At 45.2% G+C, this 288,358-nt stretch overlaps 2 protein-coding genes across 16 annotated transcripts; one reads left to right on the top strand and one right to left on the bottom strand.

Annotated features, from left to right (window-relative positions):
- Positions 1 to 141,036: 141,036 nt before the first annotated feature.
- On the bottom strand, positions 141,037 to 244,932 carry DZIP3 (DAZ interacting zinc finger protein 3). 14 transcript variants are annotated; one of them, XR_007513760.1, is made up of 19 exons: positions 244,748 to 244,855; positions 229,264 to 229,364; positions 226,526 to 226,595; positions 220,021 to 220,176; positions 206,392 to 206,508; positions 198,993 to 199,073; positions 194,377 to 194,501; positions 191,102 to 191,219; positions 187,358 to 187,477; positions 186,841 to 186,942; positions 185,372 to 185,464; positions 184,659 to 184,711; positions 174,829 to 174,905; positions 172,603 to 173,220; positions 169,499 to 169,531; positions 168,302 to 168,471; positions 167,458 to 167,502; positions 161,228 to 163,520; positions 141,037 to 141,301 (listed from the first exon to the last, which is right to left on the bottom strand). XR_007513760.1 is itself a non-coding variant. In XM_049857799.1 (18 exons), the coding sequence occupies exons 2-18, from the start codon at positions 229,293 to 229,295 to the stop codon at positions 163,491 to 163,493; spliced, it is 2,040 nt and encodes a 679-aa protein (XP_049713756.1). In that variant the 5' UTR covers positions 229,296 to 229,364; positions 244,748 to 244,855; the 3' UTR covers positions 161,099 to 163,490. The 14 variants fall into 14 exon arrangements, 4 of the variants coding, with proteins under 4 accessions (XP_049713756.1, XP_049713755.1, XP_049713754.1 ...); XR_007513758.1 differs by lacking the exon at positions 141,037 to 141,301 and adding an exon at positions 142,445 to 142,697; XR_007513761.1 differs by lacking the exon at positions 141,037 to 141,301 and adding an exon at positions 143,907 to 144,178.
- Positions 244,933 to 245,088: 156 nt separating this feature from the next.
- Positions 245,089 to 287,714, top strand: CIP2A (cellular inhibitor of PP2A). 2 transcript variants are annotated; one of them, XM_049857795.1, is made up of 21 exons: positions 245,089 to 245,285; positions 251,063 to 251,210; positions 253,348 to 253,460; positions 254,262 to 254,356; positions 254,941 to 255,037; positions 257,220 to 257,342; positions 257,495 to 257,640; positions 260,945 to 261,020; positions 268,604 to 268,822; positions 269,725 to 269,884; positions 271,527 to 271,668; positions 273,270 to 273,369; positions 274,913 to 275,031; positions 278,382 to 278,577; positions 279,062 to 279,136; positions 279,231 to 279,341; positions 282,125 to 282,321; positions 284,010 to 284,123; positions 284,349 to 284,431; positions 285,476 to 285,615; positions 286,656 to 287,714. In XM_049857795.1, the coding sequence occupies exons 1-21, from the start codon at positions 245,184 to 245,186 to the stop codon at positions 286,824 to 286,826; spliced, it is 2,727 nt and encodes a 908-aa protein (XP_049713752.1). In that variant the 5' UTR covers positions 245,089 to 245,183; the 3' UTR covers positions 286,827 to 287,714. The 2 variants fall into 2 exon arrangements, with proteins under 2 accessions (XP_049713752.1, XP_049713753.1); XM_049857796.1 differs by lacking the exon at positions 257,220 to 257,342.
- Positions 287,715 to 288,358: the final 644 nt, after the last annotated feature.

Raw genomic sequence — 288,358 nt, 5'->3', positions numbered from 1 at the left:
CATTCAGTGAAGACTCTCTGGTGGGACTATCACGGTGATCTCTCCCCTCTCCTTCACCTAGTGCATTCTCTGAAGCTACTAGCATTCAGTGAAGACTCTCTGGTGGGACTATCACCGTGATCTCTCCCCTCTCCTTCACCCAGTGCATTCTCTGAAGCTACTAGCATTCAGTGAAGACTCCTTGGTGGGACTATCACCGTGATCTCTCCCCTCTCCTTCACCCAGTGCATTCTCTGAAGCTACTAGCATTCAGTGAAGACTCCTTGGTGGGACTATCACCGTGATCTCTCCCCTCTCCTTCACCCAGTGCATTCTCTGAAGCTACTAGCATTCAGTGAAGACTCTCTGGTGGGACTATCACCGTGATCTCTCCCCTCTCCTTCACCCAGTGCATTCTCTGAAGCTACTAGCATTCAGTGAAGACTCTCTGGTGGGACTATCACCGTGATCTCTCCCCTCTCCTTCACCCAGTGCATTCTCTGAAGCTACTAGCATTCAGTGAAGACTCTCTGGTGGGACTATCACCGTGATCTCTCCCCTCTCCTTCACCCAGTGCATTCCCTGAAGCTACTGACATTCAGTGAAGACACTCTGGTGGGACTATCACCGTGATCTCTCCCCTCTCCTTCACCCAGTGCAATCTCTGATGCTACTAGCACTCAGTGAAGACTCTCTGGTGGGACTATCACCGTGATCTCTCCCCTCTCCTTCACCCAGTGCATTCTCTGAAGCTACTAGCATTCAGTGAAGACTCTCTGGTGGGACTATCACCGTGATCTCTCTCCCTCGCCTTCACCCAGTGCATTCTCTGAAGCTACTAGCATTCAGTGAAGACCTCTGGTGGGACTATCACCGTGATCTCTCCCCTCTCCTTCACTCAGTGCATTCTCTGAACCTACTAGCATTCAGTGAAGACTCTCTGGTGGGACTATCACCGTGATCTCTGCCCCCTCCTTCACCCAGTGCATTCTCTGAAGCTACTAGCATTCAGTGAAGACTCCTTGGTGGGACCATCACCGTGATCTCTCCCCTCTCCTTCACCCAGTGCATTCTCTGAAGCTACTAGCATTCAGTGAAGACTCTCTGGTGGGACTATCACCGTGATCTCTCCCCTCTCCTTCACCCAGTGCGTTGTCTGAAGCTACTAGCATTCAGTGAAGACTCTCTGGTGGGACTATCACCGTGATCTCTCCCCTCTCCTTCACCCAGTGCATTCTCTGAAGCTACTAGCATTCAGTGAAGACTCTCTGGTGGGACTATCACCGTGATATCTCTCCCCTCTCCTTCACCCAGTGCATTCTCTGAAGGACTAGCATTCAGTGAAGACTCTCTGGTGGGACTATCACCGTGATCTCTCTCCCTCTCCTTCACCCAGTGCATTCTCTGAAGCTACTAGCATTCAGTGAAGACTGTCTGGTGGGACTATCACCGTGATCGCTCTCCCTCTCCTTCACCCAGTGCATTCTCTGAAGCTACTAGCATTCAGTGAAGACTCTCTGGTGGGACTATCACGGTGATCTCTCCCCTCTCCTTCACCCAGTGCATTCTCTGAAGCTACTAGCATTCAGGGAAGACTCTCTGGTGGGACTATCACCGTGATCTCTCCCCTCTCCTTCACCCAGTGCATTCTCTGAAGCTACTAGCATTCAGTGAAGACTCTCTGGTGGGACTATCACCGTGATCGCTCTCCCCTCTCCTTCACCCAGTGCATTCTCTGAAGCTACTAGCATTCAGTGAAGGCTCTGTGGTGGGACTATCACCGTGATCTCTCTCCCTCTCCTTCACCCAGTGCATTCTCTGAAGCTACTAGCATTCAGTGAAGACTCTCTGGTGGGACTATCACCGTGATCGCTCTCCTTCTCCTTCACACAGTGCATTTTCTAAAGCTACTAGCATTCAGTGAAGACTCTCTGGTGGGACTATCACCGTGATCTCTCCCCTCTCCTTCACCCAGTGCATTCTCTGAAGCTACTAACATTCAGTGAAGACTCTCTGGTGGGACTATCACCGTGATCTCTCCCCTCTCCTTCACCTAGTGCATTCTCTGAAGCTACTAGCATTCAGTGAAGACTCTCTGGTGGGACTATCACCGTGATCTCTCCCCTCTCCTTCACCCAGTGCATTCTCTGAAGCTACTAGCATTCAGTGAAGACTCCTTGGTGGGACTATCACCGTGATCTCTCCCCTCTCCTTCACCCAGTGCATTCTCTGAAGCCACTAGCATTCAGTGAAGACTCCTTGGTGGGACTATCACCGTGATCTCTCCCCTCTCCTTCACCCAGTGCATTCTCTGAAGCTACTAGCATTCAGTGAAGACTCTCTGGTGGGACTATCACCGTGATCTCTCCCCTCTCCTTCACCCAGTGCATTCTCTGAAGCTACTAGCATTCAGTGAAGACTCTCTGGTGGGACTATCACCGTGATCTCTCCCCTCTCCTTCACCCAGTGCATTCTCTGAAGCTACTAGCATTCAGTGAAGACTCTCTGGTGGGACTATCACCGTGATCTCTCCCCTCTCCTTCACCCAGTGCATTCCCTGAAGCTACTGACATTCAGTGAAGACACTCTGGTGGGACTATCACCGTGATCTCTCCCCTCTCCTTCACCCAGTGCAATCTCTGATGCTACTAGCATTGAGTGAAGACTCTCTGGTGGGACTATCACCGTGATCTCTCCCCTCTCCTTCACCCAGTGCATTCTCTGAAGCTACTAGCATTCAGTGAAGACTCTCTGGTGGGACTATCACCGTGATCTCTCTCCCTCGCCTTCACCCAGTGCATTCTCTGAAGCTACTAGCATTCAGTGAAGACTCTCTGGTGGGACTATCACCGTGATCCCTCCCCTCTCCTTCACTCAGTGCATTCTCTGAAGCTACTAGCATTCAGTGAAGACTCTCTGGTGGGACTATCACCGTGATCTCTGCCCCCTCCTTCACCCAGTGCATTCTCTGAAGCTACTAGCATTCAGTGAAGACTCCTTGGTGGGACCATCACCGTGATCTCTCCCCTCTCCTTCACCCAGTGCATTCTCTGAAGCTACTAGCATTCAGTGAAGACTCTCTGGTGGGACTATCACCGTGATCTCTCCCCTCTCCTTCACCCAGTGCATTCTCTGAAGCTACTAGCATTCAGTGAAGACTCTCTGGTGGGACTATCACCGTGATCTCTCCCCTCTCCTTCACCCAGTGCATTCTCTGAAGCTACTAGCATTCAGTGAAGACTCTCTGGTGGGACTATCACCGTGATATCTCTCCCCTCTCCTTCACCCAGTGCATTCTCTGAAGCTACTAGCATTCAGTGAAGACTCTCTGGTGGGACTATCACCGTGATCTCTCTCCCTCTCCTTCACCCAGTGCATTCTCTGAAGCTACTAGCATTCAGTGAAGACTGTCTGGTGGGACTATCACCGTGATCGCTCTCCCTCTCCTTCACCCAGTGCATTCTCTGAAGCTACTAGCATTCAGTGAAGACTCTCTGGTGGGACTATCACGGTGATCTCTCCCCTCTCCTTCACCCAGTGCATTCTCAGAAGCTACTAGCATTCAGTGAAGACTCTCTGGTGGGACTATCACCGTGATCTCTCCCCTCTCCTTCACCCAGTGCATTCTCTGAAGCTACTAGCATTCAGTGAAGACTCTCTGGTGGGACTATCACCGTGATCGCTCTCCCCTCTCCTTCACCCAGTGCATTCTCTGAAGCTACTAGCATTCAGTGAAGGCTCTGTGGTGGGACTATCACCGTGATCTCTCTCCCTCTCCTTCACCCAGTGCATTCTCTGAAGCTACTAGCATTCAGTGAAGACTCTCTGGTGGGACTATCACCGTGATCGCTCTCCTTCTCCTTCACACAGTGCATTCTCTAAAGCTACTAGCATTCAGTGAAGACTCTCTGGTGGGACTATCACCGTGATCTCTCCCCTCTCCTTCACACAGTGCATTCTCTGAAGCTACTAGCATTCAGTGAAGACTCTCTGGTGGGACTATCACTGTGATCTCTCCCCTCTCCTTCACCCAGTGCATTCTCTGAAGCTACTAACATTCAGTGAAGACTCTCTGGTGGGACTATCACAGTGATCTCTCCCCTCTCCTTCACCCAGTGCAATCTCTGAAGCTACTAGCATTCAGTGAAGACTCTCTGGTGGGACTATCACCGTGATCTCTCCCCTCTCCTTCACCCAGTGCATTCTCTGAAGCTACTAGCATTCAGTGAAGACTCTCTGGTGGGACTATCACCGTGATCTCTCTCCCTCGCCTTCACCCAGTGCATTCTCTGAAGCTACTAGCATTCAGTGAAGACTCTCTGGTGGGACTATCACCGTGATCTCTCCCCTCTCCTTCACTCAGTGCATTCTCTGAAGCTACTAGCATTCAGTGAAGACTCTCTGGTGGGACTATCACCGTGATCTCTCCCCTCTCCTTCACCCAGTGCATTCTCTGAAGCTACTAGCATTCAGTGAAGACTCTCTGGTGGGACTATCACCGTGATATCTCTCCCCTCTCCTTCACCCAGTGCATTCTCTGAAGCTACTAGCATTCAGTGAAGACTCTCTGGTGGGACTATCACCGTGATCTCTCTCCCTCTCCTTCACCCAGTGCATTCTCTGAAGCTACTAGCATTCAGTGAAGACTGTCAGTTGGGACTATCACCGTGATCGCTCTCCCTCTCCTTCACCCAGTGCATTCTCTGAAGCTACTAGCATTCAGTGAAGACTCTCTGGTGGGACTATCATGGTGATCTCTCCCCTCTCCTTCACCCAGTGCATTCTCTGAAGCTACTAGCATTCAGTGAAGACTCTCTGGTGGGACTATCACCGTGATCTCTCCCCTCTCCTTCACCCAGTGCATTCTCTGAAGCTACTAGCATTCAGTGAAGACTCTCTGGTGGGACTATCACCGTGATCGCTCTCCCCTGTCCTTCACCCAGTGCATTCTCTGAAGCTACTAGCATTCAGTGAAGGCTCTGTGGTGGGACTATCACCGTGATCTCTCTCCCTCTCCTTCACCCAGTGCATTCTCTGAAGCTACTAGCATTCAGTGAAGACTCTCTGGTGGGACTATCACCGTGATCGCTCTCCTTCTCCTTCACACAGTGCATTCTCTAAAGCTACTAGCATTCAGTGAAGACTCTCTGGTGGGACTATCACCGTGATCTCTCCCCTCTCCTTCACACAGTGCATTCTCTGAAGATACTAGCATTCAGTGAAGATTCTCTGGTGGGACTATCACTGTGATCTCTCCCCTCTCCTTCACCCAGTGCATTCTCTGAAGCTACTAACATTCAGTGAAGACTCTCTGGTGGGACTATCACCGTAATCTCTCCCCTCTGCTTCACCTAGTGCATTCTCTGAAGCTACTAGCATTCAGTGAAGACTCTCTGGTGGGACTATCACCGTGATCTCTCCCCTCTCCTTCACCCAGTGCGTTCTCTGAAGCTACTAGCATTCAGTGAAGACTCTCTGGTGGGACTATCACCGTGATCTCTCCCCTCTCCTTCACCCAGTGCATTCCCTGAAGCTACTGACATTCAGTGAAGACTCTCTGGTGGGACTATCACCGTGATCTCTCCCCTCTCCTTCACCCAGTGCAATCTCTGAAGCTACTAGCATTCAGTGAAGACTCTCTGGTGGGACTATCACCGTGATCTCTCCCCTCTCCTTCACCCAGTGCATTCTCTGAAGCTACTAGCATTCAGTGAAGACTCTCTGGTGGGACTATCACCGTGATCTCTCTCCCTCGCCTTCACCCAGTGCATTCTCTGAAGCTACTAGCATTCAGTGAAGACTCTCTGGTGGGACTATCACCGTGATCTCTCCCCTCTCCTTCACTCAGTGCATTCTCTGAAGCTACTAGCATTCAGTGAAGACTCTCTGGTGGGGCTATCACCGTGATCTATCCCCTCTCCTTCGCCCAGTGCATTCTCTGAAGCTACTAGCATTCAGTAAAGACTCTCTGGTGGGACTATCACCGTGATCTCTCCCCTCTCCTTCACCCAGTGCATTCCCTGAAGCTACTAGCATTCAGTGAAGACTCTCTGGTGGGACTATCACCGTGATCTCTCCCCTCTCCTTCACCCAGTGCATTCCCTGAAGCTACTGACATTCAGTGAAGACACTCTGGTGGGACTATCACCGTGATCTCTCCCCTCTCCTTCACCCAGTGCAATCTCTGATGCTACTAGCATTGAGTGAAGACTCTCTGGTGGGACTATCACCGTGATCTCTCCCCTCCCCTTCACCCAGTGCATTCTCTGAAGCTACTAGCATTCAGTGAAGACTCTCTGGTGGGACTATCACCGTGATCTCTCTTCCTCGCCTTCACCCAGTGCATTCTCTGAAGCTACTAGCATTCAGTGAAGACTCTCTGGTGGGACTATCACCGTGATCTCTCCCCTCTCCTTCACTCAGTGCATTCTCTGAAGCTACTAGCATTCAGTGAAGACTCTCTGGTGGGACTATCACCGTGATCTCTGCCCCCTCCTTCACCCAGTGCATTCTCTGAAGCTACTAGCATTCAGTGAAGACTCCTTGGTGGGACCATCACCGTGATCTCTCCCCTCTCCTTCACCCAGTGCATTCTCTGAAGCTACTAGTATTCAGTGAAGACTCTCTGGTGGGACTATCACCGTGATCTCTCCCCTCTCCTTCACCCAGTGCATTCTCTGAAGCTACTAGCATTCAGTGAAGACTCTCTGGTGGGACTATCACCGTGATCTCTCCCCTCTCCTTCACCCAGTGCATTCTCTGAAGCTACTAGCATTCAGTGAAGACTCTCTGGTGGGACTATCACCGTGATATCTCTCCCCTCTCCTTCACCCAGTGCATTCTCTGAAGCTACTAGCATTCAGTGAAGACTCTCTGGTGGGACTATCACCGTGATCTCTCTCCCTCTCCTTCACCCAGTGCATTCTCTGAAGCTACTAGCATTCAGTGAAGACTGTCTGGTGGGACTATCACCGTGATCGCTCTCCGTCTCCTTCACCGAGTGCATTCTCTGAAGCTACTAGCATTCAGTGAAGACTCTCTGGTGGGACTATCACGGTGATCTCTCCCCTCTCCTTCACCCAGTGCATTCTCAGAAGCTACTAGCATTCAGTGAAGACTCTCTGGTGGGACTATCACCGTGATCTCTCCCCTCTCCTTCACCCAGTGCATTCTCTGAAGCTACTAGCATTCAGTGAAGACTCTCTGGTGGGACTATCACCGTGATCGCTCTCCCCTCTCCTTCACCCAGTGCATTCTCTGAAGCTACTAGCATTCAGTGAAGGCTCTGTGGTGGGACTATCACGGTGATCTCTCTCCCTCTCCTTCACCCAGTGCATTCTCTGAAGCTACTAGCATTCAGTGAAGACTCTCTGGTGGGACTATCACCGTGATCGCTCTCCTTCTCCTTCACACAGTGCATTCTCTAAAGCTACTAGCATTCAGTGAAGACTCTCTGGTGGGACTATCACCGTGATCTCTCCCCTCTCCTTCACACAGTGCATTCTCTGAAGCTACTAGCATTCAGTGAAGACTCTCTGGTGGGACTATCACTGTGATCTCTCCCCTCTCCTTCACCCAGTGCATTCTCTGAAGCTACTAGCATTCAGTGAAGACTCTCTGGTGGGACTATCACCGTGATCTCTCCCCTCTCCTTCACCCAGTGCATTCTCTGAAGCTACTAGCATTCAGTGAAGACTCCTTGGTGGGACTATCACCGTGATCTCTCCCCTCTCCTTCACCCAGTGCATTCTCTGAAGCTACTAGCATTCAGTGAAGACTCCTTGGTGGGACTATCACCGTGATCTCTCCCCTCTCCTTCACCCAGTGCATTCTCTGAAGCTACTAGCATTCAGTGAAGACTCTCTGGTGGGACTATCACCGTGATCTCTCCCCTCTCCTTCACCCAGTGCATTCTCTGAAGCTACTAGCATTCAGTGAAGACTCTCTGGTGGGACTATCACCGTGATCTCTCCCCTCTCCTTCACCCAGTGCATTCTCTGAAGCTACTAGCATTCAGTGAAGACTCTCTGGTGGGACTATCACCGTGATCTCTCCCCTCTCCTTCACCCAGTGCATTCCCTGAAGCTACTGACATTCAGTGAAGACTCTCTGGTGGGACTATCACCGTGATCTCTCCCCTCTCCTTCACCCAGTGCAATCTCTGAAGCTACTAGCATTCAGTGAAGACTCTCTGGTGGGACTATCACCGTGATCTCTCCCCTCTCCTTCACCCAGTGCATTCTCTGAAGCTACTAGCATTCAGTGAAGACTCTCTGGTGGGACTATCACCGTGATCTCTCTCCCTCGCCTTCACCCAGTGCATTCTCTGAAGCTACTAGCATTCAGTGAAGACTCTCTGGTGGGACTATCACCGTGATCTCTCCCCTCTCCTTCACTCAGTGCATTCTCTGAAGCTACTAGCATTCAGTGAAGACTCTCTGGTGGGACTATCACCGTGATCTCTCCCCTCTCCTTCACCCAGTGCATTCTCTGAAGCTACTAGCATTCAGTGAAGACTCTCTGGTGGGACTATCACCGTGATATCTCTCCCCTCTCCTTCACCCAGTGCATTCTCTGAAGCTACTAGCATTCAGTGAAGACTCTCTGGTGGGACTATCACCGTGATCTCTCTCCCTCTCCTTCACCCAGTGCATTCTCTGAAGCTACTAGCATTCAGTGAAGACTGTCTGGTGGGACTATCACCGTGATCGCTCTCCCTCTCCTTCACCCAGTGCATTCTCTGAAGCTACTAGCATTCAGTGAAGACTCTCTGGTGGGACTATCATGGTGATCTCTCCCCTCTCCTTCACCCAGTGCATTCTCTGAAGCTACTAGCATTCAGTGAAGACTCTCTGGTGGGACTATCACCGTGATCTCTCCCCTCTCCTTCACCCAGTGCATTCTCTGAAGCTACTAGCATTCAGTGAAGACTCTCTGGTGGGACTATCACCGTGATCTCTCCCCTCTCCTTCACCCAGTGCATTCCCTGAAGCTACTGACATTCAGTGAAGACTCTCTGGTGGGACTATCACCGTGATCTCTCCCCTCTCCTTCACCCAGTGCAATCTCTGAAGCTACTAGCATTCAGTGAAGACTCTCTGGTGGGACTATCACCGTGATCTCTCCCCTCTCCTTCACCCAGTGCATTCTCTGAAGCTACTAGCATTCAGTGAAGACTCTCTGGTGGGACTATCACCGTGATCTCTCTCCCTCGCCTTCACCCAGTGCATTCTCTGAAGCTACTAGCATTCAGTGAAGACTCTCTGGTGGGACTATCACCGTGATCTCTCCCCTCTCCTTCACTCAGTGCATTCTCTGAAGCTACTAGCATTCAGTGAAGACTCTCTGGTGGGACTATCACCGTGATCTCTCCCCTCTCCTTCACCCAGTGCATTCTCTGAAGCTACTAGCATTCAGTGAAGACTCTCTGGTGGGACTATCACCGTGATATCTCTCCCCTCTCCTTCACCCAGTGCATTCTCTGAAGCTACTAGCATTCAGTGAAGACTCTCTGGTGGGACTATCACCGTGATCTCTCTCCCTCTCCTTCACCCAGTGCATTCTCTGAAGCTACTAGCATTCAGTGAAGACTGTCAGTTGGGACTATCACCGTGATCGCTCTCCCTCTCCTTCACCCAGTGCATTCTCTGAAGCTACTAGCATTCAGTGAAGACTCTCTGGTGGGACTATCATGGTGATCTCTCCCCTCTCCTTCACCCAGTGCATTCTCTGAAGCTACTAGCATTCAGTGAAGACTCTCTGGTGGGACTATCACCGTGATCTCTCCCCTCTCCTTCACCCAGTGCATTCTCTGAAGCTACTAGCATTCAGTGAAGACTCTCTGGTGGGACTATCACCGTGATCGCTCTCCCCTCTCCTTCACCCAGTGCATTCTCTGAAGCTACTAGCATTCAGTGAAGGCTCTGTGGTGGGAATATCACCGTGATCTCTCTCCCTCTCCTTCACCCAGTGCATTCTCTGAAGCTACTAGCATTCAGTGAAGACTCTCTGGTGGGACTATCACCGTGATCGCTCTCCTTCTCCTTCACACAGTGCATTCTCTAAAGCTACTAGCATTCAGTGAAGACTCTCTGGTGGGACTATCACCGTGATCTCTCCCCTCTCCTTCACACAGTGCATTCTCTGAAGATACTAGCATTCAGTGAAGACTCTCTGGTGGGACTATCACTGTGATCTCTCCCCTCTCCTTCACCCAGTGCATTCTCTGAAGCTACTAACATTCAGTGAAGACTCTCTGGTGGGACTATCACCGTGATCTCTCCCCTCTGCTTCACCTAGTGCATTCTCTGAAGCTACTAGCATTCAGTGAAGACTCTCTGGTGGGACTATCACCGTGATCTCTCCCCTCTCCTTCACCCAGTGCGTTCTCTGAAGCTACTAGCATTCAGTGAAGACTCTCTGGTGGGACTATCACCGTGATCTCTCCCCTCTCCTTCACCCAGTGCATTCCCTGAAGCTACTGACATTCAGTGAAGACTCTCTGGTGGGACTATCACCGTGATCTCTCCCCTCTCCTTCACCCAGTGCAATCTCTGAAGCTACTAGCATTCAGTGAAGACTCTCTGGTGGGACTATCACCGTGATCTCTCCCCTCTCCTTCACCCAGTGCATTCTCTGAAGCTACTAGCATTCAGTGAAGACTCTCTGGTGGGACTATCACCGTGATCTCTCTCCCTCGCCTTCACCCAGTGCATTCTCTGAAGCTACTAGCATTCAGTGAAGACTCTCTGGTGGGACTATCACCGTGATCTCTCCCCTCTCCTTCACTCAGTGCATTCTCTGAAGCTACTAGCATTCAGTGAAGACTCTCTGGTGGGGCTATCACCGTGATCTCTCCCCTCTCCTTCGCCCAGTGCATTCTCTGAAGCTACTAGCATTCAGTAAAGACTCTCTGGTGGGACTATCACCGTGATCTCTCCCCTCTCCTTCACCCAGTGCATTCCCTGAAGCTACTAGCATTCAGTGAAGACTCTCTGGTGGGACTATCACCGTGATCTCTCCCCTCTCCTTCACCCAGTGCATTCCCTGAAGCTACTGACATTCAGTGAAGACACTCTGGTGGGACTATCACCGTGATCTCTCCCCTCTCCTTCACCCAGTGCAATCTCTGATGCTACTAGCATTGAGTGAAGACTCTCTGGTGGGACTATCACCGTGATCTCTCCCCTCTCCTTCACCCAGTGCATTCTCTGAAGCTACTAGCATTCAGTGAAGACTCTCTGGTGGGACTATCACCGTGATCTCTCTTCCTCGCCTTCACCCAGTGCATTCTCTGAAGCTACTAGCATTCAGTGAAGACTCTCTGGTGGGACTATCACCGTGATCTCTCCCCTCTCCTTCACTCAGTGCATTCTCTGAAGCTACTAGCATTCAGTGAAGACTCTCTGGTGGGACTATCACCGTGATCTCTGCCCCCTCCTTCACCCAGTGCATTCTCTGAAGCTACTAGCATTCAGTGAAGACTCCTTGGTGGGACCATCACCGTGATCTCTCCCCTCTCCTTCACCCAGTGCATTCTCTGAAGCTACTAGCATTCAGTGAAGACTCTCTGGTGGGACTATCACCGTGATCTCTCCCCTCTCCTTCACCCAGTGCATTCTCTGAAGCTACTAGCATTCAGTGAAGACTCTCTGGTGGGACTATCACCGTGATCTCTCCCCTCTCCTTCACCCAGTGCATTCTCTGAAGCTACTAGCATTCAGTGAAGACTCTCTGGTGGGACTATCACTGTGATATCTCTCCCCTCTCCTTCACCCAGTGCATTCTCTGAAGCTACTAGCATTCAGTGAAGACTCTCTGGTGGGACTATCACCGTGATCTCTCTCCCTCTCCTTCACCCAGTGCATTCTCTGAAGCTACTAGCATTCAGTGAAGACTGTCTGGTGGGACTATCACCGTGATCGCTCTCCCTCTCCTTCACCGAGTGCATTCTCTGAAGCTACTAGCATTCAGTGAAGACTCTCTGGTGGGACTATCACGGTGATCTCTCCCCTCTCCTTCACCCAGTGCATTCTCAGAAGCTACTAGCATTCAGTGAAGACTCTCTGGTGGGACTATCACCGTGATCTCTCCCCTCTCCTTCACCCAGTGCATTCTCTGAAGCTACTAGCATTCAGTGAAGACTCTCTGGTGGGACTATCACCGTGATCGCTCTCCCCTCTCCTTCACCCAGTGCATTCTCTGAAGCTACTAGCATTCAGTGAAGGCTCTGTGGTGGGACTATCACCGTGATCTCTCTCCCTCTCCTTCACCCAGTGCATTCTCTGAAGCTACTAGCATTCAGTGAAGACTCTCTGGTGGGACTATCACCGTGATCGCTCTCCTTCTCCTTCACACAGTGCATTCTCTAAAGCTACTAGCATTCAGTGAAGACTCTCTGGTGGGACTATCACCGTGATCTCTCCCCTCTCCTTCACACAGTGCATTCTCTGAAGCTACTAGCATTCAGTGAAGACTCTCTGGTGGGACTATCACTGTGATCTCTCCCCTCTCCTTCACCCAGTGCATTCTCTGAAGCTACTAACATTCAGTGAAGACTCTCTGGTGGGACTATCACCGTGATCTCTCCCCTCTGCTTCACCTAGTGCATTCTCTGAAGCTACTAGCATTCAGTGAAGACTCTCTGGTGGGACTATCACCGTGATCTCTCCCCTCTCCTTCACCCAGTGCATTCTCTGAAGCTACTAGCATTCAGTGAAGACTCCTTGGTGGGACTATCACCGTGATCTCTCCCCTCTCCTTCACCCAGTGCATTCTCTGAAGCTACTAGCATTCAGTGAAGACTCCTTGGTGGGACTATCACCGTGATCTCTCCCCTCTCCTTCACCCAGTGCATTCTCTGAAGCTACTAGCATTCAGTGAAGACTCTCTGGTGGGACTATCACCGTGATCTCTCCCCTCTCCTTCACCCAGTGCATTCTCTGAAGCTACTAGCATTCAGTGAAGACTCTCTGGTGGGACTATCACCGTGACCTCTCCCCTCTCCTTCACCCAGTGCATTCTCTGAAGCTACTAGCATTCAGTGAAGACTCTCTGGTGGGACTATCACCGTGATCTCTCCCCTCTCCTTCACCCAGTGCATTCCCTGAAGCTACTGACATTCAGTGAAGACTCTCTGGTGGGACTATCACCGTGATCTCTCCCCTCTCCTTCACCCAGTGCAATCTCTGAAGCTACTAGCATTCAGTGAAGACTCTCTGGTGGGACTATCACCGTGATCTCTCCCCTCTCCTTCACCCAGTGCATTCTCTGAAGCTACTAGCATTCAGTGAAGACTCTCTGGTGGGACTATCACCGTGATCTCTCTCCCTCGCCTTCACCCAGTGCATTCTCTGAAGCTACTAGCATTCAGTGAAGACTCTCTGGTGGGACTATCACCGTGATCTCTCCCCTCTCCTTCACTCAGTGCATTCTCTGAAGCTACTAGCATTCAGTGAAGACTCTCTGGTGGGACTATCACCGTGATCTCTCCCCTCTCCTTCACCCAGTGCATTCTCTGAAGCTACTAGCATAAAGTGAAGACTCTCTGGTGGGACTATCACCGTGATATCTCTCCCCTCTCCTTCACCCAGTGCATTCTCTGAAGCTACTAGCATTCAGTGAAGACTCTCTGGTGGGACTATCACCGTGATCTCTCTCCCTCTCCTTCACCCAGTGCATTCTCTGAAGCTACTAGCATTCAGTGAAGACTGTCTGGTGGGACTATCACCGTGATCGCTCTCCCTCTCCTTCACCCAGTGCATTCTCTGAAGCTACTAGCATTCAGTGAAGACTCTCTGGTGGGACTATCATGGTGATCTCTCCCCTCTCCTTCACCCAGTGCATTCTCTGAAGCTACTAGCATTCAGTGAAGACTCTCTGGTGGGACTATCACCGTGATCTCTCCCCTCTCCGTCACCCAGTGCATTCTCTGAAGCTACTAGCATTCAGTGAAGACTCTCTGGTGGGACTATCACCGTGATCGCTCTCCCCTCTCCTTCACCCAGTGCATTCTCTGAAGCTACTAGCATTCAGTGAAGGCTCTGTGGTGGGACTATCACCGTGATCTCTCTCCCTCTCCTTCACCCAGTGCATTCTCTGAAGCTACTAGCATTCAGTGAAGACTCTCTGGTGGGACTATCACCGTGATCGCTCTCCTTCTCCTTCACACAGTGCATTCTCTAAAGCTACTAGCATTCAGTGAAGACTCTCTGGTGGGACTATCACCGTGATCTCTCCCCTCTCCTTCACACAGTGCATTCTCTGAAGCTACTAGCATTCAGTGAAGACTCTCTGGTGGGACTATCACTGTGATCTCTCCCCTCTCCTTCACCCAGTGCATTCTCTGAAGCTACTAACATTCAGTGAAGACTCTCTGGTGGGACTATCACCGTGATCTCTCCCCTCTGCTTCACCTAGTGCATTCTCTGAAGCTACTAGCATTCAGTGAAGACTCTCTGGTGGGACTATCACCGTGATCTCTCCCCTCTCCTTCACCCAGTGCGTTCTCTGAAGCTACTAGCATTCAGTGAAGACTCTCTGGTGGGACTATCACCGTGATCTCTCCCCTCTCCTTCACCCAGTGCATTCTCTGAAGCTACTAGCATTCAGTGAAGACTCCTTGGTGGGACTATCACCGTGATCTCTCCCCTCTCCTTCACCCAGTGCATTCTCTGAAGCTACTACCATTCAGTGAAGACTCTCTGGTGGGACTATCACCGTGATCTCTCCCCTCTCCTTCACCCAGTGCATTCTCTAAAGCTACTAGCATTCAGTGAAGACTCTCTGGTGGGACTATCACCGTGATCTCTCCCCTCTCCTTCACCCAGTGCATTCTCTGAAGCTACTAGCATTCAGTGAAGACTCTCTGGTGGGACTATCACCGTGATCTCTCCCCTCTCCTTCACCCAGTGCATTCTCTGAAGCTACTAGCATTCAGTAAAGACTCCTTGGTGGGACTATGACCGTGATCTCTCCCCTCTCCTTCACCCAGTGCATTCTCTGAAGCTACTACCATTCAGTGAAGACTCTCTGGTGGGACTATCACCGTGATCTCTCCCCTCTCCTTCACCCAGTGCATTCTCTAAAGCTACTAGCATTCAGTGAAGACTCTCTGGTGGGACTATCACCGTGATCTCTCCCCTCTCCTTCACCCAGTGCATTCTCTGAAGCTACTACCATTCAGTGAAGACTCTCTGGTGGGACTATCACCGTGATCTCTCCCCTCTCCTTCACCCAGTGCATTCTCTGAAGCTACTAACATTCAGTGAAGACTCTCTGGTGGGACTATCACCGTGATCTCTCTCCCTCTCCTTCACCCAGTGCATTCTCTAAAGCTACTAGCATTCAGTGAAGACTCTCTGGTGGGACTATCACCGTGATCGTTCTCCCTCTCCTTCACCGAGTGCATTCTCTGAAGCTACTAGCATTCAGTGAAGACTCTCTGGTGGGACTATCACCGTGATCTCTCTCCCTCTCCTTCACCCAGTGTATTCTCTGAAGCTACTAGCATTCAGTGAAGACTCTCTGGTGGGACTATCACCGTGATCTCTCCCCTCTCCTTCACCCAGTGCATTCTCTGAAGCTACTAGCATTCAGTGAAGACTCTCTGGTGGGACTATCACCGTGATCTCTCCCCTCTCCTTCACCCAGTGCATTCTCTGAAGCTACTAGCATTCAGTGAAGACTCCTTGGTGGGACTATCACCGTGATCTCTCCCCTCTCCTTCACCCAGTGCATTCTCTGAAGCTACTACCATTCAGTGAAGACTCTCTGGTGGGACTATCACCGTGATCTCTCCCCTCTCCTTCACCCAGTGCATTCTCTAAAGCTACTAGCATTCAGTGAAGACTCTCTGGTGGGACTATCACCGTGATCTCTCCCCTCTCCTTCACCCAGTGCATTCTCTGAAGCTACTACCATTCAGTGAAGACTCTCTGGTGGGACTATCACCGTGATCTCTCCCCTCTCCTTCACCCAGTGCATTCTCTGAAGCTACTAACATTCAGTGAAGACTCTCTGGTGGGACTATCACCGTGATCTCTCTCCCTCTCCTTCACCCAGTGCATTCTCTAAAGCTACTAGCATTCAGTGAAGACTCTCTGGTGGGACTATCACCGTGATCGTTCTCCCTCTCCTTCACCGAGTGCATTCTCTGAAGCTACTAGCATTCAGTGAAGACTCTCTGGTGGGACTATCACCGTGATCTCTCTCCCTCTCCTTCACCCAGTGTATTCTCTGAAGCTACTAGCATTCAGTGAAGACTCTCTGGTGGGACTATCACCGTGATCTCTCCCCTCTCCTTCACCCAGTGCATTCTCTGAAGCTACTAGCATTCAGTGAAGACTCTCTGGTGGGACTATCACCGTGATCTCTCCCCTCTCCTTCACCCAGTGCATTCTCTGAAGCTATTAGCATTCAGTGAAGACTCTCTAGTGGGACTATCACCGTGATCTCTCCCCTCTCCTTCACCCAGTGCATTCTCTGAAGCTACTAGCATTCAATGAAGACTGTCTGGTGGGACTATCACCGTGATCTCTCTCATTCTCCTTCACCCAGTGCATTCTCTGAAGCTACTAGCATTCAGTGAAGACTCTCTGGTGGGACTATCACCGTGATCTCTCCCCTCTCCTTCACTCAGTGCATTCTCTGAAGCTACTAGCATTCAGTGAAGACTCTCTGGTGGGACTATCACCGTGATCTCTCCCCTCTCCTTCACCCAGTGCATTCTCTGAAGCTACTAGCATTCAGTGAAGACTCCTTGGTGGGACCATCACCGTGATCTCTCCCTTCTCCTTCACCCAGTGCATTCTCTGAAGCTACTAACATTCAGTGAAGACTCTCTGGTGGGACTATCACCGTGATCTCTCCCCTCTCCTTCACCCAGTGCATTCTCTGAAGCTACTAGCATTCAGTGAAGACTCTCTGGTGGGACTATCACCGTGATCTCTCCCCTCTCCTTCACCCAGTGCATTCTCTGAAGCTACTAGCATTCAGTGAAGACTCTCTGGTCGGACTATCACCGTGATATCTCTCCCCTCTCCTTCACCCAGTGCATTCTCTGAAGCTACTAGCATTCAGTGAAGACTCTCTGGTGGGACTATCACCGTGATCTCTCTCCCTCTCCTTCACCCTGTGCATTCTCTGAAGCTACTAGCATTCAGTGAAGACTCTCTGGTGGGACTATCACCGTGATCGCTCTCCCTCTCCTTCACCCAGTGCATTCTCTGAAGCTACTAGCATTCAGTGAAGACTCTCTGGTGGGACTATCACGGTGATCTCTCCCCTCTCCTTCACCCAGTGCATTCTCTGAAGCTACTAGCATTCAGTGAAGACTCTCTGGTGGGACTATCACCGTGATCTCTCCCCTCTCCTTCACCCAGTGCATTCTCTGAAGCTACTAGCATTCAGTGAAGGCTCTGTGGTGGGACTATCACCGTGATCTCTCTCCCTCTCCTTCACCCAGTGCATTCTCTGAAGCTACTAGCATTCAGTGAAGACTCTCTGGTGGGACTATCACCGTGATCGCTCTCCTTCTCCTTCACACAGTGCATTCTCTAAAGCTACTAGCATTCAGTGAAGACTCTCTGGTGGGACTATCACCGTGATCTCTCCCCTCTCCTTCACACAGTGCATTCTCTGAAGCTTCTAGCATTCGGTGAAGACTCTCTGGTGGGACTATCACCGTGATCTCTCCCCTCTCCTTCACCCAGTGCATTCTCTGAAGCTACTAACATTCAGTGAAGACTCTCTGGTGGGACTATCACCGTGATCTCTCCCCTCTCCTTCACCTAGTGCATTCTCTGAAGCTACTAGCATTCAGTGAAGACTCTCTGGTGGGACTATCACCATGATCTCTCCCCTCTCCTTCACCCAGTGCATTCTCTGAAGCTACTAGCATTCAGTGAAGACTCCTTGGTGGGACTATCACCGTGATCTCTCCCCTCTCCTTCACCCAGTGCATTCTCTAACGCTACTAGCATTCAGTGAAGACTCCTTGGTGGGACTATCACCGTGATCTCTCCCCTCTCCTTCACCCAGTGCATTCTCTGAAGCTACTAGCATTCAGTGAAGACTCTCTGGTGGGACTATCACCGTGATCTCTCCCCTCTCCTTCACCCAGTGCATTCTCTGAAGCTACTAGCATTCAGTGAAGACTCTCTGGTGGGACTATCACCGTGATCTCTCCCCTCTCCTTCACCCAGTGCATTCTCTGAAGCTACTAGCATTCAGTGAAGACTCTCTGGTGGGACTATCACCGTGATCTCTCCCCTCTCCTTCACCCAGTGCATTCTCTGAAGCTACTAGCATTCAGTGAAGACTCTCTGGTGGGACTATCACCGTGATCTCTCCCCTCTCCTTCACCCAGTGCATTCTCTGAAGCTACTAGCATTCAGTGAAGACTCTCTGGTGGGACTATCACCGTGATCTCTCCCCTCTCCTTCACCCAGTGCATTCTCTGAAGCTATTAGCATTCAGTGAAGACTCTCTAGTGGGACTATCACCGTGATCTCTCCCCTCTCCTTCACCCAGTGCATTCTCTGAAGCTACTAGCATTCAATGAAGACTGTCTGGTGGGACTATCACCGTGATCTCTCTCATTCTCCTTCACCCAGTGCATTCTCTGAAGCTACTAGCATTCAGTGAAGACTCTCTGGTGGGACTATCACCGTGATCTCTCCCCTCTCCTTCACTCAGTGCATTCTCTGAAGCTACTAGCATTCAGTGAAGACTCTCTGGTGGGACTATCACCGTGATCTCTCCCCTCTCCTTCACCCAGTGCATTCTCTGAAGCTACTAGCATTCAGTGAAGACTCCTTGGTGGGACCATCACCGTGATCTCTCCCTTCTCCTTCACCCAGTGCATTCTCTGAAGCTACTAACATTCAGTGAAGACTCTCTGGTGGGACTATCACCGTGATCTCTCCCCTCTCCTTCACCCAGTGCATTCTCTGAAGCTACTAGCATTCAGTGAAGACTCTCTGGTGGGACTATCACCGTGATCTCTCCCCTCTCCTTCACCCAGTGCATTCTCTGAAGCTACTAGCATTCAGTGAAGACTCTCTGGTGGGACTATCACCGTGATATCTCTCCCCTCTCCTTCACCCAGTGCATTCTCTGAAGCTACTAGCATTCAGTGAAGACTCTCTGGTGGGACTATCACCGTGATCTCTCTCCCTCTCCTTCACCCAGTGCATTCTCTGAAGCTACTAGCATTCAGTGAAGACTCTCTGGTGGGACTATCACCGTGATCGCTCTCCCTCTCCTTCACCCAGTGCATTCTCTGAAGCTACTAGCATTCAGTGAAGACTCTCTGGTGGGACTATCACGGTGATCTCTCCCCTCTCCTTCACACAGTGCATTCTCTGAAGCTTCTAGCATTCGGTGAAGACTCTCTGGTGGGACTATCACCGTGATCTCTCCCCTCTCCTTCACCCAGTGCATTCTCTGAAGCTACTAACATTCAGTGAAGACTCTCTGGTGGGACTATCACCGTGATCTCTCCCCTCTCCTTCACCTAGTGCATTCTCTGAAGCTACTAGCATTCAGTGAAGACTCTCTGGTGGGACTATCACCATGATCTCTCCCCTCTCCTTCACCCAGTGCATTCTCTGAAGCTACTAGCATTCAGTGAAGACTCCTTGGTGGGACTATCACCGTGATCTCTCCCCTCTCCTTCACCCAGTGCATTCTCTAAGGCTACTAGCATTCAGTGAAGACTCCTTGGTGGGACTATCACCGTGATCTCTCCCCTCTCCTTCACCCAGTGCATTCTCTGAAGCTACTAGCATTCAGTGAAGACTCTCTGGTGGGACTATCACCGTGATCTCTCCCCTCTCCTTCACCCAGTGCATTCTCTGAAGCTACTAGCATTCAGTGAAGACTCTCTGGTGGGACTATCACCGTGATCTCTCCCCTCTCCTTCACCCAGTGCATTCTCTGAAGCTACTAGCATTCAGTGAAGACTCTCTGGTGGGACTATCACCGTGATCTCTCCCCTCTCCTTCACCCAGTGCATTCTCTGAAGCTACTAGCATTCAGTGAAGACTCTCTGGTGGGACTATCACCGTGATCTCTCCCCTCTCCTTCACCCAGTGCATTCTCTGAAGCTACTAGCATTCAGTGAAGACTCTCTGGTGGGACTATCACCGTGATATCTCTACCCTCTCCTTCACCCAGTGCATTCTCTGAAGCTACTAGCATTCAGTGAAGACTCTCTGGTGGGACTATCACCGTGCTCTCTCTCCCTCTCCTTCACCCAGTGCATTCTCTGAAGCTACTAGCATTCAGTGAAGACTGTCTGGTGGGACTATCACCGTGATCGCTCTCCCTCTCCTTCACCCAGTGCATTCTCTGAAGCTACTAGCATTCAGTGAAGACTCTCTGGTGGGACTATCACGGTGATCTCTCCCCTCTCCTTCACCCAGTGCATTCTCTGAAGCTACTAGCATTCAGTGAAGACTCTCTGGTGGGACTATCACCGTGATCTCTCTCATTCTCCTTCACCCAGTGCATTCTCTGAAGCTACTAGCATTCAGTGAAGACTCTCTGGTGGGACTATCACCGTGATCTCTCCCCTCTCCTTCACTCAGTGCATTCTCTGAAGCTACTAGCATTCAGTGAAGACTCTCTGGTGGGACTATCACCGTGATCTCTCCCCTCTCCTTCACCCAGTGCATTCTCTGAAGCTACTAGCATTCAGTGAAGACTCCTTGGTGGGACCATCACCGTGATCTCTCCCTTCTCCTTCACCCAGTGCATTCTCTGAAGCTACTAACATTCAGTGAAGACTCTCTGGTGGGACTATCACCGTGATCTCTCCCCTCTCCTTCACCCAGTGCATTCTCTGAAGCTACTAGCATTCAGTGAAGACTCTCTGGTGGGACTATCACCGTGATCTCTCCCCTCTCCTTCACCCAGTGCATTCTCTGAAGCTACTAGCATTCAGTGAAGACTCTCTGGTGGGACTATCACCGTGATATCTCTCCCCTCTCCTTCACCCAGTGCATTCTCTGAAGCTACTAGCATTCAGTGAAGACTCTCTGGTGGGACTATCACCGTGATCTCTCTCCCTCTCCTTCACCCAGTGCATTCTCTGAAGCTACTAGCATTCAGTGAAGACTCTCTGGTGGGACTATCACCGTGATCGCTCTCCCTCTCCTTCACCCAGTGCATTCTCTGAAGCTACTAGCATTCAGTGAAGACTCTCTGGTGGGACTATCACGGTGATCTCTCCCCTCTCCTTCACCCAGTGCATTCTCTGAAGCTACTAGCATTCAGTGAAGACTCTCTGGTGGGACTATCACCGTGATCTCTCCCCTCTCCTTCACCCAGTGCATTCTCTGAAGCTACTAGCATTCAGTGAAGGCTCTGTGGTGGGACTATCACCGTGATCTCTCTCCCTCTCCTTCACCCAGTGCATTCTCTGAAGCTACTAGCATTCAGTGAAGACTCTCTGGTGGGACTATCACCGTGATCGCTCTCCTTCTCCTTCACACAGTGCATTCTCTAAAGCTACTAGCATTCAGTGAAGACTCTCTGGTGGGACTATCACCGTGATCTCTCCCCTCTCCTTCACACAGTGCATTCTCTGAAGCTACTAGCATTCAGTGAAGACTCTCTGGTGGGACTATCACCGTGATCTCTCCCCTCTCCTTCACCCAGTGCATTCCCTGAAGCTACTGACATTCAGTGAAGACACTCTGGTGGGACTATCACCGTGATCTCTCCCCTCTCCTTCACCCAGTGCAATCTCTGATGCTACTAGCACTCAGTGAAGACTCTCTGGTGGGACTATCACCGTGATCTATCCCCTCTCCTTCACCCAGTGCATTCTCTGAAGCTACTAGCATTCAGTGAAGACTCTCTGGTGGGACTATCACCGTGATCTCTCTCCCTCGCCTTCACCCAGTGCATTCTCTGAAGCTACTAGCATTCAGTGAAGACTCTCTGGTGGGACTATCACCGTGATCTCTCCCCTCTCCTTCACTCAGTGCATTCTCTGAAGCTACTAGCATTTAGTGAAGACTCTCTGGTGGGACTATCACCGTGATCTCTGCCCCCTCCTTCACCCAGTGCATTCTCTGAAGCTAGTAGCATTCAGTGAAGACTCCTTGGTGGGACCATCACCGTGATCTCTCCCCTCTCCTTCACCCAGTGCATTCTCTGAAGCTACTAGCATTCAGTGAAGACTCTCTGGAGGGACTATCACCGTGATCTGTCCCCTCTCCTTCACCCAGTGCATTCTCTGAAGCTACTAGCATTCAGTGAAGACTCTCTGGTGGGACTATCACCGTGATCTCTCCCCTCTCCTTCACCCAGTGCATTCTCTGAAGCTACTAGCATTCAGTGAAGACTCTCTGGTGGGACTATCACCGTGATATCTCTACCCTCTCCTTCACCCAGTGCATTCTCTGAAGCTACTAGCATTCAGTGAAGACTCTCTGGTGGGACTATCACCGTGATCTCTCTCCCTCTCCTTCACCCAGTGCATTCTCTGAAGCTACTAGCATTCAGTGAAGACTGTCTGGTGGGACTATCACCGTGATCGCTCTCCCTCTCCTTCACCCAGTGCATTCTCTGAAGCTACTAGCATTCAGTGAAGACTCTCTGGTGGGACTATCACGGTGATCTCTCCCCTCTCCTTCACCCAGTGCATTCTCTGAAGCTACTAGCATTCAGTGAAGACTCTCTGGTGGGACTATCACCGTGATCTCTCCCCTCTCTTTCACCCAGTGCATTCTCTGAAGCTACTAGCATTCAGTGAAGACTCTCTGGTGGGACTATCACCGTGATCGCTCTCCCCTGTCCTTCACCCAGTGCATTCTCTGAAGCTACTAGCATTCAGTGAAGGCTCTGTGGTGGGACTATCACCGTGATCTCTCTCCCTCTCCTTCACCCAGTGCATTCTCTGAAGCTACTAGCATTCAGTGAAGACTCTCTGGTGGGACTATCACCGTGATCGCTCTCCTTCTCCTTCACACAGTGCATTCTCTAAAGCTACTAGCATTCAGTGAAGACTCTCTGGTGGGACTATCACCGTGATCTCTCCCCTCTCCTTCACCCAGTGCATTCTCTGAAGCTACTAACATTCAGTGAAGACTCTCTGGTGGGACTATCACCGTGATCTCTCCCCTCTCCTTCACCTAGTGCATTCTCTGAAGCTACTAGCATTCAGTGAAGACTCTCTGGTGGGACTATCACCGTGATCTCTCCCCTCTCCTTCACCCAGTGCATTCTCTGAAGCTACTAGCATTCAGTGAAGACTCCTTGGTGGGACTATCACCGTGATCTCTCCCCTCTCCTTCACCCAGTGCATTCTCTGAAGCTACTAGCATTCAGTGAAGACTCCTTGGTGGGACTATCACCGTGATCTCTCCCCTCTCCTTCACCCAGTGCATTCTCTGAAGCTACTAGCATTCAGTGAAGACTCTCTGGTGGGACTATCACCGTGATCTCTCCCCTCTCCTTCACCCAGTGCATTCTCTGAAGCTACTAGCATTCAGTGAAGACTCTCTGGTGGGACTATCACCGTGATCTCTCCCCTCTCCTTCACCCAGTGCATTCTCTGAAGCTACTAGCATTCAGTGAAGACTCTCTGGTGGGACTATCACCGTGATCTCTCCCCTCTCCTTCACCCAGTGCATTCCCTAAAGCTACTGACATTCAGTGAAGACACTCTGGTGGGACTATCACCGTGATCTCTCCCCTCTCCTTCACCCAGTGCAATCTCTGATGCTACTAGCATTCAGTGAAGACTCTCTGGTGGGACTATCACCGTGATCTCTCCCCTCTCCTTCACCCAGTGCATTCTCTGAAGCTACTAGCATTCAGTGAAGACTCTCTGGTGGGACTATCACCGTGATCTCTCTCCCTCGCCTTCACCCAGTGCATTCTCTGAAGCTACTAGCATTCAGTGAAGACTCTCTGGTGGGACTATCACCGTGATCTCTCCCCTCTCCTTCACTCAGTGCATTCTCTGAAGCTACTAGCATTCAGTGAAGACTCTCTGGTGGGACTATCACCGTGATCTCTGCCCCCTCCTTCACCCAGTGCATTCTCTGAAGCTACTAGCATTCAGTGAAGACTCCTTGGTGGGACCATCACCGTGATCTCTCCCCTCTCCTTCACCCAGTGCATTCTCTGAAGCTACTAGCATTCAGTGAAGACTCTCTGGTGGGACTATCACCGTGATCTCTCCCCTCTCCTTCACCCAGTGCATTCTCTGAAGCTACTAGCATTCAGTGAAGACTCTCTGGTGGGACTATCACCGTGATCTCTCCCCTCTCCTTCACCCAGTGCATTCTCTGAAGCTACTAGCATTCAGTGAAGACTCTCTGGTGGGACTATCACCGTGATATCTCTCCCCTCTCCTTCACCCAGTGCATTCTCTGAAGCTACTAGCATTCAGTGAAGACTCTCTGGTGGGACTATCACCGTGATCTCTCTCCCTCTCCTTCACCCAGTGCATTCTCTGAAGCTACTAGCATTCAGTGAAGACTGTCTGGTGGGACTATCACCGTGATCGCTCTCCCTCTCCTTCACCCAGTGCATTCTCTGAAGCTAATAGCATTCAGTGAAGACTCTCTGGTGGGACTATCACGGTGATCTCTCCCCTCTCCTTCACCCAGTGCATTCTCTGAAGCTACTAGCATTCAGTGAAGACTCTCTGGTGGGACTATCACCGTGATCTCTCCCCTCTCCTTCACCCAGTGCATTCTCTGAAGCTACTAGCATTCAGTGAAGACTCTCTGGTGGGACTATCACCGTGATCGCTCTCCCCTCTCCTTCACCCAGTGCATTCTCTGAAGCTACTAGCATTCAGTGAAGGCTCTGTGGTGGGACTATCACCGTGATCTCTCTCCCTCTCCTTCACCCAGTGCATTCTCTGAAGCTACTAGCATTCAGTGAAGACTCTCTGGTGGGACTATCACCGTGATCGCTCTCCTTCTCCTTCACACAGTGCATTCTCTAAAGCTACTAGCATTCAGTGAAGACTCTCTGGTGGGACTATCACCGTGATCTCTCCCCTCTCCTTCACACAGTGCATTCTCTGAAGCTACTAGCATTCAGTGAAGACTCTCTGGTGGGACTATCACTGTGATCTCTCCCCTCTCCTTCACCCAGTGCATTCTCTGAAGCTACTAACATTGAGTGAAGACTCTCTGGTGGGACTATCACCGTGATCTCTCCCCTCTCCTTCACCTAGTGCATTCTCTGAAGCTACTAGCATTCAGTGAAGACTCTCTGGTGGGACTATCACCGTGATCTCTCCCCTCTCCTTCACCCAGTGCATTCTCTGAAGCTACTAGCATTCAGTGAAGACTCCTTGGTGGGACTATCACCGTGATCTCTCCCCTCTCCTTCACCCAGTGCATTCTCTGAAGCTACTAGCATTCAGTGAAGACTCCTTGGTGGGACTATCACCGTGATCTCTCCCCTCTCCTTCACCCAGTGCATTCTCTGAAGCTACTAGCATTCAGGGAAGACTCTCTGGTGGGACTATCACCGTGATCTCTCCCCTCTCCTTCACCCAGTGCATTCTCTGAAGCTACTAGCATTCAGTGAAGACTCTCTGGTGGGACTATCACCGTGATCTCTCCCCTCTCCTTCACCCAGTGCATTCTCTGAAGCTACTAGCATTCAGTGAAGACTCTCTGGTGGGACTATCACCGTGATCTCTCCCCTCTCCTTCACCCAGTGCATTCCCTGAAGCTACTGACATTCAGTGAAGACTCTCTGGTGGGACTATCACCGTGATCTCTCCCCTCTCCTTCACCCAGTGCAATCTCTGAAGCTACTAGCATTCAGTGAAGACTCTCTGGTGGGACTATCACCGTGATCTCTCCCCTCTCCTTCACCCAGTGCATTCTCTGAAGCTACTAGCATTCAGTGAAGACTCTCTGGTGGGACTATCACCGTGATCTCTCTCCCTCGCCTTCACCCAGTACATTCTCTGCAGCTACTAGCATTCAGTGAAGACTCTCTGGTGGGACTATCACCGTGATCTCTCCCCTCTCCTTCACTCAGTGCATTCTCTGAAGCTACTAGCATTCAGTGAAGACTCTCTGGTGGGACTATCACCGTGATCTCTCCCCCCTCCTTCACCCAGTGCATTCTCTGAAGCTACTAGCATTCAGTGAAGACTCCTTGGTGGGACCATTAGCGTGATCTCTCCCCTCTCCTTCACCCAGTGCATTCTCTGAAGCTACTAGCATTCAGTGAAGACTCTCTGGTGGGACTATCACCGTGATCTCTCCCCTCTCCTTCACCCAGTGCATTCTCTGAAGCTACTAGCATTCAGTGAAGACTCTCTGGTGGGACTATCACCGTGATCTCTCCCCTCTCCTTCACCCAGTACATTCCCTGAAGCTACTAGCATTCAGTGAAGACTCCTTCGTGGGACTATCACCGTGATCTCTCTCCCTCTCCTTCACCCAGTGCATTCTCTGAAGCTACTAGCATTCAGTGAAGACTCTCTGGTGGGACTATCACCGTGATCTCTCCCCTCTCCTTCGCCCAGTGCATTCTCTGAAGCTACTAGCATTCAGTAAAGACTCTCTGGTGGGACTATCACCGTGATCTCTCCCCTCTCCTTCACCCAGTGCATTCCCTGAAGCTACTAGCATTCAGTGAAGACTCTCTGGTGGGACTATCACCGTGATCTCTCTCCCTCTCCTTCACCCAGTGCATTCTCTGAAGCTACTAGCATTCAGTGAAGACTCTCTGGTGGGACTATCACCGTGATCTCTCCCCTCTCCTTCGCCCAGTGCATTCTCTGAAGCTACTAGCATTCAGTGAAGACTGTCTGGTGGGACTATCACCGTGATCTCTCTCCCTCTCCTTCACCCAGTGCATTCTCTAAAGCTACTAGCATTCAGTGAAGACTCTCTGGTGGGACTATCACCGTGATCTCTCTCCCTCTCCTTCACCCAGTGCATTCTCTGAAGCTATTAGCATTCAGTGAAGACTCTCTGGTGGGACTATCACCGTGATCTCTCCCCTCTACTTCACCCAGTGCATTCTCTGAAGCTACTAGCATTCAGTGAAGACTGTCTGGTGGGACTATCACCGTGATCTCTCTCCCTCTCCTTCACCCAGTGCATTCTCTGAAGCTACTAGCATTCAGTGAAGACTGTCTGGTGGGACTATCACCGTGATCGCTCTCCCTCTCCTTCACCCAGTGCATTCTCTGAAGCTACTAGCATTCAGTGAAGACTCTCTGGTGGGACTATCACCGTGATCTCTCCCCTCTCCTTCACCCAGTGCATTCTCTGAAGCTACTAGCATTCAGTGAAGACTCCTTGGTGGGACTATCACCGTGATCTCTCCCCTCTCCTTCACCCAGTGCATTCTCTGAAGCTACTAGCATTCAGTGAAGACTCTCTGGTGGGACTATCACCGTGATCTCTCCCCTCTCCTTCACCCAGTGCATTCTCTGAAGCTACTAGCATTCAGTGAAGACTCTCTGGTGGGACTATCACCGTGATCTCTCCCCTCTCCTTCACCCAGTGCATTCTCTGAAGCTACTAGCATTCAGTGAAGACTCTCTGGTGGGACTATCACCGTGATCTCTCCCCTCTCCTTCACCCAGTGCATTCCCTGAAGCTACTGACATTCAGTGAAGACTCTCTGGTGGGACTATCACCGTGATCTCTCCCCTCTCCTTCACCCAGTGCAATCTCTGAAGCTACTAGCATTCAGTGAAGACTCTCTGGTGGGACTATCACCGTGATCTCTCCCCTCTCCTTCACCCAGTGCATTCTCTGAAGCTACTAGCATTCAGTGAAGACTCTCTGGTGGGACTATCACCGTGATCTCTCTCCCTCGCCTTCACCCAGTACATTCTCTGCAGCTACTAGCATTCAGTGAAGACTCTCTGGTGGGACTATCACCGTGATCTCTCCCCTCTCCTTCACTCAGTGCATTCTCTGAAGCTACTAGCATTCAGTGAAGACTCTCTGGTGGGACTATCACCGTGATCTCTCCCCCCTCCTTCACCCAGTGCATTCTCTGAAGCTACTAGCATTCAGTGAAGACTCCTTGGTGGGACCATTACCGTGACCTCTCCCCTCTCCTTCACCCAGTGCATTCTCTGAAGCTATTAGCATTCAGTGAAGACTCTCTGGTGGGACTATCACCGTGATCTCTCCCCTCTCCTTCACCCAGTGCATTCTCTGAAGCTACTAGCATTCAGTGAAGACTCTCTGGTGGGACTATCACCGTGATCTCTCCCCTCTCCTTCACCCAGTGCATTCCCTGAAGCTACTAGCATTCAGTGAAGACTCCTTCGTGGGACTATCACCGTGATCTCTCTCCCTCTCCTTCACCCAGTGCATTCTCTGAAGCTACTAGCATTCAGTGAAGACTCTCTGGTGGGACTATCACCGTGATCTCTCGCCTCTCCTTCGCCCAGTGCATTCTCTGAAGCTACTAGCATTCAGTAAAGACTCTCTGGTGGGACTATCACCGTGATCTCTCCCCTCTCCTTCACCCAGTGCATTCCCTGAAGCTACTAGCATTCAGTGAAGACTCTCTGGTGGGACTATCACCGTGATCTCTCTCCCTCTCCTTCACCCAGTGCATTCTCTGAAGCTACTAGCATTCAGTGAAGACTCTCTGGTGGGACTATCACCGTGATCTCTCCCCTCTCCTTCGCCCAGTGCATTCTCTGAAGCTACTAGCATTCAGTGAAGACTGTCTGGTGGGACTATCACCGTGATCTCTCTCCCTCTCCTTCACCCAGTGCATTCTCTAAAGCTACTAGCATTCAGTGAAGACTCTCTGGTGGGACTATCACCGTGATCTCTCTCCCTCTCCTTCACCCAGTGCATTCTCTGAAGCTATTAGCATTCAGTGAAGACTCTCTGGTGGGACTATCACCGTGATCTCTCCCCTCTACTTCACCCAGTGCATTCTCTGAAGCTACTAGCATTCAGTGAAGACTGTCTGGTGGGACTATCACCGTGATCTCTCTCCCTCTCCTTCACCCAGTGCATTCTCTGAAGCTACTAGCATTCAGTGAAGACTGTCTGGTGGGACTATCACCGTGATCGCTCTCCCTCTCCTTCACCCAGTGCATTCTCTGAAGCTACTAGCATTCAGTGAAGACTCTCTGGTGGGACTATCACCGTGATCTCTCCATTCTCCTTCACCCAGTGCATTCTCTGAAGCTACTAGCATTCAGTGAAGACTCTCTGGTGGGACTATCACCGTGATCTCTCTCCCTCTCCTTCACCCAGTGCATTCTCTGAAGCTACTAGCATTCAGTGAAGACTCTCTGGTGGGACTATCACCGTGATCTCTCCAATCTCCTTCACCCAGTGCATTCTCTAAAGCTACTAGCATTCAGTGAAGACTCTCTGGTGGGACTATCACCGTGATCTCTCCCCTCTCCTTCACCCAGTGCATTCTCTGAAGCTACTAGCATTCAGTGAAGACTCTCTGGTGGGACTATCACCGTGATCTCTCTCCCTCTCCTTCATCCAGTGCATTCTCTGAAGCTACTAGCATTCAGTGAAGACTCTCTGGTGGGACTATCACCGTGATCTCTCCCCTCTCCTTCACCCAGTGCATTCTCTGAAGCTACTAGCATTCAGTGAAGACTCTCTGGTGGGACTATCACCGTGATCTCTCCCCTCTCCTTCACCCAGTGCATTCTCTGAAGCTATTAGCATTCAGTGAAGACTCTCTGGTGGGACTATCACCGTGATCTCTCCCCTCTCCTTCACCCAGTGCATTCTCTGAAGCTACTAGCATTCAGTGAAGACTGTCTGGTGGGACTATCACCGTGATCTCTCTCATTCTCCTTCACCCAGTGCATTCTCTGAAGCTACTAGCATTCAGTGAAGACTCTCTGGTGGGACTATCACCGTGATCTCTCCCCTCTCCTTCACTCAGTGCATTCTCTGAAGCTACTAGCATTCAGTGAAGACTCTCTGGTGGGACTATCACCGTGATCTCTCCCCTCTCCTTCACCCAGTGCATTCTCTGAAGCTACTAGCATTCAGTGAAGACTCCTTGGTGGGACCATCACCGTGATCTCTCCCTTCTCCTTCACCCAGTGCATTCTCTGAAGCTACTAACATTCAGTGAAGACTCTCTGGTGGGACTATCACCGTGATCTCTCCCCTCTCCTTCACCCAGTGCATTCTCTGAAGCTACTAGCATTCAGTGAAGACTCTCTGGTGGGACTATCACCGTGATCTCTCCCCTCTCCTTCACCCAGTGCATTCTCTGAAGCTACTAGCATTCAGTGAAGACTCTCTGGTCGAACTATCACCGTGATATCTCTCCCCTCTCCTTCACCCAGTGCATTCTCTGAAGCTACTAGCATTCAGTGAAGACTCTCTGGTGGGACTATCACCGTGATCTCTCTCCCTCTCCTTCACCCAGTGCATTCTCTGAAGCTACTAGCATTCAGTGAAGACTCTCTGGTGGGACTATCACCGTGATCGCTCTCCCTCTCCTTCACCCAGTGCATTCTCTGAAGCTACTAGCATTCAGTGAAGACTCTCTGGTGGGACTATCACGGTGATCTCTCCCCTCTCCTTCACCCAGTGCATTCTCTGAAGCTACTAGCATTCAGTGAAGACTCTCTGGTGGGACTATCACCGTGATCTCTCCCCTCTCCTTCACCCAGTGCATTCTCTGAAGCTACTAGCATTCAGTGAAGGCTCTGTGGTGGGACTATCACCGTGATCTCTCTCCCTCTCCTTCACCCAGTGCATTCTCTGAAGCTACTAGCATTCAGTGAAGACTCTCTGGTGGGACTATCACCGTGATCGCTCTCCTTCTCCTTCACAAAGTGCATTCTCTAAAGCTACTAGCATTCAGTGAAGACTCTCTGGTGGGACTATCACCGTGATCTCTCCCCTCTCCTTCACACACTGCATTCTCTGAAGCTACTAGCATTCGGTGAAGACTCTCTGGTGGGACTATCACCGTGATCTCTCCCCTCTCCTTCACCCAGTGCATTCTCTGAAGCTACTAACATTCAGTGAAGACTCTCTGGTGGGACTATCACCGTGATCTCTCCCCTCTCCTTCACCTAGTGCATTCTCTGAAGCTACTAGCATTCAGTGAAGACTCTCTGGTGGGACTATCACCATGATCTCTCCCCTCTCCTTCACCCAGTGCATTCTCTGAAGCTACTAGCATTCAGTGAAGACACCTTGGTGGGACTATCACCGTGATCTCTTCCCTCTCCTTCACCCAGTGCATTCTCTAACGCTACTAGCATTCAGTGAAGACTCCTTGGTGGGACTATCACCGTGATCTCTCCCCTCTCCTTCACCCAGTGCATTCTCTGAAGCTACTAGCATTCAGTGAAGACTCTCTGGTGGGACTATCACCGTGATCTCTCCCCTCTCCTTCACCCAGTGCATTCTCTGAAGCTACTAGCATTCAGTGAAGACTCTCTGGTGGGACTATCACCGTGATCTCTCCCCTCTCCTTCACCCAGTGCATTCTCTGAAGCTACTAGCATTCAGTGAAGACTCTCTGGTGGGACTATCACCGTGATCTCTCCCCTCTCCTTCACCCAGTGCATTCTCTGAAGCTACTAGCATTCAGTGAAGACTCTCTGGTGGGACTATCACCGTGATCTCTCCCCTCTCCTTCACCCAGTGCATTCTCTGAAGCTACTAGCATTCAGTGAAGACTCTCTGGTGGGACTATCACCGTGATATCTCTACCCTGTCCTTCACCCAGTGCATTCTCTGAAGCTACTATCATTCAGTGAAGACTCTCTGGTGGGACTATCACCGTGATCTCTCTCCCTCTCCTTCACCCAGTGCATTCTCTGAAGCTACTAGCATTCAGTGAAGACTGTCTGGTGGGACTATCACCGTGATCGCTCTCCCTGTCCTTCACCCAGTGCATTCTCTGAAGCTACTAGCATTCAGTGAAGACTCTCTGGTGGGACTATCACGGTGATCTCTCCCCTCTCCTTCACCCAGTGCATTCTCTGAAGCTACTAGCATTCAGTGAAGACTCTCTGGTGGGACTATCACCGTGATCTCTCCCCTCTCCTTCACCCAGTGCATTCTCTGAAGCTACTAGCATTCAGTGAAGACTCTCTGGTGGGACTATCACCGTGATCTCTCCCCTCTCCTTCACCCAGTGCATTCTCTGAAGCTACTAGCATTCAGTGAAGACTCTCTGGTGGGACTATCACCGTGATCTCTCCCCTCTCCTTCACCCAGTGCATTCCCTGAAGCTACTGACATTCAGTGAAGACTCTCTGGTGGGACTATCACCGTGATCTCTCCCCTCTCCTTCACCCAGTGCAATCTCTGAAGCTACTAGCATTCAGTGAAGACTCTCTGGTGGGACTATCACCGTGATCTCTCCCCTCTCCTTCACCCAGTGCATTCTCTGAAGCTACCAGCATTCAGTGAAGACTCTCTGGTGGGACTATCACCGTGATCTCTCTCCCTCGCCTTCACCCAGTGCATTCTCTGAAGCTACTAGCATTCAGTGAAGACTCTCTGGTGGGACTATCACCGTGATCTCTCCCCTCTCCTTCACTCAGTGCATTCTCTGAAGCTACTAGCATTCAGTGAAGACTCTCTGGTGGGACTATCACCGTGATCTCTCCCCCCTCCTTCACCCAGTGCATTCTCCGAAGCTACTAGCATTCAGTGAAGACTCCTTGGTGGGACCATCACCGTGATCTCTCCCCTCTCCTTCACCCAGTGCATTCTCTGAAGCTACTAGCATTCAGTGAAGGCTCTGTGGTGGGACTATCACCGTGCTCTCTCTCCCTCTCCTTCACCCAGTGCATTCTCTGAAGCTACTAGCATCCAGTGAAGACTCTCTGGTGGGACTATCACCGTGATCGCTCTCCTTCTCCTTCACACAGTGCATTCTCTAAAGCTACTAGCATTCAGTGAAGACTCTCTGGTGGGACTATCACCGTGATCTCTCCCCTCTCCTTCACACAGTGCATTCTCTGAAGCTACTAGCATTCGGTGAAGACTCTCTGGTGGGACTATCACCGTGATCTCTCCCCTCTCCTTCACCCAGTGCATTCTCTGAAGCTACTAACATTCAGTGAAGACTCTCTGGTGGGACTATCACCGTGATCTCTCCCCTCTCCTTCACCTAGTGCATTCTCTGAAGCTACTAGCATTCAGTGAAGACTCTCTGGTGGGACTATCATCATGATCTCTCCCCTCTCCTTCACCCAGTGCATTCTCTGAAGCTACTAGCATTCAGTGAAGACTCCTTGGTGGGACTATCACCGTGATCTCTCCCCTCTCCTTCACCCAGTGCATTCTCTAACGCTACTAGCATTCAGTGAAGACTCCTTGGTGGGACTATCACCGTGATCTCTCCCCTCTCCTTCACCCAGTGCATTCTCTGAAGCTACTAGCATTCAGTGAAGACTCTCTGGTGGGACTATCACCGTGATCTCTCCCCTCTCCTTCACCCAGTGCATTCTCTGAAGCTACTAGCATTCAGTGAAGACTCTCTGGTGGGACTATCAAAGTGATCTCTCCCCTCTCCTTCACCCAGTGCATTCTCTGAAGCTACTAGCATTCAGTGAAGACTCTCTGGTGGGACTATCACCGTGATCTCTCCCCTCTCCTTCACCCAGTGCATTCTCTGAAACTACTAGCATTCAGTGAAGACTCTCTGGTGGGACTATCACCGTGATCTCTCCCCTCTCCTTCACCCAGTGCATTCTCTGAAGCTACTAGCATTCAGTGAAGACTCTCTGGTGGGACTATCACCGTGATATCTCTACCCTCTCCTTCACCCAGTGCATTCTCTGAAGCTACTAGTATTGAGTGAAGACTCTCTGGTGGGACTATCACCGTGATCTCTCCCCTCTCCTTCACCCAGTGCATTCTCTGAAGCTACTAGCATTCAGTGAAGACTCTCTGGTGGGACTATCACCGTGATCTCTCCCCTCTCCTTCACCCAGTGCATTCTCTGAAGCTACTAGCATTCAGTGAAGACTCTCTGGTGGGACTATCACCGTGATATCTCTCCCCTCTCCTTCACCTAGTGCATTCTCTGAAGCTACTAGCATTCAGTGAAGACTCTCTGGTGGGACTATCACCGTGATCTCTCTCCCTCTCCTTCACCCAGTGCATTCTCTGAAGCTACTAGCATTCAGTGAAGAGTGTCTGGTGGGACTATCACCGTGATCGCTCTCCCTCTCCTTCACCCAGTGCATTCTCTGAAGCTACTAGCATTCAGTGAAGACTCTCTGGTGGGACTATCACGGTGATCTCTCCCCTCTCCTTCACCCAGTGCATTCTCTGAAGCTACTAGCATTCAGTGAAGACTCTCTGGTGGGACTATCACCGTGATCTCTCCCCTCTCCTTCACCCAGTGCATTCTCTGAAGCTACTAGCATTCAGTGAAGACTCTCTGGTGGGACTATCACCGTGATCGCTCTCCCCTCTCCTTCACCCAGTGCATTCTCTGAAGCTACTAGCATTCAGTGAAGGCTCTGTGGTGGGACTATCACCGTGATCTCTCTCCCTCTCCTTCACCCAGTGCATTCTCTGAAGCTACTAGCATTCAGTGAAGACTCTCTGGTGGGACTATCACCGTGATCGCTCTCCTTCTCCTTCACACAGTGCATTCTCTAAAGCTACTAGCATTCAGTGAAGACTCTCTGGTGGGACTATCACCGTGATCTCTCCCCTCTCCTTCACACAGTGCATTCTCTGAAGCTACTAGCATTCAGTGAAGACTCTCTGGTGGGACTATCACCGTGATCTCTCCCCTCTCCTTCACCCAGTGCATTCTCTGAAGCTACTAACATTCAGTGAAGACTCTCTGGTGGGACTATCACCGTGATCTCTCCCCTCTCCTTCACCCAGTGCATTCTCTGAACCTACTAGCATTCAGTGAAGACTCTCTGGTGGGACTATCACCGTGATCTCTCCCCTCTCCTTCACCCAGTGCATTCTCTGAAGCTACTAGCATTCAGTGAAGACTCCTTGGTGGGACTATCACCGTGATCTCTCCCCTCTCCTTCACCCAGTGCATTCTATGAAGCTACTAGCATTCAGTGAAGACTCCTTGGTGGGACTATCACCGTGATCTCTCCCCTCTCCTTCACCCAGTGCATTCTCTGAAGCTACTAGCATTCAGTGAAGACTCTCTGGTGGGACTATCACCGTGATCTCTCCCCTCTCCTTCACCCAGTGCATTCTCTGAAGCTACTAGCATTCAGTGAAGACTCCTTGGTGGGACTATCACCGTGATCTCTCCCCTCTCCTTCACCCAGTGCATTCTCTGAAGCTACTAGCATTCAGTGAAGACTCTCTGGTGGGACTATCACCGTGATCTCTCCCCTCTCCTTCACCCAGTGCAATCTCTGAAGCTACTAGCATTCAGTGAAGACTCTCTGGTGGGACTATCACCGTGATCTCTCCCCTCTCCTTCACCCAGTGCATTCTCTGAAGCTACTAGAATTCAGTGAAGACTCTCTGGTGGGACTATCACCGTGATCTCTCTCCCTCGCCTTCACCCAGTGCATTCTCTGAAGCTACTAGCATTCAGTGAAGACTCTCTGGTGGGACTATCACCGTGATCTCTCCCCTCTCCTTCACTCAGTGCATTCTCTGAAGCTACTAGCATTCAGTGAAGACTCTCTGGTGGGACTATCACCGTGATCTCTCCCCCCTCCTTCACCCAGTGCATTCTCTGAAGCTACTAGCATTCAGGGAAGACTCCTTGGTGGGACCATCACCGTGATCTCTCCCCTCTCCTTCACCCAGTGCATTCTCTGAAGCTACTAGCATTCAGTGAAGACTCTCTGGTGGGACTATCACCGTGATCTCTCCCCTCTCCTTCACCCAGTGCATTCTCTGAAGCTACTAGCATTCAGTGAAGACTCTCTGGTGGGACTATCACCGTGATATCTCTCCCCTCTCCTTCACCCAGTGCATTCTCTGAAGCTACTAGCATTCAGTGAAGACTCTCTGGTGGGACTATCACCGTGATCTCTCTCCCTCTCCTTCACCCAGTGCATTCTCTGAAGCTACTAGGATTCAGTGAAGACTGTCTGGTGGGACTATCACCGTGATCGCTCTCCCTCTCCTTCACCCAGTGCATTCTCTGAAGCTACTAGCATTCAGTGAAGACTCTCTGGTGGGACTATCACGGTGATCTCTCCCCTCTCCTTCACCCAGTGCATTCTCTGAAGCTACTAGCATTCAGTGAAGACTCTCTGGTGGGACTATCACCGGGATCTCTCCCCTCTCCTTCACCCAGTGCATTCTCTGAAGCTACTAGCATTCAGTGAAGACTCTCTGGTGGGACTATCACCGTGATCTCTCCCCTCTCCTTCACTCAGTGCATTCTCTGAAGCTACTAGCATTCAGTGAAGACTCTCTGGTGGGACTATCACCGTGATCTCTCCCCCCTCCTTCACCCAGTGCATTCTCCGAAGCTACTAGCATTCAGTGAAGACTCCTTGGTGGGACCATCACCGTGATCTCTCCCCTCTCCTTCACCCAGTGCATTCTCTGAAGCTACTAGCATTCAGTGAAGGCTCTGTGGTGGGACTATCACCGTGCTCTCTCTCCCTCTCCTTCACCCAGTGCATTCTCTGAAGCTACTAGCATCCAGTGAAGACTCTCTGGTGGGACTATCACCGTGATCGCTCTCCTTCTCCTTCACACAGTGCATTCTCTAAAGCTACTAGCATTCAGTGAAGACTCTCTGGTGGGACTATCACCGTGATCTCTCCCCTCTCCTTCACACAGTGCATTCTCTGAAGCTACTAGCATTCGGTGAAGACTCTCTGGTGGGACTATCACCGTGATCTCTCCCCTCTCCTTCACCCAGTGCATTCTCTGAAGCTACTAACATTCAGTGAAGACTCTCTGGTGGGACTATCACCGTGATCTCTCCCCTCTCCTTCACCTAGTGCATTCTCTGAAGCTACTAGCATTCAGTGAAGACTCTCTGGTGGGACTATCATCATGATCTCTCCCCTCTCCTTCACCCAGTGCATTCTCTGAAGCTACTAGCATTCAGTGAAGACTCCTTGGTGGGACTATCACCGTGATCTCTCCCCTCTCCTTCACCCAGTGCATTCTCTAACGCTACTAGCATTCAGTGAAGACTCCTTGGTGGGACTATCACCGTGATCTCTCCCCTCTCCTTCACCCAGTGCATTCTCTGAAGCTACTAGCATTCAGTGAAGACTCTCTGGTGGGACTATCACCGTGATCTCTCCCCTCTCCTTCACCCAGTGCATTCTCTGAAGCTACTAGCATTCAGTGAAGACTCTCTGGTGGGACTATCAAAGTGATCTCTCCCCTCTCCTTCACCCAGTGCATTCTCTGAAGCTACTAGCATTCAGTGAAGACTCTCTGGTGGGACTATCACCGTGATCTCTCCCCTCTCCTTCACCCAGTGCATTCTCTGAAACTACTAGCATTCAGTGAAGACTCTCTGGTGGGACTATCACCGTGATCTCTCCCCTCTCCTTCACCCAGTGCATTCTCTGAAGCTACTAGCATTCAGTGAAGACTCTCTGGTGGGACTATCACCGTGATATCTCTACCCTCTCCTTCACCCAGTGCATTCTCTGAAGCTACTAGTATTCAGTGAAGACTCTCTGGTGGGACTATCACCGTGATCTCTCCCCTCTCCTTCACCCAGTGCATTCTCTGAAGCTACTAGCATTCAGTGAAGACTCTCTGGTGGGACTATCACCGTGATCTCTCCCCTCTCCTTCACCCAGTGCATTCTCTGAAGCTACTAGCATTCAGTGAAGACTCTCTGGTGGGACTATCACCGTGATATCTCTCCCCTCTCCTTCACCTAGTGCATTCTCTGAAGCTACTAGCATTCAGTGAAGACTCTCTGGTGGGACTATCACCGTGATCTCTCTCCCTCTCCTTCACCCAGTGCATTCTCTGAAGCTACTAGCATTCAGTGAAGAGTGTCTGGTGGGACTATCACCGTGATCGCTCTCCCTCTCCTTCACCCAGTGCATTCTCTGAAGCTACTAGCATTCAGTGAAGACTCCTTGGTGGGACTATCACCGTGATCTCTCCCCTCTCCTTCACCCAGTGCATTCTCTAACGCTACTAGCATTCAGTGAAGACTCCTTGGTGGGACTATCACCGTGATCTCTCCCCTCTCCTTCACCCAGTGCATTCTCTGAAGCTACTAGCATTCAGTGAAGACTCTCTGGTGGGACTATCACCGTGATCTCTCCCCTCTCCTTCACCCAGTGCATTCTCTGAAGCTACTAGCATTCAGTGAAGACTCTCTGGTGGGACTATCAAAGTGATCTCTCCCCTCTCCTTCACCCAGTGCATTCTCTGAAGCTACTAGCATTCAGTGAAGACTCTCTGGTGGGACTATCACCGTGATCTCTCCCCTCTCCTTCACCCAGTGCATTCTCTGAAACTACTAGCATTCAGTGAAGACTCTCTGGTGGGACTATCACCGTGATCTCTCCCCTCTCCTTCACCCAGTGCATTCTCTGAAGCTACTAGCATTCAGTGAAGACTCTCTGGTGGGACTATCACCGTGATATCTCTACCCTCTCCTTCACCCAGTGCATTCTCTGAAGCTACTAGTATTCAGTGAAGACTCTCTGGTGGGACTATCACCGTGATCTCTCCCCTCTCCTTCACCCAGTGCATTCTCTGAAGCTACTAGCATTCAGTGAAGACTCTCTGGTGGGACTATCACCGTGATCTCTCCCCTCTCCTTCACCCAGTGCATTCTCTGAAGCTACTAGCATTCAGTGAAGACTCTCTGGTGGGACTATCACCGTGATATCTCTCCCCTCTCCTTCACCTAGTGCATTCTCTGAAGCTACTAGCATTCAGTGAAGACTCTCTGGTGGGACTATCACCGTGATCTCTCTCCCTCTCCTTCACCCAGTGCATTCTCTGAAGCTACTAGCATTCAGTGAAGAGTGTCTGGTGGGACTATCACCGTGATCGCTCTCCCTCTCCTTCACCCAGTGCATTCTCTGAAGCTACTAGCATTCAGTGAAGACTCTCTGGTGGGACTATCACGGTGATCTCTCCCCTCTCCTTCACCCAGTGCATTCTATGAAGCTACTAGCATTCAGTGAAGACTCCTTGGTGGGACTATCACCGTGATCTCTCCCCTCTCCTTCACCCAGTGCATTCTCTGAAGCTACTAGCATTCAGTGAAGACTCTCTGGTGGGACTATCACCGTGATGTCTCCCCTCTCCTTCACCCAGTGCATTCTCTGAAGCTACTAGCATTCAGTGAAGACTCCTTGGTGGGACTATCACCGTGATCTCTCCCCTCTCCTTCACCCAGTGCATTCTCTGAAGCTACTAGCATTCAGTGAAGACTCTCTGGTGGGACTATCACCGTGATCTCTCCCCTCTCCTTCACCCAGTGCAATCTCTGAAGCTACTAGCATTCAGTGAAGACTCTCTGGTGGGACTATCACCGTGATCTCTCCCCTCTCCTTCACCCAGTGCATTCTCTGAAGCTACTAGAATTCAGTGAAGACTCTCTGGTGGGACTATCACCGTGATCTCTCTCCCTCGCCTTCACCCAGTGCATTCTCTGAAGCTACTAGCATTCAGTGAAGACTCTCTGGTGGGACTATCACCGTGATCTCTCCCCTCTCCTTCACTCAGTGCATTCTCTGAAGCTACTAGCATTCAGTGAAGACTCTCTGGTGGGACTATCACCGTGATCTCTCCCCCCTCCTTCACCCAGTGCATTCTCTGAAGCTACTAGCATTCAGGGAAGACTCCTTGGTGGGACCATCACCGTGATCTCTCCCCTCTCCTTCACCCAGTGCATTCTCTGAAGCTACTAGCATTCAGTGAAGACTCTCTGGTGGGACTATCACCGTGATCTCTCCCCTCTCCTTCACCCAGTGCATTCTCTGAAGCTACTAGCATTCAGTGAAGACTCTCTGGTGGGACTATCACCGTGATATCTCTCCCCTCTCCTTCACCCAGTGCATTCTCTGAAGCTACTAGCATTCAGTGAAGACTCTCTGGTGGGACTATCACCGTGATCTCTCCCCTCTCCTTCACCCAGTGCATTCTCTGAAGCTACTAGGATTCAGTGAAGACTGTCTGGTGGGACTATCACCGTGATCGCTCTCCCTCTCCTTCACCCAGTGCATTCTCTGAAGCTACTAGCATTCAGTGAAGACTCTCTGGTGGGACTATCACGGTGATCTCTCCCCTCTCCTTCACCCAGTGCATTCTCTGAAGCTACTAGCATTCAGTGAAGACTCTCTGGTGGGACTATCACCGGGATCTCTCCCCTCTCCTTCACCCAGTGCATTCTCTGAAGCTACTAGCATTCAGTGAAGACTCTCTGGTGGGACTATCACCGTGATCTCTCCCCTCTCCTTCACTCAGTGCATTCTCTGAAGCTACTAGCATTCAGTGAAGACTCTCTGGTGGGACTATCACCGTGATCTCTCCCCCCTCCTTCACCCAGTGCATTCTCCGAAGCTACTAGCATTCAGTGAAGACTCCTTGGTGGGACCATCACCGTGATCTCTCCCCTCTCCTTCACCCAGTGCATTCTCTGAAGCTACTAGCATTCAGTGAAGGCTCTGTGGTGGGACTATCACCGTGCTCTCTCTCCCTCTCCTTCACCCAGTGCATTCTCTGAAGCTACTAGCATCCAGTGAAGACTCTCTGGTGGGACTATCACCGTGATCGCTCTCCTTCTCCTTCACACAGTGCATTCTCTAAAGCTACTAGCATTCAGTGAAGACTCTCTGGTGGGACTATCACCGTGATCTCTCCCCTCTCCTTCACACAGTGCATTCTCTGAAGCTACTAGCATTCGGTGAAGACTCTCTGGTGGGACTATCACCGTGATCTCTCCCCTCTCCTTCACCCAGTGCATTCTCTGAAGCTACTAACATTCAGTGAAGACTCTCTGGTGGGACTATCACCGTGATCTCTCCCCTCTCCTTCACCTAGTGCATTCTCTGAAGCTACTAGCATTCAGTGAAGACTCTCTGGTGGGACTATCATCATGATCTCTCCCCTCTCCTTCACCCAGTGCATTCTCTGAAGCTACTAGCATTCAGTGAAGACTCCTTGGTGGGACTATCACCGTGATCTCTCCCCTCTCCTTCACCCAGTGCATTCTCTAACGCTATTAGCATTCAGTGAAGACTCCTTGGTGGGACTATCACCGTGATCTCTCCCCTCTCCTTCACCCAGTGCATTCTCTGAAGCTACTAGCATTCAGTGAAGACTCTCTGGTGGGACTATCACCGTAATCTCTCCCCTCTCCTTCACCCAGTGCATTCTCTGAAGCTACTAGCATTCAGTGAAGACTCTCTGGTGGGACTATCAAAGTGATCTCTCCCCTCTCCTTCACCCAGTGCATTCTCTGAAGCTACTAGCATTCAGTGAAGACTCTCTGGTGGGACTATCACCGTGATCTCTCCCCTCTCCTTCACCCAGTGCATTCTCTGAAACTACTAGCATTCAGTGAAGACTCTCTGGTGGGACTATCACCGTGATCTCTCCCCTCTCCTTCACCCAGTGCATTCTCTGAAGCTACTAGCATTCAGTGAAGACTCTCTGGTGGGACTATCACCGTGATATCTCTACCCTCTCCTTCACCCAGTGCATTCTCTGAAGCTACTAGTATTCAGTGAAGACTCTCTGGTGGGACTATCACCGTGATCTCTCCCCTCTCCTTCACCCAGTGCATTCTCTGAAGCTACTAGCATTCAGTGAAGACTCTCTGGTGGGACTATCACCGTGATCTCTCCCCTCTCCTTCACCCAGTGCATTCTCTGAAGCTACTAGCATTCAGTGAAGACTCTCTGGTGGGACTATCACCGTGATATCTCTCCCCTCTCCTTCACCTAGTGCATTCTCTGAAGCTACTAGCATTCAGTGAAGACTCTCTGGTGGGACTATCACCGTGATCTCTCTCCCTCTCCTTCACCCAGTGCATTCTCTGAAGCTACTAGCATTCAGTGAAGAGTGTCTGGTGGGACTATCACCGTGATCGCTCTCCCTCTCCTTCACCCAGTGCATTCTCTGAAGCTACTAGCATTCAGTGAAGACTCCTTGGTGGGACTATCACCGTGATCTCTCCCCTCTCCTTCACCCAGTGCATTCTCTAACGCTACTAGCATTCAGTGAAGACTCCTTGGTGGGACTATCACCGTGATCTCTCCCCTCTCCTTCACCCAGTGCATTCTCTGAAGCTACTAGCATTCAGTGAAGACTCTCTGGTGGGACTATCACCGTGATCTCTCCCCTCTCCTTCACCCAGTGCATTCTCTGAAGCTACTAGCATTCAGTGAAGACTCTCTGGTGGGACTATCAAAGTGATCTCTCCCCTCTCCTTCACCCAGTGCATTCTCTGAAGCTACTAGCATTCAGTGAAGACTCTCTGGTGGGACTATCACCGTGATCTCTCCCCTCTCCTTCACCCAGTGCATTCTCTGAAACTACTAGCATTCAGTGAAGACTCTCTGGTGGGACTATCACCGTGATCTCTCCCCTCTCCTTCACCCAGTGCATTCTCTGAAGCTACTAGCATTCAGTGAAGACTCTCTGGTGGGACTATCACCGTGATATCTCTACCCTCTCCTTCACCCAGTGCATTCTCTGAAGCTACTAGTATTCAGTGAAGACTCTCTGGTGGGACTATCACCGTGATCTCTCCCCTCTCCTTCACCCAGTGCATTCTCTGAAGCTACTAGCATTCAGTGAAGACTCTCTGGTGGGACTATCACCGTGATCTCTCCCCTCTCCTTCACCCAGTGCATTCTCTGAAGCTACTAGCATTCAGTGAAGACTCTCTGGTGGGACTATCACCGTGATATCTCTCCCCTCTCCTTCACCTAGTGCATTCTCTGAAGCTACTAGCATTCAGTGAAGACTCTCTGGTGGGACTATCACCGTGATCTCTCTCCCTCTCCTTCACCCAGTGCATTCTCTGAAGCTACTAGCATTCAGTGAAGAGTGTCTGGTGGGACTATCACCGTGATCGCTCTCCCTCTCCTTCACCCAGTGCATTCTCTGAAGCTACTAGCATTCAGTGAAGACTCTCTGGTGGGACTATCACGGTGATCTCTCCCCTCTCCTTCACCCAGTGCATTCTCTGAAGCTACTAGCATTCAGTGAAGACTCTCTGGTGGGACTATCACCGTGATCTCTCCCCTCTCCTTCACCCAGTGCATTCTCTGAAGCTACTAGCATTCAGTGAAGACTCTCTGGTGGGACTATCACCGTGATCGCTCTCCCCTCTCCTTCACCCAGTGCATTCTCTGAAGCTACTAGCATTCAGTGAAGGCTCTGTGGTGGGACTATCACCGTGATCTCTCTCCCTCTCCTTCACCCAGTGCATTCTCTGAAGCTACTAGCATTCAGTGAAGACTCTCTGGTGGGACTATCACCGTGATCGCTCTCCTTCTCCTTCACACAGTGCATTCTCTAAAGCTACTAGCATTCAGTGAAGACTCTCTGGTGGGACTATCACCGTGATCTCTCCCCTCTCCTTCACACAGTGCATTCTCTGAAGCTACTAGCATTCAGTGAAGACTCTCTGGTGGGACTATCACCGTGATCTCTCCCCTCTCCTTCACCCAGTGCATTCTCTGAAGCTACTAACATTCAGTGAAGACTCTCTGGTGGGACTATCACCGTGATCTCTCCCCTCTCCTTCACCCAGTGCATTCTCTGAACCTACTAGCATTCAGTGAAGACTCTCTGGTGGGACTATCACCGTGATCTCTCCCCTCTCCTTCACCCAGTGCATTCTCTGAAGCTACTAGCATTCAGTGAAGACTCCTTGGTGGGACTATCACCGTGATCTCTCCCCTCTCCTTCACCCAGTGCATTCTATGAAGCTACTAGCATTCAGTGAAGACTCCTTGGTGGGACTATCACCGTGATCTCTCCCCTCTCCTTCACCCAGTGCATTCTCTGAAGCTACTAGCATTCAGTGAAGACTCTCTGGTGGGACTATCACCGTGATCTCTCCCCTCTCCTTCACCCAGTGCATTCTCTGAAGCTACTAGCATTCAGTGAAGACTCCTTGGTGGGACTATCACCGTGATCTCTCCCCTCTCCTTCACCCAGTGCATTCTCTGAAGCTACTAGCATTCAGTGAAGACTCTCTGGTGGGACTATCACCGTGATCTCTCCCCTCTCCTTCACCCAGTGCAATCTCTGAAGCTACTAGCATTCAGTGAAGACTCTCTGGTGGGACTATCACCGTGATCTCTCCCCTCTCCTTCACCCAGTGCATTCTCTGAAGCTACTAGAATTCAGTGAAGACTCTCTGGTGGGACTATCACCGTGATCTCTCTCCCTCGCCTTCACCCAGTGCATTCTCTGAAGCTACTAGCATTCAGTGAAGACTCTCTGGTGGGACTATCACCGTGATCTCTCCCCTCTCCTTCACTCAGTGCATTCTCTGAAGCTACTAGCATTCAGTGAAGACTCTCTGGTGGGACTATCACCGTGATCTCTCCCCCCTCCTTCACCCACTGCATTCTCTGAAGCTACTAGCATTCAGGGAAGACTCCTTGGTGGGACCATCACCGTGATCTCTCCCCTCTCCTTCACCCAGTGCATTCTCTGAAGCTACTAGCATTCAGTGAAGACTCTCTGGTGGGACTATCACCGTGATCTCTCCCCTCTCCTTCACCCAGTGCATTCTCTGAAGCTACTAGCATTCAGTGAAGACTCTCTGGTGGGACTATCACCGTGATATCTCTCCCCTCTCCTTCACCCAGTGCATTCTCTGAAGCTACTAGCATTCAGTGAAGACTCTCTGGTGGGACTATCACCGTGATCTCTCTCCCTCTCCTTCACCCAGTGCATTCTCTGAAGCTACTAGGATTCAGTGAAGACTGTCTGGTGGGACTATCACCGTGATCGCTCTCCCTCTCCTTCACCCAGTGCATTCTCTGAAGCTACTAGCATTCAGTGAAGACTCTCTGGTGGGACTATCACGGTGATCTCTCCCCTCTCCTTCACCCAGTGCATTCTCTGAAGCTACTAGCATTCAGTGAAGACTCTCTGGTGGGACTATCACCGGGATCTCTCCCCTCTCCTTCACCCAGTGCATTCTCTGAAGCTACTAGCATTCAGTGAAGACTCTCTGGTGGGACTATCACCGTGATCTCTCCCCTCTCCTTCACTCAGTGCATTCTCTGAAGCTACTAGCATTCAGTGAAGACTCTCTGGTGGGACTATCACCGTGATCTCTCCCCCCTCCTTCACCCAGTGCATTCTCCGAAGCTACTAGCATTCAGTGAAGACTCCTTGGTGGGACCATCACCGTGATCTCTCCCCTCTCCTTCACCCAGTGCATTCTCTGAAGCTACTAGCATTCAGTTAAGGCTCTGTGGTGGGACTATCACCGTGCTCTCTCTCCCTCTCCTTCACCCAGTGCATTCTCTGAAGCTACTAGCATCCAGTGAAGACTCTCTGGTGGGACTATCACCGTGATCGCTCTCCTTCTCCTTCACACAGTGCATTCTCTAAAGCTACTAGCATTCAGTGAAGACTCTCTGGTGGGACTATCACCGTGATCTCTCCCCTCTCCTTCACACAGTGCATTCTCTGAAGCTACTAGCATTCGGTGAAGACTCTCTGGTGGGACTATCACCGTGATCTCTCCCCTCTCCTTCACCCAGTGCATTCTCTGAAGCTACTAACATTCAGTGAAGACTCTCTGGTGGGACTATCACCGTGATCTCTCCCCTCTCCTTCACCTAGTGCATTCTCTGAAGCTACTAGCATTCAGTGAAGACTCTCTGGTGGGACTATCATCATGATCTCTCCCCTCTCCTTCACCCAGTGCATTCTCTGAAGCTACTAGCATTCAGTGAAGACTCCTTGGTGGGACTATCACCGTGATCTCTCCCCTCTCCTTCACCCAGTGCATTCTCTAACGCTACTAGCATTCAGTGAAGACTCCTTGGTGGGACTATCACCGTGATCTCTCCCCTCTCCTTCACCCAGTGCATTCTCTGAAGCTACTAGCATTCAGTGAAGACTCTCTGGTGGGACTATCACCGTGATCTCTCCCCTCTCCTTCACCCAGTGCATTCTCTGAAGCTACTAGCATTCAGTGAAGACTCTCTGGTGGGACTATCAAAGTGATCTCTCCCCTCTCCTTCACCCAGTGCATTCTCTGAAGCTACTAGCATTCAGTGAAGACTCTCTGGTGGGACTATCACCGTGATCTCTCCCCTCTCCTTCACCCAGTGCATTCTCTGAAACTACTAGCATTCAGTGAAGACTCTCTGGTGGGACTATCACCGTGATCTCTCCCCTCTCCTTCACCCAGTGCATTCTCTGAAGCTACTAGCATTCAGTGAAGACTCTCTGGTGGGACTATCACCGTGATATCTCTACCCTCTCCTTCACCCAGTGCATTCTCTGAAGCTACTAGTATTCAGTGAAGACTCTCTGGTGGGACTATCACCGTGATCTCTCCCCTCTCCTTCACCCAGTGCATTCTCTGAAGCTACTAGCATTCAGTGAAGACTCTCTGGTGGGACTATCACCGTGATCTCTCCCCTCTCCTTCACCCAGTGCATTCTCTGAAGCTACTAGCATTCAGTGAAGACTCTCTGGTGGGACTATCACCGTGATATCTCTCCCCTCTCCTTCACCTAGTGCATTCTCTGAAGCTACTAGCATTCAGTGAAGACTCTCTGGTGGGACTATCACCGTGATCTCTCTCCCTCTCCTTCACCCAGTGCATTCTCTGAAGCTACTAGCATTCAGTGAAGAGTGTCTGGTGGGACTATCACCGTGATCGCTCTCCCTCTCCTTCACCCAGTGCATTCTCTGAAGCTACTAGCATTCAGTGAAGACTCTCTGGTGGGACTATCACGGTGATCTCTCCCCTCTCCTTCACCCAGTGCATTCTCTGAAGCTACTAGCATTCAGTGAAGACTCTCTGGTGGGACTATCACCGTGATCTCTCCCCTCTCCTTCACCCAGTGCATTCTCTGAAGCTACTAGCATTCAGTGAAGACTCTCTGGTGGGACTATCACCGTGATCGCTCTCCCCTCTCCTTCACCCAGTGCATTCTCTGAAGCTACTAGCATTCAGTGAAGGCTCTGTGGTGGGACTATCACCGTGATCTCTCTCCCTCTCCTTCACCCAGTGCATTCTCTGAAGCTACTAGCATTCAGTGAAGACTCTCTGGTGGGACTATCACCGTGATCGCTCTCCTTCTCCTTCACACAGTGCATTCTCTAAAGCTACTAGCATTCAGTGAAGACTCTCTGGTGGGACTATCACCGTGATCTCTCCCCTCTCCTTCACACAGTGCATTCTCTGAAGCTACTAGCATTCAGTGAAGACTCTCTGGTGGGACTATCACCGTGATCTCTCCCCTCTCCTTCACCCAGTGCATTCTCTGAAGCTACTAACATTCAGTGAAGACTCTCTGGTGGGACTATCACCGTGATCTCTCCCCTCTCCTTCACCCAGTGCATTCTCTGAACCTACTAGCATTCAGTGAAGACTCTCTGGTGGGACTATCACCGTGATCTCTCCCCTCTCCTTCACCCAGTGCATTCTCTGAAGCTACTAGCATTCAGTGAAGACTCCTTGGTGGGACTATCACCGTGATCTCTCCCCTCTCCTTCACCCAGTGCATTCTATGAAGCTACTAGCATTCAGTGAAGACTCCTTGGTGGGACTATCACCGTGATCTCTCCCCTCTCCTTCACCCAGTGCATTCTCTGAAGCTACTAGCATTCAGTGAAGACTCTCTGGTGGGACTATCACCGTGATCTCTCCCCTCTCCTTCACCCAGTGCATTCTCTGAAGCTACTAGCATTCAGTGAAGACTCCTTGGTGGGACTATCACCGTGATCTCTCCCCTCTCCTTCACCCAGTGCATTCTCTGAAGCTACTAGCATTCAGTGAAGACTCTCTGGTGGGACTATCACCGTGATCTCTCCCCTCTCCTTCACCCAGTGCAATCTCTGAAGCTACTAGCATTCAGTGAAGACTCTCTGGTGGGACTATCACCGTGATCTCTCCCCTCTCCTTCACCCAGTGCATTCTCTGAAGCTACTAGAATTCAGTGAAGACTCTCTGGTGGGACTATCACCGTGATCTCTCTCCCTCGCCTTCACCCAGTGCATTCTCTGAAGCTACTAGCATTCAGTGAAGACTCTCTGGTGGGACTATCACCGTGATCTCTCCCCTCTCCTTCACTCAGTGCATTCTCTGAAGCTACTAGCATTCAGTGAAGACTCTCTGGTGGGACTATCACCGTGATCTCTCCCCCCTCCTTCACCCAGTGCATTCTCTGAAGCTACTAGCATTCAGGGAAGACTCCTTGGTGGGACCATCACCGTGATCTCTCCCCTCTCCTTCACCCAGTGCATTCTCTGAAGCTACTAGCATTCAGTGAAGACTCTCTGGTGGGACTATCACCGTGATCTCTCCCCTCTCCTTCACCCAGTGCATTCTCTGAAGCTACTAGCATTCAGTGAAGACTCTCTGGTGGGACTATCACCGTGATATCTCTCCCCTCTCCTTCACCCAGTGCATTCTCTGAAGCTACTAGCATTCAGTGAAGACTCTCTGGTGGGACTATCACCGTGATCTCTCTCCCTCTCCTTCACCCAGTGCATTCTCTGAAGCTACTAGGATTCAGTGAAGACTGTCTGGTGGGACTATCACCGTGATCGCTCTCCCTCTCCTTCACCCAGTGCATTCTCTGAAGCTACTAGCATTCAGTGAAGACTCTCTGGTGGGACTATCACGGTGATCTCTCCCCTCTCCTTCACCCAGTGCATTCTCTGAAGCTACTAGCATTCAGTGAAGACTCTCTGGTGGGACTCTCACCGTGATCTCTCCCCTCTCCTTCACCCAGTGCATTCTCTGAAGCTACTAGCATTCAGTGAAGACTCTCTGGTGGGACTATCACCGTGATCGCTCTCCCCTCTCCTTCACCCAGTGCATTCTCTGAAGCTACTAGCATTCAGTGAAGGCTCTGTGGTGGGACTATCACCGTGATCTCGCTCCCTCTCCTTCACCCAGTGCATTGTCTGAAGCTACTAGCATTCAGTGAAGACTCTCTGGTGGGACTATCACCGTGATCTCTCCCCTCTCCTTCACACAGTGCATTCTCTGAAGCTACTAGCATTCAGTGAAGACTCTCTGGTGGGACTATCACCGTGATCTCTCCCCTCTCCTTCACCTAGTGCATTCTCTGAAGCTACTAGCATTCAGTGAAGACTCTCTGGTGGGACTATCACCGTGATCTCTCCCCTCTCCTTCACCCAGTGCATTCTCTGAAGCTACTAGCATTCAGTGAAGACTCCTTGGTGGGACTATCACCGTGATCTCTCCCCTCTCCTTCACTCAGTGCATTCTCTGAAGCTACTAGCATTCAGTGAAGACTCCTTGGTGGGACTATCACCGTGATCTCTCCCCTCTCCTTCACCCAGTGCATTCTCTGAAGCTACTAGCATTCAGTGAAGACTCTCTGGTGGGACTATCACCGTGATCTCTCCCCTCTCCTTCACCCAGTGCATTCTCTGAAGCTACTAGCATTCAGTGAAGACTCTCTGGTGGGACTATCACCGTGATATCTCTCCCCTCTCCTTCACCCAGTGCATTCTCTGAAGCTACTAGCATTCAGTGAAGACTCTCTGGTGGGACTATCACCGTGATCTCTCTCCCTCTCCTTCACCCAGTGCATTCTCTGAAGCTACTAGGATTCAGTGAAGACTGTCTGGTGGGACTATCACCGTGATCGCTCTCCCTCTCCTTCACCCAGTGCATTCTCTGAAGCTACTAGCATTCAGTGAAGACTCTCTGGTGGGACTATCACGGTGATCTCTCCCCTCTCCTTCACCCAGTGCATTCTCTGAAGCTACTAGCATTCAGTGAAGACTCTCTGGTGGGACTATCACCGGGATCTCTCCCCTCTCCTTCACCCAGTGCATTCTCTGAAGCTACTAGCATTCAGTGAAGACTCTCTGGTGGGACTATCACCGTGATCTCTCCCCTCTCCTTCACTCAGTGCATTCTCTAAAGCTACTAGCATTCAGTGAAGACTCTCTGGTGGGACTATCACCGTGATCTCTCCCCCCTCCTTCACCCAGTGCATTCTCCGAAGCTACTAGCATTCAGTGAAGACTCCTTGGTGGGACCATCACCGTGATCTCTCCCCTCTCCTTCACCCAGTGCATTCTCTGAAGCTACTAGCATTCAGTGAAGGCTCTGTGGTGGGACTATCACCGTGCTCTCTCTCCCTCTCCTTCACCCAGTGCATTCTCTGAAGCTACTAGCATCCAGTGAAGACTCTCTGGTGGGACTATCACCGTGATCGCTCTCCTTCTCCTTCACACAGTGCATTCTCTAAAGCTACTAGCATTCAGTGAAGACTCTCTGGTGGGACTATCACCGTGATCTCTCCCCTCTCCTTCACACAGTGCATTCTCTGAAGCTACTAGCATTCGGTGAAGACTCTCTGGTGGGACTATCACCGTGATCTCTCCCCTCTCCTTCACCCAGTGCATTCTCTGAAGCTACTAACATTCAGTGAAGACTCTCTGGTGGGACTATCACCGTGATCTCTCCCCTCTCCTTCACCTAGTGCATTCTCTGAAGCTACTAGCATTCAGTGAAGACTCTCTGGTGGGACTATCATCATGATCTCTCCCCTCTCCTTCACCCAGTGCATTCTCTGAAGCTACTAGCATTCAGTGAAGAGTGTCTGGTGGGACTATCACCGTGATCGCTCTCCCTCTCCTTCACCCAGTGCATTCTCTGAAGCTACTAGCATTCAGTGAAGACTCTCTGGTGGGACTATCACGGTGATCTCTCCCCTCTCCTTCACCCAGTGCATTCTCTGAAGCTACTAGCATTCAGTGAAGACTCTCTGGTGGGACTATCACCGTGATCTCTCCCCTCTCCTTCACCCAGTGCATTCTCTGAAGCTACTAGCATTCAGTGAAGACTCTCTGGTGGGACTATCACCGTGATCGCTCTCCCCTCTCCTTCACCCAGTGCATTCTCTGAAGCTACTAGCATTCAGTGAAGGCTCTGTGGTGGGACTATCACCGTGATCTCTCTCCCTCTCCTTCACCCAGTGCATTCTCTGAAGCTACTAGCATTCAGTGAAGACTCTCTGGTGGGACTATCACCGTGATCGCTCTCCTTCTCCTTCACACAGTGCATTCTCTAAAGCTACTAGCATTCAGTGAAGACTCTCTGGTGGGACTATCACCGTGATCTCTCCCCTCTCCTTCACACAGTGCATTCTCTGAAGCTACTAGCATTCAGTGAAGACTCTCTGGTGGGACTATCACCGTGATCTCTCCCCTCTCCTTCACCCAGTGCATTCTCTGAAGCTACTAACATTCAGTGAAGACTCTCTGGTGGGACTATCACCGTGATCTCTCCCCTCTCCTTCACCCAGTGCATTCTCTGAACCTACTAGCATTCAGTGAAGACTCTCTGGTGGGACTATCACCGTGATCTCTCCCCTCTCCTTCACCCAGTGCATTCTCTGAAGCTACTAGCATTCAGTGAAGACTCCTTGGTGGGACTATCACCGTGATCTCTCCCCTCTCCTTCACCCAGTGCATTCTATGAAGCTACTAGCATTCAGTGAAGACTCCTTGGTGGGACTATCACCGTGATCTCTCCCCTCTCCTTCACCCAGTGCATTCTCTGAAGCTACTAGCATTCAGTGAAGACTCTCTGGTGGGACTATCACCGTGATCTCTCCCCTCTCCTTCACCCAGTGCATTCTCTGAAGCTACTAGCATTCAGTGAAGACTCCTTGGTGGGACTATCACCGTGATCTCTCCCCTCTCCTTCACCCAGTGCATTCTCTGAAGCTACTAGCATTCAGTGAAGACTCTCTGGTGGGACTATCACCGTGATCTCTCCCCTCTCCTTCACCCAGTGCAATCTCTGAAGCTACTAGCATTCAGTGAAGACTCTCTGGTGGGACTATCACCGTGATCTCTCCCCTCTCCTTCACCCAGTGCATTCTCTGAAGCTACTAGAATTCAGTGAAGACTCTCTGGTGGGACTATCACCGTGATCTCTCTCCCTCGCCTTCACCCAGTGCATTCTCTGAAGCTACTAGCATTCAGTGAAGACTCTCTGGTGGGACTATCACCGTGATCTCTCCCCTCTCCTTCACTCAGTGCATTCTCTGAAGCTACTAGCATTCAGTGAAGACTCTCTGGTGGGACTATCACCGTGATCTCTCCCCCCTCCTTCACCCAGTGCATTCTCTGAAGCTACTAGCATTCAGGGAAGACTCCTTGGTGGGACCATCACCGTGATCTCTCCCCTCTCCTTCACCCAGTGCATTCTCTGAAGCTACTAGCATTCAGTGAAGACTCTCTGGTGGGACTATCACCGTGATCTCTCCCCTCTCCTTCACCCAGTGCATTCTCTGAAGCTACTAGCATTCAGTGAAGACTCTCTGGTGGGACTATCACCGTGATATCTCTCCCCTCTCCTTCACCCAGTGCATTCTCTGAAGCTACTAGCATTCAGTGAAGACTCTCTGGTGGGACTATCACCGTGATCTCTCTCCCTCTCCTTCACCCAGTGCATTCTCTGAAGCTACTAGGATTCAGTGAAGACTGTCTGGTGGGACTATCACCGTGATCGCTCTCCCTCTCCTTCACCCAGTGCATTCTCTGAAGCTACTAGCATTCAGTGAAGACTCTCTGGTGGGACTATCACGGTGATCTCTCCCCTCTCCTTCACCCAGTGCATTCTCTGAAGCTACTAGCATTCAGTGAAGACTCTCTGGTGGGACTCTCACCGTGATCTCTCCCCTCTCCTTCACCCAGTGCATTCTCTGAAGCTACTAGCATTCAGTGAAGACTCTCTGGTGGGACTATCACCGTGATCGCTCTCCCCTCTCCTTCACCCAGTGCATTCTCTGAAGCTACTAGCATTCAGTGAAGGCTCTGTGGTGGGACTATCACCGTGATCTCGCTCCCTCTCCTTCACCCAGTGCATTGTCTGAAGCTACTAGCATTCAGTGAAGACTCTCTGGTGGGACTATCACCGTGATCTCTCCCCTCTCCTTCACACAGTGCATTCTCTGAAGCTACTAGCATTCAGTGAAGACTCTCTGGTGGGACTATCACCGTGATCTCTCCCCTCTCCTTCACCTAGTGCATTCTCTGAAGCTACTAGCATTCAGTGAAGACTCTCTGGTGGGACTATCACCGTGATCTCTCCCCTCTCCTTCACCCAGTGCATTCTCTGAAGCTACTAGCATTCAGTGAAGACTCCTTGGTGGGACTATCACCGTGATCTCTCCCCTCTCCTTCACTCAGTGCATTCTCTGAAGCTACTAGCATTCAGTGAAGACTCCTTGGTGGGACTATCACCGTGATCTCTCCCCTCTCCTTCACCCAGTGCATTCTCTGAAGCTACTAGCATTCAGTGAAGACTCTCTGGTGGGACTATCACCGTGATCTCTCCCCTCTCCTTCACCCAGTGCATTCTCTGAAGCTACTAGCATTCAGTGAAGACTCTCTGGTGGGACTATCACCGTGATATCTCTCCCCTCTCCTTCACCCAGTGCATTCTCTGAAGCTACTAGCATTCAGTGAAGACTCTCTGGTGGGACTATCACCGTGATCTCTCTCCCTCTCCTTCACCCAGTGCATTCTCTGAAGCTACTAGGATTCAGTGAAGACTGTCTGGTGGGACTATCACCGTGATCGCTCTCCCTCTCCTTCACCCAGTGCATTCTCTGAAGCTACTAGCATTCAGTGAAGACTCTCTGGTGGGACTATCACGGTGATCTCTCCCCTCTCCTTCACCCAGTGCATTCTCTGAAGCTACTAGCATTCAGTGAAGACTCTCTGGTGGGACTATCACCGGGATCTCTCCCCTCTCCTTCACCCAGTGCATTCTCTGAAGCTACTAGCATTCAGTGAAGACTCTCTGGTGGGACTATCACCGTGATCTCTCCCCTCTCCTTCACTCAGTGCATTCTCTGAAGCTACTAGCATTCAGTGAAGACTCTCTGGTGGGACTATCACCGTGATCTCTCCCCCCTCCTTCACCCAGTGCATTCTCCGAAGCTACTAGCATTCAGTGAAGACTCCTTGGTGGGACCATCACCGTGATCTCTCCCCTCTCCTTCACCCAGTGCATTCTCTGAAGCTACTAGCATTCAGTGAAGGCTCTGTGGTGGGACTATCACCGTGCTCTCTCTCCCTCTCCTTCACCCAGTGCATTCTCTGAAGCTACTAGCATCCAGTGAAGACTCTCTGGTGGGACTATCACCGTGATCGCTCTCCTTCTCCTTCACACAGTGCATTCTCTAAAGCTACTAGCATTCAGTGAAGACTCTCTGGTGGGACTATCACCGTGATCTCTCCCCTCTCCTTCACACAGTGCATTCTCTGAAGCTACTAGCATTCGGTGAAGACTCTCTGGTGGGACTATCACCGTGATCTCTCCCCTCTCCTTCACCCAGTGCATTCTCTGAAGCTACTAACATTCAGTGAAGACTCTCTGGTGGGACTATCACCGTGATCTCTCCCCTCTCCTTCACCTAGTGCATTCTCTGAAGCTACTAGCATTCAGTGAAGACTCTCTGGTGGGACTATCATCATGATCTCTCCCCTCTCCTTCACCCAGTGCATTCTCTGAAGCTACTAGCATTCAGTGAAGACTCCTTGGTGGGACTATCACCGTGATCTCTCCCCTCTCCTTCACCCAGTGCATTCTCTAACGCTACTAGCATTCAGTGAAGACTCCTTGGTGGGACTATCACCGTGATCTCTCCCCTCTCCTTCACCCAGTGCATTCTCTGAAGCTACTAGCATTCAGTGAAGACTCTCTGGTGGGACTATCACCGTAATCTCTCCCCTCTCCTTCACCCAGTGCATTCTCTGAAGCTACTAGCATTCAGTGAAGACTCTCTGGTGGGACTATCAAAGTGATCTCTCCCCTCTCCTTCACCCAGTGCATTCTCTGAAGCTACTAGCATTCAGTGAAGACTCTCTGGTGGGACTATCAAAGTGATCTCTCCCCTCTCCTTCACCCAGTGCATTCTCTGAAGCTACTAGCATTCAGTGAAGACTCTCTGGTGGGACTATCACCGTGATCTCTCCCCTCTCCTTCACCCAGTGCATTCTCTGAAACTACTAGCATTCAGTGAAGACTCTCTGGTGGGACTATCACCGTGATCTCTCCCCTCTCCTTCACCCAGTGCATTCTCTGAAGCTACTAGCATTCAGTGAAGACTCTCTGGTGGGACTATCACCGTGATATCTCTACCCTCTCCTTCACCCAGTGCATTCTCTGAAGCTACTAGTATTCAGTGAAGACTCTCTGGTGGGACTATCACCGTGATCTCTCCCCTCTCCTTCACCCAGTGCATTCTCTGAAGCTACTAGCATTCAGTGAAGACTCTCTGGTGGGACTATCACCGTGATCTCTCCCCTCTCCTTCACCCAGTGCATTCTCTGAAGCTACTAGCATTCAGTGAAGACTCTCTGGTGGGACTATCACCGTGATATCTCTCCCCTCTCCTTCACCTAGTGCATTCTCTGAAGCTACTAGCATTCAGTGAAGACTCTCTGGTGGGACTATCACCGTGATCTCTCTCCCTCTCCTTCACCCAGTGCATTCTCTGAAGCTACTAGCATTCAGTGAAGAGTGTCTGGTGGGACTATCACCGTGATCGCTCTCCCTCTCCTTCACCAAGTGCATTCTCTGAAGCTACTAGCATTCAGTGAAGACTCCTTGGTGGGACTATCACCGTGATCTCTCCCCTCTCCTTCACCCAGTGCATTCTCTAACGCTACTAGCATTCAGTGAAGACTCCTTGGTGGGACTATCACCGTGATCTCTCCCCTCTCCTTCACCCAGTGCATTCTCTGAAGCTACTAGCATTCAGTGAAGACTCTCTGGTGGGACTATCACCGTGATCTCTCCCCTCTCCTTCACCCAGTGCATTCTCTGAAGCTACTAGCATTCAGTGAAGACTCTCTGGTGGGACTATCAAAGTGATCTCTCCCCTCTCCTTCACCCAGTGCATTCTCTGAAGCTACTAGCATTCAGTGAAGACTCTCTGGTGGGACTATCACCGTGATCTCTCCCCTCTCCTTCACCCAGTGCATTCTCTGAAACTACTAGCATTCAGTGAAGACTCTCTGGTGGGACTATCACCGTGATCTCTCCCCTCTCCTTCACCCAGTGCATTCTCTGAAGCTACTAGCATTCAGTGAAGACTCTCTGGTGGGACTATCACCGTGATATCTCTACCCTCTCCTTCACCCAGTGCATTCTCTGAAGCTACTAGTATTCAGTGAAGACTCTCTGGTGGGACTATCACCGTGATCTCTCCCCTCTCCTTCACCCAGTGCATTCTCTGAAGCTACTAGCATTCAGTGAAGACTCTCTGGTGGGACTATCACCGTGATCTCTCCCCTCTCCTTCACCCAGTGCATTCTCTGAAGCTACTAGCATTCAGTGAAGACTCTCTGGTGGGACTATCACCGTGATATCTCTCCCCTCTCCTTCACCTAGTGCATTCTCTGAAGCTACTAGCATTCAGTGAAGACTCTCTGGTGGGACTATCACCGTGATCTCTCTCCCTCTCCTTCACCCAGTGCATTCTCTGAAGCTACTAGCATTCAGTGAAGAGTGTCTGGTGGGACTATCACCGTGATCGCTCTCCCTCTCCTTCACCCAGTGCATTCTCTGAAGCTACTAGCATTCAGTGAAGACTCTCTGGTGGGACTATCACGGTGATCTCTCCCCTCTCCTTCACCCAGTGCATTCTCTGAAGCTACTAGCATTCAGTGAAGACTCTCTGGTGGGACTATCACCGTGATCTCTCCCCTCTCCTTCACCCAGTGCATTCTCTGAAGCTACTAGCATTCAGTGAAGACTCTCTGGTGGGACTATCACCGTGATCGCTCTCCCCTCTCCTTCACCCAGTGCATTCTCTGAAGCTACTAGCATTCAGTGAAGGCTCTGTGGTGGGACTATCACCGTGATCTCTCTCCCTCTCCTTCACCCAGTGCATTCTCTGAAGCTACTAGCATTCAGTGAAGACTCTCTGGTGGGACTATCACCGTGATCGCTCTCCTTCTCCTTCACACAGTGCATTCTCTAAAGCTACTAGCATTCAGTGAAGACTCTCTGGTGGGACTATCACCGTGATCTCTCCCCTCTCCTTCACACAGTGCATTCTCTGAAGCTACTAGCATTCAGTGAAGACTCTCTGGTGGGACTATCACCGTGATCTCTCCCCTCTCCTTCACCCAGTGCATTCTCTGAAGCTACTAACATTCAGTGAAGACTCTCTGGTGGGACTATCACCGTGATCTCTCCCCTCTCCTTCACCCAGTGCATTCTCTGAACCTACTAGCATTCAGTGAAGACTCTCTGGTGGGACTATCACCGTGATCTCTCCCCTCTCCTTCACCCAGTGCATTCTCTGAAGCTACTAGCATTCAGTGAAGACTCCTTGGTGGGACTATCACCGTGATCTCTCCCCTCTCCTTCACCCAGTGCATTCTATGAAGCTACTAGCATTCAGTGAAGACTCCTTGGTGGGACTATCACCGTGATCTCTCCCCTCTCCTTCACCCAGTGCATTCTCTGAAGCTACTAGCATTCAGTGAAGACTCTCTGGTGGGACTATCACCGTGATCTCTCCCCTCTCCTTCACCCAGTGCATTCTCTGAAGCTACTAGCATTCAGTGAAGACTCCTTGGTGGGACTATCACCGTGATCTCTCCCCTCTCCTTCACCCAGTGCATTCTCTGAAGCTACTAGCATTCAGTGAAGACTCTCTGGTGGGACTATCACCGTGATCTCTCCCCTCTCCTTCACCCAGTGCAATCTCTGAAGCTACTAGCATTCAGTGAAGACTCTCTGGTGGGACTATCACCGTGATCTCTCCCCTCTCCTTCACCCAGTGCATTCTCTGAAGCTACTAGAATTCAGTGAAGACTCTCTGGTGGGACTATCACCGTGATCTCTCTCCCTCGCCTTCACCCAGTGCATTCTCTGAAGCTACTAGCATTCAGTGAAGACTCTCTGGTGGGACTATCACCGTGATCTCTCCCCTCTCCTTCACTCAGTGCATTCTCTGAAGCTACTAGCATTCAGTGAAGACTCTCTGGTGGGACTATCACCGTGATCTCTCCCCCCTCCTTCACCCAGTGCATTCTCTGAAGCTACTAGCATTCAGGGAAGACTCCTTGGTGGGACCATCACCGTGATCTCTCCCCTCTCCTTCACCCAGTGCATTCTCTGAAGCTACTAGCATTCAGTGAAGACTCTCTGGTGGGACTATCACCGTGATCTCTCCCCTCTCCTTCACCCAGTGCATTCTCTGAAGCTACTAGCATTCAGTGAAGACTCTCTGGTGGGACTATCACCGTGATATCTCTCCCCTCTCCTTCACCCAGTGCATTCTCTGAAGCTACTAGCATTCAGTGAAGACTCTCTGGTGGGACTATCACCGTGATCTCTCTCCCTCTCCTTCACCCAGTGCATTCTCTGAAGCTACTAGGATTCAGTGAAGACTGTCTGGTGGGACTATCACCGTGATCGCTCTCCCTCTCCTTCACCCAGTGCATTCTCTGAAGCTACTAGCATTCAGTGAAGACTCTCTGGTGGGACTATCACGGTGATCTCTCCCCTCTCCTTCACCCAGTGCATTCTCTGAAGCTACTAGCATTCAGTGAAGACTCTCTGGTGGGACTATCACCGGGATCTCTCCCCTCTCCTTCACCCAGTGCATTCTCTGAAGCTACTAGCATTCAGTGAAGACTCTCTGGTGGGACTATCACCGTGATCTCTCCCCTCTCCTTCACTCAGTGCATTCTCTGAAGCTACTAGCATTCAGTGAAGACTCTCTGGTGGGACTATCACCGTGATCTCTCCCCCCTCCTTCACCCAGTGCATTCTCCGAAGCTACTAGCATTCAGTGAAGACTCCTTGGTGGGACCATCACCGTGATCTCTCCCCTCTCCTTCACCCAGTGCATTCTCTGAAGCTACTAGCATTCAGTGAAGGCTCTGTGGTGGGACTATCACCGTGCTCTCTCTCCCTCTCCTTCACCCAGTGCATTCTCTGAAGCTACTAGCATCCAGTGAAGACTCTCTGGTGGGACTATCACCGTGATCGCTCTCCTTCTCCTTCACACAGTGCATTCTCTAAAGCTACTAGCATTCAGTGAAGACTCTCTGGTGGGACTATCACCGTGATCTCTCCCCTCTCCTTCACCCAGTGCATTCTCTGAAGCTACTAACATTCAGTGAAGACTCTCTGGTGGGACTATCACCGTGATCTCTCCCCTCTCCTTCACCTAGTGCATTCTCTGAAGCTACTAGCATTCAGTGAAGACTCTCTGGTGGGACTATCATCATGATCTCTCCCCTCTCCTTCACCCAGTGCATTCTCTGAAGCTACTAGCATTCAGTGAAGACTCCTTGGTGGGACTATCACCGTGATCTCTCCCCTCTCCTTCACCCAGTGCATTCTCTAACGCTACTAGCATTCAGTGAAGACTCCTTGGTGGGACTATCACCGTGATCTCTCCCCTCTCCTTCACCCAGTGCATTCTCTGAAGCTACTAGCATTCAGTGAAGACTCTCTGGTGGGACTATCACCGTGATCTCTCCCCTCTCCTTCACCCAGTGCATTCTCTGAAGCTACTAGCATTCAGTGAAGACTCTCTGGTGGGACTATCAAAGTGATCTCTCCCCTCTCCTTCACCCAGTGCATTCTCTGAAGCTACTAGCATTCAGTGAAGACTCTCTGGTGGGACTATCACCGTGATCTCTCCCCTCTCCTTCACCCAGTGCATTCTCGGAAACTACTAGCATTCAGTGAAGACTCTCTGGTGGGACTATCACCGTGATCTCTCCCCTCTCCTTCACCCAGTGCATTCTCTGAAGCTACTAGCATTCAGTGAAGACTCTCTGGTGGGACTATCACCGTGATATCTCTACCCTCTCCTTCACCCAGTGCATTCTCTGAAGCTACTAGTATTCAGTGAAGACTCTCTGGTGGGACTATCACCGTGATCTCTCCCCTCTCCTTCACCCAGTGCATTCTCTGAAGCTACTAGCATTCAGTGAAGACTCTCTGGTGGGACTATCACCGTGATCTCTCCCCTCTCCTTCACCCAGTGCATTCTCTGAAGCTACTAGCATTCAGTGAAGACTCTCTGGTGGGACTATCACCGTGATATCTCTCCCCTCTCCTTCACCTAGTGCATTCTCTGAAGCTACTAGCATTCAGTGAAGACTCTCTGGTGGGACTATCACCGTGATCTCTCTCCCTCTCCTTCACCCAGTGCATTCTCTGAAGCTACTAGCATTCAGTGAAGAGTGTCTGGTGGGACTATCACCGTGATCGCTCTCCCTCTCCTTCACCCAGTGCATTCTCTGAAGCTACTAGCATTCAGTGAAGACTCTCTGGTGGGACTATCACGGTGATCTCTCCCCTCTCCTTCACCCAGTGCATTCTCTGAAGCTACTAGCATTCAGTGAAGACTCTCTGGTGGGACTATCACCGTGATCTCTCCCCTCTCCTTCACCCAGTGCATTCTCTGAAGCTACTAGCATTCAGTGAAGACTCTCTGGTGGGACTATCACCGTGATCGCTCTCCCCTCTCCTTCACCCAGTGCATTCTCTGAAGCTACTAGCATTCAGTGAAGGCTCTGTGGTGGGACTATCACCGTGATCTCTCTCCCTCTCCTTCACCCAGTGCATTCTCTGAAGCTACTAGCATTCAGTGAAGACTCTCTGGTGGGACTATCACCGTGATCGCTCTCCTTCTCCTTCACACAGTGCATTCTCTAAAGCTACTAGCATTCAGTGAAGACTCTCTGGTGGGACTATCACCGTGATCTCTCCCCTCTCCTTCACACAGTGCATTCTCTGAAGCTACTAGCATTCAGTGAAGACTCTCTGGTGGGACTATCACCGTGATCTCTCCCCTCTCCTTCACCCAGTGCATTCTCTGAAGCTACTAACATTCAGTGAAGACTCTCTGGTGGGACTATCACCGTGATCTCTCCCCTCTCCTTCACCCAGTGCATTCTCTGAACCTACTAGCATTCAGTGAAGACTCTCTGGTGGGACTATCACCGTGATCTCTCCCCTCTCCTTCACCCAGTGCATTCTCTGAAGCTACTAGCATTCAGTGAAGACTCCTTGGTGGGACTATCACCGTGATCTCTCCCCTCTCCTTCACCCAGTGCATTCTATGAAGCTACTAGCATTCAGTGAAGACTCCTTGGTGGGACTATCACCGTGATCTCTCCCCTCTCCTTCACCCAGTGCATTCTCTGAAGCTACTAGCATTCAGTGAAGACTCTCTGGTGGGACTATCACCGTGATCTCTCCCCTCTCCTTCACCCAGTGCATTCTCTGAAGCTACTAGCATTCAGTGAAGACTCCTTGGTGGGACTATCACCGTGATCTCTCCCCTCTCCTTCACCCAGTGCATTCTCTGAAGCTACTAGCATTCAGTGAAGACTCTCTGGTGGGACTATCACCGTGATCTCTCCCCTCTCCTTCACCCAGTGCAATCTCTGAAGCTACTAGCATTCAGTGAAGACTCTCTGGTGGGACTATCACCGTGATCTCTCCCCTCTCCTTCACCCAGTGCATTCTCTGAAGCTACTAGAATTCAGTGAAGACTCTCTGGTGGGACTATCACCGTGATCTCTCTCCCTCGCCTTCACCCAGTGCATTCTCTGAAGCTACTAGCATTCAGTGAAGACTCTCTGGTGGGACTATCACCGTGATCTCTCCCCTCTCCTTCACTCAGTGCATTCTCTGAAGCTACTAGCATTCAGTGAAGACTCTCTGGTGGGACTATCACCGTGATCTCTCCCCCCTCCTTCACCCAGTGCATTCTCTGAAGCTACTAGCATTCAGGGAAGACTCCTTGGTGGGACCATCACCGTGATCTCTCCCCTCTCCTTCACCCAGTGCATTCTCTGAAGCTACTAGCATTCAGTGAAGACTCTCTGGTGGGACTATCACCGTGATCTCTCCCCTCTCCTTCACCCAGTGCATTCTCTGAAGCTACTAGCATTCAGTGAAGACTCTCTGGTGGGACTATCACCGTGATATCTCTCCCCTCTCCTTCACCCAGTGCATTCTCTGAAGCTACTAGCATTCAGTGAAGACTCTCTGGTGGGACTATCACCGTGATCTCTCTCCCTCTCCTTCACCCAGTGCATTCTCTGAAGCTACTAGGATTCAGTGAAGACTGTCTGGTGGGACTATCACCGTGATCGCTCTCCCTCTCCTTCACCCAGTGCATTCTCTGAAGCTACTAGCATTCAGTGAAGACTCTCTGGTGGGACTATCACGGTGATCTCTCCCCTCTCCTTCACCCAGTGCATTCTCTGAAGCTACTAGCATTCAGTGAAGACTCTCTGGTGGGACTCTCACCGTGATCTCTCCCCTCTCCTTCACCCAGTGCATTCTCTGAAGCTACTAGCATTCAGTGAAGACTCTCTGGTGGGACTATCACCGTGATCGCTCTCCCCTCTCCTTCACCCAGTGCATTCTCTGAAGCTACTAGCATTCAGTGAAGGCTCTGTGGTGGGACTATCACCGTGATCTCGCTCCCTCTCCTTCACCCAGTGCATTGTCTGAAGCTACTAGCATTCAGTGAAGACTCTCTGGTGGGACTATCACCGTGATCTCTCCCCTCTCCTTCACACAGTGCATTCTCTGAAGCTACTAGCATTCAGTGAAGACTCTCTGGTGGGACTATCACCGTGATCTCTCCCCTCTCCTTCACCTAGTGCATTCTCTGAAGCTACTAGCATTCAGTGAAGACTCTCTGGTGGGACTATCACCGTGATCTCTCCCCTCTCCTTCACCCAGTGCATTCTCTGAAGCTACTAGCATTCAGTGAAGACTCCTTGGTGGGACTATCACCGTGATCTCTCCCCTCTCCTTCACCCAGTGCATTCTCTGAAGCTACTAGCATTCAGTGAAGACTCCTTGGTGGGACTATCACCGTGATCTCTCCCCTCTCCTTCACCCAGTGCATTCTCTGAAGCTACTAGCATTCAGTGAAGACTCTCTGGTGGGACTATCACCGTGATCTCTCCCCTCTCCTTCACCCAGTGCATTCTCTGAAGCTACTAGCATTCAGTGAAGACTCTCTGGTGGGACTATCACCGTGATCTCTCCCCTCTCCTTCACCCAGTGCATTCTCTGAAGCTACTAGCATTCAGTGAAGACTCTCTGGTGGGACTATCACCGTGATCTCTCCCCTCTCCTTCACCCAGTGCATTCTATGAAGCTACTAGCATTCAGTGAAGACTCCTTGGTGGGACTATCACCGTGATCTCTCCCCTCTCCTTCACCCAGTGCATTCTCTGATGCTACTAGCATTCAGTAAAGACTCCTTGGTGGGACTATCACCGTGATCTCTCCCCTCTCCTTCACCCAGTGCATTCTCTGAAGCTACTAGCATTCAGTGAAGACTCTCTGGTGGGACTATCACTGTGATCTCTCCCCTCTCCTTCACCCAGTGCATTCTCTGAAGCTACTAACATTCAGTGAAGACTCTCTGGTGGGACTATCACCGTGATCTCTCCCCTCTGCTTCACCTAGTGCATTCTCTGAAGCTACTAGCATTCAGTGAAGACTCTCTGGTGGGACTATCACCGTGATCTCTCCCCTCTCCTTCTCCCAGTGCTTTCTCTGAAGCTACTAACATTCAGTGAAGACTCTCTGGTGGGACTATCACCGTGATCTCTCCCCTCTCCTTCACCTAGTGCATTCTCTGAAGCTACTAGCATTCAGTGAAGACTCTCTGGTGGGACTATCACCGTGATCTCTCCCCTCTCCTTCACCCAGTGCATTCTCTGAAGCTACTAGCATTCAGTGAAGACTCTCTGGTGGGACTATCACCGTGATCTCTCCCCTCTCCTTCACCCAGTGCATTCTCTGAAGCTACTAGCATTCAGTGAAGACTCTCTGGTGGGACTATCACCGTGATCGCTCTCCCCTCTCCTTCACCCAGTGCATTCTCTGAAGCTACTAGCATTCAGTGAAGGCTCTGTGGTGGGACTATCACCGTGATCTCTCTCCGTCTCCTTCACCCAGTGCATTGTCTGAAGCTACTAGCATTCAGTGAAGACTCTCTGGTGGGACTATCACCGTGATCGCTCTCCTTCTCCTTCACACAGTGCATTCTCTAAAGCTACTAGCATTCAGTGAAGACTCTCTGGTGGGACTATCACCGTGATCTCTCCCCTCTCCTTCACACAGTGCATTCTCTGAAGCTACTAGCATTCAGTGAAGACTCTCTGGTGGGACTATCACCGTGATCTCTCCCCTCTCCTTCACCCAGTGCATTCTCTGAACCTACTAACATTCAGTGAAGACTCTCTGGTGGGACTATCACCGTGATCTCTCCCCTCTCCTTCACCCAGTGCATTCTCTGAAGCTACTAGCATTCAGTGAAGACTCCTTGGTGGGACTATCACCGTGATCTCTCCCCTCTCCTTCACCCAGTGCATTCTCTGAAGCTACTAGCATTCAGTGAAGACTCCTTGGTGGGACTATCACCGTGATCTCTCCCCTCTCCTTCACCCAGTGCATTCTCTGAAGCTACTAGCATTCAGTGAAGACTCTCTGGTGGGACTATCACCGTGATCTCTCCCCTCTCCTTCACCCAGTGCATTCTCTGAAGCCACTAGCATTCAGTGAAGACTCTCTGGTGGGACTATCACGGTGATCTCTCCCCTCTCCTTCACCCAGTGCATTCTCTGAAGCTACTAGCATTCAGTGAAGACTCTCTGGTGGGACTATCACCGTGATCTCTCCCCTCTCCTTCACCCAGTGCATTCCCTGAAGCTACTGACATTCAGTGAAGACTCTCTGGTGGGACTATCACCGTGATCTCTCCCCTCTCCTTCACCCAGTGCAATCTCTGAAGCTACTAGCATTCAGTGAAGACTCTCTGGTGGGACTATCACCGTGATCTCTCCCCTCTCCTTCACCCAGTGCATTCTCTGAAGCTACTAGCATTCAGTGAAGACTCTCTGGTGGGACTATAACCGCCATCTCTCCCCTCTCCTTCACCCAGTGCATTCTCTGAAGCTACTAACATTCAGTGAAGACTCTCTGGTGGGACTATCACCGTGATCTCTCTCCCTCTCCTTCACCCAGTGCATTCTCTGAAGCTACTAGCATTCAGTGAAGACTCTCTGGTGGGACTATCACCGTGATCGCTCTCCCCTCTCCTTCACCCAGTGCATTCTCTGAAGCTACTAGCATTCAGTGAAGACTCTCTGGTGGGACTATCACCGTGATCGCTCTCCCCTCTCCTTCACCCAGTGCATTCTCTGAAGCTACTAGCATTCAGTGAAGACTCTCTGGTGGGACTATCACCGTGATCTCTCCCCTCTCCTTCACCCAGTGCATTCTCTGAAGCTACTAGCATTCAGTGAAGACTCCTTGGTGGGACTATCACCGTGATCTCTCCCCTCTCCTTCACCCAGTGCATTCTCTGATGCTACTAGCATTCAGTAAAGACTCCTTGGTGGGACTATCACCGTGATCTCTCCCGTCTCCTTCACCCAGTGCATTCTCTAAAGCTACTAGCATTCAGTGAAGACTCTCTGGGGGGACTATCACCGTGATCTCTCCCCTCTCCTTCACACAGTGCATTCTCTGAAGCTACTAGCATTCAGTGAAGACTCTCTGGTGGGACTATCACCGTGATCTCTCCCCTCTCCTTCACCCAGTGCATTCTCTGAAGCTACTAGCATTCAGTGAAGACTCTCTGGTGGGACTATCACCGTGATCTCTCCCCTCTCCTTCACCCAGTGCATTCTATGAAGCTACTAGCATTCAGTGAAGACTCCTTGGTGGGACTATCACCGTGATCTCTCCCCTCTCCTTCACCCAGTGCATTCTCTGATGCTACTAGCATTCAGTAAAGACTCCTTGGTGGGACTATCACCGTGATCTCTCCCCTCTCCTTCACCCAGTGCATTCTCTGAAGCTACTAGCATTCAGTGAAGACTCTCTGGTGGGACTATCACTGTGATCTCTCCCCTCTCCTTCACCCAGTGCATTCTCTGAAGCTACTAACATTCAGTGAAGACTCTCTGGTGGGACTATCACCGTGATCTCTCCCCTCTGCTTCACCTAGTGCATTCTCTGAAGCTACTAGCATTCAGTGAAGACTCTCTGGTGGGACTATCACCGTGATCTCTCCCCTCTCCTTCTCCCAGTGCTTTCTCTGAAGCTACTAACATTCAGTGAAGACTCTCTGGTGGGACTATCACCGTGATCTCTCCCCTCTCCTTCACCTAGTGCATTCTCTGAAGCTACTAGCATTCAGTGAAGACTCTCTGGTGGGACTATCACCGTGATCTCTCCCCTCTCCTTCACCCAGTGCATTCTCTGAAGCTACTAGCATTCAGTGAAGACTCTCTGGTGGGACTATCACCGTGATCTCTCCCCTCTCCTTCACCCAGTGCATTCTCTGAAGCTACTAGCATTCAGTGAAGACTCTCTGGTGGGACTATCACCGTGATCGCTCTCCCCTCTCCTTCACCCAGTGCATTCTCTGAAGCTACTAGCATTCAGTGAAGGCTCTGTGGTGGGACTATCACCGTGATCTCTCTCCGTCTCCTTCACCCAGTGCATTGTCTGAAGCTACTAGCATTCAGTGAAGACTCTCTGGTGGGACTATCACCGTGATCGCTCTCCTTCTCCTTCACACAGTGCATTCTCTAAAGCTACTAGCATTCAGTGAAGACTCTCTGGTGGGACTATCACCGTGATCTCTCCCCTCTCCTTCACACAGTGCATTCTCTGAAGCTACTAGCATTCAGTGAAGACTCTCTGGTGGGACTATCACCGTGATCTCTCCCCTCTCCTTCACCCAGTGCATTCTCTGAACCTACTAACATTCAGTGAAGACTCTCTGGTGGGACTATCACCGTGATCTCTCCCCTCTCCTTCACCCAGTGCATTCTCTGAAGCTACTAGCATTCAGTGAAGACTCCTTGGTGGGACTATCACCGTGATCTCTCCCCTCTCCTTCACCCAGTGCATTCTCTGAAGCTACTAGCATTCAGTGAAGACTCCTTGGTGGGACTATCACCGTGATCTCTCCCCTCTCCTTCACCCAGTGCATTCTCTGAAGCTACTAGCATTCAGTGAAGACTCTCTGGTGGGACTATCACCGTGATCTCTCCCCTCTCCTTCACCCAGTGCATTCTCTGAAGCCACTAGCATTCAGTGAAGACTCTCTGGTGGGACTATCACCGTGATCTCTCCCCTCTCCTTCACCCAGTGCATTCTCTGAAGCTACTAGCATTCAGTGAAGACTCTCTGGTGGGACTATCACCGTGATCTCTCCCCTCTCCTTCACCCAGTGCATTCCCTGAAGCTACTGACATTCAGTGAAGACTCTCTGGTGGGACTATCACCGTGATCTCTCCCCTCTCCTTCACCCAGTGCAATCTCTGAAGCTACTAGCATTCAGTGAAGACTCTCTGGTGGGACTATCACCGTGATCTCTCCCCTCTCCTTCACCCAGTGCATTCTCTGAAGCTACTAGCATTCAGTGAAGACTCTCTGGTGGGACTATAACCGCCATCTCTCCCCTCTCCTTCACCCAGTGCATTCTCTGAAGCTACTAACATTCAGTGAAGACTCTCTGGTGGGACTATCACCGTGATCTCTCTCCCTCTCCTTCACCCAGTGCATTCTCTGAAGCTACTAGCATTCAGTGAAGACTCTCTGGTGGGACTATCACCGTGATCGCTCTCCCCTCTCCTTCACCCAGTGCATTCTCTGAAGCTACTAGCATTCAGTGAAGACTCTCTGGTGGGACTATCACCGTGATCGCTCTCCCCTCTCCTTCACCCAGTGCATTCTCTGAAGCTACTAGCATTCAGTGAAGACTCTCTGGTGGGACTATCACCGTGATCTCTCCCCTCTCCTTCACCCAGTGCATTCTCTGAAGCTACTAGCATTCAGTGAAGACTCCTTGGTGGGACTATCACCGTGATCTCTCCCCTCTCCTTCACCCAGTGCATTCTCTGATGCTACTAGCATTCAGTAAAGACTCCTTGGTGGGACTATCACCGTGATCTCTCCCGTCTCCTTCACCCAGTGCATTCTCTAAAGCTACTAGCATTCAGTGAAGACTCTCTGGGGGGACTATCACCGTGATCTCTCCCCTCTCCTTCACACAGTGCATTCTCTGAAGCTACTAGCATTCAGTGAAGACTCTCTGGTGGGACTATCACCGTGATCTCTCCCCTCTCCTTCTGCCAGTGCTTTCTCTGAAGCTACTAACATTCAGTGAAGACTCTCTGGTGGGACTATCACCGTGATCTCTCCCCTCTCCTTCACCTAGTGCATTCTCTGAAGCTACTAGCATTCAGTGAAGACTCTCTGGTGGGACTATCACCGTGATCTCTCCCCTCTCCTTCACCCAGTGCATTCTCTGAAGCTACTAGCATTCAGTGAAGACTCCTTGGTGGGACTATCACCGTGATCTCTCCCCTCTCCTTCACCCAGTGCATTCTCTGATGCTACTAGCATTCAGTAAAGACTCCTTGGTGGGACTATCACCGTGATCTCTCCCCTCTCCTTCACCCAGTGCATTCTCTGAAGCTACTAGCATTCAGTGAAGACTCTCTGGTGGGACTATCACCGTGATCTCTCCCCTCTCCTTCACCCAGTGCATTCTCTGAAGCTACTAGCATTCAGTGAAGACTCTCTGGTGGGACTATCACCGTAATCGCTCTCCCTCTCCTTCACCCAGTGCATTCTCTGAAGCTACTAGCATTCAGTGAAGACTCTCTGGTGGAAGTATCATCGTGATCTCTCCCCTCTCCTTCACCCAGTGCATTCTCTGAAGCTACTAGCATTCACTGAAGACTCTCTGGTGGGACTATCACCGTGATCTCTCACCGTGATCGCTCTCCCTCTCCTTCACCCAGTGCATTCTCTGAAGCTACTAGCATTCATTGAAGAGTCTCTGGTGGGACTATCACCGTGATCTCTCTCCCTCTCCTTCACCCAGTGCATTCTCTGAAGCTACTAGCATTCAGTGAGGACTCTCTGGTGGGACTATCACCGTGATCTCTCCCCTCTCCTTCACCCAGTGCATTCTCTGAAGCTACTAGCATTCAGTGAAGACTCTCTGGTGGGACTATCACCGTGATCTCTCCCCTCTCCTTCACCCAGTGCATTCTCTGAAGCTACTAGCATTCAGTGAAGACTCTCTGGTGGGACTATCACCGTGATCTCTCCCCTCTCCTTTACCCAGTGCATTCTCTGAAGCTACTAGCATTCAGTGAAGACTCTCTGGTGGGACTATCACCGTGATCACTCCCCTCTCCTTCACCCAGTGCATTCTCTGAAGCTACTGACATTCAGTGAAGACTCTCTGGTGGGACTATCACCGTGATCTCTCCCCTCTCCTTCACCCAGTGCAATCTGTGAAGCTACTAGCATTCAGTGAAGACTCTCTGGTGGGACTATCACCGTGATCTCTCCCCTCTCCTTCACCCAGTGCATTCTCTGAAGCTACTAGCATTCAGTGAAGACTCTCTGGTGGGACTATCACCGTGATCTCTCTCCCTCGCCTTCACCCAGTGCATTCTCTGAAGCTACTAGCATTCAGTGAAGACTCTCTGGTGGGACTATCACCGGGATCTCTCCCCTCTCCTTCACCCAGTGCATTCTCTGAAGCTACTAGCATTCAGTGAAGACTCTCTGGTGGGACTATCACCGTGATATCTCCCCTCTCCTTCACCCAGTGCATTCTCTGAAGCTACTAACATTCAGTGAAGACTCTCTGGTGGGACTATCACCGTGATCTCTCTCCCTCTCCTTCACCCAGTGCATTCTCTGAAGCTACTAGCATTCAGTGAAGACTCTCTGGTGGGACTATCACCGTGATCGCTCTCCCTCTCCTTCACCGAGTGCATTATCTGAAGCTACTAGCATTCATTGAAGAGTCTCTGGTGGGACTATCACCGTGATCTCTCTCCCTCTCCTTCACCCAGTGCATTCTCTGAAGCTACTAGCATTCAGTGAAGACTCTCTGGTGGGACTATCACCGTGATCTCTCCCCTCTCCTTCACCCAGTGCATTCTCTGAAGCTACTAGCATTCAGTGAAGACTCTCTGGTGGGACTATCACCGTGATCTCTCCCCTCTCCTTCACCCAGTGCATTCTCTGAAGCTACTAGCATTCAGTGAAGACTCTCTGGTGGGACTACCACCGTGATCTCTCCCCTCTCCTTTACCCAGTGCATTCTCTGAAGCTACTAGCATTCAGTGAAGACTCTCTGGTGGGACTATCACCGTGATCTCTCCCCTCTCCTTCACCCAGTGCATTCTCTGAAGCTACTGACATTCAGTGAAGACTCTCTGGTGGGACTATCACCGTGATCTCTCCCCTCTCCTTCACCCAGTGCAATCTCTGAAGCTACTAGCATTCAGTGAAGACTCTCTGGTGGGACTATCACCGTGATCTCTCCCCTCTCCTTCACCCAGTGCATTCTCTGAAGCTACTAGCATTCAGTGAAGACTCTCTGGTGGGACTATCACCGTGATGTCTCTCCCTCGCCTTCACCCAGTGCATTCTCTGAAGCTACTAGCATTCAGTGAAGACTCTCTGGTGGGACTATCACCGGGATCTCTCCCCTCTCCTTCACCCAGTGCATTCTCTGAAGCTACTAGCATTCAGTGAAGACTCTCTGGTGGGACTATCACCGGGATCTCTCCCCTCTCCTTCACCCAGTGCATTCTCTGAAGCTACTAGCATTCAGTGAAGACTCTCTGGTGGGACTATCACCGTGATCTCTCCCCTCTCCTTCACCCAGTGCATTCTCTGAAGCTACTAACATTCAGTGAAGACTCTCTGGTGGGACTATCACCGTGATCTCTCTCCCTCTCCTTCACCCAGTGCATTCTCTGAAGCTACTAGCATTCAGTGAAGACTCTCTGGTGGGACTATCACCGTGATCGCTCTCCCTCTCCTTCACCGAGTGCATTCTCTGAAGCTACTAGCATTCATTGAAGAGTCTCTGGTGGGACTATCACCGTGATCTCTCTCCCTCTCCTTCACCCAGTGCATTCTCTGAAGCTACTAGCATTCAGTGAAGACTCTCTGGTGGGACTATCACCGTGATCTCTCCCCTCTCCTTCACCCAGTGCATTCTCTGAAGCTACTAGCATTCAGTGAAGACTCTCTGGTGGGACTATCACCGTGATCTCTCCCCTCTCCTTCACCCAGTGCATTCTCTGAAGCTACTAGCATTCAGTGAAGACTCTCTGGTGGGACTATCACCGTGATCTCTCCCCTCTCCTTTACCCAGTGCATTCTCTGAAGCTACTAGCATTCAGTGAAGACTCTCTGGTGGGACTATCACCGTGATCTCTCCCCTCTCCTTCACCCAGTGCATTCTCTGAAGCTACTGACATTCAGTGAAGACTCTCTGGTGGGACTATCACCGTGATCTCTCCCCTCTCCTTCACCCAGTGCAATCTCTGAAGCTACTAGCATTCAGTGAAGACTCTCTGGTGGGACTATCACCGTGATCTCTCCCCTCTCCTTCACCCAGTGCATTCTCTGAAGCTACTAGCATTCAGTGAAGACTCTCTGGTGGGACTATCACCGTGATCTCTCTCCCTCGCCTTCACCCAGTGCATTCTCTGAAGCTACTAGCATTCAGTGAAGACTCTCTGGTGGGACTATCACCGGGATCTCTCCCCTCTCCTTCACCCAGTGCATTCTCTGAAGCTACTAGCATTCAGTGAAGACTCTCTGGTGGGACTATCACCGTGATCTCTCCCCTCTCCTTCACACAGTGCATTCTCTGAAGCTACTAGCATTCAGTGAAGACTCTCTGGTGGGACTATCACCGTGATCTCTCCCCTCTCCTTCTCCCAGTGCATTCTCTGAAGCTACTAACATTCAGTGAAGACTCTCTGGTGGGACTATCACCGTGATCTCTCCCCTCTCCTTCACCTAGTGCATTCTCTGAAGCTACTAGCATTCAGTGAAGACTCTCTGGTGGGACTATCACCGTGATCTCTCCCCTCTCCTTCACCCAGTGCATTCTCTGAAGCTACTAGCATTCAGTGAAGACTCTCTGGTGGGACTATCACCGTGATCTCTCCCCTCTCCTTCACCCAGTGCATTCTCTGATGCTACTAGCATTCAGTGAAGACTCCTTGGTGGGACTATCACCGTGATCTCTCCCCTCTCCTTCACCCAGTGCATTCTCTGAAGCCACTAGCATTCAGTGAAGACTCTCTGGTGGGACTATCACCGTGATCTCTCCCCTCTCCTTCACCCAGTGCATTCTCTGAAGCTACTAGCATTCAGTGAAGACTCTCTGGTGGGACTATCACCGTAATCGCTCTCCCTCTCCTTCACCCAGTGCATTCTCTGAAGCTACTAGCATTCAGTGAAGACTCTCTGGTGGAAGTATCATCGTGATCTCTCCCCTCTCCTTCACCCAGTGCATTCTCTGAAGCTACTAGCATTCACTGAAGACACACTGGTGGGACTATCACCGTGATTGCTCTCCCTCTCCTTCACCCAGTGCCTTCTCTGAAGCTACCAGCATTCAGTGAAGACTCTCTGGTGGGACTATCACTGTGATCTCTCCCCTCTCCTTCACCCAGTGCATTCTCTGAAGCTACTAGCATTCACTGAAGACTCTCTGGTGGGACTATCACCGTGATCTCTCACCGTGATCTCTCTCCCTCTCCTTCACCCAGTGCATTCTCTAAAGCTACTAGCATTCAGTGAAGACTCTCTGGTGCGACTTTCACCGTGATCTCTCTCCCTCTCCTTCACCCAGTGCATTCTCTGAAGCTACTAGCATTCAGTGAAAACTCTCTGGTGGGACTATCACTGTGATCTTTCTCCCTCTCCTTCACCCAGTGCATTCTCTGAAGCTACTAGCATTCAGTGAAGACTCTCTGGTGGGACTATCACCGTGATCTCTCCCCTCTCCTTCACCCAGTGCAATCTCTGAAGCTACTAGCATTCAGTGAAGACTCTCTGGTGGGACTATCACCGTGATCTCTCCCCTCTCCTTCACCCAGTGCATTCTCTGAAGCTACTAGCATTCAGTGAAGACTCTCTGGTGGGACTATCACCGTGATCTCTCTCCCTCGCCTTCACCCAGTGCATTCTCTGAAGCTACTAGCATTCAGTGAAGACTCTCTGGTGGGACTATCACCGGGATCTCTCCCCTCTCCTTCACCCAGTGCATTCTCTGAAGCTACTAGCATTCAGTGAAGACTCTCTGGTGGGACTATCACCGTGATCTCTCCCCTCTCCTTCACACAGTGCATTCTCTGAAGCTACTAGCATTCAGTGAAGACTCTCTGGTGGGACTATCACCGTGATCTCTCCCCTCTCCTTCTCCCAGTGCATTCTCTGAAGCTACTAACATTCAGTGAAGACTCTCTGGTGGGACTATCACCGTGATCTCTCCCCTCTCCTTCACCTAGTGCATTCTCTGAAGCTACTAGCATTCAGTGAAGACTCTCTGGTGGGACTATCACCGTGATCTCTCCCCTCTCCTTCACCCAGTGCATTCTCTGAAGCTACTAGCATTCAGTGAAGACTCTCTGGTGGGACTATCACCGTGATCTCTCCCCTCTCCTTCACCCAGTGCATTCTCTGATGCTACTAGCATTCAGTGAAGACTCCTTGGTGGGACTATCACCGTGATCTCTCCCCTCTCCTTCACCCAGTGCATTCTCTGAAGCCACTAGCATTCAGTGAAGACTCTCTGGTGGGACTATCACCGTGATCTCTCCCCTCTCCTTCACCCAGTGCATTCTCTGAAGCTACTAGCATTCAGTGAAGACTCTCTGGTGGGACTATCACCGTAATCGCTCTCCCTCTCCTTCACCCAGTGCATTCTCTGAAGCTACTAGCATTCAGTGAAGACTCTCTGGTGGAAGTATCATCGTGATCTCTCCCCTCTCCTTCACCCAGTGCATTCTCTGAAGCTACTAGCATTCACTGAAGACACACTGGTGGGACTATCACCGTGATTGCTCTCCCTCTCCTTCACCCAGTGCCTTCTCTGAAGCTACCAGCATTCAGTGAAGACTCTCTGGTGGGACTATCACTGTGATCTCTCCCCGCTCCTTCACCCAGTGCATTCTCTGAAGCTACTAGCATTCACTGAAGACTCTCTGGTGGGACTATCACCGTGATCTCTCACCGTGATCTCTCTCCCTCTCCTTCACCCAGTGCATTCTCTAAAGCTACTAGCATTCAGTGAAGACTCTCTGGTGCGACTATCACCGTGATCTCTCTCCCTCTCCTTCACCCAGTGCATTCTCTGAAGCTACTAGCATTCAGTGAAAACTCTCTGGTGGGACTATCACTGTGATCTTTCTCCCTCTCCTTCACCCAGTGCATTCTCTGAAGCTACTAGCATTCAGTGAAGACTCTCTGGTGGGACTATCACCGTGATCTCTCTCCCTCTCCTTCACCCAGTGCATTCTCTGAAGCTACTAGCATTCAGTGAAGACTCTCTGGTGGGACTATCACCGTGATCTCTCCCCTCTCCTTCACCCAGTGCAATCTCTGAAGATACTAGCATTCAGTGAAGACTCTCTGGTGGGATTATCACCGTGATCTCTCTCCCTCTCTTTCACCCAGTGCATTCTCTGAAGCTACTAGCATTCAGTGAAGACTCTCTGGTGGGACTATCACCGTGATCTCTCCCCTCTCCTTCACCCAGTGCATTCTCTGAAGCTACTAGCATTCAGTGAAGACTCTCTGGTGGGACTATCACCGTGATCTCTCTCCCTCTCCTTCACCCAGTGCATTCTCTAAAGCTACTAGCATTCAGTGAAGACTCTCTGGTGGGACTATCACCGTGATCTCTCCCCTCTCCTTCACCCAGTGCATTCTCTGAAGCTACTAGCATTCAGTGAAGACTCTCTGGTGGGACTATCACCGTGATCTCTCCCCTCTCCTTCACCCAGTGCATTCTCTGAAGCTACTAACATTCAGTGAAGACTCTCTGGTGGGACTATCACCGTGATCTCTCTCCCTCTCCTTCACCCAGTGCATTCTCTGAAGCTACTAGCATTCAGTGAAGACTCTCTGGTGGGACTATCACCGTGATCGCTCTCCCTCTCCTTCACCGAGTGCATTCTCGGAAGCTACTAGCATTCATTGAAGAGTCTCTGGTGGGACTATCACCGTGATCTCTCTCCCTCTCCTTCACCCAGTGCATTCTCTGAAGCTACTAGCATTCAGTTAAGACACTCTGGTGGGACTATCACCGTGATCTCTCCCCTCTCCTTCACCCAGTGCATTCTCTGAAGCTACTAGCATTCAGTGAAGACTCTCTGGTGGGACTATCACCGTGATCTCTCCCCTCTCCTTCACCCAGTGCATTCTCTGAAGCTACTAGCATTCAGTGAAGACTCTCTGGTGGGACTATCACCGTGATCTCTCCCCTCTCCTTTACCCAGTGCATTCTCTGAAGCTACTAGCATTCAGTGAAGACTCTCTGGTGGGACTATCACCGTGATCTCTCCCCTCTCCTTCACCCAGTGCATTCTCTGAAGCTACTGACATTCAGTGAAGACTCTCTGGTGGGACTATCACCGTGATCTCTCCCCTCTCCTTCACCCAGTGCAATCTCTGAAGCTACTAGCATTCAGTGAAGACTCTCTGGTGGGACTATCACCGTGATCTCTCTCCCTCGCCTTCACCCAGTGCATTCTCTGAAGCTACTAGCATTCAGTGAAGACTCTCTGGTGGGACTATCACCGGGATCTCTCCCCTCTCCTTCACCCAGTGCATTCTCTGAAGCTACTAGCATTCAGTGAAGACTCTCTGGTGGGACTATCACCGTGATCTCTCCCCTCTCCTTCACACAGTGCATTCTGTGAAGCTACTAGCATTCAGTGAAGACTCTCTGGTGGGACTATCACCGTGATCTCTCCCCTCTCCTTCTCCCAGTGCATTCTCTGAAGCTACTAACATTCAGTGAAGACTCTCTGGTGGGACTATCACCGTGATCTCTCCCCTCTCCTTCACGTAGTGCATTCTCTGAAGCTACTAGCATTCAGTGAAGACTCTCTGGTGGGACTATCACCGTGATCTCTCCCCTCTCCTTCACCCAGTGCATTCTCTGAAGCTACTAGCATTCAGTGAAGACTCCTTGGTGGGACTATCACCGTGATCTCTCCCCTCTCCTTCACCCAGTGCATTCTCTGATGCTACTAGCATTCAGTGAAGACTCCTTGGTGGGACTATCACCGTGATCTCTCCCCTCTCCTTCACCCAGTGCATTCTCTGAAGCTACTAGCATTCAGTGAAGACTCTCTGGTGGGACTATCACCGTGATCTCTCCCCTCTCCTTCACCCAGTGCATTCTCTGAAGCTACTAGCATTCAGTGAAGACTCTCTGGTGGGACTATCACCGTAATCGCTCTCCCTCTCCTTCACCCAGTGCATTCTCTGAAGCTACTAGCATTCAGTGAAGACTCTCTGGTGGAAGTATCATCGTGATCTCTCCCCTCTCCTTCACCCAGTGCATTCTCTGAAGCTACTAGCATTCACTGAAGACACACTGGTGGGACTATCACCGTGATTGCTCTCCCTCTCCTTCACCCAGTGCCTTCTCTGAAGCTACCAGCATTCAGTGAAGACTCTCTGGTGGGACTATCACTGTGATCTCTCCCCTCTCCTTCACCCAGTGCATTCTCTGAAGCTACTAGCATTCACTGAAGACACACTGGTGGGACTATCACCGTGATTGCTCTCCCTCTCCTTCACCCAGTGCCTTCTCTGAAGCTACCAGCATTCAGTGAAGACTCTCTGGTGGGACTATCACTGTGATCTCTCCCCTCTCCTTCACCCAGTGCATTCTCTGAAGCTACTAGCATTCACTGAAGACTCTCTGGTGGGACTATCACCGTGATCTCTCACCGTGATCTCTCTCCCTCTCCTTCACCCAGTGCATTCTCTAAAGCTACTAGCATTCAGTGAAGACTCTCTGGTGCGACTATCACCGTGATCTCTCTCCCTCTCCTTCACCCAGTGCATTCTCTGAAGCTACTAGCATTCAGTGAAGACTCTCTGGTGGGACTATCACTGTGATCTTTCTCCCTCTCCTTCACCCAGTGCATTCTCTGAAGCTACTAGCATTCAGTGAAGACTCTCTGGTGGGACTATCACCGTGATCTCTCTCCCTCTCCTTCACCCAGTGCATTCTCTGAAGCTACTAGCATTCAGTGAAGACTCTCTGGTGGGACTATCACCGTGATCTCTCCCCTCTCCTTCACCCAGTGCATTCTCTGAAGATACTAGCATTCAGTGAAGACTCTCTGGTGGGATTATCACCGTGATCTCTCTCCCTCTCTTTCACCCAGTGCATTCTCTGAAGCTACTAGCATTCAGTGAAGACTCTCTGGTGGGACTATCACCGTGATCTCTCCCCTCTCCTTCACCCAGTGCATTCTCTGAAGCTACTAGCATTCAGTGAAGACTCTCTGGTGGGACTATCACCGTGATCTCTCTCCCTCTCCTTCACCCAGTGCATTCTCTAAAGCTACTAGCATTCAGTGAAGACTCTCTGGTGGGACTATCACCGTGATCTCTCCCCTCTCCTTCACCCAGTGCATTCTCTGAAGCTACTAGCATTCAGTGAAGACTCTCTGGTGGGACTATCACCGTGATCTCTCCCCTCTCCTTCACCCAGTGCATTCTCTGAAGCTACTAACATTCAGTGAAGACTCTCTGGTGGGACTATCACCGTGATCTCTCTCCCTCTCCTTCACCCAGTGCATTCTCTGAAGCTACTAGCATTCAGTGAAGACTCTCTGGTGGGACTATCACCGTGATCGCTCTCCCTCTCCTTCACCGAGTGCATTCTCTGAAGCTACTAGCATTCATTGAAGAGTCTCTGGTGGGACTATCACCGTGATCTCTCTCCCTCTCCTTCACCCAGTGCATTCTCTGAAGCTACTAGCATTCAGTGAAGACTCTCTGGTGGGACTATCACCGTGATCTCTCCCCTCTCCTTCACCCAGTGCATTCTCTGAAGCTACTAGCATTCAGTGAAGACTCTCTGGTGGGACTATCACCGAGATCTCTCCCCTCTCCTTCACCCAGTGCATTCTCTGAAGCTACTAGCATTCAGTGAAGACTCTCTGTTGGGACTATCACCGTGATCTCTCCCCTCTCCTTTACCCAGTGCATTCTCTGAAGCTACTAGCATTCAGTGAAGACTCTCTGGTGGGACTATCACCGTGATCTCTCCCCTCTCCTTCACCCAGTGCATTCTCTGAAGCTACTGACATTCAGTGAAGACTCTCTGGTGGAACTATCACCGTGATCTCTCCCCTCTCCTTCACCCAGTGCAATCTCTGAAGCTACTAGCATTCAGTGAAGACTCTCTGGTGGGACTATCACCGTGATCTCTCCCCTCTCCTTCACCCAGTGCATTCTCTGAAGCTACTAGCATTCAGTGAAGACTCTCTGGTGGGACTATCACCGTGATCTCTATCCCTCGCCTTCACCCAGTGCATTCTCTGAAGCTACTAGCATTCAGTGAAGACTCTCTGGTGGGACTATCACCGGGATCTCTCCCCTCTCCTTCACCCAGTGCATTCTCTGAAGCTACTAGCATTCAGTGAAGACTCTCTGGTGGGACTATCACCGTGATCTCTCCCCTCTCCTTCACCCAGTGCATTCTCTGAAGCTACTAGCATTCAGTGAAGACTCTCTGGTGGGACTATCACCGTGATCTCTCCCCTCTCCTTCACTCAGTGCATTCTCTGAAGCTACTAGCATTCAGTGAAGACTCTCTGGTGGGACTATCACCGTGATCTCTCCCCCCTCCTTCACCCAGTGCATTCTCTGAAGCTACTAGCATTCAGTGAAGACTCCTTGGTGGGACCATCACCGTGATCTCTCCCCTCTCCTTCACCCAGTGCATTCTCTGAAGCTACTAGCATTCAGTGAAGACTCTCTGGTGGGACTATCACCGTGATCTCTCCCCTCTCCTTCACCCAGTGCATTCTCTGAAGCTACTAGCATTCAGTGAAGACTCTCTGGTGGGACTATCACCGTGATCTCTCCCCTCTCCTTCACCCAGTGCATTCTCTGAAGCTACTAGCATTCAGTGAAGACTCTCTGGTGGGACTATCACCGTGATATCTCTCCCCTCTCCTTCACCCAGTGCATTCTCTGAAGCTACTAGCATTCAGTGAAGACTCTCTGGTGGGACTATCACCGTGATCTCTCTCCCTCTCCTTCACCCAGTGCATTCTCTGAAGCTACTAGCATTCAGTGAAGACTGTCTGGTGGGACTATCACCGTGATCGCTCTCCCTCTCCTTCACCCAGTGCATTCTCTGAAGCTACTAGCATTCAGTGAAGACTCTCTGGTGGGACTATCACGGTGATCTCTCCCCTCTCCTTCACCCAGTGCATTCTCTGAAGCTACTAGCATTCAGTGAAGACTCTCTGGTGGGACTATCACCGTGATCTCTCCCCTCTCCTTCACCCAGTGCATTCTCTGAAGCTACTAGCATTCAGTGAAGACTCTCTGGTGGGACTATCACCGTGATCGCTCTCCCCTCTCCTTCACCCAGTGCATTCTCTGAAGCTACTAGCATTCAGTGAAGGCTCTGTGGTGGGACTATCACTGTGATCTCTCTCCCTCTCCTTCACCCAGTGCATTCTCTGAAGCTACTAGCATTCAGTGAAGACTCTCTGGTGGGACTATCACCGTGATCGCTCTCCTTCTCCTTCACACAGTGCATTCTCTAAAGCTACTAGCATTCAGAGAAGACTCTCTGGTGGGACTATCACCGTGATCTCTCCCCTCTCCTTCACACAGTGCATTCTCTGAAGCTACTAGCATTCAGTGAAGACTCTCTGGTGGGACTATCACCGTGATCTCTCCCCTCTCCTTCACCCAGTGCATTCTCTGAAGCTACTAACATTCAGTGAAGACTCTCTGGTGGGACTATCACCGTGATCTCTCCCCTCTCCTTCACCCAGTGCATTCTCTGAAGCTACTAGCATTCAGGGAAGACTCTCTGGTGGGACTATCACCGTGATCTCTCCCCTCTCCTTCACCCAGTGCATTCTCTGAAGCTACTAGCATTCAGTGAAGACTCCTTGGTGGGACTATCACCGTGATCTCTCCCCTCTCCTTCACCCAGTGCATTCTCTGAAGCTACTAGCATTCAGTGAAGACTCCTTGGTGGGACTATCACCGTGATCTCTCCCCTCTCCTTCACCCAGTGCATTCTCTGAAGCTACTAGCATTCAGTGAAGACTCTCTGGTGGGACTATCACCGTGATCTCTCCCCTCTCCTTCACCCAGTGCATTCTCTGAAGCTACTAGCATTCAGTGAAGGCTCTGTGGTGGGACTATCACTGTGATCTCTCTCCCTCTCCTTCACCCAGTGCATTCTCTGAAGCTACTAGCATTCAGTGAAGACTCTCTGGTGGGACTATCACCGTGATCACTCTCCTTCTCCTTCACACAGTGCATTCTCTAAAGCTACTAGCATTCAGAGAAGACTCTCTGGTGGGACTATCACCGTGATCTCTCGCCTCTCCTTCACACAGTGCATTCTCTGAAGCTACTAGCATTCAGTGAAGACTCTCTGGTGGGACTATCACCGTGATCTCTCCCCTCTCCTTCACCCAGTGCATTCTCTGAAGCTACTAACATTCAGTGAAGACTCTCTGGTGGGAGTATCACCGTGATCTCTCCCCTCTCCTTCACCCAGTGCATTCTCTGAACCTACTAGCATTCAGTGAAGACTCTCTGGTGGGACTATCACCGTGATCTCTCCCCTCTCCTTCACCCAGTGCATTCTCTGAAGCTACTAGCATTCAGTGAAGACTCCTTGGTGGGACTATCACCGTGATCTCTCCCCTCTCCTTCACCCAGTGCATTCTCTGAAGCTACTAGCATTCAGTGAAGACTCCTTGGTGGGACTATCACCGTGATCTCTCCCCTCTCCTTCACCCAGTGCATTCTCTGAAGCTACTAGCATTCAGTGAAGACTCTCTGGTGGGACTATCACCGTGATCTCTCCCCTCTCCTTCACCCAGTGCATTCTCTGAAGCTACTAGCATTCAGTGAAGACTCCTTGGTGGGACTATCACCGTGATCTCTCCCCTCTCCTTCACCCAGTGCATTCTCTGAAGCTACTAGCATTCAGTGAAGACTCTCTGGTGGGACTATCACCGTGATCTCTCCCCTCTCCTTCACCCAGTGCAATCTCTGAAGCTACTAGCATTCAGTGAAGACTCTCTGGTGGGACTATCACCGTGATCTCTCTCCCTCTCCTTCACCCAGTGCATTCTCTGAAGCTACTAGCATTCAGTGAAGACTCTCTGGTGGGACTATCACCGTGATCTCTCTCCCTCGCCTTCACCCAGTGCATTCTCTAAAGCTACTAGCATTCAGTGAAGACTCTCTGGTGGGACTATCACCGTGATCTCTCCCCTCTCCTTCACTCAGTGCATTCTCTGAAGCTACTAGCATTCAGTGAAGACTCTCTGGTGGGACTATCACCGTGATCTCTCCCCCCTCCTTCACCCAGTGCATTCTCTGAAGCTACTAGCATTCAGGGAAGACTCCTTGGTGGGACCATCACCGTGATCTCTCCCCTCTCCTTCACCCAGTGCATTCTCTGAAGCTACTAGCATTCAGTGAAGACTCTCTGGTGGGACTATCACCGTGATCTCTCCCCTCTCCTTCACCCAGTGCATTCTCTGAAGCTACTAGCATTCAGTGAAGACTCTCTGGTGGGACTATCACCGTGATATCTCTCCCCTCTCCTTCACCCAGTGCATTCTCTGAAGCTACTAGCATTCAGTGAAGACTCTCTGGTGGGAGTATCACCGTGATCTCTCTCCCTCTCCTTCACCCAGTGCATTCTCTGAAGCTACTAGCATTCAGTGAAGACTGTCTGGTGGGACTATCACCGTGATCGCTCTCCCTCTCCTTCACCCAGTGCATTGTCTGAAGCTACTAGCATTCAGTGAAGACTCTCTGGTGGGACTATCACGGTGATCTCTCCCCTCTCCTTCACCCAGTGCATTCTCTGAAGCTACTAGCATTCAGTGAAGACTCTGGTGGGACTATCACCGTGATCTCTCCCCTCTCCTTCACCCAGTGCATTCTCTGAAGCTACTAACATTCAGTGAAGACTCTCCGGTGGGACTATCACCCTGATCTCTCCCCTCTCCTTCACCTAGTGCATTCTCTGAAGCTACTAGCATTCAGTGAAGACTCTCTGGTGGGACTATCACCGTGATCTCTCCCCTCTCCTTCACCCAGTGCATTCTCTGAAGCTACTAGCATTCAGTGAAGACTCTCTGGTGGGACTATCACCGTGATCTCTCCCCTCTCCTTCACCCAGTGCATTCTCTGAAGCTACTAGCATTCAGTGAAGACTCTCTGGTGGGACTATCACCGTGATCTCTCCCCTCTACTTCACCCAGTGCATTCCCTGAAGCTACTAGCATTCAGTGAAGGCTCTGTGGTGGGACTATCACCGTGATCTCTCTCCCTCTCCTTCACCCAGTGCATTCTCTGAAGCTACTAGCATTCAGTGAAGACTCTCTGGTGGGACTATCACCGTGATCGCTCTCCCTCTCCTTCACACAGTGCATTCTCTAAAGCTACTAGCATTCAGTGAAGACTCTCTGGTGGGACTATCACCGTGATCTCTCCCCTCTCCTTCACACAGTGCATTCTCTGAAGCTACTAGCATTCAGTGAAGACTCTCTGGTGGGACTATCACCGTGATCTCTCCCCTCTCCTTCTCCCAGTGCTTTCTCTGAAGCTACTAACATTCAGTGAAGACTCTCTGGTGGGACTATCACCGTGATCTCTCCCCTCTCCTTCACCTAGTGCATTCTCTGAAGCTACTAGCATTCAGTGAAGACTCTCTGGTGGGACTATCACCGTGATCTCTCCCCTCTCCTTCACCCAGTGCATTCTCTGAAGCTACTAGCATTCAGTGAAGACTCCTTGGTGGGACTATCACCGTGATCTCTCCCCTCTCCTTCACCCAGTGCATTCTCTGATGCTACTAGCATTCAGTAAAGACTCCTTGGTGGGACTATCACCGTGATATCTCCCCTCGCCTTCACCCAGTGCATTCTCTGAAGCTACTAGCATTCAGTGAAGACTCTCTGGTGGGACTATCACCGTGATCTCTCCCCTCTCCTTCACCCAGTGCATTCTCTGAAGCTACTAGCATTCAGTGAAGACTCTCTGGTGGGACTATCACCGTAATCGCTCTCCCTCTCCTTCACCCAGTGCATTCTCTGAAGCTACTACCATTCAGTGAAGACTCTCTGGTGGAAGTATCATCGTGATCTCTCCCCTCTCCTTCACCCAGTGCATTCTCTGAAGCTACTAGCATTCACTGAAGACACACTGGTGGGACTATCACCGTGATTGCTCTCCCTCTCCTTCACCCAGTGCCTTCTCTGAAGCTACCAGCATTCAGTGAAGACTCTCTGGTGGGACTATCACTGTGATCTCTCCCCTCTCCTTCACCCAGTGCATTCTCTGAAGCTACTAGCATTCACTGAAGACTCTCTGGTGGGACTATCACCGTGATCTCTCACCGTGATCTCTCTCCCTCTCCTTCACCCAGTGCATTCTCTAAAGCTACTAGCATTCAGTGAAGACTCTCTGGTGCGACTATCACCGTGATCTCTCTCCCTCTCCTTCACCCAGTGCATTCTCTGAAGCTACTAGCATTCAGTGAAGACTCTCTGGTGGGACTATCACTGTGATCTTTCTCCCTCTCCTTCACCCAGTGCATTCTCTGAAGCTACTAGCATTCAGTGAAGACTCTCTGGTGGGACTATCACCGTGATCTCTCTCCCTCTCCTTCACCCAGTGCATTCTCTGAAGCTACTAGCATTCAGTGAAGACTCTCTGGTGGGACTATCACCGTGATCTCTCCCCTCTCCTTCACCCAGTGCATTCTCTGAAGATACTAGCATTCAGTGAAGACTCTCTGGTGGGATTATCACCGTGATCTCTCTCCCTCTCTTTCACCCAGTGCATTCTCTGAAGCTACTAGCATTCAGTGAAGACTCTCTGGTGGGACTATCACCGTGATCTCTCCCCTCTCCTTCACCCAGTGCATTCTCTGAAGCTACTAGCATTCAGTGAAGACTCTCTGGTGGGACTATCACCGTGATCTCTCTCCCTCTCCTTCACCCAGTGCATTCTCTAAAGCTACTAGCATTCAGTGAAGACTCTCTGGTGGGACTATCACCGTGATCTCTCCCCTCTCCTTCACCCAGTGCATTCTCTGAAGCTACTAGCATTCAGTGAAGACTCTCTGGTGGGACTATCACCGTGATCTCTCCCCTCTCCTTCACCCAGTGCATTCTCTGAAGCTACTAACATTCAGTGAAGACTCTCTGGTGGGACTATCACCGTGATCTCTCTCCCTCTCCTTCACCCAGTGCATTCTCTGAAGCTACTAGCATTCAGTGAAGACTCTCTGGTGGGACTATCACCGTGATCGCTCTCCCTCTCCTTCACCGAGTGCATTCTCTGAAGCTACTAGCATTCATTGAAGAGTCTCTGGTGGGACTATCACCGTGATCTCTCTCCCTCTCCTTCACCCAGTGCATTCTCTGAAGCTACTAGCATTCAGTGAAGACTCTCTGGTGGGACTATCACCGTGATCTCTCCCCTCTCCTTCACCCAGTGCATTCTCTGAAGCTACTAGCATTCAGTGAAGACTCTCTGGTGGGACTATCACCGTGATCTCTCCCCTCTCCTTCACCCAGTGCATTCTCTGAAGCTACTAGCATTCAGTGAAGACTCTCTGGTGGGACTATCACCGTGATCTCTCCCCTCTCCTTTACCCAGTGCATTCTCTGAAGCTACTAGCATTCAGTGAAGACTCTCTGGTGGGACTATCACCGTGATCTCTCCCCTCTCCTTCACCCAGTGCATTCTCTGAAGCTACTGACATTCAGTGAAGACTCTCTGGTGGGACTATCACCGTGATCTCTCCCCTCTCCTTCACCCAGTGCAATCTCTGAAGCTACTAGCATTCAGTGAAGACTCTCTGGTGGGACTATCACCGTGATCTCTCCCCTCTCCTTCACCCAGTGCATTCTCTGAAGCTACTAGCATTCAGTGAAGACTCTCTGGTGGGACTATCACCGTGATCTCTCTCCCTCGCCTTCACCCAGTGCATTCTCTGAAGCTACTAGCATTCAGTGAAGACTCTCTGGTGGGACTATCACCGGGATCTCTCCCCTCTCCTTCACCCAGTGCATTCTCTGAAGCTACTAGCATTCAGTGAAGACTCTCTGGTGGGACTATCACCGTGATCTCTCCCCTCTCCTTCACACAGTGCATTCTCTGAAGCTACTAGCATTCAGTGAAGACTCTCTGGTGGGACTATCACCGTGATCTCTCCCCTCTCCTTCTCCCAGTGCATTCTCTGAAGCTACTAACATTCAGTGAAGACTCTCTGGTGGGACTATCACCGTGATCTCTCCCCTCTCCTTCACCTAGTGCATTCTCTGAAGCTACTAGCATTCAGTGAAGACTCTCTGGTGGGACTATCACCGTGATCTCTCCCCTCTCCTTCACCCAGTGCATTCTCTGAAGCTACTAGCATTCAGTGAAGACTCCTTGGTGGGACTATCACCGTGATCTCTCCCCTCTCCTTCACCCAGTGCATTCTCTGATGCTACTAGCATTCAGTGAAGACTCCTTGGTGGGACTATCACCGTGATCTCTCCCCTCTCCTTCACCCAGTGCATTCTCTGAAGCCACTAGCATTCAGTGAAGACTCTCTGGTGGGACTATCACCGTGATCTCTCCCCTCTCCTTCACCCAGTGCATTCTCTGAAGCTACTAGCATTCAGTGAAGACTCTCTGGTGGGACTATCACCGTAATCGCTCTCCCTCTCCTTCACCCAGTGCATTCTCTGAAGCTACTAGCATTCAGTGAAGACTCTCTGGTGGAAGTATCATCGTGATCTCTCCCCTCTCCTTCACCCAGTGCATTCTCTGAAGCTACTAGCATTCACTGAAGACACACTGGTGGGACTATCACCGTGATTGCTCTCCCTCTCCTTCACCCAGTGCCTTCTCTGAAGCTACCAGCATTCAGTGAAGACTCTCTGGTGGGACTATCACTGTGATCTCTCCCCTCTCCTTCACCCAGTGCATTCTCTGAAGCTACTAGCATTCACTGAAGACTCTCTGGTGGGACTATCACCGTGATCTCTCACCGTGATCTCTCTCCCTCTCCTTCACCCAGTGCATTCTCTAAAGCTACTAGCATTCAGTGAAGACTCTCTGGTGCGACTATCACCGTGATCTCTCTCCCTCTCCTTCACCCAGTGCATTCTCTGAAGCTACTAGCATTCAGTGAAGACTCTCTGGTGGGACTATCACTGTGATCTTTCTCCCTCTCCTTCACCCAGTGCATTCTCTGAAGCTACTAGCATTCAGTGAAGACTCTCTGGTGGGACTATCACCGTGATCTCTCTCCCTCTCCTTCACCCAGTGCATTCTCTGAAGCTACTAGCATTTAGTGAAGACTCTCTGGTGGGACTATCACCGTGATCTCTCCCCTCTCCTTCACCCAGTGCATTCTCTGAAGATACTAGCATTCAGTGAAGACTCTCTGGTGGGATTATCACCGTGATCTCTCTCCCTCTCTTTCACCCAGTGCATTCTCTGAAGCTACTAGCATTCAGTGAAGACCCTCTGGTGGGACTATCACCGTGATCTCTCCCCTCTCCTTCACCCAGTGCATTCTCTGAAGCTACTAGCATTCAGTGAAGACTCTCTGGTGGGACTATCACCGTGATCTCTCTCCCTCTCCTTCACCCAGTGCATTCTCTAAAGCTACTAGCATTCAGTGAAGACTCTCTGGTGGGACTATCACCGTGATCTCTCCCCTCTCCTTCACACAGTGCATTCTGTGAAGCTACTAGCATTCAGTGAAGACTCTCTGGTGGGACTATCACCGTGATCTCTCCCCTCTCCTTCTCCCAGTGCATTCTCTGAAGCTACTAACATTCAGTGAAGACTCTCTGGTGGGACTATCACCGGGATCTCTCCCCTCTCCTTCACGTAGTGCATTCTCTGAAGCTACTAGCATTCAGTGAAGACTCTCTGGTGGGACTATCACCGTGATCTCTCCCCTCTCCTTCACCCAGTGCATTCTCTGAAGCTACTAGCATTCAGTGAAGACTCCTTGGTGGGACTATCACCGTGATCTCTCCCCTCTCCTTCACCCAGTGCATTCTCTGATGCTACTAGCATTCAGTGAAGACTCCTTGGTGGGACTATCACCGTGATCTCTCCCCTCTCCTTCACCCAGTGCATTCTCTGAAGCTACTAGCATTCAGTGAAGACTCTCTGGTGGGACTATCACCGTGATCTCTCCCCTCTCCTTCACCCAGTGCATTCTCTGAAGCTACTAGCATTCAGTGAAGACTCTCTGGTGGAAGTATCATCGTGATCTCTCCCCTCTCCTTCACCCAGTGCATTCTCTGAAGCTACTAGCATTCAGTGAAGACTCTCTGGTGGAAGTATCATCGTGATCTCTCCCCTCTCCTTCACCCAGTGCATTCTCTGAAGCTACTAGCATTCACTGAAGACACACTGGTGGGACTATCACCGTGATTGCTCTCCCTCTCCTTCACCCAGTGCCTTCTCTGAAGCTACCAGCATTCAGTGAAGACTCTCTGGTGGGACTATCACTGTGATCTCTCCCCTCTCCTTCACCCAGTGCATTCTCTGAAGCTACTAGCATTCACTGAAGACTCTCTGGTGGGATTATCACCGTGATCTCTCACCGTGATCTCTCTCCCTCTCCTTCACCCAGTGCATTCTCTAAAGCTACTAGCATTCAGTGAAGACTCTCTGGTGGGACTATCACCGTGATCTCTCTCCCTCTCCTTCACCCAGTGCATTCTCTGAAGCTACTAGCATTCAGTGAAGACTCTCTGGTGGGACTATCACCGTGATCTCTCCCCTCTCCTTCACCCAGTGCATTCTCTGAAGCTACTAGCATTCAGTGAAGACTCTCTGGTGGGACTATCACCGTGATCTCTCCCCTCTCCTTCACCCAGTGCATTCTCTGAAGCTACTAGCATTCAGTGAAGACTCTCTGGTGGGACTATCACCGTGATCTCTCTCCCTCTCCTTCACCCAGTGCATTCTCTAAAGCTACTAGCATTCAGTGAAGACTCTCTGGTGGGACTATCACCGTGATCTCTCCCCTCTCCTTCACCCAGTGCATTCTCTGAAGCTACTAGCATTCAGTGAAGACTCTCTGGTGGGACTATCACCGTGATCTCTCCCCTCTCCTTCACCCAGTGCATTCTCTGAAGCTACTAACATTCAGTGAAGACTCTCTGGTGGGACTATCACCGTGATCTCTCTCCCTCTCCTTCACCCAGTGCATTCTCTGAAGCTACTAGCATTCAGTGAAGACTCTCTGGTGGGACTATCACCGTGATCGCTCTCCCTCTCCTTCACCGAGTGCATTCTCTGAAGCTACTAGCATTCATTGAAGAGTCTCTGGTGGGACTATCACCGTGATCTCTCCCCTCTCCTTCACCCAGTGCATTCTCTGAAGCTACTAGCATTCAGTGAAGACTCTCTGTTGGGACTATCACCGTGATCTCTCCCCTCTCCTTCACCCAGTGCATTCTCTGAAGCTACTAGCATTCAGTGAAGACTCTCTAGTGGGACTATCACCGTGATCTCTCCCCTCTCCTTCACCCAGTGCATTCTCTGAAGCTACTAGCATTCAGTGAAGACTCTCTGGTGGGACTATCACCGTGATCTCTCCCCTCTCCTTTACCCAGTGCATTCTCTGAAGCTACTAGCATTCAGTGAAGACTCTCTGGTGGGACTATCACCGTGATCTCTCCCCTCTCCTTCACCCAGTGCAATCTCTGAAGCTACTGACATTCAGTGAAGACTCTCTGGTGGGACTATCACCGTGATCTCTCCCCTCTCCTTCACCCAGTGCAATCTCTGAAGCTACTAGCATTCAGTGAAGACTCTCTGGTGGGACTATCACCGTGATCTCTCCCCTCTCCTTCACCCAGTGCATTCTCTGAAGCTACTAGCATTCAGTGAAGACTCTCTGGTGGGACTATCACCGTGATCTCTCTCCCTCGCCTTCACCCAGTGCATTCTCTGAAGCTACTAGCATTCAGTGAAGACTCTCTGGTGGGACTATCACCGGGATCTCTCCCCTCTCTTTCACCCAGTGCATTCTCTGAAGCTACTAGCATTCAGTGAAGATTCTCTGGTGGGACTATCACCGTGATCTCTCCCCTCTCCTTCACCCAGTGCATTCTCTGAAGCTACTAGCATTCAGTGAAGACTCTCTGGTGGGACTATCACCGTGATCTCTCCCCTCTCCTTCACTCAGTGCATTCTCTGAAGCTACTAGCATTCAGTGAAGACTCTCTGGTGGGACTATCACCGTGATCTCTCCCCCCTCCTTCACCCAGTGCATTCTCTGAAGCTACTAGCATTCAGTGAAGACTCCTTGGTGGGACCATCACCGTGATCTCTCCCCTCTCCTTCACCCAGTGCATTCTCTGAAGCTACTAGCATTCAGTGAAGACTCTCTGGTGGGACTATCACCGTGATCTCTCCCCTCTCCTTCACCCAGTGCATTCTCTGAAGCTACTAGCATTCAGTGAAGACTCTCTGGTGGGACTATCACCGTGATCTCTCCCCTCTCCTTCACCCAGTGCATTCTCTGAAGCTACTAGCATTCAGTGAAGACTCTCTGGTGGGACTATCACCGTGATATCTCTCCCCTCTCCTTCACCCAGTGCATTCTCTGAAGCTACTAGCATTCAGTGAAGACTCTCTGGTGGGACTATCACCGTGATCTCTCTCCCTCTCCTTCACCCAGTGCATTCTCTGAAGCTACTAGCATTCAGTGAAGACTGTCTGGTGGGACTATCACCGTGATCGCTCTCCCTCTCCTTCACCCAGTGCATTCTCTGAAGCTACTAGGATTCAGTGAAGACTCTCTGGTGGGACTATCACGGTGATCTCTCCCCTCTCCTTCACCCAGTGCATTCTCTGAAGCTACTAGCATTCAGTGAAGACTCTCTGGTGGGACTATCACCGTGATATCTCTCCCCTCTCCTTCACCCAGTGCATTCTCTGAAGCTACTAGCATTCAGTGAAGACTCTCTGGTGGGACTATCACCGTGATCGCTCTCCCCTCTCCTTCACCCAGTGCATTCTCTGAAGCTACTAGCATTCAGTGAAGGCTCTGTGGTGGGACTATCACTGTGATCTCTCTCCCTCTCCTTCACCCAGTGCATTCTCTGAAGCTACTAGCATTCAGTGAAGACTCTCTGGTGGGACTATCACCGTGATCGCTCTCCTTCTCCTTCACACAGTGCATTCTCTAAAGCTACTAGCATTCAGAGAAGACTCTCTGGTGGGACTATCACCGTGATCTCTCCCCTCTCCTTCACACAGTGAATTCTCTGAAGATACTAGCATTCAGTGAAGACTCTCTGGTGGGACTATCACCGTGATCTCTCCCCTCTCCTTCACCCAGTGCATTCTCTGAAGCTACTAACATTCAGTGAAGACTCTCTGGTGGGACTATCACCGTGATCTCTCCCCTCTCCTTCACCCAGTGCATTCTCTGAACCTACTAGCATTCAGTGAAGACTCTCTGGTGGGACTATCACCGTGATCTCTCCCCTCTCCTTCACCCAGTGCATTCTCTGAAGCTACTAGCATTCAGTGAAGACTCCTTGGTGGGACTATCACCGTGATCTCTCCCCTCTCCTTCACCCAGTGCATTCTCTGAAGCTACTAGCATTCAGTGAAGACTCCTTGGTGGGACTATCACCGTGATCTCTCCCCTCTCCTTCACCCAGTGCATTCTCTGAAGCTACTAGCATTCAGTGAAGACTCTCTGGTGGGACTATCACCGTGATCTCTCCCCTCTCCTTCACCCAGTGCATTCTCTGAACCTACTAGCATTCAGTGAAGACTCTCTGGTGGGACTATCACCGTGATCTCTCCCCTCTCCTTCACCCAGTGCATTCTCTGAAGCTACTAGCATTCAGTGAAGACTCTCTGGTGGGACTATCACCGTGATCTCTCCCCTCTCCTTCACCCAGTGCATTCTCTGAAGCTACTAACATTCAGTGAAGACTCTCTGGTGGGAGTATCACCGTGATCTCTCTCCCTCTCCTTCACCCAGTGCATTCTCTGAAGCTACTAGCATTCAGTGAAGACTCTCTGGTGGGACTATCACCGTGATCGCTCTCCCTCTCCTTCACCGAGTGCATTCTCTGAAGCTACTAGCATTCATTGAAGAGTCTCTGGTGGGACTATCACCGTGATCTCTCCCCTCTCCTTCACCCAGTGCATTCTCTGAAGCTACTAGCATTCAGTGAAGACTCTCTGTTGGGACTATCACCGTGATCTCTCCCCTCTCCTTCACCCAGTGCAATCTCTGAAGCTACTAGCATTCAGTGAAGACTCTCTGGTGGGACTATCACCGTGATCTCTCCCCTCTCCTTCACCCAGTGCATTCTCTGAAGCTACTAGCATTCAGTGAAGACTCTCTGGTGGGACTATCACCGTGATCTCTCTCCCTCGCCTTCACCCAGTGCATTCTCTGAAGCTACTAGCATTCAGTGAAGACTCTCTGGTGGGACTATCACCGGGATCTCTCCCCTCTCCTTCACCCAGTGCATTCTCTGAAGCTACTAGCATTCAGTGAAGACTCTCTGGTGGGACTATCACCGTGATCTCTCCCCTCTCCTTCACCCAATGCATTCTCTGAAGCTACTAGCATTCAGTGAAGACTCTCTGGTGGGACTATCACCGTGATCTCTCCCCTCTCCTTCACTCAGTGCATTCTCTGAAGCTACTAGCATTCAGTGAAGACTCTCTGGTGGGACTATCACCGTGATCTCTCCCCCCTCCTTCACCCAGTGCATTCTCTGAAGCTACTAGCATTCAGTGAAGACTCCTTGGTGGGACCATCACCGTGATCTCTCCCCTCTCCTTCACCCAGTGCATTCTCTGAAGCTACTAGCATTCAGTGAAGACTCTCTGGTGGGACTATCACCGTGATCTCTCCCCTCTCCTTCACCCAGTGCATTCTCTGAAGCTACTAGCATTCTGTGAAGACTCTCTGGTGGGACTATCACCGTGATCTCTCCCCTCTCCTTCACCCAGTGCATTCTCTGAAGCTACTAGCATTCAGTGAAGACTCTCTGGTGGGACTATCACCGTGATATCTCTCCCCTCTCCTTCACCCAGTGCATTCTCTGAAGCTACGAGCATTCAGTGAAGACTCTCTGGTGGGACTATCACCGTGATCTCTCTCCCTCTCCTTCACCCAGTGCATTCTCTGAAGCTACTAGCATTCAGTGAAGACTGTCTGGTGGGACTATCACCGTGATCGCTCTCCCTCTCCTTCACCCAGTGCATTCTCTGAAGCTACTAGCATTCAGTGAAGACTCTCTGGTGGGACTATCACGGTGATCTCTCCCCTCTCCTTCACCCAGTGCATTCTCTGAAGCTACTAGCATTCAGTGAAGACTCTCTGGTGGGACTATCACCGTGATCTCTCCCCTCTCCTTCACCCAGTGCATTCTCTGAAGCTACTAGCATTCAGTGAAGACTCTCTGGTGGGACTATCACCGTGATCGCTCTCCCCTCTCCTTCACCCAGTGCATTCTCTGAAGCTACTAGCATTCAGTGAAGGCTCTGTGGTGGGACTATCACTGTGATCTCTCTCCCTCTCCTTCACCCAGTGCATTCTCTGAAGCTACTAGCATTCAGTGAAGACTCTCTGGTGGGACTATCACCGTGATCGCTCTCCTTCTCCTTCACACAGTGCATTCTCTAAAGCTACTAGCATTCAGAGAAGACTCTCTGGTGGGACTATCGCCGTGATCTCTCCCCTCTCCTTCACCCAGTGCATTCTCTGAAGCTACTAGCATTCACTGAAGACACACTGGTGGGACTATCACCGTGATTGCTCTCCCTCTCCTTCACCCAGTGCCTTCTCTGAAGCTACCAGCATTCAGTGAAGACTCTCTGGTGGGACTATCACTGTGATCTCTCCCCTCTCCTTCACCCAGTGCATTCTCTGAAGCTACTAGCATTCACTGAAGACTCTCTGGTGGGATTATCACCGTGATCTCTCACGGTGATCTCTCTCCCTCTCCTTCACCCAGTGCATTCTCTAAAGCTACTAGCATTCAGTGAAGACTCTCTGGTGCGACTATCACCGTGATCTCTCTCCCTCTCCTTCACCCAGTACATTCTCTGAAGCTACTAGCATTCAGTGAAGACTCTCTGGTGGGACTATCACTGTGATCTTTCTCCCTCTCCTTCACCCAGTGCATTCTCTGAAGCTACTAGCATTCAGTGAAGACTCTCTGGTGGGACTATCACCGTGATCTCTCTCCCTCTCCTTCACCCAGTGCATTCTCTGAAGCTACTAGCATTCAGTGAAGACTCTCTGGTGGGACTATCACCGTGATCTCTCCCCTCTCCTTCACCCAGTGTATTCTCTGAAGATACTAGCATTCAGTGAAGACTCTCTGGTGGGATTATCACCGTGATCTCTCTCCCTCTCTTTCACCCAGTGCATTCTCTGAAGCTACTAGCATTCAGTGAAGACTCTCTGGTGGGACTATCACCGTGATCTCTCCCCTCTCCTTCACCCAGTGCATTCTCTGAAGCTACTAGCATTCAGTGAAGACTCTCTGGTGGGACTATCACCGTGATCTCTCTCCCTCTCCTTCACCCAGTGCATTCTCTAAAGCTACTAGCATTCAGTGAAGACTCTCTGGTGGGACTATCACCGTGATCTCTCCCCTCTCCTTCACCCAGTGCATTCTCTGAAGCTACTAGCATTCAGTGAAGACTCTCTGGTGGGACTATCACCGTGATCTCTCCCCTCTCCTTCACCCAGTGCATTCTCTGAAGCTACTAACATTCAGTGAAGACTCTCTGGTGGGACTATCACCGTGATCTCTCTCCCTCTCCTTCACCCAGTGCATTCTCTGAAGCTACAAGCATTCAGTGAAGACTCTCTGGTGGGACTATCACCGTGATCGCTCTCCCTCTCCTTCACCGAGTGCATTCTCTGAAGCTACTAGCATTCATTGAAGAGTCTCTGGTGGGACTATCACCGTGATCTCTCCCCTCTCCTTCACCCAGTGCATTCTCTGAAGCTACTAGCATTCAGTGAAGACTCTCTGTTGGGACTATCACCGTGATCTCTCCCCTCTCCTTCACCCAGTGCATTCTCTGAAGCTACTAGCATTCAGTGAAGACTCTCTAGTGGGACTATCACCGTGATCTCTCCCCTCTCCTTCACCCAGTGCATTCTCTGAAGCTACTAGCATTCAGTGAAGACTCTCTGGTGGGACTATCACCGTGATCTCTCCCCTCTCCTTTACCCAGTGCATTCTCTGAAGCTACTAGCATTCAGTGAAGACTCTCTGGTGGGACTATCACCGTGATCTCTCCCCTCTCCTTCACCCAGTGCATTCTCTGAAGCTACTGACATTCAGTGAAGACTCTCTGGTGGGACTATCACCGTGATCTCTCCCCTCTCCTTCACCCAGTGCAATCTCTGAAGCTACTAGCATTCAGTGAAGACTCTCTGGTGGGACTATCACCGTGATCTCTCCCCTCTCCTTCACCCAGTGCATTCTCTGAAGCTACTAGCATTCAGTGAAGACTCTCTGGTGGGACTATCACCGTGATCTCTCTCCCTCGCCTTCACCCAGTGCATTCTCTGAAGCTACTAGCATTCAGTGAAGACTCTCTGGTGGGACTATCACCGGGATCTCTCCCCTCTCTTTCACCCAGTGCATTCTCTGAAGCTACTAGCATTCAGTGAAGATTCTCTGGTGGGACTATCACCGTGATCTCTCCCCTCTCCTTCACCCAGTGCATTCTCTGAAGCTACTAGCATTCAGTGAAGACTCTCTGGTGGGACTATCACCGTGATCTCTCCCCTCTCCTTCACTCAGTGCATTCTCTGAAGCTACTAGCATTCAGTGAAGACTCTCTGGTGGGACTATCACCGTGATCTCTCCCCCCTCCTTCACCCAGTGCATTCTCTGAAGCTACTAGCATTCAGTGAAGACTCCTTGGTGGGACCATCACCGTGATCTCTCCCCTCTCCTTCACCCAGTGCATTCTCTGAAGCTACTAGCATTCAGTGAAGACTCTCTGGTGGGACTATCACCGTGATCTCTCCCCTCTCCTTCACCCAGTGCATTCTCTGAAGCTACTAGCATTCAGTGAAGACTCTCTGGTGGGACTATCACCGTGATCTCTCCCCTCTCCTTCACCCAGTGCATTCTCTGAAGCTACTAGCATTCAGTGAAGACTCTCTGGTGGGACTATCACCGTGATATCTCTCCCCTCTCCTTCACCCAGTGCATTCTCTGAAGCTACTAGCATTCAGTGAAGACTCTCTGGTGGGACTATCACCGTGATCTCTCTCCCTCTCCTTCACCCAGTACATTCTCTGAAGCTACTAGCATTCAGTGAAGACTGTCTGGTGGGACTATCACCGTGATCGCTCTCCCTCTCCTTCACCCAGTGCATTCTCTGAAGCTACTAGCATTCAGTGAAGACTCTCTGGTGGGACTATCACGGTGATCTCTCCCCTCTCCTTCACCCAGTGCATTCTCTGAAGCTACTAGCATTCAGTGAAGACTCTCTGGTGGGACTATCACCGTGATCTCTCCCCTCTCCTTCACCCAGTGCATTCTCTGAAGCTACTAGCATTCAGTGAAGACTCTCTGGTGGGACTATCACCGTGATCGCTCTCCCCTCTCCTTCACCCAGTGCATTCTCTGAAGCTACTAGCATTCAGTGAAGGCTGTGTGGTGGGACTATCACTGTGATCTCTCTCCCTCTCCTTCACCCAGTGCATTCTCTGAAGCTACTAGCATTCAGTGAAGACTCTCTGGTGGGACTATCACCGTGATCGCTCTCCTTCTCCTTCACAGAGTGCATTCTCTAAAGCTACTAGCATTCAGAGAAGACTCTCTGGTGGGACTATCACCGTGATCTCTCCCCTCTCCTTCACACAGTGCATTCTCTGAAGATACTAGCATTCAGTGAAGACTCTCTGGTGGGACTATCACCGTGATCTCTCCCCTCTCCTTCACCCAGTGCATTCTCTGAAGCTACTAACATTCAGTGAAGACTCTCTGGTGGGACTATCACCGTGATCTCTCCCCTCTCCTTCACCCAGTGCATTCTCTGAACCTACTAGCATTCAGTGAAGACTCTCTGGTGGGACTATCACCGTGATCTCTCCCCTCTCCTTCACCCAGTGCATTCTCTGAAGCTACTAGCATTCAGTGAAGACTCCTTGGTGGGACTATCACCGTGATCTCTCCCCTCTCCTTCACCCAGTGCATTCTCTGAAGCTACTAGCATTCAGTGAAGACTCCTTGGTGGGACTATCACCGTGATCTCTCCCCTCTCCTTCACCCAGTGCATTCTCTGAAGCTACTAGCATTCAGTGAAGACTCTCTGGTGGGACTATCACCGTGATCTCTCCCCTCTCCTTCACCCAGTGCATTCTCTGAACCTACTAGCATTCAGTGAAGACTCTCTGGTGGGACTATCACCGTGATCTCTCCCCTCTCCTTCACCCAGTGCATTCTCTGAAGCTACTAGCATTCAGTGAAGACTCTCTGGTGGGACTATCACCGTGATCTCTCCCCTCTCCTTCACCCAGTGCATTCTCTGAAGCTACTGACATTCAGTGAAGACTCTCTGGTGGGACTATCACCGTGATCTCTCCCCTCTCCTTCACCCAGTGCAATCTCTGAAGCTACTAGCATTCAGTGAAGACTCTCTGGTGGGACTATCACCGTGATCTCTCCCCTCTCCTTCACCCAGTGCGTTCTCTGAAGCTACTAGCATTCAGTGAAGACTCTCTGGTGGGACTATCACCGTGATCTCTCTCCCTCGCCTTCACCCAGTGCATTCTCTGAAGCTACTAGCATTCAGTGAAGACTCTCTGGTGGGACTATCACCGGGATCTCTCCCCTCTCTTTCACCCAGTGCATTCTCTGAAGCTACTAGCATTCAGTGAAGATTCTCTGGTGGGACTATCACCGTGATCTCTCCCCTCTCCTTCACCCAGTGCATTCTCTGAAGCTACTAGCATTCAGTGAAGACTCTCTGGTGGGACTATCACCGTGATCTCTCCCCTCTCCTTCACTCAGTGCATTCTCTGAAGCTACTAGCATTCAGTGAAGACTCTCTGGTGGGACTATCACCGTGATCTCTCCCCCCTCCTTCACCCAGTGCATTCTCTGAAGCTACTAGCATTCAGTGAAGACTCCTTGGTGGGACCATCACCGTGATCTCTCCCCTCTCCTTCACCCAGTGCATTCTCTGAAGCTACTAGCATTCAGTGAAGACTCTCTGGTGGGACTATCACCGTGATCTCTCCCCTCTCCTTCACCCAGTGCATTCTCTGAAGCTACTAGCATTCAGTGAAGACTCTCTGGTGGGACTATCACCGTGATCTCTCCCCTCTCCTTCACCCAGTGCATTCTCTGAAGCTACTAGCATTCAGTGAAGACTCTAAGGTGGGACTATCACCGTGATATCTCTCCCCTCTCCTTCACCCAGTGCATTCTCTGAAGCTACTAGCATTCAGTCAAGACTCTCTGGTGGGACTATCACCGTGATCTCTCTCCCTCTCCTTCACCCAGTGCATTCTCTGAAGCTACTAGCATTCAGTGAAGACTGTCTGGTGGGACTATCACCGTGATCGCTCTCCCTCTCCTTCACCCAGTGCATTCTCTGAAGCTACTAGCATTCAGTGAAGACTCTCTGGTGGGACTATCACGGTGATCTCTCCCCTCTCCTTCACCCAGTGCATTCTCTGAAGCTACTAGCATTCAGTGAAGACTCTCTGGTGGGACTATCACCGTGATCTCTCCCCTCTCCTTCACCCAGTGCATTCTCTGAAGCTACTAGCATTCAGTGAAGACTCTCTGGTGGGACTATCACCGTGATCGCTCTCCCCTCTCCTTCACCCAGTGCATTCTCTGAAGCTACTAGCATTCAGTGAAGGCTCTGTGGTGGGACTATCACTGTGATCTCTCTCCCTCTCCTTCACCCAGTGCATTCTCTGAAGCTACTAGCATTCAGTGAAGACTCTCTGGTGGGACTATCACCGTGATCGCTCTCCTTCTCCTTCACACAGTGCATTCTCTAAAGCTACTAGCATTCAGAGAAGACTCTCTGGTGGGACTATCACCGTGATCTCTCCCCTCTCCTTCACACAGTGCATTCTCTGAAGATACTAGCATTCAGTGAAGACTCTCTGGTGGGACTATCACCGTGATCTCTCGCCTCTCCTTCACCCAGTGCATTCTCTGAACCTACTAGCATTCAGTGAAGACTCTCTGGTGGGACTATCACCGTGATCTCTCCCCTCTCCTTCACCCAGTGCATTCTCTGAAGCTACTAGCATTCAGTGAAGACTCCTTGGTGGGACTATCACCGTGATCTCTCCCCTCTCCTTCACCCAGTGCATTCTCTGAAGCTACTAGCATTCAGTGAAGACTCCTTGGTGGGACTATCACCGTGATCTCTCCCCTCTCCTTCACCCAGTGCATTCTCTGAAGCTACTAGCATTCAGTGAAGACTCTCTGGTGGGACTATCACCGTGATCTCTCCCCTCTCCTTCACCCAGTGCATTCTCTGAACCTACTAGCATTCAGTGAAGACTCTCTGGTGGGACTATCACCGTGATCTCTCCCCTCTCCTTCACCCAGTGCATTCTCTGAAGCTACTAGCATTCAGTGAAGACTCTCTGGTGGGACTATCACCGTGATCTCTCCCCTCTCCTTCACCCAGTGCATTCTCTGAAGCTACTAACATTCAGTGAAGACTCTCTGGTGGGACTATCACCGTGATCTCTCTCCCTCTCCTTCACCCAGTGCATTCTCTGAAGCTACTAGCATTCAGTGAAGACTCTCTGGTGGGACTATCACCGTGATCGCTCTCCCTCTCCTTCACCGAGTGCATTCTCTGAAGCTACTAGCATTCATTGAAGAGTCTCTGGTGGGACTATCACCGTGATCTCTCCCCTCTCCTTCACCCAGTGCATTCTCTGAAGCTACTAGCATTCAGTGAAGACTCTCTGTTGGGACTATCACCGTGATCTCTCCCCTCTCCTTCACCCAGTGCATTCTCTGAAGCTACTAGCATTCAGTGAAGACTCTCTAGTGGGACTATCACCGTGATCTCTCCCCTCTCCTTCACCCAGTGCATTCTCTGAAGCTACTAGCATTCAGTGAAGACTCTCTGGTGGGACTATCACCGTGATCTCTCCCCTCTCCTTTACCCAGTGCATTCTCTGAAGCTACTAGCATTCAGTGAAGACTCTCTGGTGGGACTATCACCGTGATCTCTCCCCTCTCCTTCACCCAGTGCATTCTCTGAAGCTACTGACATTCAGTGAAGACTCTCTGGTGGGACTATCACCGTGATCTCTCCCCTCTCCTTCACCCAGTGTAATCTCTGAAGCTACTAGCATTCAGTGAAGACTCTCTGGTGGGACTATCACCGTGATCTCTCCCCTCTCCTTCACCCAGTGCATTCTCTGAAGCTACTAGCATTCAGTGAAGACTCTCTGGTGGGACTATCACCGTGATCTCTCTCCCTCGCCTTCACCCAGTGCATTCTCTGAAGCTACTAGCATTCAGTGAAGACTCTCTGGCGGGACTATCACCGGGATCTCTCCCCTCTCCTTCACCCAGTGCATTCTCTGAAGCTACTAGCATTCAGTGAAGACTCTCTGGTGGGACTATCACCGTGATCTCTCCCCTCTCCTTCACCCAGTGCATTCTCTGAAGCTACTAGCATTCAGTGAAGACTCTCTGGTGGGACTATCACCGTGATCTCTCCCCTCTCCTTCACTCAGTGCATTCTCTGAAGCTACTAGCATTCAGTGAAGACTCTCTGGTGGGACTATCACCGTGATCTCTCCCCCCTCCTTCACCCAGTGCATTCTCTGAAGCTACTAGCATTCAGTGAAGACTCCTTGGTGGGACCATCACCGTGATCTCTCCCCTCTCCTTCACCCAGTGCATTCTCTGAAGCTACTAGCATTCAGTGAAGACTCTCTGGTGGGACTATCACCGTGATCTCTCCCCTCTCCTTCACCCAGTGCATTCTCTGAAGCTACTAGCATTCAGTGAAGACTCTCTGGTGGGACTATCACCGTGATCTCTCCCCTCTCCTTCACCCAGTGCATTCTCTGAAGCTACTAGCATTCAGTGAAGACTCTCTGGTGGGACTATCACCGTGATATCTCTCCCCTCTCCTTCACCCAGTGCATTCTCTGAAGCTACTAGCATTCAGTGAAGACTCTCTGGTGGGACTATCACCGTGATCTCTCTCCCTCTCCTTCACCCAGTGCATTCTCTGAAGCTACTAGCATTCAGTGAAGACTGTCTGGTGGGACTATCACCGTGATCGCTCTCCCTCTCCTTCACCCAGTGCATTCTCTGAAGCTACTAGCATTCAGTGAAGACTCTCTGGTGGGACTATCACGGTGATCTCTCCCCTCTCCTTCACCCAGTGCATTCTCTGAAGCTACTAGCATTCAGTGAAGACTCTCTGGTGGGACTATCACCGTGATCTCTCCCCTCTCCTTCACCCAGTGCATTCTCTGAAGCTACTAGCATTCAGTGAAGACTCTCTGGTGGGACTATCACCGTGATCGCTCTCCCCTCTCCTTCACCCAGTGCATTCTCTGAAGCTACTAGCATTCAGTGAAGGCTCTGTGGTGGGACTATCACTGTGATCTCTCTCCCTCTCCTTCACCCAGTGCATTCTCTGAAGCTACTAGCATTCAGTGAAGACTCTCTGGTGGGACTATCACCGTGATCGCTCTCCTTCTCCTTCACACAGTGCATTCTCTAAAGCTACTAGCATTCAGAGAAGACTCTCTGGTGGGACTATCACCGTGATCTCTCCCCTCTCCTTCACACAGTGCATTCTCTGAAGCTACTAGCATTCAGTGAAGACTCTCTGGTGGGACTATCACCGTGATCTCTCCCCTCTCCTTCACCCAGTGCATTCTCTGAAGCTACTAACATTCAGTGAAGACTCTCTGGTGGGACTATCACCGTGATCTCTCCCCTCTCCTTCACCCAGTGCATTCTCTGAACCTACTAGCATTCAGTGAAGACTCTCTGGTGGGACTATCACCGTGATCTCTCCCCTCTCCTTCACCCAGTGCATTCTCTGAAGCTACTAGCATTCAGTGAAGACTCCTTGGTGGGACTATCACCGTGATCTCTCCCCTCTCCTTCACCCAGTGCATTCTCTGAAGCTACTAGCATTCAGTGAAGACTCCTTGGTGGGACTATCACCGTGATCTCTCCCCTCTCCTTCACCCAGTGCATTCTCTGAAGCTACTAGCATTCAGTGAAGACTCTCTGGTGGGACTATCACCGTGATCTCTCTCCCTCTCCTTCACCCAGTGCATTCTCTGAAGCTACTAGCATTCAGTGAAGACTGTCTGGTGGGACTATCACCGTGATCGCTCTCCCTCTCCTTCACCCAGTGCATTCTCTGAAGCTACTAGCATTCAGTGAAGACTCTCTGGTGGGACTATCACGGTGATCTCTCCCCTCTCCTTCACCCAGTGCATTCTCTGAAGCTACTAGCATTCAGTGAAGACTCTCTGGTGGGACTATCACCGTGATCTCTCCCCTCTCCTTCACCCAGTGCATTCTCTGAAGCTACTAGCATTCAGTGAAGACTCTCTGGTGGGACTATCACCGTGATCGCTCTCCCCTCTCCTTCACCCAGTGCATTCTCTGAAGCTACTAGCATTCAGTGAAGGCTCTGTGGTGGGACTATCACTGTGATCTCTCTCCCTCTCCTTCACCCAGTGCATTCTCTGAAGCTACTAGCATTCAGTGAAGACTCTCTGGTGGGACTATCACCGTGATCGCTCTCCTTCTCCTTCACACAGTGCATTCTCTAAAGCTACTAGCATTCAGAGAAGACTCTCTGGTGGGACTATCACCGTGATCTCTCCCCTCTCCTTCACACAGTGCATTCTCTGAAGCTACTAGCATTCAGTGAAGACTCTCTGGTGGGACTATCACCGTGATCTCTCCCCTCTCCTTCACCCAGTGCATTCTCTGAAGCTACTAACATTCAGTGAAGACTCTCTGGTGGGACTATCACCGTGATCTCTCCCCTCTCCTTCACCCAGTGCATTCTCTGAACCTACTAGCATTCAGTGAAGACTCTCTGGTGGGACTATCACCGTGATCTCTCCCCTCTCCTTCACCCAGTGCATTCTCTGAAGCTACTAGCATTCAGTGAAGACTCCTTGGTGGGACTATCACCGTGATCTCTCCCCTCTCCTTCACCCAGTGCATTCTCTGAAGCTACTAGCATTCAGTGAAGACTCCTTGGTGGGACTATCACCGTGATCTCTCCCCTCTCCTTCACCCAGTGCATTCTCTGAAGCTACTAGCATTCAGTGAAGACTCTCTGGTGGGACTATCACCGTGATCTCTCCCCTCTCCTTCACCCAGTGCATTTTCTGAAGCTACTAGCATTCAGTGAAGACTCTCTGGTGGGACTATCACCGTGATCTCTCCCCTCTCCTTCACCCAGTGCATTCTCTGAAGCTACTAGCATTCAGTGAAGACTCTCTGGTGGGACTATCACCGTGATCTCTCCCCTCTCCTTCACCCAGTGCATTCCCTGAAGCTACTGACATTCAGTGAAGACTCTCTGGTGGGACTATCACCGTGATCTCTCCCCTCTCCTTCACCCAGTGCAATCTCTGAAGCTACTAGCATTCAGTGAAGACTCTCTGGTGGGACTATCACCGTGATCTCTCCCCTCTCCTTCACCCAGTGCATTCTCTGAAGCTACTAGCATTCAGTGAAGACTCTCTGGTGGGACTATCACCGCCATCTCTCCCCTCTCCTTCACCCAGTGCATTCTCTGAAGCTACTAACATTCAGTGAAGACTCTCTGGTGGGACTATCACCGTGATCTCTCTCCCTCTCCTTCACCCAGTGCATTCTCTAAAGCTACTAGCATTCAGTGAAGACTCTCTGGTGGGACTATCACCGTGATCGCTCTCCCCTCTCCTTCACCCAGTGCATTCTCTGAAGCTACTAGCATTCAGTGAAGACTCTCTGGTGGGACTATCACCGTGATCGCTCTCCCCTCTCCTTCACCCAGTGCATTCTCTGAAGCTACTAGCATTCAGTGAAGGCTCTGTGGTGGGACTATCACCGTGATCTCTCTCCCTCTCCTTCACCCAGTGCATTCTCTGAAGCTACTAGCATTCAGTGAAGACTCTCTGGTGGGACTATCACCGTGATCGCTCTCCCTCTCCTTCACACAGTGCATTCTCTAAAGCTACTAGCATTCAGTGAAGACTCTCTGGTGGGACTATCACCGTGATCTCTCCCCTCTCCTTCACACAGTGCATTCTCTGAAGCTATTAGCATTCAGTGAAGACTCTCTGGTGGGACTATCACCGTGATCTCTCCCCTCTCCTTCTCCCAGTGCATTCTCTGAAGCTACTAACATTCAGTGAAGACTCTCCGGTGGGACTATCACCGTGATCTCTCCCCTCTCCTTCACCCAGTGCATTCTCTGAAGCTACTAGCATTCAGTGAAGACTCCTTGGTGGGACTATCACCGTGATCTCTCCCCTCTCCTTCACCCAGTGCATTCTCTGATGCTACTAGCATTCAGTGAAGACTCCTTGGTGGGACTATCACCGTGATCTCTCCCCTCTCTTTCACCCAGTGCATTCTCTGAAGCTACTAGCATTCAGTGAAGACTCTCTGGTGGGACTATCACCGTGATCTCTCCCCTCTCCTTCACCCAGTGCATTCTCTGAAGCTACTAGCATTCAGTGAAGACTCTCTGGTGGGACTATCACCGTAATCGCTCTCCCTCTCCTTCACCCAGTGCATTCTCTGAAGCTACTAGCATTCAGTGAAGACTCTCTGGTGGAAGTATCATCGTGATCTCTCCCCTCTCCTTCACCCAGTGCATTCTCTGAAGCTACTAGCATTCACTGAAGACACACTGGTGGGACTATCACCGTGATTGCTCTCCCTCTCCTTCACCCAGTGCCTTCTCTGAAGCTACTAGCATTCAGTGAAGACTCTCTGCTGGGACTATCACCGTGATCTCTCCCCTCTCCTTCACCCAGTGCATTCTCTGAAGCTACTAGCATTCACTGAAGACTCTCTGGTGGGACTATCACCGTGATCTCTCACCGTGATCTCTCTGCCTCTCCTTCACCCAGTGCATTCTCTAAAGCTACTAGCATTCAGTGAAGACTCTCTGGTGCGACTATCACCGTGATCTCTCTCCCTCTCCTTCACCCAGTGCATTCTCTGAAGCTACTAGCATTCAGTGAAGACTCTCTGGTGGGACTATCACTGTGATCTTTCTCCCTCTCCTTCACCCAGTGCATTCTCTGAAGCTACTAGCATTCAGTGAAGACTCTCTGGTGCGACTATCACCGTGATCTCTCCCCTCTCCTTCACCCAGTGCATTCTCTGAAGCTACTAGCATTCAGTGAAGACTCTCTGGTGGGACTATCACCGTGATCTCTCCCCTCTCCTTCACCCAGTGCATTCTCTGAAGCTACTAGCATTCAGTGAAGACTCTCTGGTGGGACTATCACCGTGATCTCTCCCCTCTCCTTCACCCAGTGCATTCTCTGAAGCTACTAGCATTCAGTGAAGACTCTCTGGTGGGACTATCACCGTGATCTCTCCCCTCTCCTTCACCCAGTGCATTCTCTGAAGCTACTAGCATTCAGTGAAGACTCTCTGGTGGGACTATCACCGTGATCTCTCCCCTCTCCTTCACCCAGTGCATTCTCTGAAGCTACTAGCATTCAGTGAAGACTCTCTGGTGGGACTATCACCGTGATCTCTCCCCTCTCCTTCACCCAGTGCATTCCCTGAAGCTACTGACATTCAGTGAAGACTCTCTGGTGGGACTATCACCGTGATCTCTCCCCTCTCCTTCACCCAGTGCAATCTCTGAAGCTACTAGCATTCAGTGAAGACTCTCTGGTGGGACTATCACCGTGATCTCTCCCCTCTCCTTCACCCAGTGCATTCTCTGAAGCTACTAGCATTCAGTGAAGACTCTCTGGTGGGACTATCACCGCCATCTCTCCCCTCTCCTTCACCCAGTGCATTCTCTGAAGCTACTAACATTCAGTGAAGACTCTCTGGTGGGACTATCACCGTGATCTCTCTCCCTCTCCTTCACCCAGTGCATTCTCTAAAGCTACTAGCATTCAGTGAAGACTCTCTGGTGGGACTATCACCGTGATCGCTCTCCCCTCTCCTTCACCCAGTGCATTCTCTGAAGCTACTAGCATTCAGTGAAGACTCTCTGGTGGGACTATCACCGTGATCGCTCTCCCCTCTCCTTCACCCAGTGCATTCTCTGAAGCTACTAGCATTCAGTGAAGGCTCTGTGGTGGGACTATCACCGTGATCTCTCTCCCTCTTCTTCACCCAGTGCATTCTCTGAAGCTACTAGCATTCAGTGAAGACTCTCTGGTGGGACTATCACCGTGATCGCTCTCCCTCTCCTTCACACAGTGCATTCTCTAAAGCTACTAGCATTCAGTGAAGACTCTCTGGTGGGACTATCACCGTGATCTCTCCCCTCTCCTTCACACAGTGCATTCTCTGAAGCTATTAGCATTCAGTGAAGACTCTCTGGTGGGACTATCACCGTGATCTCTCCCCTCTCCTTCTCCCAGTGCATTCTCTGAAGCTACTAACATTCAGTGAAGACTCTCCGGTGGGACTATCACCGTGATCTCTCCCCTCTCCTTCACCCAGTGCATTCTCTGAAGCTACTAGCATTCAGTGAAGACTCCTTGGTGGGACTATCACCGTGATCTCTCCCCTCTCCTTCACCCAGTGCATTCTCTGATGCTACTAGCATTCAGTGAAGACTCCTTGGTGGGACTATCACCGTGATCTCTCCCCTCTCCTTCACCCAGTGCATTCTCTGAAGCTACTAGCATTCACTGAAGACTCTCTGGTGGGACTATCACCGTGATCTCTCACCGTGATCTCTCTGCCTCTCCTTCACCCAGTGCATTCTCTAAAGCTACTAGCATTCAGTGAAGACTCTCTGGTGCGACTATCACCGTGATCTCTCTCCCTCTCCTTCACCCAGTGCATTCTCTGAAGCTACTAGCATTCAGTGAAGACTCTCTGGTGGGACTATCACTGTGATCTTTCTCCCTCTCCTTCACCCAGTGCATTCTCTGAAGCTACTAGCATTCAGTGAAGACTCTCTGGTGCGACTATCACCGTGATCTCTCCCCTCTCCTTCACCCAGTGCATTCTCTGAAGCTACTAGCATTCAGTGAAGACTCTCTGGTGGGACTATCACCGTGATCTCTCCCCTCTCCTTCACCCAGTGCATTCTCTGAAGCTACTAGCATTCAGTGAAGACTCTCTGGTGGGACTATCACCGTGATCTCTCCCCTCTCCTTCACCCAGTGCATTCTCTGAAGCTACTAGCATTCAGTGAAGACTCTCTGGTGGGACTATCACCGTGATCTCTCCCCTCTCCTTCACCCAGTGCATTCTCTGAAGCTACTAGCATTCAGTGAAGACTCTCTGGTGGGACTATCACCGTGATCTCTCCCCTCTCCTTCACCCAGTGCATTCTCTGAAGCTACTAGCATTCAGTGAAGACTCTCTGGTGGGACTATCACCGTGATCTCTCCCCTCTCCTTCACCCAGTGCATTCCCTGAAGCTACTGACATTCAGTGAAGACTCTCTGGTGGGACTATCACCGTGATCTCTCCCCTCTCCTTCACCCAGTGCAATCTCTGAAGCTACTAGCATTCAGTGAAGACTCTCTGGTGGGACTATCACCGTGATCTCTCCCCTCTCCTTCACCCAGTGCATTCTCTGAAGCTACTAGCATTCAGTGAAGACTCTCTGGTGGGACTATCACCGCCATCTCTCCCCTCTCCTTCACCCAGTGCATTCTCTGAAGCTACTAACATTCAGTGAAGACTCTCTGGTGGGACTATCACCGTGATCTCTCTCCCTCTCCTTCACCCAGTGCATTCTCTAAAGCTACTAGCATTCAGTGAAGACTCTCTGGTGGGACTATCACCGTGATCGCTCTCCCCTCTCCTTCACCCAGTGCATTCTCTGAAGCTACTAGCATTCAGTGAAGACTCTCTGGTGGGACTATCACCGTGATCGCTCTCCCCTCTCCTTCACCCAGTGCATTCTCTGAAGCTACTAGCATTCAGTGAAGGCTCTGTGGTGGGACTATCACCGTGATCTCTCTCCCTCTTCTTCACCCAGTGCATTCTCTGAAGCTACTAGCATTCAGTGAAGACTCTCTGGTGGGACTATCACCGTGATCGCTCTCCCTCTCCTTCACACAGTGCATTCTCTAAAGCTACTAGCATTCAGTGAAGACTCTCTGGTGGGACTATCACCGTGATCTCTCCCCTCTCCTTCACACAGTGCATTCTCTGAAGCTATTAGCATTCAGTGAAGACTCTCTGGTGGGACTATCACCGTGATCTCTCCCCTCTCCTTCTCCCAGTGCATTCTCTGAAGCTACTAACATTCAGTGAAGACTCTCCGGTGGGACTATCACCGTGATCTCTCCCCTCTCCTTCACCCAGTGCATTCTCTGAAGCTACTAGCATTCAGTGAAGACTCCTTGGTGGGACTATCACCGTGATCTCTCCCCTCTCCTTCACCCAGTGCATTCTCTGATGCTACTAGCATTCAGTGAAGACTCCTTGGTGGGACTATCACCGTGATCTCTCCCCTCTCTTTCACCCAGTGCATTCTCTGAAGCTACTAGCATTCAGTGAAGACTCTCTGGTGGGACTATCACCGTGATCTCTCCCCTCTCCTTCACCCAGTGCATTCTCTGAAGCTACTAGCATTCAGTGAAGACTCTCTGGTGGGACTATCACCGTAATCGCTCTCCCTCTCCTTCACCCAGTGCATTCTCTGAAGCTACTAGCATTCAGTGAAGACTCTCTGGTGCAAGTATCATCGTGATCTCTCCCCTCTCCTTCACCCAGTGCATTCTCTGAAGCTACTAGCATTCACTGAAGACACACTGGTGGGACTATCACCGTGATTGCTCTCCCTCTCCTTCACCCAGTGCCTTCTCTGAAGCTACTAGCATTCAGTGAAGACTCTCTGCTGGGACTATCACCGTGATCTCTCCCCTCTCCTTCACCCAGTGCATTCTCTGAAGCTACTAGCATTCACTGAAGACTCTCTGGTGGGACTATCACCGTGATCTCTCACCGTGATCTCTCTGCCTCTCCTTCACCCAGTGCATTCTCTAAAGCTACTAGCATTCAGTGAAGACTCTCTGGTGCGACTATCACCGTGATCTCTCTCCCTCTCCTTCACCCAGTGCATTCTCTGAAGCTACTAGCATTCAGTGAAGACTCTCTGGTGGGACTATCACTGTGATCTTTCTCCCTCTCCTTCACCCAGTGCATTCTCTGAAGCTACTAGCATTCAGTGAAGACTCTCTGGTGGGACTATCACCGTGATCTCTCCCCTCTCCTTCACCCAGTGCATTCTCTGAAGCTACTAGCATTCAGTGAAGACTCTCTGGTGGGACTATCACCGTGATCTCTCCCCTCTCCTTCACCCAGTGCATTCTCTGAAGCTACTAGCATTCAGTGAAGACTCTCTGGTGGGACTATCACCGTGATCTCTCCCCTCTCCTTCACCCAGTGCATTCTCTGAAGCTACTAGCATTCAGTGAAGACTCTCTGGTGGGACTATCACCGTGATCTCTCCCCTCTACTTCACCCAGTGCATTCTCTGAAGCTACTAGCATTCAGTGAAGACTCTCTGGTGGGACTATCACCGTGATCTCTCCCCTCTCCTTCACCCAGTGCATTCTCTGAAGCTACTAGCATTCAGTGAAGACTCTCTGGTGGGACTATCACCGTGATCTCTCCCCTCTCCTTCACCCAGTGCATTCTCTAAAGCTACTAGCATTCAGTGAAGACTCTCTGGTGGGACTATCACCCTGATATCTCTCCCCTCTCCTTCACCCAGTGTATTCTCTGAAGCTACTAGCATTCAGTGAAGACTCTCTGGTGGGACTATCACCGTGATCTCTCCCCTCTCCTTCACCCAGTGCATTCTCTGAAGCTACTAGCATTCAGTGAAGACTCCTTGGTGGGACTATCACCGTGATCTCTCCCCTCTACTTCACCCAGTGCATTCTCTGAAGCTACTAGCATTCAGTGAAGACTCTCTGGTGGGACTATCACCGTGATCTCTCCCCTCTCCTTCACCCAGTGCATTCTCTGAACCTACTAGCATTCAGTGAAGACTCTCTGGTGGGACTATCACCGTGATCTCTCCCCTCTCCTTCACCCAGTGCATTCTCTGAAGCTACTAGCATTCAGTGAAGACTCTCTGGTGGGACTATCACCGTGATCTCTCCCCTCTCCTTCACCCAGTGCATTCTCTGAAGCTACTAACATTCAGTGAAGACTCTCTGGTGGGACTATCACCGTGATCTCTCTCCCTCTCCTTCACCCAGTGCATTCTCTGAAGCTACTAGCATTCAGTGAAGACTCTCTGGTGGGACTATCACCGTGATCGCTCTCCCTCTCCTTCACCGAGTGCATTCTCTGAAGCTACTAGCATTCATTGAAGAGTCTCTGGTGGGACTATCACCGTGATCTCTCCCCTCTCCTTCACCCAGTGCATTCTCTGAAGCTACTAGCATTCAGTGAAGACTCTCTGTTGGGACTATCACCGTGATCTCTCCCCTCTCCTTCACCCAGTGCATTCTCTGAAGCTACTAGCATTCAGTGAAGACTCTCTAGTGGGACTATCACCGTGATCTCTCCCCTCTCCTTCACCCAGTGCATTCTCTGAAGCTACTAGCATTCAGTGAAGACTCTCTGGTGGGACTATCACCGTGATCTCTCCCCTCTCCTTTACCCAGTGCATTCTCTGAAGCTACTAGCATTCAGTGAAGACTCTCTGGTGGGACTATCACCGTGATCTCTCCCCTCTCCTTCACCCAGTGCATTCTCTGAAGCTACTGACATTCAGTGAAGACTCTCTGGTGGGACTATCACCGTGATCTCTCCCCTCTCCTTCACCCAGTGCAATCTCTGAAGCTACTAGCATTCAGTGAAGACTCTCTGGTGGGACTATCACCGTGATCTCTCCCCTCTCCTTCACCCAGTGCATTCTCTGAAGCTACTAGCATTCAGTGAAGACTCTCTGGTGGGACTATCACCGTGATCTCTCTCCCTCGCCTTCACCCAGTGCATTCTCTGAAGCTACTAGCATTCAGTGAAGACTCTCTGGTGGGACTATCACCGGGATCTCTCCCCTCTCCTTCACCCAGTGCATTCTCTGAAGCTACTAGCATTCAGTGAAGACTCTCTGGTGGGACTATCACCGTGATCTCTCCCCTCTCCTTCACCCAGTGCATTCTCTGAAGCTACTAGCATTCAGTGAAGACTCTCTGGTGGGACTATCACCGTGATCTCTCCCCTCTCCTTCACTCAGTGCATTCTCTGAAGCTACTAGCATTCAGTGAAGACTCTCTGGTGGGACTATCACCGTGATCTCTCCCCCCTCCTTCACCCAGTGCATTCTCTGAAGCTACTAGCATTCAGTGAAGACTCCTTGGTGGGACCATCACCGTGATCTCTCCCCTCTCCTTCACCCAGTGCATTCTCTGAAGCTACTAGCATTCAGTGAAGACTCTCTGGTGGGACTATCACCGTGATCTCTCCCCTCTCCTTCACCCAGTGCATTCTCTGAAGCTACTAGCATTCAGTGAAGACTCTCTGGTGGGACTATCACCGTGATCTCTCCCCTCTCCTTCACCCAGTGCATTCTCTGAAGCTACTAGCATTCAGTGAAGACTCTCTGGTGGGACTATCACCGTGATATCTCTCCCCTCTCCTTCACCCAGTGCATTCTCTGAAGCTACTAGCATTCAGTGAAGACTCTCTGGTGGGACTATCACCGTGATCTCTCTCCCTCTCCTTCACCCAGTGCATTCTCTGAAGCTACTAGCATTCAGTGAAGACTGTCTGGTGGGACTATCACCGTGATCGCTCTCCCTCTCCTTCACCCAGTGCATTCTCTGAAGCTACTAGCATTCAGTGAAGACTCTCTGGTGGGACTATCACGGTGATCTCTCCCCTGTCCTTCACCCAGTGCATTCTCTGAAGCTACTAGCATTCAGTGAAGACTCTCTGGTGGGACTATCACCGTGATCTCTCCCCTCTCCTTCACCCAGTGCATTCTCTGAAGCTACTAGCATTCAGTGAAGACTCTCTGGTGGGACTATCACCGTGATCGCTCTCCCCTCTCCTTCACCCAGTGCATTCTCTGAAGCTACTAGCATTCAGTGAAGGCTCTGTGGTGGGACTATCACTGTGATCTCTCTCCCTCTCCTTCACCCAGTGCATTCTCTGAAGCTACTAGCATTCAGTGAAGACTCTCTGGTGGGACTATCACCGTGATCGCTCTCCTTCTCCTTCACACAGTGCATTCTCTAAAGCTACTAGCATTCAGAGAAGACTCTCTGGTGGGACTATCACCGTGATCTCTCCCCTCTCCTTCACACAGTGCATTCTCTGAAGCTACTAGCATTCAGTGAAGACTCTCTGGTGGGACTATCACCGTGATCTCTCCCCTCTCCTTCACCCAGTGCATTCTGTGAAGCTACTAACATTCAGTGAAGACTCTCTGGTGGGACTATCACCGTCATCTCTCCCCTCTCCTTCACCCAGTGCATTCTCTGAACCTACTAGCATTCAGTGAAGACTCTCTGGTGGGACTATCACCGTGATCTCTCCCCTCTCCTTCACCCAGTGCATTCTCTGAAGCTACTAGCATTCAGTGAAGACTCCTTGGTGGGACTATCACCGTGATCTCTCCCCTCTCCTTCACCCAGTGCATTCTCTGAAGCTACTAGCATTCAGTGAAGACTCTCTGGTGGGACTATCACCGTGATCTCTCCCCTCTCCTTCACCCAGTGCATTCTCTGAAGCTACTAGCATTCAGTGAAGACTCTCTGGTGGGACTATCACCGTGATCTCTCCCCTCTCCTTCACCCAGTGCATTCTCTGAAGCTACTAGCATTCAGTGAAGACTCTCTGGTGGGACTATCACCGTGATCTCTCCCCTCTCCTTCACCCAGTGCATTCTCTGAAGCTACTAGCATTCAGTGAAGACTCTCTGGTGGGACTATCACCGTGATCGCTCTCCCCTCTCCTTCACCCAGTGCATTCTCTGAAGCTACTAGCATTCAGTGAAGGCTCTGTGGTGGGACTATCACTGTGATCTCTCTCCCTCTCCTTCACCCAGTGCATTCTCTGAAGCTACTAGCATTCAGTGAAGACTCTCTGGTGGGACTATCACCGTGATCGCTCTCCTTCTCCTTCACACAGTGCATTCTCTAAAGCTACTAGCATTCAGAGAAGACTCTCTGGTGGGACTATCACCGTGATCTCTCCCCTCTCCTTCACACAGTGCATTCTCTGAAGCTACTAGCATTCAGTGAAGACTCTCTGGTGGGACTATCACCGTGATCTCTCCCCTCTCCTTCACCCAGTGCATTCTCTGAAGCTACTAACATTCAGTGAAGACTCTCTGGTGGGACTATCACCGTGATCTCTCCCCTCTCCTTCACCCAGTGCATTCTCTGAACCTACTAGCATTCAGTGAAGACTCTCTGGTGGGACTATCACCGTGATCTCTCCCCTCTCCTTCACCCAGTGCATTCTCTGAAGCTACTAGCATTCAGTGAAGACTCCTTGGTGGGACTATCACCGTGATCTCTCCCCTCTCCTTCACCCAGTGCATTCTCTGAAGCTACTAGCATTCAGTGAAGACTCCTTGGTGGGACTATCACCGTGATCTCTCCCCTCTCCTTCACCCAGTGCATTCTCTGAAGCTACTAGCATTCAGTGAAGACTCTCTGGTGGGACTATCACCGTGATCTCTCCCCTCTCCTTCACCCAGTGCATTCTCTGAAGCTACTAGCATTCAGTGAAGACTCCTTGGTGGGACTATCACCGTGATCTCTCCCCTCTCCTTCACCCAGTGCATTCTCTGAAGCTACTAGCATTCAGTGAAGACTCTCTGGTGGGAGTATCACCGTGATCTCTCCCCTCTCCTTCACTCAGTGCATTCTCTGAAGCTACTAGCATTCAGTAAAGACTCTCTGGTGGGACTATCACCGTGATCTCTCCCCCCTCCTTCACCCAGTGCATTCTCTGAAGCTACTAGCATTCAGGGAAGACTCCTTGGTGGGACCATCACCGTGATCTCTCCCCTCTCCTTCACCCAGTGCATTCTCTGAAGCTACTAGCATTCAGTGAAGACTCTCTGGTGGGACTATCACCGTGATCTCTCCCCTCTCCTTCACCCAGTGCATTCTCTGAAGCTACTAGCATTCAGTGAAGACTCTCTCGTGGGACTATCACCGTGATATCTCTCCCCTCTCCTTCACCCAGTGCATTCTCTGAAGCTACTAGCATTCAGTGAAGACTCTCTGGTGGGACTATCACCGTGATCTCTCTCCCTCTCCTTCACCCAGTGCATTCTCTGAAGCTACTAGCATTCAGTGAAGACTGTCTGGTGGGACTATCACCGTGATCGCTCTCCCTCTCCTTCACCCAGTGCATTCTCTGAAGCTACTAGCATTCAGTGAAGACTCTCTGGTGGGACTATCACGGTGATCTCTCCCCTCTCCTTCACCCAGTGCATTCTCTGAAGCTACTAGCATTCAGTGAAGACTCTCTGGTGGGACTATCACCGTGATCTCTCCCCTCTCCTTCACCCAGTGCATTCTCTGAAGCTACTAACATTCAGTGAAGACTCTCTGGTGGGACTATCACCGTGATCTCTCCCCTCTCCTTCACCTAGTGCATTCTCTGAAGCTACTAGCATTCAGTGAAGACTCTCTGGTGGGACTATCACCGTGATCTCTCCCCTCTCCTTCACCCAGTGCATTCTCTGAAGCTACTAGCATTCAGTGAAGACTCCTTGGTGGGACTATCACCGTGATCTCTCCCCTCTCCTTCACCCAGTGCATTCTCTGAAGCTACTAGCATTCAGTGAAGACTCCTCGGTGGGACTATCACCGTGATCTCTCCCCTCTCCTTCACCCAGTGCATTCTCTGAAGCTACTAGCATTCAGTGAAGACTCTCTGGTGGGACTATCACCGTGATCTCTCCCCTCTCCTTCACCCAGTGCATTCTCTGAAGCTACTAGCATTCAGTGAAGACTCTCTGGTGGGACTATCACCGTGATCTCTCCCCTCTCCTTCACCCAGTGCATTCTCTGAAGCTACTAGCATTCAGTGAAGACTCTCTGGTGGGACTATCACCGTGATCTCTCCCCTCTCCTTCACCCAGTGCATTCCCTGAAGCTACTGACATTCAGTGAAGACTCTCTGGTGGGACTATCACCGTGATCTCTCCCCTCTCCTTCACCCAGTGCAATCTCTGAAGCTACTAGCATTCAGTGAAGACTCTCTGGTGGGACTATCACCGTGATCTCTCCCCTCTCCTTCACCCAGTGCATTCTCTGAAGCTACTAGCATTCAGTGAAGACTCTCTGGTGGGACTATCACCGCCATCTCTCCCCTCTCCTTCACCCAGTGCATTCTCTGAAGCTACTAACATTCAGTGAAGACTCTCTGGTGGGACTATCACCGTGATCTCTCTCCCTCTCCTTCACCCAGTGCATTCTCTAAAGCTACTAGCATTCAGTGAAGACTCTCTGGTGGGACTATCACCGTGATCGCTCTCCCCTCTCCTTCACCCAGTGCATTCTCTGAAGCTACTAGCATTCAGTGAAGACTCTCTGGTGGGACTATCACCGTGATCGCTCTCCCCTCTCCTTCACCCAGTGCATTCTCTGAAGCTACTAGCATTCAGTGAAGGCTCTGTGGTGGGACTATCACCGTGATCTCTCTCCCTCTCCTTCACCCAGTGCATTCTCTGAAGCTACTAGCATTCAGTGAAGACTCTCTGGTGGGACTATCACCGTGATCGCTCTCCCTCTCCTTCACACAGTGCATTCTCTAAAGCTACTAGCATTCAGTGAAGACTCTCTGGTGGGACTATCACCGTGATCTCTCCCCTCTCCTTCACACAGTGCATTCTCTGAAGCTATTAGCATTCAGTGAAGACTCTCTGGTGGGACTATCACCGTGATCTCTCCCCTCTCCTTCTCCCAGTGCATTCTCTGAAGCTACTAACATTCAGTGAAGACTCTCCGGTGGGACTATCACCGTGATCTCTCCCCTCTCCTTCACCCAGTGCATTCTCTGAAGCTACTAGCATTCAGTGAAGACTCCTTGGTGGGACTATCACCGTGATCTCTCCCCTCTCCTTCACCCAGTGCATTCTCTGATGATACTAGCATTCAGTGAAGACTCCTTGGTGGGACTATCACCGTGATCTCTCCCCTCTCTTTCACCCAGTGCATTCTCTGAAGCTACTAGCATTCAGTGAAGACTCTCTGGTGGGACTATCACCGTGATCTCTCCCCTCTCCTTCACCCAGTGCATTCTCTGAAGCTACTAGCATTCAGTGAAGACTCTCTGGTGGGACTATCACCGTAATCGCTCTCCCTCTCCTTCACCCAGTGCATTCTCTGAAGCTACTAGCATTCAGTGAAGACTCTCTGGTGGAAGTATCATCGTGATCTCTCCCCTCTCCTTCACCCAGTGCATTCTCTGAAGCTACTAGCATTCACTGAAGACACACTGGTGGGACTATCACCGTGATTGCTCTCCCTCTCCTTCACCCAGTGCCTTCTCTGAAGCTACTAGCATTCAGTGAAGACTCTCTGCTGGGACTATCACCGTGATCTCTCCCCTCTCCTTCACCCAGTGCATTCTCTGAAGCTACTAGCATTCACTGAAGACTCTCTGGTGGGACTATCACCGTGATCTCTCACCGTGATCTCTCTGCCTCTCCTTCACCCAGTGCATTCTCTAAAGCTACTAGCATTCAGTGAAGACTCTCTGGTGCGACTATCACCGTGATCTCTCTCCCTCTCCTTCACCCAGTGCATTCTCTGAAGCTACTAGCATTCAGTGAAGACTCTCTGGTGGGACTATCACTGTGATCTTTCTCCCTCTCCTTCACCCAGTGCATTCTCTGAAGCTACTAGCATTCAGTGAAGACTCTCTGGTGCGACTATCACCGTGATCTCTCCCCTCTCCTTCACCCAGTGCATTCTCTGAAGCTACTAGCATTCAGTGAAGACTCTCTGGTGGGACTATCACCGTGATCTCTCCCCTCTCCTTCACCCAGTGCATTCTCTGAAGCTACTAGCATTCAGTGAAGACTCTCTGGTGGGACTATCACCGTGATCTCTCCCCTCTCCTTCACCCAGTGCATTCTCTGAAGCTACTAGCATTCAGTGAAGACTCTCTGGTGGGACTATCACCGTGATCTCTCCCCTCTCCTTCACCCAGTGCATTCCCTGAAGCTACTGACATTCAGTGAAGACTCTCTGGTGGGACTATCACCGTGATCTCTCCCCTCTCCTTCACCCAGTGCAATCTCTGAAGCTACTAGCATTCAGTGAAGACTCTCTGGTGGGACTATCACCGTGATCTCTCCCCTCTCCTTCACCCAGTGCATTCTCTGAAGCTACTAGCATTCAGTGAAGACTCTCTGGTGGGACTATCACCGCCATCTCTCCCCTCTCCTTCACCCAGTGCATTCTCTGAAGCTACTAACATTCAGTGAAGACTCTCTGGTGGGACTATCACCGTGATCTCTCCCCTCTCCTTCACCCAGTGCATTCTCTGAAGCTACTAGCATTCAGTGAAGACTCTCTGGTGGGACTATCACCGTGATCTCTCCCCTCTCCTTCACCCAGTGCATTCTCTGAAGCTACTAGCATTCAGTGAAGACTCTCTGGTGGGACTATCACCGTGATCTCTCCCCTCTACTTCACCCAGTGCATTCTCTGAAGCTACTAGCATTCAGTGAAGACTCTCTGGTGGGACTATCACCGTGATCTCTCCCCTCTCCTTCACCCAGTGCATTCTCTGAAGCTACTAGCATTCAGTGAAGACTCTCTGGTGGGACTATCACCGTGATCTCTCCCCTCTCCTTCACCCAGTGCATTCTCTAAAGCTACTAGCATTCAGTGAAGACTCTCTGGTGGGACTATCACCCTGATATCTCTCCCCTCTCCTTCACCCAGTGCATTCTCTGAAGCTACTAGCATTCAGTGAAGACTCTCTGGTGGGACTATCACCGTGATCTCTCCCCTCTCCTTCACCCAGTGCATTCTCTGAAGCTACTAGCATTCAGTGAAGACTCCTTGGTGGGACTATCACCGTGATCTCTCCCCTCTCCTTCACCCAGTGCATTCTCTGAAGCTACTAGCATTCAGTGAAGACTCTCTGGTGGGACTATCACCGTGATCTCTCCCCTCTCCTTCACCCAGTGCATTCTCTGAACCTACTAGCATTCAGTGAAGACTCTCTGGTGGGACTATCACCGTGATCTCTCCCCTCTCCTTCACCCAGTGCATTCTCTGAAGCTACTAGCATTCAGTGAAGACTCTCTGGTGGGACTATCACCGTGATCTCTCCCCTCTCCTTCACCCAGTGCATTCTCTGAAGCTACTAACATTCAGTGAAGACTCTCTGGTGGGACTATCACCGTGATCTCTCTCCCTCTCCTTCACCCAGTGCATTCTCTGAAGCTACTAGCATTCAGTGAAGACTCTCTGGTGGGACTATCACCGTGATCGCTCTCCCTCTCCTTCACCGAGTGCATTCTCTGAAGCTACTAGCATTCATTGAAGAGTCTCTGGTGGGACTATCACCGTGATCTCTCCCCTCTCCTTCACCCAGTGCATTCTCTGAAGCTACTAGCATTCAGTGAAGACTCTCTGTTGGGACTATCACCGTGATCTCTCCCCTCTCCTTCACCCAGTGCATTCTCTGAAGCTACTAGCATTCAGTGAAGACTCTCTAGTGGGACTATCACCGTGATCTCTCCCCTGTCCTTCACCCAGTGCATTCTCTGAAGCTACTAGCATTCAGTGAAGACTCTCTGGTGGGACTATCACCGTGATCTCTCCCCTCTCCTTTACCCAGTGCATTCTCTGAAGCTACTAGCATTCAGTGAAGACTCTCTGGTGGGACTATCACCGTGATCTCTCCCCTCTCCTTCACCCAGTGCATTCTCTGAAGCTACTGACATTCAGTGAAGACTCTCTGGTGGGACTATCACCGTGATCTCTCCCCTCTCCTTCACTCAGTGCATTCTCTGAAGCTACTAGCATTCAGTGAAGACTCTCTGGTGGGACTATCACCGTGATCTCTCCCCTCTCCTTCACTCAGTGCATTCTCTGAAGCTACTAGCATTCAGTGAAGACTCTCTGGTGGGACTATCACCGTGATCTCTCCCCCCTCCTTCACCCAGTGCATTCTCTGAAGCTACTAGCATTCAGTGAAGACTCCTTGGTGGGACCATCACCGTGATCTCTCCCCTCTCCTTCACCCAGTGCATTCTCTGAAGCTACTAGCATTCAGTGAAGACTCTCTGGTGGGACTATCACCGTGATCTCTCCCCTCTCCTTCACCCAGTGCATTCTCTGAAGCTACTAGCATTCAGTGAAGACTCTCTGGTGGGACTATCACCGTGATCTCTCCCCTCTCCTTCACCCAGTGCATTCTCTGAAGCTACTAGCATTCAGTGAAGACTCTCTGGTGGGACTATCACCGTGATATCTCTCCCCTCTCCTTCACCCAGTGCATTCTCTGAAGCTACTAGCATTCAGTGAAGACTCTCTGGTGGGACTATCACCGTGATCTCTCTCCCTCTCCTTCACCCAGTGCATTCTCTGAAGCTACTAGCATTCAGTGAAGACTGTCTGGTGGGACTATCACCGTGATCGCTCTCCCTCTCCTTCACCCAGTGCATTCTCTGAAGCTACTAGCATTCAGTGAAGACTCTCTGGTGGGACTATCACGGTGATCTCTCCCCTCTCCTTCACCCAGTGCATTCTCTGAAGCTACTAGCATTCAGTGAAGACTCTCTGGTGGGACTATCACCGTGATCTCTCCCCTCTCCTTCACCCAGTGCATTCTCTGAAGCTACTAGCATTCAGTGAAGACTCTCTGGTGGGACTATCACCGTGATCGCTCTCCCCTCTCCTTCACCCAGTGCATTCTCTGAAGCTACTAGCATTCAGTGAAGGCTCTGTGGTGGGACTATCACTGTGATCTCTCTCCCTCTCCTTCACCCAGTGCATTCTCTGAAGCTACTAGCATTCAGTGAAGACTCTCCGGTGGGACTATCACCGTGATCGCTCTCCTTCTCCTTCACACAGTGCATTCTCTAAAGCTACTAGCATTCAGAGAAGACTCTCTGGTGGGACTATCACCGTGATCTCTCCCCTCTCCTTCACACAGTGCATTCTCTGAAGCTACTAGCATTCAGTGAAGACTCTCTGGTGGGACTATCACCGTGATCTCTCCCCTCTCCTTCACCCAGTGCATTCTCTGAAGCTACTAACATTCAGTGAAGACTCTCTGGTGGGACTATCACCGTGATCTCTCCCCTCTCCTTCACCCAGTGCATTCTCTGAACCTACTAGCATTCAATGAAGACTCTCTGGTGGGACTATCACCGTGATCTCTCCCCTCTCCTTCACCCAGTGCATTCTCTGAAGCTACTAGCATTCAGTGAAGACTCCTTGGTGGGACTATCACCGTGATCTCTCCCCTCTCCTTCACCCAGTGCATTCTCTGAAGCTACTAGCATTCAGTGAAGACTCCTTGGTGGGACTATCACCGTGATCTCTCCCCTCTCCTTCACCCAGTGCATTCTCTGAAGCTACTAGCATTCAGTGAAGACTCTCTGGTGGGACTATCACCGTGATCTCTCCCCTCTCCTTCACCCAGTGCATTCTCTGAAGCTACTAGCATTCAGTGAAGACTCTCTGGTGGGACTATCACCGTGATCTCTCCCCTCTCCTTCACCCAGTGCATTCCCTGAAGCTACTGACATTCAGTGAAGACTCTCTGGTGGGACTATCACCGTGATCTCTCCCCTCTCCTTCACCCAGTGCAATCTCTGAAGCTACTAGCATTCAGTGAAGACTCTCTGGTGGGACTATCACCGTGATCTCTCCCCTCTCCTTCACCCAGTGCATTCTCTGAAGCTACTAGCATTCAGTGAAGACTCTCTGGTGGGACTATCACCGCCATCTCTCCCCTCTCCTTCACCCAGTGCATTCTCTGAAGCTACTAACATTCAGTGAAGACTCTCTGGTGGGACTATCACCGTGATCTCTCTCCCTCTCCTTCACCCAGTGCATTCTCTAAAGCTACTAGCATTCAGTGAAGACTCTCTGGTGGGACTATCACCGTGATCGCTCTCCCCTCTCCTTCACCCAGTGCATTCTCTGAAGCTACTAGCATTCAGTGAAGACTCTCTGGTGGGACTATCACCGTGATCGCTCTCCCCTCTCCTTCACCCAGTGCATTCTCTGAAGCTACTAGCATTCAGTGAAGGCTCTGTGGTGGGACTATCACCGTGATCTCTCTCCCTCTCCTTCACCCAGTGCATTCTCTGAAGCTACTAGCATTCAGTGAAGACTCTCTGGTGGGACTATCACCGTGATCGCTCTCCCTCTCCTTCACACAGTGCATTCTCTAAAGCTACTAGCATTCAGTGAAGACTCTCTGGTGGGACTATCACCGTGATCTCTCCCCTCTCCTTCACACAGTGCATTCTCTGAAGCTATTAGCATTCAGTGAAGACTCTCTGGTGGGACTATCACCGTGATCTCTCCCCTCTCCTTCTCCCAGTGCATTCTCTGAAGCTACTAACATTCAGTGAAGACTCTCCGGTGGGACTATCACCGTGATCTCTCCCCTCTCCTTCACCCAGTGCATTCTCTGAAGCTACTAGCATTCAGTGAAGACTCCTTGGTGGGACTATCACCGTGATCTCTCCCCTCTCCTTCACCCAGTGCATTCTCTGATGATACTAGCATTCAGTGAAGACTCCTTGGTGGGACTATCACCGTGATCTCTCCCCTCTCTTTCACCCAGTGCATTCTCTGAAGCTACTAGCATTCAGTGAAGACTCTCTGGTGGGACTATCACCGTGATCTCTCCCCTCTCCTTCACCCAGTGCATTCTCTGAAGCTACTAGCATTCAGTGAAGACTCTCTGGTGGGACTATCACCGTAATCGCTCTCCCTCTCCTTCACCCAGTGCATTCTCTGAAGCTACTAGCATTCAGTGAAGACTCTCTGGTGGAAGTATCATCGTGATCTCTCCCCTCTCCTTCACCCAGTGCATTCTCTGAAGCTACTAGCATTCACTGAAGACACACTGGTGGGACTATCACCGTGATTGCTCTCCCTCTCCTTCACCCAGTGCCTTCTCTGAAGCTACTAGCATTCAGTGAAGACTCTCTGCTGGGACTATCACCGTGATCTCTCCCCTCTCCTTCACCCAGTGCATTCTCTGAAGCTACTAGCATTCACTGAAGACTCTCTGGTGGGACTATCACCGTGATCTCTCACCGTGATCTCTCTGCCTCTCCTTCACCCAGTGCATTCTCTAAAGCTACTAGCATTCAGTGAAGACTCTCTGGTGCGACTATCACCGTGATCTCTCTCCCTCTCCTTCACCCAGTGCATTCTCTGAAGCTACTAGCATTCAGTGAAGACTCTCTGGTGGGACTATCACTGTGATCTTTCTCCCTCTCCTTCACCCAGTGCATTCTCTGAAGCTACTAGCATTCAGTGAAGACTCTCTGGTGCGACTATCACCGTGATCTCTCCCCTCTCCTTCACCCAGTGCATTCTCTGAAGCTACTAGCATTCAGTGAAGACTCTCTGGTGGGACTATCACCGTGATCTCTCCCCTCTCCTTCACCCAGTGCATTCTCTGAAGCTACTAGCATTCAGTGAAGACTCTCTGGTGGGACTATCACCGTGATCTCTCCCCTCTCCTTCACCCAGTGCATTCTCTGAAGCTACTAGCATTCAGTGAAGACTCTCTGGTGGGACTATCACCGTGATCTCTCCCCTCTCCTTCACCCAGTGCATTCCCTGAAGCTACTGACATTCAGTGAAGACTCTCTGGTGGGACTATCACCGTGATCTCTCCCCTCTCCTTCACCCAGTGCAATCTCTGAAGCTACTAGCATTCAGTGAAGACTCTCTGGTGGGACTATCACCGTGATCTCTCCCCTCTCCTTCACCCAGTGCATTCTCTGAAGCTACTAGCATTCAGTGAAGACTCTCTGGTGGGACTATCACCGCCATCTCTCCCCTCTCCTTCACCCAGTGCATTCTCTGAAGCTACTAACATTCAGTGAAGACTCTCTGGTGGGACTATCACCGTGATCTCTCCCCTCTCCTTCACCCAGTGCATTCTCTGAAGCTACTAGCATTCAGTGAAGACTCTCTGGTGGGACTATCACCGTGATCTCTCCCCTCTCCTTCACCCAGTGCATTCTCTGAAGCTACTAGCATTCAGTGAAGACTCTCTGGTGGGACTATCACCGTGATCTCTCCCCTCTACTTCACCCAGTGCATTCTCTGAAGCTACTAGCATTCAGTGAAGACTCTCTGGTGGGACTATCACCGTGATCTCTCCCCTCTCCTTCACCCAGTGCATTCTCTGAAGCTACTAGCATTCAGTGAAGACTCTCTGGTGGGACTATCACCGTGATCTCTCCCCTCTCCTTCACCCAGTGCATTCTCTAAAGCTACTAGCATTCAGTGAAGACTCTCTGGTGGGACTATCACCCTGATATCTCTCCCCTCTCCTTCACCCAGTGCATTCTCTGAAGCTACTAGCATTCAGTGAAGACTCTCTGGTGGGACTATCACCGTGATCTCTCCCCTCTCCTTCACCCAGTGCATTCTCTGAAGCTACTAGCATTCAGTGAAGACTCCTTGGTGGGACTATCACCGTGATCTCTCCCCTCTCCTTCACCCAGTGCATTCTCTGAAGCTACTAGCATTCAGTGAAGACTCTCTGGTGGGACTATCACCGTGATCTCTCCCCTCTCCTTCACCCAGTGCATTCTCTGAACCTACTAGCATTCAGTGAAGACTCTCTGGTGGGACTATCACCGTGATCTCTCCCCTCTCCTTCACCCAGTGCATTCTCTGAAGCTACTAGCATTCAGTGAAGACTCTCTGGTGGGACTATCACCGTGATCTCTCCCCTCTCCTTCACCCAGTGCATTCTCTGAAGCTACTAACATTCAGTGAAGACTCTCTGGTGGGACTATCACCGTGATCTCTCTCCCTCTCCTTCACCCAGTGCATTCTCTGAAGCTACTAGCATTCAGTGAAGACTCTCTGGTGGGACTATCACCGTGATCGCTCTCCCTCTCCTTCACCGAGTGCATTCTCTGAAGCTACTAGCATTCATTGAAGAGTCTCTGGTGGGACTATCACCGTGATCTCTCCCCTCTCCTTCACCCAGTGCATTCTCTGAAGCTACTAGCATTCAGTGAAGACTCTCTGTTGGGACTATCACCGTGATCTCTCCCCTCTCCTTCACCCAGTGCATTCTCTGAAGCTACTAGCATTCAGTGAAGACTCTCTAGTGGGACTATCACCGTGATCTCTCCCCTGTCCTTCACCCAGTGCATTCTCTGAAGCTACTAGCATTCAGTGAAGACTCTCTGGTGGGACTATCACCGTGATCTCTCCCCTCTCCTTTACCCAGTGCATTCTCTGAAGCTACTAGCATTCAGTGAAGACTCTCTGGTGGGACTATCACCGTGATCTCTCCCCTCTCCTTCACCCAGTGCATTCTCTGAAGCTACTGACATTCAGTGAAGACTCTCTGGTGGGACTATCACCGTGATCTCTCCCCTCTCCTTCACTCAGTGCATTCTCTGAAGCTACTAGCATTCAGTGAAGACTCTCTGGTGGGACTATCACCGTGATCTCTCCCCTCTCCTTCACTCAGTGCATTCTCTGAAGCTACTAGCATTCAGTGAAGACTCTCTGGTGGGACTATCACCGTGATCTCTCCCCCCTCCTTCACCCAGTGCATTCTCTGAAGCTACTAGCATTCAGTGAAGACTCCTTGGTGGGACCATCACCGTGATCTCTCCCCTCTCCTTCACCCAGTGCATTCTCTGAAGCTACTAGCATTCAGTGAAGACTCTCTGGTGGGACTATCACCGTGATCTCTCCCCTCTCCTTCACCCAGTGCATTCTCTGAAGCTACTAGCATTCAGTGAAGACTCTCTGGTGGGACTATCACCGTGATCTCTCCCCTCTCCTTCACCCAGTGCATTCTCTGAAGCTACTAGCATTCAGTGAAGACTCTCTGGTGGGACTATCACCGTGATATCTCTCCCCTCTCCTTCACCCAGTGCATTCTCTGAAGCTACTAGCATTCAGTGAAGACTCTCTGGTGGGACTATCACCGTGATCTCTCTCCCTCTCCTTCACCCAGTGCATTCTCTGAAGCTACTAGCATTCAGTGAAGACTGTCTGGTGGGACTATCACCGTGATCGCTCTCCCTCTCCTTCACCCAGTGCATTCTCTGAAGCTACTAGCATTCAGTGAAGACTCTCTGGTGGGACTATCACGGTGATCTCTCCCCTCTCCTTCACCCAGTGCATTCTCTGAAGCTACTAGCATTCAGTGAAGACTCTCTGGTGGGACTATCACCGTGATCTCTCCCCTCTCCTTCACCCAGTGCATTCTCTGAAGCTACTAGCATTCAGTGAAGACTCTCTGGTGGGACTATCACCGTGATCGCTCTCCCCTCTCCTTCACCCAGTGCATTCTCTGAAGCTACTAGCATTCAGTGAAGGCTCTGTGGTGGGACTATCACTGTGATCTCTCTCCCTCTCCTTCACCCAGTGCATTCTCTGAAGCTACTAGCATTCAGTGAAGACTCTCCGGTGGGACTATCACCGTGATCGCTCTCCTTCTCCTTCACACAGTGCATTCTCTAAAGCTACTAGCATTCAGAGAAGACTCTCTGGTGGGACTATCACCGTGATCTCTCCCCTCTCCTTCACACAGTGCATTCTCTGAAGCTACTAGCATTCAGTGAAGACTCTCTGGTGGGACTATCACCGTGATCTCTCCCCTCTCCTTCACCCAGTGCATTCTCTGAAGCTACTAACATTCAGTGAAGACTCTCTGGTGGGACTATCACCGTGATCTCTCCCCTCTCCTTCACCCAGTGCATTCTCTGAACCTACTAGCATTCAATGAAGACTCTCTGGTGGGACTATCACCGTGATCTCTCCCCTCTCCTTCACCCAGTGCATTCTCTGAAGCTACTAGCATTCAGTGAAGACTCCTTGGTGGGACTATCACCGTGATCTCTCCCCTCTCCTTCACCCAGTGCATTCTCTGAAGCTACTAGCATTCAGTGAAGACTCCTTGGTGGGACTATCACCGTGATCTCTCCCCTCTCCTTCACCCAGTGCATTCTCTGAAGCTACTAGCATTCAGTGAAGACTCTCTGGTGGGACTATCACCGTGATCTCTCCCCTCTCCTTCACCCAGTGCATTCTCTGAAGCTACTAGCATTCAGTGAAGACTCCTTGGTGGGACTATCACCGTGATCTCTCCCCTCTCCTTCACCCAGTGCATTCTCTGAAGCTACTAGCATTCAGTGAAGACTCTCTGGTGGGAGTATCACCGTGATCTCTCCCCTCTCCTTCACTCAGTGCATTCTCGGAAGCTACTAGCATTCAGTGAAGACTCTCTGGTGGGACTATCACCGTGATCTCTCCCCCCTCCTTCACCCAGTGCATTCTCTGAAGCTACTAGCATTCAGGGAAGACTCCTTGGTGGGACCATCACCGTGATCTCTCTCCCTCTCCTTCACCCAGTGCATTCTCTGAAGCTACTAGCATTCAGTGAAGACTCTCTGGTGGGACTATCACCGTGATCTCTCCCCTCACCTTCACCCAGTGCATTCTCTGAAGCTACTAGCATTCAGTGAAGACTCTCTGGTGGGACTATCACCGTGATATCTCTCCCCTCTCCTTCACCCAGTGCATTCTCTGAAGCTACTAGCATTCAGTGAAGACTCTCTGGTGGGACTATCACCGTGATCTCTCTCCCTCTCCTTCACCCAGTGCATTCTCTGAAGCTACTAGCATTCAGTGAAGACTGTCTGGTGGGACTATCACCGTGATCGCTCTCCCTCTCCTTCACCCAGTGCATTCTCTGAAGCTACTAGCATTCAGTGAAGACTCTCTGGTGGGACTATCACGGTGATCTCTCCCCTCTCCTTCACCCAGTGCATTCTCTGAAGCTACTAGCATTCAGTGAAGACTCTCTGGTGGGACTATCACCGTGATCTCTCCCCTCTCCTTCACCCAGTGCATTCTCTGAAGCTACTAACATTCAGTGAAGACTCTCTGGTGGGACTATCACCGTGATCTCTCCCCTCTCCTTCACCTAGTGCATTCTCTGAAGCTACTAGCATTCAGTGAAGACTCTCTGGTGGGACTATCACCGTGATCTCTCCCCTCTCCTTCACCCAGTGCATTCTCTGAAGCTACTAGCATTCAGTGAAGACTCCTTGGTGGGACTATCACCGTGATCTCTCCCCTCTCCTTCACCCAGTGCATTCTCTGAAGCTACTAGCATTCAGTGAAGACTCCTTGGTGGGACTATCACCGTGATCTCTCCCCTCTCCTTCACCCAGTGCATTCTCTGAAGCTACTAGCATTCAGTGAAGACTCTCTGGTGGGACTATCACCGTGATCTCTCCCCTCTCCTTCACCCAGTGCATTCTCTGAAGCTACTAGCATTCAGTGAAGACTCTCTGGTGGGACTATCACCGTGATCTCTCCCCTCTCCTTCACCCAGTGCATTCTCTGAAGCTACTAGCATTCAGTGAAGACTCTCTGGTGGGACTATCACCGTGATCTCTCCCCTCTCCTTCACCCAGTGCATTCCCTGAAGCTACTGACATTCAGTGAAGACTCTCTGGTGGGACTATCACCGTGATCTCTCCCCTCTCCTTCACCCAGTGCAATCTCTGAAGCTACTAGCATTCAGTGAAGACTCTCTGGTGGGACTATCACCGTGATCTCTCCCCTCTCCTTCACCCAGTGCATTCTCTGAAGCTACTAGCATTCAGTGAAGACTCTCTGGTGGGACTATCACCGCCATCTCTCCCCTCTCCTTCACCCAGTGCATTCTCTGAAGCTACTAACATTCAGTGAAGACTCTCTGGTGGGACTATCACCGTGATCTCTCTCCCTCTCCTTCACCCAGTGCATTCTCTAAAGCTACTAGCATTCAGTGAAGACTCTCTGGTGGGACTATCACCGTGATCGCTCTCCCCTCTCCTTCACCCAGTGCATTCTCTGAAGCTACTAGCATTCAGTGAAGACTCTCTGGTGGGACTATCACCGTGATCGCTCTCCCCTCTCCTTCACCCAGTGCATTCTCTGAAGCTACTAGCATTCAGTGAAGGCTCTGTGGTGGGACTATCACCGTGATCTCTCTCCCTCTCCTTCACCCAGTGCATTCTCTGAAGCTACTAGCATTCAGTGAAGACTCTCTGGTGGGACTATCACCGTGATCGCTCTCCCTCTCCTTCACACAGTGCATTCTCTAAAGCTACTAGCATTCAGTGAAGACTCTCTGGTGGGACTATCACCGTGATCTCTCCCCTCTCCTTCACACAGTGCATTCTCTGAAGCTACTAGCATTCAGTGAAGACTCTCTGGTGGGACTATCACCGTGATCTCTCCCCTCTCCTTCTCCCAGTGCATTCTGTGAAGCTACTAACATTCAGTGAAGACTCTCCGGTGGGACTATCACCGTGATCTCTCCCCTCTCCTTCACCCAGTGCATTCTCTGAAGCTACTAGCATTCAGTGAAGACTCCTTGGTGGGACTATCACCGTGATCTCTCCCCTCTCCTTCACCCAGTGCATTCTCTGATGCTACTAGCATTCAGTGAAGACTCCTTGGTGGGACTATCACCGTGATCTCTCCCCTCTCTTTCACCCAGTGCATTCTCTGAAGCTACTAGCATTCAGTGAAGACTCTCTGGTGGGACTATCACCGTGATCTCTCCCCTCTCCTTCACCCAGTGCATTCTCTGAAGCTACTAGCATTCAGTGAAGACTCTCTGGTGGGACTATCACCGTAATCGCTCTCCCTCTCCTTCACCCAGTGCATTCTCTGAAGCTACTAGCATTCAGTGAAGACTCTCTGGTGCAAGTATCATCGTGATCTCTCCCCTCTCCTTCACCCAGTGCATTCTCTGAAGCTACTAGCATTCACTGAAGACACACTGGTGGGACTATCACCGTGATTGCTCTCCCTCTCCTTCACCCAGTGCCTTCTCTGAAGCTACTAGCATTCAGTGAAGACTCTCTGCTGGGACTATCACCGTGATCTCTCCCCTCTCCTTCACCCAGTGCATTCTCTGAAGCTACTAGCATTCACTGAAGACTCTCTGGTGGGACTATCACCGTGATCTCTCACCGTGATCTCTCTGCCTCTCCTTCACCCAGTGCATTCTCTAAAGCTACTAGCATTCAGTGAAGACTCCTTGGTGGGACCATCACCGTGATCTCTCCCCTCTCCTTCACCCAGTGCATTCTCTGAAGCTACTAGCATTCAGTGAAGACTCTCTGGTGGGACTATCACTGTGATCTTTCTCCCTCTCCTTCACCCAGTGCATTCTCTGAAGCTACTAGCATTCAGTGAAGACTCTCTGGTGCGACTATCACCGTGATCTCTCCCCTCTCCTTCACCCAGTGCATTCTCTGAAGCTACTAGCATTCAGTGAAGACTCTCTGGTGGGACTATCACTGTGATCTTTCTCCCTCTCCTTCACCCAGTGCATTCTCTGAAGCTACTAGCATTCAGTGAAGACTCTCTGGTGCGACTATCACCGTGATCTCTCCCCTCTCCTTCACCCAGTGCATTCTCTGAAGCTACTAGCATTCAGTGAAGACTCTCTGGTGGGACTATCACCGTGATCTCTCCCCTCTCCTTCACCCAGTGCATTCTCTGAAGCTACTAGCATTCAGTGAAGACTCCTTGGTGGGACTATCACCGTGATCTCTCCCCTCTCCTTCACCCAGTGCATTCTCTGAAGCTACTAGCATTCAGTGAAGACTCCTTGGTGGGACTATCACCGTGATCTCTCCCCTCTCCTTCACCCAGTGCATTCTCTGAAGCTACTAGCATTCAGTGAAGACTCTCTGGTGGGACTATCACCGTGATCTCTCCCCTCTCCTTCACCCAGTGCATTCTCTGAAGCTACTAGCATTCAGTGAAGACTCTCTGGTGGGACTATCACCGTGATCTCTCCCCTCTCCTTCACCCAGTGCATTCTCTGAAGCTACTAGCATTCAGTGAAGACTCTCTGGTGGGACTATCACCGTGATCTCTCCCCTCTCCTTCACCCAGTGCATTCCCTGAAGCTACTGACATTCAGTGAAGACTCTCTGGTGGGACTATCACCGTGATCTCTCCCCTCTCCTTCACCCAGTGCAATCTCTGAAGCTACTAGCATTCAGTGAAGACTCTCTGGTGGGACTATCACCGTGATCTCTCCCCTCTCCTTCACCCAGTGCATTCTCTGAAGCTACTAGCATTCAGTGAAGACTCTCTGGTGGGACTATCACCGCCATCTCTCCCCTCTCCTTCACCCAGTGCATTCTCTGAAGCTACTAACATTCAGTGAAGACTCTCTGGTGGGACTATCACCGTGATCTCTCTCCCTCTCCTTCACCCAGTGCATTCTCTAAAGCTACTAGCATTCAGTGAAGACTCTCTGGTGGGACTATCACCGTGATCGCTCTCCCCTCTCCTTCACCCAGTGCATTCTCTGAAGCTACTAGCATTCAGTGAAGACTCTCTGGTGGGACTATCACCGTGATCGCTCTCCCCTCTCCTTCACCCAGTGCATTCTCTGAAGCTACTAGCATTCAGTGAAGGCTCTGTGGTGGGACTATCACCGTGATCTCTCTCCCTCTCCTTCACCCAGTGCATTCTCTGAAGCTACTAGCATTCAGTGAAGACTCTCTGGTGGGACTATCACCGTGATCGCTCTCCCTCTCCTTCACACAGTGCATTCTCTAAAGCTACTAGCATTCAGTGAAGACTCTCTGGTGGGACTATCACCGTGATCTCTCCCCTCTCCTTCACACAGTGCATTCTCTGAAGCTACTAGCATTCAGTGAAGACTCTCTGGTGGGACTATCACCGTGATCTCTCCCCTCTCCTTCTCCCAGTGCATTCTCTGAAGCTACTAACATTCAGTGAAGACTCTCCGGTGGGACTATCACCGTGATCTCTCCCCTCTCCTTCACCCAGTGCATTCTCTGAAGCTACTAGCATTCAGTGAAGACTCCTTGGTGGGACTATCACCGTGATCTCTCCCCTCTCCTTCACCCAGTGCATTCTCTGATGCTACTAGCATTCAGTGAAGACTCCTTGGTGGGACTATCACCGTGATCTCTCCCCTCTCTTTCACTCAGTGCATTCTCTGAAGCTACTAGCATTCAGTGAAGACTCTCTGGTGGGACTATCACCGTGATCTCTCCCCTCTCCTTCACCCAGTGCATTCTCTGAAGCTACTAGCATTCAGTGAAGACTCTCTGGTGGGACTATCACCGTAATCGCTCTCCCTCTCCTTCACCCAGTGCATTCTCTGAAGCTACTAGCATTCAGTGAAGACTCTCTGGTGCAAGTATCATCGTGATCTCTCCCCTCTCCTTCACCCAGTGCATTCTCTGAAGCTACTAGCATTCACTGAAGACACACTGGTGGGACTATCACCGTGATTGCTCTCCCTCTCCTTCACCCAGTGCCTTCTCTGAAGCTACTAGCATTCAGTGAAGACTCTCTGCTGGGACTATCACCGTGATCTCTCCCCTCTCCTTCACCCAGTGCATTCTCTGAAGCTACTAGCATTCACTGAAGACTCTCTGGTGGGACTATCACCGTGATCTCTCACCGTGATCTCTCTGCCTCTCCTTCACCCAGTGCATTCTCTAAAGCTACTAGCATTCAGTGAAGACTCCTTGGTGGGACCATCACCGTGATCTCTCCCCTCTCCTTCACCCAGTGCATTCTCTGAAGCTACTAGCATTCAGTGAAGACTCTCTGGTGGGACTATCACTGTGATCTTTCTCCCTCTCCTTCACCCAGTGCATTCTCTGAAGCTACTAGCATTCAGTGAAGACTCTCTGGTGCGACTATCACCGTGATCTCTCCCCTCTCCTTCACCCAGTGCATTCTCTGAAGCTACTAGCATTCAGTGAAGACTCTCTGGTGGGACTATCACCGTGATCTCTCCCCTCTCCTTCACCCAGTGCATTCTCTGAAGCTACTAGCATTCAGTGAAGACTCTCTGGTGGGACTATCACCGTGATCTCTCCCCCCTCCTTCACCCAGTGCATTCTCTGAAGCTACTAGCATTCAGTGAAGACTCCTTGGTGGGACCATCACCGTGATCTCTCCCCTCTCCTTCACCCAGTGCATTCTCTGAAGCTACTAGCATTCAGTGAAGACTCTCTGGTGGGACTATCACCGTGATCTCTCCCCTCTCCTTCACCCAGTGCATTCTCTGAAGCTACTAGCATTCAGTGAAGACTCTCTGGTGGGACTATCACCGTGATCTCTCCCCTCTCCTTCACCCAGTGCATTCTCTGAAGCTACTAGCATTCAGTGAAGACTCTCTGGTGGGACTATCACCGTGATATCTCTCCCCTCTCCTTCACCCAGTGCATTCTCTGAAGCTACTAGCATTCAGTGAAGACTCTCTGGTGGGACTATCACCGTGATCTCTCTCCCTCTCCTTCACCCAGTGCATTCTCTGAAGCTACTAGCATTCAGTGAAGACTGTCTGGTGGGACTATCACCGTGATCGCTCTCCCTCTCCTTCACCCCGTGCATTCTCTGAAGCTACTAGCATTCAGTGAAGACTCTCTGGTGGGACTATCACGGTGATCTCTCCCCTCTCCTTCACCCAGTGCATTCTCTGAAGCTACTAGCATTCAGTGAAGACTCTCTGGTGGGACTATCACCGTGATCTCTCCCCTCTCCTTCACCCAGTGCATTCTCTGAAGCTACTAGCATTCAGTGAAGACTCTCTGGTGGGACTATCACCGTGATCGCTCTCCCCTCTCCTTCACCCAGTGCATTCTCTGAAGCTACTAGCATTCAGTGAAGGCTCTGTGGTGGGACTATCACTGTGATCTCTCTCCCTCTCCTTCACCCAGTGCATTCTCTGAAGCTACTAGCATTCAGTGAAGACTCTCTGGTGGGACTATCACCGTGATCGCTCTCCTTCTCCTTCACACAGTGCATTCTCTAAAGCTACTAGCATTCAGAGAAGACTCTCTGGTGGGACTATCACCGTGATCTCTCCCCTCTCCTTCACACAGTGCATTCTCTGAAGCTACTAGCATTCAGTGAAGACTCTCTGGTGGGACTATCACCGTGATCTCTCCCCTCTCCTTCACCCAGTGCATTCTCTGAAGCTACTAACATTCAGTGAAGACTCTCTGGTGGGACTATCACCGTGATCTCTCCCCTCTCCTTCACCCAGTGCATTCTCTGAACCTACTAGCATTCAGTGAAGACTCTCTGGTGGGACTATCACCGTGATCTCTCCCCTCTCCTTCACCCAGTGCATTCTCTGAAGCTACTAGCATTCAGTGAAGACTCCTTGGTGGGACTATCACCGTGATCTCTCCCCTCTCCTTCACCCAGTGCATTCTCTGAAGCTACTAGCATTCAGTGAAGACTCCTTGTTGGGACTATCACCGTGATCTCTCCCCTCTCCTTCACCCAGTGCATTCTCTGAAGCTACTAGCATTCAGTGAAGACTCTCTGGTGGGACTATCACCGTGATCTCTCCCCTCTCCTTCACCCAGTGCATTCTCTGAAGCTACTAGCATTCAGTGAAGACTCCTTGGTGGGACTATCACCGTGATCTCTCCCCTCTCCTTCACCCAGTGCATTCTCTGAAGCTACTAGCATTCAGTGAAGACTCTCTGGTGGGAGTATCACCGTGATCTCTCCCCTCTCCTTCACTCAGTGCATTCTCTGAAGCTACTAGCATTCAGTGAAGACTCTCTGGTGGGACTATCACCGTGATCTCTCCCCCCTCCTTCACCCAGTGCATTCTCTGAAGCTACTAGCATTCAGGGAAGACTCCTTGGTGGGACCATCACCGTGATCTCTCCCCTCTCCTTCACCCAGTGCATTCTCTGAAGCTACTAGCATTCAGTGAAGACTGTCTGGTGGGACTATCACCGTGATCGCTCTCCCTCTCCTTCACCCCGTGCATTCTCTGAAGCTACTAGCATTCAGTGAAGACTCTCTGGTGGGACTATCACGGTGATCTCTCCCCTCTCCTTCACCCAGTGCATTCTCTGAAGCTACTAGCATTCAGTGAAGACTCTCTGGTGGGACTATCACCGTGATCTCTCCCCTCTCCTTCACCCAGTGCATTCTCTGAAGCTACTAGCATTCAGTGAAGACTCTCTGGTGGGACTATCACCGTGATATCTCTCCCCTCTCCTTCACCCAGTGCATTCTCTGAAGCTACTAGCATTCAGTGAAGACTCTCTGGTGGGACTATCACCGTGATCTCTCTCCCTCTCCTTCACCCAGTGCATTCTCTGAAGCTACTAGCATTCAGTGAAGACTGTCTGGTGGGACTATCACCGTGATCGCTCTCCCTCTCCTTCACCCAGTGCATTCTCTGAAGCTACTAGCATTCAGTGAAGACTCTCTGGTGGGACTATCACGGTGATCTCTCCCCTCTCCTTCACCCAGTGCATTCTCTGAACCTACTAGCATTCAGTGAAGACTCTCTGGTGGGACTATCACCGTGATCTCTCCCCTCTCCTTCACCCAGTGCATTCTCTGAAGCTACTAACATTCAGTGAAGACTCTCTGGTGGGACTATCACCGTGATCTCTCCCCTCTCCTTCACCTAGTGCATTTTCTGAAGCTACTAGCATTCAGTGAAGACTCTCTGGTGGGACTATCACCGTGATCTCTCCCCTCTCCTTCACCCAGTGCATTCTCTGAAGCTACTAGCATTCAGTGAAGACTCCTTGGTGGGACTATCACCGTGATCTCTCCCCTCTCCTTCACCCAGTGCATTCTCTGAAGCTACTAGCATTCAGTGAAGACTCCTTGGTGGGACTATCACCGTGATCTCTCCCCTCTCCTTCACCCAGTGCATTCTCTGAAGCTACTAGCATTCAGTGAAGACTCTCTGGTGGGACTATCACCGTGATCTCTCCCCTCTCCTTCACCCAGTGCATTCTCTGAAGCTACTAGCATTCAGTGAAGACTCTCTGGTGGGACTATCACCGCCATCTCTCCCCTCTCCTTCACCCAGTGCATTCTCTGAAGCTACTAACATTCAGTGAAGACTCTCTGGTGGGACTATCACCGTGATCTCTCTCCCTCTCCTTCACCCAGTGCATTCTCTAAAGCTACTAGCATTCAGTGAAGACTCTCTGGTGGGACTATCACCGTGATCGCTCTCCCCTCTCCTTCACCCAGTGCATTCTCTGAAGCTTCTAGCATTCAGTGAAGACTCTCTGGTGGGACTATCACCGTGATCGCTCTCCCCTTTCCTTCACCCAGTGCATTCTCTGAAGCTACTAGCATTCAGTGAAGGCTCTGTGGTGGGACTATCACCGTGATCTCTCTCCCTCTCCTTCACCCAGTGCATTCTCTGAAGCTACTAGCATTCAGTGAAGACTCTCTGGTGGGACTATCACCGTGATCGCTCTCCCTCTCCTTCACACAGTGCATTCTCTAAAGCTACTAGCATTCAGTGAAGACTCTCTGGTGGGACTATCACCGTGATCTCTCCCCTCTCCTTCACACAGTGCATTCTCTGAAGCTACTAGCATTCAGTGAATACTCTCTGGTGGGACTATCACCGTGATCTCTCCCCTCTCCTTCTCCCAGTGCATTCTCTGAAGCTACTAACATTCAGTGAAGACTCTCCGGTGGGACTATCACCGTGATCTCTCCCCTCTCCTTCACCCAGTGCATTCTCTGAAGCTACTAGCATTCAGTGAAGACTCCTTGGTGGGACTATCACCGTGATCTCTCCCCTCTCCTTCACCCAGTGCATTCTCTGATGCTACTAGCATTCAGTGAAGACTCCTTGGTGGGACTATCACCGTGATCTCTCCCCTCTCTTTCACCCAGTGCATTCTCTGAAGCTACTAGCATTCAGTGAACACTCTCTGGTGGGAGTATCACCGTGATCTCTCCCCTCTCCTTCACCCAGTGCATTCTCTGAAGCTACTAGCATTCAGTGAAGACTCTCTGGTGGGACTATCACCGTAATCGCTCTCCCTCTCCTTCACCCAGTGCATTCTCTGAAGCTACTAGCATTCAGTGAAGACTCTCTGGTGGAAGTATCATCGTGATCTCTCCCCTCTCCTTCACCCAGTGCATTCTCTGAAGCTACTAGCATTCACTGAAGACACACTGGTGGGACTATCACCGTGATTGCTCTCCCTCTCCTTCACCCAGTGCCTTCTCTGAAGCTACTAGCATTCAGTGAAGACTCTCTGCTGGGACTATCACCGTGATCTCTCCCCTCTCCTTCACCCAGTGCATTCTCTGAAGCTACTAGCATTCACTGAAGACTCTCTGGTGGGACTATCACCGTGATCTCTCACCGTGATCTCTCTGCCTCTCCTTCACCCAGTGCATTCTCTAAAGCTACTAGCATTCAGTGAAGACTCTCTGGTGCGACTATCACCGTGATCTCTCTCCCTCTCCTTCACCCAGTGCATTCTCTGAAGCTACTAGCATTCAGTGAAGACTCTCTGGTGGGACTATCACTGTGATCTTTCTCCCTCTCCTTCACCCAGTGCATTCTCTGAAGCTACTAGCATTCAGTGAAGACTCTCTGGTGCGACTATCACCGTGATCTCTCCCCTCTCCTTCACCCAGTGCATTCTCTGAAGCTACTAGCATTCAGTGAAGACTCTCTGGTGGGACTATCACCGTGATCTCTCCCCTCTCCTTCACCCAGTGCATTCTCTGAAGCTACTAGCATTCAGTGAAGACTCTCTGGTGGGACTATCACCGTGATCTCTCCCCTCTCCTTCACCCAGTGCATTCTCTGAAGCTACTAGCATTCAGTGAAGACTCTCTGGTGGGACTATCACCGTGATCTCTCCCCTCTACTTCACCCAGTGCATTCTCTGAAGCTACTAGCATTCAGTGAAGACTCTCTGGTGGGACTATCACCGTGATCTCTCCCCTCTCCTTCACCCAGTGCATTCTCTGAAGCTACTAGCATTCAGTGAAGACTCTCTGGTGGGACTATCACCGTGATCTCTCCCCTCTCCTTCACTCAGTGCATTCTCTAAAGCTACTAGCATTCAGTGAAGACTCTCTGGTGGGACTATCACCGTGATATCTCTCCCCTCTCCTTCACCCAGTGCATTCTCTGAAGCTACTAGCATTCAGTGAAGACTCTCTGGTGGGACTATCACCGTGATCTCTCCCCTCTCCTTCACCCAGTGCATTCTCTGAAGCTGCTAGCATTCAGTGAAGACTCTCTGGTGGGACTATCACCGTGACCTCTCCCCTCTCCTTCACTCAGTGCATTCTCTAAAGCTACTAGCATTCAGTGAAGACTCTCTGGTGGGACTATCACCGTGATATCTCTCCCCTCTCCTTCACCCAGTGCATTCTCTGAAGCTACTAGCATTCAGTGAAGACTCTCTGGTGGGACTATCACCGTGATCTCTCCCCTCTCCTTCACCCAGTGCATTCTCTGAAGCTGCTAGCATTCAGTGAAGACTCTCTGGTGGGACTATCACCGTGATCTCTCTCCCCTCTCCTTCACCCAGTGCATTCTCTGAAGCTACTAGCATTCAGTGAAGACTCTCTGGTGGGACTATCACCGTGATCTATCCCCTCTCCTTCACCCAGTGCATTCTCTGAAGCTACTAGCATTCAGTGAAGACTCTCTGGTGGGACTATCACCGTGATCTCTCCCCTCTCCTTCACCCAGTGCATTCTCTGAAGCTACTAGCATTCAGTGAAGACTCTCTGGTGGGACTATCACCGTGATCGCTCTCCCTCTCCTTCACCCAGTGCATTCTCTGAACCTACTAGCATTCAGTGAAGACTCTCTGGTGGGACTATCACCGTGATCGCTCTCCCTCTCCTTCACCCAGTGCATTCTCTGAAGCTACTAGCATTCAGTGAAGACTCTCTGGTGGGACTATCACCGTGATCTCTCCCCTCTCCTTCACCCAGTGCATTCTCTGAAGCTACTAGCATTCAGTGAAGACTCTCTGGTGGGACTATCACCGTGATCTCTCTCCCTCTCCTTCACCCAGTGCATTCTCTGAAGCTACTAGCATTCAGTGAAGAGTCTCCGGTGGGACTATCACCGTGATCTCTCCCCTCTCCTTCACCCAGTGCATTCTCTGAAGCTACTAGCATTCAGTGAAGACTCTCTGGTGGGACTATCACCGTGATCTCTCCCCTCTCCTTCACCCAGTACATTCTCTGAAGCTACTAGCATTCAGTGAAGACTCTCTGGTGGGACTATCACCGTGATCTCTCCCCTTTCCTCACCCAGTGCATTCTCTGAAGCTACTAGCATTCAGTGAAGACTCTCTGGTGGGACTATCACCGTGATCGCTCTCCCTCTCCTTCACACAGTGCATTCTCTAAAGCTACTAGCATTCAGTGAAGACTCTCTGGTGGGACTATCACCGTGATCTCTCCCCTCTCCTTCACCCAGTGCATTCTCTGAAGCTACTAGCATTCAGTGAAGACTCTCTGGTGGGACTATCACCGTGATCTCTCCCCTCTCCTTCACCCAGTGCATTCTCTGAAGCTGCTAGCATTCAGTGAAGACTCTCTGGTGGGACTATCACCGTGATCTCTCTCCCCTCTCCTTCACCCAGTGCATTCTCTGAAGCTACTAGCATTCAGTGAAGACTCTCTGGTGGGACTATCACCGTGATCTATCCCCTCTCCTTCACCCAGTGCATTCTCTGAAGCTACTAGCATTCAGTGAAGACTCTCTGGTGGGACTATCACCGTGATCTCTCCCCTCTCCTTCACCCAGTGCATTCTCTGAAGCTACTAGCATTCAGTGAAGACTCTCTGGTGGGACTATCACCGTGATCGCTCTCCCTCTCCTTCACCCAGTGCATTCTCTGAACCTACTAGCATTCAGTGAAGACTCTCTGGTGGGACTATCACCGTGATCGCTCTCCCTCTCCTTCACCCAGTGCATTCTCTGAAGCTACTAGCATTCAGTGAAGACTCTCTGGTGGGACTATCACCGTGATCTCTCCCCTCTCCTTCACCCAGTGCATTCTCTGAAGCTACTAGCATTCAGTGAAGACTCTCTGGTGGGACTATCACCGTGATCTCTCTCCCTCTCCTTCACCCAGTGCATTCTCTGAAGCTACTAGCATTCAGTGAAGAGTCTCCGGTGGGACTATCACCGTGATCTCTCCCCTCTCCTTCACCCAGTGCATTCTCTGAAGCTACTAGCATTCAGTGAAGACTCTCTGGTGGGACTATCACCGTGATCTCTCCCCTCTCCTTCACCCAGTACATTCTCTGAAGCTACTAGCATTCAGTGAAGACTCTCTGGTGGGACTATCACCGTGATCTCTCCCCTTTCCTCACCCAGTGCATTCTCTGAAGCTACTAGCATTCAGTGAAGACTCTCTGGTGGGACTATCACCGTGATCGCTCTCCCTCTCCTTCACACAGTGCATTCTCTAAAGCTACTAGCATTCAGTGAAGACTCTCTGGTGGGACTATCACCGTGATCTCTCCCCTCTCCTTCACACAGTGCATTCTCTGAAGCTACTAGCATTCAGTGAAGACTCTCTGGAGGGACTATCACCGTGATCTCTCCCCTCTCCTTCACCCAGTGCATTCTCTGAAGCTACTAACATTCAGTGAAGACTCTCTGGTGGGACTATCACTGTGATCTCTCCCCTCTCCTTCACCTAGTGCATTCTCTGAAGCTACTAGCATTCAGTGAAGACTCTCTGGTGGGACTATCACCGTGATCTCTCCCCTCTCCTTCACCCAGTGCATTCTCTGAAGCTACTAGCATTCAGTGAAGACTCCTTGGTGGGACTATCACCGTGATCTCTCCCCTCTCCTTCACCCAATGCATTCTCTGAAGCTACTAGCATTCAGTGAAGACTCCTTGGTGGGACAATCACCATGATCTCTCCCCTCTCCTTCACCCAGTGCATTCTCTGAAGCTACTAGCATTCAGTGAAGACTCTCTGGTGGGACTATCACCGTGATCTCTCCCCTCTACTTCACCCAGTGCATTCTCTGAAGCTACTAGCATTCAGTGAAGACTCCTTGGTGGGACTATCACCGTGATCTCTCCCCTCTCCTTCACCCAGTGCATTCTCTGAAGCTACTAGCATTCAGTGAAGACTCTCTGGTGGGACTATCACCGTGATCTCTCCCCTCTCCTTCACCCAGTGCATTCTCTGAAGCTACTAACATTCAGTGAAGACTCTCTGGTGGGACTATCACCGTGATCTCTCTCCCTCTACTTCACCCAGTGCATTCTCTGAAGCTACTAACATTCAGTGAAGACTCTCTGGTGGGACTATCACCGTGATCCCTCTCCCTCTCCTTCACCCAGTGCATTCTCTAAAGCTACTAGCATTCAGTGAAGACTGTCTGGTGGGACTATCACCGTGATCGCTCTCCCTCTCCTTCACCGAGTGCATTCTCTGAAGCTACTAGCATTCAGTGAAGACTCTCTGGTGGGACTATCACCGTGATCTCTCTCCCTCTCCTTCACCCAGTGCATTCTCTGAAGCTACTAGCATTCAGTGAAGACTCTCTGGTGGGACTATCACCGTGATCTCTCCCCTCTCCTTCACCCAGTGCATTCTCTGAAGCTACTAGCATTCAGTGAAGACTCTCTGGTGGGACTATCACCGTGATCTCTCCCCTCTCCTTCACCCAGTGCATTCTCTGAAGCTACTAGCATTCAGTGAAGACTCTCTGGTGGGACTATCACCGTGATCTCTCCCCTCTCCTTCACCCAGTGCATTCTCTGAAGCTACTAGCATTCAGTGAAGACTCTCTGGTGGGACTATCACCGTGATCTCTCCCCTCTCCTTCACCCAGTGCATTCTCTGAGGCTACTAACATTCAGTGAAGACTCTCTGGTGGGACTATCACCGTGATCTCTCCCCTCTCCTTCACCCAGTGCATTCTCTGAAGCTACTAGCATTCAGTGAAGACTCTCTGGTGGGACTATCACCGTGATCGCTCTCCCTCTCCTTCACACAGTGCATTCTCTAAAGCTACTAGCATTCAGTGAAGACTCTCTGGTAGGAGTATCACCGTGATCTCTCCCTCTCCTTCACACAGTGCATTCTCTGAAGCTACTAGCATTCAGTGAAGACTCTCTGGTGGGACTATCACCGTGATCTCTCCCCTCTCCTTCACCCAGTGCATTCTCTGAAGCTACTAACATTCAGTGAAGACTCTCTGGTGGGACTATCACCGTGATCTCTCCCCTCTCCTTCACCCAGTGCATTCTCTGAAGCTACTAGCATTCAGTGAAGACTCTCTGGTGGGACTCTCACCGTGATCTCTCCCTTTCTCCTTCACCCAGTGCATTCTCTGAAGGTACTAGCATTCAGTGAAGACTCTCTGGTGGGACTATCACCGTGATCTCTCCCCTCTCCTTCACCCAGTGCATTCTCTGAAGCTACTAGCATTCAGTGAAGACTCTCTGGTGGGACTATCACCGTGATCTCTCCCCTCTCCTTCACCCAGTGCATTCTCTGAAGCTACTAGCATTCAGTGAAGACTCTCTGGTGGGACTCTCACCGTGATCTCTCCCCTCTCCTTCACCCAGTGCATTCTCTGAAGCTACTAGCATTCAGTGAAGACTCCTTGGTGGGACTATCACCGTGATATCTCTCCCCTCTCCTTCACCCAGTGCATTCTCTGAAGCTACTAGCATTCAGTGAAGACTCTCTGGTGGGACTATCACCGTGATCTCTCCCCTCTCCTTCACCCAGTGCATTCTCTGAAGCTACTAGCATTCAGTGAAGACTCTCTGGTGGGACTATCACCGTGATCTCTCTCCCTCTCCTTCACCCAGTGCATTCACTGAAGCTACTAGCATTCAGTGAAGACTCCTTGGTGGGACTATCACCGTGATCTCTCCCCTCTCCTTCTACCAGTGCATTCTCTGAAGCTACTAGCATTCAGTGAAGACTCTCTGGTGGGACTATCACCGTGATCTCTCCCCTCTCCTTCACCCAGTGCATTCTCTGAAGCTACTAGCATTCAGTGAAGACTCTCTGGTGGGACTATCACCGTGATCTCTCTCCCTCTCCTTCACCCAGTGCATTCTCTGAAGCTACTAGCATTCAGTGAAGACTCTCCGGTGGGACTATCACCGTGATCTCTCCCCTCTCCTTCACCCAGTGCATTCTCTAAAGCTACTAGCATTCAGTGAAGACTCTCTGGTGGGACTATCACCGTGATCTCTCCCCTCTCCTTCACCCAGTACATTCTCTGAAGCTACTAGCATTCAGTGAAGGCTCTCTGGTGGGACTATCACCGTGATCTCTCCCCTCTCCTTCACCCAGTGCATTCTCTGAAGCTACTAGCATTCAGTGAAGACTCTCTGGTGGGACTATCACCGTGATCTCTCCCCTCTCCTTCACACAGTGCATTCTCTGAGCTACTAGCATTCAGTGAAGACTCTCTGGAGGGACTATCACCGTGATCTCTCCTCTCTCCTTCACCCAGTGCATTCTCTGAAGCTACTAACATTCAGTGAAGACTCTCTGGTGGGACTATCACTGTGATCTCTCCCCTCTCCTTCACCTAGTGCATTCTCTGAAGCTACTAGCATTCAGTGAAGACTCTCTGGTGGGACTATCACCGTGATCTCTCCCCTCTCCTTCACCCAGTGCATTCTCTGAAGCTACTAGCATTCAGTGAAGACTCCTTGGTGGGACTATCACCGTGATCTCTCCCCTCTCCTTCACCCAATGCATTCTCTGAAGCTACTAGCATTCAGTGAAGACTCCTTGGTGGGACAATCACCGTGATCTCTCCCCTCTCCTTCACCCAGTGCATTCTCTGAAGCTACTAGCATTCAGTGAAGACTCTCTGGTGGGACTATCACCGTGATCTCTCCCCTCTCCTTCACCCAGTGCATTCTCTGAAGCTACTAGCATTCAGTGAAGACTCCTTGGTGGGACTATCACCGTGATCTCTCCCCTCTCCTTCACCCAGTGCATTCTCTGAAGCTACTAGCATTCAGTGAAGACTCTCTGGTGGGACTATCACCGTGATCTCTCCCCTCTCCTTCACCCAGTGCATTCTCTGAAGCTACTAACATTCAGTGAAGACTCTCTGGTGGGACTATCACCGTGATCTCTCTCCCTCTACTTCACCCAGTGCATTCTCTGAAGCTACTAACATTCAGTGAAGACTCTCTGGTGGGACTATCACCGTGATCCCTCTCCCTCTCCTTCACCCAGTGCATTCTCTAAAGCTACTAGCATTCAGTGAAGACTCTCTGGTGGGACTATCACCGTGATCGCTCTCCCTCTCCTTCACCGAGTGCTTTCTCTGAAGCTACTAGCATTCAGTGAAGACTCTCTGGTGGGACTATCACCGTGATCTCTCTCCCTCTCCTTCACCCAGTGCATTCTCTGAAGCTACTAGCATTCAGTGAAGACTCTCTGGTGGGACTATCACCGTGATCTCTCCCCTCTCCTTCACCCAGTGCATTCTCTGAAGCTACTAGCATTCAGTGAAGACTCTCTGGTGGGACTATCACCGTAATCTCTCCCCTCTCCTTCACCCAGTGCATTCTCTGAAGCTACTAGCATTCAGTGAAGACTCTCTGGTGGGACTATCACCGTGATTTCTCCCCTCTCCTTCACCCAGTGCATTCTCTGAAGCTACTAGCATTCAGTGAAGACTCTCTGGTGGGACTATCACCGTGATCTCTCCCCTCTCCTTCACCCAGTGCATTCTCTGAGGCTACTAACATTCAGGGAAGACTCTCTGGTGGGACTATCACCGTGATCTCTCCCCTCTCCTTCACCCAGTGCATTCTCTGAAGCTACTAGCATTCAGTGAAGACTCTCTGGTGGGACTATCACCGTGATCGCTCTCCCTCTCCTTCACACAGTGCATTCTCTAAAGCTACTAGCATTCAGTGAAGACTCTCTGGTAGGACTATCACCGTGATCTCTCCCTCTCCTTCACACAGTGCATTCTCTGAAGCTACTAGCATTCAGTGAAGACTCTCTGGTGGGACTATCACCGTGATCTCTCCCCTCTCCTTCACCCAGTGCATTCTCTGAAGCTACTAACATTCAGTGAAGACTCTCTGGTGGGACTATCACCGTGATCTCTCCCCTCTCCTTCACCCAGTGCATTCTCTGAAGCTACTAGCATTCAGTGAAGACTCTCTGGTGGGACTATCACCGTGATCTCTCCCCTCTCCTTCACCCAGTGCATTCTCTGAAGGTACTAGCATTCAGTGAAGACTCTCTGGTGGGACTATCACCGTGATCTCTCCCCTCTCCTTCACCCAGTGCATTCTCTGAAGCTACTAGCATTCAGTGAAGACTCTCTGGTGGGACTATCACCGTGATCTCTCCCCTCTCCTTCACCCAGTGCATTCTCTGAAGCTACTAGCATTCAGTGAAGACTCTCTGGTGGGACTCTCACCGTGATCTCTCCCCTCTCCTTCACCCAGTGCATTCTCTGAAGCTACTAGCATTCAGTGAAGACTCCTTGGTGGGACTATCACCGTGATATCTCTCCCCTCTCCTTCACCCAGTGCATTCTCTGAAGCTACTAGCATTCAGTGAAGACTCTCTGGTGGGACTATCACCGTGATCTCTCCCCTCTCCTTCACCCAGTGCATTCTCTGAAGCTACTAGCATTCAGTGAAGACTCTCTGGTGGGACTATCACCGTGATCTCTCTCCCTCTCCTTCACCCAGTGCATTCACTGAAGCTACTAGCATTCAGTGAAGACTCCTTGGTGGGACTATCACCGTGATCTCTCCCCTCTCCTTCGACCAGTGCATTCTCTGAAGCTACTAGCATTCAGTGAAGACTCTCTGGTGGGACTATCACCGTGATCTCTCCCCTCTCCTTCACCCAGTGCATTCTCTGAAGCTACTAGCATTCAGTGAAGACTCTCTGGTGGGACTATCACCGTGATCTCTCCCCTCTCCTTCACCCAGTGCATTCTCTGAAGCTACTAGCATTCAGTGAAGACTCTCTGGTGGGACTATCACCGTGATCGCTCTCCCTCTCCTTCACCCAGTGCATTCTCTGAACCTACTAGCATTCAGTGAAGACTCTCTGGTGGGACTATCACCGTGATCGCTCTCCCTCTCCTTCACCCAGTGCATTCTCTGAAGCTACTAGCATTCAGTGAAGACTCTCTGGTGGGACTATCACCGTGATCTCTCCCCTCTCCTTCACCCAGTGCATTCTCTGAAGCTACTAGCATTCAGTGAAGACTCTCTGGTGGGACTATCACCGTGATCTCTCTCCCTCTCCTTCACCCAGTGCATTCTCTGAAGCTACTAGCATTCAGTGAAGACTCTCCGGTGGGACTATCACCGTGATCTCTCCCCTCTCCTTCACCCAGTGCATTCTCTAAAGCTACTAGCATTCAGTGAAGACTCTCTGGTGGGACTATCACCGTGATCTCTCCCCTCTCCTTCACCCAGTACATTCTCTGAAGCTACTAGCATTCAGTGAAGGCTCTCTGGTGGGACTATCACCGTGATCTCTCCCCTCTCCTTCACCCAGTGCATTCTCTGAAGCTACTAGCATTCAGTGAAGACTCTCTGGTGGGACTATCACCGTGATCTCTCCCCTCTCCTTCACCCAGTGCATTCTCTGAAGCTACTAGCATTCAGTGAAGACTTTCTGGTGGGACTATCACCGTGATCGCTCTCCCTCTCCTTCACCCAGTGCATTCTCTGAAGCTACTAACATTCAGTGAAGACTCTCTGGTGGAACTATCACCGTGATCTCTCTCCCTCTCCTTCACCCAGTGCATTCTCTGAAGCTACTAGCATTCAGTGAAGACTCTCTGGTGGGACTATCACCGTGATCTCCATCCCTCTCCTTCACCCAGTGCATTCTCTAAAGCTACTAGCATTCAGTGAAGACTCTCTGGTGGGACTATCACCGTGATCTCTCTCCCTCTCCTTCACCCAGTGCATTCTCTGAAGCTACTAACATTCAGTGAAGACTCTCTGGTGGGACTATCACCGTGATCTCTCCCCTCTCCTTCACCCAGTGCATTCTCTAAAGCTACTAGCATTCAGTGAAGACCCTCTGGTGGGACTATCACCGTGATCTCTCCCCTCTCCTTCACCCAGTGCATTCTCTAAAGCTACTAGCATTCAGTGAAGACTCTCTGGTGGGACTATCACCGTGATCTCTCCCCTCTCCTTCACCCAGTGCATTCTCTGAAGCTACTAGCATTCATTGAACTCTCTGGTGGGACTATCACCGTGATGTCTCCCCTCTCCTTCACCCAGTGCATTCTCTGAAGCTACTAGCATTCAGTGAAGACTCTCTGGTGGGACTATCACCGTGATCTCTCCCCTCTCCTTCACCCAGTGCATTCTCTGAAGCTACTAGCATTCAGTGAAGACTCTCTGGTGGGACTATCACCGTGATCGCTCTCCCTCTCCTTCACCCAGTGCATTCTCTGAACCTACTAGCATTCAGTGAGGACTCTCTGGTGGGACTATCACCGTGATCGCTCTCCCTCTCCTTCACCCAGTGCATTCTCTGAAGCTACTAGCATTCAGTGAAGACTCTCTGGTGGGACTATCACCGTGATCTCTCCCCTCTCCTTCACCCAGTGCATTCTCTGAAGCTACTAGCATTCAGTGAAAACTCTCTGGTGGGACTATCACCGTGATCTCTCTCCCTCTCCTTCACCCAGTGCATTCTCTGAAGCTACTAGCATTCAGTGAAGACTCTCCGGTGGGACTATCACCGTGATCTCTCCCCTCTCCTTCACCCAGTGCATTCTCTAAAGCTACTAGCATTTAGTGAAGACTCTCTGGTGGGACTAGCACCGTGATCTCTCACCTCTCCTTCACCCAGTACATTCTCTGAAGCTACTAGCATTCAGTGAAGACTCTCTGGTGGGACTATCACCGTGATCTCTCCCCTCTCCTTCACCCAGTGCATTCTCTGAAGCTACTAGCATTCAGTGAAGACTCTCTGGTGGGACTATCACCGTGATCGCTCTCCCTCTCCTTCACCCAGTGCATTCTCTGAAGCTACTAACATTCAGTGAAGACTCTCTGGTGGGACTATCACCGTGATCTCTCTCCCTCTCCTTCACCCAGTGCATTCTCTGAATCTACTAGCATTCAGTGAAGACTCTCTGGTGGGACTATCACCGTGATCTCTCCCCTCTCCTTCACCCAGTGCATTCTCTGAAGCTACTAGCATTCAGTGAAGACTCTCTGGTGGGACTATCACCGTGATCTCTCACCGTGATCTCTCTCCCTCTCCTTCACCCAGTGCATTCTCTAAAGCTACTAGCATTCAGTGAAGACTCTCTGGTGCGACTATCACCGTGATCTCTCTCCCTCTCCTTCACCCAGTGCATTCTCTAAAGCTACTAGCATTCAGTGAAGACTCTCTGGTGGGACTATCACTGTGATCTCTCTCCCTCTCCTTCACCCAGTGCATTCTCTGAAGCTACTAGCATTCAGTGAAGACTCTCTGGTGGGACTATCACCGTGATCTCTCTCCCTCTCCTTCACCCAGTGCATTCTCTGAAGCTACTAGCATTCAGTGAAGACTCTCTGCTGGGACTATCACCGTGATCTCTCCCCTCTCCTTCACCCAGTACATTCTCTGAAGCTACTAATATTCAGTGAAGACTCTCTGGTGGGACTATCACCGTGATCTGTCCCCTCTCCTTCACCCAGTGCATTCTCTGAAGCTACTAGCATTCAGTGAAGACTCTCTGCTGGGACTATCACCGTGATCTCTCTCCCTCTCCTTCACCCAGTGCATTCTCTGAAGCTACTAGCATTCAGTGAAGACTCTCTGGTGGGACTATCACCGTGATCTCTCCCCTCTCCTTCACCCAGTGCATTCTCTGAAGCTACTAGCATTCAGTGAAGACTCTCTGGTGGGACTATCACCGTGATCTCTCCCCTCTCCTTCACCCAGTGCATTCTCTGAAGCTACTAGCATTCAGTGAAGACTCTCTGGTGGGACTATCACCGTGATCTCTCCCCTCTCCTTCACCCAGTACATTCTCTGAAGCTACTAGCATTCAGTGAAGACTCTCTGGTGGGACTATCACCGTGATCTCTCCCCTCTCCTTCACCCAGTGCATTCTCTGAAGCTACTAGCATTCAGTGAAGACTCTCTGGTGGGACTATCACCGTGATCGCTCTCCCTCTCCTTCACCCAGTGCATTCTCTGAAGCTACTAACATTCAGTGAAGACTCTCTGGTGGGACTATCACCGTGATCTCTCTCCCTCTCCTTCACCCAGTGCATTCTCTGAATCTACTAGCATTCAGTGAAGACTCTCTGGTGGGACTATCACCATGATCTCTCCCCTCTCCTTCACCCAGTGCATTCTCTGAAGCTACTAGCATTCACTGAAGACTCTCTGGTGGGACTATCACCGTGATCTCTCACCGTGATCTCTCTCCCTCTCCTTCACCCAGTGCATTCTCTAAAGCTACTAGCATTCAGTGAAGACTCTCTGGTGCGACTATCACCGTGATCTCTCTCCCTCTCCTTCACCCAGTGCATTCTCTAAAGCTACTAGCATTCAGTGAAGACTCTCTGGTGGGACTATCACTGTGATCTCTCTCCCTCTCCTTCACCCAGTGCATTCTCTGAAGCTACTAGCATTCAGTGAAGACTCTCTGGTGGGACTATCACCGTGATCTCTCTCCCTCTCCTTCACCCAGTGCATTCTCTGAAGCTACTAGCATTCAGTGAAGACTCTCTGGTGGGACTATCACCGTGATCTCTCCCCTCTCCTTCACCCAGTGCATTCTCTGAAGATACTAGCATTCAGTGAAGACTCTCTGGTGGGATTATCACCGTGATCTCTCTCCCTCTCTTTCACCCAGTGCATTCTCTGAAGCTACTAGCATTCAGTGAAGACTCTCTGGTGGGACTATCACCGTGATCTCTCTCCCTCTCCTTCACCCAGTGCATTCTCTGAAGCTACTAGCATTCAGTGAAGACTCTCTGGTGGGACTATCACCGTGATCTCTCCCCTCTCCTTCACCCAGTGCATTCTCTGAAGCTACTAACATTCAGTGAAGACTCTCTGGTGGGACTATCACCGTGATCTCTCTCCCTCTCCTTCACCCAGTGCATTCTCTGAAGCTACTAGCATTCAGTGAAGACTCTCTGGTGGGACTATCACAGTGATCTCTCCCCTCTCCTTCACCCAGTACATTCTCTGAAGCTACTAATATTTAGTGAAGACTCTCTGGTGGGACTATCACCGTGATCTCTCCCCTCTCCTTCACCCAGTGCATTCTCTGAAGCTACTAGCATTCAGTGAAGACTCTCTGGTGGGACTATCACCGTGATCTCTCTCCCTCTCCTTCACCCAGTGCATTCTCTGAAGCTACTAGCATTCAGTGAAGACTCTCTGGTGGGACTATCACCGTGATCTCTCCCCTCTCCTTCACCCAGTGCATTCTCTGAAGCTACTAGCATTCAGTGAAGACAATCTGGTGGGACTATCACCGTGAACTCTCCCCTCTCCTTCACCCAGTGCATTCTCTGAAGCTACTAGCATTCAGTGAAGACTCTCTGGTGGGACTATCACCGTGATCTCTCCCCTCTCCTTCACCCAGTGCATTCTCTGAAGCTACTAGCATTCAGTGAAGACTCTCTGGTGGGACTATCACCGTGATCTCTCCCCTCTCCTTCACCCAGTGCATTCTCTGAAGCTACTAGCATTCAGTGAAGACTCTCTGGTGGGACTATCACCGTGATCTCTCCCCTCTCCTTCACCCAGTGCATTCTCTGAAGCTACTAGCATTCAGTGAAGACTCTCTGGTGGGACTATCACCGTGATCTCTCCCCTCTCCTTCACCCAGTGCATTCTCTGAAGCTACTAGCATTCAGTGAAGACTCTCTGGTGGGACTATCACCGTGATCTCTCCCCTCTCCTTCACCCAGTGCATTCTCTAAAGCTACTAGCATTCAATGAAGACTCTCTGGTGGGACTATCACCGTGATATCTCTCCCCTCTCCTTCACCCAGTGCATTCTCTGAAGCTACTAGCATTCAGTGAAGACTCTCTGGTGGGACTATCACCGTGATCTCTCCCCTCTCCTTCACCCAGTGCATTCTCTGAAGCTACTACCATTCAGTGAAGACTCTCTGGTGGGACTATCACCGTGATCTCTCTCCCCTCTCCTTCACCCAGTGCATTCTCTGAAGCTACTAGCATTCAGTGAAGACTCTCTGGTGGGACTATCACCGTGATCTCTCCCCTCTCCTTCACCCAGTGCATTCTCTGAAGCTACTAGCATTCAGTGAAGACTCTCTGGTGGGACTATCACCGTGATCTCTCCCCTCTCCTTCACCCAGTGCATTCTCTGAAGCTACTAGCATTCAGTGAAGACTCTCTGGTGGGACTATCACCGTGATCTCTCTCCCTCTCCTTCACCCAGTGCATTCTCTGAAGCTACTAGCATTCAGTGAAGAGTCTCCGGTGGGACTATCACCGTGATCTCTCCCCTCTCCTTCACCCAGTGCATTCTCTGAAGCTACTAGCATTCAGTGAAGACTCTCTGGTGGGACTATCACCGTGATCTCTCCCCTCTCCTTCACCCAGTGCATTCTCTGAAGCTACTAGCATTCAGTGAAGACTCTCTGCTGGGACTATCACCGTGATCTCTCCCCTCTCCTTCACCCAGTACATTCTCTGAAGCTACTAGCATTCAGTGAAGACTCTCTGGTGGGACTATCACCGTGATCTCTCCCCTCTCCTTCACCCAGTGCATTCTCTGAAGCTACTAGCATTCAGTGAAGACTCTCTGGTGGGACTATCACCGTGATCGCTCTCCCTCTCCTTCACCCAGTGCATTCTCTGAAGCTACTAACATTCAGTGAAGACTCTCTGGTGGGACTATCACCGTGATCTCTCTCCCTCTCCTTCACCCAGTGCATTCTCTGAATCTACTAGCATTCAGTGAAGACTCTCTGGTGGGACTATCACCATGATCTCTCCCCTCTCCTTCACCCAGTGCATTCTCTGAAGCTACTAGCATTCACTGAAGACTCTCTGGTGGGACTATCACCGTGATCTCTCACCGTGATCTCTCTCCCTCTCCTTCACCCAGTGCATTCTCTAAAGCTACTAGCATTCAGTGAAGACTCTCTGGTGCGACTATCACCGTGATCTCTCTCCCTCTCCTTCACCCAGTGCATTCTCTAAAGCTACTAGCATTCAGTGAAGACTCTCTGGTGGGACTATCACTGTGATCTCTCTCCCTCTCCTTCACCCAGTGCATTCTCTGAAGCTACTAGCATTCAGTGAAGACTCTCTGGTGGGACTATCACAGTGATCTCTCCCCTCTCCTTCACCCAGTACATTCTCTGAAGCTACTAATATTTAGTGAAGACTCTCTGGTGGGACTATCACCGTGATCTCTCCCCTCTCCTTCACCCAGTGCATTCTCTGAAGCTACTAGCATTCAGTGAAGACTCTCTGGTGGGACTATCACCGTGATCTCTCTCCCTCTCCTTCACCCAGTGCATTCTCTGAAGCTACTAGCATTCAGTGAAGACTCTCTGGTGGGACTATCACCGTGATCTCTCCCCTCTCCTTCACCCAGTGCATTCTCTGAAGCTACTAGCATTCAGTGAAGACTCTCTGGTGGGACTATCACCGTGATCTCTCCCCTCTCCTTCACCCAGTGCATTCTCTGAAGCTACTAGCATTCAGTGAAGACTCTCTGGTGGGACTATCACCGTGATCTCTCCCCTCTCCTTCACCCAGTGCATTCTCTGAAGCTACTAGCATTCAGTGAAGACTCTGTGGTGGGACTATCACCGTGATCTCTCCCCTCTCCTTCACCCAGTGCATTCTCTGAAGCTACTAGCATTCAGTGAAGACTCTCTGGTGGGACTATCACCGTGATCTCTCCCCTCTCCTTCACCCAGTGCATTCTCTGAAGCTACTAGCATTCAGTGAAGACTCTCTGGTGGGACTATCACCGTGATCTCTCCCCTCTCCTTCACCCAGTGCATTCTCTGAAGCTACTAGCATTCAGTGAAGACTCTCTGGTGGGACTATCACCGTGATCTCTCCCCTCTCCTTCACCCAGTGCATTCTCTAAAGCTACTAGCATTCAGTGAAGACTCTCTGGTGGGACTATCACCGTGATCTCTCCCCTCTCCTTCACCCAGTGCATTCTCTAAAGCTACTAGCATTCAGTAAAGACTCTCTGGTGGGACTATAACCGTGATCTCTCTCCCTCTCCTTCACCCAGTGCATTCTCTAAAGCTACTAGCATTCAGTGAAGACTCTCTGGTAGGACTATCACCGTGATCTCTCCCCTCTCCTTCACCCAGTGCATTCTCTGAAGCTACTAGCATTCAGTGAAGACTCTCTGGTGGGACTATCACCGTGATCTCTCCCCTCTCCTTCACCCAGTGCATTCTCTGAAGCTACTAGCATTCAGTGAAGACTCTCTGGTGGGACTATTACCGTGATCTCTCCCCTCTCCTTCACCCAGTGCATTCTCTGAAGCTAGTAGCATTCAGTGAAGACTCTCTGGTGGGACTATCACCGTGATCTCTCCCGTGTCCTTCACCCAGTGCATTCTCTGAAGCTACTAGCATTCAGTGAAGACTCTCTGGTGGGACTATCACCGTGATCTCTCCCCTCTCCTTCACCCAGTGCATTCTCTGAAGGTACTAGCATTCAGTGAAGACTCTCTGGTGGGACTATCACCGTGATCTCTCCCCTCTCCTTCACCCAGTACATTCTCTGAAGCTACTAGCATTCAGTGAAGACTCTCTGGTGGGACTATCACCGTGATCTCTCCCCTCTCCTTCACCCAGTGCATTCTCTGAATCTACTAGCATTCAGTGAAGACTCTCTGGTGGGACTATCACCATGATCTCTCCCCTCTCCTTCACCCAGTGCATTCTCTGAAGCTACTAGCATTCACTGAAGACTCTCTGGTGGGACTATCACCGTGATCTCTCACCGTGAGCTCTCTCCCTCTCCTTCACCCAGTGCATTCTCTAAAGCTACTAGCATTCAGTGAAGACTCTCTGGTGGGACTATCACTGTGATCTCTCTCCCTCTCCTTCACCCAGTGCATTCTCTGAAGCTACTAGCATTCAGTGAAGACTCTCTGGTGGGACTATCACCGTGATCTCTCTCCCTCTCCTTCACCCAGTGCATTCTCTGAAGCTACTAGCATTCAGTGAAGACTCTCTGCTGGGACTATCACCGTGATCTCTCCCCTCTCCTTCACCCAGTGCATTCTCTGAAGATACTAGCATTCAGTGAAGACTCTCTGGTGGGATTATCACCGTGATCTCTCTCCCTCTCTTTCACCCAGTGCATTCTCTGAAGCTACTAGCATTCAGTGAAGACTCTCTGGTGGGACTATCACCGTGATCTCTCTCCCTCTCCTTCACCCAGTGCATTCTCTGAAGCTACTAGCATTCAGTGAAGACTCTCTGGTGGGACTATCACCGTGATCTCTCCCCTCTCCTTCACCCAGTGCATTCTCTGAAGCTACTAATATTCAGTGAAGACTCTCTGGTGGGACTATCACCGTGATCTCTCCCCTCTCCTTCACCCAGTGCATTCTCTGAAGCTACTAGCATTCAGTGAAGACTCTCTGGTGGGACTATCCCCGTGATCTCTCTCCCTCTCCTTCACCCAGTGCATTCTCTGAAGCTACTAGCATTCAGTGAAGACTCTCTGGTGGGACTATCACCGTGATCTCTCCCCTCTCCTTCACCCTGTGCATTCTCTGAAGCTACTAGCATTCAGTGAAGACTCTCTGGTGGGACTATCACCGTGATCTCTCCCCTATCCTTCAGCCAGTGCATTCTCTGAAGCTACTAGCATTCAGTGAAGACTCTCTGGTGGGAGTATCACCGTGATCTCTCTCCCTCTCCTTCACCCAGTGCATTCTCTGAAGCTACTAGCATTCAGTGAAGACTCTCTGGTGGGACTATCACCGTGATCTCTCCCCTCTCCTTCACCCAGTGCATTCTCTAAAGCTACTAGCATTCAGTGAAGACTCTCTGGTGGGACTATCACCGTGATCTCTCCCCTCTCCTTCACCCAGTGCATTCTCTAAAGCTACTAGCATTCAGTGAAGACTCTCTGGTGGGACTATCACCTTGATCTCTCTCCCTCTCCTTCACCCAGTGCATTCTCTAAAGCTACTAGCATTCAGTGAAGACTCTCTGGTGGGACTATCACCGTGATCTCTCCCCTCTCCTTCACCCAGTGCATTCTCTGAAGCTACTAGCATTCAGTGAAGACTCTCTGGTGGGACTATCACCGTGATCTCTCCCCTCTCCTTCACCCAGTGCATTCTCTGAAGCTACTAGCATTCAGTGAAGACTCTCTGGTGGGACTATCACCGTGATCTCTCCCCTCTCCTTCACCCAGTGCATTCTCTGAAGCTACTAGCATTCAGTGAAGACTCTCTGGTGGGACTATCACCGTGATCTCTCCCCTCTCCTTCACCCAGTGCATTCTCTGAAGCTACTAGCATTCAGTGAAGACTCTCTGGTGGGACTATCACCGTGATCTCTCCCCTCTCCTTCACCCAGTGCATTCTCTGAAGCTACTAGCATTCAGTGAAGACTCTCTGGTGGGACTATCACCGTGATCTCTATCCCTCTCCTTCACCCAGTGCATTCTCTGAAGCTACTAGCATTCAGTGAAGACTCTCTGGTGGGACTATCACCGTGATCTCTCCCCTCTCCTTCACCCAGTGCATTCTCTAAAGCTACTAGCACTCAGTGAAGACTCTCTGGTGGGACTATCACCGTGATCTCTCCCCTCTCCTTCACCCAGTGCATTCTCTAAAGCTACTAGCATTCAGTGAAGACTCTCTGGTGGGACTATCACCTTGATCTCTCTCCCTCTCCTTCACCCAGTGCATTCTCTAAAGCTACTAGCATTCAGTGAAGACTCTCTGGTGGGACTATCACCGTGATCTCTCCCCTCTCCTTCACCCAGTGCATTCTCTGAAGCTACTAGCATTCAGTGAAGACTCTCTGGTGGGACTATCACCGTGATCTCTCCCCTCTCCTTCACCCAGTGCATTCTCTGAAGCTACTAGCATTCAGTGAAGACTCTCTGGTGGGACTATTACCGTGATCTCTCCCCTCTCCTTCACCCAGTGCATTCTCTGAAGCTACTAGCATTCAGTGAAGACTCTCTGGTGGGACTATCACCGTGATCTCTCCTCTCTCCTTCACCCAGTGCATTCTCTGAAGCTACTAGCATTCAGTGAAGACTCTCTGGTGGGACTATCACCGTGATCTCTCCCATGTCCTTCACCCAGTGCATTCTCTGAAGCTACTAGCATTCAGTGAAGACTCTCTGGTGGGACTATCACCGTGATATCTCTCCCCTCTCCTTCACCCAGTGCATTCTCTGAAGCTATTAGCATTCAGTGAAGACTCTCTGGTGGGACTATCACCGTGATCTCTCCCCTCTCCTTCACCCAGTGCATTCTCTGAAGCTACTAGCATTCAGTGAAGACTCTCTGGTGGGACTATCACCGTGATCTCTCTCCGCTCTCCTTCACCCAGTGCATTCTCTGAAGCTACTAGCATTCAGTGAAGACTCTCTGGTGGGACTATCACCGTGATCTCTCCCCTCTCCTTCACCCAGTGCATTCTCTGAAGCTACTAGCATTCAGTGAAGACTCTCTGGTGGGACTATCACCGTGATCTCTCCCCTCTCCTTCACCCAGTGCATTCTCTAAAGCTACTAGCATTCAGTGAAGACTCTCTGGTGGGACTATCACCGTGATCTCTCCCCTCTCCTTCACCCAGTGCATTCTCTGAAGCTACTAGCATTCAGTGAAGACTCTCTGGTGGGACTATCACCGTGATCTCTCCCCTCTCCTTCACCCAGTGCATTCTCTGAAGCTACTAGCATTCAGTGAAGACTCTCTGGTGGGACTATCACCGTGATCTCTCCCCTCTCCTTCACCCAGTGCATTCTCTGAAGCTACTAGCATTCAGTGAAGACTCTCTGGTGGGACTATCACCGTGATCTCTCCCCTCTCCTTCACCCAGTGCATTCTCTGAAGCTACTAGCATTCAATGAAGACTCTCTGGTGGGACTATCACCGTGATATCTCTCCCCTCTCCTTCACCCAGTGCATTCTCTGAAGCTACTAGCATTCAGTGAAGACTCTCTGGTGGGACTATCACCGTGATCTCTCCCCTCTCCTTCACCCAGTGCATTCTCTGAAGCTACTACCATTCAGTGAAGACTCTCTGGTGGGACTATCACCGTGATCTCTCTCCCCTCTCCTTCACCCAGTGCATTCTCTGAAGCTACTAGCATTCAGTGAAGACTCTCTGGTGGGACTATCACCGTGATCTCTCCCCTCTCCTTCACCCAGTGCATTCTCTGAAGCTACTAGCATTCAGTGAAGACTCTCTGGTGGGACTATCACCGTGATCTCTCCCCTCTCCTTCACCCAGTGCATTCTCTGAAGCTACTAGCATTCAGTGAAGACTCTCTGGTGGGACTATCACCGTGATCTCTCCCCTCTCCTTCACCCAGTGCATTCTCTGAAGCTACTAGCATTCAGTGAAGACTCTCTGGTGGGACTATCACCGTGATCGCTCTCCCTCTCCTTCACCCAGTGCATTCTCTGAACCTACTAGCATTCAGTGAAGACTCTCTGGTGGGACTATTACCGTGATCGCTCTCCCTCTCCTTCACCCAGTGCATTCTCTGAAGCTACTAGCATTCAGTGAAGACTCTCTGGTGGGACTATCACCGTGATCTCTCCCCTCTCCTTCACCCAGTGCATTCTCTGAAGCTACTAGCATTCAGTGAAGACTCTCTGGTGGGACTATCACCGTGATCTCTCTCCCTCTCCTTCACCCAGTGCATTCTCTGAAGCTACTAGCATTCAGTGAAGAGTCTCCGGTGGGACTATCACCGTGATCTCTCCCCTCTCCTTCACCCAGTGCATTCTCTGAAGCTACTAGCATTCAGTGAAGACTCTCTGGTGGGACTATCACCGTGATCTCTCCCCTCTCCTTCACCCAGTACATTCTCTGAAGCTACTAGCATTCAGTGAAGACTCTCTGTTGGGACTATCACCGTGATCTCTCCCCTCTCCTTCACCCAGTGCATTCTCTGAAGCTAGTAGCATTCAGTGAAGACTCTCTGGTGGGACTATCACCGTGATCTCTCCCCTCTCCTTCACCCAGTGCATTCTCTAAAGCTACTAGCATTCAGTGAAGACTCTCTGGTGGGACTATCACCGTGATCTCTCCCCTCTCCTTCACCCAGTGCATTCTCTAAAGCTACTAGCATTCAGTGAAGACTCTCTGGTGGGACTATCACCGTGATCTCTCTCCCTCTCCTTCACCCAGTGCATTCTCTAAAGCTACTAGCATTCAGTGAAGACTCTCTGGTGGGACTATCACCGTGATCTCTCCCCTCTCCTTCACCCAGTGCATTCTCTGAAGCTACTAGCATTCAGTGAAGACTCTCTGGTGGGACTATCACCGTGATCTCTCCCCTCTCCTTCACCCAGTGCATTCTCTGAAGCTACTAGCATTCAGTGAAGACTCTCTGGTGGGACTATTACCGTGATCTCTCCCCTCTCCTTCACCCAGTGCATTCTCTGAAGCTAGTAGCATTCAGTGAAGACTCTCTGGTGGGACTATCACCGTGATCTCTCCCCTCTCCTTCACCCAGTGCATTCTCTGAAGCTACTAGCATTCAGTGAAGACTCTCTGGTGGGACTATCACCGTGATCTCTCCCCTCTCCTTCACCCAGTGCATTCTCTGAAGCTACTAGCATTCAGTGAAGACTCTCTGGTGGGACTATCACCGTGATCTCTCCCCTCTCCTTCACCCAGTACATTCTCTGAAGCTACTAGCATTCAGTGAAGACTCTCTGGTGGGACTATCACCGTGATCTCTCCCCTCTCCTTCACCCCGTGCATTCTCTGAATCTACTAGCATTCAGTGAAGACTCTCTGGTGGGACTATCACCATGATCTCTCCCCTCTCCTTCACCCAGTGCATTCTCTGAAGCTACTAGCATTCACTGAAGACTCTCTGGTGGGACTATCACCGTGATCTCTCACCGTGATCTCTCTCCCTCTCCTTCACCCAGTGCATTCTCTAAAGCTACTAGCATTCAGTGAAGACTCTCTGGTGGGACTATCACCGTGATCTCTCCCCTCTCCTTCACCCAGTGCATTCTCTGAAGCTACTAGCATTCAGTGAAGACTCTCTGGTGGGACTATCACCGTGATCTCTCTCCCTCTCCTTCACCCAGTGCATTCTCTGAAGCTACTAGCATTCAGTGAAGAGTCTCCGGTGGGACTATCACCGTGATCTCTCCCCTCTCCTTCACCCAGTGCATTCTCTGAAGCTACTAGCATTCAGTGAAGACTCTCTGGTGGGACTATCACCGTGATCTCTCCCCTCTCCTTCACCCAGTGCATTCTCTGAAGCTACTAGCATTCAGTGAAGACTCTCTGTTGGGACTATCACCGTGATCTCTCCCCTCTCCTTCACCCAGTGCATTCTCTGAAGCTAGTAGCATTCAGTGAAGACTCTCTGGTGGGACTATCACCGTGATCTCTCCCCTCTCCTTCACCCAGTGCATTCTCTAAAGCTACTAGCATTCAGTGAAGACTCTCTGGTGGGACTATCACCGTGATCTCTCCCCTCTCCTTCACCCAGGGCATTCTCTAAAGCTACTAGCATTCAGTGAAGACTCTCTGGTGGGACTATCACCGTGATCTCTCTCCTTCTCCTTCACCCAGTGCATTCTCTAAAGCTACTAGCATTCAGTGAAGACTCTCTGGTGGGACTATCACCGTGATCTCTCCCCTCTCCTTCACCCAGTGCATTCTCTGAAGCTACTAGCATTCAGTGAAGACTCTCTGGTGGGACTATCACCGTGATCTCTCCCCTCTCCTTCACCCAGTGCATTCTCTGAAGCTACTAGCATTCAGTGAAGACTCTCTGGTGGGACTATTACCGTGATCTCTCCCCTCTCCTTCACCCAGTGCATTCTCTGAAGCTAGTAGCATTCAGTGAAGACTCTCTGGTGGGACTATCACCGTGATCTCTCCCCTCTCCTTCACCCAGTGCATTCTCTGAAGCTACTAGCATTCAGTGAAGACTCTCTGGTGGGACTATCACCGTGATCTCTCCCCTCTCCTTCACCCAGTGCATTCTCTAAAGCTACTAGCATTCAGTGAAGACTCTCTGGTGGGACTATCACCGTGATCTCTCCCCTCTCCTTCACCCAGTGCATTCTCTAAAGCTACTAGCATTCAGTGAAGACTCTCTGGTGGGACTATCACCGTGATCTCTCACCGTGATCTCTCTCCCTCTCCTTCACCCAGTGCATTCTCTAAAGCTACTAGCATTCAGTGAAGACTCTCTGGTGCGACTATCACCGTGATCTCTCTCCCTCTCCTTCACCCAGTGCATTCTCTAAAGCTACTAGCATTCAGTGAAGACTCTCTGGTGGGACTATCACTGTGATCTCTCTCCCTCTCCTTCACCCAGTGCATTCTCTGAAGCTACTAGCATTCAGTGAAGACTCTCTGGTGGGACTATCACCGTGATCTCTCTCCCTCTCCTTCACCCAGTGCATTCTCTGAAGCTACTAGCATTCAGTGAAGACTCTCTGGTGGGACTATCACCGTGATCTCTCCCCTCTCCTTCACCCAGTGCATTCTCTGAAGATACTAGCATTCAGTGAAGACTCTCTGGTGGGATTATCACCGTGATCTCTCTCCCTCTCTTTCACCCAGTGCATTCTCTGAAGCTACTAGCATTCAGTGAAGACTCTCTGGTGGGACTATCACCGTGATCTCTCTCCCTCTCCTTCACCCAGTGCATTCTCTGAAGCTACTAGCATTCAGTGAAGACTCTCTGGTGGGACTATCACCGTGATCTCTCCCCTCTCCTTCACCCAGTGCATTCTCTGAAGCTACTAACATTCAGTGAAGACTCTCTGGTGGGACTATCACCGTGATCTCTCTCCCTCTCCTTCACCCAGTGCATTCTCTGAAGCTACTAGCATTCAGTGAAGACTCTCTGGTGGGACTATCACCGTGATCTCTCCCCTCTCCTTCACCCAGTACATTCTCTGAAGCTACTAATATTCAGTGAAGACTCTCTGGTGGGACTATCACCGTGATCTCTCCCCTCTCCTTCACCCAGTGCATTCTCTGAAGCTACTAGCATTCAGTGAAGACTCTCTGGTGGGACTATCCCCGTGATCTCTCTCCCTCTCCTTCACCCAGTGCATTCTCTGATGCTACTAGCATTCAGTGAAGACTCTCTGGTGGGACTATCACCGTGATCTCTCCCCTCTCCTTCACCCAGTGCATTCTCTGAAGCTACTAGCATTCAGTGAAGACTCTCTGGTGGGACTATCACCGTGATCTCTCCCCTCTCCTTCACCCAGTGCATTCTCTGAAGCTACTAGCATTCAGTGAAGACTCTCTGGTGGGACTATCACCGTGATCTCTCTCCCTCTCCTTCACCCAGTGCATTCTCTGAAGCTACTAGCATTCAGTGAAGACTCTCTGGTGGGACTATCACCGTGATCTCTCCCCTCTCCTTCACCCAGTGCATTCTCTAAAGCTACTAGCATTCAGTGAAGACTCTCTGGTGGGACTATCACCGTGATCTCTCCCCTCTCCTTCACCCAGTGCATTCTCTAAAGCTACTAGCATTCAGTGAAGACTCTCTGGTGGGACTATCACCTTGATCTCTCTCCCTCTCCTTCACCCAGTGCATTCTCTGAAGCTACTAGCATTCAGTGAAGACTCTCTGGTGGGACTATCACCGTGATCGCTCTCCCCTCTCCTTCACCCAGTGCATTCTCTGAAGCTACTAGCATTCAGTGAAGACTCTCTGGTGGGACTATCACCGTGATCTCTCCCCTCTCCTTCACCCAGTGCATTCTCTGAAGCTACTAGCATTCAGTGAAGACTCTCTGGTGGGACTATCACCATGATCTCTCCCCTCTCCTTCACCCAGTGCATTCTCTGAAGCTACTAGCATTCAGTGAAGACTCTCTGGTGGGACTATTACCGTGATCTCTCCCCTCTCCTTCACCCAGTGCATTCTCTGAAGCTACTAGCATTCAGTGAAGACTCTCTGGTGGGACTATCACCGTGATCTCTCCCCTCTCCTTCACCCAGTGCATTCTCTGAAGCTACTAGCATTCAGTGAAGACTCTCTGGTGGGACTATCACCGTGATCTCCCCCATGTCCTTCACCCAGTGCATTCTCTGAAGCTACTAGCATTCAGTGAAGACTCTCTGGTGGGACTATCACCGTGATATCTCTCCCTTCTCCTTCACCCAGTGCATTCTCTGAAGCTATTAGCATTCAGTGAAGACTCTCTGGTGGGACTATCACCGTGATCTCTCCCCTCTCCTTCACCCAGTGCATTCTCTGAAGCTACTAGCATTCAGTGAAGACTCTCTGGTGGGACTATCACCGTGATCTCTCTCCGCTCTCCTTCACCCAGTGCATTCTCTGAAGCTACTAGCATTCAGTGAAGACTCTCTGGTGGGACTATCACCGTGATCTCTCCCCTCTCCTTCACCCAGTGCATTCTCTGAAGCTACTAGCATTCAGTGAAGACTCTCTGGTGGGACTATCACCGTGATCTCTCCCCTCTCCTTCACCCAGTGCATTCTCTGAAGCTACTAGCATTCAGTGAAGACTCTCTGGTGGGACTATCACCGTGATCGCTCTCCCTCTCCTTCACCCAGTGCATTCTCTGAACCTACTAGCATTCAGTGAAGACTCTCTGGTGGGACTATCACCGTGATCGCTCTCCCTCTCCTTCACCCAGTGCATTCTCTGAAGCTACTAGCATTCAGTGAAGAGTCTCTGGTGGGACTATCACCGTGATCTCTCCCCTCTCCTTCACCCAGTGCATTCTCTGAAGCTACTAGCATTCAGTGAAGACTCTCTGGTGGGACTATCACCGTGATCTCTCTCCCTCTCCTTCACCCAGTGCATTCTCTGAAGCTACTAGCATTCAGTGAAGACTCTCCGGTGGGACTATCACCGTGATCTCTCCCCTCTCCTTCACCCAGTGCATTCTCTAAAGCTACTAGCATTCAGTGAAGACTCTCTGGTGGGACTATCACCGTGATCTCTCCCCTCTCCTTCACCCAGTACATTCTCTGAAGCTACTAGCATTCAGTGAAGACTCTCTGGTGGGACTATCACCGTGATCTCTCCCCTCTCCTTCACCCAGTGCATTCTCTGAAGCTACTAGCATTCAGTGAAGACTCTCTGGTGGGAGTATCACCGTGATCTCTCCCCTCTCCTTCACCCAGTGCATTCTCTGAAGCTACTAGCATTCAGTGAAGACTCTCTGGTGGGACTATCACCGTGATCGCTCTCCCTCTCCTTCACCCAGTGCATTCTCTGAAGCTACTAACATTCAGTGAAGACTCTCTGGTGGGACTATCACCGTGATCTCTCTCCCTCTCCTTCACCCAGTGCATTCTCTGAAGCTACTAGCATTCACTGAAGACTCTCTGGTGGGACTATCACCGTGATCTCTCTCCCTCTCCTTCACCCAGTGCATTCTCTAAAGCTACTAGCATTCAGTGAAGACTCTCTGGTGGGACTATCACCGTGATCTCTCTCCCTCTCCTTCACCCAGTGCATTCTCTGAAGCTACTAACATTCAGTGAAGACTCTCTGGTGGGACTATCACCGTGATCTCTCCCCTCTCCTTCACCCAGTGCATTCTCTAAAGCTACTAGCATTCAGTGAAGACTCTCTGGTGGGACTATCACCGTGATCTCTCCCCTCTCCTTCACCCAGTGCATTCTCTAAAGCTACTAGCATTCAGTGAAGACTCTCTGGTGGGACTATCACCGTGATCTCTCCCCTCTCCTTCACCCAGTGCATTCTCTAAAGCTACTAGCATTCAGTGAAGACTCTCTGGTGGGACTATCACCGTGATCTCTCTCCCTCTCCTTCACCCAGTGCATTCTCTAAAGCTACTAGCATTCAGTGAAGACTCTCCGGTGGGACTATCACCGTGATCTCTCCCCTCTCCTTCACCCAGTGCATTCTCTAAAGCTACTAGCATTCAGTGAAGACTCTCTGGTGCGACTATCACCGTGATCTCTCTCCCTCTCCTTCACCCAGTGCATTCTCTAAAGCTACTAGCATTCAGTGAAGACTCTCTGGTGGGACTATCACCGTGATCTCTCTCCCTCTCCTTCACCCAGTGCATTCTCTGAAGCTACTAGCATTCAGTGAAGACTCTCCGGTGGGACTATCACCGTGATCTCTCTCCCTCTCCTTCACCCAGTGCATTCTCTGAAGCTACTAGCATTCAGTGAAGACTCTCTGGTCGGAGTATCACCGTGATCTCTCTCCCTCTCCTTCACCCAGGCACTGTCATTAATCACCAGGTCGAACAGTCATTTCTCAACGACTTTTGACATTAAAAAGTTTCCATTAAGTGTTCAAAATTCACTGTCAGCAACTGGGATAAAAAAATCCTTGGGTTAAATTAAAAGAAAACAAATGACAATAAACCAGTCCAAACTAAACAAATAAACAAAAAACCTCTTTGTAATAGCCATCATTTGGAACTTACAAGTGATCTCTGTTCCGAAGACTAAGTCATGCTTAGTCTAGTCTCTGTTTGGGTAATCACCCTTTAGACTGACTGTACTTTAAAAGGCTGCATGTTGGACCAAGTTAGTCTCTGAACGAAGCAGTTAGCATTGGCTGCTCTTGAGCAGCATTACAGAAAAACCGTGAGATTCTACTCTTCCAAAGCAAACGATAATTCGCTTTCTGTCACGTCAAACTGCCGACCCTTTGGTTAGCAGCCGTAGCTCTTAACCACTACACCACCAGGGTTTCTTTCTAAAAAGGTAACAACCTATTAAGACAAGGAACTGTCCTTTCTTCACTTCAGTAAGAACACTTCCCAAAGTAAGGCTGTATCACATTGGAAATGCACACTAGGAAAATACTAAGAAAAATTTAAAAATAAAATAAACTAGCACTTACGCTTCTTCTTCACTTGATTTCTTATTCTGAAAAAGAGCATAAGAAGTTAATTAATAATTTATAACCAGTTAGGTCAGCACAGCATGGTGATCTGACTGCAGTTAGGGCAGTCTTTCTCAAACTTTTTACCTCAAACAACCAAGGAAGAGATACACTTTATAGCTGTATGTATGCATATATATACATACCTTTCTTATACCTAAGTATAAAATTGAAACTTAAGTTACACAAAACAAGCCTTACTTGTATCATGTGTAATGAACTCTGATTTTTTATTCTCATTTATTCTATTTACTTTCTTAAAATGGTTGTTGTAACCCACTATATTGATTTTATCACCTACTACAGAGTCACGGGAACCGTGGTGGCACAATGGTTAAGAGCTATGGCTGCTGACCAAAAGGTCAGTGGTTCAAATCCACCAGCCACTCCTTGGAAACCCTATGGGGCAGTTCCACTCTGTCCTACAGGGTGGCTATGAGTTGGAATTGACTCGATGACAACAAGTGTTTTTGGTTTTACAGAGTCACAACTTGTAAATTTAAAATCACTGATTCAGATATTAAGGTGAGTATTGGGACTGAGTTTGTACATACTAAAATATCTCAGGACAATGTGTATGCAATTCCCATTCATAATACCCCATGCTAACACACAGGCTCTAGAAAACCCACACGCAAGGAGAAAGTCTGAGACATTAAGAATCTTACAGGAAAAGACGGCGATCACAAGAATAAATTTTAAAAACCCTAAATTTTATGTTCATTAAAATTAAACTATAAAGACAATACGCCAAATGAAGTAATACCAATGACAATTAACACATTTTAAATTAAGTAGTACAGGTGGTCCCCGATTACGTACATCCAACTTACGTACAAGCTGTAGTTCCAAACCAACCCCCAGAGCCTATCACATTAAAAATCCGAGGTACATAGAAATGGATCTTAATAACAAACAGGCACTGCTTGGACACACGCACCGAAACATTATTATTATTTTTTACTGTGTTATTATTTTGAAGATATTTTAGTGTATATGGAAGTGTTTCTTTAATTTTTTATGCATAGAAAGATTCACTATATGCTATATACTAAGATAAACATTTGACTAACTGACATTAGATACAAACCATACCAAACTATTCTGATTTATCTACAAATTCAACTTAGAGACAGACTTAGGAATAAACTCTTTTTGTAATCCCTAGATGGCCTGTATTACAGTATTATTTCTACTTCCATCGCTTGCTTCCAAGAAACTTAAAAGTCTCTTTTCAATAATGGATTCAATAATAGACTTGTAAACTTGTTTTGTTTACTGTCTGTACACTAAGAGAATTTTTGTGTTTCAGTGTTTGATCTTATGCCCAACGTCCACTGCCAATTGGATTCTATGATTTAGAATTACTGATTCCTGACTCAACGGCACTGGGTTTGGTTTTTTTAATCTGTTAATACACTTGAATATGCCTCAGTTGAAAAGAATTTTGGTTGTCCATAAGTTGATTAAGTATTTCTAAAACTCCTTTTTAGTTCTTCCCATGAAAACTTTGTGCCGAAGCAGGTATCAACCTCTCTTACATGCATCTCGGCAACTTCCCCCCTTTAAGGAGGCCACCCAATTTGAAGGCCTGGATTTACTTCCTGCCATCTTTCTTTTTTTCCCCAGCACTTCACTCGAAAAGTCTTCTACTCTTCCACCTATCTGCTTTACCTCCCTTTTCTATTCCTAACTCTCAATTCCCCTTGGAGAAGTCTAATTAAGCACAAAAAGAGTTACTTACAACCTAAATATGTTAGAAGCTAAATATTAAATACTTAAACACTAACTGAAGAAACTGAGTGTATAGAGTCGCTACAAGTTTCTGACTTCTACAGGCTAGTTAGAAGTGATCTGTACACAAATTTTACTTTTTCTTCATCTTTTCCAAACAGTCCTGATAGCTGCCTTTAGGACAACAATTGTTAGGTAGAGATGTTGCGAAACAAATAATTAACAGAAGACACAATCTGATGCACAGGGACTCCGTCATCATTCTACACAAACACAAGTAAACTTTTATATGCTGGAGTTTTTCACGAAGAAAAATCCTCATTAGATAAACTGACTGAATTTACTTTTAGGCTGGTTGATTACACTCTACCTAGACAATTCTTTTTATCTATGGTAACAGTAATTGAGTATATGAGTAATATTATCCTACAGGAAATAGTCATATGTACACATTTTAGCATTTTTTAGGTTCTACATTTGAAATTTTTGATAAAAGATATAAAATACAAAATCTCTCTTCTAATGTTCAAATTTCCTCTTGCTAAAATTATCTTGTTTTCAAAAGTATTTCAACCTTTTTTAATGAAATAACTTGGAAGAAAACTTAGGGTGTTAAAAGAAATGGAAAAAAAAAGTACCAAATACTTGCTGACATTTAACAAATTTATGTTACTAGCAGTATGAACTTTTGAGTGGTGTTTACATTTATTTCTAGTTATGTTTTTTCTCTTTAATTTCAATTTGACCTAGAAATGGGGATTTCCACTTAATCAAAATTGAGAACCTGAGCATTACCATCTTTTATTTTTTGGAAGTGAAGATAAAATAGCCCTGGCACACTCCACGGACCTGGAACCCTTTTGTGGTCTGACATCCTAGGATTTTACCTGGCCAGCTGTATGTAGTATTAGACCTGGGATTTCATTACGTTTTGGCAAAAATAAAAGACATCAGCTAACTTAACCAACCAGGTTGTGTTTTATCAGACAAAAACTAACCAAAACTAAGAAAAAAATCTTCATACTCATGTCTTTTAAAAATACAATTTAATTTTCAAAACAACTTTTGATTGAAATAAAAACCAGAAACCCACAGGACAGAGTAGAATTGATTCAAATAGTAAGTTATAATAAATGGTGGTTATGATAATAAACATGAAAGTGGTATTGACTTCTTTACCAGATTAGAGTATAATCTTTATTTTGTTCTTGATATCAGTATTTTTTAAATTCATCTTTCATTTCAGTTATGATTAAAATTCATGCATACTTCCAAATGGCTAATACATGGGCTGATCAGATTGTACTTAGGCAAACGGTCTCACTGAGTTTATAATACACAGAGTATATCTAGGTCTCAAATATATGTTTCAGGCCAGAAAACTTACATTCTTTTTTACCACAAACTTTGCATAGCATAATGATTAGCTATGTGCTTGATAAAAATAGACTTCTGGCATTCCCTTGTACTTCTCCAAGCAACTAAGAGACATTTTGCTAAAACTTTGCTGCAGATAGTGATTTGCTCATTTTTCAACTGGCAAAAATCAAGGAAGAGAAAATGAAGGAGACTTTTTGATTGTGTACCTTTTTTGTACATTATTGCTTTACTGGCAGACTCTCAGGTATAAAGAAGAAAAGATTACCTAAGGTTTTGAAAAATGCTTCTGAACATATCAATGGAAATATAATAAAAAGAAGCTGTTTTTAAGTAGACATTTTAAAAATGAAAGTGGTAGCAGATTTTACTGAAATTTCAGTGTCTTTATTTGTACAGTAAAACCTGAAAAAGACAAAACCTGTCAGAGGAGGAAAATTCAAATATTTTCCACTAAATAGACAGCAATAGAAAAGTGGTAACTGCAGCCTGTCAAAGTGGAAAACTTGTGAGACCAGGAAAAACAAGGCTGTCCCTTCGAGTTCCAGCTCTCAGGGATTTCATCATGTGTTCAAATGTATAAATTATAACTTCGGGAAGTAAAGGAGGGCACAGTAAGTTTAAATCACCCAGAATCTAAGATACTTAGACTTCTCTGTAATCATATATTCAACAAGTTACTGACACTTACGAGGCATTTATGCTATATGTCTACCTGGATTCATTTTAAGTTCTAACAGTGAATCCAAGTATGAAATTTAGGTATTCATAATCTGATATCCCTCTGTTGTAATATTAACAGTTTCTTACCTTTTTACTCTTAGTCTTTGTCTTTTTCTTTGGTTTACTCCTAACCTGTTAGGTAAGAAATAAATCATTTATTTAATATACAATTCAAACTGTATAATGGGTTATTTTGGAACACATATTTTTTCTAACCACTGAGATCTTTATCTTCTAATCTTATAGATCATATTTTCTTCCTGGATTCTATGGAATCAATTCTTTTGACTTTGATCTCCGTCTTCTGCCCTTGAGGAATCACTGCTGTATAAAGGAGTAACAACTAACTTCAGCGAGTGGGCTACTGAAGCCGTGCTCCCAGATCCTCACTTGAACACATGTGCATACGTGAGTAAAAAAGGAGGAAGATTAAAAAAAATCATACTTATTTTTAGAAGATGAATCATTAAGCCTAGGAAGAATCTAGTGACAATATAATAACAATTAACCACTTAGATCTATAAAGAAATACTGAGATATCACCCATGATGGTTTTAATTCTTTTCTTGGCAAATGACACTGAAATTACCTCAGCTTTCTCCCTGCTTCTGTCTCCTTCTACTCCTCTCTATGCCTTCTTCTGTCATCCTCCCACACCCACTCTCACTGCTCAGGAAGACGAAATGTGTTCAGAGTCTAACATAGTGCCTGGTACACAGTAAGTGTTCAATGAAGGTTGGCAGAATAAATGGTCACAGCAGAAGAGATTATGGAAGTACTTTGGAAAGAACCATTCCAACCCAAGTTCTGCATGAACACCACAATAAATATAAGCAAAGATTGTCTGGGATGTTTAAGTATATAGCACATGCAACAAAACAAAGGCCTTGACTGAGTTTTTTCTAATTCAAATATTAACGAAAGTTTATACTTTGTGGAGATCTTTCACAGATTCTGCTGAAGATTCACTGGGTACTGATGCCACTTCTTTATTCATTTCCACAAGTTGTATATCAGCGTCTGAATTCACATTTACATTGTACTCCATGAGCGGTGGACTCGGTTCCGCTTCCTCATTCTGTAACGCTTTTATTTCAATATCTGAATATTAAGGACAACACACTCAAAATTTGGATGCAAGCCATTTCAGCCATTTATCATTATTATAAATATGTTTACCTGCCAAAAAACACTATCCCAGAAATAAAAATAGAAAACATCTTACTCTGTTCAATTAGCGGATGAAAATATAAAGCCAATTAGTTAATGATCAAATAAGAAGTATACGTACTAGCCTGGGACCAATCAGTATGAACCTGAATGCTAAGATACCTGACTGGTATCAGAAGACCATAAGAATTTAAATAGTCTCTAAATACTAAGTTTTTGAGTGTCTTCACACTGACCCTGTTAATACTGTAATCAGTATTATTTTAGGACATAAATCTGAAACATAAAGAAAAGATAGGAGATCTGTTTTTTTCCTTTTTTTTACAACCACAACTTGTGAAAGGGCATCCACTCCCTACTATGTGACCGCATCTTTGACACCATGCTCTTTAATGTTGCCCTGAGACTCGGGACTCAAAACTTGAGGGCCTAGTCTGACTGGTCACAGATGGTACAGAAATCAACACCAAACAAAATATCCAGTATTGTTTTCATAAGTGTAATTTTAAAATCTGAACTACTTTTTTAAAAAACAAGAGCACAAATACGGAAATTTAAAATAAAAAATAGCTTACTACTTGGCCAAAAAAAAAAAAAATACTGCTATCACAGTGTTCAGTTAACCAGATAAAAGCTACACAAGCTAAGCCGTAAAAAAGCAGTAGCTCATAATAATCAGGCAGAACAAGCAGACAGGTTCTGCCTACAGAGGAGTCCTGTGGGCCCACAGGTCAGAACACTAGGCGTAGGTGAGCCCTGGGGCACACACGCTCCGAGGGCAGGGAAAGGCTGGCACTCGGTTCAGGGACCAGCAGTAATTCGGTCACAGGATTCTCCAAGCTTTTAACAGTTAGAGTTCATCACACAGTTTATCTGACCCAGCAAAAATCCCACAGGTGTCCCTTAGGTATTCCAAGTTAAAACGTCACTTTGGCATCTTGTTTTTAAATATACTTACATTGACAGCCTGTTATGGACTGCAGAGCAATTCCTATGGCACACAAAGAAAACATTTAGATATACAACTGCAAATGCGACAATAAAATGTCTGAGCGGGACTAAGAAAAATCAGATGAATTTTATACTCTACCAATTATAACTGTAAAAATAACCAGCTTCATTCATCAATCCAGTTTAGACAGACACAATCTTTAGATTGTAATATAAAGGGTATACAACCATGATTCTCCCACGTGTCTGTCAGTTTGTCCTACTGTGGGGGCTTACGTGTTGCTGTGATGCTAGAAGCTATGCCACCAGAATATCAATTGAGATGTTTTAACAAACGGATGTAGCGCTGGAGGTGCTCACTTGTCTATGCCAAGAAATATGGAAGGCAGCTTCCTGGCCAACTGACTGGAAGAGATTCATGTTTATGCCTATTCCCAAGAAAGGTGATCCAACCAAATGTGGAAATTATAGAACAATATCATTAATATCACATGCAAGCAAAATTTTGCTAAAGATCATTCAAAAGTTGCTGCAGCGGTATATCGACAGGGAACTGCCAGAAATTCAGGCCGGTTTCAGAAGAGGACGTGGAACCAGGGATATCATTGCTGATGTCAGATGGATCCTGGCTGAAAGCAGAGACTACCAGAAGGATGTTTACCTGTGTTTTATTGACTATGCAAAGGCATCTGACTGTGTGAATCACAGCAAATTATGGATAACATTGCGAAGAATGGGAATTCCAGAACACTTCATTGTGCTCAGGAGGAACCTTTACATAGATCGAGAGGCAGTTGTTCAGATAGAACAAGGGGATACTGGTAGTTTAAAGTCAGGGAAGGTGTGCATCAGGGTTGTATCCTTTCACCATACCTGTTCAATCTGTATGCTGAGCAAATAATACAAGAAGCTGGACTATATGAAGAACAGGGCATCAGGATTGGAGGAAGACTCATTAACAACTTGTATCACCCAGATGACACAACCTTGCTTGCTGAAAGTGAAAAGGATGTGAAGCACTTACTAATGAAGATCAAAGACCGCAGCCTTTCAGTATGGATTACACCGCAACATAAAGAAAACAAAATCCTCACAACTGGACCAATGAGTAACATCATGATAGATGGAGAAAAGATTGAAGTTGTCAAGGATTTCATTTTACTTGGATCTACCATCAACAGCCATGGATGCAGCAGTCAAGAAATCAAACGATGCATTGCATTGGGCAAATCTGCTGCAAAGGACCTCTTCAAAGTGTTGAAAAGTAAAGATGTCACCTTGAAGACTAAGGTGCACCTGACCCAAGCCATGGTATTTTCAATCACATCATATGCATGTGAAAGCTGGACCAGGAATAAGGAAGACCGAAGAAGAGTTGAAGCCTTTGAATTGTGGTGTTAGCAAAGAATATTGAATATACCATGGACTGCCAAAAGAACAAACGAATCTGTCTTGGAGGAAGTACAACCAGAATGCTCCTTAGAAGCAAGGATGGTGAGACTGCGTCTTACATACTTTGGACATGTTGTCAGGAGGGATCAGTCCCTGGAGAAGGACATCATGCTTGTCAGAGTACAGGGTCAGCGGAAAAGAGGAAGACCCTCAACCAGGTGGATTGACACAGTGGCTGCAACAATGAGCTCAAGCATAACAACGATCGTAAGGATGGCACAGGGCCGGGCAGTGTTTTGTTCTGTTGTGCATAGGGTCACTATGAGTCAGAACCGACTCAACAGCACCTAACAACAACCATGATTACAGAAAGAAAAATAAAATTTTATGGTTCATAATAGATAATACCTAAAACATAAGTACTTTAAACTAAATGGCAAAATCTGACTACCATATTTTTATGCAAATAATGCACACCTTCTACATCTGTTTGCCAACCACGCCCCCTGCAAGATATTTTCATAAGCTCTGCTCTACCAATTTTTTTTACATGTTGCTGTAAAAAAATTAGCATAGTATTCCAGAATTTTAGTAAAAGGACTGAGATTGGGACCTAGTAATCGTCTCTGAAGAAAATGTGAACCAGTTTAACAATTACTAGAAACTTGAAAGGCCGTGTGGTTAAATAACATCAGTGTAGCTGTAGTTGTTCATTTGGTAGTGTGAATAATACAAACTTGGGGCCAGGAAAAGTCACCTAAAATACCACAACAAAGGTTTCAGTGATGCTGGCATGTCCTGGACTCTGTTTTCTATCAGGAGATAGGAGATGCTCATCCCAGGGTGGGACAGAAGGTCTGAAGTCTGTCCTACAACAATCGACAAGGTCTAAGAATAGCACAGCGAAAAAGAGGAAGACCCTCAAAGAGATGGACTGACACAGTGGCTGCCACAATGCGCTCAAGCATGATGACGACTGTGAGTTGGCGCATGACCGGGCAGTGTTCGTTCTGTTGTACATAGGGTCATTACGGGTCGGGGCCGACTCAGCAGCACCTAACAACAACAACAGAAATAGCACAACACTCAAACACTTGCACTGGCGTTATTTTTTTTTTTAATTACTCACAACCAGTGGATAGCTGACAAAATTCTAAATTAAACTCAAGCTTTTAATAAAAAGGAGGAGACACATACACCCACTGTGTCTAAAAGGACATCCTTGAAACCATATGGTACTTGTATTTAGGCATCCTTAATTTTGGAGAAGCGATAAAAGTCCTCTACCTAAAAATCATCAACATTTTGTTTTGGAAAATACAAACCCCTCAGCATGGCAAGAAAAATCTTCTTTAGTGTATCCTGTGAACTCTCTCCTGCTCTAACGTCAGTAATGCCAACAGTGCATGTTTATGTTCTACACCTTTGTCTTTGTCTCCCTCTGAAACATCCTTCCCCTCTCTTCACCTGGCCAGCTTTGACACACCATTTCAGAAATCCTTAAATATTATACTTTCCAGAAAACTTTCCCAGATTCCCTTACGTAAGGACTTCCCATGGCATTCTGGAGACATCTCTAGCACTATATTTTCTATTAGTCTCTTGATGAGCCCATTCTCCCAAGAATGTGAGCTCACCCCATCGAATCCCCTGCCCTTAGCACTGTGCTTGGCACCTAGCAGACACTCAATATAGCTGAAATAAAGAAGTATTTTGTACCTTGTCGATAGCAGGATAACATCCTCTGGATGATTTCTGGTACAGGTAAGCCTAGGTAGATGGACAGCTGATGGTAATCAAGGGAGATATTCTCAATGGGATTCTCCTTCACTTTGTCAATATCCTCTTGCTTCATCCCAAGACGAAGAAGAATTTCTGAAACTTTTTTCCAAGTTGAATTGAATTGTGACTCAGTGAGGCCGTTCATCAAAACCTCACTAAGGAGGGCATCCCTGTGTTTGCACAGCCTCAGGATGTCTGCAGACTTAGAGAGGTCAGAAGGCGGCGGCTCCATATTCCAGCCTTTTTTGGGTGCAGGGAATACATTCAAGTGTTTTATCAGAGCTAACAGGAGGTGTAAGTCAAACTGTTTAGACTGTGGTAGCTCCTTGTTTGGGGGATAAAGCAGGTGCCACGCTCCACCCAAAGGGTGATTGGTCCAGAGGTGGTTGTAGTAGGGCTCCAACACATTCCTGTGTATACGAAGCTTTTTTTTCAAAAGAGATGGGGGCATAGCCTCATCAAATATTTGCCGGACAATGTCAGTACCAGAAATAATAATTATATGAAGCAGATGATAGAAATAATTATAATCAAGCTTGAAGATAGGCATTTCATCTGAAAATGAATTTTGAGAAGTCAAGACATTATGAATTAATTCTCTTTTTTTAGGTAGTTTTTCTCATTACATCCTCAGCTCCTGTAGAACAGGGGTTATTTCAAAAGAGTGAAGTACATTCAAGAATGAATGCTTTGCCACAGCCAGTGAGCAATAAAGCACACTGCTGTCTGGCTAGCTGTCAAAAATCCAAACAAAAACAGTATGTTTCCTCCAAGCAAAACTAATCACAAAGACTAAACACCACAGAAGGCTTTCAACCAACCAATGTTTGTTCAAGTCAACGAGCTCTGGCAATCAGATGGCATCAAAGTAGTGTGCCTTTGAAAATTCTGAGGTTTCACTGGTGTTTAGTGATAATTATGTTTTACCTTGATCAGCACTGTCCAACAGAACTTTCTGTGATGAAGAAAAGAGTTTTATGCTGGTACTGTCCACTAGCCATTCAGCACTAGCCATGCTGCTAGTCTAAGGAACTGAATTTTTTATTTTATTGAATTTTAATGAATTTAAATTTTAACAGCCACATATGGCTAATGACTATATTATTAGACAGGGAGGATCTATATCAAGAAACATAAAGCGATCTGATGCCTTGTTACTCCAAGTGTAGTTCACGGAACACCTAGGAACACGCTAGAAACGTAAAATCTTAGGCCTCACCCCGACCTGCTTAACGGCCACTGAATTTTAATGACGCCATCGGATGATTCAAATGCATATTAAAGTTGAGAAGCACTGATCTAATGAACTTCATGTTCTTACCCCTCAAAAAAATGAAATACCTATTTCATCAAGAAGTGAAATAAGCGTAAGACTGAACTACTTGGTATTTTTCTGGTTCAATAGTACTTCCAAAGGAGGAGAGCAAACCGAGGTATATTAGAAAGCAGCTAGAATTTGGTATTTGACAGTACTTTTTTATGAGAAAAATATCAAATTGTGTGTTCATCATAAAACGCAGTTTTATTTTATCCTTCATGATTATGTGTTCCAACAGGGATTTTTATATTAATATTTTTCGTTGATTTATTTGACATACAGTGTGCAGACAAGGAAATGACTCAGGGAACCTTCTCTGGACTGGCAGGTAAGGAGCTTGCTGGGATCAGGGACATCCATTCCCTCTAGCAAGAAACACTGCCTCAAATGATCCTTCCATGGGGTCAGTGCCCCTAAGGTCTCCAAGTGCTAAGCAGTTGGTATTTGCTGGCATGCCCCTAAAGAGATGGCAACTAAGGTTAGGCTAGCTGGCCCTGAGACCAAAAATGTTCGTTCCTTCTATGGAAGGCTTCTCTCAAGCTTCCTTAACAAGAGAGGAGGGGTTGGTAGGGAACCTCTGCTGAAACCAATCTCACTGTGAGTCACAGCTATGCACCAGACACAGTATGCCTCTCTACAGGATGCCAGCTCACTGTGAGACCAAAACACCTGCTGACCTTTCTGTCTATGGGTTCCACCTGTACCAAGTGCTGCTTGCTCATGTTAACCCCAGCCCAGTTCACGACAAATACAAATAAAGACATGGCTGTTAAGGGCATTATACTTTACAGAGGAAGTCACACATGTTAACGTAGTTTTCAATAGGAGATATATAAAAATAATACCTTTTGTACTGAAATTTAAACTGATCTTTGGCCTCATATCAGTATCAATTCTTTTCAGAGAGATAAATTTTTTATAACTGCAAGTAGAAAAAAATTAAGTTATAGTCAAAATAACCAAGGTAATTTAAGATTTCTGGCATCAGCATGGCTAAGTACATTAGCATTTTCTGTCTCCAAATTATTATTTGAAATAATTCAAAAGTAAACAGAGAAAAAACTACAAACAGTGAAACCCCATGTTGTTATTTTCATTGGAATTAAGATGCAGGTATAACTGTTAGCGGAGTCCTTGGGTCATGCAAATGGTTAAGTGCTCAACTATTAGCCAAAAGGTTGGTGGTTCGAATCCACCCAGAGGCACCTCAGAAGAAAGGCCTGGCAATCAGCTTCTGAAAGGTCACAGCCTTGAAAAACCTATGGAGCATCCCTACTCTGCAACACACGGGGTCACCATCAAACAGAATCAACTTGACTACAACTGGCTTTTTGATCTGGTTTTTTAACTGTTGGATTCACACATGCTCTAAGGGCTGCAGGAGCACTCAGATGGAGCAAGGCTTCCTGGAGGCCAGAGGCACAAGAAGCCTTGGAAAGAAGTCCCCGCAGTAGAAGGCCCTGGAAGCATCGGAGCTCAGAAAGTGAATGTGAGAGGGCTGGGAATACAGATGAGCTAGACTGGCAGGAGAAGCACCCAGAGAGGAAGAGGAGGCAGATCACCAAACACAATCACACAAGCAGCTACTTTTTGTAAGAAGGCCGTGCAGTAACAGACAAAAAAAAAAAAGAAAGAAACCTTTACATTGTAAAAACCAGCAAACCTAAAACTCCCCACATCCCTTCTCCATCACAAGGGATGCCTGTAACTATTTAAAAAAAAGAAAACTTATTCAATTGACTACTGATTAAAAAGAGAAAGAAAGAAAATAAGCAAAACATCCCAGTACAATGATACAATTAGGAAAAAAAGTAGCACAATTTACTAAGCAGACTTAGTACCATAAAAGAGATGTTACCATAAAACAGATGGAAAAACAAAACGCGGCTTGGCTTTGAAAGGAGCCCTCCCACCGAAAACAAGGACCCTAAGCAGATTGTATAACGACACAGCGATCGCGAAGCTTAAGGAGTGCAGAGCTCTCGCCTTCGTCCTTGCTCGCCCATCTTGTCTCTAGCCCCACTGTACCACTGCCAACCACCTACCACGCTGGAAAAAATTACAAACGCCAACAACACAAAGCATTGGCAGAGATACTGAGTAAAAGGAGCTCTATTATACCATTTCTGAGAGTAGAAATTAGTAAAAATCACAGTTTAACAAAATGTAGTGAATTTAAAATATGCATACATGACCTAACAATTTCACTCCTAGGCATATATTCTAGAAAATACTGTAGAAATACGCACCTGAAGACATGTACAGGAATGTTTATAGTAGTGCTGTTTACCAGAGCCCCAAATAAGAAATAACCCAAATATCTTTCAACAGTAGAATAAGGCAGTATAGTCACACAATAAAATTACAACAATGAAATGAAAGAATTACAACTATATACAATACTAAGAATGAATCATAGAAACACAATGAATAGTTTAAAATGGTATTTAAAAAAACCCCAAATGTTTCCTTGTATATAAAGCTCAAAACAGGAAAAAATTAAACTACACTTCTAAGTAACAATGTAATATGTGATTTATAAAATACATCTAAATTTTTTTTTAATATTAGATTTGGTTTTTATTGTGGAGCACATCTCAGGGCAAAGTGCTGCACATACAACTACCAACCATTCTCAGGAAAAAAGCTGTAAAAACAATAAACTGGCAACTGCTTTAGTAATGCGGTCCCAACGTGAGGAACCCACGCTGGCAAAGGTGTTCTGGTCCCTGAGAGGGACTTCTTGATGGTGGCTGCCCCCGTTTCCTCAGCCTCTGCAGTCTCAGGCCTGAGCGTCTACACCACCAGACCTGCTGGATGGTGGTACCTGGGTGCTGGGAGAGCTTCTGCTTTCAGGCAGACCCAGGCCCTGGCCCCAGCTCCAGGGAAAAAGTCCTAGTGAATTTAGATTAGCAAACCCTGCAGCCTTCGAGGATTTGAATGGTAGAAACTGCCAAAGACTTGTATGACAACAATGGCACAAAAGAGGGGAAGCAGAAAAAGGTACAGTCGTCCCTCAGTCCGAGGGGGACTGGTTCCAGGACCCCCCACAGATAAGCAAAATTCAAAGATGCTCAAGTCCCTTGTATAAAATGATGTAATGTTTGCATATAACCTATTCACAGACTCCTGTATATTTTAAACCATCTCCAGATTACTTATAATACCTAATACAATGTAAGTGCTATATAAATAGTTGTTCTACAGCACTGGTTAGGGAATAATGACAAGACTGAGGCGAATGATGCTCAAACGGTGAGTGCTGGAGAGAGAATGAGGGCCTGGGAAACGGCGGGAGGCTACAGCGGGGGATGCCCACACAGCACCTCACTGGTGGGGATTCAACGTAGCGCTCAGCAAGGGCCAAACTCAACTTTTGCTTTTTGGAACTTTTTTTTTCCTTGAATGTTTTCAACCCTCAGATGGAGGGCTGATAATATTATTTGAAAACAGACTTTGATAAGTTAAAAGTGTATACTGTAAATCCTAGAATAATCACTAAAAAAAAAAAAAAGGGTAAAACTAGTTAAGCCAATACTGGTGAAAAAAAGAATGATTAAAAATGTTAATTAATCCAAAAGAAGGAAATAAATAAATAAATAAAAAGAAAGAATAGACAGGGAGACTGAAAACAACCAGAAAGACAGTAGATTTAAATCCAATCATATCATTAATTACAGCAAATTCATATGGAATAAATGCTCTAATTTAAAGATAGAAATTGTCAAATGGGATATAAGAAAAAAAGCAAGATGTATGCCGTCTTCTAGAAACCCTCTCTAAACACAGAGACATGTACTTAGGTTGAAGTACACGGATACCAAAAGGTATTCCAGGCAAACACTAAACAAAAGAAAGCTGGAGTAGCTATATTAATACCAGACAAAGGAGGCTTAAGAACAGTGAATATTATCAGTGATAATGGGGGTGTTACATAATAATAAAAGGGTTAAATCATCAAGTAAAAGATAACCCTTAATGCATCTGTAGCATCCTATAAAACAGCTTCAGAATACCCAGGCAAATAGACAAATCCAAAACATACAGGGGACTCCAACACTTCTCTTTCAGTAATTGACCGAACAAATAAACACATAATCAGTAATGAAATACCAACCAACCTGGTCTAAAGTATAAAACACTCCACTCAACAAAAGCAGAATACAGATTCTTTTCAAATGCAATGGGACAGTCATCATAAAATGCAGCATTATGGGTAACAGAACAAATGCCCACAAATTTTAAAATATTGTAATGATAGAAATTATGTTTTGTGACAAAAAGGAAATTAAACTAGGAATCAATATCTGGAAAGACGGCTAAAATATTCCCAAATATTGGCAACTACACAATGTATTTCCAAATAGCCTCTAGTTTAATTAAAAAAAAAAAAAATCACAAATGAAATTGGAAAATATTTTGAATTGAATGAAAATTAAAAACAAAAAACAAAATATATGGGCCACTGCTAAGACGGTGCTTACAGAAAACCAATTAAATAGAAAAAGATGAGTAAATTAAACCCCATACAAGCAGAAGGAACAAAGGAAAAAATAAGTTAAATTCAGAAATCAGTGAAATTAAAAACAGAGAAACACTAGAGAAAATGAATCAAATCAAAAGCTGGTTCTTTGAAAATAACAACAAAACTGATAAACCTCTAGCTAGACTGATGAAGAAAAAAAGAGAAGGGAAAATAATTGCCAACATCGGGATGAAAAAGGTGGCATCACCATAGACCCTACAGACATTCTAGGGTAATACAGGAATGTTATGAATAACTTTATGCCAATAAGTGTGGTGACTTGGATGAAACTGACAAATCCTTCAAAAATGCAAAGTACCAAAGTTCACTAAAGAAAAAATACCCAGAACCCAGTGCCCTTGAGTCAAAAAGAAAAAATAGATAACCTTAATTATCCTCTTTTAAAGAAATTGAATTTATACTTAAAAAAATCCCCATTAAGAAAACTCCAGTTTCAGATTGCTTTTCTGGTAAATTTTACCAAACATTTATAAAAGTCTAAATACCAATTCCTAAAAGCTCTCTGAGAAAATAGAAGAGATGGGAACATTTCCAAACTCCAACATTACCTTGATTCCAAAGACTACAGAACAATGTTCTTTAGGAACAGAAGGTAAAAACCCTTTGAAAATATTAGTAAATTGAATCCAAAAATACATAAAAAAGAAAACAGATCATGACCAGCTGGCATTTATACCAGAAGAGCAAGGTTGATTCAACATTTGAAAATCTATTGGTGTAATTCAGCATATTAACAGGTTTGGTTTGGTTTTTTAAAGAAGAGTAAAAACCATATGTTTATTGCAACACTTGGAAAAAAAGCATTAACTCAATATCCATTCACGATTAAATTTTTCAGAAACCAGGAAGAGAAGAAAATTTCCTCAACCTTATAAAGAACATCTATAAAAAATCTACAGTTAAGAACATGCTCATGGTGAAAGACTGAAAGCTTCTCCCTAAAATCAGGAAAAGACAAAGATGTGCACTCTCATTCCTTGCACTGAACATTACATCAGAGGACCCAGTCAGTGCAATGAGCAAAGAAAGATAAACAAAAGGCCTATAGGCTAGAAAGGAAGAAATAAATTGTATTTATTCACAAATGACATGATCATCTAATACGCAGAAAACAACAAAGAGTCTACAAACTGATATATAAACTAGTAAGTAAATTGAGCAAGTTACAAGATCAATATACACACGTTAACTTTGGAATTTTTATATACTGTAAATAGGTAGAAATGAAATTAAAAAAAATTATAATAACAAAAATTCAAATGTTTATAGATGAATCTGACAAAATATGTGCAAGACTATACAGAGAAAACTACAAAACATTCCTGAGAGATATCAAAGAAGACACGGAGTTATGTACCATGTCCATGGATGGAAAGCCTCAGTATTGCTCAGATGTAAATAATCCCTGAATTGACCCATAGACTCAACACAATCTGAATGAAAATCCCAGCAAGAATTTTTATAGAAATTGACAAAGAATTTGTAAAATTTACTGTGGAAAACAAAGGACCTAGAACAGAAAAATCAATTTTGACAAATAAGAACAAAGTTGGAGAACTCATACCACCTAATTTCAAGAGATACTTCATAATTATCAAGATAGTGTGGTGTTGATGAAAGGACAGACAATACAGATCAAGGGAACAGAAAAGAGATTTCAGAAATATACTGCACATACACGGTCAGCTGATTTTCAACAAAGGGAGCAAGGCAATTTAATTGGGGAAAGGACTGTATTTTGAACAAACATTGCTAGAACACCTGGGCATCTATATGGGACAAAATGAACTTTGAGCCTTAACTCATTCCATATTTAAAAATTAACTCAAAGTACATTATAAGTCTAAATATAAAACCTGAAACTATAAAAATTTATAAAGAAAAATTAAAAAAAAAATTTTTGTGACTTTAGGTTAGGCAACATTGCCTTAAATAGAACACAAAAAGTATAAAAGAAATAGCTGACAAATTAGGCCACCAAAATTAGTAATTTCTGCTTTTTGAAAAATATTATTTAGAAAATTAAAAGACATCACAGACTAAACTAGGATACAATACTTCCAAAATACATATCTGATAAAAGGCTTGTATCTAAAATATATAAGGAACACTTACAACTCAAAAATATTGAGACAACCCAATAAGAAGAACGCACAAAATATCTGAAGAGATGATTCACTAAAGAAGATATAAAAATGGGAAATAAACACATGAAAATATATTAAACTTCATTAGTCAGATGGAAATGAAACCACAATGGATTAACATCACACCTATTAACATGGCTAAATTTTTAAAAAATTGACAATACCAAGTGCTGGAGAGGATGTACAAAAACTAGAACTCTCTTATATTAACGGCGAGAATGAAAAAATGCACTTTTACTTTGGGAAACAGTTTGGCAGTTTATTAAAAAGTTAAATACATACTTACCATACGACCCAGCAATCTCACTCCTAGGAATTACCCAAGAAAAATGAAAATATATGTCCACACAAAGACAAACGTGAATATTTATAGCAGCTTTACTTATAATAACCAAAAACTAGAAGCAAACCAAATGTCACCAACCAGTGAGTGGATAACTAAGCGGTGGTACGTCATACAACGGAACACTGCTCAACAACAAATGAACTACTGATACATGCAACCATACGGATGAATCTCAAAAGCACGATGCTAAGTGAAAGAAACCAGACACAAAAGGCCTTCTACTATGTACGTTCTGGAAAAAGCAACACTATGCAGAGAGAAATCCCATCAGTGTTTACAAGGAGCTGGCAGCTGAAGAGAATGACCACAAAGGAGAGTGAGGTGGCTTCCTGAGATGATGAAATGTTCTCTACCTCGATCATGGTACCAGTCACCTACCTATATAAACTTGTTGAAACTCTTTTTAACCGTACAGTTTAAGAATGGATTTTACTGTACATAAAGTGTAGATTGATTAAAAAAAAAAAAAATTTTTTTTTCAAACCTGACCTTAAAAAAAAAAATACTAGTGTTTGTAATGCATTTACAACTAGCACAATTATACATAACAGCAAGGAAATGATTACTGTGAAAGTCAGTATAATGGTTACCTAGTGAGCAGGAGAGGGGCCTTGGGGGCACAATGGTTAACTAAGCACTCAGCTGTTAACCCAAAGGGTGGCGGGTCAAACCCACTCAGCGGCTCCAAGGGGAGAAAGACCTGGCAATCTGCTCCCATAAAGATTACAGCCCAGAAAACCCTATGGGGCAGGTCTACTATGAAATAACTCGATGGCACCTAACAACAACAGCAAGGGAGAAGGAGAAGCTGTGGGGAGAAGGGCACATAGGGTGCTTCTGGGGTGCTGGCGAAATTCTATTTCTTGACTTGGATGGGGTCACAAGGATGCTTGCTCTGTAATTGTTAAACTCTGCATTTATATTGTGTGCACTTTTCTTTATGTATATTTTAATAACAATACAACATTTTAAAGTTAAAAAAAGGTCAAACACTTTGTCATTCATTCATGAAATCTCATGAAGTAGCTCTTCTACTTTTCCTACAAAGACAACTGTAACTGGGCCAATTACACCAAGTAACGCTCTGAAGGCACTGGAGAGTGAACAGAAGCAGATCCACAGTGGGGAACATGTGCTCAGAGTAAGGGAGAGCAACTCTATGAGGTAAGTTCACCAATTTTGTGGCTTTTAGTCTAGAGCAAAGTATTTAAAACAATAAGTTGTCACTGAGTCGATTCTGATTCACAGTGACCCCATATGTGCACAGTAGAACTGTGCTCCATGGAGTTTTCAATAGCTTTGATCTTTCGACAGTAGACTACCAAGCCTAAGGCACCTCTGGGTGGATTCGAACAGCCAACCTGCTATTGTCTGGTAGAAAATCTAAGGTCTCATTGATCCATGGAATCAGAAAATTGAAGCCAGGGATCCTAGTTTGCTGAAGAAAGTGGGGGGATCCTAGAAGGGAAAGAGCCAGAAAAGATATCCCGAAATTCTTTCTAGCCACATCTCTAACCACATCTCTTTTGCTACAGGCAAAAGATCAGAACTGAGAATGGAACCACGACCCAAGAAAAAGAGTTCACAGTTCACATCCAAAGAAGTTAACTGCGTTCTAAAACAAAAGTAACCTCATCCACTGGGGAATAATATAATTCGGAATCTCTACGTCTATTACGTATTTATTGGGTGCCAGCTATGTGCCAGGCATTATGCTATGGACTGGGGATACATTAGCAAGCAAGATGAAGTTCTTGTTCTCATGAAGGTTATAGCCAAATAGAGAAGACAGACAAGAAAGTATAATAAAACGTAGTAAATGTTTTGATGGGAGATGTAGAGGGAATGCATTACAGGACCACCTAATCTAATCTAGGTGAGGCTTTCTAGAGGTTTTAACCAGGTAAACAGGCAAGGCCTGGAGGCATGACAGATGGCATGCCCAGAAACAAAAAGCAGGTAAGTGTAGTTGTTGTCTGTACAGTAAGAGAAGGGTTTCAGGGATGACACGAATGACTCGGCAGAGGCCAAGACTGCTGAAGGAATCTGAACTTAATTTTAAGAGCAACCTGAGGTGTGGGAAAGATTTTCAAGCAGAGAAGTAATATATTTTATTTTTAAATCTTTTTAATAGGCCTTATTACTAGTGCAGCTTTACGTTTACAGAAAAACTGTGTGGAGTATACAGAGTTCTCATATACTTCCCCCTGAACAATACAACATTTAGGAGAAATTTCTATACCGAAACTTCTGATTTCAACAGCAGCAACCAGCTCTGTGAATTCCCAGCAACCTAAAGTTTGCTCATTTAAGAAATAGGAATAACAACAAAACAATTAGTCTAAAGGAACAGACCACATGAACCACAGCCTCCACCAGCCTGACCCCAGAAGAACTAGATGGTGCCCGACTACCACCACCCACTGATCTGACCAGCATCACAGTGGAGGGTCCCAGACAGAGCAGGGCAAAAATGTAGAACAAAGTTTAAATTCACAAAAAAGACCAGACTTACTGGTCTGACAGAGACCGGAGGAACACCTGAGTCTACGGCCCCTACAGCCCCTTCTAACTCAGAACTGAAACCACTCCCGAAGTTCACTTTTCAGGCAAATATCAGACAGGCCTGTAAATGCAAACGATAACACTGGTGAGGAACACGCTCCCTGGATCAATCAAGTATATGAGGCCAAATAGACAACATCTGCCCGAAAGCAAAGATGAAAAGGCAGGAAAGCCAGACGAATGGAAACGAGGAGAGTGCTGACATATTGCAACCAATGTCACAAAACAATTTGTGTCTAAATTTTTCAATAAGAAACTCATTTGCTCTGTAAACTTTCACATAAAACAAACTAAAATGTTAAAAAAAAAAAAAAAGCAAATGGCCAATCTCACTCCCAAGTCTGAGAAGATGCACAGCGCCCAACAGAAACATATATCCTATTAGTAAGTAATTGTGGCTAACTAGAAATAAATATATTATTTCTTTCAAAAAGAAGAAGATACTAATTAAGAGGCCTTCTTAGTGGCCTGGATGAGTTTGTACTGCTTTGTTTTGTTTTTCTTTGCTGTGTTGTTTCTGGGTGAGTTTTGAAAGCTGGAAAAAGTTTTTATAGCATAATATCTAATTTAAATAACTTTAAGAAAAAAAAAATTTTTCAAGAAAGGATCATTTTCACTCTTGAGGTAAAAATATTCACATAATTTCTCTTTCCCTGCTTTAGAATGTAAATGTCTACCACAAATGAGAAGAGAGAAGAGTTACAAACGGCAATTAAACGTAATTTTTCACACCCCTCATAAAGCCTGTTGCTGTTGAGTTGATTCCGGCTCACAGAGATCCTACGGAACAGAGCAGAACTGTCCCACCTGGTTTCCAAGGCTGTAGTCCTCATGGAAGCAGACTACCACATCTTTCTACCCTGCAGGACAGCTGGTGGATTCAAATTGCTGACCTTCCGGCTAGCAGCCCAGAGCTTTAACCACGATGCCTCTGGGGCTTCATCACACTCTTAATACTTCCTTTAAATCTACTGGAGCTCCAACAAGTGACAGAAACACAGAAGGAAGAAGCAATTGGAAAACATTTACTGCTCAGAAGAAAAGTAACAGAATATTCTATTTCAAGCTTACCTTGCTCCTAAATTTTCAATGGTCATATATTCATCCTTTCTCACAACTTCAAACTGCAACGAATGAAGGAAAAAAAAAAAAAATAGCCCAATGTAGTTCAATTTTCCAAATTCTCTACTGTTACTTCCTAATATTAACATTTGGAAAAAAAAAAAGAGTGAAATGAAGCCATAGTGAATATAAAACAAATAAACAGAAGTAACAGGGCGAACCACAGAAAATCCTGATCAAACAACAAACAAGAGTCCACCTCGAAAGGCAGTTCTAGACCTAAATGCCAAATTTGAAATACAAATGTAATGCATCTAAAGATAAAGAAATAAATAAGATACACTTCTACTTATACTTTTGGTCTATTTAGTTACCAACTGAAAAGTCAATAAAACAGATCATTATAAACTATAATGGCTTTCCCAGAACTGGATTACTTATCACCACAGGTTCAGGACATACTCTCCTCATTGGTACAGGCATAGCCAGCTTTATCTCTGCTTCTTTTCTTCTCAGTCCCTCCTTATTTTTAAAGTGTTATTATTTTTGAAGACCACTGAAATATTACTTTGGATAAATCAAAGCAGCAGAAAAGTCAGGCGGCTTAGTCACCATCAAAGAGAATAGTCATAATTCTGTATTTTGACTCATAAATCTGTCTTAAGTAAAAAAAATACCACTAGAGTGAAGGAAAGCTAGAAAAATAAGAAACAGATACTCACCAAAATTTTTACAATTCCAGGTATATCACATTCTAGCATCCTTACAATGTCACCTGTACATTCTTCCTTCAAACATTTTTTCCCACTAAAACTCTAAGATTATAAACAGATAATTAATATAAAACAAAAGAGACAAATCGCTGATGTGCAAATATGATTACATTTCAATAAATATTTAAAAGCATATGTTAGTAGTTGAAAAACTGAAGAACGCGAATAAACATCTGAGAGCTAGTCAGAGATGGTTCATTTCATGTATCAGTGGATTTTCTACGTAAAATGCATGGCTGCACTTTTCTCTCCTCATTTCTACTTCAGAATCTTCAAAGAGCTACAGTACAGCCTAAAATGTATTCGCTGCCGCAGGAAAAGCGACTTCAAATACAATGTACTAACTCCATGAGCAGAAAAAGGAATACTAAATTTCTATCAGATACATGAAGATTCTGGGAAAAGTAAAGAATAAAAACCCTGAATCTTTATTCTGATTATGACCTTGCCATTTCCTCTGGTTATTTCCTTTTCTTTTACTTGTCTTTTTGAAATTGAGCAATAAGAAAATCCAAGCCCTTATTTTAAAAAAAACAAAAAAAAGTATTTATATACTGCTTAAGAAAGTGAATAATAATGCCTTACACAGTAATTTTTATAGTTTACAATGTGAGTTCACCTATTTTATCTGTTAATCCTCCCAACAACCCTATAGTTATTACTATCTTTAACTTATAGCTTTAAAAAATGAGTCCCAGAGAGATTAAATTACCAGCCTAATGTTAAAAAAAAAAAGGTAAATGACTCAAACTGAACTTGAACTTAGATCTCCCAACAACAAATCCAGTGTTCTTTCTACTACACCATAATCGCTTTATAAGGGTTTTGTATTGTTTGCACAATGTAACACTATACAACCAAACATTATAGACCAAATTTGTTATCATTAGCTCACTGATATAGAATTGGGCTTTGGGTTTCCATTTTAATTTTAGTGGCAAAGAACTGAATGTAGTTATATGAATTTGGGTAAGTGTAAATAATTCCAAATACATTTTTGAGGACTATAAAATGTATCATTGTTCTCTACCCTAAAATAAAAATTGTCCTTAAAGTTGTATAATTAACCTTTCTGTGTGTTAATTAAGCAATTCTATTCTTTGATTTTATGTCCTTTATCAACTATCTGCAACAATATTGCTAATCTTAGAAATAAACTTCGAGAGGAAAGGGAACAAACCCATGGAAATCACTGATCAAGGCAACTTGCAGAGCATCCCTGAGAACAGTTGTTTAAGAAATAGTGACAATGAATGGAAGATTGGAAAGAATGGGGCGGTGAGAGGGGGAAGAGGAAAAAGGAACCACAAAACGGGGAAGAGGGCAGATGTAGACAGGAAGAAATGAAGGGAGAAGAGGAAAAGGGGAAAAGGCAGAGGAAGAAATGCAGTCAAGTTTTAAGAAGGAAAAGCAAATACCTGATCATTTTCGCCTGGATATTTTAAGTTCTTGAACCTTTTCCAACAAATTTTATGGAAATAAATACAGCAGCTTTTACTGCACATTATCTGAACAAATCCCTGTGAAAGAATAAAAGTAAACTGTTGAGATGGAAACAGGTCATGTAACTGTAGAAAATGCCACTGTCGGCCACTTTTAAAACGGTTCTACCCCTAGGTGAGTTGTACATGGCATTAAAAAGTTACCAATAGGTCATTGGTAATCAAGGAACTTGAAAGTCATTTTTACATTATTAGAGTCTGAAAAATTAGGATAAAAAGGCAATAATTCAAATAAGTCAATTATATGCTGGTACAACAAAATATCAGAAACCCTGTATCCTGAGGCTACTCTTTCGCCTGCACTAACACTGTAATTAAACTAAATACTCTGTTTAAACACTATTTTAATTCATGGTAATATTACAATTTTTACCTAAGTTTACATTTATAATCACATGTTTAAAAATACTCAGTTAATTGTTAATTATAGTACCTTGTAAGTGGTGTTCTGTAAAATGTCAGCTTCACAAGATCGTTCACAATCTAGATAACTGCAAATGGTCTGCCTCATTATATTACTTTCAGATGTCTTGATAAAATTACTAAGCAGATCCTAGATTAAAAAAAAAAATTTCATGAATTAACAATAATAAATTAAGACCACAACACTTCCAATATTTTATCTTAGGTAATATGTCCATTTTATATCCCTTTTTAAAGGACATGGTTTATATTGCTCTGACATGTTATTAGGTGGGATCAGTCCCTGGAGAAGGACGTCATGCTTGGAAAAGCAGAGGGCCAGTAAAAAAGAGGAATACCCTTGTCATGGATTGAATTATGCCCCTCCAAAAATGTGTGTATCAATTCGGCTGGGCCATGATTCTCGGTATTGTGTGATTTTCCTACATGGTGTAAATCCTGCCTGTATGATCTTAATGAGTGTGGATGGGTGGCAGTTGTGTTAGTGAGGCAGGACTCAGTCTACAAGACTAGATTGTGTCTTGAGGCATTCTCTTTTGAGATATGAAAGAGAAACAAGCAGAGAGACAGGGGGACCACATACCACCAAGAAAGCAGTGTCGGGAGCAGAGTATGTCCTTTGGACCTGGAGTCCCTGTGTGGAGAAGCTCCCAGTCCACAGGAAGATTGACGAGAAGGCCGACAGAGAGAGAAAGGCTTCCCCTGGAGCTGACACTCTGAATTTGGACTTTTAGACTACCTTACTGTGAGGAAATAAACTGCTTTTTGTTAAAGCCATCCACTTCTGGTATTTCTGTTATAGCAGCACTAGATGACTACGACAACCCTCAAGGAGATGGACTGACCCACTTGCTGCAACAATGGGCTCAAACATAGCAATGATGTGAGGGTGGCACAAGACCGGGCAGTGTTTTATTCTGTCACTATGAGTCAGAACTGACTGGATGCTACCTAACAACAACAACAACAACATGTTTTTGTTTTTTTTAATAGCAATAGAATATATTTCCTTCATTGAAAGTAAACAATATACAGGCAGGCCCTAACTAAGAAATAAGAAATTCCTTACTGAACGTGAATACAGAAGTCTATATTTGAGGCTACATTTCTCTCTTTCCCCATACTAACCCATAATAATCCTAACTCCTGGCAGGTTCCATTAAAGAATCGCTTGCTCTGATTACAGACAGATAACAAATCACTGGGTTTCAGGAGAATCTTTCCTGGAACTGGCCCCAGGGCACCATGTTGTCAGTGGAACTACAATGTGCCACTCACTGACATATTGGGCAGAAGTGGGGCTCAGAAATGTGCTTCCAGCGTCCAAAGTTACAATTTGGAATGCATTTTCCTATTTTAAAATGCTGATTAAATATAGGTGAAACACAGACATCAGGTCTAAGGTAGCAAGGTCCTTCGACAGTGAAAAGTCAAAAGACAATGTCAAAAAAAAAAAAACTATATTCTTTTTTCCCAAAAAAAAAAAAAAAATATATATATATATATATAGGTACATATCAAAAGACAATGCCTAGAGAGTTGGCATAAATTGCTCCTAGGGAGCAGGACTTGGAGAACTGTTAATTTTTGTTAAAAGTCTTGTAATAGAGTTTGATTTTTTAAGGGACATACATGTATTACTTTGTATAAAATAATTCACTAAAATCGTTCTGATAAATAAAGGAAACTGCTTTAAAAGCAGGTGAAAAAAGAGTAAAACAACCAAGACCACGTAGGAGCTACTTTAAGCAAATACGAAAGCTCAGTATTAAAAAGTATGTAAAATGATTACATAATAAAGTCAAAGAAAATAAAAGTCCTATGATTATCTTGACAAATTCCCAAAATGAAAATGTCTGCTTATTCTATTGATGATGGAGATACATATATTAAAATATTTCACTGTGACTGAGGATTTATCTGTCTCCTTTTAGCTAGCTCTTTGCCATATATTTTGAGGCTATATTACTAGGCATATACAAATGTTGAGTTGTTATAACTTCCCAAAGAGTTGGATTTTGTATTTTTATAAAATATCCCTCTTTATTTTGAGGAATGCTTTGGCCTTAAAGTCTATACTTCGTTTAATGTGAAGACCACTATACCAGGTATCTTGTTGAATGACATAACCTTTTTCCAAATTTTTACTTTAAACCTTATAGAATTCTTATATTTTAGCTGTTTCTTGTAAGCAATATATACTATGGTTGTTCAGTTATTATTGTTTTAATCTCACCCACAAAACGTGAAAATTTTTATTATCTTTTTTTTGGAGTATATAGTATATTTACACAAAGTGTTATTACCGTTATATTTGGATTTAAATCTAATATCTACTATTGGCTTTCAACTTATACTGCCAATTCTATGTTCTTTTTTCTCTTTCTTGTCTTCTTTTGAATTTATTATTTCTAATTATTCTATTTTGCCCCATCTTTAGTTTGGAAGTATATATTCTTTTACTACACTTTCAGTGGTTAATTCTAGAAATTACAACATCTAGTCTTTACTTTCAGAAAATAAACTCAATATCTAAAAAGATTTTTTAAAAAAACTCATTGTATTATGATAGTATATTATTTACTTCACATGATAAGGAATATCTATTTCAAATCAATAACCAATATAATTGGAATTAAAATTAAAATCAGGAAGTGGATAAGGATGTCCAGCACTGCCAACAATATTTTAAAAAATAAATTTATGATATATAGTAAGAAATAAACACAATTATAAGACAAATGAAAATATTATCAAAATTTATAGATATGACTACTTTAAAATTATCCAAGACAGTCAACTGAAAATCTTTGTGCTCTAAATGCAAAAATCAAATAAACCACTTAGTTTAACATATATATATATAATTTTTTATATATATATAAAATATATACATATATATATAAATTCATTCCTTTACTCCCATATAAACAAGATAAAGAAATATAGTAGCAAAAGGAATTATTCACACCATGGATACCTACATACATGTTCACTTATTTGATTAATAAAAATATTTAATCAGCTTAAGAAACGTCCAGATTTAGTATAAAAATTAACTTTGCTAAAAATTAATTAACTTTACTAAAAGATGGAAAGACTCGATATTTTCAGTATGTCAATTTTCACCCCAAAATAATTTATAAATTTAATTATAAATATAATTATAAAAAAGATGTTAACGATTACATTTTGCTCTACAGCACCAGGGTAGCGCTATTACTAACTTGTTATTTGGAAGTGCTGGCACAGCTACCCAGCTTCTCTACTTGTTGAACCACACTCGCGTTATGCACCACGTAACACCATCAAGGCTGTTTCTTACACAGTCAGTCCCGGAGTTAGGAACGTCCGACTTACCAACGACCTGCCCCTTAATGTCATGTCAATTTGCCCGCATTTTGAACAACTGAGCCGTCCCCTACTAGTGACAAATTCTTCATCACAACCACTTCCGCTTGTTGCAGTGCAGCTTTTACATCACTGAAAAGGCCTCGAGACTTTTCGTGCACTGAAGCCAGGCTAGACAAGAACCATACACATCTATTCCAATTTACCCACAAATTCTTAAAAGACATACTTAGGGGTACATCTCCTTTGTAACCGGGGGCTGCCTGTATAAAAAAGCTGATTTCCAACCAAAGAACTTCCTTGCTCTAGAACACGACAGCTGGTGTAAACTACAACATTATCAAAGATGATGCTGGTGAATAGCAGGTGAAAAGCCCTAAAAATGTTATTCTTAAATTCTTACTTTAAAAGTTGTAGGTAAATCTTCATCTTCTGTAGGATCTATGTCAAACCAATAATCATTTGGATCTTCTGCTATTTCTTGTAAACTTTTATGAAATTCTAGCAGTCCTCCATTGTACCTACAAGGCATTTTAAAATAGGTTAGCTTGAATGGGATTCCTGAACTGGAATGAATTAATAAGACAACCACCAAAACCAAACCAAACCCATTGATGTTGAGTCACTTCCAACTCACAGCGACACTACGGAACAGAGCAGAATTGTCCCATAGGGTTTCCAAGTTTGTAAATCTTTATAGAAGCAGACCACCACACCTTTCTCCCATGGTGCAGCTGGTGGGTTCAAACCACCAACTTTTCGATTAGCAGCTGAGCGCTTAACCACTGCACTACCAGGGCTCCTTATAAGATAACAAACAACACTTTTTTTTGTGGTAAGTAGTGTGGTGACAACTTCTGGCATGCTGTAGAAATACAAGCATTAGGACTCTCACCTGTGGTAGATTGGGATAAAATACAAATGGGAGTGAACTGGAGTGGCTCAGACTTGAAGGGGCCGTGGTAACGGTAACTAAAGGGACTGTAGAGTTGGTTGGTTTTTGTTAACTGTCTTGGAAGCCTTGAGGAAAGAGAATGGCAGGCATAGGTCAGCCAACTATTACCTCAGAGGCACACTGTGAAAGCCAGAATGCTTCTATGGCAGCATTTAAAGAGGCCATCATCTCCTTGAAGATAACCTGCACTGAAAATCAGACCCAGATTTAATCACAAGGTGTAACAACTGCAAAAGAGGCAGAATGCAGAGCCTGACAGAGCTACCATTATCAACTCAGGGGCACACTGTGAAAGCCAGAAGGCTCTACGTAGAACAATTTCAAAGGCGAAAAAACACACGGCCTTGGCAGACCAGCTATGCTAAAATCAGGGCTTTGAAAGAAAGTGGGCTCTGAGATCTGAAATGGGGGCACATAGGTGGATGTAATTGGAAACACTGATCCTCTAAACTTCTCTGAACCCTTTGTCAAAGGCCTATTTCTTGCTAGAGAAGTGCAGTATCCATTTACTCAGATAACAAATTAATGACATCATCCGAGGTGGATGTCTCAAAGGATGATGCCCTTTCTCCTCAAGATCCTCCCCTACCTTCCCTCATTGCCTTCCAACCCATAAATCTAGGGTCAGGTGTAAGAAGAGCCCAAGAGAGAAGATAAAGGCCCTGCCCAGGAAAAAAAAAAAAAAAACTTACTTGCCATAAGAATTGCAGAATTTGACTAGTATGTGCTGGCAGAAACATGTGCAAAAGTGTATCTTAAGAGTACTGAACAAATGGACAAATATAAGGCTGAAAAGGGAAGTGTTTACTGATATAAGAAAACTCTTCTGTATTTTCCTAGAAAAAACACCTGAAGTCAGCCCTAAAACGCTGCTGAGATGGCTTCCCGGCGTTTGAACACATCAGTGACCTACAGTAAGTGAAGTGGGAATGGTGGAGATTTTTTGGCAGACTATTAAAGGAGTCAGAAGGCTTAGGGAGATGGGGATGTTAGAATGGGCTGATTATATTAAGACCACAGAACCCACCACTACCCTGTGTACCCTTGAAAGACCCAGAGGATACTCCACTCATGAATACATAAGGACACAGAGGGAGAAGGCCACCAGCACCCCTGAGAAGCTCTGTGGTGACTGTCCTCTATAAGCCAGAGATAAAAGTAAAAGATGTTGCCGTACAACTTACCTATTCTGAGCACACATTTCTAGCGTCAATAATCTGGATAACGCATTCTTTTCAATGCCCATCATTAAAAAGAATAAAAAGTATTCTGCATATCTTAGGGAAGGACTGCAGTGTACGTTCCTCGTCTTGTCTTAAAGCCAGCTGATTCTGACTCAGGGTGACCTGGTGTGTGTTAATGTTACACCAGAACTGTGCTCAACAGGGTCCTCGGTGGCGGACTTTTCAAAAGTAGGTCAGCAGGACTTCCTTCTGAGGTGCTTCTGGGTAGACTTGAACCTCCAACCTTTTGGTTAGCAGCCAAGCATGTTAACCAACTGCACCACCCAGAGACTCCTGTCTTGACTTACAGCTGTGTTAATTCCCCTACTTTGTCACTGTAACATAGACTGAAGGGGTTTTGAGCGTCTTGGCATTCTGCAAAACATGACACTGGCCCACCTTACCGGTAACATCATGCTAATCAGACCTAGTGAACAGGAAGTGGGAAATCCTCTGGATACTCTAGTGAAAAACAGACGTGTCAGAAGATGGGAGATAAACCTTACAAAGAATTAGGGACCTGCCACATACGTGATACTTTTAGGGATCCCATGTTTGGGACCAGCACTTATCATGCATTTTATATAAATAAACTTTACCTAATTCATCCCTCAAATCTCAAACATTATTTCCTTGGGAAAGCTCTGATTCTCAGAACTAGACTGGGGTTCCACTAGAGACTTTGATTGTTCACAGTATTTTCCTTCATAGCTCTTTACTGTATTTCATAATTGATTATTTGTTTGGTTATTGGATTAAGGCCTCTATGCTTCACTATACCATCAGTTACATGAGGATGAGAACTATTTTGTAAGCCACTGGATCCCCAACACCTGGCACAGTGTCTGGAAAATGATAACATTTAGCAAACAAAATGAATGAATGATGCTGCAAATAGCTAAGGATCTCCATATAGCAAGTGAATATCCATATAGGTCTAATTTCACTTTCTTAAACTCTATAATATTCAATACTCCCAAAACTAAACATTTTGAACTCTTCATGAGCACGTTTACACCTTAAAAATCTATTCTAAGTCAATGGTGAAAATATTAATAATTACAACAATCACTAATTTATTAAGTACAGCATTTTTCTGTTCTGAGCACTGTGTTAATCGCTACAGTATCCTTATGAGGTAAGCATTATTATTAGCTCCATTTTACATATTAAAAAAATAATAAGACTCAGCAACATCAAGTCTCCTAGGCTCATAGATTAGGTAACTGGTAGAAAATGTATTTGGACCCAGATCTGTTAAACTCTGAAACCTATGTTCTAATGTCTTTGCTATACTGCCTTTCATTGCCATGGCCTGATAAGTTTGATATTTAATATTCTCAAGTACATTAAAGAAAATATTGTCTACAGTAAAAGAAGAGAAGAACAAACCAGCAGAGCACAGATGTCATGATCCCTAGTATCTCTGCAAACTTTATTCCCATTTCACCATACTGAAAGTTGACAGGCAAGATCTACCGATTAAATTAAAAGTCTTACCTTTTCTGAGCACATCGAAGTAAGCCACGTCCAAAATAAACTAAAGACATAAAGTTTTCACAAATTTCATTTTCTTGGATCACTATCTTCATCACCAAGAATTTACTCTCAGCTTCTAAATAATCCTGTAGTAACATAAATCTAGGTTTGTCTGATGTGGAAGACTTTTTTTTTTTCTTTTGCAATAAACAATTATTGCCTAACCTGGAGAATTAGGGCAGTTTTGAGAGTGATCGAGTCATTTAGTCATTGATTTAAATCCCTGATCCCAGTAAATCTGTATGTATTCACAAAGATGATGTATTCCGTGTTTAAAATATAATTTACAAAGGCACTTAGGACTTTCTTTAACCAACATTTCAGAATAAAAAATAATAATAATAATTTCTGTATCTAGAACTGCCAATACTGCTAGCCAAAAATAAAACAATTTCTGATGACTAACTGCTGTCCATGCGTCTCTCAGTTTGTCATACTGTGGGGGCTTGCGTGTTGCTGGGATGCTGAAAGCTATGCTACCGGTATTCAGATACCAGCAGGGTCACCCATGGAAGACAGATTTCAGCTGAGCTTCTGGACTAAGACAGACTAGGAAGAAGGACCCGGCAGTCTACTTCTGAAAAGCATTAGCCAGTGAAAACCTTATGAATAGCAGCGAAACATTGTGTGATATAGTGCTGGAAGATGAGCCCCCCAGGTTGGAAAGCACTCAAAAGATGACTGGGGAAGAACTGCCTCCTCAAAGTACAGTTAACCCTAATGATGTGGATGGAGTAAAGCTTTCGAGACCTTCATCTGCTGATGTGGCGTGACTCAAAATGAGAAGAAACAGCTGCAAACATCCATTAATAATCGGAACCTAGAATGTACGAAGTACGAATCTAGGAAAATTGGGAATAATCAAAAATGAAATGGAATGCATAAACATTGATATCCCAGGCATTAGTGAGCTGAAATGGACTGGTATTGGCCATTTTGAATTGGACAATCATATAGTCTACTATGCTGGGAATGACAACTTGAAGAGACATAGTGCTGCATTCATTGTCAAAAAGAATGTTTCAAGATGTATCCTCAAGTACAACGCTGTCAGTGATAGGATAATATCCATACGCCTACAAGGAAGACCAATTAATACGACTATTATTCAAATTTATGCACCAAACACTACGGCCAAAGATGAAGAAATAGAAGATTTTTATCAGTTGCTGCAGTCTGAAATTGATCAAACATGCAATCAAGATGCATTGATAATTACTGGCGATCGGAATGTGAAAACTGGAAACAAAGAAGAAGGATCAGTAGTTGGAAAATATGGCGTTGGTGATAGAAACAATGCCGGATATCAAATGATAGAATTTTGCAACCAACGACTTCTTCATTGCAAATACCTTCTTTTACCAACATAAACAGCGACTATACACATGGACCTTGCCAGATGGAACACACAGAAATCAAGGTGACTACATCTGTGGAAAGAGATGATGGAAAAGCTCAATATTATCAGTCAGAACAAGGCTAGGGGCCAACTGTGGAACAGACCATCTATTGCTCATATGCAAGTTCAAGTTGAAACTGAAGAAAATCAGAGCAAGTCCACAAGAGCAAAAATATGACCTTGAGTACATCCCACCTGAATTTGGAGACCATATGAAGAATAGATTTGACATATCGAACACCAGTGACCAAAGACCAGACGAGTTGTGGAATGACATCAAGGACATCATACATGAAGAAAGCAAGAGGTCATTGAAAAGAAAGAAAAGACCAAGATGACTATCAGAGGAGACTCTGAAACTTGCTGTAGAATGTCGAGCAGCTAAAGCAAAAGGAAGAATTGATGAAGTAAAAGAACTGAATAGAAGATGTCAAAGGGCATCTCGAGAAGACAAAGTAAAGTATTATAATGACATATGCAAAGAGCTGGAGATGGAAAACCAAAAGGGAAGAACACGCTTGGCGTTTCTTGAACTGAAAGAACTGCAGAAAAAATTCAAGCCTCAAATTGCAATAGTAAAGGATTCTATGGGGAAAATATTAAACGACGCAGGAAGCATCAAAAGAAGATGTAAGGAATACACAGAGTCATTATACCAAAAAGAATTAGTAGATGTTCAACCATTTCAAGAGGTGGCATATGATCAGGAACCGACAGTCCTGAAGGAAGATGTCCAAGCTGCTCTGAAGGCATTGGTGAAAAACAAGGCTCCAGGAATTGATGGAATAACAATTGAGATGTTTCAACAAACAGATGCAGCGCTGGAGGTGCTCACTCACCTATGCCAAGAACTATGGAAGACAGCTTCCTGTCCAACTGACTGGAAGAGATCCATATTTATGCCTATTCTCAAGAAAGGTGATCCAACCGAATGTGGAAATTATAGAACAACATCATTAATATCACACACAAGCAAAACTTTGCTGAAGATCATTCAGAAACAGCTGCAGCAATATGTTGACAGGGAACTGCCAGAAATTCAGGCCTGTTTCAGAAGAGGACGTGGAACCAGGGATATCATTGCTGATGTCAGATGAATCCTGGCTGAAAGCAGAGAATACCAGAAGGATGTTTACCTGTATTTTATTGAGTATGCAAAGGCATTCGACTGTGTGGATCATAACAAATTATGGATAACATTGCAAAGAATGGGAATTCCAGAATACTTAATTGTGCTCATGAGGAACCTTTATATAGATCAAGAGGCAGTTGTTCAGATAGAACAAGGGGATATTGATTGGTTTAAAGTCAGGAAAGGTGTGTGTCAGGGTTGTATTCTATCACCATACCTATTCAATCTGTATGCTGAGCAAATAATACAAGAATCTGGACTATATGAAGAGGAACAGGGCATCGGTATTGGAGGAAGACTCATTAACAATCTGCGTTATGCAGATGACACAACCTTGCTTGCTGAAAGTGAAGAGGAGTTGAAGCACTTACTAATGAAGATCAAAGACCACAGCCTTCAGTATGGATTACATTCTAACATAAAGAAAATAAAAATCCTCACAACTGGACCAATGAGCTACATCATGATACCTGGAGAAAAGATTGAAGTTGTCAAGGATTTCATTTTACTTGGATCCTCAATCAGTCGCCATGGAAGCAGCTGTCAGGAAATCAAAAGACACATTGCATTGGGCAAATCTGCTGCAAAGGACCTCTTTAAAGTGTTGAAGAGCAAAGATGCCACCTTGAAGACTAAGGTGTTCCTGACCTACGCCATGGTATTTTCAAGCACATCATATACATGTGAAAGCTGGACAATGAATAAGGAAGACGGAAGAAGAATTGACGCCTTTGAATTGTGGTGTTGGCGAAGAATATTGAATATACCATGGACTGCCAAAAGAACGAACAAATGTGTTTTAGAAGAAGTACAACCAGAACGCCTCTTAGAGGCAAGGACGGCAAGACTGCGTCTTACATGCTTTGGACATATTGTCAGGAGAGATCAGTCCCTGGAGAAGGACATCATGCTTGGCAGAGTACAGAAAGAGGGAGACCCTCAATGAGGTGGACTGACACAGTGGCTGCAAAAATGAGCTCAAGCATAGCAACTCAGGACTGGGCAGTGTTTCGTTCTGTTGTGCATAGGGTCGCTATGACTCGGAACCGACTCGATGGCAGCTAACAACAACAACAACAACTGCTGGGGCACAATTCTTTATAATTCTTTCTAAGTTTTCTTTCTAACTGGAGCACAAATCTTCCTAATTTTTCAAGTATGAAATAAGTGACTTCCTGACCATAGATATAAAATCTCTTTTAAAGCATCACCATATTAATTATAAACAATACAGGTTTGGAAGTAAATATCAGGATCAGTTCTAAAAGATGCTTCAGTTACAATGAATAAAACAGGCATAATAGTCTTGGGTCCTTTGAAAAAGAAATAAGTAGGAAAAACACCGCATTTATTTATTTAAAAATATCCTCTAGCATGTCACACTAAATAACTAGCATTACATGAAATTATTTACAACAAAGGTGGCTTAGTTTGGGTGCTTATACATTCTACCTCACCTAATTAACAAATCAGATTTATGTATTTTATTTATGAAGCTAAGCAGAGAGTACAGATTTGGGAAGAGAAAAAGTAAAAGAAATACCAAGGCTACATATGGGAAATATGAGAAATCAGAGAAAATTAATAACAGAGAATGTTAAATTTGAAAAGGCACTTAGAAATCATTTGGTTAACTCAGATTTTTACTTACTTGTAGTTCATCTTAGTCCACAAAAATTTGAGGTAAAACTCATATTTTACCAAAGGGATAAGATTAAGTCCAGGGAGATTAAGCTACACTAGAAAATGCATTAAAATAGAATGCATGACTGAAAAAAGCTAAGCAATTTTTATATTACACAAATAGTAAACATTTAAAAGATAAAGTTAAAATAACTGAAGTTTTAAGCTAATATTACCAGTTTCCTCTAACATATTTTCAGGTTCACATTATAATATTTGGCATAACTGCTCAAATTAGAAATGTATGACAGGAAAGTCAATGAATCGTTTCAATTTTTAGAGAATTTCAAAATTTCACTTTGTTAAAATGAAGTCAGTGAATGTAAAAAGATTTATAGTGGGCAAGTAACACATGCTACATACCTCCTTCTTTCCTCTTTCAGTGAGTGCTACCCCATACAAAAACAGTAACGTCAGATAATAACCAATATTAATCTGGTGTGCCTAAAAAGAAAAATATATTTTAATTGGTTAAGTAAACTAACCGACTTTTCAGTATATTAAAAAGAAAAAACATTGCCAACTACTCAATTCTGACTCACAGTGGCCCAATAAGACAGAGTAGCCTTGTCCCATAGGGTTTCCAAGGTGATAATCTTTATGGAATCCCTGGTGGTGCTGTGGTTAAGAGCGTGGCTGCTAACCAAAAGGTCAGCAGTTTGAATCCACCAGCTGCTCCTTGGAAACCCTATGGGGCAGCTCTACTTTAACCTGTAGGGTCGCTTTGAGTCAGAATCAACTCAAAGACGATGGGTTTTAATCTTTTCAGAAGCAGACTGCCACATCTTTCTCCCGCTAAGTGGCTGGTTCCAACCACTGACTTTCCGATTATCAGCAGAGCACGCAACCAGGGCAAAAATCTTGGGCACTGAGTCTCTAACGGGCTTCCTTGGACAGAAATATTGCACATGTGTTGCTGCATTTTCACTGCTGGAGGAAAAGTGTGTTTTGTGTGACCCCTCATGGGAGGGGGGAGTACACGAAAGCCTGCGCATGGATTCTCCCAGACTCTGCCTGTGCCATTTCTCCTTATGACCTGGCTGTGTATCTTTACTATGTCGCTGTAATAAATCTTAGTCATGAGTACAACCATAAGGTAAGTCCTGTTAGTACTAGTAAATCTCCAAACATGGGGCTAGTCTTCAAGAACCCTTACACAACCTCACTGTACAAAAGTCAATTTCCTAGTTTTTGATATAGTACCTTAGCTGTGTAATATGTAACCACTGGGGGAAACTAAGTGAGAGGTGCACAAAATCTCTCTGTATTATTTTTGCAACATCCTTTGAATCAATATTTATCGCAAAGTAAAAAGTTTAGAAATTGCCTGTGGAGAAAATATTCCCCATTCTGTTCATAAGCTCTATACTGACCAAAGATTACAGTCATATTTTTTGTCACACTAATTTTTTTTTTCAGAGCCTTGATGGCGTGGTGGTTAAGAGCTCTACTGCTAATCAAAAAGATAGCACTTCAAATACACCAGCTGCTCCTTTGAAATCCTATGGTGCGGTTCTACTCTGTCCTATAGGATCGCTATGAGGTGGGACAGGCTTGATAGGACCTAACAACAACAACAGCAACAATTTTTTCACTGATAATTGTCCCATACTATCAGCAAAATTCTTCCAGGTATATAAGAATAAAAAATATCTATGGGACATGAAATTTCTTTTTACGTTGATTTTATTCTCTCAACTATAACACATTTTATGACCAACAGTGTACATTTATATGATAACTAGCTGCTGTTATCCATTGAAGATAAACATGTGCTTGTCTCCCCTGGGCTACGTGAGTTTACCAACACAAACTTTAGAAAACAACACTCAAAACAGAGCAGGAGTAGCAATATTAAATTCTGACAAAAATAGACTTTAAAGTTAAATCCACCACAAAGGATAAGGAAGGACACTATACAATGATTGAAGGGACAATATACCAGGAGGATATAACCATATTAAATATTTACCCACCCAACAACAGGGCTTCAACATATATTAAAAAAACCTTAACAGCATTGAAAAATGACATAGACAGCTCCACAACAATAGTAGGAGACTCGAACACACTACTTTCAGTGAAGGACACACATCCAGAAAGAAGCTCAATAAAGACACGGAAGATCTAAACGCCACAATCAACCAACTTGACCCCGAAGACATATACAGAACACTGCACCCAAAAGCAGCCAAATATACTTTTTTTTCTAGTGCACATGCAACATTCTCTAGAATAGACCACATATTAGGTCATAAAGCAAATTGAAACATTGCAAAGCATCTTCTCTAACCATAAAGCCATAAAAGTTGAAATTGGTAACAGAAAAAGCAGGGAAAAGAAATCAAACACTTGGAAACTGAACAATACCCTGCTCAAAAACTGGGTTATAGAAGACATTAAGGACAGGATAAAGAAATTCGTAGAATCCAATGAGAATGAAAACACCTCGTATCAGAACCTTTGGGACACAGCGAAAGCGCTCCTTAGAGGTCAGTTTAAAGCAATAAATGCACACATCCACAAAGATGAAAGGGCCAAAATAAAAGAATTATTCCTGCAACTCCAACAAATAGAAAGAGAGCAACAAAAGTAACCCTCAGGAACCAGAAGAAAGCAAATAATAAAAATTAGAGCAGAATTAAATGAAATAGAGAACAGAAAGACAACTTAAAGAGTTAACAAAACCAAAAGCTGATTCCTTGAAAAGAGTAACAAATCGATAAACCATTGGCTAAAATGATGAAAGAAAAACTGTAGAGAAAGCAAATAACCCGAATAAGAAATAAGATGGGCAATATCACAACAGACCCAACTGAAATTAAAAGAATCACATCAGATTACTATGAAAAATTGTACCCTAACAAATTTGAAAACCTGGAAGAAATGGATGAATTCCTAGAAACACACCACCTACTTAAACTAACACAAACAGAGGTAGAACAACTAAATAAACCCATGACAAAAGAAGAGATTAAAAAGGTAATTTTAAAAAAGCCCTGGCCCAGACGGCTTCACTGCAGAGTTCTACCAAACTTTCAGAGAAGAGTTAACACCACTACTACTAAAGAGCATAGAAAAGGATAGAGTACTCCCAAACTCATTCTATGAAGCCAGCATTTCTCTGATACCAAAACCAGGTAAAGACACCACAAAAAATAACTCACCATGACCAAGTGGGATTCATACCAGGTATGCTGGGATGGTTCAATGTTAGAAAAGCAATGTAATCCATCATATAAATAAGAGACAAGAGCCACATGATCTTATCAACTGATGCAGAAAAGGCGTTTGACAAGTCCAACACCCATTCATAATAAAAACTCTCAACAAAATAGGAATAGCAGGAAAATTTTTCAATGTAATAAAGGGCATTTATACAAAGCCAACAGCCAACATCACCCTAAATGGAGAGAGTCTGAAAGCATTCCCCTTGAGAATGGGAACCAGACAAGGATGCCCTTTATCACCACTCTTATTCAACATTGTGCTGGGGGTCCTAGATAGAACAATTAGGCTAGATAAAGAAACAAAGGACATCCAAATTGGTAAGGAAGAAGTAAATTATCTCTATTTGCAGATGACATGACCTAATACACAGAAAACCCTAAATAATCCTCAAGAAAACTACTGAAATTAATAGTAGAGTTCAGAAGAGTATCAGGTTACAAGATAAACATACAAAAATCAGTTGGATTCATCTACACCAATAAAGAGAACACTGAAGAGGAAATTACCAAATCAATACCACTGATAATATCCTCCAAGAAGATAAAATACTTAGGAATAAATCTTAACAGAGACCTAAAAGACCTATACAAAGAAACTACAAGACACTACTGCAAGAAACCAAAACAGACCTACATTAAGTGGAAAAACATACCTTGCTCATAGATAGGAAGATTTAACATTGTAAAAATGTCTAGTCTACCCAAAGTGATCTATAGATACAACGCAATCCCAATCCAAATACCAATGACATTTTTTAATGAGATGGAAAAACAAATCACCAACTTCATATGGAAGGGAAAGATGTCCCGGTTAAGTAAAGCATTACTGAAAAAGAAGAACAAAGTGGGAGATCTCACACTACCTGATTTTAGAACCTATTATACCGTCAAAGTAGTCAAACAGCCTGGTACTAGTACAACAACAGATACCTAGACCAATGGAACAGAACTGAGAATCCAGACATAAATCCATCCACGTATGAGCAGCTGATATTTGACAAAGGCCCAAAGTCTGCTAAATGGGGAGAAGGCAGTTTCTTTAACAAATGGTGCTGGCATAATTGGATCTGCAAAAAAAAAAAAATGAAACAAGACCCATACCTCACCCCATGTACAAAAACTAATTCAAAATGGATCAAAGTCCTAAACATAAAATCTAAAACAATAAAGAACATGGAAGAAAAAATAGGGACAATGCTAGGAGCCCTAATATATGGCATAAACAGTATGCGAAATATTACTAACAATGCACAAACAGCAGGAAAGAACCTAGATAGCTGGGAGCTCCTAAAAATCAAACACTTATGCTCGTCCAAGACTTCACCAAAAGTGTAAAAAGACTACCTTCAGACTGGGAAAAAGTTTTTAGCTATGACATTTCTGATCAGCCTCTGATCTCTAAAATCTACATGATACTGTAAAAACTCAACAACAAAAAAACAAATAACCCAGTTAAAAAAAATGGGCAAAGAACATGAACAGGCATTTCACCAAAGAAGACATTCAAATGGCTAGCAGATACAATCATTAAGAACAACGATTAATCCATGAAACATCTCATAACATGGAGGAATCTGGAAGGCATTATGCTGAGTGAAATTACTCAGTTGCAAGAAGACAACCATCGTATGGGACTACTATTGTAAGAACTGAAGAAAAAGTTTAAACACAGAAGAAAATATTCTTTGATCGTTACGAGGGTCGGGAGGGAGGGAGGGGGTATTCACTAATTAGATAGTAAACAAGAACTATTTTAGGTGAAGGAAAGACAACACACAGGAGAGGTCAGCAGAACTGGACTAAATCAATAGCAAAGAGGTTTCCTGAATACAAACGAACACTGCGAAGGCCAGAGTAGCAGGGACAGGGGTCTGGGGACCATGGGGACATCTAGGTCAACTGGCATAACAAAGTGTATTAAGAAAACGCTCTGCATCCCACTTTGGCGAGTGGCATCTGGGGTCTTAAACACTAGCAAACAGCCATCTAAGATGTATCAGTTGGTCTCAACCCACCTGGAGCAAAGGAGAATGAAGAACACCAAAGAAACAAGGTCTATATGAGCCCAAGAGACAGAAAGGTCCACATAAACCAGAGACTATATCAGCCTGAGACAGGGAGAACTAGATGGCACCCACCTACCACCAATGACTGCCCTGACAGAGAATCCCTGGTGGAGCAGGAGAACAGTGGGATGCAGACCTCAAATTCTTTTAAAAATACCTGACTTCATGGTCTGACTGAGATTAGAGGGACACCAGAGGTCATGGCCCGCATACCCTCTGTTAGCCCAAGACTAGAATCATTCCCGAAACCAACTCTTCAGACAGGGATTGGACTGAAGTATAAAAAAAACTAGTTTTTTTTTTTTTTTTTGATAGAAAATGATACTGGTGAGGAGTGAGCTTCTTGGCTAAAGTAGACACATGAGACTATGTGGGCAGCTCCTGTCTGGTGGCGAGATGAGAAGGCAGAGGGGGACAGGAGCTAGTTGAACGGACACGGGGGATGCGAGGTGGAGAGGGGGAATATGCTGTCTCATTAGGGGGAGACCAGCTAGGAGTATATAGCAAGGGGTGTATAAGTTTTTCTATGAGAGACTGACTTGATTTGTAAACTTTCAGTTAAAGCACAATAAATAAATATTCAGTTAAAAACTATGAAAAAAAAATTCCCACATCTGCAGAGTTGTTATACGACAGCAATTCAGGGCATGGTCTCTGGAGCCAAGATTCCCTGGATTTGTATCCTGAATCCACTACCTTACTATTTGGTGAATTTAGGCAAGTTATCTAATCTCTGTGCCTCGGTTTCCATATCTATAAAATGGGAAACAAGATGAAGTTCTTGTGAAGAAGAAATGACCCAATACTTGCAAAGTGCTTAAAACAGTGCCTGTCATGTAGAAAATACTGAGTATGTGTCGGCTATTACTCTGTAACTTAAAAAACCTAGCTTCATAAATAACATGACAGATGAGAAAGGAGAGTGTTGACATGTTGTGGGGCTGTTAACCAATGTCATGAACAGCATGTGTAGTAACTGTTTAATGAGAAGCTAGCTTGTTCTGTAAACCTTCATCTAAAGTACAATAAAAAAAAAAAGAACAAATAGCACAACAGAGTCTTTGGCTCACTGAATTCTAAATAAAAAGATTTTGGGAACAAGATAGATGCAGACATGTGGTAATGCTATGATTAGAAGAAGAAAGCAAGGAACTCAAGAATTTAAACATATAAGCAGTAAATTTCTAGTCTAAAATCCCTGCCTTTTCCTTCCTCCCTTCCCCCATTACCTGAAATTATTACAAGTAATAGAACTTTTTTTACTAGAACCAAGTGGATATAAAGATGTTACTGGCAAACTCTCTGTTTCCTACTCCTTTGTCTCACTCCTTCTTGTGGCCTTAAGGAACAGGGAGAATCATTTGGACAGGCTCCTTTCATCATGACAATTCCAATTCTGGTAACAAGAGCTACCAAGAAAGAGAAAGCTTTCACTGCCTAGTCTAAGACTTGTCTTAAAAGTAATGTCTAAGTCCAGAAGGCTAAGGAATGGGCATTTGTTAAAGCTGACTTAATACTGATGGATCTCACTGGTTGGCAACCTGGTCAGCGGGCGAAGAAACAGGTCTGCAGCATCCCAGTTCTTAGGATTACATGGTGAGATAAACTCTTTTCTTTGTGCTCCCTTTTGACTCTACCCAAGTTTCCAACCAGAACCTCCTTTAGGGTCGTGTAGATCATCCCTTAGAGCCTTTTTTTTTTTTTTTTTTTAGATCATCCCTTAGAGCCTGGTCCTGGGAGCCCTGAATAAAGACTGTTTTTCCACCTCCTTGTACGTCATTATAACACAAGGTTTGGTATCTTAGGCTACGTGGTTTGGTGCCAGGGCAGTCAGTTCTTTCTTGGAGATGACCCTAACATTAGATGGTTTTCTTCTAAGTGTATACAAAACTGAATTTACTTTACTGATTCAAATTATATAAAGAACTAGATTTTTCTTTTTACTGTTCTTGTACTATTGGTTCTGATTTTCAGTGCAAAGTATAGTTTTCCTCAGATTGTTCTATTTATTTCTAAAGTATCGTTTGCCTTTAAACACACAAATATATCTAGCCAATTTTATCTTGTATTATTTTATTCGATAACAGCAGAAGTTTCAATTTTTACCAATATGGAATTATCTGAAGGAAAAGGAGCTGGTTAATAATTACGAGGAGAGAGGGATAGTTTTTGAAGTCTGTAACTATCCGTCTCCTAAGCGGGAAGGCCCATTTCTACAGTAGTTCAAGTTCTCTGTTTTTAGGATGAACAATTTTGTAGTAGGGAAGGAGGCTAGAATAGACCTATTACAGAGATGCAGTCATAAGTAAGACATATAGGAAGGAAATTATGGATTTCCTTCTCTAAATGTAAAAGAAGAAAATAAAAATCGGCCTATATCTCAAAATAAGTATTCAATGGCTGTTCTTTCATTGAAAAATATCATCCATCTCCATTATTTCAAACTTCCAAAAAGAAAACACTTACAGTGTAATTAGTAGCTTGAATGTTCTTCAGTGCTGCTTCTAGCTGTGTTATCAAGTAACTTAAAGTCAAAGGAGGAACAATCTCCTTCCCATTCTGGCTGTTACCTGCAACTTCTCTCTGTAGAAAATAATTTAGTTGAAAATTTGAGTTAGGAACAAATATCTACATGTATTTTGTTATATAAATAATGTTTATTGTAGAAAATTTGGAAGAGACAAAAACAATTTTAAAAATAAAACAGCACCCAGATACTAACCATTCTTACATTTGTTTTTTAAGTAGTCTGATGAGTTTTCTTTTAACTATTACCTCAAAACACTAAAAACCATTCCCAAACCTACTAAAAGGGTGGCATCGTCCACTCCTACTTCAGAGGAAAGTGGTAATCTCACATCATTCTCCCGCATCTTCCTTCCATTTACTAAACCCATTGCCATCCAGTAGATTCTGACTCATAGAGACCCTATAGGACAGAGTAGAACTGCCCCATAAGGTTTCCAAGAAGCAGCTGGTGGATTTGAACTGCCGAACTTTTGGTTAGCAGCTTAACGCTTAACCACTGTGCCACCAAGCCTCCACTAGCACAACGAAAATCTCCCAGTGTTGAACCTGGAGTAAGCAGGAATGGTGGCATTAATACCAACACCAGGTTGTGCCATCTTAGCCTGCAATAAGATTGGACTAAGCTAGTATGTGACTAGACTACGCAATGATAGAACTTACTGTGTTCTATAATTTGCTATTTACATGTATGTAAAGAAAGGAAGTGTTATGTCTTATCTTTGCGTCCATTCCCAACGCCTTGTACCCACAAGTGCTCAGGACGTGTCTCTTGAATTCAATCGATTTAAAAAACATCATCTGTTTAATGATATTTTATCTGTGTGAAAAGTTTAATCTACACTTTCCTCACTTGGTTTCCAGTACTCAATACTCTCCTACTTTCCTCCTAGCTAACTAAATATTTTGTCTCCTCAGCGTCCAATCTAATGAACCTCTTTTCTATCAACACACATTCCCTAGATAAATTGTGTTCAAATATATATAACAAAACATTTCAACTACTTTTACACGTACAATTCAGTGACACTAGTTACATTCACCATGTCGTGCAATGATCACCACTACTATCCGTGCCCAAAGTTTTTCATTGCCGCTAACAGAAACTCAGTACCCCTTACAGTATTTGTCCTTTTCTGGCTGACTTATTTCACTCGACGTAGTATTTTCAAGGTTCATCCATGCCGTAGGATGTATCAAGACATCATTTCTCTTTATGGCTGAATAATATTCCATTGCATGGATGTACTACATTTTATCAGTTCATCTGTTGATGAACACGAGTTGTTTCTACCTTTTGACTGATGTGAATGACGCTTGAGTGTACAAATATCTCTTTAAGTCCTTGATTTCAAGTCTTTTGAGTATATACTTAGGAGCGGAATTGCTGGGTCATATGCTAATTCTATGTTTAACTTTTTGAGGAACAGCCAAACTATTTTCCACAGTAGCTATAGCATTATACAATTCCACTAGCAATGGATGAGGGCTCCAGTTTCTCCACATCCTCACCAACACTTGTTTTCCATTATTCTGATAACAGCCATCTTTGTGAGAGTGAATTTGTATCTCACTATGGTTTTGATTCCAATTTCCTAAACGACTAATAACATTGAGCATCTTTTCATGTGCTTATTGCCCATTTGGATATCCATTCCCCATGTTTTAATTGGTTGTCTTTTTGTTGTTTAGCTGTAGGAGCATTTTATGTATTCTGGATATTAAACCCTCATCAGATATATTATTCCCAATTTTTTTTTATTGTGCTTTAAGTGAAAGTTTACTAATCAAGTAAGTCCCTCACACAAAAATTTATATACACCTTGCTGTGTAATCCTAGTTGCTCTCCCCTAATGAGTCAAACACTCCTTCTCTCCGCCCTGTATTCCTCGTGTCCATTCAGCCAGCTTCTGTCTCCCTCTGCCTTCTCATCTCCCCTCCACACAGGAGCTGTCCACCTAGTCTCATGTGTCTGCTTGAGCCAAGAAGCTCACTCCTCACCAGTATCATTTTCTATCTTACACTCCAGTCCAATCCCTGTTTGAAGAGTTGGCGTTGGGAATGGTTCCAGTCTTGGACTAATAGAAGGTCTGGGGACCATGACCTCTGGGGTCCTTCTAGTCTCAGTCAGATCATTAAGTCTGGTCTTTTTACGAGAATTTGGGGTCTGCATCCTACTGCTCTCCTGTTCCATCAGGATTCTCTGTTGTGTTCGGTCAGGGCAGTCCTTGGTAGTAGTTCTTCTGGTCATACAGTTTTTCTGGTCTCAGGCTGATGTAGTCTCTGGTTTATGTGGCCCTTTCTGTCTCTTGCGCTTATAATTACCTTGTGTCCTTTGTGTTCTTCATTCTACCTTTGCTCCGGGTACGTTGAGACCAACTAAAGCATCTTTGATGGCCATTTGCTACAGTTTAAGGCCCCAGATGCCACTCACCTAAGTGGGATACAGAATGTTTTCTTAATAGATTTTATTATGCCAATTGACCAAGATATCCCCTGAAACCATGGTTCCCAGACCCTGCCCCTGCTATTCTGGCCTTCAAAGCATTCAGTTTATTCAGGAAACTTCTTTGATTTTGGTTTAGTCCAGTTGTGCTGACCTCTCCTGTATTGTGTGTTATCTTTCCCTTCACCTAAAGCAGTTTTTGTCTACTATGTAATTAGTGGATACTCCTCTCCCTCCCTCCCTCCCTACTCTCATAACCATCGAAGAATATTTTTTTCTGTGTTTAAACTATTTCTTCAGTTCTTATAACAGTGGTCTCATACAATATTTGTCTCTTTGCAATTAATTTCACTCGGCATAATACCTTCCAGATTCCTCCATGTTATGAAATGTTTCACGGACTCATCATTGTTCTTTTTCAATGTGTAGTATTCCACTGTGTGAATATCTCATGATTTATTTATCCATTCATCCATTGATGTTGATGGGCATATTGGTTGCTTCCATCTTTTTGCTATTGTAAACAGTGCTGCAGTGAACATGGGTGAGCATATATCTGTTTGTGTAAACACTCTTATTTCTCTAGGATATATTCTAAGGAGTGAGATTGCAGATCATATAGTGTTCTAGATTTTTGAGAAAGCGTAAAATCACTTTCCAAAGTGGTTGTACCATTTTACATTCTCACCAGCAGTGTGTAAGTGTTCCAGTCTCCCCACAACCTCTCTAACATTTATTATTTGGGTTTTTTGGATTAATGCCAGCCTTGTTGGAGCGAGATGGAATCTCATTGTAGTTTTGATTTGCATTTTTCTAATGGCTAACGATCTTGAGCATTTCCTCATGTATCTGTTAGCTGCCTCAATGTCTTCTTTGGTAAAGTGCCTGTTCATATCCTTTGCCCATTTTTTAATTGGGTTATTTGTCTTTTTGTTGCTGAGTTTTTGTAGTAACATGTAGATTTTAGAAATCAGGTGCTAATGGGAAATGGCATAGCTAAAAACTTTTTCCAAGTCTGTAGGTAATCTCTTTACTCTTTTGGTGAAGTCTTTGGATGAACATAAGTGTTTGATTTTTAGGAGCTCCCAGGTATCTAGTTTCTCTTCTGGTGTTTGTGCATTGTTAGTCATGTTTTGTATACTGTTTATGCCATATATCAGGGCTCCTAGCATTGTCCTTACTTTTCCTACCATGATCTTTATCGTTTTAGATTTTATATTTAAGTCTTTGATCCATTTTGTTTGTTTTTGTGCATGGTGTGAGGAATGGGTCTTGTTTCATTTTTTTGCAGATGGATATCCAGTTATGCCAGCCTTATTTGTTAGATTGTCTTTTCCCCATTTAACTGAACTTTTTGAGGTCTTTAAAAAGTGGATGGATTTATGTCTGGATTCTCAATTCTGTTCCATTGGTCTATGTATCTGTTGTTGTACTGCTACCAGGCTGTTTTGACTACTGTGGTGGTATAATAGGTTCTAAAATCAGGTAGTGGGAGGCCTCCCATTTTGTTCTTTTTCAGTAATGCTTTACTTTTCCAGAGCTTCTTTCCTTTCCATATGAAGTCTGCTTCTCAGTCTAATTAAAAAATGTCGTTGGAATTTGGATCGCAATTGCATTGTATCTATAGACCACTTTGGGTAGAATAGACATTTTTGCAATGTGGAGTCTACCTATCCATGAGCAGCATTTGTCTTCCACTTACGTAGGTATCTTTTGGTTTCCTAAAGTAGTGTCTTGTAGTTTCCTTTGTATAGGCCTTTTACATCTCTGGTAAGATTTATTCCTAAGTATTTTATCTTCTCGGGGGCTACTGTAAATGGTATTGATTTGGTGATTACCTCTTCAATGTTCTTTTTGTTGGTGTAGAGGAATCCAACTGATTTTTGTATGTTTATCTTGTATCCTGATACTCTGCTGAACTTTTCTATCAGTTTCAGCAGTCTTCTTGAGCATTCTTCAGACTTTTCTACATATAAGACCATGTCATCTGCAAATAGAGATACCTGTACTTCTTCCTTGCCAATCTGGATGCCCTTTATTTCTTTATCTAGCCTAATTGCTCTGGCTAGAACCTCCAGCATGATGTTGAATAAGAGTAGTGATAAAGGTCATCCTTTTCTGGTTCCAGGTCACAAGGGGAATGTTTTCAGGCTCTCTCCATTTAGATGATGTTGGCTGTTGGCTTTGAACAAATGCCCTCAAGTATGTTGAGGAATTTTCCTTCTATTCCTATTTTGCTGAGAGTTTTTATCACAAATGGGTATTAGACTTTGTCAAATGCCTTTTCAGCATCAATTGATAAGATCATGTGGCTCTTGTCTTTGTTTAATTTATATGATGTGTTACATTAATTGTTTTTCTACTGTTGAACCATCCCTGTATATCTGGTATGAATCCCACTTGGTCATGGAGAATTATTTTTTTTGATATGTTGTTGAATTATATTGGCTAGAATTTTGTTGAAGATTTTTGCATCTAAATTCATGAGGAATGTAGGTCTGTAATTATCCTTTTTTTGTGGTGTCTTTACCTGGTTTTAGTATCAGGGATATGCTAGCTTCATAGAATGAGTCTGGGAGTATTCTGTCCTTTTCTATGTTCTGAAATACCTTTAGTAGTAGTGGAGCTAACTCGTCTCTGAAAGATTGGCAGAACTCTGCAGTGAAGCCGTCTGGGCCAGGGCTTTTTTTTGTTGGGAGTTTTTTACTTACCTTTTCAATCTCTTCTTTTGTTATGGGTTTATATAGTTCTTCTACCTCTGTTTGTGTTACTTTAGGTAGGTAGTGTGTTTCTAGAAATTCATCCATTTCTTCTAGGTTTTCAAATTTGCTAGAGTACAGTTTTTCATAGCAATCTGATATGATTCTTTTAATTTCAGTTGGGGCTGTTGTGATATTGCCCATCTCATTTCTTATTTGGGTTATTTGCTTCTTGTCCTGTTTTTCTTTTCTCAATTTGGCCAAAGGTTTATTAATTTTGTTAATTTTTTCAGAGATCCAGCTTTTAGTCTTGTTATCTCTTCCAATTGTTTTTCTGTTCTCTATTCCATTTAATTCTGCTCTAATTTTTATCATTTGCTTTCTTCTGGTGCCTGAGGGTTTCTTCTGTTGCTCTCTTCCTGTTTGTTCGAGTTGTAGGGACAATTCTTTGATTTTGGCCATTTCTTCCTTTTAGATGTGTGCATTTATTGCTATAAATTGACCTCTGAGGACTGCTTTAGCTGTGTGCTAAAGGTTCTGATAGGAAGTGTTTTCATTCTCATTGGATTCCATGAATTTATTTATTCAATCCTTATGTCTTCTAATAAAACACAATCATTTTTGAGCAGGTTATTGTTCAGTTTCCAAGTGTTCGATTTCTTTTTCCTGCTTTTTCTGTTATTGATTTCTACCTTTATGGCTTTGTGTTCAGAGAAGATGCTTTGTAATATTTCGATGTTTTGGATTCTGTTAAGGCTTGCTTTATGACCTAATATGTGGTCGACTCTAGAGAATGTTCCATGTGCATTGGAAAAGAAGGTATACTTGGTTGCTGTTGGTGGAGTGTGCTGTACATGTCTATGGGGTCAAGTTGGTTGATTGTGGCATTTAGATCTTCTGTGTCTTTGTTGAGCTTCTTTCTGGATGTCCTGTCCTTCACCGAAAGTGGTGTGTTGAAGTCTCCTACTATTATTGTGGAGCTGTCTATGTCACTTTTCAATGCGGTTACAGTTTGTTTTCTGTATCTTGAAGCCCTGTCTTTGGGTGTGTAAATATTTAATATGGTTATATCCTCCTGTATATTGTCCCTTTAATCATTATATAGTGCCCTTCCTTGTCCTTTCTGGTGGATTTAACTTTAAGGTCTATTTTGTCAGAAATTAATATTGCCACTCCTGCTTTTCTTTCTTAAATCATTGTTTCCTTGATATATTTTTTTCCATCATTTGAGTTTTAGTTTGTGTCTTTAAGTCTAAATTGTGTCTCTTCTAGGCAGCATATAGACAGATGGGTTTTTTTAATCCATTCTGCCACTCTCCGTCTCCTTATTGGTGCATTTAGTCCTTTCACATTCAGCACAATTATGGATAGGTATGAGGTCAGTGCTGTCATTTTGATGTCTTTTTTTGTGTGTGTTGCTGACAGTTTCTTTTTTCCACTTAATTTTTTGTGCTGAGTAGTTTACCTTTATATATTGTCTTCTACTCTTATTTGTTGTTATCGATTTTGTTTCTGCTGAGTCTTTATGTTTCCCTTGGACTTTATTTTGATGTGTAGGACTGTTAGTTTCCTTTGTGGTTACCTTAATTTTTTCCCCTATTTTTCTAAGTTTAAACCTAACTTTTATTTCTTTATATCACCTTGTCTTCCTCTCCATGTGAAAGATTTGTGTCTACATTTTTGTTTCAATGTTGTCATCTTTTATATAATAACATCTCTGTTTCCCTGTTTTGAGCGTTTTTTTATCTTGATTCATTTGATATCTGGTTGCTTTGTCCTGTGTTCTAGTCTTGGGTTGATATCAGATATTATTGATTTTCTAACCAGAGAACTCTCTTTAGTATTTTTTGTAGTTTTGGTTCCATTCTTACAAATTCCCTAAACTTCTGTTTATCTGGAAATGTCCTAATTTCACCTTCATATTTGAGAGACGGCTTTGCTGGATATATGATTCTTGGCTGGCAATTTTTTTCCTTCAATGCTTTATATAAGTCATCTCATCGCCTTCTTGCCTGCACAGTTTCTGCCAAGTAGTCCAAGATTATGCTTATTGACTCTCCTTTGTGGGTGACTTTTTGTTTAACCCTAGCTGCTCTAAAATCCTCTCTTTATCTTTGGTTTTGGTAAGTTTGTTTATAATACATCTTGATGGCTTTCTTTCGAGGTCTACCTTATGTCTGGTTCGATGAGCATCTTGGATAGATATCTTCTCATCTTTCACGATATCAGGGAAGTTTTCTGCCAAAAAATCTTCAACAATTCTCTCTGTATTTTCTGTTATCCCTCCCTGTTCTGGTACTCCAATCACTTGTAGATTATCTCTTTCGATAGGGTCCCACATGATTCTTAGGGTTTCTTCATTGTTTTAATTTTTTTAATCTGATTTTTCTTTCAATAATATTGGTGCCAAGTGTTTTACCTTCAGTCTCACTAATCCTGCCTTCCATTTCCTCAATTTTGCTCCTGTGACTTTCTACTGAGTTTTCTAATTCTGTAATTTTATTGTTAATCTTCTGAATTTCTTCTGATTGCTGTCTCTGCATGGATTCTTGCAGCCTATTAAATTTTCATTATGTTCTTGAATAGCCTTTTTAACTTCTTCAACTGCTTTATCTATATGTTCCTTGGCTTTTTCTGCATTTTGCCTGATCTCCTTCCTGTTCTCTTGAAGAGTTTTGTATATTAATCTTTTGTATTCTCCATCTGGTAATTCCAGGAAGATATCTTCATCTGGAAGATTCCTTGATTCCTTGTTCTGAGAGCTTGTTGAAGCAATCATGGTCTGTTTCTTTATGTGATTTGATATTGACTGTTGTCTCCAAGCCATCTGTAAGTTATTGTATTATTTTTTGTTTGCTTACTGTATGTTAGATTCTTGCTTTGTTTTGTTTTGATATGCCCAAATACACTGCTTGAGTGAGCTAGCTTGATTATTTTTGCCTTTGAAGCTCTAATATTCTGTCACCAGATGGCTAGACCCATTACCAGGTATATGAGCCTAGGGATCCATTCTCTTTTCCTGTATGGATTCAGCTCAGGTGTCCCAGTATTTGGTTATCAAGTATGTAGTGCAGGCTCTGTCCCACAATCTTGAGGGGCAGCGGTGTTTGGTGTAGGCACAAGTACCTGGTTGAAGCAAGTGTCACGCTCTGAACAAGGCAGTGGGCTGATAACCATCCCCTGAGTGTCCGTGAAGAAAGCATGTCCCTGTTCCATAGAGTACACAGGTGGGTAGGTTCAGCAGCCAGACCTTGAGTACCCAATGCTTTTGGTTGTAAGGGCTGGGAGGCACCACTCATCCTTGGACTCCTGTCGTGAGTAGGCAGGTGATGTGGGTGGAGCCACCAGTCCTCCAGCCCCTGATGTGGGTAGGTGAGGACCGTGTTTAGTAGGCAAGGCAGTGTCAAACATCAAAAACCCACCTCTCCACCGCACAGCTGAAACAGCAGGAGTGACATCTCAAGCATGTATACAGTCTGCCAATAAGGGCCTAATCTCCTGAAATGGGCCCACAAAGATCCATGCAGAGGTGAAGGGTATTCAAAGCCTGTGGACCATTTCAGCCTCAAGAGGAGCTGCTTCTGTCCTGAACTCCCCAGCTTAGTGGAGCTGGAAGATTATCTCTTCCCCCTATTGTTAATTTATTCCTTCTCTGAGGCCGGAAGAATGGCTCAGGGCACACAGCAGGGCATATCAAGAACAGCCACTGAAGCCGGCTTGGGGGATGGGGACACGGTAAACTAAACTCATGGACTTAGCTCTTGCAGAGGATGCTGTTCTTCTCTGGTTCTGGAAGTGTGAGTACCGTGTGGCTCACCGTCTCTCACTGAGGAAACCGCATCCTGAACGCTACCACCAGCCCTGCTGCAGTCGCTCCCAGGGACTGTGCCTGATACCTGCCAAGTCAATCCGGCAACTCCTTGCAGCTTCTGAACCGTCTCTCCCTCCCCCTGCCACTCAGTCCAATTTCCTAACTTTGCCTTTGATGTTCAGGGCTCCTAGCTTGTCATATATATAATCATTTCACTTGTTTTTTCCGGACTTTGTTGTAAGAGGGATCACCAAAAACCGTCTTGGCCCCGTCTCTCCATTCCCAAATATTTAATTTCATTCTGTAAGTTGTCTTTTCACTTTGTAATAAAGTCCTTTGATGCACGAAAGTTTATAATTTTAGTGAAGTCTGATTTATCTATTTTGTTTTTTGTTGCTCATGCTTTTGGTGCCATACTTATGAATCCATTGTTGAAAACTAGGCCCTGAAGCATTTCCCTATGTTTTGTTCAAAGTGTATTACGGTTTTAGCTTTTACATTTAGGTCATTGCTCCATTTTGACTTAATCTCCCTATATTGTGTGAGGTATAGATCCAGCTTCATTCATTTGCATGTGGACATCCAGTTGTCCCAGCATTTATTGAAGAGACTATTCTTTCTCCATTGAATGGACTTGGCAACCTTGACAAATATCAGTTAATGACAGATGTATGGACACTATCATGTTTTTAAATAATATCTACACACTGGCTGTTTCCAAAATTTATATTTCAAGCGCAGAACTATCACCTAAATCCAATCATTTACTCAACAATATCTCTTGAATTTGAATAGGCCCACAAAAGATAATACTGAAGGTACACCTTGGTCAATGACAGTCTAGATTGTTTCAGATTAATCTTTGCAACAACTAAAAAAGCTAGACAAAGTATTAAAAAAAAAAAATTATTTGAAAGCATTGGGAAGCTACCAAGGTACTGAAAATCTGTGGGGCCAAGATGCAGGAGAGATAAGGCTGACTTTTAGAGCTACTTTTCTCTTTAAGGCAATTGTGACTGAGAAGCTGAGATGCGAGGCAGAGCTTTCAGCAGACTCACAGAGCTGGGGAAAAATTGGAGTGCATGGTCTATCAAAGAAAAAGAGGTCTTGGTAAACTCTCCATGTTTTTAGTCAACACTGAAGAAATACACCCACAGAATAAAGGTGTCTACTTTGGTTCCTCTGGAAGCAGATCTTGACACAAGAATTTGAGTGCAAGAAGGTTACAAGGAAATAGAGGGAACAATGGTAGAGGAGTGGGGAATGATACAAGCAAGGAAAACAGCCTTTAAATTAAAGGGTATCTTATTAAGCTAGTTACCCATAGTGGGCAACTGGGGTTCCTACCACAAGGAAACTCTGAAAAACCATTAAGAATACATGTCTCAGTATTATCCAATGCAAGTGGAGAGGAAGCTTGGGTAGTTACATATCCACTACCCAGGCTTATGGAGTGCTTTTTGAGATAAGGGGCCTGTGTTAATTCCTTGGGACTTCTGTAATACTATGCACATGAGAAGCACAGCCTACTAAAAAAAATTCCTCAAGCAAAAAGATGTAGACATTTAAAAATGGAAGTTGTCCAGAGCATTAGAAAATGATAGGATCCAAGTGGTGTGGGTACGAACAGTACCCACTACAAAGGGTAAACCAGAAGTAGCCCTTTCTCACAGAACAGAAATAAATCTTGGAGTCATCTCAATTCCTGATTGAATTAAGGTGATCTGCTATGAAAATACAAACAAGCAGTATTAGGAAAGATTTTGTCCAGTTTTTCAGTTCCACTAGGAAAACTACTCTGAAACAATCCAGGCTGCCGAGCCCAGTAACAGAATTCTCTGTTATCTTTTCAAAGACTATAGGATTTGCATTGATGACTCCATGTTCATTCATGATTTTTGCTTTCTTTTTTTCTTGGACATTCTTACTTGGATTTATCAATATTACTGGTCTTTTCAAAGGCCAAGTTTGGGCTTTCCTGATACTCTATTTAATGTTTTATTCTATTTCATTAGTTTTAGTTATCTTTATTACTTCCTTCTTTCAACTGTCTCTGTCAAATTTTTCTTGTTCTTCTTTTTCTAATACATGTATTTCAAGCTATAAATTTTCATCAAAGCACAACTTTACCTAATAATATGTTTTCATACATTTTTTTTGTGTAGTTCAAAAATTTACCTAATTTCCACTGTGATTCCTTCTTTAACTGATGGATTACTTAGATTAAAGGTATATATGTTAACTTTCAAACAAATGGTTTTCTAATTATTTATTGATTTCTAAATTAATCACACAGTAGTTAGAGAACGTACTCTGTACGTTTTGATTCTTTGAAATTTGATGAGTCTTACTTTGCGGTCTAGCATATGGTCAATATTGCTTTGTGGCCTGGCATATGGTCAATATTTGTAAATGTTATGTGCACATTTGGAAAGAACATATATTCTGTCATTGTTAAGTGCAGTGTTCTATATATATCAATAGGTCAAGTTTTGCTACAGCTGTACTGATTTTGTGTTCATCTTCTATCAGTTATTAACAAAAATACATTAAGATCTCCCACTAAAATGGCTGATTTGAACATTCCTTCTTTAGTATTGTCATTTTTTTGTCATTTTATCATACATAAACGTCTGTAAGAATTTGGGTCTATTTCTAGACTTTCTCTTCTATTCCCTAAAACTCTCTGTGGAGTCGAGAGCAAATAACACAGTCTCTTAGTTTTTAGAGCTTCATACTAAGTTTTAATATCTAAGTGGACAAATTCCCACCCTTTTTGCCCTGTTCTTCTTTTTCATAATTTTCCTGGTTATTCTTCCTTTTTTGTACCATTTGAACTTTAGAATTAGCTTTTAGTAATGACAAAAAATTTGATATTTTTATTAGAATTATGTGACACTTGTAGATTCCAATTTAGGAGAAACTGACAGCTTTATCATACTGTATCTTCATATATATTCTGCTTTCCATTCAGGTCTTCTTTTCTTGTCCTTCATAGAGTTTTGGAAATTTTTATTTATTGTTTTAATATACAGTATTGACTTCTAAGCTTAATGTGACTAAAATCAGGATGTATGGATGTTTGTTAAAATGCAGATTCCCAGAGCTACCAAGAGATTTTGATTTCATAAGTGTAGTATGTGGTTCAGATACTCTAATGGAGCTGGTTTAGGACAAACTGTGAGAAACATTAGTTTATAACTCATACATTTCTTAAGTTTTAACTTTTTTGTTGCTATTATAAATAAGAACCTTTCTTCCATTTTAATCTTCAAATTGGCTATTGTTTACACATGTAAAGGTTACTGATTCCTGTTTCTAATTATTGTTTCTGGGTGATTTCCATAGGATAAGAGGAAAATGGTGGCATTATTCCATCAAATTCAAAACAATTTCATACTGGTGTAAAATTGTCATTGATACTCCAATGTCTTCTCTTAGCTCTCCATTCTACCTGGACTTTCTGCATCATTTAACAGAAGCTAGAAGTGCGGAGGAAACCCTGGTGGTGTAGTGGTTAAGTGCTATATCTGCTAACCAAGAGTTCAGCAGTTTGAATCTGCTAAGCGCTCCTTGGAAACTCTATGGGGCAGTTCTACTCTGTCCTATCGGGTCACTATGAGTCGGAATCGACTTGACAGCAATGGGTTTAGTTTTTTTGTTTTTTTTTTTTTTGGTTTTTAGAAGTGCTGAGGTTGGAGGGTATGATGGACAATGCTAAATATTAAATGACGTATAAATTATCTCAGTTAAAGTTATAATTGTATATAAAGTCTTATTTATATTTTCAGAGTTTGTTTGAATTTTTAACCATAATATTACTAATTCGTTTCATGGACATAATGATGTAATCTTTCACCAAAAAGGCAAATATGGCTTTTTCAAGATACCTACCAGCTGCTCTATGGGTGAAATATGTGGCAGTCTGTTTCTATAAAGATTAAAGCCTTGGAAACCTTATTGGTTAGTTCTACTCTGTCCTACAGTGTTGTTATGAGTCAGAATTGACTCAACAGCAGTGGGTTTTGGGTTTTTGGTTATGGTGTTTTGGCCCACCCCTCCCTCAGTTAAATACCACAAAGAAAAGAGCTGGTCATTTTCTTCAACTTAGGAAAAAAACATTAACTTAAGAAATGATACTCCTCCTGTGCTGAAATGACCACAAATTATTATCCAGCAATATTATTTTTAAGATGGAAATCAACAATATATCCTCTAGAATATTTTACTCATAAATCCAAAATTTTGGATATGATTTTTCTTTTCCTTAACATTTTTGAGAAATTATCAACATTTTACAAATTAGGAAACAAAAAACCGTCCCCTGTCCCAGAGTGGCAAGCTATGTGTTATTAGTAAAATTGGAATAAACACTAGACTTTCTAGCCCACATCTAACAAGCTACACAGTCCTACCATTATTTTTGAAAGGCTAGGGCCAACTAATCCTATTTGATTAACAAAAGTCCATATTCCAGGTTGACATCAAAGCCCTTCACAAGAAGTAAGATGCAGGTTTCAAGGCCTTAGATGTCCCGTTGAGGAATTTAAAAAAAAAAAAAAAAAAAATCAGAGAGTGACACTTCTGCCTCAAAGAACAAATTACGATCTTACCTGCATAGTTTGGGAGGAAAACTCTTCTTGTAAAAACTTCTTAATGTGCAGGACCACGCCTTTTGGTAGAGCATTAACTGCATTCAGTAACTTCTTCATTTCTGATAGTAGGTTAAGAAGGACAAGATCAGTAGGTGCGCCCTTTGCCAGTTTGACCTAGAAGACATATTCATTAAAATGTACATAATTATATATGTTCTGATTTACTGTGACATTAGAACAAGACAGGGTGCTAAAAAAGTAACAAACCAAAACCTGTTGCCGTGGAGTTGATTCCAACCCATAGCGACCCTATAGGACAGAGTAGAGCTGCCCCATACGGTTTCCAGGGAGTGGCTGGTGGATTCCAGCTGCTGACCTTTTGGTTAGCAGCTGAGCCCATATCCACTGTGACACCTGGGCTCCACAGAAAGTTACAAAGTACCTACCACATGCAGATCACTGTGACAGAACTACAGAACATCGAAGTAAGACATACATTCTCCCTGTTCTCAGGGAACTTACAACACAGCAGGGAGTTTAAAAGCAAAACCCAATTAGTTTTAATATAGGGAAAGCCATCATAAATTCATTTGAAATTTATAAACAAAGTAATGTAAGGATTCAAAGAGGGAATATTTACAACTCTCTTTTGGAGGAGGGACATGAAAAATTTTAGTATTAAATGTGAATTAAGTCTTAAAAATATTTGCCCTTGGTAAATATACAGCATGTATTGAATTGATCCATTTAAAGCATAAAAAATGCCAAGCTTAAAATACCGTTTAGATTATCCTATATAATAATATGACAACTATGCCTAAGGATCTTTTTTACAGGAATTGACCAATGCATTTGCTACTAAACACACAACAAATTTAAAATAAACAGAATAGTAATAATCTAAATTGTAAACACAGTAGGGCAGTAGAGTGATTCTGACTTAAATCAGTCAGAGCTGAGAAAACAGCAATAATCTTGGGACTTGAGAAACAGATCCTTACAGACTTAACACGGCCATCTTTGATGGTTAACTGATCAATATAGTCGAGTCCTACTGGATCATCTGTTAACACTAGTCGTGGCAAACAGAGTGGGCAGCAGAGATGGATAAAAGGCCTGGAACAAGTGGATGATGGTCTTCCCTCAAACCCTAACAGGATACCACAGTTCCTGTTGAAATTTTCGGAATATTAATTATGTTGTTGCTTGAAATTCATGCAGAGTTTTAGTTACTGAAAACGACCCAGTGTGAAGTGACTCTGACTGCCAGGTTTCTAACTACACAGGAACAACACAGGAAAGTCACTAGGAACCAACACAGTCCGTTGCAGGATGATCGGTCTGCTCTGCTCCCTGAGTTTGAATCTTAAATTAAGGTTCCGCTATCCCCAGAAAACCCTGGTGGCGTAGTGGTTAAGTACTATGGCTGCTAACCAAAGGGCTAGCAGTTCGAATCTTCCAGGCGCTCCTTGGAAACTCTGTGGGCAGTTCTACTCTGTCCTATAGGGTCGCTATGAGTCAGAATCAACTCAACAGCACTCGGTTTGGTTTTGGTTTGGTATCACCATTCACATCTAACAAACGCACACCACATTTCACTGTATATCAAGATTTGAAAATTACTTAATATACAAAAAATGTGAACCAGTTGCTGAATCACGGTGAATGGTATATGAGTGCGTAGTGTACTTTTTTTTTTAATTTTTATTGTGCTTTAAGTGAAAGTTTACAGACCAAGTCAGTCTCTCATACAAAAACTTATATACACCTTCCTATATACTCCTAGTTGCTCTCCCCCTAATGAGATAGCACACTCCTACCCTCCACTCTCTATTTTTGTGTCCATTTGGCCAGCTTCTGACCCCATCTGCCCTCTCATCTCTTCTTCAGACAGAAGCTGCCCACATAGTCTCATGTGTCTACTTGATCCAAGGAGCTCCCTCTTCATGAGTATCATTTTCTAGTCCAGTCCAATCCCTGACTGAAGAGTTGGCTGTAGGAATGGTTCCTGTCTTGGGCTAACAGAAGGTCTGGGGACCATGACCTCTGGGGTCTTTCTAGTCTCAGTCAGACCATTAAGTCTAGTCTTTTTATGAGAAATTGAGGTCTGCATCCCACTGCTTTCCTGCCCCTCAGGGGTTCCATGTTGTCTTCCCTGTCAGGCAGTCATCCATTGTAGCCAGGCACCATCTAGCTCTGGTCTCAGGCTGATGAGTCTCTGGTTTATGTGGCCCTTTCTGTCTCTTGGGCTCATAATTACCTTGCGTCTTTGCTGTTTTTCAGCCTCCTTTGCTCCAGGTGGGTTGAAACCAATTGATGCATCTTAGATGGCTGCTTGTGAGTGTTTAAGACCCCAGACTCAACTCTCCAAAGGGGAATGCAGAATGTTTTCTTAACAGATTTTATTATGCCAATTGACTTAGATGTCCCTTGAAAGCATGGTCCCCAAACTCCCGCCCCTGCTACGCTGACCTTCAAACAGTTCAGTATATTCAGGAAATTTCTTTGCTTTTCGTTTAGTCCATTTGTGCTGACCTCTCCTGTATTGTGTGTTGTCTTCCCCTTCACCTAAAACAGTTCTTATCTATTCTCTAATTAGTGAAAACCCCTCTCCCTCCCTCCCTCCCCACTCTCCTAACCATCAAAGAATATTTTCTTCCTTGTTTAAATTATTTTTCAAGTTCTTGTAATAGTGGTCTCACACAATATTTGTCCTCTTGCAACTGACTAATTTCACTCAGCATAATGCCTTCCAGGTTCCTCCATGTTATGAAATGTTTCACGGATTCATCACTCTTCTTTATTCATGTGTAGTATCCCATTGTGTAAATATACCATAATTTATCCATTCATCCATTGATGGGCACCTTGGCTGCTTCCATCTTTTTGCTATTGTAAACAGTGCTGCAGTGAACATGGGTGTGCATGTATCTGTTTGTGTAAAGGCTCTTATTTCCCTAGGATACATTTCAAGGAGTGGAACTGCTGAGTTGTATCGTAGTTCTATTTTTAGCTTTTTAAGGAAGCTCCACATTGATTTCCAAAGTAGTTGTACCATTTTACATTTCCACCAGCAGTGTAAAGTGTTCCAGTCTCTCCACAACCTTTCCAACATTTATTATTTTGGGTTTTTTGGATTAATGCCAGCCTTGTTGGAGTGAGATGGAATCTCATTGTAGTTTTCATCTGCATTTCTCTAATGGCTAATGATCATGAGCATTTCCTCATGTATCTGTTAGCTACCTGAATGTTTTCTTTAATGAAGTGCCTGTTCATATCCTTTGTGCATTTTTTAATTGGGTTATTTGTCTTTTTGTAGTTGAGTTTTTGCAGTATCATGTGGATTTTAGAGATCAGATGCAGATTGGAGATGTCATAGCTAAAAGCCTTTTCCAAGTCTGTAGGTAATCTTCTTACTCTTTTGGTGAAGTCTTTGGATGAGCATATATGTTTGATTTTTATGAGCTCCCAGTTATCTGGTTTTTCTTCCACATTGTTAGTAATGTTTTTTATACTGTTTATGCCACGAATTAGGGCTCCTAGCGTTGTCCTTATTTTTTCCTTTATGATCTTTATCGTTTTAGATTTTATATTTAAGTCTTTGATCTATTTTGAGTTCGTTTTTGTGCATGGAGTGAGGTATGGGTCTTGTTTCATTTTTTTGCAGATAGATATCCAGTTGTGCCAGCACCATTTGTTAAAAAGACTGTCTTTTCCCCATTTAACAAACTTTGGGCCTTTGTCAAATATCAGCTGCTCATATGTGGATGGATTTATGTCTGGATTCTCAGTTCTGTTCCATTGGTCTAGGTATCTGTTGTTGTACCAGTGCCAGCCTGTTTTGACTACTGTGACTGTAAAATAGGTTCTAAAATCAGTTAGAGTGAGGCCTCCCATTTCGTTCCACTTTTTCAGTAACGCTTTACTTATCCGGGGCCTCTTTTCCTTCCATATGAAGTTGGTGATTTGTTTCTCCATTTCATTAAAAAATGTCTTTGGAATTTGGACCAGAATTGCATTGTATCTATAGATGGCTTTTGGTAGAACAGACATTTTTATACTGTTAAGTCTTCCTGTCCATGAGCAAGGTATGTTTTTCCACTTATGTAGGTCTCTCTTGGTTTCTTGCAGTAGTGTCTTGTAGTTTTCTTTGTATAGGTCTCTTACGTCTCTGGTAAGATTTATTCCTAAGTATTTTATCTTCTTGGGGGCTACTATAAATGGTATTGATTTGGTGATTTCCTCTCTGATGTTCTTTTTCTTGGTGTAGAGGAATCCAGCTAATTTTTGGATCTTTATCTTGTATCCTAACACTCTGCTGAACGCTTCTATTAGTTTCAGCAGTTTTCTTGAGGATTCTTTAGGGTTTTCTGTGTATAAGATCATGTCATCTGCAAATAGAGATTCCTTCACTTCTTCCTTACCAATCTGGGTGCCCTTTATTTCTTTATCCAGCCTAATTGCTCTGGCTAGGACCTCCAGCACAATGTTGAATGAAAGTGGTGATAAAGGGCATCTTTGTCTGGTTTCCGATCTCAAGGGGAATGCTTTCAGACTCTCCATTTAGGATGATGTTGACTGTTGGCTTTCTATAAATGCCCTTTATTATGTTGAGGAATTTTCCTTCTATTCCTTTTTTGCTGAGAATTTTTATCATGAATGGGTGCTAAACTTTGTCAAAGGCCTTTTCTGCATCAATAGATAAGATAATGTGGACCTTGTCTTTTGTTTTATTTATATGGCATGTTACATTGTTTTTCTAATGTTGAACCATCCCCACATACCTGGTATGAATCCCACTTGGTCATGGTGGATTATTTTTTTGATATGTTGTTGGATTCTATTGGCTAGAATTTTGTCAAGGATTTTTGCATCTAAGTTCTTGAGGGATATAGGTCTGTAATTTTCTTTTTTTGTTGGTTTCTTCACCTGATTTTGGTCAGAGATATGCTGGCTTCATAGAATGAGTTTGGGAGTCTTCTGTCCTTTTCTATGCTCTGGAATACCTTTAATAGTAGCGGTATTAACTCTTCTCTGAAAGTGTGGTAGAACTCTGCACTAAAGTGGTCCGGGCCAGGGTTTTTTTATTTTTGTTGGGAGTTTTTTGATTACCTTTTCAATCTCTTCTTTTGTTATGGGTTTATTTAGTTGTTCTACCTCTGTTTGTGTTAGTTTAGGTAGGTAGTGTGTTTCTAGAAATTCATTCCCCAATTATCTTGTACTATTCTTGTAATTTTTCTGTAGGCTTGAAATTTTTTGGAGTTTCAAAATATAAAACCTCCACAAAGTAACTAGACAAACCTTTGTGAAAATGGCCATGGTCAGTAATGCATATATTTCAAATGAAAGGTCAATTCTGTGTGTAGTCAAAAGTCACTGCAGAATCACCTGATACTTATTAACAAACTGATACACATATAAGCAAGATGATGGCCTAAATAATTTTTTTTTTCAATAGGAAATAGAAGGGTCATACTCGTTAAATATTTATATATCCTTATAAATAAAATGAAACCTGTGAGAACTGGAACTCGACAGGACTGCCTTGTGTATCTGGGACTCACAAGTTTTCTACCTTTGACAGGGTGCAGTCTTACACTTTTCTATCACTCATAAGTCAGGGACTACCTGTACAAACCTTATTAACAAGTAGGTATCAATCATTAAATAAAATTGTATGGGAGGTAAACACTGTATTAACAAGAACCAAACAAATATCTCTTCAACAACCCTCTACTAAATAAATATAAATACACATGATTGATGGATATAATCTATCACAAAGTATATTGTCATTGGAAATAAGTCTTATATTAAACTATCATTCAGAGTTATTCCCTTTCATTTAGTACTGGATATTCTAATAGTAAAGATGATAAAAAGAAGCAAGAAAATTATCTTAACTTCAGAAACAATAAAATTATGTTTGTGTGTATATGTTTTTTTGCATGTGTGTAGGTTTTGTTTTGTTTGAGCTTTGATTTTAAAACATAAACAAGGGATATCCTAAAGTAGACTACCTGATGTGTTCTGGGCCAGTCAGTTCAAGTATCTACTAATTTTAACTTACATTAAGTACTGGTGTTTGGAATGATACCCTGAGACGCAAGTATCAATCACCAAAGAAAGATTTAATCATGACCTTTTTATTTATTAAAGTAGTCTAGTGGACTCATCCAAAATTTTTTAACAGATAAGGCAATTGACTAGATTTAGTATTACACCAAGGAGCACTGGTGGCACACTAGATAAGTGTTTGGCTTCTAACCAAAAAGTCAGTGGTTCAAACCACTAGTTGCTCTGTGGGAAAAAGATGTGGCAGTCTGCTTCCATAAAAATTCACAGCCTTGGAAATGCCATTGGGCAGTTCTACTCTGTCCTACAGGGTTGCTATGAGTAGAAATTGACTGAGGAGCAACGGGTTTAGTTATGGTTTAGCATTACATTCTTTAACATATTTAGTCATAATTAATTAATTTACAGCTCTTAACTAACAGTTAATGAATATTAAATCTTCTCTTACCAGTTGATCGGTTGACTCTTCTACCTTATTCTCAGGTTCCTCCTTAGTCTTTTCCTCCCCAGGAGGATCTCTGTTTTAAGAGAAAGAGAAAGGAGTACTCCAAGCATCTCCTTGAAAAGACACAATTAAGTCACGGTAGTAAAGAATCTAACAACTGAATTTGTGCCTGAAAGTTCCAAAAAGTGTAACCAATGTGAACCAAAGACTGATAATAGAGGTAGGCTCCATAACTTCCTGAGGCTCCAGTTAAAGAAAAGAAAATCATGCCATGCCTTACTAGATGGCGATAGAACAGAAAGCAGACATAAAAATCTGCATTTTCAACAAACACACAACACACCAAAATAATTAAAAAAAAAAATAACTTTATAGCACCATTTCAAGGTTAAAAAATTCTTTGAAAAGGTGGTTGTGTGTGTGTGTGTGTGTGTGTGTGTGTGTGTGTGTGTGTATGAAGATGGGAAAAGCTTAGAAAAGATCTCTCTTGAGTAGGCCATTTTATTTTTTGTTTGGGGCTCCTGGCCCTACAATTATCATTTCCAAAAATATTTTTAATTGGGACAGAACAGGATATTTAGAAATTATTAACTATTTTTGTAAAAAGGAATAACTTGACAGGTTTTGCTTTGACATTAGCTCCAAATATGAACATATTAAGTGTTACATACTGAACTGAAAAATTCATTTACAAAATTGTTTTCTTCTAACACAGAACCATAATATAGGATAAATGAGATGACTTATGTAATCTTCTTAATTTTATATAATAGCAGAGATAAAATTGAGGTGAGGAACTTAGATCAATTGGTTTACTCTGAATTGCACTTTATCAATACCCTATTCTACTTTAAATTGATGTATTCATGTAACAGACAACCATCTACTACATGATAACCGATTCTGTCAGGGAAAACTAAGACAAATAAACAGTACAGCATTATCCACATATGTAAACTCCTGGTCAAAGTTTCAATAAAAGATAACTTACACATACACACAATTTCGCAATATGATTCTCAGTGCTCTTTAAATTATCAGTGTAAAGAAAACCTGTTTACTGTAATTTCCTCTATTTCTAGATCCCACTTCAAAAAGGAATCAGAAGTTTTGTTACCAAGAAACGAAAAATACTGCAGCAGTATTCTGAAGCCTCTCAATATTTGTTTAACAAAGTCAGCAAAATGCTCTCACGTAGACTCCACTTGCTACTCCACGTGGTGATCATTCACTCCTAACCCAGTAATTCTCAATCCCAGATGCAGATTAGAATAATCCGTGAGGCTTCTGAACTATCCAGATGCCCGAACCCTATTTTATTGCTTCTGAACAAAAAAGTGTGGCAAACAAGCTACTATATTTTCTATCGGCTCCATAACAAATTTTGATGTATAACCCCAACTTATCTTCACCCCCTTGCCAAAAACAAAATTGCTGCATTAAAGGTTACTAATGAAATCCTCATTGATACTCCAATGTCTTCTCTTAGCTTGCCATTCTACCTGGCCTTTCTACATTTAACATTCTCCATCATACCCTCCAACCCTCCTTGAAAACCTCAGTACTCTTAGTATCTGATGGTTCTCCTCCTAGACCTTCTAGCCTTCCACTTCTCAGCTTCTCCCACTGGCTACTCCTCTTCCTTCCATTCGTCTTACTCACTCATTAATATTACAGAACTCCACACATCATCACCACCAACCATGAATTCAGTGTCATAGAAGAGAAAGGCACATCAGTAATCATATACAGCAGTCACTTTATTTTATAGATGGGTAAACAGATATCCAGAGAGGTTACATAACTTGTTCGAAGTTATACACCTAGAGTTTTCTATTGTTAATCCTGCTGCCTTTCCCACCTGCATACTTTGTTCTTTTGCAGAAGACTAAAAGTTTTGCTATGACAATATATACTGAAATATATATATCATAGATAGATAGATACACTCATCAGAATGATTCTCATCCCTCAAAGTTCAGTTCAACTGTTACTTTACGGAAACCAACTCAATTCAAGAACTACTGTTCCTTCCTATATGTAGCCACAGGATTGCTAATATAGCACATTTGCATTTTGCTTAAAGATGTTAATTGTTTTTTATCTATCTTATTCTAAGTCCTCTCTCTCTCTCTCTAAATACACACATTTTGACTTAGTCTTTATTACCTAAGCACCAAGGTCAGTAAATGTTTTTGTAAAGTAAATTAACAGATCACATTGCTTATTAAATAGGAACAGCTCAAAGTTAGAGGGAGAGCTACGTGGGAGGGGGGCAGGTAGGCTGAGCTTTCCCTGGTTGGAGGGGGCAGAATGCCATTTGGCCTGGGCCCAATTTAACCACTCCAAGGTCTTCTGTGCTATGCTTAGGCTACCTTCGAAAAAGTGGGGATAATGACAGCATCTAACTCACAGAGCTGTTATGAGGTTTACATGAGTTAACCTTTGCCTGGCACACAGAAAATCCAAGTGTTTGTTAAATGATAAATAAAATATTATTTTGGTGAGAATGACCCCAAGTAAGGTAATTTATGGTACATTTCTATATTTATGATTCCTAGAGAATTTTTCTAAAATTAGATTTCACCCAGTGCCCATCCCTCACGAATCAAAGTTACTAAATTATCCCAAAGCGGAAGGCTAGCTCATTCTCGCTAGCTTCCCAATGTTACACGGGAAAGACAAACGCTGTGTCTTGGAAGGCAGCACATTCAGGTGTTTTGTGTCAATCCACCCCTTACCTCACAAAAAGTCCCTCTGCTAGAGAATCCATGCCGCACAATGTTCCTTTGCAAGTCTTACTCCAACGCTTGCAGATTACTTTCACTTCTGCTGTTTAAAGCTGTAAAGGAAGTAATACTCTTACTCCTTAAAGAAAAGTTTGGAACTACCGTAAAATGAAAATTACCTGGAGTTTCACAGTCCAAACATAAGCACTGTCTACAATTTAATAGACTTAATACTTTTCTAAGCATAGGTATATTTTACCGATTTGTAACCATACTTTATAGCAAAAGCTCTTTCATGTTATTTCATCCTCTTAGTAAACATTCTCAATGGCTACATAAGTTAATTGGGGTTCCCTTGACCATTTCCTTATAGATAGTGTATTAGTTATCTAGTGTTGCTATAACAGAAATATCATAAGTGGATGGCTTTAACAAAAAGAAATTTATTCTCTCATAGTCTGGGAGGCTAGAAGTCTAAATTCAGAGTGCACCAGCTCTAAGAGAAGGCTTTCTTTCTCTGTTGGCTCTGGCAGCAGGTCTTTGTCATCAATCTTCCCTTGGTCTAGGAGCGTCTCAGCACAGGGACCCTGGGTCCAAAGGACGTGCTCTGCTCCCGGGACTGCTTTCTTGGTGGTATGAGGACCCCGTCTCTCTTGTGGCTTAAGACACAATTCAATCTTGTAGATTGAGTCCTGCTTCATTAACATAACTGCCACTATTCCCGTATCGTTAAGATCATAGAGATAGGATTTATAACATATAAGGAAAATCACATCAGATGACAAAATGGTAGACAATCACACAATACTGAGAATCATGGCATAGCCAAGTTGACAAATATTTTTGTGGGACACAATTCATTCCATAACAGACATTTAGATTGTTTCCAATTATTTTCCGTTACAAATAATTAGTTCTGTGATAAACCCCATTGAGCATAAAGCTTTTTCTATATTTATGATTATTTCCTTACAATAAATTCTCAGTAGAATTCATAGGTCAAAAGACACAAATATTTTAAGCCTCTTGGTGCATACTGTTAAATGGTTTCCCAAAGAGTTTATACTAATGTATTTCCCCTGGAGGTATACAAGTTCCTGTTTAACACACTCTCGATAACACTAAATATTTTGTTTCCTTTTATCCCAAAAGTATCATTGAGTCACTTTCCCCAAAACTGTACAGTTTTGTGGTGGCTTGCATGTTGCTGTGATGCTAGGAACTATGACCCTAGTATTACAACTACCAGCAGGGCAACCCGTGATGGACAGGTTTCAGCAGAGCTTCCAGACTATGACTAGGAAGAAGAACCTGGCAGTTTACTTCTGAAAAAACTGGACAGTGAAAACCTTATGAACAGCAGTAGAACATTGACTGATACAGTGCTGGAAGAGGAGCTCCTCATGTTGGAAGGCACACAAAAATACGACCAGGAAACAGCTGCCTCCTCTAAGTAAAGTCAACCTTAATGATGTGGATGGAGTCAAGCCTTCAGGACCTTCATTTGCTGTTGTGGCAAGACTCAAAAGAAGAAATAGCTGCAAACATCCATTAATGATTAGAATGTGGAATGCAGGAAAATTGGAAGTTGTCAAAAATGAAAGGGAACACATAAACATCGATATCCTAGGCATTAAAAAAAATTCGTTGAATATCGCCATTTGAAACGATATAAACAGCGGCTATACACGTTAACCTCACAGGATGGAAAACACAGGAATCATATCAACTACATCTGTGGAAAGAGACGATGGAAAAGCTCAACATCATCAGTCAGAACAAGGCCAGGGGCCCTTCGAAACAGACCATCAATTGCTCACGTGCAAGTTGAAATTGAAGAAAATTTAAAAAGTCTGCAAGAGCCAAAATATGACCTTGAGTATATCCCAGCCGAATTTGGAAACAATCTCAGGAAAAGATTTGACACACTGAACACTAATAACCGAAGACAAGACAAGTTGTGGGATGACATCAAGGACATCGCACATGAAGAAGGTAAAAGGTCACTAAAAAGACAGGAAAGAAAGAAAAGACCAAAATGCTTGTGAGAAGACACTCTGAAACTGCTCTTGAACACAGAGTAGCTAAAGAAAATGGAAGACATGATGAAGTAAAGGAGCTGAACAGAAGGTTTCGAAGGATGGCTCAAGAAGACAAAGTAAACTATTATAATGAAATGTGCAAAGACCTGGAGTTAAAACACCAAAAGGGAAGAACACGCTCAGCATTTCTTAAGCTGAAAGAACTGAAGAAAAAATTCAAGCTTGAGCTACAATTCTGCGTGATTCTACAGGCAAAATATTAAACAACACCAGAAGCATCAAAAGAAATGGAAGGAATAAACAGAGTCACTGTGCCAGAAAGAATTGGTCAACATTCAGCTATTTCGGGGGTAACCACATATTCCAGAACCAATGGCTTTGAAGAAATAAGTCCAAGCTACACGGAAGGCTTTGACAAAAAACAAGGCTGCAGGAATTGACGAAATACCAATTAAGATGTTTCAACAAACAGATGCAGCGCTGGAGGTGCTCACTCATCTATGCCAAGAAATTTGGAAGATAGCTACCTGGTGAACAGACTGGAAGAGATCCATATTTGTACCCATTCTAAAGAAAAAGGATTCAACAGAATGCTAGAATTATCCAACAATATCATTAATATCACATGCAATAAATTTTGCTGAAGATAATTCAAAAAGTGTGGTAGAGTATCAACAGAGACCTGCCAGAAATTCAAGCCATATTCAGAAGAGGATGTGGGGGTTGTATCCTTTCATCATACTTACCCCATTTGTATGCTAAGCAAATAATTCGAACAAATGGACTACATGAATAAGAATACGGCATCAGGATTGGAGGAAGACTTACTAACAAGCTGCAATATGCAGATGACACAATCCTGCTTGCTGAAAGCGAGGACTTTAAGCACTTACGAAGATCAAAGACTACAGCCTTCAGTATGGATTGCACCTCAACATAAAGAAAACAAAAATCCTCACAATTTGACCAATAAGTAACATAAAGATAAACAAACAACAGATTAAAGTGTTAAAGATTTCATTTTACTTGGATCCACAATCAACGCCCACGGAAGCGGCAGTCAAGAAATAAAATGACGTATCGCAACAGGCAAATCTGCTGCAAAAGACCTCCTTCAAATGTTGAAAAGCAAAGATGTCACTTTGAGGACTAAGGTGCACCAGGCCCAAGCCATGATTATTTTCAGTGGGCTCATATAGGTGTGAAAGCAGGACAATGAACAAGGAAGACCAAAGAACTGAGGCATCTGAATTATGGTGTTGGTGAAGAATGCGGACTATACCATGGACTGCCAGAAGAATGAACAAATCTGTCTTATAATTAGGTTCCTAATTATAAAACTGTAAATAGTCTATATTTGACTCTACCAGTTCTAAGTTACACAAGAAGTCTTGAGAGGCTAGGGTAATTCTCCAGCAATGCGATGATGATACCTCTTAATCCAAACAGAAATGCAAAGATACACGCACATATACCCCTAAATTTCCTCATTTAAAACAGAGCTTTCTGACATCTCTTAATTTCTTGCTCATACCTAACATAAAATACTTCCTGCTATCAGTATTACATCTCATCTATGTGGAATCCAGTTCTCCTAAATTATAATTTTACTCTTATTTTTAAAATCAATAATTAGACAAACTTGTACGCCTATTTAAATTTGTATTCTTTGTTCAAGTTCAGATAAAAACCCGATGTACACCGAGTAATGCAGGAGAAAGAGGCTGGATAAACGTTATTATATCACAGTAGATCAGACTATTTCAAATCTTTAATGAAGGTGTATAAGAAAAGGGTACATGCTTTAGAATTTTAAGATTGTGATCAAAATATTCTTCCTTTACAGTTTCTATAAACCTCCCTATTTATTTTAATAAAGAGAAACAGATAAGGAATTACTTCAGAGCATACATACGATTGCTTTTTCTAGACAAAGCAATTCCCTCATTTCCGAATCTAAAGGCTCAGACCTGAATACCTGCCCTCTGAGCAGGTGCCCTTCAGTCAGCAGCTGTGTGCACAACCACCGTGTAGCTGACAAGAAGGGAGTAACCAGTAGATGATGGAGAGAAAGATCCTCTGGCAAAGAGGCAGAGGGGCTAGAAGGCTTCTGCTACGCAGTTACAGTGCTCAGCCTGAAAAAGGCAAGGGTGGGGAAATCAATCAATACATCAGAAGGTATTTGGATCCTGAATTAAGGGAGTTAAGAAAAGTTAGTAACTTTCCATTTCAGCCCGTTGAAAATACAACCTGAGAAGAATCTCTGTGACGAAAGGTTTTCCAGGAGAGAGGACCATCAACCCCAACATTTCCCAGGAGCTGAGCAGACCCGTGTGCCACACAGGCTCCTAGCGACAGCGACAGCCCACACAGGTTCCTAGCGACAGCGACAGCCCACACAGGCTCCTAGCGACAGCGACAGCCCACACGGGTTCCTAGCGACAGCGACAGCCCACACAGGCTCCTAGCGACAGCGACAGCCCACACAGGCTCCTAGCGACAGCGACAGCCCACACAGGCTCCTAGCGACAGCGACAGCAGCAGCAGCAGCGCTTTACAGCCTCTGGTAGGGAGGAAGACAAAAGTGCCTCCTAGCAACCGACAGGAGGCAGCCAGCCTGAAATGTTACCACTGTGCTTTTAAAGATGATTCTAGAAGAGACTGAAAGAAACCTTTAAAATCAGGCTGATATGTGAGAAAGGGTCAATCTAGTTTTCTCCAGTGTATTCATTACAATTGACCTTCCTTGTCAGCTGGAAACTGAAAATTGACTGAGGGGCTGCTCTTGCCCAGGAACTTCCTCTGGTTCTGGCTGATTACTTCAGGGCAAGCTAAAATTCAGTGTCAGTTACGGCACATTTTATCCGTCAACTAAAGTGATTTCATCTGCAGGCTGTTTTCCTCGTTGAAAATAAGGTATTGCTGTCATATCTTGATACACAGGAAAAATGTCCGCCTTACTGTTCCCTCCGAAGTCTCACTTTTCTTATCTATTGAAATTATAACACTTTTTTTAGTTGTAAAAGGTTATTCCTCCATTTTCAAGGCTGTAGTAACTTATTCCCATAAAAGTAGGCTCAGGTCTCGTTTATATTTTTTAATTACTCATTTAAACATTTATCTTGTGCCACTTGTCACCTCCTTAAATTGTATTAAGAAAATTTTTAAATCTACTAAAATTGTCTTTACTGAGCCATCTGACCAAGTCAAAGCCTCTAATTTGCCAACAAGTTTACATTTTAATGTGTGAGTGGATGTCCCATGAACTTTCTACCCATGTCAATTCTGGCACTCAAGAATTACCCAATGCCAGGCAGAAAATGTGAGCAACAGTGTAAAAAACATTAAGAACTAAGTTCATGGTTTGTCAATGTCTACTAGCTTGAAAACAAAATAATACCCTTGGTATCTTTCAGGAGAGTTCAGTTATTGAGAGCTTTTCTTATTCCCACTAATACAGGGTTTTGCAATCTTGGCACTATTGACTGGATAATTATTTGTTGTGGGGAGCTGCTGTGTATATTGTAGGATCTTTAGTGGCGCCCCTGGCCTTTACCCACTAGATGCTGGTAGCAGCCCTCCTCCCATCCCGGCCCATTGTGACAACTAAAAATGTCTCCAGATGTGGCCACATGTCTGGAGGAGAGGGTGAGGAGAGCAAAACAGATTGTTCCGGGGAGGAAAAATAAGACCACCCTGGTATTACATAGCATATACGAACACAAACAAAACATTGGTCTACAAGAAAGCAAAACAACATAAAATACCTCATCTAGATTTCTATCAATATCAAAAGTAAGTTCAGAGGCAGTACAGCATTGGTAATTAAGAAACTTTGAAAACACTCTTCAGGGTACATAGGTCTGCTTTGACACACAGCAGCTGTTTGACCTTGTGGGAAATTAATTAACATCTTTGTGCCTCAGTTTCCTCATCTGAAAACTAGGGAAAATGATGGTACCTACTTCATAATTATTGTGAGAACTAAATTTTTTTTGATCTGTAACAAAACCGCACCTGGCACATAGTAAGCAATATGAGAATGTATCTATCACTACTATCATCATCTTCATTTAACTCTGTGTAGGTTTCCAACAAAATTAATCCACTTTTTGTCCAATTCTCTATCTTGAGGAAAAATGCTATTGTATAAAAAGAAATGCTAATCATGATATTTAAGAAATGAGACCAAAAAATATTTTTCAGATATATCACACATGGCACAAATGCCAGCGTAGTATGCACATTGTTTGATATCTTGTATTTTCCATATCAGGAGCCCTGGTGGCGCAGTGGTTGAAGCACTTGGTTGCTAACCAAAAGGTTGGCGGTTCAAACCCACTAGCCTCTCCAAGGGAGAAAGACGTGGCGGTCTGCTTCCATAAAGATTACAGCTTTGGTAACCCTGTGGGGCAGTTCTACTCTGTTCTATAGAGGAGTCACTATGAATTGGAATTGACTCAACGGCAATGGGTTTATTTTTCATATCAGCACGTGTGTGTCTGTGTTATTCTTTAAACTGGACATATGCCATTCTGTGAATATATTGTGCCTCATTTAACCAGACCATTATGGATGAGCACTTTAGTTATCTCTGGGTTTTTTTGTCTTATTTGTTTTACTTTATTTTTGCTATTACAAAAATGCTGTACTGAACAACCTTGAATATGCAATTTGGCGATGTTTTGGTAGCTATTTAAAAAGGCTGGATTTGCTACATCAGCGTTGAATTCAAGGTACTCCAGAAGATCATGGGTCTGTTAACTAGCAAGCTCTTGACACTGCTAGTTATCACTTCCACTAGATTTCACCAGAATTCTAAAAAACTCTTCAAAGTTCAGATGTGTGATGTAATGGTCACATATAAGAATTCCAGAACTCACTTTAAGGCTTAAAAAATAATGGAGGGGACACTTTCTAGAAATAATCAAAGACGTTTTGTGATGGGAACTCCCTAGAACCAAAATTTTAACTACTGTTGACCTGATTACACCGGCAGACAAGCAGCAACAACCATTCTTGGTGGTCTGTAAAGTGGTATAGCAAGTGTGCTGTGGCCTCAGCACCCTGGAGGTCTTTAGCTCTCATATGCTAGTCAGCTCCAGGTAGATAAGAATGGCTGGAGGTTAGATTAAAAAAAAAAAAAACAGGTGTGCCAATATTCTTATTAATGGTGTTAAGAATTAATATATTACTTGGTATTCTAAATCTCCACTAATTTCTTTCTACTATGTCCCGTTGCTTCCATTGCCAGAAGAATGAACAAACCTGTCTTATAATTATGTTTCTAATTATAAGACTGCCAATAGTCTATATTTGACGTTACCAAACCTGTTGCCATCAAATGAATTCCGACTCATAGAGACCCCACGTGTTACACAGCAGAACTGAGCTACATAGGGTTTTCTTGGCTGCAATCTTTACGTAAGCAGATTGCCAGGCCCTTCTTCTGTGGTGCCCCTGGATGGGTTTGAATCACCAACCTTTCCATTACTAGTCGAGTGCAAACCGTTTGTGCCACCCGGAGAGATGTTTCACTTTATATAAGCTTGGTGTACACTTAAGATTTGGATTAGTTAACATGCACTCAGACACACAGAGGCACACTGAGAAACAAAGCTACTCACATGATCTTACTGGTCAGAGTAAATGATACCGTAAAAATAATCCTGCCACCTTAATACTTCAGAGTATGTTATTCATATTAATCTGTGTTAAGAGGATCTCTGTATTCAACAAAATAATTCAGAACTGTCAGGTCCCAGATCCTATGCTGAGTACTAAAGTGAATAATAATTAATGCCTATCTAAATGACCTCCCAAGGTTAAAGATTCTTGGAAAAGCAGTCTCCAAACTTTTTGATCACATATCCCTAAAGCAGTAAAAAATCTGAGAACACACTGAAAATACGTTAATATAAATTCATTTATGAATTATATGCAGGTACTACTACACTAATATATACATTGTAACTCATCCAAAAAATAAAATAAAAAAAGAATGAGATAAAAATAAGTATAAAGAAAGGGTTTAATACCGGTTCCCGGTTTCACAGGTCCCCTGAGGTGTGCGTACTACACTGTGGACACCGCTATCTTAGGAAACAGTTTCACGTTTGTTTGAAAGTTTACAGAGCAAATTATTTTCTCATTAGACAATTAATACACAAATTGTTTTGTGACATACAGTTTTATATTTTAAACTCAGGAAATAGCTATCTACCCATTTCATGAACTTAATAATAATATCTGTTTTCTGAAAGACTAGAAATTTAAAAATGATATATCCGAATGACCTTGCTTTGTGCAAACGAGGACATCAATACATAGTGCTTACAATTAAAAAGTTACTAGATCTTGACTTAAAATAAAGGTGTGTTGCTTTTATCTTTACTTACCTGCAAAAGTACAAATCTGGATTCAGAAACAGGTAGGTAATGCTTGTGTTTAAAAAAGAAAAATAAAAAAGGTGTACCCATATTATCCATACCTCCTATGCTTAACCTGGAGTCAAATTCTGTGATATGCATAGAAAGAAAAATCAGGAACTACTGAACAAGTGAGAAAGTTAAATTTATGGTTTGGCAAGTCATTTCGGGATTAGCTGAATCTTAATAGTTGAGAAAGAAAACAGGAAGAATAATAATTATAAAGGCAGAATTAATTTTGGTTTATTTAGTTTCTCTGGCATTTTGACAGAAGTACCATTTCTGAAAAATGGGAGTGGAATTAATTGTACAGATTTTGTTTTCTGGCTCTGCATAAAGAATAAAATCAGTTTAATATTAGTATTTGAATTGTTTTAGCGATAGTGGGGACATGGTGCCTGAAAGACCCCGTGCCTAAACCTCTGACAATTTTCTACCACTCAATTTTCTGCAGTGAATATTTGGGACCTGCGCCAATGGAGGAGCCCTGGTAGTGCAGTGGTTAAGAGCTTAGCTGCCGCTCCTTGGAAACTCTACGGGGCAGTTCTACTGGGTCCTATAGGATCACTATGAGTCAAAATCGACTCAATGGCAACAGGCTTGGGCCAATGGAATGTTTGCTCTATCAGCTGTTTGTGCCTAATGAATAATCTCCCAGTTTTAGATCTGGCCTTATGTCCCACCTAGATTATATATCTCACAAGGTTGGGATTTTTTTTTCCTTTTTTAAAATCCTTCTGCTGTATCTCCAGTGCCTAGAACTGTATCTGGTACACTTTAAGCACTTGGTTTTATTTAAGGAGTGAAGCTACCCACTCTCCTGCACTGCTCGAGGCCTCAAAAGGCAGAAGTACTAATGAGGAAGCCTGTGTGTGCAGAGATTGCCCTCTCACTCTAGAGTCCTAGCGAAGCCAGGAGGTAGCCCTTATGTACAAGACTTGGCCATGGCGTGAAGACAGCACCCGTGGCTACTTCTCTCTCCCATTTGCTGGTCCCTCCACATTTCCCCAACCTCTAAATACTTACGTGCCCTAGCGTTCAGCGCTTGGACGTATCTTTTCTATCCACGCTGACTCCTTAACATTTAGTCTCAAGGCTTTAAATTTCTATCTCCAGCCTTGGGCTCCCCCTTAACTACAAATAATTCATCTCCTGGCTACCTAAAACATTTCAACATAACTAAAACTGAGCTCTGGATATCTCACCTTCCCATGAAACAGCTGAAGCAGAGACACCTGGCCAGGTCGAACCTAGATGAGACTAACTGCAGCCAACCCACAGGCTCGTGATCAAGGAATAAAAGCTCATTGTTTTAACCCTAAATCTAAGGTGGTTTGGTATGCAGCAAAAAACTGATTATAACGCTCTGTGCTACCTAAAATTGCAACATCCCATCCCCACTCCGTATGTGCTATCCTATTGTCCTTCTCTCCCTCAGTTTTCCTCCATAGCACTTATTACTAACATCTGTACATTTTACTTACGTATCCCCCATTAAAATGGAAGTTCTCTTTGGTAAGAAGGAAACTCTGGTGGCATAGTGGTTATGTGCTACGGCTGCTAACCAAAGGGTCGCAGTTCAAATCCGCCAGGCGATCCTTGGAAACTCTGTGGGGCAGTCCTACTCTGTCCTATAGGGTCACTATGAGTCGGAATCGACTCGACAGCACTGGGTTTGGGTACTGGGTATTTGGGAAGAAAGTTTTGTCTATTTTGACTGACTGCTGTATCCTCAGAGCCTAGAAATGTACTTAGTTCTCAAGCACTATGGTAAATGAACAAATAGACAACTAAGCTTGTGTTCACATCCCATGTATAATTCCCATATTGCAGCATTCAGTCTTCTACAAACACAATTCTATCAAAACTACAACTCACATCCTCATTCAGTCCAAATCATCAAATACGACTTCAGCATTTTATTATTCAGCATTGAAGGTAATAGGTCCCTGGGTGGTACAAGTGATTTGTGCTTAACTACTAACCTAAAGGTTGGTGGTTTGAATCCACCCAGCAGCACCGTGGAAGAAAGTCCTGGTGACTGGCTGTAAAGATTACAGCCAAGAAAACCCTACGGAGCAGTTCCTCATGGGGCCACCATGAGACAGAATAAACTGACAGTAACAGGTCTGGCTGTTTGGTTTATTGAAGCTAATACATTCATTTTAGGTTTTTCCAGCAGAAATAAGGTACTAAATCAAAAACCAAGCCCACTGCCACCGAAGACAACCCTATACTTGAGTTGTAAAAACCTGAGCAAGTTTTTTGTTTTTAACATCCATAAGCCTGTTTCCTGAAGTATAAAGTAGGGTAAATATCTGGCACAAGCCAAATAAAGTACAACCCATTGCCGTGGAGTCCATTTTGACTCATAGCAACCTATGCTTTATTTATAGACATTAATAAAAATTTACAGGAAAGAGGGATTTTACACTAAGCCTTTAAGAATGACGGATTTGGGACTTCCTATTATACCTTTTTTTTTTCTTATTATACCTTAAGAAAAATCACATGCTTCTATATAGCATTCTCCTTTCTCTTAGTAACACCTACTCTGGTTTGTCCATTTCCCCCAATAGGCTTTAAGCTCCTTGAAAAAGAACTATGTCTGGAACTCAGTAAATATATGATGAATGAATAAATATTAGCATTTTAAAAATATAATTACCTGACTGGTTAAAATGATTACCCATGTTTTTATGCAAATAACGCGTTCCTTCTACGTTTGTTTGCCAACTGATCTCTCTTCCCTGAGGTATTTTCATAAATAGGCTGTGCTAATTCTTTTTACATCAACATGTAAAAATTGGCATAGCTGCACTTACGAAAGTACCTCACAGAGGGAGGGAGCAGTTGGCAAAAAAATGTAGGAGGCATGCTTTATTTGCAGAAAAATACAGTATACATAATTATTTTATTAACAAAGTAAAATGCAGATGCTCGCTACATCTACTTCCTTAAAAAAATTGGTGGACATAAAAATAAACCTTTTTTATGAAAAAAGTTATCGTATGGAAATATACTAAGCCTTCAACTTTAAAAAAAAAAAAACTAGAAACAAAGAAAAATCCATGTAATGGATGGAATTAATAAAGATAAAAGTAAAACTGCTTACTGTAAACAAAAAAAAATAAGTAAACCAAAGTTCGTTCTTGAAAAGTTGAATAAAATAGAAAGTCCAACTAAGAAAAGGAATAGATATTATTAAAATGAAAAAGGAAATTTAAAACTACAAATAAGAAAGAAAAAGACTGACTGGAATACCGAATGCAAGTTGTATTGATAAATTTTTAAATCTAAACAACTGGTTTGCTAAAAAATATATATTTCCAAAATGAACTCAAGGTGGAAAAAAATTAACAGAACTTTAACCATATTTGAAATTCAAATATTTGCTGAAGATATACCACTAAATAAGGTACCAAGCTTGATGATTTTATCGGCCAGCTGCATATAGCCAAGTACCAGATGACTCCTGTGTAATCTGATTATCCCATAACAGAAAAAAGATTGAAATGCTTCACATTCATTTTTCAAAAGTAACATATAACCCACATTCCAAAATAGACAATACAAAAAAATTTATTGAAAACTCTCACTTATGAACATTCTTACAAAATTCTTAATAAAATATCAGCAAATCAACACCTGTGGCACACCATATATAGGGTTTGTTAATACTTCCTTGTTGAGCTTGGGCAAATCACTTCTCTCTGTCTCAGTTTTTCCATCTGTAAAATGGAGATCATAATAGTACCTATTGCATGAAGTTGTTAAGAAGATTAAATGGGTAAGTATAAAGTCCTTAGACTAGTGCTTGGCATTTGGCAAATGTTCAGTGTTAGCTATTATTATTATCCCAAGAACAAACAGACAAAAAAAAACACCCAACATAATCCATTCCATTAATATTTTATAGAGAAAAAGAAGATTTTTGATAAAAATTTGATAAATTTTTAGCAGACATTTTTGACAAATATTTAAATAGAGCAGGCCTAGAAGGCAGTCTTTTAAACATAATAAAGAATATTTATCACAAGCCATTAGCACAAATTATATTAAATGTTAAAATACTGAAGATATCCCTATTAAATTAAGCAATAATACAAACATGCTCAATATCACCATGATTAGATACTAGACATTATACTATTGCAATAAATACAACCAAAACCAAACCCAGCGCCATCGAGTTGATTCCGACTCATAAATACAACAGATATGAAACAGGGGATGAAACTATTATTTGCAGATAATATATAGTTTTTATAGTTAGAACTCTGAGAGTAAGCGAAGCTCTATTACAATTAGTGAGAGTTCAGTTGATAAACCGGAGAACCAAAAAAAAAAAACCAAATCCACTGCCGCCGCCGAGTCAATTCTGACTCATAGCGACCCAGTAGAACTGCCCCCCCCACCACAGGCTTTCCAAGGAGCATCTGGGGGATTCGAACTTGCAACCTTTCGGTTAGCAGCCGAAGCTCTTAACTACTACACCAGGGTTTCCAGGCTGGATAAAAGACAGATCAAAATCAGCATCTTTTTTTAGAGTAGCAATTAACAACTTAAAATTTTTTAAGAGAAAAAGAGAACCCATTTAGAGTAATAAAAATTATATAACATCCAGAAATAAACTTAATGAGATGGTACAAGACTATATGATAAACTACATAAAATTTCACTGAACATAAAATACAGCCTGAATACTCTCTATTAATTGCCTAGGCACTGCCTCCATCTTCTCTGTCGCCCAATCTAGAAATGTGGAAACTCCTCTAGACACTCCCACTCCTCACTCTTCATATCCACTATCAGTCACTAAATCCTGCCTATTTTGCCTCATACGTATTTCTTAAAATTGCCACTATCTACACTTCCACTACACTGGTTATCCTTTGGACAGGCTCCAGTAAGTTTGTCTCCCTACTTCTAGACTTCTTGTTAGCTGCCGTGGAGTCACTCCCTCACCCTCCTCAAAATCATAGCCATTCAGCTGTCGGAGTCCTCAATCTAAAACAGAAACTTGACTAGGTCATACCCAAGTGTAAAACCAGAGATTGCCCCTGAATTCAGAATGGAGTCCAAGATCAAAGCCAATAAAGCCTTCAGTCATCTGGACCCAGTCTCCTCTCCCCCTCCCCCACTACTTTGGGCTTAAACGTATGGCTCTAATGTTTCTCAAGTGAGGATACGCCAGTGTCTCTGACTAAAGACATCAAGGTTCCTCAAAATTACATAGTATGTCCCACTAAACTTACAGCGTCAATTTTTGATGAGTATTGTCTGAGGAAGACATTATTTTATATATAACATGATTTTACGGAAAAGAATGTGAAATTTGCATTACTGCTTAAGTTAAAATGCAAGATTTCAAAGAAAGATGCCACCTACGGCAGGAAGAGTAGACTCCTTCCTCTGCCCCAGGATGGGGGTGATGATGGCACACTTACCATTCGTTGCAAGGTGAAAAGTCTAACAGTATCAAACTCTTATCACTGTATTTGCCAACAAATGACAATGACACCCAATGCTTATCAAGAACTTGGTTATGCCACACACTGTTCTAAACTCTTTACGTCGACCGACTCATTTTGTAAGGTCTTTAAGACCTTACACGACTTTATTTCCAACTGTTCTCATCCTTGCTTTCTCCACTTCAGCTATGGTAGTCGCCTTGCTCTTCCTGGCACACATTGCCATGGTCCTACTTCAAGGCCTTTGGTCTTATTATTCCCTGTATCTGGAAGCCTTTTCCTCTAGACAGCATGGCTCTCTCTCAACTCCTTGCAGTATTTTTTCAAATATTGCTTTCTCAAGCAGCCCTTTCCTGACTACTCTACTGAAAATTACAGGTATAACCACCTTCTTCTCAAACGCCATTATTCCACAGTATTAACTCTGCTGTGTTTTTTCCCCGTATCATTTTTTTTAATGGTGTATATTTTTTTCTCTCCCTACCAGAATGTAAGTTCCACGGCAGTGGGGTTTTTGTTTTACTCACTAAATCCCGAGGGCCAGAATACTGCCTGGCACACTGCAGGCTCCCAATGAATGTTTATCTAATGAACAAATCTAGTTAACAGTTACTTTTATTAGCCAGATTTTACCTTATTACTACACTGAAGCACAATGAGAACTTGCCTATGGTCACACGGTAAAAAGATGGAGCTAGGATTTGTAGACAGACAGCCTGGCTCCACTCTTTACATCACTACCTGGTGTCTGTCTTTTGTATACGAAATTCCATATGCACTACTTCATATGTTTCCCTTACCAGGCAGTTACTTCCCAGCAGGGGAGGCATCATTATCTTTGTGCTGTTACTGACAATTGTATGTGTTATACGCTCAACAACTGTTTACTGAATGAATGCATGAATGAATACATTCCCTACGTAATGATCCTTACATGTTTGTCTCAATCATTTTAAGCTTTCAGATATAATAGTGAAATCGACATTTTTAATATAAAAATAAACCTGGCCTTAAAAATGTAATGATGTAAAAAAAATACATCTTTGACTCGACAAAACATGATTTCTGATGAATTATTTCATTAGAGATGTACCCTAGTCTTAAAATTTTCCAGACTGGTTTTTAAAGCTTTATTAGGTATTTTTTTTTTTAGCATAAATTAAGGAAGCTGCAGAACCAGCTACTTGACTCACCTCGTGATATACACATGCATAATACTAATTAGACAGTACTCATTACCTCTGATTTAAAAAGAAAAAGAAAAAGCAGAGAACGTAGGCGGCGAGGTTGACATCACAACCATGCCACACGGAAAGACAGCTCCCCTTACGGAAAGTGACGCTAAGGAAGCCACCCACCGCCATCACCGGGCCCAGGAGTTGCCCGGCGGTGGTTTTCTCGAATAAGCCTGACAAAGGCCAGCTAAGGACCTGACAGCCGTCACGAAATTCCAATGGTTTAGGGTCGACGAGGTAAAGATTTAAAGCGAGGTCCCCTCCCCGGCTGTCTCAAAACTCTAGGGCCCAAAGAGTCTCTGCTCAGAGCTCCTCACCGTGTCTAGACTATTTCTCAGGTAAAGGATGATGCGCAAAGGAAAAGCCAGCCATCCAGCGTGAGGGCCCAGGAAGCAAACGAAAGCAAAGCTTACAAAACAACAACGCAGCCGCGGCGCTTCACCGCCCCTCTGTGGGTTGGAAGAAACAGTCGCGCTTCTCGCGAGATAGCTCGTTCTCAAGGGTCTCGGAGATGAAACCTCGCGAGCTCAGAGGAAAGGGAGGGGTTGGAAGGAGCGCCACAACCCACAGACCCAGCCTGTGCCTCATTGAGAGGCCGTCCCCCAGAGCCCCAAACACTTCCGGAACCCGACCGGAACCGGAAGTTGCTGGGCGCGAGGGGGTGCGGCCGAAAATCAAAAAAAGCGCGGCCGGAGCTGGAGGTCCTGAGAGGGCTGGGTGGCGGCGGTCCCCGGCGAGGCTGGGCCGGTCGGGATGGACTCCACTGCCAGCCTGAAGTCCTTGCTGCTGACCATTAGTCAGTACAAAGCCGTCAAGTCGGAGGCGAACGCCACCCAGCTTCTGCGGCACCTGGAGGTGCGGGGTCCTGGGGTGGGGACGAGATGGGGCTTTCCTCCAGTGACCCCTGGTCCGCTGCCCGGTGTGGCGGCCCGAGCTGGAACGACAGCCCCCGCTCCGGCGGCTGTTGTCGCTGTTCGCGCTCGCTGTTCCCGCTGAGGGCGAACGTGTGTCAGCCGTGACCGCTCCGGCGGCTGTTGTCGCTGTTCCCGCTGAGGGCGAACGTGTGTCAGCCGTGACCGCCGCGGCGGCTGTTGTCGCTGTTCGCGCTCGCTGTTCCCGCTGAGGGCGAACGTGTGTCAGCCGTGACCGCCGCGGCGGCTGTTGTCGCTGTTCCCGCTGAGGGCGAACGTGTGTCAGCCGTGACCGCTCCGGCGGCTGTTGTCGCTGAGGGCGAACGTGTGTCAGCCGTGACCGCTCCGGCGGCTGTTCTCGTCCCGCTGAGGGCGAACGTGTGTCAGCCGTGACCGCTCCGGCGGCTGTTGTCGCTGTTCGCGCTCGCTGTTCCCGCTGAGGGCGAACGTGTGTCAGCCGTGACCGCCGCGGCGGCTGTTGTCGCTGTTCCCGCTGAGGGCGAACGTGTGTCAGCCGTGACCGCTCCGGCGGCTGTTGTCGCTGTTCCCGCTGAGGGCGAACGTGTGTCAGCCGTGACCGCTCCGGCGGCTGTTGTCGCTGTTCCCGCTGAGGGCGAACGTGTGTCAGCCGTGACCGCTCCGGCGGCTGTTCTCGTCCCGCTGAGGGCGAACGTGTGTCAGCCGTGACCGCTCCGGCGGCTGTTGTCGCTGAGGGCGAACGTGTGTCAGCCGTGACCGCCGCGGCGGCTGTTGTCGCCGTTCCCGCTGAGGGCGAACGTGTGTCAGCTGTGACCGCTCCGGCGGCTGTTGTCGCCGTTCCCGCTGAGGGCGAACGTGTGTCAGCCGTGACTCCCCACCGTCCGCGCCCGCCCCAGCCCGGGCACCGGCAACAGGGAGGCTGGCACCAAGGGCCGGGTGTTTGGCACGTTTCGGAGAGAGCTAGGAGCTGTGTCTTCTCTTCTTTTGCTTCTTGTTTCGTTGTTTGCATCGAAATTAGGCCCTCACAGAATATTCAGGATTCTAGGGGGCGGCGGAGGTGGGGGGGGATTAAAACTTGATTTTGCCCTTAGCCACTTTACAATCTGAACCTGTTGCTTACTGCTTTTGTTTGAACTCGTGTTGAGCTCGAACTTGCAAATTATTATTTCAACTTTCTTTGAATTAAGGAGCAATCCTCTTCCCCGAAACTAGTGATCATAATCTTTTTTCTTTACCAAAATATATCGCTCAGAGTTTTGAAATCCTTAAATGCTGAATTGCTTTCACTTTTTCGATTAGTTCCTGTGATTTGTGCTTAGACTACTTATTCTATTATGACGTTCCTTTGGAAAAATTGTAATCACGATTTTGTTTCTGTGATCCTGTTTGTTTTTAGATTCTCAATCTTCTGCTGTCATTTGTGTCACATTCATGGAATTCAAACTAACATGTAACCTCAGCCTCATGAAAAGCAATTAAGCTGAATCAAAGCTTGTTTTGAGAATTCTTTGTCGCAGCTTCCTTTTCTTAGCATTAGATTGAACATAATTTTAAAATCTATTTGACATACTAACCCTGTGATTGCAAATGGTACAGCAACAGTTTTTTGTTTTTCTTTATAAAAGTGGAGTATATTAAATGTGTGTTTCTTCTCTTGGGCTTTGGTGGTATTGCTCTTCATAGTAGTACAGCTGCCTATCCCCTACGCAGATTTGCCTTCTTTTTCTCATTCGTTGGCTCCACAAATCACTGCATCCTAATAACATGTTAACTGTTAGGTGGGTCAGGCTTTGCGTCTCAAGAACAGAGCAGTGCACTGGTGGATTCCAGAAGCCACAGGATGGAAAAGTAGGGCCATCAATTTTATTTAAGAATTCAGGGTTAAGTATTTTACATGGTAATCTAAAACATTACTTCTCTTTGAGAATGAACAGGTTATCATGAATTAAAGGAAACATCAAAGAAATTTGTGGATTAGAGGCTGGCTCTTTGATACCCTCCCAAACTTTGAGGCAGTTTAGAGAAAATTCTACCATTGGGGCATTTTGATGCAAAGCCGAGAAGAGCACAAGCTATAATTATCAGGGACTTATTGTTATTTGGGGAACACTGGTGGTTTAGTGGTTAAGAGCTGTGGCTGTTCAAATCTACCAGGTGCTCCTTGGAAACCAGGTGGGGAAGTTCTTACTCTGTCCTGTAGGGTCACTGTGAGTTGGAATCAACTCAATGGCAACGGGTTTGGTGTTTTTTTAGCAATAACATACCTACAGTAAAGTGCTTGAGGTGTGTTAATCTTAATTGAAGAGCTTGATGTTTTTTTTAACATTTCATATGCACTTCGTATCTAGCACCTGTATCAGGATCTAGGAAGTTTCCATCACTCCATAAGGTTTCTTCATTGTTCCTTTCTACAAGATTCATATAAGTCAACAAATATAATATGTACTCTTTTGTGTCTGGTTGCTTTCATTCAGTAGAACTAACATTTATTCATGTTTCACTTGTACCAGGACTTCACTGTTTATTGCTGCATAGAATTCCGTTATGTAAACACCCCGCAGTTAGGTACATTCCCCTGTTGATGTGCATTGGCGTGTGTCCGTTTTGGGGTGGAATTATCAGTGAAGCTGTTGTGAATATTTTCATGCATGTCTTTGAGTATATGCTCTCACTTCTCTTATATACCTAGTAGTGAAATTATGAGTCAGAATTTCTAACTCCACAGCAGTGGGTTTGGGTTTTGTTTGTTTGTTTGGTAGGGCTGTAGGGAAGGAACCCTGGTAGCTCGGTGTTTAAGTGCTGGGCTGCTAACTGAAAGGTCAACGGTTAGAACGCACCAGCTTTTTCTGCAGGAGAAAGATGTAGGAGTCTGCTTCCATACGATTATAGGCTTGGAAACCGTATGCGGCAGTTCTCCTCTGTCCTCTAGGGTCAGTATGAGTAGGTTTTGACTCACAGCAACAGGTTTAGGTTATTTTTGTGTTTAGGGGTATAGGCAACATTATTCTTACGTTCAGCTTTAGTTGAAACTGCTAAACAAATTTCCTGGAAGGTTATACCACATTACGCTCCCCAAGCAATATATCTGATGGCATAGTGGTTAAGAGTTAGGCTGCTAACCAAAAGGTCAGCAGTTCGAATCCACCAGGCCCTCCTTGGAAACCCTATGGGGCAGCTCTTCTCTGTCCTATAGGGCCGCAGTGTGTCAGAATCCACTTGACAGCAACAGGTTTTTTTTTTTTTTTTTTTGGTTTAAGCAATATATAAGGCGCCCTGGTGGCACAGCGGTTAAGCACTGGGCTGCTAACTGAAAGGTCGCCCGTTCAAACCCACTAGCCGCTCTGAGGGAAAAAGATGCGGCAGTCTGCTTCTCTAAAGATTTATAGCATTGGAAACCTTATGGGGACGTTCTACTCTGTCCTGTAGAATTGCTAAGATTCGGAATTGACTTGAAGGAATGGTTTTTGTCAGTTTCAGTATTATATAAGATTTGCAGTCATTCATCCACACCAACCCTTGTGTGTGTGTTTTTTTTAATCTTTTTAGTTTTAAGCATTTAGGTGGATTTTTATGTTAAATGCTGCATGTCTTTGTGCAGACCTTATGAGAGCAGCATCTGAGGATGCCGAGACAGGTGGGTGTCATACAAAGAGACTAGTCATTCAGTTGTGCATCCTGTCTTTAGAGTCCCGTGCTTTCGACTGGGAACCTGAGCCTTGAATTTATTTGCAGAGCTGAGCTGGTCTCGCTGCGGATGATGTTAGGAATCTTGTAGAGTGATTAAGAGCATGGATTCAGGAACCAAGCTGCCTGGGTATGAATTCCAAATGCACAGCTGTATGTATCATCAGTGTGTGCCTCAGTTTATTTGTCTGCAAAACAGTAGTAGCACCTACCTTACAGAGTTATTATGAAGATGAAAAGACAACATACATAAAGTAGAAAAATGCGTGGGCCAGAATAAGTGGTATTTAAGAATTAATTTTTACTATAATAAATTCTGTTTGTATTAAACATTGAGTCTGTTTGAGTAAAGAGGGAAATTTGTAAAACAATTCCTTATCTTACCTTGTAATAAGTAATTATCACATGTTAGAATACTTATGTTATTGAGATATAGATCCAGTCCTGAGTGGAATTATGCTAAAAGCAGAACGTATCTTATTCTTTGTGCTTTCTACGTAGGCAAACAGGCAATGCTCAGAAGGGTCCCTGCACCAGCACACGTGCTATTGATAGCCATATTTCACCTTTAGACCTATTCTTTTCAATCTTATAGATCAGGGCCCCACTTTACGCTTAGTGATATTAAATCACATAGTCCTTGGAAACATGATTGGAAGCTGTCTTGTCAGCAGAACTTCAGAAGAAGAACAGACACCTGCGTGAGGGAATTAGAGGGTTACGGAGAGGAACCACCATGTGTCTGTCAGTTTGTCTTACTGTGGTGGCTTGCGTTTTGCTGTGATGCTGGAAGCTGCGCCACCGGTATTTCAAATACCAGTAGTGTCACCCATGGTACTTCCAGACTAGAACAGACTAGGAATAAAGGCCTGGCAATCTATTTCTGAAAAGTAGCCAGTGAAAGCCTTATGAATCAGCAGAATATTGTCCAATACAGTGCAGGAAGTGTTATATGTAAGGTCACCATGAGTCGGAGTCGATGGCAACTAACAACAACAGAGGAAAGATTAGAGGATGTTAAAACAGGCTGCATAGGCCTGATCTTTTAAAAATAAGTGTTTAGAGCAGATTTAGTCTAATTGTAAAGTAACTGATTTTTTTTTATCATTATAGGAAAGATACGCTTAATATTGAATGATACTTATAAAACATTTTGGATGTATTATATTCTGACAACTGGTTTTGGCTTTCAATCCCAGCTTTACTCTGTGTGTGTGTGTGTGTGTGTGTGTGTGTGTGTAGTTGATAAGGATACAGAAAAGGAGTAAAAATAGAATAACCAAGAGTAACATTTTTCAATTCTTGGCTTTTTAAAAAAAAAATTTTTTTTTTTAACCTCCCTTCTCTGTAATCTCTAACTTTTCCAATAGTTACCCTTTGGGCTTAACTGCTTTTCACTTTCCATTTATCCCTCTCAAAGTAGGTGTAAGGAGCATACTGGAATTCTTTTATTCAGTGAAATATATTGGTAGTGGAGTCCCTGGGGGGCGCACATGCTTAAGTGCTCCACTGCTACCTGAAAGGTTGATGGTTCCAACTCACCCAGTGGTGCCTCAGAAAAAAGGCCTAGCCATCTGCTTTCAGAAAGGTCACAGCCTTGAAAACCTGTGGAGCAATTCTGCTCTGCACACATGGGGTTGCCATGAGTCAGAATCCACTGACAGCAGTTAACAGCAAGAGTATAGATTTATATATAGTCCATGCCTTCATGGAGTGTTCAGTGGCGGAGTGTTCAATGTGGTAAAGAGACTGAACGTTGCTAAGTAATTAAAAGTTTACTGACTTATGAAATAGGTGTAGGGTGGTGTAATCGGCAGAGCTAGCCTAGTTGCGGGAAGAGGTTTAGTTAGGGAAAGCTCCCTGGAGAAATTAATCTGAGACCTAGTAGGGAAGGAGATGGGTCATCTTCCAGCAGAAGGAACAGACAGCCTGTGTGAAGCCTCTAAATGGGGAAAGAAAGGGGTAGTAGCACTTTGGTAGGACAGTCTTTTTGGAAATGAAGAAGAGATAAAAGCTGGCAATTCTTAACTTACATATTTTAATTGTTATGTTATATAGGTAATTTCTGGACAGAAGCTCACACGATTGTTTACATCAGATCAGATTTTACCAAGTGAATGCTTGAGTTGCCTCGTAGAGTTACTTGAAGATCCAAACATAAGTGCTCCACTAATCTTAAGTATTATCAGTTTGCTGTCTCAACTAGGTAATTATTTCATTTCTCTTATTTTTCAAACACGTATAAATTTACTATTTTTTAAAGAGCAGATTTAGTTATTGAATCTTCTTTCAGAGTGACTTATACTCAAAAGATTTCCTCGTCACAGGTATGTCAGAGCTGTTATGCATCGTGAATCTCTTGAAAGAAGATAGTATTGTATATAGCATTTCTTAAACGGATTGGTCCGGAGTATCTAAAGCGTATCAAAGGCCCAGTGTTCTATAGAAAAGAATGCAGTTTGGGAAGTGCTGGCTTACTTTTGAGTTGGGGGGAAAAAAGTCATACATGTACTGCCAGTGTTAAGTACACCACTTAGAAAAATCAAAGCTAGTGGTCAAAGAACCATCTTTTTTTTTTATATAAACTATTTTGAACTTAGAACTGTTGCTGGTGTCGCTCTTTCTATATTTTCCCGTTATTGTTATTTTTAACATTTTCATTCGATGGTCACTTTTTTTCCTGACTTGTGTTTTAGGAGAGGGTGGATTTTTCTTTGTGAGATGATAAAATTACCACATGCTTACATAAAATTCAAGTGATCCAGAAGTGTTAACATAGCGTTACTGACCGGTAGAATGTTCTGCAGTCATGGAAATGTTCTATATGTCATCCGGTGTAGTAATCACTAGCCCCATGTGATTACTGATCACTTGAAATGTGGGTAGTGGACTGAGGAGCAGGATCTTTTTAGTTCATTTAAATTTATATAGCCATGTGTGGCTATCATACTAAACAGTGCAGATATAAAGAATAAAATGGAATGAGTCTTTATCCGTCAACACCACTCCTCCTCCTCATTTTCTGTCCTGGGAATAATATGTCTTAATGGTTCAATGTGTGTTTTTCCAGCTCTTTTTCTATGCTGTAGCAAATAAGTTTAGATCTTTGGGTGTTGTTTTTCAATTAAAAATGGTTCATGGGGCAACAGATGTTTTACATCCTGTTTTTTATTTTTATTTTTTAATGTGTATAATACCTGACCAGTACCGTATTAGCCGAAACCAAAAACGAAACCCGTTGCCGTCAAGTCGATTCCAACTTATAGCGACCTAATAGGACAGAGTAGAACTGCCCCATAGAGTTTCCAAGGAGCACCTGGTGGATTCCAACTGCCGACCTCTTAGCAGCTATAGCTCTTAACCACTACTCCAGCTGGGTTTCCATAGTACCATATTAAAAAACCAAACCCGTTGCCGTCAAGTCAATTCTGACTCATAGCAAACCTATAGAACCGAGTAGAACTGCCCCATAGAGTTTCCGAGGAGTGCCTGGTGGATTTGAACTGCTGACCTTTTGGTTAGTAGCTGTAGCAGTTAACCACTACGCCACCAGGGTTTTCGAAAAAAACCACATTAGAGGGTACTATATTTAAGCATGGAAACCCTGGTGGCATAGTGGTTAAGTGCTAGGGCTGCTAGTCAAAGGGTCAGCAGTTTGAATCCGCCAGGCGCTCCTTGGAAACTCTATGGGGCAGTTCTACTCTGTCCTGTAGGGTTGCTATGAGTCGGAATCGACTCGACAGCACTGGGTATATTTAAGCATTCCCCTAATGGTGGACACTCACGGTCTTTTTGAGCTTTTTAAATTAGAATCAGTAGTGCAGTGAACTTTTTTTAAGTGTATTTTTGCTCAAATGTTTATATATTTCTGTTGAGTAAATTCCAAGTAGAGTTTGTGTGTCAGTCTTGAACTTAATAGCCATTACTAAATTGCTTTCCAAAAAGGCCCTGCCAATTCTACCACCCACCAACAGTTTGTATGAGAATGCAGTTGCTCCCGACATTTAAATATATTAGTAATGTTTAAAGTAATAACCTTGATAGTAAAATTTCTAGAAATAATGTAAAGCAAGTTTTGTTCCTTGAGATTCATTTATTGCACATACAGAAATCATTTGTAAATTGAAAAAGAGGAGAAAACTCATATCCCCTTTTTCCAGCTCATAAAATTTCTGAGATTAAACTTCTGGAGAGTATTAGGGAATAAAATAGCCATATTATATTTAATTTCGTTACGTGATGGTACATTTAACATTAAATTAAAAATTGTTTCTCTTTTTGCCATATGAAATAGATCATATATGAAAATGATATATTTTGTGCCATTTTATTTTACCTTACAGCCTTAGACAATGAAACCAAAGACTGTCTTCAGAATACATACAACCTGAATAGTGTGCTGGCGGGAGTGGTTTGTCGGAGCAGTGCTTGCCACAACGATTCGGTGTTTTTACAGGTACAGCACCACGCAGTACTCTGTTACTTAGCATCTGGTTTCCCCTTACTTATTTTCAGATCAAAATTGGTAATATCTATTGTAAACTGCTAACTTACAGGGTATATGCTGACAATGACAATACTACATGATTAGGCACAGTTCTTATCGTCAGTAAATTGAAGAGCTGATTAGACACATGTACTACTATTTTAAAGTTTCTAGGAAGGGGAAGCTTATCCACATCTAGCACCATCATTGAAGAAAAACAAATCTACATTATAACATCTCAGTCACAGATGTCTGTGTCTTGAGATGTAAACTCTTCATGTTAAAATTATACTTAGAGCTGGTGTCTAGTCTCCATCTGTTGAGGAAACGTAACAGAAAAAAATGAAGGTATAGCTACAGTCTTACTTTATTTAGACCATAAAATGCCATAGTTGTAAGAATGAAAAAGAGTTGCCGATTAAACAGACATGCAGTTTTAGAGATGGTAAAATTGGTGAAATAGAGTATGTTTTTCAATCTGTACACAAGATAATTAAGTGGACAGAGTTTATTGCAAGTTGCACTGTTTGAAGCAGAACGTATAGAAAGTGTGGATCAGGAGATGAACGTTAAGATTCTTGTCTTACTACCTTGTATATGATTTTTTGTTTCATTTTTAAAGATAGAACCATTTTAAGAAATGGAAAAGTTCTTGCCCTAAACTCTGTCTCGTAAAATGATGACATCCCAGAATATGCACTATAGTTCATTCTTGTGAGTAGGCAATATGTTTTTATATGTTTATATTCATAACTATTTTATTATTCTCAGTGCATTCAACTTCTGCAGAGGTTAACATATAACGTCAAAATTTTCCATTCTGGCACCAATATAGATGAATTAATTACATTCCTGATAGATCACATGTGAGTATACAACCTTGCTACTTAAACATGTAAGCAAATAATCCCTTTGTTGTTTTGAAACTAAAACCATCTAGTAGTTCAGTTTTTCTTAGTTTTTGAACTTTTTAAACTGGGAAACTGATTTTTGCTTGTTGCTCTTAGATAAAATCAGGATTAAATGTTGTAAAGCAGGTTTACATTAATTTTCAAAATAAAAGTTTATTAAATGAATTGATTTTGGCCAAAAAAAATTGTTGTTGAAACTGGAGATGGTATGTTTATATTTAATGTTCTTGATAGGGGAGGTATACTGACGAAATAGCACACGATCACTCTGACAGTTATTTCCACGTTCCTTTGAGGCAATTGAATAAGATAATTTGGTTTCATAATGTGAAATAAATGATCAGTCCTGTTCAGAACTAGACAGGCTTAACATGGTAGTTTTTTTTTTTTTTTTTCTTGCTTGTATAAAAGGAAGAAATGTTTACTCTTAACTGCTATAGTTGGTAGAAAAAAATTAAAAGGGTAAGTTACTGTATCATTTTGAGTAGAATAGAATTAACCCAATTCTTTTTCTTATATATGTAAAACTAAAACAACAGTCAGTCTTCTGAAGATGAGTTAACTATGCCTTGTCTGGGACTACTGGCAAATCTTTGTCGGCACAATCTTTCTGTTCAAGCGCATATAAAGACTTTGGTAAGAAGTTTATTTTAAAAGGTGTCTTTCTTGTTTTGTGGTGGGTTCTATGCTTAAAGAAAATTTTATCCATTTTTTTCTTAAATAAAAATTTTAACGATTCTCACGTCTAGTCCAGAATCAGATCGACACATAAGTGTTTGAAGTATTCTACCCTTTGAAGGCCATAAGGGTTAATACAAATGTTAAGTGCTAAAAGTTTTCTCTCTCGGTAGCATCACACTATTTGTCACATTGAATAATATTAAGAAATGCTAATTATTCTGTGCTTAATAGATAGAAGGCACATCACTAGCAATCTATCCTATTTACCTCAGTCTTTTATTTCCACAAAATCAATAGCAACTCCACCAAAAAAATAGGTAAGTAACTGCCTAGTATCATCTACAGTGGCGTGGTAGCTAAGAGCTCGGCTGCTAACCAAAAGGTTGGCAGTTTGAATCCACCAGCTGCTCCTTGGAAACCCTGTGGGGCAATTCTTTGTCCTATAGGGTTGCTATGAGTCAGAATGGACTCGACGGGAACAAGTTTGATCAGGTTTATCACTATGGTAGGAATCCCTGGGTGGCACAAACATTTAAGTGCTCAGCTGCTAGCCAAAGGTCAGCGGTTCAAACGTACCAAGGGATGCCTGGAAGACAGGCCTGGTGATCTGCTTCCAAGAGGTCACAGCCTTGCAAACCCTGTGGAGCCGTTCTACACATGGGGTGGACATGAGTTAGAATGGACTCAAAGACAAGTAACAACAACAATATCAACTACAATTACATGTGATGAGTGAGGGCACACAAAGCTAGCTGAACCACATTTGAGAATATATTAAATGAAGAAAGTTCACTGATTCTTTAAGGTGTTTTGTGAACAATGCCTCTGCTATGCAATATTCAGAATTACTTGTTTGATTTTAATATTAGTATCTAATTTGTTCATATGCTAGATTTTTCTGACCTGGTTTTACTTTGAAGGTGGTTTTTTTTGAGCCATGGAAGTGTTTGATAAAGGTTTATCGAGAGGGAAGAACATAGATATTTCTGTGTTTATCTCAGCATTTATTTATAACCTTACTAAAGGTTTATAGATAAACAGGTACATACATAAAACATAGATCGTTCTTTATGCCCTATATGCATATTTCTAAATTGAAAAAGCTTGTACTTTACACACTTAAATCTAATGAAGAGTCAGCATTTACCCACAATCCCATATCTGGAAACTTATTCACTAAGATTGTACCTGTCTGCAGTTTGCTGCTGCCGGCACCGTGTTTAAGTACCCATCCCACTCACCCCTGTAATGATCTCTTCAGTTTTCATGGTAAGCAACAAGTGTAACAAAAATGTGTAACACAAAATAGATTCTCTAATTTAGTAAATGTTTTCTTACTTTTTACCGTAATCATGAGGGTTCCTCATTATAATTTATTCATTAACTTAAACTCTAAACAACTTTTCCTGCAGTGTTTAGGGTAGCTGTTCAGTTTCCAGTCTCCAAACTCTCCATGTGTCTCTTTTGAACTACTGTTAGAATGGACACCCAGATTTACTGTCAGGGAATTATTTATTCTAAGATGATAAAACTTGGCAGAAATCCACCTTACATGCATTTGGACACCTTTACTTGGTTAGTTTTTGCCTAAACGCTCTTTGTTTTTAACAGTCTTTTCCGTTTATCTTCGACTGTATGACGTTCTCCCTTAGAACACCATAAAACATCTCTTAAAGGTGACAATCATTTTTTAATGGATTGATAAAACCTGTTGCCGTTGAGTCGATTTCAACTCACAGTGACCCTAAAGGACAGAGTAGAACTGCCCCATAGAGTTTCCAAGGAGCGCCTGGCTGATTTGAACTGCCGACCTTTAGGTTAGCAGCCATAGCACTTAACTACTACGCCACCAGGGTTTCCATCATTTTTTTAATGGATTGATAAAACCTGTTGCCATCGAGTCGATTCCAACTCACAGTGACCCTAAAGGACAGAGTAGAACTGCTCCATAGGGTTTCTAAGGAGCGCCTGGTGGATCTGACCTTTTGGTTACCAGCCATAGCTCTTAACCACTATGCCACCAGGGTTTCCAGTAGATTGATAATGATGTTTAATAACAGTTTACCTACTCTACAAGGTAATATTTTTTAAGCCAAAATATAAAACTTAGAAGTTTCATTCTTTTTTTTTTCCTCAGAGTAATGTGAAATCTTTTTATCGAACTCTCATAACTTACTTGGCCCATAGTAGTTTAACTGTGGTTGTGTTTGCACTTTCCATATTATCCAGTTTGACATTAAACGAAGAAGTTGGGGAAAAGGTAAATATGATTCAATAAATTATTTATGAAGGTAATTCACCAGAAGTTTATAGTTTCTAATACTTTAAAAGTTATCAAGGCCTTTTGTTACATTTTAGGATGGTGTCAGCTTCAATTTTTATGTAATATACTTTCCCCAATTTGTTTTTAAGCTGTTCCATGCTCGAAACATTCATCAGACTTTTCAGTTAATATTTAATATTCTCGTAAACGGTGATGGTACACTAACTAGAAAGTATTCAGTTGACCTGCTAACGGATCTCCTTAAAAATCCTAAAATTGCCGATTATCTTATCAGGTATGATCTTTGGTAAATTTTAGAATTTTTTTTTTTTAACCATGAAGTGTTTGTGAGATATAAAACTGCCTTTGTAGATTTAGGAAATACCAGTTCTACTGATTCTCAGTAGAGTAAATGTTTTGGTGTGCTTTATTTCCACTTGTTTGCTTCCGTGGCCTGAAATGTAAGATTGTAACAAGGTTTTCCACGCACACACATGTGTGTTTCAGTCTTTGTCTTGGGTGAATAGGGTCCTGTCATTTTCCAAAATACAGATGTCTTCATTAATCTGTTTCAGAACCATTTTTAAATCCTGAGCATGATATGACTCTTTGAAAGAATATTTTTATTAGAAAAACATTCTCGTTAGCATGCCTTAGAGTCTTTTCTGTTCTGGATTAAAAATGGATAATGTTCCTTTTGGTGCATGCCTCTGTCGTGCTGTAAGATAAAATGGGACTATGCAATTACGTGTCCTTTCTGTCTCAGTGGTATTTCGTGGGATTCATGTAATCATTTATATTTTGAGGTCAGTAAGCAACCACTTTCCTAAGAGCTGTGGTCTTTGACATCTTAAGGGAAATTTGCTCGGGGCCGAAGCTGCTTTCTTGTGCTAAGTCAGGAAATTGTTGAAAATGCTTCAAAGTTAATTCAGCTTAGCAGTCACAAATGAAAAAATATTTATTGAGCGCCTACTGTGATCAAGCATTGGGAGAGGAGGGGAAATTAGCAGTGGCAGGGGTATGAAGTTTGAAAGATCCAGCCTAAATGCGAGGGCAAGGTGGCTCCTTAGCTAACTGCAAAATCAAGACGCATTCGCAGTCACGTTTTACTTTTTCTTCTTTTAAGCGTTGGAAGGTAAGAACTTTTTTTTTTTTCCTGAGTGCCTTCCCTTTACCTGCCCTCCCCTCACTTGTTCGAAGACTTTTCCCAGTATATTCTCACGTGACATCCATTCTGGCCACCAGCTTCAAAGTAAGGAAAAGAATTCTTTTGGATCTACCTCTCCAGGAAGACAGAAGATAATCCAGTTTAGCATCTGTAACTAGTTGACTAATCTCTTCTATAAATCTCTCAGTTCCATGATCTCTTTTCTTCCCTATCCAAACTAGAATTTAGGAGTCATTTCTGGCAAGAGAACAGTGCTTAACTGTGTTTAATTGTGTTGTCCTCTTATTTATCTGCCATAAAAAAATACCAGTTGGCAAAACCCCAGTCCTGATCCTGTTCCAGAGTCTAACTTAATGCCTGTGTTCCTAAGCAAGCCTTGAGAGAAATGGTAGTTTTACTTGTCATTAACTTCAGCTGGGCCACTACCTCTTGTATTTTTTCCTAGTCATCTTTCTTTTCTCATTTCCTACAGTGGTTGTATCAAATCTTCACTACTGACCTCTTGCTACCTTTCACTCAGAAGATGACCTTATCTTTGTTTTACAGAAAGGAAAAAAAGAATTCCATCTGTTTGGAGTTCCCTCAAATCTATGTCCCTGGATAGACTTACTTACCTGTGCTTATACCTGTTCTTACTTAATTTCATCATGTTTTATTTTTAAAAACATCAGATTCTATGTAATAAGTCTCATTCTGTCCTACCTTCTCCAGCAGTTCCCCCTGTAGCTTCAGTGCCTCCTATCCAATTGACTCTTTCACTTACAAATATGCTCAACTTTCAACTTCTCTTTAACCGTACTTCGCTTTTCAAATCTGTGACCCTCCCATTGTATTCAAGATGAATATCAAAGTTCTCACTATTGCCTTCCCAAGTCTGGTCCTTGGAGACCTCTCAGCCTTGTTTCTTCACATTTGCCTTCTTATGTACTTTTGTCTAATCGTATCAGACAATAAATAGAACTTCCAACTTTGCTAGAAAACCTTTTTATGTATCCACGTTTTCTTTCCTCTCATACTTCCTCTGCAATGCTGGAATAAGCTTACCCCATCATATGTATTGAAACCCTGGTGGTGTAGTGGTTAAGACTACAGCTGTTAACCAAAAGGTCAGCAGTTCAGTTCCACCAGGTGCTCCTTGGAAACCATATGGGGCACTTCTGCTCTGTGTGATAGGGTCACTATCAGCCCGAATTGACCTGATGGCAACGGATTTGCTTTGGTTTTTGGTATTCATAACTCTTTCTTATTCTTTAAAACCCAAGTCTGGGAAGCCTCACCTGATCAGGCTTGCCCCGCCAAGTATAGGTGTGGTACCAGTCCTCTTTCCACATGACCCCTGTCTTAGTCATCTAGTGCTTCTATAACAGAAATACCAGAAGTTGATGGCTTTAACAAAGAAAAGTATTCTCTCACAGTCTGATAGGCTAGCAGTCTGAATTCAAGGGCCCAGCTCCAGGGGAAAGCTTTCTCTCTCTGTCAGCTCTGGAGGAAGGTCCTTGTGATGAATCTGTCTTTCCTTGGTCTGGAAGCACCTTGGTGCAGGAACATCAGGTCCAAAGGACGCGCTCTGTTCCCGGTGCTGCTCTCTCGGTGGTATGAGAACTCACTTCTCTGCTCGCTACTCTCTTTTATATCTCAAGAGAGACTGGCTTAAGACACCATCTAATCTTGTAAATCTCATCAATATAACTGCCACTGATCCATTTTATTATATCATAGTGATAGGATTTACAACATATAGGGAAATCACATCAGGAGATAAAATGGTAGACAACCGTACAACGGAGTCATGACCCAGCCAAGTTAACAGATATTTTTGGGGGACATAACTGAATCCGTGACAACCCCCTTACATTCCTCTATCATAGTGGTGTATTTTACATTACAGTCTATTATTGTTTCCTATCTTTCTGCTTCTGCCCTAAGACTATGAACTCCCAAATCAAGGCTGCACCATTCACAGAGAGTACAATGTGACTGGTACCTCTGGTACCTCTTTAAGTTGTGTCACAGAGCCCTGCCTCTGACCTCTGTATTTGCAGGGTGTCACTTCATGCCTGGCAGTTGTGTATGCTCGATTAATAAGTAGCTGCCTAGTTCACTAGATTACCTCTGTGTCCTTTGAATTTCTACAAACTGAACACAGCCTTAACAAGAAAAAAAACAAGGCAGTTGAGGGACTGCAAGTTTCAATGATTTATTTATTGCCATCTTTTTTTTACTGTTCAGTAAATGACGGGACCAATTGATGTATACCATGGTGGTACTCTAGTTTTGAGTAAAAACTTTACAGAAGACTATGTCCTATTTTAGAAGGCCAAAATAAATAGGTGATGGAAAATGCACTTTTATGTTTATCTTGTAGTTAAATGCCTTTTGATGTGTCAATTACATGATTATCATTTAATCTCTATTTTTATGTTAAACCCAGGTATGAGCACTTTTCTTCATGTCTTAGTCAAGTATTGGGTCTTCTTAATGGGAAGGATCCTGACTCTTCTCTAAAGGTATGTGAAAATATAACTTTTGTTTTATTTTAAACATTTAACAAACTGTAAAGTACAGAAAACATGAAGTGCACTGCCCTCTGGATTTCCACAGACTGAACAAAGCCGCATGCCAAGTGCTCAGATCAAGAAACAGTATTGCCAGGACCCTAGAAACCCCTCTCACATTCCCTTGTAGTTGCTACCTGCCCTTCACATTCCCCATCCTTAACAAGGGTAACCTCTGTCCTCAGGCCAACAGCATGCTTAGTTTTTTCAACTTTACATAAATAAAAGCTTATTATATTCTGTCTAGATTCGTTTGTTCAGCATTATGTTGTTAGTTTCATCCATCTTTATTTCTTCTGTTGATGGATGTTGGCATTATGAAGCATCTTGCTTTTAACATTCTCTAATTATCTTTCCGTGAGCTTGTGTGCGTGCTTCCCTTGGGTATATGCCTGGCAGTGGAATCGCTGGAACATACATGTGTTCAGTAGATACCCTGAAACAGTTTTCCAAAGGGTTGTACCAGCGAGTGAAGATTCCAGTCACTCCATGTTCTTATCAATATTTGGTATTTTTCATCTTAGCCAGTCTAATGGTTATATAATAGTATTGCCTTATAGTTTACATTTGTCTTTCTTTAATAAGCAGTAAAGCTGACTATCTTTTTGAATATTTATTGGCCAGTTGATACCCTGTTTGATAAAGTACTTCCCATGTCTGTTTCCTGTTTGACTATTGTGCTGTCTTTGGCTTATTTATATGTAGGAGTTATTTTAGAAAGGGCCCTTTGTCATACTTACATGTCTCTCACACACACTGAATATCTTTGTTCTATGAATTTTCTTTTCACTCTCTTAATGTTGTCTTGATTTTAATGGAGCTTCATTTATCAATCATCCTATATGGTTGGTACTTTTTGTGTCTCATTTAGGAAATCTTAGCCTACTCCAAAGTCACCCAGATGAACTGCCATGTTTTCCTCCAAAAGCTTTATAGTTTTATCTTTCACACGGTCTGCAATCCATGTGGAATTAACTTTTGTATTTGATGTGAAGTACGACTCATCATGTTGCCAGGCCAGACTTTATCTTACAAGTTTTTGTAAAAGAAAACCATCAGAATGGCTTTGAACTACCCCTCTGTAACAGAGAACCTAGAAAAACAAGCTCAAACCATTTGCACTGCCCAGGGAACTTGTAGAAGATGGTAGAGGAGTTGAAGTAGTACGGAGTTCATTGCCCAACAGTTTTCCTTTCTGTTTTTGTTTTGAGGTTTTTGTTCTTATTTGTTTATTCTTTCCAGAGTCTTTTCTGGGACGTTGTCATCGGGTGAAGTACTTGGATAATATACTCTAAATATTTTTGAATCTTAAAATATCCAGCTTGAGAACTATTCCTAATTATTATCTAAATGAATCTTGTTAGAGTGACAAAAAAAAAACAAAACCCAGTGCCATCGAGTTGATTCCAACTCATAGTGACCTTATAGGACAGAGCAACTAGAGATATATAATATACATGCTAAATAAAGATTATTGGAATACAAAATATATACAACAAGGGGAAAATCTAATATTGATCTAAAAGTTCTAAACTATCTCAGGAGTTCAGGTAGGTCAAAAGAGTAGAAGCATTGCAAAAGTGCCATATGGTGTCAGAAAACCTGAACGGGAATGGAGAAATAAAGGTAATAAAAAATCTCTCATTATAATTCATGGGATGGGGAGCAGTGACAGCAAAAAGCACCTTGGTGTAGGGAAAAATAGTGAGATATCTTATTTTTTGTGTAATAGACAAATGAGTTTGATTATAAGGCCAATGTAACCTTGATGGCAAAACCTGACAAGGACAGTACAAGAAAGGAAAAGTCTATGTACTCTTTCATAGATGCAAAATTCTAAATAAAATATTAGCAAATTAAAGCCAGTGTTGTGTAAAAACGATCTTATTACCCATGGAGCTTTATGCCAGGAATGCCAGGGTGGTTGAACATGTGAAAATTAATAATTCATCACAGAAAAGAGCAGGAAAACTGTATCATGTTATTAAAGACAAAAAGTACTTGATTAATACCCATTCATTGGATAAACATACTGTGGCACATATGCACAATGGAGTATTACGCAAGGATAAAGAACAAAGACAAATCTGTGAAGCATCTCATAACATGGATGAATCTGGAGGGCATTATGCTGAGTGAAATAAGCCAATCACAAAAGGACAGATATTGTATGAGAGCACTACTGTAAAAACTCATGAAAAGGTTTACACACAAAAAGAAACAATCTCTGATGGTTATGAGGGAGAGGAAGAATGCGGAGGGAAAAACACTAGACAATAGATAAGTGATAACTTTGTTGAAGGGTAAGGCTCTACACAATACTGAGGAAGCCAGCACAACTTGTACAAGGAAGGCAAGGTGATGGAAGCTCCATAGACACATACAAAGTCCCTGAGGCACCGAATTGCTGGGCTGAGCACTGTGGGGACGGTAGATTCAGGGAACATCTAGCTCAATTGGCATAACAGAGTTTATAAAGAAAATGTTCTACATTCTACTTTGTTGAGTAGTGTCTGGGGTCTTAAAAGCCTGTGAGTGGCCATCTAGGATATTCCACTGGTCTCACCCTTTCAGGAGCAAGGAAGAATGAAGAAAACTAAAGATACAAGGGAAGGGTTAGTCCAAAGGACTAATGGACCACATCTACCATGGCCTCCACCAGACTGAGTCTAGCATAACTAGATGTTGCCCGGCTACACCACTGACTGCTCTGACAGGGATCACAACAGAGGGTCCCAGACAGAGCTGGAGAAAAATGTAGAACAAAATTCTAACTCAAGAAGAAAGACCAGACTTGCTGGCCTGACAAAGACTAGAGAAACCATAAGAATATGGCCACCAAACACCATTTCAGCTTAGTAATAAAGTCACTCCTGAGGTTCACCCTTCAGCCAAAGATTGTACAGGCCCATAAAACAAAATGGGACTAAAGGGACTCACCAGCTCAAGGGCAAGGGCTAGAAGGCAGGAGGGGACAGGAAAGCTGGTAATAGGGAGGCCAAGGTTGAGAAGGGAGAGTGTCGACATGTCGAATTGTTAACCAGTGTCATAAAACAATATGTGTACTAACTCTTCAATGAGAAACTAGTTCTGTAGACCTTCATCTAAAGTACAATTAAAAAAAAAAATTTTTAATACTCATTCCTGATAAAGATTACCAAACTAAGAATAAACAGAAACTTTATCTGACAGAGTTCCTACCAAAAACCTACAGCATCATACTTAAGGGCAAATTATTGAAAGCTTTCCGTCCATCATGAGTGAGAAAAGGAAGCCATTATCACCAGTTGTCAGTACTATATTCATTGATGGTCCCAACCAGTCCAGTACTTCAAAAAATAAAAAAGAATAAAAAACACAGGGATTGCAAAGAAAAGTGGAAGTCATTGTTCAGATGATATAATTATGAATATAGAAAATCTAAAATGTATAAAAATAACTTAAAGAGTAAATTTGGCAAGTTTGCTGGTTACAAAATCATATATATAAGTAAATCTGTATACTGGCAACAGACAGAAAATGAAATTTATTAAATTATACCATATACAATGCCATAAAAAGTATCAATGTCTAAGAGCCCTGGTGGTGCAGTTGTTAAGAGCTCGGCTGCTAACTGAAAGGTGGGCAATTCAGATCCCCACCAGCTGCTCCTTGGAAACCCTGTGGGGCAGTTCTACTCTGTCCTATAGGGCCACTATAAGTTGGAATCGAGTTGATGGCAATGTTTTTGGTTTTTAGGGGATAAGTCTAACAAAAGATATGTTAGGACTCTACTCTGACATTAGAAAGCATTGAGAAAATAATAGACCTAAGTAAATGGAGGGATCTACCAATTTCATGAATTGTAAGAGTTGGCAATATTAGGCTATTCAAAATCATGGCATGTTTTTGTTTTGTTTTGGTATGTGGAATTTGGAAAGCTGATTACAAAATTTATGTGGCTATGCAAAGGCCCAAGAATAACCAAGGCTGTCCTGAAGAACATGAACAAAGTTGGAGTCCTGATATTACCAGATATCAAGACTTAATGTAAAACTGTCATAATTAACACAGTGCAGTATTGTCATAAGGATAGATAGCTAGACCAGTAGAACAGAATAGGGTCCAGAACCACGCTCATAGCATATAGTTGTCCTGATTGATAACAATACATTCTTGAAAGGATGTTCATTTCAGTATATGGCATGGGTCGACTGGATATCCATCCAGGAAAAAAACCTAAATTTTGACCCCCTACGTCACACCTATAGGGTCGTCGCTAGGAGTCGGAATCGACTCGATGACACTGGGTTCTGGGTACATCACACCAAGTGTAAAGGTCAATTATAGACAAATTGCATGTCTGAATGTGAAAGGTGAAACACTGAAGCTTCTAGAAGAATCACCTAGAATAGCTTCATGACCTAGCAGGAGACAGGTTTCCTTAAGAAAAACACTTAGCTTAAAGGAAAAAGATTGAAAAATCGGGCTACGTTAAAATTAAAAACTTCTGTTCATAAAAAGACCTCCAGTAGAAGTAAAAAGGCAACTCAGAGTGGGAAGAGGTATCCACAATACATATTTTCAACAAAGGACTCCTATCCGAAATACATGTATTAAAACAACAACATATGAAATACGTGTATTAAAACAACAACATACGTATATGTAAATCCAAAAAAAAGGCTGATAGCCCAATAGATACCTGAGCAAACAACTTGAATTGGCTGATAAACATAAAATTGTTGCTCAACTTCGTTAATCGTTGGGGAAATGTAAATTTAAACAGTAAGCAATACCACTACACAGCCACTAAAACAAAACAAAAACAAACCACACAATTGTGCCTCGTGGAGACTCCATGTGTGTCAGCATAGAATTGTGCTCCGTAGATTTTAACGACTGATTTCTCAGAAGTAGATGGGTAAGCCTTTCTTCCAAGGTGCTTCTGTGTCAATTCGAAGCCCCAACCTTTTGGCTAGCATCCAAGTGCATTGACTGATTTCCTCACCCAGGGACTCCCACCAGATTGTTAAAAACATATGGGAAATATTAATCATAGATGAGAATGTGGTGCACCCATCACTCTCATACAGTACGATGGGACTGAAAATTGCTACAAGTACTGAGGAAAATTGGCTATATCTACTAACGCTGAACATATGCGTACGCTATGGCCCCGCAATTCCACTCTTAGGTGTTTGCCCCTAAGAAATGTATACATATGTTCACTAAAAAACATGTACAGAACGTAGCCATATGGCTTCTCATAGCCAAGAACTGGAAACAACCCAAATGTCCATCAACAACAGAATGGGTAAATAAGCCCTGGTGTATTGGAACACCATACAGCAATGAGTATGACTGAGCCTCACCGACGTAATGACACCACACAGCAATGAGTATGACTGAGCCTCACCGACGTAGTGACACCACACAGCAATGAGTGTGACTGAGCCTCACCGACGTAATGACACCACACAGCAATGAGTGTGAATGAGCCTCACCGACGTAATGACACCAGACAGCAATGAGTATGACTGAGCCTCACCGACGTAATGACACCACACAGCAATGAGTGTGAATGAGCCTCACCGACGTAATGACACCACACAGCAATGAGTGTGAATGAGCCTCACCGACGTAATGACACCACACAGCAATGAGTGTGACTGAGCCTCACCGACGTAATGACACCACACAGCAATGAGTTTGACTGGGCCTCACCGACGTAATGACACCGCACAGCAATGAGTGTGACTGAGCCTCACCGACGTAATGACACCGCACAGCAATGAGTGTGACTGAGCCTCACCGACGTAATGACACCGCACAGCAATGAGTGTGAATGAGCCTCACCGACGTAATGACACCGCACAGCAATGAGTGTGACTGAGCCTCACCGACGTAATGACACCGCACAGCAATGAGTGTGACTGAGCCTCACCGACGTAATGACACCGCACAGCAATGAGTGTGAATGAGCCTCACCGACGTAATGACACCACACAGCAATGAGTATGAATGAGCCTCACCGACGTAATGGTAAGAAGCAAAAGACGGGAGACCTAAGAGTGTGTACTGGGATTTTGTTTATATAAAATTCCATGTGGGTTTCTTTGTATAAATTGGCAGGATGATTCAAAAATTATGTGGAAATGCAGAGGTCTGAGAACAACAAAGACAAAATCAATCTGCGGTATCAGAAGTCTGGTGGGGTGGTGCAGTTGGGGTGTTGTCTGGAAGGGACCACGAGTCCCTGGACTAGCAGTGGAGTTCTCTTTCTGAGCTGGTTGCCAGTTACACAGGGGTGTTCTCTTTGAAAATCCATCTAGCTTTGCACTGATGATTGATCTGTTTATTTTTCCTGTTTATGTTGTACTTCACTTAAAAGTGTACACGAGGAAGTATATATATATTTGCTTATGTATGAATCATGCTTCTCTGATAAGATATACAAGAAGCTGGCAGCATAACTTGCCTCAGGGGAGACCGACAGAGAGCTAGAGTACAGGGTAGTACCTTTTACTTTGGAACCCAGCACATGTGTTGGCTTTTCAAACACAAGTAATACAATTTATATCTAAAAATCAGATCAAGATTGTTTATCATTTTTTTACAATAAATGTTAGTGTATTGAATTCTATTAAAATCAGGTACTATCTCAATTATATGTGATTAACCCAAAACAGTGGATAGAGAGGGGTAGAAAAAAAGTAGATAAAGAAAATTCTAACAAAATGATAATTTGGTAATACGTGAAATAAGGCGGAATTTAACTTAACGTGAGCTAATGCACAGGTTGCCATGGGATGCCCTTTAATAGTGGAAGGCCCAGTTTTGAAGTGGAGAAGAAATGGAGCAGAAGGGGGTCATCACGGGCCATGATGCCAGCAGCGTGCTAACTTAGCATGCAGGTAGCCATCTTGAACCCTGTAAAGCTTTGGGAAGCCACTCTGGAATCTTACCCTAAAGTGTTTTAGAGTAGCAATTCTTTAATCTTAGGATAACTAATTTTATTTTTTAAGTTTTTTCACCTTAAAAACACATGGTGGTTAAAAAGACAAAAGGACTGCAGAAGGAGTACATTAGTTGAAGCTGCCCTCCCCCTCTGGCTCTCACAGTCATGCTTGACAGAGGTTGTTGTCGTTGGGTGCTGTCGATTCGGTTCCAACGCATAGCCACCCTACAGGATAGATTAGAACTGCTTCGTAAGGTTTCCTGAGCTAAAATCTTTATGGGAACAGATCACCAGGTCTTTTCTTCAGAAGAGCAGCTGGTAGGTTCAAACTGACCTTTCTGTTAGCAGCCGAGTGCTTAACCATTGTGCCACTAGGACTCCTTTCATTAGAGGTAATTGCCACTAAAAAATTCCTTTGTAACTTCTGTAACCTCATCACACATTTGAAAAATAATACTGAAAAAAGATTAGAAGCTGTTTTTAATATTTGTTTTTGAGTATTAAAAAAATTGCCATTTTCAGCTTCATCGCTTGATTGCTTTATGCATTAAAGTCCAATGAAATTGATATTTAATGAAGACTTTGTATTGCACAGGTTTTAGAATTACTTCTTGCCTTCTGTTCAGTGACTCAGCTGCGCCACGTACTCACCCAGATGATATTTGAACAATCTCCGTCTGGCAACACCATTCTGGGAAGCCGTTCTAAATGTTTAGAACCTACTGTGGCTTTGCTTCGTTGGTCAAGCCAACCTTTGGACACATCAGAAAATTGTTCTGTTTTAGCATTGGAGTTGTTCAAGGAAATATTTGAGGTAGGAGGATGATTGACAAATTGATTTTTCCCCTTTGAATTAACAGTTTTTAACAGTTTTTTTTTTTCCCAGAAATGTTTATAGTAAACTTCTAGTCATTCATTTGCTTTAGGAAAACAGAAGTGACATGACTTGCAATCATTCAGCTGCTAAATCTCTTTTTTCTGCCATATTTTAGTGTTTTCCTCTTTTTTACAGAAAAAAAAAAAAAAAGAGTAGCTTGTATATACTCACTCCAGTGTAGTAAATACAAGTATTAGCTAAGATTAGTATGTTTGGGTGTTTGGTGACTACCCCTGTAGGACGGTGCCGTAGTCACATTGTCTTGCTCCGTCTCAGTGGATGTTCTCAACTGTCTTCACATAGCTGTTGAACGGATAGGTATAAGGACATTGGATTCAGTCAGTGAAATGGAATGGAGCAAATATATTTATGAGTGATTGTGTTTGTTGAGGATTATGCACGCATCATTCTTTATATTTTATGTTGGTCTGGACTCTTAATCAGTTTTGCGATTCTTGATGGTAATTGTTCATGGTTGTAAAGTACTAAGACCAACATTGTTATTTAATTATTGTGATTATATTTAGCAAATTCAGGATATTACTTTTCAGTAAATACTTCTAATTTAGAATAATATAAAAACCACAGGCATAAAAAAAATAGTCCATTTAAAAAGGTCTTATAGAACAATAAAGCCTTATTGTTCCATTTGAGGAAAAAGTCATCATGTCCTTGAGACTGAATGAAAAGATAGATTTTAAATAGGAATTTTTAAATAGGAGATAGGAAATATTAAGTAATTCTAAGAAATTGAAAGAGAATGTTGCAGCTCAGTGAGGACTTCCTGCATTCTATTTTACATCTTTATTTTTCATCATTGGTGGTGCTTCATTCTCCAGGATGTCATAGATGCTGCTAACTGTTCCTCAGCTGATCGGTTTGTGACCCTTCTGCTGCCTACGATCATGGATCAACTTCAGTTTACAGGACAAAATCTAGATGAGCCCTTATTAAGAAAGAAATGTGAAAGGATGGTCAAGGCCATTGAAGTTTTGTTAAATATCCTTTTCTGTCGTAAACATGGAAACTATACATAACCACTCATTTCTCCCTAATATTGATTGCATTTACTCAGCTTGTTTCTATTCTCAATGAAATCTTCAAAAAAGTTTTCTAGACTTTTCTCCTTGTTTTTCTGTGTAAAACTGTTACGCTAAAATGCACTTTAAGACATAGTTTTTAAAGTTGGCTTGTACATTTTTACCAGAAGTTGGGATTAGAAGATACGTCCTAAAATGATTGTTTTATCCCTCCTTGTTAATCCGTCTTCTGTTTTTGATGCTAATTGCTGCCCCTGGATGATGTGTGGTGCCATTCTTTGGTGGACTATATTAGAAAATAAGGAAATAGTGGTAGAGTTATTGTTTTAGCCCAGTTTTTTGTTGCTTTGTGTTTTTAAAATGAACATCAACCTCCATAAATGTTTTAATATGACATCACACTTGATTATAAAAAAGACAAATACATCAAGACAAATTAACTCATTTCAGAAAAAGAAAACCTTGAGTACAATTAATGTTGCTGATTAAGTTGTATACAGTGATTCTCTTGAGTCTTTCTTGGTGTTAATTTTATGTTTTTAGATCAACTGATTCTAAGTTGCTAGGAAGTCAAGTCTGAGTTCTTTTACTATTTCATTACTGTTTTTTTGTGAGCAATGAGCCTCCATATCTCTTAAATTTACCTAGATTTTCTTGTATCTCTGAAGAAGAATTTGCTAAGCTTTGTCCGTCCTTGAGCAAATGCCACCTCTGTTTAATCTTCCCTCTGAGCTCCTGCTATGCCTTTATAGCAGTGGATCTCAACTGGCTGAGAATCACCTGGGAAACGTGTTTTAAATATTTACATCAGATCCTTACTTCCAGAGAATCTAATCTAATTGGAGTGATGTGAAACCCTAGTGGTGGGTGTGTGGGGTGGGGGAGAGAGAGTGAGTGAGTGAGTGAGTGAGTGAGTGAGTGAGTGAGTGAGTGAGTGAGTGAGTGAGTGAGTGTGTTTAACGTACCCAGCTGATGGCTGTAGGGATTTGTGATTACTCTCCTGACCTTGCTATTTGTAATGAATGTATTCAAGCAGTCTGTCATTGAATGGTACCATAATTTGATCCCTTTCTAATGATAGATACTCAAATTATAATATACCAAATATGAAAAATAACTTCCTTTAACTTATTGAACCATTATGATCTACACAAAATTACCATCTAGTGGAAAACACCCATCATGCTTTATCTTTGAGTCAGAAGTGTTCGGTGCTAGTCCATCTGTGTTATTTACCAGTCACGTAAATATCCTGAGCATCAGTTTCCTAATCTGTCATTGAGCTAATGTAACACTAATCACACAGGATTGCAATGATGAGATAATTTGTATGAAATCATCCTAAATGCTATAAAATCAACCTCTTGCCGTTGAGTTGATTCTGCCTCATGGTAACCCTGTGTGTGTCAGGGTAAAGCTGTGCTGCTTAGATTGCAATGACTAATTCTCCCGAGGTACCCCTAGGTGTACTTGAACCGCCAACCTTTTGGTTAGCAGCTGAGCGCCTTAACATTCGTTTGCACCACACAGGAACCCCAGATACTGTAAAGTGCTATAGAGAGAGAAAGAATGTTTTGTTTGTGTTCCTTAACAAAACCTACCTCTGTGTGGAGACGATACTCTCAAAATGCACCTTGCAAAAGTTGTGACGACTACCAAATGCACCACTCTGATAGAACAACAGTTTACGTATGGCAAGATCGACCTGGGGTTTGGAACAAAGGTAGCAGATTCTGAATTGTGGTAAGCATATTCAACCCAGGTGGCAAAATGGTAAAGACAAATTTACTAAAAATCAAAAGATGGGGTTTTATGGCAGTGATTTTCATCCCTTTTGGAGAATCACACTTGGGTATGTTCTGTCAACTCAAGGCATAGCAGAGAATTAAAAATATTTTCATGATGAATTTATTTTTTTAATTCATAGATCTTATATATCTCTGAAGAAAGGTATTAACACCTGTGGTTTATTTTTTATTGTTTAGGTTGATTTTGTTTTAATTAATTGTGATTGTCTAAGAGTTTTATATACTCCTGAACATTTTTTTTTCTGGAACTCCTTTTTGAGATTTTTACATTTAATTTTACATTTTTAAATAATAAAAAAAAAAGTTTTTGCTACAGGGAAATAATTCACTGCTGAAAGTTTCATATTGACAGAGACAATTCTTCTTAATGATTGAAGGTGGATTTTCACTGATAGTAATGAGATACTGTTTTATCCCCTTAAAACCTCATGAATTAAGTCCATTTGACAAATCTTATTGAAAGACTGCTAAATGCAAGACTCTGATTTGTTCAAAATTCCATAAGTGTCATAATTGTCAGTGATTGTGTTACTGAATGCAGGTTCTTGTCCTGTCCTATTAGCCGAGCGAAATAACTTGGACATACACCACCGATTGCAAGGGAAACAAAGTGGGAATTCATTGTTTGCTCAAACAAGGAGCAGTGTGGGCCCTAACAGCCAAATGACCAGGAGCTCACCACCCCAGAGGAGGTGGGAGCTTTTCTGTCCTTGAGTCCCCAGAGGGCAGGGATTGGCGCCGGAAATCACAACCCCCCGAGCCCTCCCATGCCCATATTTGGAGAGCCGGGTGCTGAGTCTTGTTGCAAAGCAAGTCCGCATTGTGGGACTTCTCATTTTGCAAAGGGACTTGGGTACTGCAGTGTTCTGGAGAATATGTTCCCCTCCGATGCTCAGGTCCAGGGTCAAGTAAGGGCACGGTTCCTTAGCTCCTGCACATGCGTCAAGATGCTGGCCCATGCATACGCAGGGTTCTGACACAGAATTCACACCATGGTGTGGTTGGGCCAAACCGCAGTTAGAGACCTTGGCTTGGTGGGCTGCAAGTGGAAGCGGGCAGGGGGAACCGCTGTGGAGACTTCAGTCGCGTCCAAGAACAAGGTGATCTCTTTACTTTTTTATACTTTTCAGCTACAAAGTTGAGAACACAGCCTAGTATAATTCTTGCAGCGCATATTGGGTGTTCAGCAAATCTGTATGCCTAAAGTTACCCTCTAGTGTTGACACTCCAGTGACAAAGCGAAGAATTAAATAAGAATTAAATTGCTGACACTGCTACCAATTTTGAAGCCGAAAGTTGAACAAGAAACACTGACTGAACTTGAATTATTAACGCTGATGTATCGTCTTTGGGTCTTGGATTAAAAGGATGTTGATCCTCTGTGATATTTTTACTTCTCAACAGGAATAATACTTCACCTTCTTGAGGTTTGAAAGCAAACAAGTGTTAGCTTTTTGTTTTCTTTACAACTATGAAGGGAAATAAGCTCTAAGCAGTTTCTGAGTTGTCTAATTTAACTACAACTTATTTTTAAAGCAAACTCGCTGCTGATGTAATTTTGAAAACTCTTGATTTGATGAATAAACTTAAGCAGCTGGTCGCTGGTCTGGAAGTAAGCTTTTACAAAATCCTTCAGGTGAGTTTAAACCCTTCAAACCTTGAAGTACATTCATATGTAAAGGCTTCCTAAAGTAAAGCTTTCTGTTTTAATATTACCTATCTTTTGAAGATGTTTTTCTTAGAATTGGCCATCAGAAGAAAGTTCAAAATTGTTAAGAGTCTTAAGTACTTATAGTATTCTCACTACACAGTTATTTTACATAATTTGACAGAAACTGAACGTAAGTGCTCCTGAGTCCAATGCTCAGAGTGTTCGTTAGAGTGCTGCATCCTCAGCCTTTTCTTCCTTGTGTCCTACATGCAAGGTTCTTCTGTTTCTCTTGGCATTTGGAGGGGTGGTGGGGGGGTGCATGTATTTTGGGGGTTTCCTGTTTGGTCGTGGTCGTGGTTCTAAGGGAACAGAGAGACTTCCGGAAGAAAAAGACTTGATTATGACTGATAATAAGATTAGTGGGGACGTGCAGAGAGTAGCTAACCAATTTCAGTGATAGTGGTCGCTCACTAAGAGCGCTAGATATCTACCTTGATACTCACAGCACCTGGCTTGTTACAGGTATCTAGCAAGCATGTGTGATTCATTTACTACACTTTGGAATCCAACAGAGATGGCTCTACAGTATGTGTAGTCGGGGTAGAAGCCAACACTAAAACCTTAGGCATGCTTGCGTGTTTTGAGAGCGTAATGCGTAAGATGCTGGGTTCAGGTGTCAGCGCCACCACTTGTTAGCCAGTGTGTCCTTGAGCCGGTTATTTCACCTCGCTGAGCTGCTGTTTCCCTGGCTGTAAAGTGGAGTAATAATTCTGTTCCCTGGGAGGAGTTAGGAAGGGTTACCGTGGAAGGTTATGAAAATAAATGCCAGATGTTAGCATAGTTCTTTGCAGTTGGGTTATACTTGAGTGCTTCCATGACACTCAGCATTTAAAAATGGTGGTAATTATACAGGACTTGTATTTTAATATTTTCTTCGCTAATAACTTGATAATGTATGTTTTTTAAAAATTGGGTTAAACTGATTTTGTGTGAGTTCTTAGGAGATGCTTTTCATAATAGATAATTTGGGGGCCGCAGTGCTAACGTATTTACTGACATGAAGGACTCATACTTCAAGTATGATTGTTTCAGTCAGTACGTTTAGTTTGAGATGATTTGGATTTTGCTTTTATTTTATGGCTTTAATTTTGAAATGATTAAGCCATTTTTAACTTTTTCTTCTTTTAAATGATAGCTAGAAAAATAGTTCAAAAATTAGTTGTGGATGGGCTTTTAAATTTATCAGAATAAGATGATTTTCAAAGGCACAATTGAAAAGATTCAAAAGGTTTGCTAGAACTTCTTTAAGCTGGCATTCACAATGATTGTGTGACAGTGTACACAGCCGTAGCAGGGCAAAGACTAATAATACATTGAAGCCCCAGATAAAGACACATTGGGGTTTGCCTGGAATTACTTTATGATTTAGCACCGCTTGCTCATCACACCCTTAAAGGCCTGGCATTGTTTATTCTTTCCCTTTTGCAAGATAACCTGCTTCTTACCTTTTGTTTTCTGATTTGTTTAGGATTCACGTTTGATTACTCCTTTGGCTTTTGCTTTAACATCAGATAATAGAGAACAAGTACAGTCTGGACTGGGAATATTATTGGAAGCTGCTCCACTCCCAGATTTTCCTGCTTTGGCGTGAGTTGGAATCCTTTGCAGTGTACCTCTTGTGGTACTGGAATAGCCTGCTGTGTCTCTTTGGCAGCCCTCCATGCAGATAAATTAGCAAATAGAGTTGGATGTTTCACACTCTAATAGTCGATAATCTTTCAAATCATTTTTAAAAAGACAAGCTTTTGACTCTAACTGTAAAGTCCTGGCATATTCTCAGGCAGGGAAAAGCTAGCCCAGGTGCTTCACTGTATTATCGAAGCACTGTCCCTCTCGGACTCTCACCACCTATGTGTTTGGATGCTCTAACTCACATCCTATCACTGGACTTGGTCTGTAGAAAGAGTTTCTCCCAATTATTTAAGTGAAAAGTAAACTTCCCTCTCATTGACCAGAACCTGGGTCACATGCCAAGGAGAGAGATCTACTAGGAGAACTACATGGGTGGAAAGTTCGGATGGGGTAAGGGAGAATTTCCGTAAAGAAAAATGGGTGCTTTTATCTCAAAATGAAATTGATGCTGGCAAGGCAAAACTGTCACTGTACTCATTAATTTCAAATAATAAAAGAATATTTGAAATTGTGTCTCAAAAATTTCAGGTTTTCAGGGCTGTCTCTAAAATTTGGCAAAATGTCTGCTAGGGGATCTACTTTAATGAATTTTAAAAATTAAGTAGTTTATATAAATGAGCCTGTAAAAGTGGTTTGAATAACCTACTGAAGCATTTGGTGAGAATAAGTAAGACATCCTGTCTGCCAGGGTCGGCAAACTATAGCCCACAGATAGGTCATCTGTTTTTGTAAATAAAGTTTTATCAGTACACAGCCACATGTATTTTCATATTTTCTGTGTTGTCCCTGGCTGCTTTCACACTACAGCAGCAGAGTTGATTAGATACAACAGAGACTGTATGGGCCCTCAAGCCTAAAATAGTTATTATCTGGTCTTTGAAGGAAAAGGTTGCTAGCCCCTACAGAATGCTATTAACTGACCTAGCAAACGTTTTTTCAGAATAATATGTTGTTGCTGTTAGGTGCCATCGAGTTGGTTCCAACTCATAGCAACCCTGTGTACAACAGAATGAAACACTCCCTGGTCCTGCACCATCCTCACACACAATCGTTGTTTCGCTTGAGCCTATTGTTGCAGTCGCTGTGTCAATCCATCTCGTTGAGGGTCTTCCTCGTTTTCAGTGGCCCTCTGCTCTACCAATCATGAGTTCCTTCTCCAGGGACTGATCCCTCCTAATAACATGTCCAAAGTATGTGAGACGTCGTCTTGCCATCCTTGCTTCTAAGGAGCATTCTGGTTGTACTTCTTCCAAGGCAGATTTGTTCATTCTTTTGGCAGTCCATGGTATATTCAGTATTCTTGGCCAACACCATAATTCAAAGGTGTCAGTTCTTCAGTCTTCCTTATTCATCGTCCAGCTTTCACATGCATATGAAGCAACTGAAAATACCACGGCTTGGGTCAGCTGCACCTTAGTCTTCAAAGTAACATCTTTGCTTTTCAACACTTTAAAGAGATCTCTTGCAGCAGATTTGCCCAGTGTAGTGTGTCTTTTGATTTCTTGACTGCTGCTTCCATGGGTGTTGATTGTGGAGCCAAGTAAAATGAAATCCTTGACAACTTCAATCTTTTCTCCATTTGCCATGATGTTGTTCATTGGTCCAGTTGCGAGGATTTTTGTTTTCTTTATGTTGAGATGCAATCCATACTGAAGGCTGTGATCTTTGATCTTCATCAGTAAGTGTTTCAAGTCCTCTTCACTTTCAGCAAGTAAGGTTGTGTCACCTGCATAACACAGGTTGTTAATGAGTCTTCCTCCAATCCTGATGCCCTGTTCTTCATATAGTCCAGCTTCTTGGATTATTTGCTCAGCATACAGATTGAATAAGTGTAGTAAATGGATACAACCCTGACAGACAACTTTCCTGACTTTAGACCTGACTTTGAATGGAATAATATAGGTGGTCATAAGTCAAAAGTTGAAGAACTGTGGAATGTTTGGCCACATATTCAAACTTCCTTTTGTTTTGTAATACTTCTTTTTAAATAAATAATAGGCAAACAGGAAGCTTCTCTTTATTTTACAAGATAGAAGTGGTCACTGAAGCTGCTTCATTTTTTAGTGGCTTGCTTGCTTCAAGTGTGGTAATCTGATGTATGAAGCAAAACCCAGAAGCTTCAGAGTGGGAAGCTCCTGCCTCACTGGAAATGGGAATCTCATCCTCTGTGTGTGAGACCCTCCCAGCATTTTCACTGTGCTTTGGTTTTCCTCGTTTTACTTTTCTTGTAAATAATTTTCCTTGAGCACTAACTTACATGCCTATTTATGCTTACCATTTTATTTAATGCCCTTATTTGACGTTATCTTAGTTTAAAAAGGTGAATTTATATGTTGAGTTAGGTAGATGGATGGGTAAGTAGGTTTTTTTTTTAATTACTGTTGAAACACTTAGCGAACATGTAATGTGTGCCAGCTATGTGTCAGGCCCTCGTCTAGGCAGTTTGGATATTGCAGGAAATAAGACTAGATGCCTTCTGTCATGAGGTATACATTCTAGTTGAGAGATAAACAAAGAGTTTCCTATTGTACATGTCTCTGTGGGGAGGGCTGGTTAGTATTTACATTATGTGGGGGATTAGTGAAGGCCTGTCTGAGGAGGTGAATTTGAACTGAGAAGGAACGGCCCTGTGCAGACCTGGTGAGAAGAATGTTCCAGATAAAGGAACAGCACATACAAGGCCCTGAAGCAGGAGTTTTAAAGGGCAGAATGCAGGTCCGATTGGTTAGAGCACACCCAGTGAGCAGGGGCAGGGGGAAGGATATAGAAAGGCCAGGTAGTATTGCCCATGGTAAGACAGGTGCTCTGACCAGTAACTTTGTACTGTATTTTTAGAAATAGTCCACACTCACAAACGTTCTTCAGTGCCTCCAAGAGGTGGGGTTTCTGAAAATGGTTGTGGTTGAAAATGGGGTGAGTCCTCCTGCAGATTTAAGATATTTCCTAAAACCTTGCTTCATCGTGGTCTCCAAGAAGATTACTTAAAGAGTATTTGAACACTTCTTTAAAAAAAAAAAAAAAAGGGGGGTGGGGAAGGTGCCCTGGTGGCACAGTGGTTAAGAGCTCGGCTGCTAACCAAAAAGTCAGCAGTTCGAACCTACCAGCTGCTCCTCGGAAACCCCTTGGGGCAGTTCTGCTCTGTCTTGTAGGGTCATTATGAGTTGGTATCGACTTGGCAGCAACAGATTTTTTGGTTTTGGTATTCTAAAAAAAAGACCCATTCTAAAAGATTCCTGCATTCTGCACTAACTCTTGCTTTATTTTTATCTGATTATTTCTTTCTCCTTTTTGATCCTGCCATTCAGACTTGGAGAAAGTATAGCAGCAAACAATGCCTATAGACAACAGGAAGCAGACCGTATGCCCAGAAGAGCGCCTTTGCAGTCATTAAACCACAGCTTCCCAGCGTCAGTGAAGTGTTTAACTCCTCCCCTTTTGAAGGATAATGTTCCTGGATTGAACATTGAGGAATTAATAGAGAAGCTTCAGTCTGGAGTGGTGGTGAGTGATAAATGATAATTATAAATAGGGTTAAAGTGGTACATACCAGCCAAATGACAACCCTGGTTATAACATTTATTTAAACAGCTTTAGATGCATATTCCATCACTGAAATCTTAACCTTTTTAGGTTTATTTTAGAATATAAAAGTAACAATTTTCTGGAAAGTTTGGGAAGAAAGGAAGACTCAGTCATAAAATTCCGACATTTTAACACATTTGCCGTTCTTTTCCTAATTGCCCCACACCCCACAGCTTAAGAAATACTTTTAAAATTCCCACGAGCGTATCAAATCTTACCTCGAAATTGTTCTGCAATGTCCGGGTTAGTGACTGCTTCTGACCCACCCAATATGGCATTAATTGTTTTATTTTGTTATTCATTAAATTTTAATTATTTAGATTCATGGTAGGCATTTATTTGTTATTTATTTGTCTAATGTTGAAGTTTTCTGACCTTTGAACTCTGTTATATTAAAACCTAGGTAAAGGATCAGATTAACGACGTGAGGATTTCGGACATAATGGATATATATGAGATGAAATTGTCCACTTTAGCCGTGAGTGCTAACTTATTTAATTATGTGTAACAATTAAACTTCAATAAATGTTTTTTCTGTAATTGCTAACGGTCAGTGGTATATTTTCTTATAGTCCAAAGAAAGCAGGCTACAAGATCTCTTGGAAGCAAAAGCTCTAGCCCTTGCACAAGCCGATAGACTGATTGCTCAGTATCGCTGTCAAAGAACTCAAGCAGAGACTGAGGTATGTACGACATTAAAACATGCCTGATTAGTAGAAAAATAAATAATGAAGTAAAACATGTACCCAAAAAATCAAACCCATTGCCATCAAGTTGATTCCAACTCATAGCGACCCTGTAGGACTGAGTAGAACTGCCCCACAGGGTTTCCGAGGCTGTAATGCTTACAGAAACAGACTGCCACATCTTTCTCCCATGGAGCATCCAGTGAGCTGGAACTTCCAGCCTTTTGATGAGCAGCTGAGCACTTTAACCACTATGCTACCAGGGCTCCTAAAACATGTACAAAATACTAATTATATGCTTTTTACTCTAACAGAAATTCTTCTCAGCATTTGACACAGGTACTCCCTCTATCTTGAAACTCCCCTTTAATTTTGGTTACGTCATTATTTTCTGATCTTTTTTCTATCCTTTGGATATTCTTCAATATACTTTATGAGCCTCTCTTCTTCCACTAAACTCTTCAGCGTTGAGGTTGCCCAAGATTCTGTTCTGTGCCCTTTTTCCCTTCTTACATGATTCATGGGTTCAACCATTACCAAAATGTTGATGCCCCAGTTTTTTGTCTAGCCCAGATCTTTTGCTAAGCACTAAAAGCCTGTGTACCTCCATTTAGATATGTAGCAAACACTTTCAGCTCAGCGTAATGAGCCCTGAACTCATCACCTCGCCCCTTTTTAAAAATTTCTTTGTTTTGTATTCCACCTGCTGCTGTTAGAGTTGTCCAATAAGAAACCTGGAAACCATGCAGTTTACCTCCCACAATTAATCATTTGCCATGTCTCGTTGCTTCTTCCTCCTCAGTATTCCTCATTTCTGCCTCATCCCTGTTCCCACCGCTGTGCTGTCTGGGTCAGCCCCGTTCCATTTTCCACATGAGTCACAGCAGTCTCCTAGTTGGTCTTCCTACTTCAGTCTAGCACCCTCTTCCCAATCGCCCTCTACACTGCCGCCAAGGTGCTGTCTCCCTTGTGTTTATCCTTCCCCCCAACACACACACACACACACACACACATCTTTCTGAGGCAGTAATCTGATCCTGTCACTCCTGTGCTGAGTATCCTCCATAGTGCTCCCCACTGCTCTCAGAATATAATCTATATTCCTGAGTTTGGAGTACAAGGATCCTAACTACTTGTCAGGCGTCATCTTGCAATGCCACTCGCTCTCTGCAGTCAGCCATATTAGACCAGTTTGCAGTTCCAGAACCTGCCATACACCTGCGTTTACCTGCCTTTGCACTTGCTGTTTCCTCTGTCTGGAGCACTTTTTCCTCTCTTTCTTTGCCTAACTCATATTCCTTCAGATTTCATTTTAAATACCTCCATTTCCCAGAACCTTTCTCTGACCTTTCTCTTCCTGCATATGTGTTTGTTGATCCTTCCTTTAACCATTTGCACTGTGCTTAACTCCATATCACACTTATCCCATATGGAAACTATTATCTCCCTGCCCTCTCCATCATGACGTCAGGGACAGTTTCTGTATAGCCAGGCCTAGTGTAGCGCTCAGTACGTGGTGAGTGCTTTTAGGTTTGGCATTATGCTAAGTAAATAAAAACCAAGATAATAAAGGCATTATATTGTACATTAGGTCCCCGGGCAGTGCAAAGAGTTTGTACTCAACTTTTAACCAAAAGGTTGGCAGTTCAAACCCAGCAGCACTGCAGAAGAAAGGCCTAGCAACCTGCTTCCATAAAAAATTACAGCCAAGAAAACTGTATGCAGCCGTTCTACTCTAATACATGAGGTCGCCATCAGTTGGAGCCAATTTAATGACAATGAGTTTGTTTCCCAGCAGATGCAAATGAATCTAGACAATTGATATCATTTGTAATGAATTATAATAAAGTTTTTCTGGCTTTTGCAAGAGGCATTAAAATCAGTGATAAGTAAAATACCTTTTAAATCCTTTTGGAATAAAGATATTCTAAAAAATATAAATAAATCCTATCGTATTCTTTTTTTCTTATTTTAACATGGGTGCATTATCTTCACAGGTCTGTTGAATTTTTCATAAATTCCAAGAAAGAAAATTAGTGGTATTAAAAACCCCTCTCCTTATAAGCCACATTATTGTATTCTGTGTCTATTAGACACGTCTTGCATTTTATTAAAGAGTGTAGTGTTTTATCAATGTTATTGGAAAGGCTTCTTATAAAAGCATCCCTAAATAATTGGGATTACTGCATTACATTCTATATTATAAAAGCAGAGAAGGGCTTAGGCATTTAACTGGCATGGTAGAATAAGTAGTATTTAGGGTTGGTGGGGAGTTCACTTCTCATTCTGGTTGCTTTTCTGCTTCAATATGTTTCATGTCAGATTGTTTTGTATCAATTGTAGGTCGTTTTCCCTGAATTTTCACACATTCACTTTAAGCATCTGTAATGGAGCTAAGGTCTTATTCTTACCTGAAATGGAATAACTTATGTCTGCAAATTGTGTTTTGACATCTAAACCCAAGGACTCTACCCTTTTAGTTGAGTATTATATGTAAAATTTATAAGCCAAGAGCCACCATCATGTTACAATTATTCATTTATTTCCATTAATCTGCTTATAATGAGAAGGTTGTTATTAGAGCAGTCTATTAAATAAACTATATCAGTATCAGATTTATTAGAAGTAGCTAAGTAGTCAATATATTTGACTAATACAACCTTACATAGCCCAATAGATGCTAGCCTATGAGTTGTTTGGTAAATCTTCTGAATTGTAGAAATGGAGCATATTATGTAAATAATGTTGCAAAAGTCTGTGTTCTTCTGTTTCATTTTAAGGCACGGACACTTGCGAGTATGTTGAGAGAAGTTGAGAGAAAAAATGAAGAGCTTGGTGTGTTGCTGAAGTCACAGCAGGTTGAATCAGAAAGAGCCCAGAGTGATATTGAGCACCTCTTTCAGCATAATAGGAAGTTAGAGTCTGTGGCTGAAGAACATGAAATACTGACAAAGTCTTACATGGAACTTCTTCAGAGGTAAATTAATAAAGTAAAAGTTTCTGTATAAGGTTAGAACCTAGAACGAACCCACACTGTTTCTTTTTTTGTGGCCCTAAAATCTTTTCTGAATCATTTCGTGTGTTCTGATCATATCATAAATTTCAGTAGTGAGCGAGAAACTAAGTCCTAGTGAAATGAAGTATTGATTCCTCAAACGCAGTGTTGAAGTTGGAAACAGAATACAGGTCTGTCTCCTTCTGGGTGACTCTGCTTTTATTTCTTCATATAGTCATTTGGGGCATAAGTTCCACATGATAATTTTTTTTGTCTATTTTATTCACTAACAAATCCGTAGGGTCTAAAACAGGGCTTGATAGTCAGCCCCTCCATACGTATTTGTTGAATGCACTGGATTATAAAAATAAAAGCACTCTGAGGAACTTACTTATTGTTTTAAGATTGGTTAAGATTTGTAAAAAATGTCCCACTGTTAACATGCTATTAATACAAAAAGGTAGAATTTTATTTAGCTTTGCAAGGCCCACAGGCTTAGTTGCCCACCAATTAAAAATGAAGGGCAGAAAATGAATAGCATCTAGAAAACTTGTGACAAGGTGATTTCCAAATAGGACGTTTTCCCTTCTTTTTTTTTCCAAAGTCTGGTTGTTTGAGGCAGCACAAGTAGAATGCATGATTAATACAGGAAGTAGTCTAAGATAAATATGTGATTTCCAGAACCTACTGAGGAATCCCTGGGTGGTACAAATGGTTAAGCACTCAACTACTAGCCAAAATATTGGCAGTTCGAACCCACCCAGAGGCGCCACGAAAGACAGGCTGGCGTCTGCTTCCAAAAGGTCACAGCCTTGAAAACCCTACGGAGCAGTTCTGCTCTGACACACGTGGGGTTGCCATGAGTCGCATTCCACTCAGTTGTGGCTAACAACAGCAGAGCCTACTTATGAAGTAACTTCAAGCCTTGAAGAGCCAGGCGGGTTAACAAGTAAATGAACCTGGTTGGGGAAAGGCCATTTGTAATCATAGAGACTATCTAAAGGCATTCAAATTTTTGAAAATCCTATGTAGGGCAAATAAACACTTCTGCTGGCCAATTTTGGACAGTGCCACCAGTTTTTTATCTTTGTACTTAGTGAAATATAAGGAGTATTTTATGATTGAGATAGTTGAGTTTCAGAGTATCACCTTAGAGTTTCATCTGTGTTATCTTGCAGGTAAAGATGCAGAGCTTTAAAGGGCAAAAGAAATTTAGAATCCCAAACTTCCTAATTACTAGAAATATTTATTCATTGATTTGACATTTTTAATTAAACACATATCATACCCAAGAGGCTAATGAATGATAACATCATTAATTTTTTAAAGCGTTATTCTTTTATAATTGTTTTAATTTCTAGACTTAACTCTAATGATATCTGTACGTATTTTATAGCAAATTATGTAATGCAATATCATCTGTGAAATAAAGCTCTATAAAAATACCTATAAAGATGAGGTTAATACTCCACGTGTTCGCATTTCACGGTAGTGTTTACATCAGTCAGCAAAGACGTATCTTTACAGCCTTTTAGAGTTGATATAATTCTGTGCCCTACAGTATATACAATTTAGTTAGAAGAAATAATAAACACTGTGCTATAAGAGTTTCTCTTCTCCATCATATGTTTTTCTCCTTTAAGATATTCACGTATCTGTTTTCTTTTCAGGAATGAAACTACAGAAAAGAAAAATAAAGATTTACAGATCACATGTGAATCTCTGAATAAACAGATAGAGACAGTGAAAAAGTTGAATGAATCACTCAAGCAACAAAATGAAAAGTAAAAATCTCCAGTTCTTTCTTCTAATTTATTTTGGATTTTTCAAAAACAATAATTCTCTTTCTCTGCAGAACATTGTTTATTAAAAAATACATTTGGCAGAATTTAAGAGTAATTACTGTTCCTGTAAAACTTTTGCTTAAACTACTTGTTGGGGAGAAGTGGCATGGTTCATTGATTTTTTTTTTTTTTTTCTTTTCCCCTACATTTTTTTTATAACCTCAGAACTATTGCCCAATTAACAGAGAAGGAAGAACAAAGAAAAGAAGTACAGAACCTGCTAGTAGACAGAGAGTGTAAACTAGCAAGTAAGTAGCTCCTTATTTGTTAAATTGTTTCTTAACAAATCTTATGTTGAAAGAAAAGCGTGAATGATTTTTATTTTGCTTTTTCATTATTTTCCAGTTCTCTTGTTTTTTTAAACCATAAACCACATCCTAAACAGCTTCTCTTGTCTTGCCACAACATTTCACCAAAGCAGTTTATTTGGGGAGGTCAAATTGAAATTTGGGGCTTATAGGAAGTGATTGCCCTTTATAAAATAATTTTTTTTTTTTAAGAAACACAACAGCAGGTGGCAGTGCTAGGTAACTTTTAGTTTCTAGCTTCTTAATGGTACCAAACCCATCGCCTTCAAGTGGATACTGACTCACAACAACCCTATAGGACAGAGTACAGCTGCCCTTTAGGGTTTCCAAGGAGTGCCTGGTGGATTCAAACTGCCGACCTCTTGGTTAGCAGCTGTAGCTCTTAACCACTACGCCACCAGGATTCTTCCAAAAAAAAAAAAAATGGTAGTAGCTGTGAAATGATTCACAAAAACTTGTTTTTCTAACTAACTTGTCTTGGAGCAGAGATACCTACCTGTATTATTTTTGATTGTTTTCTCTCTCCCTTTCTCTGCTAACCCTTAAACTCTGAGGACTGTCCTTTTCTTCTCTACTGTATGTTATGTTTAGAGTAGAGGAAAAGGGAAACACATGGGGATTTTGCACTTTCTGTTTTATACTTGTATAAATCAAAAAGAAACCTGCTACTATCAAGTTGATTCCGACTCATAGCAACCCTAAAGGACAGAGTGGAACTGCCCCATAGAATTTCCAAGGAGGCCTGCTGGATTTGAACTGCAAACCTTAACCATTATGCCACCAGGATTTCCTAATACTTGCATAGGAGGCGGGTTTCGTAGTGTTTTCTATTCAGTACGTACTGTAAAGTTTATATGTCCAGCAAGATTTTTTGTGATCTGCCTAGACATTTTTTCTCGTATAATAGCTACTAATCCTTTTCAGAGTAATACCAATAAAAGACCTCTGAGATACAGCCAACTGTTTATTTGTTTGCTTTTTAAGACTTGCAACAAAAAGCAGTAGTACAAGAAGAAAAGATTGAAACTTTACAAAAAGAAAAGGAAGATAAGGAAGAAACCATTGACATCCTTAGAAAAGAATTAAGCAGAACAGAACAGATAAGAAAAGAGTTGAGCATTAAGGTAAGAGCCTGTTCAAGTTTTCCTTTGAGGTAAAGTGATGAAGTCTTATTTTATGTGAAGAGTGGACTTGGGCAGCTAATATTCTGTTTCCTTAGTAATTTTGTTTAGAAGATATTAGGATCTCAAAGTGGTTTGACTCATTTATTATGAAATCCCTCTCACAATGTGAAAACCTGTATTTCCTAAAATCATCCAACATATATTAAGTACATACTGTGTGCCAGCACTTAGCTGCTTTCAGGTGGGCAAAGCATACAGCAAGGGGCCCCCAGTTCTTGGTGTCACAAACAGGTAGCTGTATAAAGTATATAGCCTGCGGCGCTTTGCTTATAGGGACGGTAATAATAATAGCTCAGATTTGTTTGGAACTTTATAATTGGCAAAGGAGTCTTAAACATTTGCTTTTTTAATCTTCCTCACTGTAACAAATATTAAATATAAATATTTTCAACTTACAAATGAAGAAACTGAGTCTCCGGTTAAGTTACTTGCTCGAAGTCACACCGTCAATAAATGACAAAATAGACTTAAATATTCTGAATTGAAGTCCCACGGCTCTTTCTACATTATCATCGTTGTGTACCCTGAGTAGTAGCTGTGAATAGTGCTTTCTGACCCATTGACTTACTACCAGGCAGATGAGAACAGACCAGGATTAAACAGCTGTCTGAACTACTACAGAGCATGAGTGAAAGAAAAGGCATAAAATTTAATGGCATATTCAGATTTCCTGGCTCTGTTTTAATTTGATTATTTTCATAGTAATTCTAAGTAGAAGTATGTAGTATTTTCAGCATCATTTCAGCTGCTACGTTGACTGAAAAAGGCAAGTTGAAAGCATCTTCCCAATTTGTATTTTATTGTTTAATGATTATTTATCTTAAACTTTTCATGTAAAAAAGTTGACTAAAATATAATGCATACTTATAATGTGTCTTTTGATGTGGTTATCTTACAAATAAAAGATAAAGACACCTTAAAATCTCTGTGGAGAGAGAGTATGCTAAGTTGTTTTTTTCCCCCTCTTCCCCATCCCTTAGGCTTCCTCCCTAGAAGTTCAAAAGGCCCAATTAGCAAGTCGTTTGGAAGAAAAAGAATCTCTGGTGAAACTTCAACAAGAGGAACTGAACAAACACTCGCACATGATAGCCATGATCCACAGCCTAAGTGGTGGGAAAATAAACCCAGAGACCGTGAATCTCAGTATATAGACATGATGGCGTGTGGAGTCTGTCATCTAATATTTTTCATTTGTTTATTTGTTGTGGGGTAGGGGAGGCAAGGCGCGACTCCAAAACAATAGGAAATTATTATCCAGTGATTAATTTAGTAAAGATCCTGACCTGATACATGTTTTTATTTGCTTTTTTTTAAATAGATATTTTTAAAGTTTTCCTTTCTATTTCTGGCTTCTTCTATTGTGTAAAGCTTTCTTTGGTTCTTACATCAGGATATTCTTATCACGCTGTCATCATGTTTCTGCTTTCCATTCTCTTTTTATCTTATTTATTCTCATTTGTGACTATTTTGATTTTCAAATCAAACTTTCATGATATAACAATGCTAAAGATTCTTAAATTAAAAATACAATTGATAAAAAGAGAAAAGGTACAGTATTGCTAGAGAAGTTTTTCTCTACAGTAGCACTAAAGAAATAGAATAATTTTTATTACGTCATTTAAGATGTATGTCATATGTTCTAAATTTGAAAAAAGATCCAATGAATAGCTATCAGAAGTAATGTAGAATTAAAAAATAGCTGTGTTAAATGATTACATTGTCATATAAAGAACTATGTGATAACTTATAGAATTTTTTATATCCAGTTTTTTTATTCTTTTTAAAATGGTGCATATTGACTCACCATATCACTTCCAATCAATGAATGAATTTCTTATGATTTCCATAAGAATAATTCCAATTCTGTTTTTGCTACATATTTAGAAATTCAGTGTTTGCTGCTAATTCTGATGTGAATTGCATTTAATGTATTATCTTAGAGCTAAATAGTTTTTAATTGGACCATTTTATTTTAAAAGAATAGGTTAAATATCTTTATTCACATATTTCTTGAGTACAAGGGAATTTTTCAGTATTTTTCATTTGAATCAAATGATGTAAGTAGTGTGTTTATGAAAAGTATTCATATCAATATTTTGATATTACCACCATTCATTTTAGCATTTTCTTCTATAGCTGCTTGTTTTTAGTGAGTTTAGAAGCATACTTCTAATTTTTAACCATAGTATTTCTGAATTTATGTTTAGAATATTTGTATACCTTTTGTACAGTTTTGCAAATTTTTAAACATTGTGCAGAGTAAAACGTGTTAAATTGCTGCTTGTTCTGTAGAGGTACATTCTGTTTTCTTTTGAAGCAACATACATTTTCAGTTTAATATGAAAAAAATGTTTAAATGCATGGATATGACCGAAAAACTAAAAGTAGACTTTCATCTTGCCTAGGTTTTGCCTTAGTTTTGTAAAATAAGTGAGTGAATTAATAAAAAGTTCTGGGGAAAATCAAACAATTTAGAAACTCTTGTCAAGACATTGAGCCTAGCCCAGTGCTACCCAGTAGGACTTCTCTGTAGTAATGGAAATACTCTAGATCTGTGCAGTCAGGTATCACAGCTATTAGCCATGTGTGGCTGTTGGGTACTTGCCATGTGGCTAGTGCAACCGAAGAGCTAAATGTTAAATTTTATCTAATTTTAATTAATTTAACATTAAATAGTCACCCT

The sequence above is a fragment of the Elephas maximus genome, chromosome 18 (assembly GCF_024166365.1).
Source record: "Elephas maximus indicus isolate mEleMax1 chromosome 18, mEleMax1 primary haplotype, whole genome shotgun sequence".
NCBI lineage: Eukaryota > Metazoa > Chordata > Mammalia > Proboscidea > Elephantidae > Elephas > Elephas maximus.
The sequence above is the reverse complement of the archived record's forward strand: the minus strand, read 5'-3'. Positions and strand labels throughout refer to the sequence as shown.

What these genes read in the sequence shown, in the direction of transcription:
- DZIP3 (XM_049857798.1), bottom strand. Translation starts at nt 229,295, where the DNA reads ATGGATTCTCTAGCAGAGGGACTTTTTGTGAG. An exon ending in TTCAAGCTACTAATTACACT is followed by an intron (nt 199,074 to 206,391) that starts GTAAGTGTTTTC and finishes TTTTCTTTTTAG; the next exon opens with GCACACCAGATTAATATTGG. An exon ending in ATTGAAAATTTAGGAGCAAG is followed by an intron (nt 174,906 to 184,658) that starts GTAAGCTTGAAA and finishes TTCTACTTGCAG; the next exon opens with TTATAAAAAATTTATCTCTC.
- CIP2A (XM_049857795.1), top strand. Translation starts at nt 245,184, where the DNA reads ATGGACTCCACTGCCAGCCTGAAGTCCTTGCTGCTGACCATTAGTCAG. An exon ending in ATCCTGACTCTTCTCTAAAG is followed by an intron (nt 261,021 to 268,603) that starts GTATGTGAAAAT and finishes TGTATTGCACAG; the next exon opens with GTTTTAGAATTACTTCTTGC. An exon ending in CTCAAGCAACAAAATGAAAA is followed by an intron (nt 284,124 to 284,348) that starts GTAAAAATCTCC and finishes TTATAACCTCAG; the next exon opens with AACTATTGCCCAATTAACAG.